The sequence below is a fragment of the Paramormyrops kingsleyae genome, chromosome 6 (genome assembly GCF_048594095.1).
Source record: "Paramormyrops kingsleyae isolate MSU_618 chromosome 6, PKINGS_0.4, whole genome shotgun sequence".
Taxonomy (NCBI): Eukaryota; Metazoa; Chordata; class Actinopteri; order Osteoglossiformes; family Mormyridae; genus Paramormyrops; species Paramormyrops kingsleyae.
In genome coordinates this window covers 32,367,891-32,572,408 of record NC_132802.1, presented here as the reverse complement: position 1 = coordinate 32,572,408, position 204,518 = coordinate 32,367,891, and the positions used below count along the sequence as shown (strand labels likewise).

Below are 204,518 nucleotides of genomic sequence, written 5' to 3'. Positions count from 1 at the left end.
AAATGTTATTGCTCGCCAGCTCCCTATAAGAGTCAACAAAACCCTGACATTGACAGCAGCATTAAGCGCAAATATACACGATCCTGGCTAAAGTGTCTCGGGGATAGTTAGCCGCACCTTAAGAATGTCAGAGCCCCACTGTTCGCAGCGTTACATCAGCTAGCAGCTCGTGCGCCTCACCGCAGACTCCCTCGTGCTCAGAGCCATTGTGTCCGACATATTATATGAATGAATGGGTGCCTTTTTATTGTCACTATACACATGTACAATGAGAATAAAAGCAGATCTTCCAGTGAAAACATGTATGTAGAACACACAACAAACAATAAACAAATAGTGCAAAAAACTCAGTCACTACTGTTAACTTAACATCCCGGATGTCTTAAGTATAGGCCACGGGATCACCTTGTAGGAAAACCGTTTACTAGAAAGCCGTCTTTATTAAAAATAACTAAGGCTTTATTCTTTAAAGTTTTTAATGTGTTTTAATGCGGCCGCTAAATGCAGTTTACAAGCTCCTACTGTTATAAATAAAATGCTATTAAACCAGGTGCACTCGAAGTTACAGCTTTTTATGCTTCAGCTAAAAAACAATTTTGGAAAACTCAGCATATAATGAATGGAAAGAATGGTTACAGATTCGTTGATACACAAAATGCTGGTGGATCGTTCTCTCACGGCGGAGACATTCTCTTGCGATGGACCTGACCCTATACACTGGGTACATGGGAACCATTGCTGAACTAAGGATCTAATGTGTAGGTGTCGAGTCTCACGGTTAAAAGCCCCAGTCCCCGTGTGGCTCAGGGTTCAAAAGCTGCTAAAGATTGATAGATTCCACGAGAGGTGCCCACCACCCCGCAAAAATTAGTACATTTTAAAAACATGACCGTGCTGCATACATATAACAAAATGTATGTACAACTTTTATTTTGAATAATAAAATACCTGTACATGTTACATTTTAAAACTCATTTGATAAATGTACACACACATTTTTGTACAAGTTTGAAAAATAAAACACACGTGTACTTAAAACCCTTGTGCAACTTTGAAAATAAATTAAAAAAACTTGTTTAACTGTTATATTAACAAAATCTGCTTTGATAAAGAGCCTACAAATTTTTTGCAACTTTGTTTTTGTAAAATAAAAGCCACGTTCATATTAGATTTCAAAACTGATTCGCAAAATGAATGCATAAAACTTTGTACAAACATGCTTGCGCTGCGTACACATAACAAAACGTTTTTGTACAACGCGTCTAGAAAATAAAACATCCGAACATTTTTAAAGCATCTGTACATCTTACTTTGAAAAACTTTCATGTTACATTTTTTAAAACATCTGTACATCTTACTTTGAAAAACTTTCATATTACATTTTAAAACATCTGTACATCTTTGAAAAACTTTCATGTTACACTAACAAATTCATTCGATGAAATATTTTTAAAGACTTACAACACCCTTTTTGCGATGCTGCTAGTTTTTACAGTTCGGTATCCAAAAGGCAGTTTCCGCACTAGTCAACAATCTGCGTTTGTCGTAGACGTCCCTGACATTTTTATTGAGGTCTATTAAACATTTTCACGTCGCGTTTGAATTTGTTATAGTGCGGCATTATGGGGAATTATCCCGCTGCCTTTCATTTAACACGCTTAACCTTCGGCCTATGTTAGCTTTCTGTTCCTGTCTCTTATGTTAGACGGGTCGGTGTCAAGCAGCACGTGTCTTACATCAGCCATAAGATACCCTCAAAACAATTATTTATCATCCAATTTGTTTCTTACTTCTTGGTTACCTTGTTAGGCTTCCTTATCCATGAAAAGATTTAATATTAATATTATATTAAATCTTTTAAATCTAAATTATTATTAATATTAAAGTTTTAATATTTTTGGTGTGGCTTTGTGGACCTTTCTTTTGACAGCATTCCTCTCGTTTTCAATAAAAAATAATGATAAAATAAACCTCTATAGAATTATATAAATAAACTGAACTGGTCTTATCTTACCTTACATGTGTGGGGATGCCTTACCTTGATTTTGTTTTAATTTATTTAGTTTAAATAGAGATTCCTGACAAAGTCAAAAAGCTTTGATGCAGTATATATTTCGAAAAAAAAGGTTCTTGGGTGTGCTATATAGAACTATAGGGGTTCTAACCAGAGGAAATATACCCATTGCCTTCAAAAAGGTGCCATTTCTTTTAATTGAGAATGTCCAAGGAGTGTCATATATGTACCAATCTAAAAGGTTCAATATGGAGCCTTTCGTTTTAAGAGTATGCACAAATATATGTGGTGCTTTTATGCATGTTAAACTTAAAAATGGGTCGGTGCCGACCCTAACAGCACAGGAAGGTTATTAATAATGTCTCTAAGGATGGTAGCAAACAGGGCTCTTGGGCCGTCGCTTCACCAGACGCTGCGGGTGGCGAGTCGTGTTGAGCAAAGTAAACCGCATCATTTTCATCATTATTAGCGTTGTTGATGTTGTCTATTTCATTTAATAGCGCTTCGGGTAGAGGAGGGGGTGTTGCTCCGTCCATACCCTGCTGATTCAGGTCTTGCGTAGATTTTCTCTTGACCGGTCCGCCCCGTCTCTCTCGTACATAGAAAAAACAGAGAATACCTATTATTAGAATAAGTTATTTTTAATGAATAGCGTTTTTATCATACGTATAAAAGAAATAATATACTCACTATATGGAGTTTTCTATCCGCAGCGTCTCCCGTAGAGAAAAAAAAAACAAACCCAAAATAGCTGAATCTCTAAAAATAAAATAATTATTTTAAGTTATTTTATTGTATGGTGTTTATCATAAAACACGCGTAAAAGAAATAATATACTTACTCTATGCAGGTCCCGTGTAGTTTTCTCTTTCCAGTAGGGCAAGGCCTTGATGATACTGGGTGGGGGTACTTGTGTCTACCAAAGGAGGGAAACCCTGCTCGGCATACTGGGGTAATACCAATGTATACTTAGGTAATAAAAATATCTGCGGTTGGTTACTTCTTAGGATTCTTTAAGGAGAAATATACGTCCTGTCAAGTTTTATCTGATGTCTATTTCGATGTACGTTTTAACTGCACAGACGGTATGGGGGGAGTCGGGGGAAAAGACAAAATTTACTGAAATACAAAATGTCCAACTTGATGTGTGACCCAAATTACAGTTTGACCGGGATTTGACCTATCGGGATGTACATAGGTTGCATGAGGAAAAACACAAGTTTGAAAAAAACTACCACACAAGGCCAAACTGCTACTGCTGCAGGGGGGTGTCGGCTTTCACGCACACACACACACAGACGGTCAAACTACTGCTAAGCGTTTTTTACTGGATGTCAGACCCAGCTCCTCCTCTCATTCTTAGCTCCAACTTGTTCATTCTCACAGGGTTTCTTTCAGTCTCGCGCAGCAGCACAACTCTCAGCTCTCCGGCATCGCTCTCTCCGAGTCCTTTGCGGATTATCCAAAGCCACGGGACCTTACCACGGTACCGCACCAGACACAGCATCGCTCTCTCCGAGCCCTTTTCTACGGATTCTCCAAAGCCCGGGACCTTACCATGGTACAGCGTACGCTCACACTCCATCAGGTAACCCACCCCACTCAGACCCAGTGTTTGGGACCTTAACGCACCAAGCCCCTGCTCAGTCCCCTGCTCGGCACCCGGTGGATGCAGACAAAACACCACACTCATAAGCACTCTCCTCAATATAAAATAATAATAATAATTAAATTATAATAAATAATTAAATTATAATAAATAATTACATTATAATAATTATAATAAATAAACTATATACAAATAAACCCCTATCCCAACGCTCAACTGGCTCACAACCAAAAAAAAATAGCCACCTCGCACTATCTCATGACGTCACCTGGCTTGCAGCCCGGACCTGTCACTTTTTGATTTATTTGACCTTTGTGACCTTTGACCCAACCTGTCATTTTGACATAAGCGGCATTCTCCATCTCTCTCATGTTGTTTGATTTGGCATGTCATACTGAATTGGTCTGGTAATAAATGTCAACTGTAGGCTTGACAGTTCTGGAGAAATAGGCAGAAACGCAAAAGTTGTCACTGTAGCGCCCCCATCTGGCAGACTAGGGTGCACTTACTAGGGTGAGGTCAGGTTCTGTAGACAAATGGATCATCCAGATTTGGTTGAGATTGGTGATTGCTAGGCCTGTCAAATGCACGCTTGATTTTCATTGGCTAATTATGGCCACCATTGTATGATTTATGACTGTCATATTATGGGTCTGACCTCAAGCTTGGCTATAGTAGACATGTGCCAAATTTCACTCAGATAGGACAAGCAGTTCAGGAGATATTGAAATTAGGTATTTGTAGTGCCCCCTATTGACTAAATGTGGGCCGCTTTGTATGGTGTCCCCAGAAAGGAGCTGGGAGGTAGTATTGTAAGTTTGGTTAAGGTAGGCTAAGGTAGGGAGAAGTTATAGCAATCAGACTGAAACAGGACAAATTTGGGTTGAGTTTGGCTGTGGCTAGTGGCCGTACAATAGAAAAATGTCAGACTTTCTTAAATATCTATTGATCAGCTCAGAGGACTGGTCGGTTTGACACCTCAATTGTCTGATTTGGTCAGACAGGGTAGGACTTTAAGGCAGAAGTAAGATTTTTTGCATAATTTGCAAAACAAAGTAGGCGGAGCTTACTTAGATTTTATGCTAATATAACACCCATATTCAAAAAAGGGGATAGAAGTAATCCAGCAAACTATAGGCCAATCAGTTTAACTAGCATTACTGGAAAAATAATGGAAGCTATAATCCAAGTGGTAGATTGGTAATGGTAAATGGTAAAATGGTAGATTACCTGGATGCAAATAACATTCTGAGGGATAGCCAACATGGATTTAGGAGAGGTAGATCCTGTTTAATGAATCTACTTGAGTTCTTTGAGGAAGCTACAAATGAAATTGATCACAAAATGTGATCTACTTAGATTTCCAGGTCTTTGATGTCCCCCACAAATGGCTCTCGCTAAAGCTCAAAGCTGCAGGGATTTTAGGAACTGTGGCAGCTTGGATCGAAAACTGGTTAACTGACAGGAAGCACTGAGTAGTTATTAGAGGCACAATGTCACAGTGGGCCTGCATTCATAGTGGGGTACCGCAGGGTTCAATTTTAGGACCACTATTGTTCCTAATTTACATTAATGATATTGACACCAATACATACAGTAAACTGGTTAAATTTGCAGATACCTACCCAGTCAGCACAAGTACGTCGGCGCTACGTCGCTGATACGTTTTTTTAAGGTCGGTATTTAGTAGCTTTTCAGTCGTTTGCACATTGGCACTATGTAGCGCCTCCGTAAAAGCTCCGTCGAGGCGATGTAATCGCGACGTTTTCCGTCTCAACAGCGATGAAAACACGACGTCTAGGCGAAACTCCACGATGATTCCTATTACTATTCTACGCGACCATTTCCCGACCTAATTACGGATATACGCGATAATTTCCCTACCCTTTTTTTTTTTATCCGTAGGCGATCATTCCCCGACCCCTTTTGTAATCCTACGCGATCATTTCCCGACAATCTTATTGTACAATTACCAATAATTATTTACGTCTTCTTTAGTGTCGAACACGTATGGATACTAATATTTTATTCATAATATAAAGAAAACAAAAGGTGTTCGTTCAAAGAGTTTTTATTTTAAAAAAATATTAAATGCACAAAATATATACAAGATACACACTAAAAAGAAAAAAAAAAAAACAATAAATCGAGAGCTATCTGACACGCCGGCTCAGCCTGTCACGAGACAGTCTGAGCCACTCCTTGATGGTTTTCTCGATTTCAGCCTCATTCGGACTAGAAACCAATGGGTTCCGTAATGCAGACTCTAAAAAACAGAACGGACACAACGGTCACTTACATTGACATTAACCATTTAATAAGGTCTAATCATAAACATGTTATTCCTTTAGAATTTGATGGTTCACTTTTTACCTGCAGTCTGAAAGAAAAGCAACTTTGGGCATTAAAATCAATGAAAACCTTGGGAAATAACTATGTAACGTGCATGGGGAGGTTAAATCCATATTGTGTTCAAACAATAAGGATAAAAATCCCAAAAGGTCAATTTGTAACTTTGGTTAAACATTGGTTTTACTTACGAATAATCACATTGACGATTTTTGTATTTTTCATTGGTGTTTTACCCCGTCTGCCACACCAGTTAAGATGCACAGCCAACTGGGGATCAAACACCTTCCCACAGATCCTCCAGACTGTTTTCTTCAGTGTTTGTCCCCCAGCCAGTGACAGTTTGGATACCTGGAGGTGACAACAGATGTTTGGTCATACAAAACTTCACATACTTTTGGGTAGTGTATGTATGTGTATGTATATATTATATATTAGTATCCATGTATTATCTATGTACAAGGCAGTTTTCTTAAACCATAATCACACCAGTTTGTTCTTAAATTCAACATTTTCCAACTGCATTTCAACATTGTTCAGGTCCTCAGTATCTTGCAGTGGAAATCTCCCATCCTCTGCACACTAAAAAAAATAATAGATTCTTATAGAAAGACCTGGGTAACAGTGTGCACAAAGATCAGTAAATCTAGTAAGCTACATCGCAAAGTATTTAAAAAATCTCTGTAATTGAGTTAATAGTAATTCACTCAAATGTTATCGATATGAAATATAAACTTAAACACCTTGAAACTATTATTTATACTAGGAAAAAAAATAAACATTTTCAAAATCAATCTCAAATAATTTGATTAAAATAGATCATAAAGCAATTTTGTACAGTGCACTTGCCGTTGTTAATGGTGCATTTCCAGGATTGTTACCCAACAACGTAGGTATCTGGGTGACAATTTCAGTCATGTGTTGGACCTGGCTCTGCAACTCCCCCAACATCTGCAGGAGGATCCTCTCGGTCGCTGTAAGGACAATAGAGAATACAGCATTAAATATTTAGACATACATCGAGATAGATGTGGATGTAGATCTGTCTACAACTTACGTGTGCATTGACTCGGTACAAGCTGCCCCAACTGACAGTCCTCAAACCCCTCAGCTGGTGTGTCTGTTTGAGAGTCCCAACAATCCAATCCTTGTGTGTGTACTGATTGTAGCTTTTCATCAACCAAAGCTTTAGCCTTTCTTTTTAATGTCCAGTAAGAGGGTGACGTGAAAGCCATGCTACTGAGAACAAACAGCAAACACAAAAGCTCAGTGTTACTGTAGTGTATAAAATGGAAAACTATACAGTGCAGTAAGTATAAATTAACCAGTAATCTTTTGATATGGGAATATGAATTATAGATTAATTTGTAGAGGGTCTTACACTTACTGTACTTAAAGATTGCGATCCAACGAAGAACTATAGCAACAAGAAACATGTTGATATGAAATGACATTTTAATTACTAGATTGTTTGAAGCAGAAATATGAGCTATGGCTTTTCTTAAGTACTATTCTTGAGTTAAACTAGGTAAGGTAACTTTATTCATACCCATAGGTAAGGTAAATTTGCTTTACAGAAAAATTGTAGCATTTTTTACTTTTTTCCTTTACATTTAAAGTATCAGAACACAAAACAATGGTCCTCGCGTGTCGTTCTTCTTGAAAAATTTCGGTTACTTTTAGTCTGTAGTGATGCATAATTTACAGAACCCAAATGGTAATTGCTTGTGCTCGTTCATCAATGTAAAACTCAAACATTACTTTTCCGGAACAAGCACATTGAGGTACAAAACAACGTAAAAACTGATACCCTTTTTAACCTAACACCCACCCATTCATCAAATATAGACTCTCAAATTCGCATGGGAACTACAACGGCAACTGTGCATGCCTCACAAAACATAAGCACACAGCCAATTCGAATGAACGAGAGAAATTTTAATAAAGGAAAGATTTAAAAACACACTGCTAAATTGAATTTTCAGTATGCACATGTATTTTGAGAGTGATCTCACGCCATAGTAATACAACTCAAATTAATAGTAACATACCAGGGGAGATGCCATTCTTGATCTTGTTTTGTCTAATAACCAGGACAGGATTGGTAAATTAGATGTTTTAGAACCACTTGACAGTAGCGATCATAACATGGTTAAATTTGAGGTTAAGTTTAGTGCCCGAAGAGCAAAGTCCAAATCAAAAATATATAATGTTAGGAAGGCTAACTTCAATTGTATGAGATTAAAACTAGAAACCGTGAACTGGATGGAGTTAAATAACAAAACTGTTGAAGAGGCATGGGAATTTTTTAAAAGCACATTATTGCAAGTACAAGAGGACTTCATACCTGTTTCTAGCAAGAATAAATCTAGGAAATTGCAACCTAGGTGGTTTAATAGGGACATAAAGTATAAAGTAAGGAGGAAAAGGGCTTTGTTCCAGAGATGGAAAATAACTGATGATGACATAATAAAGCAAGAGTATCTAAATCTACAGGCTGAATTAAAAAATGACATTAGACGAGCTAAAAGGAATGTCGAAAGGAAGATCGCATTGGAGGCTAAGGATGACGTTAAAAGTTTCTTCCAGTATTTTAACTCTAAAAGAGCTCTAAAAGCTGAAATTACTAATCTGCAGGATAGTAAGGGTCTTATAATTGAAAACGACATTGACATAGTAAATGAGTTCAATGATAGTTTTGCACGGGTATTCACTGTCGAGGACACTAGTAACTTACCAGTTCTTATTACTAATTCAACATCGTCTATAACTAATATATATATAACTGAAGCTGATGTTTTGCAAAGCCTAGCTAAGCTCAAAATAAATAAATCACAGGGCCCTGATGGCATCTTACCTATAGTGTTAAAAGAGATGAGGGATATTATTTGCCGACCCTTAACATTACTGTTTCAAAAATCCTTATCTGAAGGTGTGGTACCTTCTGATTGGAAGCATGCCAACATAACGCCCATTTTCAAAAAAGGGGATAGAAGTAATTTGTCAAACTATAGGCCAATCAGTCTAACTTGTATAACTGGTAAAGTTATGGAGGCTATAATCAAAGAGAAAATGGTAGATTACCTGGACTCAAATAACATTTTGAGGGATAGCCAGCATGGATTTAGGAGAGGTAGATCCTGTTTAACAAATCTGTTGGAGTTTTTTGAGGAAGCTACTCAGGAAGTTGATGATAAGAAGGCCTATGATGTCATCTATTTAGATTTCCAAAAGGCTTTTGATGTTGTTCCCCACAAGAGGCTCTCACTTAAACTCAAAGCGACAGGTATTTTAGGAACTGTAGCGACTTGGATTGATAACTGGTTAACGGATAGGAAGCAGCGAGTAGTTATAAGAGGCTCGATGTCACAGTGGGCCTGCGTTCATAGTGGGGTACCGCAGGGTTCAATTTTAGGACCACTTTTGTTCCTAATTTACATAAATGATATAGACACCAATATATACAGTAAACTGGTGAAATTTGCAGATGACACCAAGGTGGGTGGTGTAGCAGATACTGAACTAGCGGCTCAGCAGCTACAGCGGGATCTTAATTTAATTAGTGACTGGGCTGACACCTGGCAGATGAAATTTAACATAGACAAATGTAAGGTACTCCATGTAGGGAGCAGAAATATAAAGTACAGGTATTTTATGGGACCTACTGAAATAAAGGTAGCTGATTATGAGAAAGACCTTGGTGTGTATGTTGATGCTTCCATGTCTCATTCTCGCCAGTGTGGTGAAGCAATAAAAAAGGCCAATAGGATGTTGGGGTACATCTCCAGGTGTGTGGAGTTTAAGTCAAGGGAGGTAATGCTAAGATTATACAATTCCTTGGTGAGACCTCACCTAGAATATTGTGTACAGGTTTGGTCACCATATCTTAAAAAGGACATAGCGGCCTTAGAAAAGGTGCAGCGTAGGGCCACAAGAATGATTCCTGGTCTTAGAGGAATGTCATACGAGGAAAGGTTATTTGAGCTAAATCTGTTCAGCCTCAAGCAAAGGAGACTGAGGGGGGACATGATCCAGGTCTATAAGATTCTAACAGGTTTGGATGCTGTTCAACCGAATAGTTACTTCAGCATTAGTTCAAATACAAGAACTCGTGGCCATAGGTGGAAATTAGCGGGAGAACATTTCAAACTGGATTTAAGGAAGCACTTCTTTACACAGCGTGTAGTCAGAGTATGGAATAGTCTTCCTGATAACGTAGTGCAAGCTGAATCCTTGGGTTCCTTTAAATCAGAGCTAGATAAGATTTTAACAACTCTGAGCTATTAGTTAAGTTCTCCCCAAGCGAGCTCGATGGGCCGAAGGGCCTCCTCTCGTTTGTATAGTTCTTATGTTCTTATGTTCTTATACAAACGCATCAAACAAAAGGTCGAGCATGGTAACCTTAGCATAGCCATAGATATTAAAATGGTTAAAGTGCGATAAAAAGTTTGTAACAATAAATAATCAAAACACGATTGTTAAGGGGTCCGTGTACGTGAGTATAATTCGTTTTTCAACTTTAGACGGAAAAAACAAAAACGAAAAAACGGGCCGTTTTCTCCATTTCGACTAGACCAATCCCAAAGGGAAAGTTGGAAAACGGCTTATTTCGCGTTTATTAGTTGTCTGTCTTAACAGATCAGAAAATGCCTCGTATTCCGTTTGCCTGGAGGTAGGCGGGGTTATTGGTGTCCCTTCTGTCATTGGCCAGGTACATCGCGAAGACCACGCCCCCCCACAAGATCGTTACAGAATATGAGTTTCGGGTCTCCCCTGACTGCCGGGGTATCTGAGAGTCTCTTAATGCTGTCATTGAGGAATTCCTAGCTCGCCTGTGAATTAAAGCAGTCTTTAAAACAAAGACGAAGTTTCAATCATGCTTCAATCACACGGGGTCTGTGGAGCCCACAAAGTCCCGAAAAATGGTATACGTTTATCTTGTGCGCACAAAAAATTTTGCAAAACTTTAAAGCTATGGCCACCAACTCTGCTTCTGAAGATGTATGTTTATTATTTCAATTGAGCAATAAACAACCTCTAAATGTTGTGCACTGTCCCATAATGAACTGTTTAAAACACAATATACTTGTTTTAGTCTGAATTAAAGACAACGTTTTAGCCAAACTTTGCCTTGGCCCTGACCATAAAACATGCATTTAATTAGAGTTATATTTCTCATATAGCCTGTGACATAATCTCATTCGTTGTATGACGCATTCATTTTCATTCATCCATTTGCTTACATTCATTCATTCTTGTCCTTGTTGTAAAGCGACCTTGAGTATGACAAAGGCATCATAATTAATTAACAGTTAATATAACTTTGTATTGCATGAAATCTATTCACTCCATTGTTACTATGGCACACCAAAGACAAAAGTTGTCAATTTGCAGGTAAAATTTAAATAAATTCAGCTGAATGTACGGTGTTGTTCTGCCTTGGCCCATTTTACCTGAACATTATGTCAAAGTTCAAGAGGGAACCTGCTGATACTGTAACGGTCATAATTCAGAATTTATGCCTCTGCTGCCTGCAAGACAACTACCTCCACCTCCGGCAACTACCCTCCAACCTGCCTGCCCTTGGCTCAACACGATGCCTCGCCATCCATCCTGCGGCTGTGTCTCTATTAATCCTGCCATCGTGCATCAAGCACCCCGTGCCTGCACCGGTCGGCCGCTGCATTGAGACATATATTTCAACCCCTGTATTAGCTTAGTCATTTCATCTTGTCTGTATTAGCTTAGTCATTTCATCTTGTTTGTTTGACTCATCTGCCGCCCCCTGGAGGATGGGCTCCCCCTTTGGGTCTGGTTCCTCCCAAGGTTTCTTCCTCTTAGGGAGTTTTTCCTTGCCACCGTTGCCTTTGGCTTACTCAATGGGGGGTCCTTACGAGGCAGAAATGTAAAGCGCATTGAGACAATGTAATGTTGTGATAATGCGCTATATAAATAAAATTGAATTGAATTGAAAAAAATTCCATCAAATATATTCCAATAAATATATCATCAGATCTCATGCATAACTCATTTAAGATAGTGATTGGAATATGCTCAGAATGTATGGACTGTTTGCTAATAAATAAATGGGATTATATAACACATCACTACATATTATTTAGAAAATAATCAGCCATTCACAAAATAATTTTCATAACACTCATTATACATTCTAGTTTTCCACTTTTTAATACATTTGAAAGTAATGAAGTAGAGAGACAGCACATAGTTTGACTTTGCTTGCCGTAGCATGGCACATTTTATTTTTTTATATCAATGCACTGGGGGGACGACAACAACAACATTTTGAGCATATAAAATAAAGACTTCTGACTCATCACTGCTTTTTTATTTTCAACAGAATTATGATAGTCGTAACAGTTTGGATGAATATTCATGGGGATTAAAATATTAAAACAAGGTTATTAACTGACCTGGGTTAAGTTTCTCAAATTAACATTTATTTTAGTGGCGAGACAAATGTATCAGATGCAGAATAGCATCTTGAAAAGGTCTGGGATTGTGGTTGACCACATTTTCATACAGAACATTCATATCAGGATATAGTTGTGCAAATTGTCCTTCTGCATGGGCTTGGTCTTCTTCACTGGAGAATGGACTTTTGCCAAATGATGAACATCTAGTCAGTGAAGAACCAGTCTCTGATTCATAGAGATCAGCCGCTTCAGAAGCATGGGGTAGAAGATCCACTGTGATCTTCTTTACACAACCACTTTGTGCCAAAGTGTTTGGAACTCCTTTGCCTGTAATAGCAAATTCCTAATTAATGACCCTGCGTGGTGAGTTCATTGCAGCGATTCATAATGGTGCATAAGGGTAGAGTCACTGCATATGTAACAGTAAACAAGTTTCCTCTTTTAATTTAAAAAAGGGGAGCAAGATACCTGGAATTCTATGAGCATTCCATGCCTCCACTACTCTGCTGATGCCAAGGCTGGAAATCTGACATGTTAGATTAGATACACAGAAACGCACTGTGTCATCCTCCATGTTGATTTCCTCTTGATCCATAAGATTTACCAATGCAGCTTTTATGGGATAATTAACCCTGTTGTTGATTTCTGGCCAAATCCTTTCAATTCTGTGATTCTAGACATAAGAAATATAATCAAACCATATATATATAGAGCCAAAGACACAAGTCAATCAATAAAAACTTTAAAGAGAATAAAGGAGTTTTGATAGCTGAAGACATCTGTTGGGACTTAATATAAAACATGAATGACTGACACGGTTTAGGGGTACTAAGCACTTTTGAGATGATTTGATTCATTATATTTCATTCAGATATGCAAACTACAATATTCCAAACCAGGATTTGGATTATACTAAATCAGTCTCTTTTTAAATGTGAATTTATTGTATTTATGTGCATAAGGATTCAATAATATTTCCCCAAAGTTAAAATAAAGAACAACAAAACCGTACTCTTGTCGAATTTGTTTGAACGTAGGATAGTCTGTCAGTGTTATTCCTGAAAGCTGAGATTTGTTGCTGCATGAAAAGAGTCAAGAGGAACTCTTTGCCATGGTCCACCCTCACTTGATCCCATATACTAAAGCTTATGACAGCTGGTCTGCAAAGCAAGTACAAACATGAAGTAGTGCCAGTGAAGTGCTGATACATGCATGCGAAACATCAATGTATGGGTTTAGTTACCTAAATACATTTTCATAAATGAGAATATTATTCTTAATAGGCATGGTTGAATGGCTAACAATCTTGGAGGTGAAGCCATCTATTGCTAGAACATGGGTGGTCCCAAACATGACCAACTTTTCATTTTGATCCAAATGAATTTTGTGACCCATGTACTCGGCATTATAAGGAACTGGGTTGAGATTTCTTGCTCCCTGGAAAAGAAATAAACAAATTAGAAAAGCATACCTATCAAAAACACCAACACTATCACAACAGCCAAACTGATGCATTCCAGTAGCACTGTTTTAATTTCATGAAACTATTCTTCACACATGCCTACTTCATGGACTTTGATGTGGGGAGAGTACTGAAATTGGTCTTAGCTCTTGGAATATTTATTTATCCAAATGAACTTGTGCTTGGAAAATCTATAAACCACTTTTCATGGTAATCATCAAAGTTGCTCACCATTTGATAATCCAGTTTTTAGTATGATAATGACTAGTCTTTTATTTTTTGTATAAGCTGCTTATGGTGTTCACCTTATTTTTCTTTTATCATTTGCTCATTAGTTTACATGAAAAACCACCCATCAGATGATTTGTTGATTGAGGTGTGTTGAAAGCAGGGAAGCATCAACATATTCAAAGCAGCATGGCTCCATGAGGAAGACTGAAAAATATAATCCTATGTGCATACACTGTAAAAAAATCAAACTTGCAATTGCTGAGCTTACAGTCATTTCTTTCACAATTCAACAATAAAAGTTGAGTTGCCCTATAAACTCAAATACATTAAGGGTTTCAACTAATCTTTTAACGTTTTGGAGCAAAAGTTGGTCTCAGATGAAATTTATAGCTGGCAAAATGAACGAATTCAAGTTTTACATGAGTTGAAGCGGTTGGCGCCTTTCGGTGCCTGAGCACGCATGCGCATCTCATATTTTTGGATACTACGGGTCTAGTTTGCACTTTTGCAAGGACTGAAAGCCACCTGGCCGTCTGCCTTAATGCGAACGTGAGGCTTTTTATACCAGGAGGTGGATCGATCGTTCATCTCAACTTTCTAAAGGCAAGTAATGTTTCTTTTATTATATCAGACAATATATGTTTGAACAGTGTCAATTTGTCTTTTAGAAATATCACAACTGAAGTTCTTCGTATTTTTCCGAAACTTAGCATAGCATTACTTTCTAGGCTAAGAAGCCTTGTGGCTTATTGGTATGTGTTTACTATATCATTTAAGATTCCATGTCACAAACTATGTGCCATGTCACAAAACAATGAAAATCCGACAAACATCGCTACTAAAGAGGCTCGCTCATATCTGACAAGCCTCCGCGACACTCCCTATGTGTATTTCATGAAGTGCAGTCTGTGGCCGCCATACCACCGAACGAAACAAAATAGGCTGGCTCGCTCATGACCAATGGCAGCAACCGCCAATTTATAACCGCCAATTTATAATGGCGGTAATTTGAAATTAACTCAGGTTTCTTTTGAATTGTTGACACTGTCCTCTCCTCTCTTCTCATTATAGTTTTTGTATGCAGTGCCAGTTCTGCTGTTTTGTCTGTTCAAGCCAAGAAGTACTCTTAAGGCATCACCAGCTACGACATAGCAGAGGATTTCATTTGCCCTGTGTTTACAGTGACTGCGTCTGTTCGTTTAGGACACGAGGGACATTGAAGTCTCACCTCAGCAGATCACACAACAGGGCTAAGAAAAGGCAGGAGATCTCAACATTTTTTTGTGATTTTTGTGAATTTAAGGAAAACTGCTCACAGCATACATTTATTTCACATATTTTAAGGCACTTAAAAAAACCATCAGACTGTATCCTGTCCTTTCCAAAAATGTGACTATGCTACCAACAATGTATAAACCTTTACGTCACACACAAGCAGAAAGCACAAAAACTCAAAAGATATAAAAAACTGTATTAGACTGATTTCTCATGCAAATGCATGTCCTAGTGAAAGTAGCTCCCCTGATAAATCCTTAAATACCTCTCAGGAGCCAGAGACATTACCAAGTGGTTCAGGTGTAGCATCAAGTGATAAAGAGGACAATGAGTTTGTAGATTACCAATGTCTTGAACATAAAATAGCTAGACTTTTTCTATGCATGCAAACATTGTTACATGTTTCTAAAAGTGCTTTGCAGAGAATTATTGAGGAAATTAGTGACATTTTAAAATTTTCTCAGGTTCATTCATTTCAAAGAATCAAAGAGGTGCTTGCTGAACAGAACATTGAGGCAGATGATGATGTAATTAAAAATATAAATGATGCACTTTTCAAAACCAACCCATTAATTATCTCAACAGAACCAAAAGGTGCATTATCTACTGATTACAAGAGAAATATTTATTTCAAGAATAATTTTCATGTAATTGAGCCTACAGAGTACACCTACAAAGCCAGAACTAGAAATAAATTTGTTTATGTCTCAGTAAACCAGGTCTTGGAGAACTTATTGAAAGAGAAAAGTTTCTTTGAAAAGTTAGCATTTGATAAAGAAATTAGTGAAGGTTACAGATCATTTAGAGATGGGCAGTATTTCAAAAACAACAAGCTTTTAGGATTGCAAGATACTTGCATTAGTTTAGCTTTGTATATTGACGACTTTGAAATATGCAACCCTTTAGGAACATCTCGAAAAATTCACAAAATAACTGCCGTCTATTGGGTTGTACTCAACTTATCTGCAAGGTTTCGTTCTACATTGCCCTCAATACAGCTTGCTCTTCTTGGTAAAAGTGTAGACGTTAAACAGTTTGGGTATGATGCTTTTCTTTATCCACTCATTGAGGATTTAAAATGTCTTGAAAGCACAGGGGTGTATGTTGAATCTTTAAATAGTTTTTTAAAGGGAACTGTATTTTGTGTCTGTGCAGATAATCTTGGGGCTCACAGCCTTGCAGGCTTTTTGGAGTCATTTAATGTCGACAAGTTTTGTCGATTTTGTAGTATTGATAAACATCAGATTGCAGCTCTTGATCCTACAGAATTTCCATTAAGAACGGTGGAACAGCATAACATTTTTCTAGAAGATCTTCAGGATGGTCAAAGACAAAGTGTGTGTGGTGTCAAAGGTTCCTGTGCCTTAAGTGCGTTGTCCTATTTTCATCCAGTCACTGGATTTCCTCCAGATATATTACACGATTTCTTTGAAGGTGTTGTCCCTGTGGAATTGTGTTTGTGTCTTCAAGATTTAATCAGAAAGGGTTTTATTACATTTGAAGGACTAAACAAACGTATAAAATCATTTCCATATAAATTCTCTGATAAGCTCAACAAGCCACAACAAATTACAAAAGCCAGTTTTGGAACAGGAAGAGTGAGTGGCAATGGACATGAAAACTGGACACTTTTGCGTTTGCTGCCTTTTATCATTGGGACCCGTATACCAGAACATGAGCCATCATGGGAAATATTGATGGACCTTAAGGAGCTTGTTGAGATTGTTGTCTCGACAACTCTATCAGAAGAAATATTGTCATACTTGGACACCAAAATATTGGATCATCGACGACTACTGATAGAGACTTTTCCTGATTTTAATTTGAAGCCAAAACACCACTATATTGAACATTATAGTCATCTTGTGCGTTGTTTTGGTCCCTTAGTTGATTTGTGGACTATTCGATTTGAATCTAAGCACAACTTTTTCAAGAAAACTGTGCATGATGTCCAATGCTTTAAGAATATACTACTAACACTTTTTTCAAAGCATCAACAAATGATGGCATACTTCTTAGATGGTCATAGTCTTTTTAAACCAAGTCTGCATGTTGATAATATTGACACAGTTGACATCTGTTTCTTGAATGAAAATCTTCAGAAGTGCTTGAAACTGAAATATCCACAGGTAAAAGCTGTGTCATTTGCTAAATGTGTTTATCTGTATGGGACCCAGTATGTTAAAGGCATGATCATTTCATCAGGACAACTGAGTGGACTGCCTGAATTCTACAAGATACTGAACATTTTGGTAGACTCTGGGAAAGTGTCATTTGTTGCTACAAAGCTCTCCTCTTGGTTTATAGAACATTACAGATCATATCGGCTTGACAGCAGCTACAAAGATCTGGAAATACTTGACCCAGAAGATTTGAATGATTACCACCCTTTAGCTGAATACTGCGTAGCTGGACAACTGATGGTGACACCTGTTACATGCCTCCTGCATTGAAAGTGATGGTATGTATTATTCTTAAATAGTTTTCAGTTGATTACTTTGAATTTGTCAATTATTTAGAATTGCGCCCTTTTTTGGTTTGTCTTCACAGGCCCTGTTACTGCGAGTCCACGTCAGTCCAAAACTTATCAGAAAAATCCAACTGTCCACTGTTCCAGAATCTGTGAAGCAGCTTCAAGATGAACTACAAGCAAAGCTTGGACTTGAAGGTGACTTTGCAATACAATATGAAGACCCAGATTTTGGGAACGCACTTTGCAACCTGATGGATATTAATGAGCTACCTGCTGGACGGGCAGTGTTGCACCTCATTTGGGAGGAAAATGCATCAGCCTCGCCACCACAGACTCCATCTGATCATAGCGCCATCTCATCTATTGATACAGCCAGTGTGAGTTCAGCATCTTCTTTCAGCCCATCCTCATCCACCCAGACCTACATGCGTAGCACTTCACAGTGGCCAAATCCATTTCCTATCCCAACCTTTTCCTGTGATGTAGAGTTAAAACTTCGCAAGGGCAATGAGGTATATGAGAAAGCAGGGGCAAATTTAAGTGTAACAAGAGACATCAAGATGGAAATTCTAGATAAGCTGGCACAAGAAATGTTTGCAATCAAAGCCTACCCTGACAAGAATGAAATAACATCTGTTGCCCAGGAGCTAGTTTCCAAACATCCCTGCCTCAAAGAGCCCGGCAATGGCACAGGATATGATGGTTGGGCAACAAGCATTAAGTTCAAGCTTGGCAACTACCGTTCCAAGCTAAGTCAAGCTGGATGTAGTGAAGTTGCAGTCAATCGAAAAAGAAGAGGGGAAGAAGATGACGGTGGTTCAAATAGATTTTCCTTAAAGAAACCAAAGCGAGGTGAAGTCAACTTTATCCCTGATGCCCCAGAAAACTACAATGATGAGTCTCTTGAAAATGAAAGATGCATTTTGGAAGATGAAATGAAGAAGAGGGATAAGAACATGGCACTCATCACCCAAAAGATGGACATCACATTCTCTCTCAGGAGGAAAGAAGTTGTGGAGATGCAGCCCTTGGTCAAGGAAATGCAGCTCAGATGGCCAGCTCTCTTCTTGAAAGAACAGGTAAGATAATCTCTTAAATTTATAAAGGAAAACTTCCGTTTTTTATTTTTTTTTCAGTGTGGTCTTATTTCTAGAATGGAAAACGTTCATTTACTCAACCAGACAAATTTCAAGGCATTTGGAGTTGTTAGAAAGAAATTTTAATCCCAATGTTACGAGTCAGTCGTTTTGCAGGAGAGAGCTGAGCCACGGTTATGGGGAAAGGATTCACTGAGACAACTAAGAAATGCCTGAATTAAGCCAAAAACCACTCTGGAGGGTTTTTAACATAAGGAAATAATATTAAAATGTGTTTAAAAGCTCCAAAAAGTTGATTTTACATGATATAGGACCTATCTTCTGAACAACTCCAAATGCCTCGAAACCTGTCTGGGTGAGTAAATGAACGTGAGATCCATTTCTTGTGCCCTTCATAAGCATCTGTTTGTAGCACGCCAATATCTTGTAGAAAAGGTTGAAGGCTACCGTTGAGCTAACAATGCTAATGGTAAAATATAAAAAAGTAGTTGGCTCTAAAAAATATGAAGCTAATTTTGGTATTACCAACAACTCTATTGAAGTGAAATCTATTTACTTGTCAACTTACTGTGTATAATAATGGATTGCATTTATTTTGCTCTTTTCTGGGCACCCAAAGCGCTTTACAATTCCACTACTCATTCGCTCTCACATTCACACATCGGTGCAGGGAAACTACAGTTGTAGCCACAGCTGCCCTGGGGTAGACTGACAGAAGCGACGCTGCCATATTGCGCCATTGGCCCCTCTGGCCAACACCAGTAGGCGGTACGGTAAAGGGTCTTGCCCAAGGACACAACGACCAGGACAGAGAGAGCCGGGGGATAGAACCAGCATCCTTCCGGTTACAGATGAGCTTCCCAACCCCCTGAACCACGGTCGCCGCAATGACTTGTCTTCACTGGGCATCTAGAATCTTTTGGTGCTGACCCTTAGCAGGCAACAGCCATGAAACTCACAGAACAGGATTGAGAAAGTCACTTGCGTGTTATGAAAGTATCCAAATTTGACTACAGGATGTTATTCTTACTTCATTCTTACATAACTATAAAATTAATGACATTTTTGCAATGAATTTAAAATACAATTTATTGATTTATTTCTTTTCTGCAATGCATCCTGTAACAATTGTAACCATTCTTTTGTCTTATCAACATTTGATTTGGTATTCTATAGACTTACTGTAAAATCTGCCGATCAGATTTTTCTTGTTTTTTTTTTTTTTTTAAATGCATCAGTTAGAATTTGTACCACCACTACCACTAAAAGAAAAAAAAATCCAATCAAGACCTGACCAATAGATCAACCGAGACTAACTAAATGTTTTGAAATTAAGCTGTTTTAACCAAATTTGAAAACAATGTCATTTTTATATAATGTACCTTTAAAAGTTTTCTTCTATATTTTTTTGTTGCTTTGTAGATTTGTGCGGAATTCTCACGCATTACCACCAAAGATCTCATGGGGACCTTCATGACTGCCCTCGACACTTACTCACTTCGGCTGATTAAGCTGTATCGAGTTAGAAAAGCTGCTTTCCGTAATAACATGGATTCCCTGTTGCAGAAGTTTGATGAACAGGTAATATATAAAAATGTATTTGTGTCTGGTTTATGAGGAACCTGAAGTTCCCACTGTAACGAAAGATACTTTATTAAATATTTACTAAATTGATGTAAAAATTGTTAGTTTTCAAAAAGTGTGTCCTGAATGGGATTATAAGCTAACAAGCAGCGCTGTGTGTTTGGCAGATGGCAGGTCATGACAGACAGTTCAACTCTCATCCCATTCATGGCACTTTTTGTTATAAATGTTGTAATAAGTGTGCTACATTTGTTGCACATCAAAATTACTTAAAAAAAAAAAAAAAACAAAAACTGACAAAACCATGAGCAATTATCTGGAATAACTAATTTCAACATCTTATTTCTTAAGTCTGTATTTTTAGCAACAACACTTAATGTGTTTTTAAAAACAAAATGGTAGGTTTATAAATGAGGCTGAGTCTTATTTGATTTCCTTGTTTTAGGTCTCAAACATAGTCCAGCATCGACGAACCATCAGTTTGGAAGGGTTACCGATATTAGTTCGCGACGATGAGACCAAACTCTTCCTAACATGTCTGGTGAGCATGCAAATCTACTCAATCTTCAGTTTTGGTTTTCAGAGACTTATATGTACTGTTGTTTTTTATTTGCATAGGATACAGATCCAGTTGAGAGGGCAACCCGAGGTGTTACGGTGGGAATCCTCACTGTTCTGGAGGACTACGTGGGACCCAACTCGCAGTCCACAGTGGTCAACACTGCCATTGTTTTGGAAGAGGACATTATTCTTGATGACCTGCCAGACCTTCCCACTGCCTTTGCCTACCTGTTTGGCCTACTTTATGGGCTCAACATGGAGTTTCCCAAAGAACTCAAGTACACATTTGAAGCTGTGCAACACATTTTTATGGAGTTGACATCTACCTGTTCCCAGAGGGTAAGAAGCTTCAAAACCAAGCTCTTAACCAAAGTCTAACCTATTTGACAACATGTTCAACTCAAATGCAACTTGTGTGAAACAGAATGCAGCAATTTGTTTTGATTTACAGTTTTTGGGTTTCGTGGTAAGTTGCTCTGAAAAAAGTTAATTTCTGGCTTTAAGAAAACGGTAAGGTGCAGAAAGTTCTGAATCAATCTCTTCTGTTCTAACTTTACTTAATGTAGCTTGCATGGCTGATTGCAGATTTCATGTATAACAAGTTTTTATAAAATGTTGAAAGGGTTTATTCTAACTTGAACTGTTTTAAACAATTTTTATAATCTGGTTTTAGGTACATTTGTACTAGTTTTATAACAAATGTGGCGCGATACTGAACTTCAGAGGAAATTAGTGTTGATACTATTACTATTAAAAGACAAGTGGTGGAAAAATTTGTTTGAAAGTTGTTTGCTGTATGGAAACCAGATAGAAGTTGTTCACATCCTGCCATCTGATGTTTTGAATCTGTTTGTTAGTGACTATCTATCAAGATAGGTTTGATATTCTGTCTGACAATACCACACCTTTAAAATTGGATGAGTAACATTTGTTACAAAAATTTGACTTTTTTGTGTTTTTGGAAGGACTTTATTTGTGGCTGAATGTTGTCAGTATGTTTAAAATGGCTGATCTCAAAAGTCAACATTGTCAGTGGTGCAGTTGTGTTTGAACACAATAAAGTTATTTGAAAATCAACTGTGTAAACATTCATTGGTACAACAGGGAGCACCTCATGAAAACTATAAAAGATACTTTTTCTAAACTTTAGGAAATTGATTGTTAAAAAAAAATATGTTGTGTAAACTTTAGGAAATACGTTGCCAAAACTAAAACGAATACCTTGTGTAAACTTTAGGAAATACGTTGCCAAAACTAAAACGAATACCTTGTGTAAACTTTAGGAAATACATTGCAAAAACAATAAAATATGAGTTAAGAAAAAGCACAATTATTAATTTTGTAAACACAAAAACATCAGCTGAAACAACTTTTCTCCTAAACTTGAAATTATAAGTTATCCATCAGAACCTAAAAACATAAATGCAGTGGGTTGCCTTGAGTTTTTAAGTTTTCGCAATGTTTTTTTTTTTTTCAGTGTACTTGTTCAGTTAGGGTCAGTGGCTGAGCTAGCCTGCATAGCTGAGTAGCCCATGGTTACACAACACCCCATTTCCAGTAACACATTATGCAACATTGTACTTCCACACTCTCGTTAAATACAAATGCGGCAAATCACTAGTGTCACATGGTCACCTGACTTCGTGCTGCGTGGCTCTGTGGCTGGACAGATCTTAGAACTTGTCCTACACGCCCCTCTGATGCGTGTATTCCTTTACTACTTAGATATCCAGTCATCATTTTTCGCCCGAAAGAATCACCTGTCTAATGAAGTGAAAAACAGTTATTTAGAACAAATGTACTTTGCATGCAAAACAACAGATGTCACAGCTCTTTTATGTCATTAGATCCAGAAAAGTACTAACCACTAGCGATGGGAGCAGGAAAAGTGAAAGACACCACGTCCACATTATTAATCTTGGAAATGAAGGTTTTTAAAGGTTTTTTGTGTATGTTAATAGCCTGTGATTTTCCAGTACAGTGGTAAATAATATAAATGAACATGAATAGAATAGATTACAATAAACGAAATACTTTGAGCTGCGTTAAAATAAAGTAGCCTATATGAGTATTAGGTACAGAGTAGGAGAAAAGCGATCACAATGCGGTAACTGGTGACACTTGAGTGAACGTATACGCTACGTGATGACGCCATCGATATGCAAATTAGCGAGTGATGTCATCTGGCGACTTTCTGGGTACAGTTCAGCGACTTCTTCTAAGAAACAATTGGCAACACTGGGTGACTGTTAAGAAAGGGATAAGGGTGGTTCTCTGCAAGTGACTGTTCACAACGTAATCGGTCTCCTCAGATTATCTGGAGATAGCCAGGAGTTCCACGATATACTGTGTGTGTGTGTGTGTGTATATTATATATATATATATAATATATACACTCACCTAAAGGATTATTAGGAACACCATACTAATACGGTGTTTGACCCCCTTTCGCCTTCAGAACTGCCTTAATTCTACATGGCATTGATTCAACAAGGTGCTGAACGCATTCTTTAGAAATGTTGGCCCATATTAATAGGATAGCATCTTGCAGTTGATGGAGATTTCTGGGATGCACATCCAGGCCACGAAGCTCCCGTTCCACCACATCCCAAAGATGCTCTATTGGGTTGAGATCTGGTGACTGTGGGGGCCATTGTAGTACAGTGAACTCATTGTCATGTTCAAGAAACCAATTTGAAATGATTCGAGCTTTGTGACATGGTGCATTATCCTGCTGGAAGTAGCCATCAGAGGATGGGTACATTGTGGTCATAAAGGGATGGACATGGTCAGAAACAATGCTCAGGTAGGCCGTGGCATTTAAACGATGCCCAATTGGCACTAAGGGGCCTAAAGTGTGCCAAGAAAACATCCCCCACACCATTACACCACCACCACCAGCCTGCACAGTGGTAACAAGGCATGATGGATCCATGTTCTCATTCTGTTTACGCCAAATTCTGACTCTACCATTTGAATGTCTCAACAGAAATCGAGACTCATCAGACCAGGCAACATTTTTCCAGTCTTCAACTGTCCAATTTTGGTGAGCTCGTGCAAATTGTAGCCTCTTTTTCCTATTTGTAGTGGAGATGAGTGGTACCCGGTGGGGTCTTCTGCTGTTATAGCCCATCCGCCTCAAGGTTGTGCGTGTTGTGGCTTCACAAATGCTTTGCTGCATACCTCGGTTGTACCGAGTGGTTATTTCAGTCAAAGTTGCTCTTCTATCAGCTTGAATCAGTCGGCCCATTCTCCTCTGACCTCTAGCATCAACAAGGCATTTTCGCCCACAGGACTGCCGCATACTGGATGTTTTTCCCTTTGCACACCATTCTTTGTAAACCCTAGAAATGGTTGTGCGTGAAAATCCCAGTAACTGAGCAGATTGTGAAATACTCAGACCGGCCGGTCTGGCACCAACAACCATGCCACGCTCAAAATTGCTTAAATCACCTTTCTTTCCCATTTTGACATTCAGTTTGGAGTTCAGGAGATTGTCTTGACCAGGACCACACCCCTAAATGCATTGAAGCAACTGCCATGTGATTGGTTGATTAGATAATTGCATTAATGAGAAATTGAACAGGTGTTCCTAATAATCCTTTAGGTGAGTGTATATCTCGAGGCTCCGTTATATGGAAAGAAATGGGTGAGATTAAAAACGGCATTATTTAGTTTAACTTGTACCCAATTAAGTTGGCAGCGCGCACGGTTGAGGCGGCTCCTTGTTCTCCTGAAAAATTCATTGCAATCTTTACAACAACAGTAAAGGCCTTATATTCTATTCTAAACACATTTCAAAGATTAACAGTTTTCACCCGCCTCAAGGCGGGTGATTCAAATTCTGGATGTCATTCGCTAGTGAAAATCTATACAAGTACACAAATCCATAATTTCAATTATGATTAGACCAATTTACGATCCACTAATTTTCACACTGACCTCTTGAATACCTTTGGCTACTGCCAGTTCTAGATGAGTCTGGGAGACAGTTGCCCTGGTCAGCTTCCTATCAGCACAAAACCTTTTGATATTAGCTACTGAGCTTCCTTTGTGTACGCCATTAGATCGCACAAATACAGAAATATATTGGTAACTCTTTCCTTGTTTTTTCATCTCCATAATAATGTCAAAAAATGGATCCAGAGTTGAGAAACTCATACTGACCTCCCTGTTAAATATGCCTAATTTACTATACCCAATTAAGAACTGGACATCTCCTTCCTCTTCGTTTGCCGGCGGTTGTCATCCAACTTAAAGAAGCATTAACGCCACCTTCTGTTCCGGAGTGTAGTTAGAACAGTAGAACTACTGTCCATTTCAATGCATAACCTACAGCGCCCTCCACAATTATTGGCACCCCTGGTAAAGATGTGTAAAATGCCTTAAAATAAATTAATGTTGTATTGCAGTAGCATAGTCTCACGCTAAAAAAAATTGAAAAAGCTAACCTATTTGAGTACATTTATTCACTGGAAAATAAATCCCACATTAAGAAATAATTGTTTATAACAAAATCAACAGTGCCACAATTATTGGCACCTCTAAGAAGTCCATTCATTTTATGAAAACGTTTATCCTTCTGGGTCGTGGGGGGTCCGGAGCCTATCCTGGCAGCTACGGGCACGAGGCAGGGAACAACCCAGGACAGGGGGCCAACCCATCGCAGAGCACACTCACACACCATTCACTCACACATGCACACCTATGAGCAATTTAGGAACTCCAATCAGCTTCAGCATGTCTTTGGACTGTGGGGGGAAACCAGAGTACCTGGAGGAAACCCCACGACAACATGGGGAGAACATGCAAACTCCACACACATGGTCCCAGAGGTGTGAGGCAACAGTGCTAAACACTGCCCCACCACACAGCCCCCTAAGTCCTATGAAATTAATGCAACTGAAGCATTTTTGTCATTTATTCCTTACTTTCTTGTTAATCAGAATGTTTAGCAACTTTTTAGTAATCCATGATTTCCTGTTTCTCAGGGGTGTAAATACGTCATGGCCCATTTGTCTTACTCACCTCTCAAAATGGGAATGGCAAGAGAACATGCCCTTCAAGTAAGGCAGAGGTGTGTTGCTCTTCATAAGTCAGGAAATGGCTACAGGAAAATAGCTACTCGCCTAAACTTAGCCATATCTACAGTCAGAGCAATAATTAAAAAGTTTAAAACAACTGGTTGTTGGGGAGGCATGCCAGGAAATAGCCTTTACTGTCCTACAGTTACAGATATAAATGTGTGGAGTTTGCTAAACGCTACTGGAACTTAAACTGGAACAATGTGCTTTGGTCAGATGAGACTAAGATTGAGTTTTTTGGCAACAAACACTCCTGATGGGTCTGGCGTAAAACAAAGGACGAATATGCGGGAAAGCACCTCATGCCCACTGTTAAATGTGGTGGAGGACCTGTGATGCTGTGGGCCTGTTTCTCTTCCAATAGCCCTGGGAACCTTGGTAGAGTGCATGGCATCATAAACACATTGAAATACCAGGACATTTTAAATAAAAATCTGATGGCCTCTGCCAGAAAACTGAAAATAGGTTGTCACTGGGTGTTTCAGCAGGATAATGATCCAAAACATATGACCAAATCAACACAGAAATGGTTCACCAGACACAAAATCAACCTTCTTCCATGGCCATCTCAGTCCCCAGACCAAAATCCCATAGAAAACCTGTGGGGTGAGCTGAAGAGGAGAGTATATAAGAGAGGACCCAGGACCCTGGACAATCTAGAGAGACTTTGCAAAGACTAATGGACAAAGATCCCTCTCTCTGTATTCTCCAACCTTGTGAAATGTTATAGGAGACGTGCTGTCCTATAGGCAAAAGGGGGTTGTACAATGTATTAACAACAGGGGTGCCAGTAATTGATATAAACAATTATTTCTTAATGTGGGATTTTTTTCCCCAGTGAATAAATTTACTCAAATAAGTGGTTAGATTCTTCAAAAGGTTAGACTCTTTCAGTGTGACATTGTGCTACTACAATACAAAATGAATTTATTTTAAGGCTTTTTACACATCTTTACCAGGGGCGCCAATAATTGTGGAGGGCGCAGTACATACAACCCCTCTCAACTACATTTATAACACTTCCCTCCTGGTGAGATCATTGAACATAATTATGATCATTATGGGACTTTTTAGTCATTTAACCCGACTAAATGTTCCAAACAATGACAGCAAAAAGATGTCCAAAACAGACCGTTGAAACATGAAGGTAGGGTGTCAGATCTATTTAAAGATCATTTTCCCACTGCACTGATGTGGGGATGGATCGGAATACCCCTCAACAGGCATGAAATTTGCAGTGCATGTAACAAGGCTACCACCCACTGAGCAAAGAATGAATACAACCTGAAGGAGTTAATCTTAAACCCACCACTTGATTGTTTATGATTTCCCATCTGTCAAAATGTGATATCAGCAAAGGAATGCAAATAGTAGAAAAATTATACTAAGCTACATTTATTGACCAATGATTTACATGTAACAGGTTTGATTTATTTTTAAGTTTCAACACTGTGCAACTCTCAAAGGACTTGCATACTGACAGTAGCAAGGAACAAATCATGTACTTTTTACGTAGTTTTTTCTAGGTATATCAATTATTGACTAATGTATATTAAGAATTATTTTACTTTTTGGTTTTAACATTGTGCTATTCAAAACATACTAGCACCATATCTAACATAATGAGGCTTACTGGACACTGCTGTGCTGAACCAAAAATAAACACGTACTAATAGCCTCCCAACATTTGTAGAGCTGGTTGGGTGGATTAAACAAAATATAAACTTAATGAACATTCTTTGAACATGCAAAATGTATAGAAATATTGCATTTTAAATTTTTTCATTCTTGCTGACAAATATCCTTCATGATTACAAGTGCCTCCCCAAGTCCACTAATTCTGGTAAGAGACTGTCTTGGGCTATCTCCCCTGCATTTCACACACTGACTGGAGGATTCCAGCCACTGCTCAACACAGAGTCGGCATCCTATCAGACTTCTGCAACAGCTTGATGCCATTGGGTCCTCCATTATGTCTGTCATAATTAAAATAACATTATGAATGTAGCGTTGGCCAGATTGACCAATTTCTGTTTGCAACAGTAGAGTAGAAATACCTTTCACAGTCAAAAAAACACTTTTTTTGTGATTGCAGAATATTTAAAAACCTGTTGGTGAACCTAGATATGACATGGCAAAATAGTCTTGCATTATTCTGACCAAAATAAACATCTGAAGCATCCGAAATAAGCACAAAAGGCTTTTTGGCTATATCTGTAATTTGTAAATTGCAGTATATATTCTGTGATTTCAATACTATGAAGGATACAATTAAAATGAAATACTGTGTGAGAATATTACCTTTGCAAATAGCACAAGAAAAGGCATCCTTCATGGCTAATATCTGCTGCCTGGTTAAAGCACTCTTCAGCCCTGCCAGCTCCTTCAGGCCGGCCACCACCAATGGAAGGCCCTCAGCTGCTAGTACTACCTCTTCTATTTTTTCATGAACCTCAGTCAGTTCATCCTTTTCCTGTTGGCTATACAGATCATACAATAAACATTATACAAATTACATATTGCACAAATTATTACAAACTTGATACTTAGCTAAATAAGATTGTCACAATAATAGTGTAACTCTAATAATCAGGTCAGGTCAGATTGGGGAACATGTGCATTGCTGCGCCCACCACACAATGAAACTTCAGAATCCTGACTGGCGACCAGCCCCAGGCCAACACGTGGTCCAGGCCCACCCTCCAGAAATGCCCATCTATTTGCCGCAGTGTTACTTGAATGTCCCCTCGGCCTTGCCCAACTGCTCAGGTCCTCAGCAATGAGGATCCTGTGGGCTGGATCACCCTCAGGGAATCACGCCACATGGCCATAGTGCTGCCATATCTGATGCTCCTTCACAATGTAGGTAATATGCCTCATTTGGGACTCCCTGAGCAACTGCTCATTTGACACAAAATCAAAGCAGCGGTACCCAAGGATTCTCTGAAGACACACAGTACCAAAAGGAGTCCAGTCTTCGTCTCATGTCACTGGATAGCTTCCATGTTTTGCAGCCATATAGCAAAACAAGGAGCACCAGGACTCTAAAGACTTGGATGCTTGTCCTCTTGCAAAGATACTGGGAGCACCACACACCCCTTTCTAGTGACCTCATGACCATCCATGCTCTCCCAATCCATCTACGGACTTCACCAGAGACAGAAATGTTGCTGCCGAGGCAAGTGAACCTCTTGACGCCATTGACATTCTCTCTGCAGACAGACACACTGCTGACAGATCAAGGTCATTAAAGACCTAGATCTTAGTTTTGATCGACACTTGCAATCTCAGACTCCACATTCAGTCTCTCAAAGCCCAGACCAGAACCTCTATTGACTCTGTGAAGGTCACAGAATCCTCTCCATAGCCAAGATTAGTAAATGTTTCCTCACAAACATGCCCCAGAGCAGCTGGTCCCCACAACCCTGCCCAACACCCAGTCCATGCAAGGAGTGACATCGGACACCATCGGGCAAAGCCAATCTGCCACAGTTATTCCCTGAGTATGGCAGCCATCAGAGTGACCAGGCTAACAACAGGTGTACCCACCTACAGAGATCTGGTCACTCTCCGGTCTGCACACCTCAGGGAGTGCTGCCCCCTGATATGCGGAGTTTACAAAACCCCTCCAACAGCAGAGGAATATAGTCATCATGTTGGAGAGACAAGTCATTCCACATGCCTACCCGGATGGGCCACCCCAAATTAGGCCCCGAGTGCAGTGCTCTGCAGCGGGTGATGCTTTGGCACCACACCAGCTCCAATCCCCAACAGACCTGACCCTGTTGGCTTTCTGGCCGTTTTGACTAATCTGGGGATGAGGCTCCCAAAGACTTCCCCCCCATCAACTTTACGATGTGTGCAGCCTTCCTGTGGGTGGCTGTAGCAGAATTACTCCCATGGAGAACAGAAAGGAGTGGTCTGCTTTCTCAGAGCTGTGAAAAAGTCTTTACGGTGGTTGGAGGGCTGATCCTGCCTCCAACCCCCAAATTTTTCCCTAGTTGGAGGGCTGCTTCCAGGGCTGGATGCAGTTTAATATTATACCCAATCATAATAATAATCATCATAATAATAATACATACATGCATACATTAATACCTTGTTCTTCTTCGCTTGTTTTTACTAATAAATCCATTGAAATTGTCCTCCTCCATGGCATATATTTTACGGGAGTTCTGTCTCCAGAAAAGTGAACCTACAGAGTAAAGAAGCTAGTTAATTATTATAAGTTTTACAAAGATATTACTGGTTTCAGTATTCATGACATATATATAATCAGAATAATCACCTTTTGTTCCGTCTGAGTCGTGAATTGGGTTGCCTATGGCATCCATCAGCACAATAGCCGCCTGGGTCCTGAGGGCTTCCTGGACTTTGGCTACCATTCCTGGAACACAGGCGTCAACCTCCCTGAAGTGAATCACAATTGAGGTGGTTGGATGCAGCTTTCCTTGGTTAGCTTCAGCCAAAAACACAGTCCTGTGAATTTAAAAAGAATAATCAGCATATTTAATATTCATTTAAATATGCAAATTAAGGAATATACTTTCCTTTACATCGTGCATGGAAATTGAAATTAGGTCAAGCCTTTACTACTTCTAGGTAAGACTAATGTTCATATATGACTGCCCTCACAAGCATCTAAACACGTATCCGTTGGTTTAAAGTGCACCAGATCATAGTCCCTACTAGATCCACAAAATGACATCTCATTAATCATAATTTACTATTTATTTACTACCCCTCGCTTTTATAGCATATCCGATATATTTTTTATTATTTTATATTTCTCAGCAACTGGGTGCATAGGCATTTACTGGAGTGTGTGGACTTCAAAGGTCAAATGATGTAGTACAGTAACAAGCTCTTCTAACAATCTATGCAATATTACACAAGACACTAATTAGACACAGTCTTCAGTCTTCTGGAACTGTGTTCTGGACAGCTGAGTAAAATATTTTGTTTTGGTACGGACTATTTTGCTGCCTTAAGGCCTGGCCAACTTACCAACATATTGTGTACAAAGAATATATCACACAAGGCAGGGTTTGAGGAAAACATGAATGCAAGTTGGATGCGAGTTGGATTTGCTCACCTTTGAACGTCTTCATTGCTGGGTTAGGAGCAGATGGTCTTTGTGAATCATGATTTTGGGTGTATGTAAACCTAACTGGATCTGACGGCACTTGCAGGCTAAAATTAGGGTTCGCTGTAACATTACGGCCAGAGGATGTTAATGGATCCACAGGGTCACCGTGAACATGGTACCTCCCCCCGTGTCGAAGATCAATGTTACTGAAACGGTCTCCTTGAAATGCAAAGATGGCCATATTTTCTTCACTCGTTAAATAAACTGTGTCCGACTTAATCTGGGGAAAAACATAAAATTAATTGCAATAATTGCCAGCTAATGAACAAGTATCGTGGCTGAGTACGAATTAGAGAAATTAAAATCTGTTAGCCCCAAATCTCCCACTAAAACACAGTAAAAAAAGCTAGCTAATAATACTTCTAGAAAACATACTCAGCACACATACCTGAAATATTCTTCCAATTTTTGCAACAGTCATGTCTTCCTCTTTTAACATAACAGTTCTGCTCCCTCTTATAAGACTGTAACTGTCCATGATGAAATCAAGTTTTAAAGACAATAGTTTTTGCGCGCGAAGACAGACGATCACTCCGTGTTGCCTTTTTGATGGAAAGGCGGTCAAGCGCATGTTCAAATGTCGCCAATAGCTTTGTGTTGTAATTTGCATATCTACATTTGCATATCTACATAGTCATATATAATACGGTCTAAAAGGGACATTATCTGGAAAGCATCTAGAATAAAAGCAAGGTTGTATTTTGACCATGAATTGTCTCCCATTATTTTGCATACCGTTTCACCCAAATATAAGATGACCTCAAATACTACATGCACGTACTTTGTTTCAGCAACTATTGTCGGAAAAAACTTTTAAAAATACCAAATCGTATCCATATACATAAATATGATTTTATTTTTATTTGACATGAACATATAATAAGCTAACCACGCAGTAAGTAAATGTATTAAACAAGAAACATTCCAATAAACAAATAAATTATTTAGGAGGGGAAAGAGTAGATAATATAAACTGCACAACCTTGATGCCACAAAATGTTTTTGATGTAGCAGACCCATACAGAGGGAAAAAAACGTACAGCGGCGAGGGGTCGAATCATTTTAATAAAGGGGGTTTACAGGACACGGGCTACAGAGTAATATTACACACGCATTACAGAGCTACGATATTTACAATTAACATAAACACAGGAATACACATATTAATTTACAATATTTAAAGGTAGGCTACGCACAGTGCTGACCAACCCAGTGGCGTCATATCAGCCAGTCATGGACAGCAGGTGTGCCTTAATTGTGTATAATGACATTTAAGTTCTAGTCCTCGAATATGACTTCTTCGGAGCTCGTGAAGTCCCAAAAATGGTACTTTTGGTCTTAGCGCACAATATAATATTTTCTGGAACTTCTCGGGCTCCGTAATGAAGTCGTCTGCCTGCTCATTTAAAACCTCCATTGAATAAGTGTTTCAGAAAAAGTTTTACGGAACGGCGAACACAGTTCATAAAAATCTACTTAATTCCTAGAATGTCTTACAAAGACTTTCTTGTTACACCGCGAAGTAAGCCTCATTCCATATTCAGTTTTCCGGCTGTAATATGTTCTAATGTCGCACGTGGTTTTTCCTTCCCCGCCAAATCAAAAGTCAGAAGCCGCTGGTATAGATCCAAATTAAGTCTTTACTGCAACAATGAAGTTACAATCAAGGCCGAACACAAAGTGTAACCAATACTGTTTTACACCAATTTTTATACATTTTCTTATTGAGTAACAATATCTCACCACTTAAGCATCATCATTCCCTCAACCATGATTCACCTTCGTTGTTTTCTCCCTTAATCCACACCCCTATATGATAAGTTTGTCAATCATCTCTTTTACTGTACTTATCTTTTAGCCTTCCAGAAGGACAACTACGAGCCGGCTAACAAGGGCAAGTGTCAAACATGTGGTTGTCACGTAGACAGAAAGTACCGAGAAAGGGGGGGGGGAGATGCCCAAAGGGTTTTAAAAGGGATACAGCTGATACATATGGCAGAGCCTCCTCCTGTACATGCTGAATGTATGTCAGACGGCCGCTCCCTGATTATAATCAGTCAAGAGAATAAACCGGTGATTTGCAACTTCTCCCCGTGTCAGCTGTGAATCTCTTCTCATCCACGGACCCGGTGGAGACGGCGTGCTCCAACAATATTCGACCCAATACCATGCTTGCTCCATTCAATGTTCTCCGAAGAAAAATTCAAATGCAAATCTTTTTGCAGCTATAGTGAAACCGTGCACGTGGGTATGGATTGCAGATCCGTGGCTACCCATTAGGAATCGGAGAGCACCGGTTAATGCATTACTTGGGGCTCCCTATAAGGTTTTTTTGAAGCATGATTGAAACGTCGTCTTTGTTTTAAAGACTGCTTTAATTCACAGGCGAGCTAGGAATTCCTCAATGACAGCATTAAGAGACTCTCAGATACCCCTGCAGTCAGGGGAGACCCGAAACTCATATTCTGTAACGATCTTGTGGGGGGGGCGTGGTCTTCGCGATGTACCTGGCCAATGACAGAAGGGACACCAATAACCCCGCCTACCTCCAGGCAAACGGAATACGAGGCATTTTCTGATCTGTTAAGACAGACAACTAATAAACGCGAAATAAGCCGTTTTCCAACTTTCCCTTTGGGATTGGTCTAGTCGAAATGGAGAAAACGGCCCGTTTTTTCGTTTTTGTTTTTTCCGTCTAAAGTTGAATTATACTCACGTACACGGACCTTAAGGCCACTTAAAATTAATAAAATTGTTTTACATGGCCGCCCGCCTCAATTTTTTGGTGCCGCTTTTATTTTTTATATTTTTCAAAAAATCCGTTTTTCACCTCAAAAACTGTGGGTGAAAAATCTTGAATGTCAGCCTCGGATTTTTCAATTTGACGCTTCTCGGACAATGGTTTTTATCGTTTGTCAGATTGTGTGGGGTGAGGGTAAAATGCGAATTCCGCCGGATTCCGCCGAACGTAAACAAAAGGAGGAGCTCAGCATTGCGGTGCAACTGCGCAGCCAGTACAATACGGATGTCCGAAATCGTATTGTTCTTAATGTTAACATTAATTTCATTGTTAATTTGTTAAACATGTGAAAATGTTCTATATGTTATCTGTTGAGCGTTCTCTGGTCGAGGATAATCTGCATTTTTTCCTTCTCTTTTCCCGTCAGATAGATATGTGGATGTCCATGGCTACCAACGTCACTGTTCATGGATGCCTGTTCCTGACGAATAAAATAAATCATAATAAATCAATAAATAAATATGTCTTTCACCAAACATGTCATTATTTTATTGTAATTCTGTATTTCTGTAGATCTCACATCCAAGCACTATTGAACTGTTTTGGTGTTATCTGATTAAATTTTCGCATATAAGTACAGCTATACTGTACAGCTTGAAAGCACTCCTGTGAAATATCTACCTAGAAACGTGGTTGCCACTCTACAAGCCATTTTATGAGAATTAATACACGAAATAAATAAAAGAAAAGGGATATTGCAAATCATCTCTTATATTGAAACATGGAAGTGGCACATAGAAATCCTGCGCTGGGACATGTGATATATTGCCGGAAAGCTCGCAATGTGTACTATACGGAAATGCATGAAAGTTCCCAGCGCAGGATTTCTAAATGTGCATTTCGCCCTGTACACTGTAACCATGTAGACACCGCCATCCATAATCTTAAACTAAAAGTCCACGGAAGTGGAACATAGAAATCCTGCGCTGGGACATGTGATATATTGCGGGAAAGCTCGCAATTTGTACTATACGAAAGTGAATGGAAGTTCCCAGCGCAGGATTTCTAAATGTGCATTTCGCCCTGTACACTGTAACCATGTGGAAGCTGCTATCTATAATCTTAAACTAAAAGTCCACGGAAGTGGCACGTAGAAATCCTGCCCTGGGACATGTGATATACTGCCAGGAAGGTCGGAATTTGTACTTTACGAAAATTCAAGATTGAAGATTCAAGATTCAAAAGGTTTATTCGTCACGTACACAGTTGTACACATACAACATGTAGTGGAATGTAACCCTGGTCACTCTGAGCAGCTGTGCATGATAAGAGAGTAACAAAATATAGAAAAAATAAGAAAAATAATAAAATAAAAAATATATGAAATGTTCAGCTGTACATAATCTATAAGTGATAGGTAAGAGGTATATAAGTGCAATGTGGAAGAGGCCTGAGGTATGTGCCAATGATTTGGACAGGGTGAAGCAGTAGCCTACCTAGAGGAATTGAGTATTGTCCTGATTTAGGAGCATTATGACCTGGGGGAAAAAGCTCTTCCTTAACCTTTCCGTTCTGTGGTGCGTTTCCCAAAACCATAGTTCGAAGGAACGTTCGCAAACACTGTCCTTAAGTTGCGTATTTCAAACAACTCACGAGCTGTAGTTAGAAGCTTAGTCCCGGGTAAATACGTCAGCGATAGTGGAAAATGCATTCTAAGAAGGGTATACAGTCACCGTGTAAGTAAAAAATTGTATAATCTTTCATAACTAATAGGGAATAATTTAGCTCTACGATCACATATAATGTGAAGTTGTCTGAAAATGTTTGAAACGTAATTGTTGTGTGGGTCTCTGGTCATAAGTACGGTAACTGTCGATAGTGAGCAATAGGGACACCTTGCTGGGTGATGCGGGAAGAATCCTCTGTGTGACCCATCTGTACGTTGACGTCAAACTTCAACTCACCAGTGGCACTTGCACTCTCATCTAGCACATATTGTATGTTCTAGTCACTCTTTGGCTTCTTCTCATGTTTAGAAACATGTGTGAACAGTTTTGAGTCATTGTGTTTAAATGATGACTACTGTGTGGTGGCTGTGCTGAACTTCTGCAGCCTGTGTTTTCTATTTTGCATCAAAGTTCACCACAGTGCAAAATGTGTTTTGATGAATGGGAATGTGTTTAGAGTTTTGCTCAAATCTGCAAATTGTGTTTAAAGTTTCACCAAAAGAGTGATTGATTCAATAAATGAGTTTTGGCAATTGGAAGTTTTGTTCCAAGAATCAGGTTTAGTCTTTTAGCAATTCAGAAAAACTGTAACAGAAACATAAGGCAAGGTAAACTTTAACTTACCAAAGCTCTTTGGGGCAGTCAAACCAGATGTGTCCAGTTTATACAGATACTGCACAGTTAGGGGAAAAAAGGCTGTTATGGGCAGGGTTAATCAATTGTACAGTTGTGCTTAAAATGGGGTATAAAATCCTTCAAATACTACAAAAGTTATGCAAGACAACTTTTGTTTTTGTCTTGTAAACAAGTACACCTACTCTTACAGTTTTAGACTTAACAGGTGTTAAAGAATTTTGTATTATATTATATTATATTATATTATATTACATTAACATGACTATAGCGAATGTCTGTCAGCCCCTTTTGACAGAAGGGCCTTTTAGCTATGTTTTCACAGACTCTGAGCCTGAAAAATCAGGGGTAGAACTAATTTGAGATAATGCAAAAAACAATGTGAGAGGAATGGATGTGTGGTTGCAATGACAGATAACATCACACGGTATGTGTAAAAGTCATTTGAAGACTGAATTGTGTTACAGTGAAAAAAACCCACAACAGCACAATAAAGGGCAAGTGACTCAGGCAAAGTCAGTCAGAAGGGTGTGTGAACATGCTTGGCAAACTGGATGATAAGTATAATGATGAATGCCTGCTCACCAGTAAGTTCATGCTTATTTCCTTACAGTATCTCTTGAGGAGGCCTGCCAATGGTGTGGACAGTTTCAAAATAAAGATGGTGACTGGGTGAGGAAATTAATGTAGTCATTTGATAGATGGGAAAATATGGCTACTTGTCCTATACTGTATGTTGTTAATCCCACTGTAGATACTCTGTGATGGATGCCAGAGGTGGCAACACCGTGTCTGTACTGGCATGACCAAGAGCCAATTCAAACACATAACAAATGTTAAATGGTATTGCACAGCTTGTGAAGAGAAGTGTTCGCTATATAACGCAGCCACACTACAGTGGTATGCAAAAGTCTGCAACCGCTTGTTAATTTAGCATTTTTTTTTTGACCTTTTATTTTTAACCCCTTCGTTGAGCCAATGCATTTATTTGAAAACAGTGTTACAGGGGACACAGTTGGCTATTAAAATCAAGTTTTTATTCTAGCTTGGCTTTACTTTTCTGAGTTTGTTAAAGTTCCCATGTCAATCGCCTTTTTGAGTAATTTGCGTAATGTACTTCTCTCGCCAAAGGTGCAAAATAAATGAGTAATACTATATAGTAGAACAGACATGCGTCAAGTTTTCTTCATGTTCCTGTAGGTGGCCTTGAAAAAGGACATTTTGTGTCTCAGTGATGGCTCAGTATCTGGTGGGTCACACTTTGTTCTCCATCACCTGCCTGCACCATGTTGGCTTTGAGTGAACCAGTTTGATGAGGTGATCATGGCTGATAACATGGTTCCAGGCTGCAATGAGTGACTCAATCAACTCATGTTTTGATTTTGGATGTCTCTTGGATATCTCCAAAGCCACCTTGTGCCACAAGTTTTCAATGAGATTCAGATCGGGGGATTTGGCAAGCCACTCAATTGATCGATGTTGTTCTGACGCTTCCAGTTGATCACCTGTTTGGAGCAATGGCACGGTGCATTGTCATCTTGGAACAGGAACCAGCTTGTAAACAGCTTCTGCACTGACGGCACCATACACTTTTGCAGTACTGTGATGTACTTGGTCCCACTAACCATGCCGTCAACGATGTGCAGACGTCCAACGCCACTGGTAGCCATGCAGCCCCAGACCATGACCTTCAAAGGATGCTTCACAGTGAGGTTGAGGCACTCAGGCTTGAACTCCTCTCCAGGAACCCTCCTCACATAGGTGTCTGCCTGGCTACCAAACAGGCAGAAAGTGCTTTCATTGCCGAAAAGCACCTTTTCCCACGTTTCACATGTCCAGCGTGACTTCTTCCGTGTCCAGTCAATCCGGTTGCACCTTTGGACATCAGTCATCAGTGGCTTGTTGCGTGCCTTGCAACCCCGCAGACAAAACTGTTGATGAGGTGACACTGACATGGCAGCTGTCTGACCACTCACGCAGTAGCTGAGGTGAGGTCAACTTGCGATTGCTCAATGGAATGCGTCAAAGTGCATGATCCTAGCATGATTTTGATGCATGTGGATGACCAGACCGAGGCGTGTCTGCCACCAAACTCACTTTCTTCTTTTGTAGAATCTTTACAACTGCTCTGTGACTGCAGCCGACTTTGTTAGTAATCTGGCAGCATGAAAATCCATGAAAATTTGTTGTTCCAAGGAATATTTCTTAAATAATAGTTTATTTTCATTTGTAATTCTTCATTCTACCAATGCATATTTATTTGTTTAATAAATGGTGTTGTTCACAAAACTACAAAAAGTAATGTGAGAACATAGTAATTCACTACATTCACTACTGTTCATGGCTTAAGGGCCATTTGTTAGACTGCACAACACAATTGTGAAAGAAGGTGAGAGCTCCCCTAGTGGCTATGGGAGTGTATTTCCATAGAGCTGATATTTTTTTTATTTTTTTATTTTTTATTTTTTTATTTGTACAAACCATTATAAACAACATTATACAACCAATTACATAACATATGCCAGAAAAATAATTTCTTCTTAATCAAAAAATTGTGAATTTCTGAAAAAGTCCATAGGTCTTTATTGCTTTCTTGTCCATAGAGCTGATATTATGTGTGGCAACCTCATTGCTTTTTAGATCACAAGGTGGGATAGAAGGACAAATCAAATCAATTTGCTCATTTAATATTTAAATTTTTTTATTAGGCTTGATTTTTGGAAGCCCAAATTTAGAAACCCACCGCAACTGAAAATGGAATGCCACAGATATACAGTAAGTCTCTTCCATGTAGTAGTACCTATTTGTTGGCCCAGAGTGATAGCTTTTTGGTCAGGGATCTGTGTCAGCAATTGGAGTTATTGCTGGTTTAAATTATGTGAATGCCATGACAAGTCCTACTCTATTAGGTACTTAAGCAGATGCTCTATTTTGGGTGTGATGTTAATTTTCATCTAGCCTGGTAAGGAGGTTTAATGTACAGGGAAATTGGGTGGTTAGTGGCTAAATTATCACTCCAGCTGCTAGAAATAAACTGTGCATAGTTATTGTGCCTGAGATGGCTTGTTATGAGACTGCAGTAGGAAAACAAGCATTGAGAAAACACTTTTTTTTTTTCATTATTTCATGGACATACATCTTTCAAGATACCACCCAAGTACCCCCATTGGAACATAAACTAATAGATCCTACTAGGATCCATTGTTTGAAATGCAGTCACTACTTAAAGTCTCTGGGGTATTTATACTGTTGCCCTATTCAACACCATCATGGTGAAAGGTTAAAACAAAGGCAGTACCCTGTCATTCTATGCAAATATACATCAGAGCTATTGGTCTTCAGGAGAGTGGGCAGGTCCAGGAGCTGCAGAGTGAAACAAACTTTATAATCTGTGTCAATGAGCACTGCCTTGCCTGAAATGCTTACCTGGAAATTAACTTAAACGTGTATTACATATTATAGGAGAAATACTTAAAAATTAATTAGATTGGCTGGCTGGCTCTTGAAAGTAGGAACTGTAAATAAACTGACCTTAATGAGTATTATAGTCAGGTACATTGCAATTCATTCCACTTGAAAAGTTACAACTTAAGCTAGTTCAGTGTAAGTGTATAGCTCAGTAGTCTAAGTATGTGGGCTTGTAATCCAGAGGTTGCTGGTTCAAATCCAGCTTCAACTAGATAAGTGCATGTTTATGGGCCCTTGAACCATGAAGAGTAGTGAATTGCCATGTTCTCAAATTACTTTTTGTAGATTTCTGAACAACACCATTTATTAAACAAACAAATCCGCATTTGCAGAATGAAGAATTAAAAATGAAAATAAACTATTATTTAAGAAATATTCCTTGGAACAACAAATTTTCATGGATTTTCATGCTGTCAGATTACTAACAAAGTCGGCTGCAGTCACAGAGCACTTGTAAAGATTGTACATGAGAAGAAAGCGAGTTTGTTGGCAGAGACACCTCAGTCTGGTCATCCACATGCATCAAAATCATGCTAGGATCATGTACTTTGACGCATTCCATTGAGAAGTCACAAGTTAACCTCACCGTGTTATGTCAGTGTCACCTCATCAACAGTTTGTTGCCGGTTCCCGCAGTTTGGTCTGCAGGGTTGCAAGGCACGCAACAAGCCACTGATGACTGATGTCCAAAGGTGCAACCGGGTTGACTGGACACGGAAGAACTCACGCTGGACATGTGAAAGGTCCATGTGAAAAGGTGCTTTCCGGCAATGAAAGCACTTTCTGCCTGTTTGGTAGCCAGGCCGACACCTATGTGAGGAGGTTTCCTGGAGAGGAGTTCAAGCCTGAGTGCCTCAACCTCACTGTGAAGCATCCTTTGAAGGTCATGGTCTGGGGCTGCATAGCTGCCAGTGGTGTCGGACATCTGCACATCTTTGATGGAATGGTAAGTGGGACCAAGTACATCACAGTACTGCAAAAGTGTATGGTGCCGTCAGTGCAGAAACTGTTTAAAGGCCGGTTCCTGTTCCAAGATGACAATGCACCGTGCCATTGCTCCAAACAGGTAATCAACTGGAAGCGTCAGAACAACATCGATCAATTGAGTGGCTTGCCCAATCTCCCGATCTGAATCCGATTGAGAACTTGTGGCACAAGGTGGCTTTGGAGATATCCAAGAGACATCCAAAATCAAAACATGAGTTGATTGAGTCACTCATTGCAGCCTGGAATCATGTTATCAGCCATGATCACCTCATCAAACTGGTTCACTCAATGCCAACACGGTGCAGGCAGGTGATGAAGAACAAAGTGTGGCCCACCAGATACTGAGCCATCACTGAGACGCAAAAAGTCCTTTTTCAAGGCCACCTACACGAACATGAAGAAAGCTTGACACATGTCTGTTCTACTATATATGAAGTATACTCATTTATTTTGCACCTTTGGCCAGAGAAGTACATTACGCATATTACTCAATAAGACAGTTGACATGGGAGCTTTAACAAACAAACTCAGAAAAGTAAATCCAAGCTAGAATAAAAACTTGATTTTCATTACTGTGTCCCCTGTAACACTGTTTTCAAATAAATATATTGGCTCAACGAAGGAGTCAAAAGTAAAAGGTCAAAAGTTGGAAAAAATTCTAAATTAACAAGCGGTTGCAGACTTTTGCGTACTACTGTAGTGTGGCTGCATTTTTATAAAGAAGACTCCTCTTCACAAACTGTGCAATACCATTTAACATTTGTTATGTGTTTGAATTGGCTCTTGGTCATGCCAGTACAGACACGGTGTTGCCACCTCTGGCATCCATCACAGAGTATCTACAGTGGGATTAAAAACATACAGTATAGGACAAGTAGCCATATTTTCACATCTATCAAATGACTACAGTAATTTTCCTCACCCAGTCACCATCTTTATTTTGAAACTGTCCACACCATTGGCAGGCCTCCTCAAGAGATACTGTAAGGAAATAAGCATAAACTTACTGGTGAGCAGGCATTCATCATTATACTTATCACCCAGTTTGCCAATCATGTTCACACACCCTTCTGACTGACTTTGCCTGAGTCACTTGCCCTTTATTGTGCTGTTGTGTTTTTTTTCCACTGTAACACAATTCAGTCTTCAAATGACTTCACAAACACTGTTTTTTGCATTATCTGAAATTAGTTGTACTCTTGGCATAGCAATCTGACTTTTCCGGCTCAGATTCTATGAAAACATAGCTATAAGGCCATTCTGTCAAAAGGGGCTGACAGACATTCGCTATAGTCATGTTAATGTAATATAATATAATATAATATAATACAAAATTCTTTAAAACCTGTTAAGTCTAAAACTGTAAGAGTAGGTGTACTTGTTTACAAAACAAAAAACAAAAGTTCTCTTACATAACTTTTGTAGTATTTGAAGGATTTTATACTCCCATTTTAAGCACAACTGTACAATTGATTAACCCTGCCCATAACAGCATTTTACCCCTAACTGTGCAGTATCTGTACAAACTGGACACATCTGGTTTGACCGCCCCAAAGAGCTTTTGTAAGTTAAAGTTTACCTTGCCTTATGTTTCTGTTACAGTTTTTCTGAATTGCTAAAAGACTAAACCTGATTCTTGGAACAAAACTTCCAATTGCCAAAACTCATTTATTGAATCAATCACTCTTTTGGTGAAACTTTAAACACAATTTGCAGATTTGAGCAAAACTCTAAACACATTCCCATTAATCAAAACACATTTTGCACTGTGGTGAACTTTGATGCAAAATTGAAAACACAGGCTGCAGAAGTTCAGCACAGCCACCATACAGTAGTCATCATTTAAACACAATGACTCAAAACTGTTCAGACATGTTTCTAAACATGAGAAGAAGTCAAAGAGTGACTAGAACATACAATATGTGCTAGATGAGAGTGCAAGTGCCACTGGTGAGTTGAAGTTTGATGTCAACGTACAGATGGGTCACACAGAGGACTCTTCCCGCATCACCCAGCAAGGTGTCCCTATTGCTCACTACCGACAGTTACCGTACTTATGACCAGAGACCCACACAACAATTACGTTTCAAACTAATTTTTCAGACAACTTCACATTATATGTGATCGTAGAGCTAAATTATTCCCTATTAGTTATGAAAGATTATTAAATGTCTTACTTACACGGTGACTATACCCTTATTAGACTGCATTTTCCACCATCGCTGATGTATTTACCCGGGACTAAGCTTCTAACTACAGCTCAAGAACTGTAGTTCGAACTACGCAACGTTACAACAGTGTTGCTCCACTATGGTCTTGGGAAATGCATCCCAGAATGGAAAGGTTAAAGAGGAGCTTTTTCCCCCAGGTCATAATGCTCCTAAATCAGGACAATACTCAATGCCTCTAAGTACTGCTTCACACTGTCCAAATCATTGGCACATACCTCAGGCCTCTTGCACATTGCACAGCAAAATACCTCTTACCTATCACTTATGTATAGATTATGTACAGCTGAACATTTCATATATTTTTTATCATATTATTTTTTTCTATATTTTGTTACTCTCTTATCATGCACAGCTGCTCAGAGTGACCAGGGTTACATTCCACTACATGTTGTGTGTGTACAACTGTGTACATGACGAATAAACCTTTTGAATCTTCAATCTTAAATTTTTGTAAAGTACAAATTCTGACCTTCCTGGCAATATATCACATGTTCTGGGGCCTCATTTCTACATGCCACTTCTGTGGACTTATAGATTATGCAGGGCAGCTTCCCTATTGTTACAGTGTATAGGACAAAATGGATAATTACAAATGCTGCCCTAAACTCTTTTAAATGTTTTCGTAAAATACAAATTTAGCCTTTTCCACTACTATATGCCAAGCCTGGGGGACTGATTTCTACATGCTACTTCCATGTTTAAATGTAACAGATCTGCTTTGCAATTTTCTTTTTCTTTCTTGCATTAATTCTGATACAATGACTTGTACAGTGCCAACCAATGTGACGTTTCTATAATTGTGTAGATATTTCACATGAGTGTTTGCAAGGTGTACAGTAGCCTTACTTATATGAGAAAATGAAACCAGACAACACGAAGATATAGTTCGATAGTGTTTCGATATGAGATCTACAAAAATACTTCAGAATACACTTTATTGGTGAAAGAAACATTTTTATTTATTGATTTATTACGATTTATTTTACTCATCCAGAACAGGCACCCACAAACTGTGACGTTCATGGTAGCTGGACGTCCAAATGCAAATTATACACGACTAGAGAACGCTCAACAAATTATATATTTTCAATTTTTTTTTTTTTCAAAAAAACCAACAATGAAATAGTTGTTAAACATTAACAACAATAAGGATTTCGGACAATCGTATTGTACTCTGTAATATGGATGACAAAATTGCACTGGCTGAACGCGCAGCTGCTGCGCCTTCCTGAGCTCCTCGAATACCCCAGTGTTTACATCCAGCGTATACTCCACCCCTGCCGCCGACGGCAGATCACGCTCCACGTAACGTCAGCTGCAGACACACCTCGAACGCACCCCGTGATTAGATAACGTCCTATGGGTTTCTTTCTATGCCACGTGATCTGTCTACGCGGCGTGCGTCTTTTGCGACACGTCTGTTTATAAACACTTTTTTTTTTTTTAGTTTTTTTTTTTTTTTTTTTTTTATTAAGTCTTTGCACACATTTACAAACTCTCATCAGGAGTTAACATTAGTGCAACAACATCATGAGAAAAAAATTTGGAAGAATAGGGAAAAAGGAAAAATAAATACATAAATAAATAAAAATAAAACAATATAGAAATGTGAAGGCCATTCTTTGACATCTAACCTTTCCCTTTCTGACAACACGTTAATATACATGCGGCTTACTTGGTACACCAAATGAAACACAATCATTTAAGGGATAGAAACTGGGTTACATTCTCACATATCAATACTGCAGCATTACATGACTCCTTCAGTAATTCTAGGGATGAAAGAAAAGACTTCAGTTCAATCTTCAACCCACTTAGGGAAGGTCTTTTGTTTTGCCATTTACACTTATGGATGTGGTATTTGCCCATAATTATTACCACATTGTAAAGCATGGCAAGCTCCTTAGACAGAATATCAGTATTGTATAAAACCTGTGTTATGGTCAGTGGGGTCATCCCATCTATTCCTACACTCATCCAGTTTACCAGATCCTGCCAGAATTTAGTTGTTACTGAACAGGAAAAAAACAAATGCTCAATACTTTCTTCCTCACGTAAACAAAATCCACATGGCTCCACCTCAAAACCAAATCTTTTTTTAAGCATTTCTGCTGCTGGGTAATAACCATTGATTATTTTAAATTGCATTTCTTTAACCTTGGGGGGGATAGGCCATTTCAAAAAATGTGTATATTCGTTCGTTATTTTAACATTTCTCCCTTTTAATTTTGTGTTACTATTAACATCGTGAAATAGTTTATTTTTAAACATTACTTTTATGATTTTATTATTACACTTTTTATTAGTTAAAGGAATCTGATTTAGCTGTAAAGAAGGTAAACTTATTTGTCCCTTAGAGTAATATAAATAACCCTGTATCAAACTCAACAGAGGTAAAGGTATCACATTACAAACTTTGTTATATTCTCTAAGGGAACACTGAATGTTAAATTTGGCATTGAAAACACCTATTCTGAGAAACTGCCCCTTCTCATCAAGTAAATCTGTTATGAAGATAATGTTTTTTTCATACCACTCTTTAATGAATAATGATTTCCTATTAATTGTAATGGTCCTGTTATTCCACAAGGTGGAGCCATGAGGCGTGAAGTTATGGGCAAAAATCATCTTCCAATAATATAAGGCTTGCTTATGATATTCTGACAGTTTGACAGGCAACTTCAATACATCAAAATCACATTTCAGGAGAAAATCCAACCCTCCCACCCTTTTGAAGATATTTTTAGGGATATGGAACCATATGGAGTCGGGTTTTAAGAGGAAAGCTTTTATCCAGTTTATTTTAAATGCTCCAACCATCGATTGAAAATCAATTGTCCTTATACCTCCTTTGGAGTAATCTTTGATGAGTTGTGATTTTCTAATGTAATGTGTTTTATTGCGCCAAATGAACTGATAGATTATGGAGTTAATCTTTTTAATACTTTTCGGGGTAATGTATAATGAATAGGCTGGGTAGACCATCTTAGAGACACCCTCTGATTTGGATAATAAATTGCGTCCAAAAATTGTGATATCTCTCATCAACCAATGATTTAATGTTTTGGACATACCTTCAATTTTGTCTTTTAGGTTTTTTGACTCTCTAGTTTTGATATCTTTGTTTAAATAAATGCCCAAATATTTTACTTCATTTTTCACTGGAATCGTCCTTATGCTATTTTCCAAACAATCATAAAGTGGTAGAAGTTCACATTTCTTTAGATTCAGATACAGGCCTGAAGCTTTAGAAAAAACTGAAATTACCATCAATGCTTTCTCAAGTATTAATTTATCCTTCAAAAATATTACTGTGTCATCCGCGAGTGTTTATAAACACGGAATCCGCTGTTTGTAAACAGTCCGCATTTTACCCTCACCCGATTGTGTGTGGGCCCACGGTATTAAAATCTTGGCAGGGCATCAATATACCGAGTAATATTACCCTTCGCGAGCTGTTTGAGAACTTTTCTAGTTTTAGTATATCTCTGTTGCCGTTCGTCTTTTCGCTAAAAATATAAAATATAAAATCCCCTACTCACCAATATTTTAGAAGTTTGAGTCATGTAAAACAATTTATTAATTTCAAGTGGCCTAACATTAATTTGTATCATCAAAAACAAAAAGAAAAAAGATAATTCTGAAACTATTTATTTAAGAAAGAAATGATTTTCAGCCTACCTTTCCAACTAATCGTACGCGACGAAATAGACTTTTCTTTTTTCTGTTTCTCTGTTTTTCTGTTTCTCTTATAAAGCTGGTTTAACAGGGAACAAAATATGTTTCAAAACACGATCCGTTTTCTTCCCCACACACACACACAAAATTAAGAACAATAATATGGTAAAAACTTACCTCACTTATCGGCGACTGGGACAAAGGAAGACTCCGAGCGGGAAAAAACAAAGTCTGGCTACAAACATCCATTGAGAGTTTATAGCCCATAGATATATATATAGAATGACTAGATGTATTATGACGAGGTCTAGAGCGTCCGCACAGGTCGGCCATCTTACCACAGGCTGGCTTTCTGGCGGGATCATTCGAACGTCAGGTAAACAGAGGTAAGGTAAGTGACCTGCACAAACGTTAATACTCTTATCTCGCTGAAATCTTGATGGATTTACAAACTGTGTGTTTTCTTACAAACATTATTAACGTGGTTATAGTTCTGGATGCTTGAACATGTTGAAATCGCAGCTTTTCTCCTCGAAAAAAAAACTGACTTAATCGTGCAGTTTAGTTGTGTATCACGCCTAGCTAGGCTACTAGCGATCCAGTAATTTGGGGCGAGGCAGAATTACGCTTTCTTTTCAATATAATACACACATTATAAACATGATTTAACTGAATTTACACATGATTTACTGTCTGGTTGGTTTGTTAAAACGTCTTGCATTATGATTTCTACAGGAAATTGCTGACAAGATGCCAGACTTTTGTGCCGCCTATGTCTGCTGTAACCGCCGTTGTCTCGAAACGAGAACCCGAGGGATCACCTTTCACCTGTAGGATGTTACAATATTATGAATTATTTTTAGGATAATCGTTAGCTACTTAGTGGAAGTATGTACATATTACATAATAGTATTGCTAGATTGTTGTTGACACAAGGTTTAGAATATTTTGTTTAACGTACACCCATTTTAAAATCACATTCCCTCTCTCTGTCTCTCTCTCTCTCACTTTCTCACAAACACACATACAGACACAGGGAGAGAATGTTAACTTTTATCTATTATTTTGTCCGAATGCACCAGAATGCTCCGTTTGTATGTGAAAATGACACATTCACCAGCCGCCACTGATCATGAGTTATAGTAATGCTAACCTACTCTTATCAGGCCCAGCTGGATGAGGACCAGAACCAGCACCACTGGGACACCTTTGTTACTTCGCTAAATTTTTAATGAAAATGTAAAAAAAAAAAAAAAAAATCCATCAAATGTCTCTAACACCACTGTCTAAACATTGATTTTAATAAATCTTCAAAAATCTTTGAAAAGTGCCTTTATAATGTCTAAACAAACTGTTTACTACCATTTTATGTGTAAAAATATTTTTATTAACAATTTGGAAATATGGACTTTAGTTCTTTGTGCTGTGTTATAGTCATCACTGTACAGGGTGGGGATTTTAACATGCAGCGTTTCTTGATGTATATTTGTTAAGGGAAATCTTGTAGGCTTAGTCTACCTATTCTAGAACATTATTCTATTTTTTTAGAACATAAGATAATTATTCAAAAGTATTCAGTGTCATAACTACATATTTGACGTTTATAAAATCAAACCGTTTGAAAATCGGTTAAAAATTTAGCACGTTATGGCTATTTAAAAATTACATGTTTTACTATCAACACCATATTTTGGGTGAGCGAGCAGCCTGTGGTAAGATGGCCGCCATATGCGGACGTTCGACTCCGTTGGCCAGCAACGCAGACGAGACATCTAGTCATTCTATAGATATCTATGTTATAGCCACTTACAAGCAGGAAGTCTACTGTGGGCCCGGAAATGACGCTCTCGGAACTCGGACATTCGGATTTGGTGATAATTAAGGACACACATCAGATATCAGAGACACAGCAGCACATTGCGAAGTCTTCACTCACAGTGGGACATCTCTCAATAGATCCTCATGCACACAAGCAAGTGCGCACTCTTATTTAAAATACAGTCATATAAACAGGATATCTTTAAACATAATTATCGATAAGAAACATTTAATGTCCAGTATATAAAATAGCTATGTAAATCATACCATGCCCTATATGACAAGTAATATTACTACATTAAATATTATTACAGTAATATTACTACTTCCAGAGTCAAACAAACCCTTTTCTAAAAAAGATCCGACGTGATGCGTAGTTTTCCCTACCAAAAAGCGACCTTCGACTTAAAAGCGACAATCCGACATTTAAGCGAGCAACGCTTTTCAACACCGCGACGATCCGACGTTTTCGCGAATAAAACGCGATGCTTCGTAATGGAACGCGATCTAATTGCAACCATCCGCCGTTTATGCGACGTATTGCCGACGTTCTTGTGCTGACAGGTTACTTGTCTAGGCTGATTCATACTTCTCCGTACGCGTACTAGCGGACATGTTCGCTCGAACGTTTATGACACGTTTGACGTCATTGTGCGCTTCCGCGGACGAATGCCTGCTGCACTGGCGCAGCGATGTACGCATAACTCTGTACGCATTGTACGTGATTGATTCTCTAGCGTCTACTTTAAATACCTACATGGAAGATTTTAACAAGCGTTAGGGTAGTTTGCAAACCCTACAGACTATTTACAAGGTAATAAAACTGTTACATACATGTAAATGCGTGTGCACGTGTGTGCAGACTTGTCTGGAATTGAACATCTCACGCCAGCCAGCTGACCAAAGTTGGTAACCCTGTGAGCTTTCATCTTATATATGTATGCGTAATCAATACATTTAAGGAGATGATTGGCATTCATAATTACTACTGTATGTTATAAGCATATTGTTGTACGGAGCCCGGATAGCTCAGTCGGTAGAGCATCAGACTTTTAATCTGAGGGTCCAGGGTTCAAGTCCCTGTTCGGGCGAACGATATTTTTTTACCCTGCTCTCGGGGTTCTTCAAGAATCGGGGGTTAGGGTATTTTCATTTAATTTTGACGCAGAAGTATTTGGGGGTGGCTATGGAAAAACGAGGAAACGAGTTCGGTACGGAAAAATTGCTGTAGGCTGTTCCTGATGAGATTTAGCCTGTAATGAGCTTCCTGTCTACTGCGGTGTAGAGTGATTTTGTCTTTAATCCACAGTAAAAAAATATGTTTGACTCTTTTTTGTCGTCTCCCCGTGGTGTTTGATGCTTTATTTAGGAAACGATGTAACGATATAAAGAAAATGTAAAAAAGTAAAAATCGGCGAAAGGCTCCGATGAGCACTAATAAAACCTCGAGACTGTAAAGGCTTTTAGGTGATATACATCCCTGGATCAAGTCACGCGCCTGTGAGCTGCTGTGACACAAGTACCATGGTACAGAACTTACGGCTTTAAATGGCTCGACTGCGTTCACAAAATCTTTTTTTTTAAAGGTTGACGTGATTGGATGCCTGAATAGCGCAGAGCGCATTAAGCTGCGGTTTACAGAACGTTACAGTTAAAAATTAAACATCTGCCGTATGTAGATAAAATAAGCCGTTAAAGGTTTTAATGTAAGCAACGACCCTTTTTTTCAAACAAATTAGATAACATGTGTGTGCTGTCTGCGTTGATTTCATGCCTTGCTTAAGAAGCGTTATGCGTTGTTTTTATTTATATATATATTTTGTATTATTCTTATATTTTTATCGTTTTGAAAATGTGTCATATTACTACTTCCTGAAAATAATTTGTGTGTTTCAGTCTACATTACAGGCACTTACTGTACGAAGCTTAATTCAATTTATCTGTAGCTACATTTTTCCTGTTTTCTTTGATCCATGACGTGATCTTAATGGTCCTTGCCTTTCTCACTGTTTTCTGGTCTCATCTACCGAGCCCAAGCCCCCCACACACACACAGACGCACGCACGCACACACAACACACTCTGTCCTCAGACCACACCCCCTCCTCCTGCCTGTATCTCTGCCCGTCTCCATCTGCCTTGCTAACACTTCTCTCTCTGTCTGAACTGGGGCAGCCTCATTCTCTCCTCCAGGATGTCGGGCCCTCTGACCAGCGCAGCTTTCCTCCTGCTCCAGCTTGTCCTCCTGCTCGCCCCAGCGCAACGCCTGGAAGCCAAGGTAAGGAGGGACTGCGCTGGGATCCATGCACGCCGACACGCTCTGCTTACCCAGATGTCTCCGTCATAAGGGCACAGAGGTGGCGTGACAACAATGCGCAGCTGATGGGGAGAGATCCAGCCCTTTTTGCTGTCGGTGAAAATACTTCCCTGGTGTTACGTGGGATGAGAATGGTGTGAGAGGAAGCAGAACTGTATTTCTGCAGTAGATGAAAACTGGCATAAGCATTTAATGGACAGTTTAGTCATGCTGTCTGTTCCTGTCTGTTTGCGCAGCTACTGTAGACCAGGGCTGAAAAAAAGAGATTGGTAGCATAATTGGGATAGTTGGTTTGTTTTGTTGTCAGGTAAATACAGGCACATAAAATGAGCATATGTTGAAAAACAGGACTTACTTCACTTACTGTCATTCAATTGCATGAAAGGGGTGCAGTATATATAAAAATGGGGAACATGTACCATTTTGTGTTCATGTTATGGGTCTGTCTGGTACAGAGCGGTGGGGAGACACAGAGGTGGATGCACCCATTGCTATTGCCAGGCAACAACAGATTTGACAGATGACAAGAGTGGGATGGACTTTGATCAGAATCTTAGTGTTATGAGAGTCAGCACTGATTAAACAGAGGAAGCAGCACAGATGATTATGCATGTGTGTGTGTGCATATCTAGGTTGGAGTAGGGATGTAACTATACTGGGGAAAGGTGAGATGCAGAAGTAGTGCCTAAATAAAGCTTATGTATTGATACATTCATTACATAGAGAGATTAAGGACCATCTGGTAAATATACGTACTCAACTTGAGCAGTGGGTCATACTTAAAAAGGGCAGAGCCAAGCTGTGTGCCTCAGCCATATAAACACTCTCATGCACATAATGGCCACTAGGGACAGTGCCGTGTTTGTTCTTTTCCAGAGCCCCCTTGGCAGCCTTGTATTGTGCCTAAAGAGAAAGGTTTCACTTGAGTAGCTGTTCCCACCACATGAAATCCATGCCAATGCGACATTCATGTGTGTGTGTCATGTAATACACTGTTCTGATTAAATTATCGTCTTATAGGTCTTTCAATCAATGACATCACATGAGCGGAGAGAATGTTTTTTAGAGGCCTGGCTGCAGATTACGGCTCATGGTGTTGAGATTATTTAATATTAATCATATAATAATCATTGTTGCATCTCTCTGTTTGCAAGCATATTTTGTTTTCACAGCTGCCAAATATCTGCTCCTGGAGTAAGATTTATTCGCTGTGCAACATGTGCTACAAAAAAAAAAAAACAAGGGAGGGACAGAGAGGCAGATGTGTGTTTCTTTCACAAGGGGGGGTGGGGGTGGAGAGGAAGTCATGGCGGGCGTCTGACTTTGCAGTCAGCTCACGCCCAGCTCTTCTCTCTCTGTGACTCTGTGTCCCCTGCATCTTGTCATGGCTTATGGTCTTTATCCCATTATGGCTTCTGACTCTGGCAGGTTCCCAAAGAACAAAAAAGGTTAACCTCCTTCATCTTCTGTGCATCTCTATGTTATACTATTTTCTCCAGTAATTATAGTACGTTTAGTATCTTTCAATTCTGAGACAGTCATTTTCAATTTAGAATCAACAATATACTTCATGGGGCTCGTTATACATCAGTATGGTGCAGCAATGTATAGTCCCTATGAGACTCATAACTAATATGGCCATAAATAGGAGATATTTTATTTGTTTTCAGTGAATAGCAGGACTAATGGTCACATAATTCAAGTTGTCTTTTTCAGCACCATGGACAGTTACTTACATGCCTACACAGCAACAAACGCATAGCAGATACATAGCAGTCCATTGCATGTCATGCTGTATTCTGTATTCACATTACCAATTTGTGCTGTTGTTGCAGATTTAAGACTGTCAGAGCATGTGCTGTGGGGCAATAATGCTCAGCCAGCTGCCAGCGTTTTCCAAATGTAGCATAAAGCTTGGTCTTTGGAACTCAAGGTTCTGTGAAATCAATACCTGAGGCAGCACTATTCAATTAGCGAGGGACACACTGCTGGGAACTGGAGAGGAACGCTGCCATGGCAACCTGCTTCTGAGGCCGACCATCGCCATCAGCATCGGCACACCTTCTGCTCTCATAGGTCCCACTCCAGCAGCATCCAGACCTGAGCTGTGCAAAGGCAGGACGTTATACATGGCTCTGCATCCACTGGGGGAAATCTTATCTCCGTCAGTCTACATATTTATGATCACATTATGTCGTCTTTACAGTGCTGCTGGATCCTCTTGAACTCGCTTTCAGAAACCTTTGACAGTGCAGCAAGTAGACTCTGCATAGTAATACAGCTGACATTAGAAACAGTTTTTCATTCGGAGTTGCTTGTGAGTTTAATATGAATGCTTCCCTACTCCTTCTGACAATGAGCAACTAATTAGCCTGTAGGAAATCATGCTGCTACTCAAGGGAAAGTATATATACTCCACAGTAGTATTTAGGCTGCTATTCTGAGGCAGGTGCTGCCTTATACAGCGTATTAAGGAAGCTACCTCCAGCCATTGTGCGTCAATATGAAGTGTTTAAAATGCTGAATTGCAGGAGGGTGGATTGTTATTAGACAGCTATTTTTAACTCTTGACTGATGGGAGAGTAGGCTATAATCAGCAAGCCAGAGTTTCTGACCCGTGCTGGGTAGGCGGGAATGGATGCACCAATAAAGACATTAATAAACGTCGACTAATAAAGAACGAGGCACATTTCAGCCACACAAAGCAATGTCATTGGAAAAATTAGCACACGCAATATTAATAGATGCTAGAGGAGAATGAGGTCTAATGGATAAAATACATATAGAATAATGTGTCCCTTAGGAACAGCAATTACAAATGAATTTAATTAGTCTAAGTAATTCAAAAGTCAAAAATCAGTAACTGCATGGGCAGCTTGATTGTTGTGTCTCAAGATCATTAGAAAACTCCATCTTTCAGGAAATGTTTACCTATTTGTACAACTTCCATAATCAGTCTGCATTAATTCAATGTTCCCTTACTGTGTTCCGCCGTCACAAAATGTCCCTTAAAGTGGGAGGAACATTAGTAGCCCATAATGAAGTCCAATACGAATGAGCTGCACAGAACCCTAGGGGAGCAAACTGCCTAATGGAAAAGGTGGCATATCTTAGTGTTTGGGCGCATGTGGCCACTCCCCCGTATCACCTCAGCGGGGGTGTGAGTGGGGGTGGCGGGGGGCGGCGGCAGAGGGCCGAGGCTGCTGCCTGACTCAGGTGGACAGTCCACACGCACGACGACCACATGCTAGGATGCGCTGGGGCTTCCACGTCATAATGCGCCACGATGACTCAGCGGCTCGCTGACTCACATGCACGCATACACACACACAGACACACACACATGCAGCAGCACACGCCATTCCTGCACTCGCACATGTCAGCCATTGTTAAGCACCTACAACAGGATCCCCCTTAACTACCCGCGGGCAAAACTCCACCCAATGATTGCAATAGGCTTATTGTGGGCCAGACTGGGGGATGTCAGTTACTCCCAGTGCAGAGAGTTGGCAGAAAGAAAGATAGAGGACAGACAGAAGTTTCACAGCTGTATAATAACCTCACACACCCGAGCCGGAAAAGTCTGAAAGACAAAGGATGACATGCAGCGTAAAGCTGGCCGCAGCTGCACATGTGGACTGGAGGCACGGAGATACTAGTGAATGTGAAACCCAAGTCTGATCAATGTCACCACACCGCCAGTCACCCGCCCTCCTTTGTACATTTGCCAATTAGTCTTGGCTTTTTATGGTCTTCTTTTGTTGAAAAAGACCTTTCCCTGTGAGGGACTGGTGTGCCTGCTCATTAAACGTAACAGGGGGCTTGTTGGAGTTGTGCTCCTCGCCCCCCTTAATTAATCTGAAAAGGTCACTTGGGGATTAGTAGAGAGGAGGGCCACTTGGTATCTGCTACCTGTCCTGTGCTTTGGAGTTTCAGCCTTTGGCCTTCAGATCATTACTCCTCATTGGCCATTTTCCCAGAGCTCTGGTTCCAGGTGCTCCTCAGCTTTGCTGCTCCCATCCTGTACCACCAGCTTCAGCCAATTGCTTGCCTGTGTCACAATCGCCTGTTCACTCCATTTTTTTTTCTCTGCACCCTCGCAGTCAGCGTCTGCACTCCGCCGCTCATCTCTTCTCTGCGTCTCCTTCAGACGTTCACCTCAGCCTCACGGCTGAAGACAGCCAGCTTGTGTTAATTCACAAATGCCAGCAAGTGACAGTATGAGTCACCATTAGGGGTCCTGTTACACAAATACTGGCAGAGATCCCCCGTGTCTGCAGTCATGTGAATGATTAGGCATCTTCTGACTCACTCTGCGGTGAAGTGGATATATTCCTTATTGTGTATATGTACGTGTAAGAAAACGCACACCAGTTTTTATACTTTTTTGTAACTTGATTTGTTGATGAAGATCGTCCCAGTGATAGTGATGACAGTGACAGTAGGGGCTGTCTAGATCTGTAAATCTGTCTAATGAATCTCCCACCTCTGAGTCATCCAAAGTTGAGAACCCCCTTCTCCATTATTCATGTGGTTTTTAATTAAACTGACTGAGCTGCCCAGGAAAGTCAACGGTGTTGAATGTAGGCCAGTCACGCAGAGGGCCAGGTTTGCCCTGAGTGCCTCCACTCATCGATCTGCACAGAGCCATGGCCACAGGCTGTAACCACACCGCCTTGATCCCTTCCTCCTTGTGTAGAAAAGCAGCCCAGATAGACTTACGAAACTTCCTCCTGGAGTTGAGAAGTGGATTGAGACCGAAGGACGTTATTAGTGCTGTGAAGAGAGACTTTGAGGAGTCAGCTCGCTGCAGCAGTAGGAGGTCTGAGATGGACCTGGAGGTGGTTAGATGGCAGAAGGCTTCACTCATTGTTCACAAAACTGTTTATAAGCAGAGCCATTGACAGACGGGCTGGAGCGCACACGCACAAAGGCGGTCGCCAAACAAGGACCCTGCATTATTAACACAAGGCTAAAAAATATCCCCCTTATCTGTGTGTTCAGCTAATAGTATAGAGCAATGTCACACTTCTTCAGCTGTGAACCATGTTATTAGTGGAATGGAAAGGTAGCCCGTTACAGGGGTGTTTGTCCGGAAGAGCTGCACCACAAGTCCAAATAACAAGACTGATAAGCACTGATGCTCATGACCCACACAGATCCAGGAGAGCATCATTCATTGCCAGCCAAGGTACTGAGCATCTCAAGGTGCACTCAGCATAGCATATATGTGTTGTGTGTGCGTGTGTGTGTGCCTGTGTTTGCGTGCACGTGGGGCCTTTGTAAGTGACTTGTTTACAAACACGCGGGGGTAGTGTTACTGCCAGACTTCACACTGGGACACATTTAAAGAGGTCAGTGCTGAGTGACATCCGCAGTTTGTGGGCCAGACAGTGACACCAGCTATTCAGGACACTGCACTCACTGACTTAATGAAGCCATAAGGCAGGTGAGCCTTTGAGTGCAGTGCTGCAGTTTACTTCAGTTTGGGCAGTAGGCTGCAGCACAGTCTGTCTTCAACCTTAACCGCAGGGATTCATTGTGATTAAGGGCTCAGTTGATTTATATGGGTGATGCATGTGTGTTGAGGTCACACTGAATGTTCCATGCATATAAGCCAGAGTGACATACAAGCCACATTGTACTTACAATATTCTACCATCCAAGCAGAAACCTTCTGATTTCCTAATCCTAAAATGAACTTTCCGGTAATGAAAATATAGATGTTCATTGTTGATGATCATTATTTTCCATTTGGGTTGTGGATATTTGGACCAACAGTGCTGTCAGTAAAAAACCAGCCGGTTTCTTAAGGCATTTTGTTAATCCCGTTTTAAAGGGAGCTATTTGCTTTGTATCAAGCCTGGTCTTCTGCACTTCTTGTGACGCTAATGCACAAGTCTCACTCTTTGTCTTAGCCACTCTCTAGCACACATGGGGGGCGAAATCTGGATGGTTCAGCTGGGGTCCTGCGCCTCCGTCGTGAGCTTCGTGATTCTCTGCCTTACGAAGCCCAGATGATGTCATATCCACCGGGGGCTGGTATGGAGGGCCAAGGCAACGAGCTCCTCTACCAGCCAGATGGCTGGCGAGGGCAAAGCTTAGGGCAGGCCCTGCAGCGATTGGTAGAGGATGACCGAAGGCGGGACCAGGAGGCGGCGTATCTGGCTGGCTTGCTCCGCCTCCTCAGTGAAGGTGAAGGTAATGCCCAGAGAGCTGGAAAAGGGGGAGAGGAAGAGGACGAAGAAGGCGGGGATCTCCAGGGACCCTACCCACCTGATTATGATGAGACAGAGCCGAGCATGAGCATGACTAAGCCCCAAGCCTCTTGGCAAGGCCTCCTGGACCCTCAGCTGACTCAAGCTCTACTAAACCGCTACCGGCAGGAGAGGCTGCTGCAGGCTGGGCTCACTTCCAGCGGGAACAAGCTGCAGGAGAGCCGCGGAGAGGCAGGAACGGAGGAGAGAGAGGAAGAGGCCCTCAGGTACGGAGACACATTCCTCTGAGGCCCTTTGTACATTAATACATCGACTGTAAGAACAACACGCAGTGCTTTTTGATTATTGAATCAGGAAGTGTCTCTATATCAAATAGTCTAATCCCTCTCAGTTGTTAAACCATTAAGTGAGTATACTTGTAACTATTCCTATAGCTCCACTGAAGCCTAAATTATATCCTGACCTGAGGATTGGCCAGATTACAAATACCGTGTAATTACCTTCTTAAAGTCTTTTTAAATTTGAAATCTAATAAGAGAATGAGGAACCAAGCGGATTTGATACTTGGTTTCTTTGTCATGATGTCATGACACCTGACAATGGCAGAAGCCTCAGTGCTCTTTACCAGCTTGTAGTCTGGTAAAAAAAAGAAAAGGCAACGGGGCAGTTTGTGGGTGACAGTGAATCATTACTTGTCGCAAGACAGTCAGCGGTGAATTTTTAATTTTAAAAAAAAAAGTGAAATTAAAGGGGATCCCTGAACTGCATATAATTTTCCCGCATCCACAACCATGTCTGGAAGGCATGTTTCTTTATAGTGTTGGATGCTGGGAAATTTGGTAATACTTTTTGTGTTGTTCGATATCAATGCAAATTCTGCCCATTTTGCTTTTCATTTTTTATCCAGATATCTCGTTGGAAGAGTACTGTCCACTCTTGCGTCCGAAGCCCCACAGGGCGGCCCTGCCCGCCTCGCCAAGCGGGACCTGGCTGCTGTGAGTGGGGGGGGCCCTGGGGGTGTGGCCCCAAAACGATCCCGCCGCTCGGTCGATTCTGTGCCACTGCAGCCCCCCAACTCAGAACCATCGCTGCTCCGAGTGAAGAGGCTGGAGGACCAGGAGAACAAGATGGCGTCAGCCGTGGCCGGCGGGGTGTCACGGGGCCTGCAAAGAATGAAGCGAATCGACGGCGACCTGCCGCAGGTGAAACACAGCCGCAAGAGGCGAGCCCTGACCTATGACCCAAACGTGCTGGCCCAGCGCATCCTACAGTACCTGCCAGAGTAAAGCAGATGTGGGAGACGCGGGAGAAATGGGAGACGCGGGCGCGTGCGGCTAATGTAACACCACACACACATACACAGTACACCGACATCCGCACACAAAGTATCAGCTTACAAGGAGATAGTCAAAGCTGTCTGCTCCAGGATAAGTTAGCCTCTGCATTTGTTGTGTGTTCTTCTTTTTATTTATCTGAGAATAAATTCACCTGACAATATCCATTGCAGTCTAAAATCAGTAAGCAGCTCAGAAGGAAATGAACTGTCTGACTTTTAAGGGAAAACTGTCCGGTGGTATCGAGAGGTCCTTGAGTGATCCGTGGAAATAATCAAGCTTTTATTATCATTACATTAAATGTGTGAAATTCAGTTGTGTAAAGTGCTGCAGGTCCCTTGTTAGATTTATCCATATGATGCATCAAGCTGTGCCCTAAGCGGGTATGATATGATGTTGAAGGGCAGTTTCGTCCAAAACTAAAATTCCATCCAAAATGCCCATTTAATGATGTCCTTCCCCATTGATCACCTTGAGAAAAAAAAAAGTGAAACTATCTGACAATCCTGGCACCTGTTCCACTAGAAGATCTCTCAGCAGCAAGTGAGGTGAGTGTCACATTTGTCTCTCCCTGCGCTAAACACACTCTGCAGGTCCATCTAAGTGGCACCACCATGGGAGAATGGGATTTTGGGATGCAATGTCCTCTGCGGGCTCTCCACCATGACTCAGTTTAGTCTGGACATTGTGCTTGCCCTTAAATAAACCATCTTCTCCCCTGTTCTTACCTGGTCTTCACTGTGCAGCGGTGCGATTCCATGTCAAATTCAACTTCTCAATTTTCACACTCTAGCCAGGAAACAGTAATGACATACAGATATGAAATGGTCCAGTCAAGAAAAACACACCAAACCCATTACGGTCAACACACAGCATCCAATATACTGTCAGACAGCAGAATAATCTCAAGCATTAGCAGATGACAACATGGGAGCCATTTAACACGTGCTTCTTTTGCTGATCGCTTAATGGTTTCTGGAAAGTTCTCAGCGAGATAGGTAATGAAAAACCTTGTAAGGTGGCATTAACATGATGAAGGTTTCCTCCAGTTACATTGCAGGCCCAAGAATTTATTGGATAATAAAAAAAATATATATTAAAAAAAAATAATAAAAATTTTGTGGGTAAATGTATTCGGGAGTCTATCCTGGCCTGCGCTGTTCTCCCGAAATGCCGAACTGCTTTCTCGCACAGTTACCAATGCTACATCCATATTGCATCTTTAATTCGGAGAGCTGTCCGTGTCCATCCTACACAGATCCCCTTCTCCTCATTCTGTTGTAGTAGTTTTGTGGACAGAAAGTCAATGGTTCCAGTTATTGTGGCTGTTTAAAATAATTGTGCATTCTGAAGTTTTGGAGGAAAAAAGATATTTCATAAACTCTCCACAGACTGAATCACAGTATATTGTGATGACGTGCTATTTATGACTTTCTGTTTGCTGTTCTTGGTCCAATTTGCTTTTAACTGACACTGCTGTTTTCTGTTAAATGTGAGGTAAATAAATGGCCTTTAATTGCAAGCATGCTGATTCTGCGGAGTGATGATGTTATTGCACTAAAACAAGGAAAATAAATGCCGGACAAATTATGTGTTTTCACCTGTTTTAATGGCAACATGGCCGATATTTACAGAATCATTCTTACAACACGGTCCCTTCAAAATTTTACAAGGTGCCAGAAATCAGAAAAATAATGAATATTTACATATTGAAATGTCTGCATATAAACATGACACATATGGTAAAATGCATACAAACATGGCAAGAACAGTATAAGCAGATGTCTAAAGACCTTACAACCAATAACTCAATAATAATGAGAATGATCCATGATCACTGTCCATTCTTCACTGGTGCTGTACACCCATCACTGAAAAGGCCATGACAACACATACGACTGTACTATAATTCTATAATGACATCGAAATTGGGTTGAATAGTTTGGATAGCAAACATAAGCACAATATCAAACAAAATGACTGCCAAGAGCAACAGAATCTATGTCTCTTTCCATCAGACAGGGAGTAATTGGACTATGATTACAGTCTATGGTATCTTTTTGTTTATATCCCTATAATTAGTGAGCTGAGTTTAACCTGTTAAAATCCATCCAGTAATTAAACATCAATTGTGTAGACTAATTACATACTCTATTATTCTTGTCATATTAAACAATGACAAGGATTGAGTTCTGACATACAAAGTACAACAGCAATCATCTTCTAATTTCAAGCCAGTTACATATCAGAAGACATGAAATAATGAAAATCACAACAGCTGCACAAAAAATGCAGGACCCTTCATACAAAAACAACTTAAGCTAAATAGACAAGACACTTTGTATGAAAATATATATCCATGACTTAGACCAAAGAATGTGTGTCTGCTGTTTTGGCTGATTTGTTGTGCACATTCTAAAAAAAGATTAACATTGAAAGGAACAAAACAACAATCAATTTACTCTAGGTAAACAGGAGGGTTGTTGATAATGTTCTACCCTGCAGGGTGGAAACAAAGCACAGCAGGCCATAAAACTCAAGAACTATGCCTGTCTCTCAGCCCGAGAAAAAAATAGAGATGCTGTTGCCAAGCAACAGTATCCATTCTGAGAGATTATATAACTAGATAATACAGATGATGTCATGCTTCGGGGGATGAGGTTATAGGACTATTTCTCCTCCTGTTTCTCCAAGTAAAGAATTGAGTGACGTCAACGGTGAGCCTCCATCTGAAAAACTCAAGAGGAAAATGGTGACACTCAGGGGGAAATAAGAGGCAGCAGAGGTGCAGAGGAGTGTGATGGAGACAGACAGCAGGGACAGCAGTATGTCATAGAAATGACACTGACCCACAGTTATGTAATAAGCAACCTAATAACACCCTGTGCAAGCATCAGACCATGAAATTCTAGCCGTAAATCGACCAAGAAACAGCTGCTTATTTTACAAATTTAATTGCTTTCATGAATAAAAAATTAAAAGTGCATAGAGACCTCATTCTGGGCAATAAATATTTTACTAGCTAAATATTCAAAATTATAAAATAACATTCCCCAGTCCGATAAACTCCAAACACTCAATTCTAATAAATGGCAATGCTTTACATTAACTGCACCTTAATAATGCATTCATTATGCATTCATAGAACATTCAGTGCACCTTCATAATACATTCATAGCATATTCATAAGCAGCATGTAAGTATACCTTTACATCCTAACATATCTTAAGAGCTTTAATTTATATTAATAATAAACATTTATAATATTATATGAATTATAGTGTGTGTTCATAATGTACATTAAATATTCTCCAAATACATTATAAAGGCATTATGGATGTACGGTTAATGTAAAGCTTTACCTAATATTTCATACTTATTTTGAAAGGTATAGATCTGATAAATCAGTATTGATCAATACCACTTAACTTCTGAGTAAAAAGGATAATCCACTGTTGAAAATTTGATGGCTCTCTTAAAGAATGCACTGGAAATAAATATCCTTGCCATTTTTTGTGAGACACTACATTTCAGAATCCAGTCATATTATGAAACTTCACGGAAGTACAATGTAAATCTTGAGCATCTGAGCATTAGCTTTATGTGAATTTATTTGGCTTCGGCCTTGACAGTGGAACATACCAATGAACCCTTGATCAGTCCCAGTACTGACACCAGATTGGTCGCTGTTCTGTCCCGCTGTTTGTTTCCAGTGTACTATTGCTTTCCCTTCCAGACAAGGATCTAAGATGAATTTTACCAGCAAGAATATTTTTTATGAATAAAACGTAACCTGTGGTTTCTGTAAGAGAGCCGACATACTAAGTTGCAGTCTTACCTGAGCTCTGCAAGGGCCCTCAGCTCTTACCGTGGCAACAGCAGCCCTGTCACTAGAGAAACAAAGAGAACAAGTGTTACAGACTTGCTCACACTCAGAAGTCAATAGGAGGTCGGCAGAATGCACCAAATTCCATCCACGAGTCCATCTCCCAACTGGCTGGCTGTTTACACTCAGAGCTCTCGTCTGGGGCCCGAGCAGAGCCCCGTCCCTTGGCATGTGGACCCCGAAGCTGAGGCCCTCACCATCCTTGCCGTACTGGGGCAGCAGGGCGTCCTGGCGATTTCCGAGCACGAAGGCCAGGGTGGCCAGTATGGCGGCGTCCAACACTCCCAGCATGGCCAGCACGAAGGCCCAGTGCACAGTACAGTTCCCAGGTGAGAAGCTGGCCACCCCCTCCCCGCACAAGCCTCGCATCTCTGAACAGTCCCAGGAGTCGGGGAAGAGCACACAAGCCAGAGCGAGGCAGAAACCTGCAGGAGAGAGAGGAAGGAGGGCATTATTCACCAAAAAAGGAAAAATTACAGATTTAGTGCTGAAATCAGAATATGGCAGTTTACTATATCTATGGCAAATTGTTATACTGCCCAGTAAATCGCACAAATGATAACATTTTATTAATTCACAAACCATATTTTGTACCCTGTGATCCCTGGGATAGACTCAGCATAACCCTGGATAAGCAGTAAGAGATCAGCAGTGATGGCAGATGGATGGACAATGGATGGGTGGGAGGAGTACTACACATTTACCATTACACACTGGTAACCACCCCCCTCCCCAGCCAAAGTGATCCTAGACCTACAAATGAGTGATCGTCATAGCGACTCCCAAAGCGACCCCCAGTGCGATCCCCATAGTGACTCCCAAAACGACCCCTAGTGCGATCCCCATAGTGACTCCCAAAACGACCCCTAGTGCGATCCCCATAGTGACTCCCAAAGTGACTCCCAGTGCGATCTCCATAGTGACTACCAAAGTGACCCCCAGAGTGATCCTCAGAACGATCCTCAGCCCCAGAGTGACTCCCAGAGCGACCCCCAGAGTGATCGCCATAGCGACTCCCAAAGCGACCCCCAGTGCGATCCCCATAGCGACTCCCAAAGCGACCCCCAGTGCGACCCCCAGTGCGATCCCCATAGCGACTCCCAAAGCGACCCCCAGAGTGATCCTCAGAACGATCCCGAAACTGATTCCCAGACTGATCTCCAGAGCGACTCTCAGAATGACTCCCAGTGTGATCGCAGAGCAACCCCCAGAGTGACCCCTAGTCTTCTCACCAGCTGTGAGCTGCAGCCATGCGCAGATCTTGTACACGGTGGCTGCATTGCAGAAGCGGAAGAGCACGAGGCAGCCGACACTGACCCACACCATGGTCAGCGAGATGCAGACCAGCACAGCCGGCGACTGGAAGGCAGGCAGCGGCGTCAGCGTGGCCAGGGAGCCCCGGCACTCGGGCACCGGCCAGTCCGACTCCAGGCACACCTCGAACAGGCCCAGAGTGCCAGCTGGGGGGGGTGACGCCCCACCTTCATAGTGGAGCTCGCGGGTGCCCACCCAGGAGGGCTGTACCAGAATGACCACCTCAATGATGGCGAAGCAGAGGGTGCAGACGGCCCAGAGCGCGCCCACGGCCCGCGCGCTGCGGATGAACTCCGTCTGGTAGAGGCGGGCCACCTCCACCATCTGGGGCTGCATGATGGTGCCTGTGGGATGGCAGTCAACACACAAGGTCACTCTGTGAGACAACGAGAGCTGCATCCATCCATCCATCCATCCGAAATTGGATAATTGCAACAATGCAGGGCCTCAATTGTTTAGAGTAAAACATTAGATATAATGCAAAATGCCTCTAATAAAACGATTCAAAAATAGACAAGCAGTCGACCCAATGGTGAATCACCCCACCAGTACCTCTGGCTGTACCTCTGTGTTCCTGCTGGAAGGAGCAGGACCTCAAGTCAGAAAAGGAGAAGGAAAAACAGCTGGAGATGGGAGGCACCAAAAAGTAAAAGGCGCAAGAAGTCGGAATTCCGCCAGCTGGATTCAGTGATACGGCGGCAGGCCGCGAGCAGCAGCGCGGCGGGAGAGAGGGATCGTAGGCACATGTGAAAACGGTGAGAGGGGAGGGAAGAGGGGGGAGGCAGAGGGAGAGGGGGGAGAGAGAGGGAGGGCCGCTCGGCCCCTCAGCGGCGGAGGGCTCTCATCACATCATTTCAGTGCTGTGCAGTGATGTGCAGTGATGTGGATTGAAAACAAAACTGGCCACGGGGAGAGAACGAGGATCCATAGCCAGCGCTGCAGTGTCTCACCTCACACGCAGGACAGATCAGGGGGAGGAGGGCGCTACGGAAACAGAGATGATGCTGCATCCACACAGCTGCCGGGCGGGGAGGGGCGGACTGAGGAGATGGAGGGGGAACAGACAGATGCCGCAGGAATAAATCAAGGTTGAGTCACATCCTCTCGCCTGCAATAACACCGCAGCCGCTGCATCCCCCAGCTGAGCAGACATTAATTTCCTCCATTAAATCCTACAGTTTGCGCTTTTTATTCATCAGTAATCTGATACTGAATACAGCAAGCACAAACATTATTAAAAGCACTTTGGCGGAATGGTCAGGGTAAAGAAAAGCATTTATGGAAGTAAAACATAGTCCAGGTATGGGGGGTGAACCAGACATTCTCAGCACTAGGGAGACCCAGCATTTCCTAGGTAAGAAGGATGCCAGACCTGAGGCAAATGCCTGGAAATGAATTTTCACACCACACAGGAATCAGTTGCGGGTAACGCGGGAAGCTGGAAGTACCAAGCAATACTACACAGACATGTACTCCCAGGGATAATGATATTAGTCATCATTTTTAAACTTATTTCTTGTAAGGTCTGCAATTAATTGTTTTTCTACATACACTATTTTAAGATGTCTGTGATGTGCATGTAAAAAAATCAAATTCACTATAAATGTATAGCATATTTTATAAATATTTTATAAAGTAATTGTCAAAATTTGTCTTAAGTGGTTTAATTGAAGAGTGATGTTACAATTGAAAAACGTGCCAGAATCATACCTTTCAATGCCCCCCTGAATTCTCGCTGACTGAGAGAACTGTTCCAGATATCAGATGTGTCTTGCACCAAGATTCCCATGCTCTTTTAGGGCATCTGATCTACAGCAGCTCAGTGGCCACACACTCGCAGGGCTGGCAACTTGAAGCTGACCTCCCACTCAGTGTGGGCCACCTTTGCATGTCTGTGTGAAATACACAGGGTTCCTCCAGGTTCTCCAGCTTGTATAAGCATCTCCACACACACCACGACATGTGGGTGCCTCAGGATGGATGGCCGCCACATCCATCGTGTCCCCCGCTCTGTACATCCTGGGATGCACTCATTCCTCCCCACAAGCCTGCACTGGGTAAGTACTGATCCCAGAGGATCTCCCATGACAATGATTCTGAGTCCGTATGCTAGACACTATATGTTTATGCATCTGTCCTTTACAGGGTATAGTCTTTATTACCAGGCCGTAAATCCCTTCGATTCAATACATGTTTTTTTCCCATTGATAAAGTTAACGCTGAAGCTACTCCATGCTCTGCCTGTTTCTGCAGCATTGCGAGATTCAGAATAAGCTATCAAACTCTGTTGAGGCTTCACAACTACATACTGGATTATTCTTCACAAAATTCAATTAAGAGGCATGATTAATGTCTAAAATGATAATGTGAAATCTGTTCTGCCAACTTAAGACCATGTCGAACAGCAGATCTGTGCGAAGGAAACTCAAATTAAACTTAACTGGGTAATGTCCTCCTAAGGAAAACCCCCTGGAATGAGCTAGAAAAGACCTTTTGGCCTGTGAAGGAAATACCCACTAAATTGTACAATACAGCTAAGGAAAGCACACAGACATCAGGGAGAAGCCTGTACTGGATAGCAAAACAGGAGATGTGACCAGCTGTATTTGTGCAATAAAAACCAAACCGAGATTGAAAATCATGAAAACGCATGAATGGCAGATAAAAACATTACAAACATTACATTTCAAAATACAGGGTAGTAATGAATGATACAACACAGGACAGTACTTAATACAACAGTGTGCATCAGAAATACTGAAAGGTGATATTAAAGAAACGGTTATAAATTGCCTTTAGAAAACATGTAGAAAAGGTATTATTGCACCATATTGCCGTGATTTTTGCATCGAGATGCCACACGCTCTCCTCAGAAATGAAATATATGCACAAAATAGGATAAGCTTGTAAGAGGGAACATAAATACATTTAAGAAGATTCAACCGAGCTCTGCAAAACATGTTAGAAAAAGGTTTCCAGCTATCGGTGTGTGTCAAGGTGACATGAGTAAAAGTTATGAGATTATAAGAAATGATTTTCTGCTGCTGGTTTGGGCCCCAAGGCCAGATCATTCACTAGTTTACTCTACAGACTAAAGAATGGACAGAATTCAACTGCAGTTCAAGCAATAACTGGATGTGAGCAATTACAGTCATTGTGCCTTTGTGCTACAGTGACTTCACAGCTGAGGCTGTTGATAGTGCTCCTCAACTTTGGCAGCAAACTTCAGGTTTTAGCACCGAAACTGATCGGTATGCACTGACAAAAAGGATGATGACGGAATTAGTCAGCAGAACATGATGGCAGAAACCCCATGATGATATGGTGGGTAGGTGTGTGTGTGTGTGTGTGTTTGTGTTTGTGTTTGTGTGTGTTTGTGCCTGTGGAGAGGTAGCCCAAGCGAGATCCGAAAATGGCAGATGTGACTCTTTGCTGGAAGCAGCACAGCGACGCCATCACAGGTAAGAGGTCGAGTTTCCTTTACCCCTTTCTCCATGCCAAACCAGGCTGCCCCTCTCTGAGCACTTCCAATCACCCCCCTGCCCCCCCACTGTCCACCTCTCCACAAGGTCTTCTCTGTAATCTCAGTGACTCTCTCCCGTATAAGGAATGTTCTCTCCGAACTTGACCTGATGGGCGGCGTTTTTTGCCTCGTATAGCACCTGCAGATCGCCGTGGAGAGCAGAAGGAGAGAACACCAAATTAAGGGGAGAACAGATAAGAAAAGATAAAATGAAGGCCTCGGACACCATTTAGCGACAAACTTCAGCTGGGCAATATGAATACACCTCTCATCTCTCATCACCTTGTTGTGAACATAAGCCTCGCAGCTGTAGCACCATACAGACAGGTCTGCGAAGCTGAGGACCACAGGGTGTTCTGAAACCAGGCCGTGGGTCACCATATGCTGATTGATATACCGGCCGCAGAGCACCTGCCACAAACAAACAGAAGAAAACGGAACAGGCCGGGATCAAACAAGTGGGCCACTACTGACACCATAAAGGCAGTCACATTGTGCACTGCAGCGCGGACCGGAGCAGTGCACCCGAACGCAACAAGCACTGCAGTGCAGACCAGAGCAGTGCACCCGAACGCAACAAGCACTGCAGTGCAGACCGGAGCAGTGTATCCGAATGCAACAAGCACTGCAGTCGTGACAGGGCCCACGGATCACGTACCTTGTAGCAGCTGAGGCAGACCCAGTTCTCTGCATCCGAACCACAGTCTTCACAAGGCAGAAACACATCTATCCCCCCGCTGGGCACCGGCCTGACCGTCTCTAGGTGAGGGCACCATGGCAAGGGGTCCACCACATACATCGTACCCTGGAAAGGGATGGAAACATACCAGCTCAGACACTGTGCTGTAGGGGAGCCTCAACAGGCTGCAAAAAGGCAGGCAACAAGTTTGAGGAAATCAGCTGAGGTTCAGAATAACATTATTTTCCCTTGTTGGCTTTTAAAGAAGCAGAAAATGGCTCGAATGTGTCTAGTTTGTCATATAAAGGACGTAAATAACCCCACACCTCATCTGTCTCCAGGCCTCCAGTAAAGAGCTCAAAGACTGCCCCATCCTTCGGCAACTTTGACCAACCAGACGCCTCGTCCGATTCACCAGGCTCTGGGTTTCCCTTGGCAACAGTAACCATGGCTGGTTCATCGACCAGCTGAGCCCAACAGAAATGCAAAGAACAATGTTTTCAAGACATCATTCACAAAACTTGTGCCATGGACAGAATGCACACTTTCTAAGGACTGAATTACTCACAGGCATAATCATCTTGTCCTGCGGAGGGGTGGAATTGACGGTTTCCATGACCTCTTTCTTTCCTGGTGTCACCTGGGCAGATGGTGGCCCTTTAGCTGGGTTTTCCTGGGAACCAGGCCTCACCTTTCGCCTGGCTCCCCCTACAGGCACAGAGGCTGGGCTGGAGGAACTGTTGTCTAAGTTCAAAGACACAAGGCCCGCCGTGATGTCCTGGAGACCTTCCTCCTGATGGGCAGTCCTGGGCTGCCCTGGTTCCATTGCTTCAGCTGCTGCCGGACTCACAGGAGGAGCACCCTGTTCAGAACCTTTGGCTGGGGTCTCCTGTCTCGGAGACCTCTTGTCTCTGCCACCTGAGACTCGTTTACCCTTTGCTTTGGGCGAAGGCAGAGACAAGCGCAGAGACTCTGGAACTACAAACAGAAGTGGGAAAAAAAAAATCATGCTCAAAATATTTTCCCAGATTATCGACTAAATCTCTGACGTACCATCCAGACATTTTCATGGTTGGGGAGGGGCCGGGGCTAATTCCAACTGACTGAATGCCAGTTGAATGAACTACCCCTTGCTGCAAAATTCCCACTCACTTTGTATTCTCAAAGAACTCCAGTAGAGGGCGTGAGAGCGCAGAACACGGTTGATTGTGACGGAGGCATTGGGATGCGGGGGTGGCAGCGGAGGCAGCAGGGGGAGGCTGTCTCCCAGCAGCGTGCTGGTGCACATTGACATAGACTCGGAAATGGAAGTCAGGTTGTAGCCCCCCTGTGGCAGACAGACATAGAGACACAAGAGAAAGGCGAGTATGAAATTTAGCTCTAATGCTAATCTGCTCCCCAAAATATTTACAATTATTGTGTACATGATAAGGCCAATGAGGGTGTTACACAGTGTCTGTGCACAGCCATGTGAGCAAAGAACACCTTACCTCTAGTATGAGTATGATTCTACCAGCAGCCAGACTCATGAGCAGGTGCGTCAGGTGGGCGTATCCCTCTGGAGTCACATGGTATCCCCCCAGGGGGTCACCACGGGCCGCATCAAAACCCGCAGACAACAGCACCAGTTCTGGGTCAAACTGGCGGGGGTACAGTGAGGAGCTATGTCACGTGCTAACAGACGCAAAAAAGGGCACAAACAGCAGCAATGACAGTAACCAGGCACGTCCCGTGTACTGGCACTTATGAGTGTCCGCTTAACGAGTCTGCCCACGTACTTCTCTGGCAATGGGCATCACCACCGCGTGGAAGGCCGCCAGGTACTCCGAGTCGCCCATCTTCCCGCCACTCCAGGGAATGTTGACGTTGAAGCCGCGGCCCTTTCCCCTGCCGACCTTGTCGAAGTCGGCATCATCAGAGGAGGGGAAGAACAGGCCATTGTCATAGCGGTGCAGCGAGATGTACAGCACACTGTGCGGCAGAGAGAACAGGGAGGGAAACACCCCCTTTATGTCGGCAATGCGAAGAATGAAAGACAACCAAAGAAGCTCGTTTTAGACTGAATCGCGACTTACCACTAACGCAGGAGTCACCTACATGACCATGTACACAGATCAATAATTAAAAAAGGAGCAGATTTACGTAACCTCAGTGTTGCTTGGCACCTGACTGTACTGGTAATGGTATGGTGATCACTAATGATGACCAAGTTATGCTTTTGTTAACTCTGTTTCAAATTAATGAGTTCCATAATATTTTGGTTTAACTGACATTTACTTAATATTGCATGCATCCAATCAGAGTAAAGCATTACTCAGTGTAGGACTCCAATAATTCACATACTCTCCGTGCTCTCTAAATCAACCAGGATCATTCCAAGCCATTGCACTGACTGGCAGCTGAACCTCAGACTCATATCTGCTAATCACTGCAAAGATTCAGTGCAGCCTGAACTACAGCATGACATGCATAAATTTACACTGTAATGTTTTTTATGTAAAGCAGCTGACTACTTATTATCTGTCTACCCAGATGGATACTCTGCTGGAGCAGTTCAGCTTCAGATCTGTCGCCACAGCTAGGGGGTCTACGGCAAACCCGCGACCTCGGCGGTCCGCAGCACTAAACGCCACGCCCCCGGCCGCCTGGACGTCGGCTGAGCCGCTGTCATAAGAACATAAGACATTTACAAACGAGAGGGGGCCATTCGGCTCATCAAGCTCGTTTGGGGAGAACTTAACTAATAGTTCAGGATTGTTAAAATCTTATCTAGCTCTGATTTAAAGGAACCCAGGGTTTTAGCTTCCGCTACACTAGCAGGAAGACTATTCCATACTCTAACTACACAAAAGTTTTTTCTCAAATCCAGTTCCACCTATGGCCACGAGTTCTAGTATTTAAACTAATATTAAAGTAGCCATTTGGCTGAACAGCATCCAGAATCTTATATACCTGGATCATGTCCCTGCCTTAATCTCCTTTGCTCAAGGCTGAACAGATTCAGCTCAGCTAACCTCTCCTCATATGACATTCCTCTAAGACCAGGAATTATTCCTGTAGCCCTATGTTGAACCCTTTCTAAGGCAGCAATATCCTTTTTAAGGTATGGTGACCAAACCTGTACACAGTATTCTAGGTGGGGTCTTACCAAGGAATTGTATAAACTTAGCATCACCTCCCTTGACTTAAACTCCACACACCTAGAGATATAACCCAACATCCTATTGACCTTTTTTATTGCTTCCCCACACTGGCGAGAATGGGACATGGAAGCATCAACATACACACCGAGGTCTTACTCATAATCAGCTACCTTTATTTTATTGGAACAAATAAAATATCTGTACTTTATATTTCTGCTCCCTGCATGGATTACCTTACATTTATCCACGTTAAATTTCATCTGTCCTACCTATCGTCATCCTCAAAGATGTGCTGGGTGCCGTTGCCATGGTGCACGTCCCAGTCCAGGATGAGGACCCTGAGGGGCTTCTTAGCAAAGGTCTGGGCGTAGCGCGCGGTCAGAGCCGCCGTGTTGAAGAAGCAGAAGCCACAGGCCACATCTCTCTCGGCGTGGTGGCCGGGGGGGCGCACGATGGCCACCGCGTTCCTCACCTGGACACAAACAGGAACAGCACACCACAGGCATTCGCTGCCTAGGGGAACGCGGGCCTACATGACAGATATGGATTAATGCAAGATTAAGGACCTGTCCAGTGAGCACAGCCTCAGCCGAGTTGAAACAAGTGCCAGCTGCCAGCAGGGCACATCTGTAGCTCTCACTGCTGATGTAGATTGAGTTGTACTCATCTCCCAGCCTATGCAAATCCCTGGGCTTCATCCCCTCTGTTGACTTGATCTTAGCTATATGCTCCAAGCTGGGAAAAAAAGGGGTGATGTGATCAGAATTAGAGACGAAGCAGTTTAAAAATTTAATATCACGATTAAAGTGACTAGACATATCACAGTGATCAGTATTATCTCAGTATTGTTAAACTGTTTTGAAAAAGCACCGATGCACAAACTGAAATAATTTCACGAAGTCTCATATCAAAAATGAGAAATAAAATTAGTAGAATTATGCAATTTTTGTTTGCGTGAACATTAAAATAATAATACCTTATGAAAACACATGAAAACATTAACATTAAAAAGCTCTGCAGTGCTGTCACTGCCTTCTGCAGTGCTGTCACTGCCTTCTGCCATGTTTAACTGACACAAATCAAACCCATGTTGCATGTTGCACCTGCTTACCTGTGTCTAGGAGACTGTTACTAACTTTCTTTGATGCTGGACAGTATTTACCTTTAATTTTTCAAAGCACGGTAATCAGGCACAGTTTTCAAGATAACTAAAATTCTAATCGGTAATACTAAGTGTCTAGAATTTTACCATGAAACTGGAAATCATTTCATCCATAATCAGAATAATGAGCTAAACAGAAAAGTAAACTGGGAAACTGGGAGCACAAAAATCCACCAAAGAGGATGGCTCTGATCCAATATCACCAAAATAGGCTCAGAAATGTGGACATGTGCTGGCTGAATCAGCACAACAGGAGAAATGCATCAACACACAGTTTCCATGACTACCGATCACTGGATCCCACTCTACCTGTGACACGTGGCCAGCTCCTCCTCCGTGGCAAGGCGTGCCGGTATCCGTAGGCAACGGGAGACAAGGCCCAGTTCCTTGTGACGGGAGAATATGCGGGAGATCCTCTGCGGTTGCTCAGGGTGATGGCTGCATGGGTGCAGAGGTTTAAAAGCTCAGGTTTAAAACACCTGGTGTCGCCACGATGGCCAGCCAGATGACATGTGACCCAGGGGAATCCATTAGCTGTTTATTTTTTAGCAACAGTGTCCTGCACGTTCAATTCAACAAACTGTTCGTATTAGTACCAATAATATTAAGGAATGAATCCACATAAACAAAAGTAACCGACATACTGGATCTTGCTTTGATCCCATATAGAGGTATCTCCTACACTGTGCCTGAATAATGACTGCCCTGGGGATGACCCTCCTCGGTTCACCTGTCCCACATGTTGTGGTGCTCCATCATCCTCTGATCATACGCCAGCCCTGTGATCTGTGCAGGCATCTCCCCTAGGCCCTCACCAGAGGGCTCCACTGAGGCCGGGTGAACGGGGCTCGTCTCCTTGCACATCGGGCCGCCTTCTGTGGACGGACACAGGTGACCCAGACGATCAGGGAGCTGAATGGAAAATGTCACTGCGGTGGGTAGAAGCTTAACCCCAAGCGGCACTGAACGCATACCTAGTATCTGCAGGCTGGTCCAGAAGGGATAAAGTGAAGAGATGGTCTGCGAGATGGACTTCAGGGCACTGGGAGAGTCACAGACACAGGCGCAGGGGAGCAGAGAGCACATGCAGCTCATGAACAGCAGTTATGGGAAGCAGGCGCCTTACATACGATACATCAGTCAGTAGGCAAACAGGACGCTAGAACCGAATCTTCTGTAAAACGCAGTAACAGTAGTGGCAGTTAGTGTCCAGCTGTTCTATGAATGCTCACCTGTCGCTGGGGGCTCTCTGTGGCACCAGGCGGGGGCAGGACTCTCCGAGCAGCAACCTGACGCAGGCGCACACCCCATCTGCGGTAGCCTGAGGGTTATACCCTCCCTGAACAAAAAGGGCATCAGTCAGAGACCAGCATGCACAGCCCTTTATAACAGTTGTTCTCAACCTTTTTGCACCACGACCCAAACGTTTACCATGCTCTATATCAAGTATAGGTCTAAATTAACGCTATGATCAAACATGCAGTAAACTCTGTAATTAACGCTAATCAATGCCTATTGCACAAATCTGATTGGATGTGCCAGTGAATTTTAAATTAAGGATCTGTGGTTTGGCTTCTTGGATTGGTTGAGTGTTCACTAGTTTTGCACCAAGCGTTTGCAGACATGGGTTGAAAATTCTGCTTTATAGCACTTCCTGTGAACCTCTAGTACCTCCAGTGCCAGGATGAGTCTGCCCTGGGCAAGACCCTGCAACAGGTGTGTTAATACAGCAAAGCATTGTGGGCTAGCAGACATCTCTCCCTGGGGAAACACACAGAGAAGACACACACCCAGCAGTAAAGCAGGCAGAGTTACAGCAACATCAATTTCCTATTTCTAAACACTGCCACAAAAAGTACAGTGCTATATATTAATTTATTCTTTTGCTAAGCAGAAGGATGTGTTTTACTACCATATCGATGGCATCTACGCTGCAGATCGGACCATCCTCTCCTAAAAGTGGTGTCAATGTTGCGCACAAATAAAAGTCAGAACTTGCCTTAGGATCCCCTGCCAAACAGTCAAAGCCAGCCGCCACGAGGACCAGCTGAGGCCGAAACTACATAGACAACAAGCCTGTTAGGGACCGTCTACAAACAGCTTGCAAGTTTTTAAGTACATCAACGTACAAAAACGTCTAGTCTGCAGTGATACAATACCTCATACGCCACGGGCAGGAGCAGTTGCTGGAAGGCGGCGATATAGTCTGCATCCTTTACACCGGTCTACAGGGTAAAAAGGGAGCCATGAATGAGCACAGCGCCATCTACAGGTACAGCAGGAAACAGGTGAACTTGTAGCATGTTTTATACAGCACTAATTGATTTAGAACTATGAACACCGACATAAAAGGAAGAGCAGGGGATAAAAAGAGCAGGCAGGAGTGCAGAGTGCACCTTGTTCCATGGTAGGTTGATGTTATAGCCCTCACCGACCCCAGAGCCCAGCGCCCCACTGTCAGATTCGGGAAGGTGGGGCCAGAAGGCACCTCCCTCATATCTGTGCACTGAGAAGTACAGCACACTGTGGAGAGAAAGCAGACACTATCACACACGCAGCCCACGCTTCACCTTGTTCTTGTGTACTGCTGTCTTACAAATTTTGAACCTGGTCAGGTTGAGTGGGTAAAAACAGGCGCGGGCCCTTGAGTCCGTACCTGGGGTCCTCCTGGAAGCTGTACTGGATTCCCTGGCCGTGGTGCACATCCCAGTCCACAATCAGGACCCTGGGCAAAAAAATACACAGCTGAGCTCGGCGCACACTGTCATGGGCTCTAAGAACTGGATCATTACCTTCTCATGATGAAGATCAGAGGAGAAACAAACAGCAGGGAGGTGAGGGAGAGACCGCGAGGCGGATGCGTCCTTCACGCTCACCGCTCCAGGCCGTGCTGAGTCTGTGCGTATCGAGCCGCAATGGCCAGGCTGTTGAACATGCAGTAACCGTTCATCTTGTCTGCCTGTGCATGGTGACTAGGGGGTCTGGGGGGGGGAGCGGCCACAGCCGGCATTTATTAAAGTGAACAGCTTCAGAACAGCATCAGGATCTAATGTTTTTAAAAGGATAACAGAGCATCAAATATCATCTATAAAAACCTAATTCAGCATTGTATTCAGCACCACGTAACACTTAGCGTGCGCCTTCTGAAAGTAAATATTCATAATTTCTATTGAACAACACTAACATTTAAACACATGCGAACTAGGGCTGTAACAGCACACGTACTCATCATGTGCCATTCAGATACATCATTTTCAGTTCAGCATGCACTGCGAGACAAGTTAATACATTTCTTGAACTTAATTCACAAACAGATTGTCAACACGGAAAAAATTATGGTAATTTTAGCTGAGAGTTGGTTACGGCTAATGCTGGTTACAGTCAGTCATAGTGGGCAATTTAGGAACAGTATGGTCTATATTTCTGCTCCCTGCATGGAACTTAAATCTCCCTGAAATTCAAATTCAACTCCAATTCTGTTCCCCGTAGTTTTTTTTCCAATCCCAGCTCCAGTTCCATTTCCTGATTTGGACTGGAATTGGTCAATGCATTCCGAAATGGCCCCAACCCTGATATATAGGGCCCATATATATATATATGTATATGTGTGTGTGTGTGTGTGTGTGTGTTTGAGAGAGAGAGACTAACGGCTCTGCTATACCAAACTTGGATATGTTGCTGGAAACACAAATGCTAACTCACTTGAGACGACATCATCCGAGTGACATCATCCGAGTGTGTGCACGACTGGAAGGCAGAACAGCCCCTACATCAGGGGTCTCCAACTCCGGTCCTGGAGAGCTACTATCCAGCAGGTTTTCTATCCTATCTGGCTTCTGATGAGCCGCACCTGTTCTCAGGTAAATACCAGGCCAGGTGTGGCTCATTAGAAGCCAAGTGGAACAGAAAACCTACTGGATAGTAGCTCTCCAGGACCGGAGTTGGAGACCCCTGCCCTACATGATTGTCTGTCTGTGCTGTTTAAGGCGCTTTTGTCAGTAAATTCAGACTGTGATAAAAACAGTAATGGCAGCTGTAGGGGTGTTTATTGCTACAGATATGTGACCGTTCTCATCAGCAGAGAACACAGGATTTAGATGGGATTCAGTTCATTATGATTGTTATCATGTTATACTTTTGATTTTTGAATGTTTTTTACATATTTACTTTTATAATGTGCAAAGAGATTTGTCTCTTAGGTTTTGTTATTCAGACTTGTTGACAGGCACACTGCCTTTGGCTTACAATTGTTCCTGATTGTGCTTGTGTTTGCAGTTTTAATAATAAATAATTTCAAATTACATTTTCCCTGCTGTACCAAAACTGCACCAAAAAGGGCTTTCAAAACCAAGGTTTGTGCTGAACCATGAATGTTGTGTAAAGTTACATTCCTAACGCAAACTGATTTTCCTGAATCAATACGATCGATAACATTTGAATTGTCATTTAAAATAAACACACAGTCTGCTCCATCCTACCTGGTGACAGCAAAGCCGTTTCTCAGTTCCGATTTCAGCACTTTGTCAATGAGCTGCAGGACAGCACCCACTGCCACTGTGGCAGAGTGGAAGGATTCCTACAAGCGGGAGCACGGAACATCACATGTCACGGACAGACCGCCAGTGCATGAGAGTCACCCAACAAGCAGAACAGCCAGTCGGGGGGGGGGGGCAAAGACTCACAGGATGCAGGTAGATAGAGTCGTAGGTTTTGGAGAGAGACATGAGCTCGCTCTCAGACATCTTCTGGGTGGATTTCATCAGCTCGACATACTGCTTTCTACTCAGGGCAGAGATTAGCACACGGTTAACAAGCCGTGAAAGATGCTGAGGCGAACAGCATTTTGCCACTCTAGACAGCTGTTTCCAGAGTAACACGCAGAGCTTGCTGCGTGTTTCTGAAAAGATGGACCAGCAGCAATGGTCAGGCTCTGGTGGCTTATGATTATTTTAAGTTAAATGGCAAAAGGTCAGCCGCACCCTGTCCTCCAACCCCCGGTCCCATTTTCCACACAGATCGCCCTACGAAAGAGGCATCAGATACCTGCTTATGAATGGACTTACGTGTGGACAAGCAGAAGGTCCTGGTCTGTCGCAGGCCTCGCCTGAAAGACAGCAAACAAGCAGGAAAACTCGGCTGATCAGAGGGCTGTAAAGGTGCCGCCGGCCCCCCGTCATGGACGTACCTCCACTTGGACACAGCGAGACAGCAGCCTCTGGCTCTCCAACTTCTCCATTACAGCCGTCACTCTCTCAGGACACTCAGGGTGGCCGCTGAGGAACACGCACCATAAGGCCAGGTTAACAAGGGCAGCACCATCGCTGCTATTTCACAAGCCTCGCTGTTTCTGAGATGCTCTGACCCAGTCGTCTGGCCGCAACGATTTGGCCCTCGTCAGAGTCACTCCGATCTCTACCCTCTCCATTTCTTCTACATTCAACACATCGACTGCGAGTACTGAATGTCAGCTTAGAGCCTAATACATCCCAGACCCGTTTTTACAAGATAGACGTTATTCGTATATCCTCCTGAGACCCAAGGAATAAAGTGTCCTTCAATTTTAGGTTATTTGTCTTTGGAGGAAATAAGACATCTTACAATTTAGATTTTTTCAAATTTATTTTTATTTCTAATTTCACAGCATGTTCTCTTTAGTGTACAACAGGAATAAATATGTTTCCTTACATCAGTGAAAAGACGGATGCAAAAACAAAATGTCCACTACAATGGACATAAATGAATGGGTGGGGTCTCAGGAGGATATCACAGATCAGTGACAGAGTTTTGTTGCAATGAATACAATTTTTTATTACCATCATATTTGTGGATGGTTGATAAGTGAGGTATATAAGTGATCATAAATAGTGCTTAATAGCTCATGTTCAGTAGAAATAAATAATATTTTGCTTTACTAATGTCCTAGATGGTAGAACTTGGACTGTTGTGAACCTGTTGTGAAAGCAGTACCTGTCCCAGAGGCAGCAGGGGCGGGCAAAGACGTCGCTGTAAACGAGGCCAGTGCCTGTGGCTTTCAGCTTGCTGTTCAGGTCCTGAGAAGCAAGAAACCAGGATCTCACATTCATCAGCTTCAGTTCAGGCAGTGAAACAACTCACACCGTACTACAGCCAATCACTCATTAAATTTCATCCGTGGAAATCAGTCATATCTTCTAGAAATGGAAGCGCTGAATAGAGAGCAGCTTCTTACTGTTCATGCAACACCGTACAGGTGTGTAGTAGTTCCCCTGCTGGATTTGCAAGACCTTGATATGATCAGGAATTTGTGTGTATTTAATGGGCAATTTTCCCACAAAGGGGGTGAAACAACCTGACGCTCAGAACTAACCTCTTAGCGCTATTACCACACAAGATTTGAACCCTCAACTTTGGAGATATGGGCGTAGATCCCAAAATCACTGAGCAGTGCACCACCCCAATCCTCCAACTGGTTTCATTACATGTTTTTATACTGGAAAGGATTCAGTAATGGCGTCAAACCTGCTGCCAATCCCCAGGCTAAAGGATGCCTCAGTCACATCTCCCTATCATAAAGAAATACTGCACAGATACCAGGTTCTTGAGCTGCTTAGCCATCTCCTCTTCTCCTCTGCTCTGCTCCATCCTTCCTTTCTTCTTGGCCTCCTGGAGGCTGGTCTTCTTGCTGCAGGGTTTGCTGTTCTTCTTCTAAGGAGACAAGTTTCACACGTATGAGTTGAGCAAGGAGCACACAGATGCTGCCGGTCGGCAAAAGTGTTACGATAACTTAAAAAGCATGTTAACAACACAGGAAAAGCCACGTTTTCTGAACAGGACCTCTGCACTTCTGTGCCCTACGAACAGGAATCTGTTAACAAGTGTCAGACCATTCGGAGCAAAGTCTACAGGAGCATAAAACAACACTGAAGGGCTCATAGCTTACAGTTTTCCTTTTTTTATCTGGCATATTATTCCACTGCAGAGAGATCCTATCCAATAGTATTAAGTGTTTGTTCCATTTAATAAATGTTCATTATTGCTGCAGATGAAACACACTAAGAAAATGGTTAATCAACTGCTTCCAAACGGACAGTTCCAGGCAAAAATGTATTTCTATAATGCAGTTTGGTTAAAAGGGAAGACATAGCTTAAACAATTTTAACCATATAGTTATTTTTATTCATTGACCTATTTAGCTCCAAAAAGAAGTTTGAAATCTATTTGCTTACACAGGGCTGAACTGGCATTAAAAATCAGCCCAAGACTTTGATGTCCCCTATGGTAAATTTTGCTTACTGGTTTAGTGGGTCCCCACAACACATTTTGCCCCCAGTATGCTAGATTGCCAGCCGAACCCTGGGTTTACAATTTCTTTTTACATTGCTTCAAAACACCCGAAATATTCAAGCAGCACTTTAAGGTCACTGCTATCACTGCACTTAGTGCGGAAGAAAATACATCATTTAACTTCACTGCTATAACTGGATTTAAAAGAAAAATAATTTCTTGAAGACGGCATTGTGATTGTAGAGCTGCAAGAATAAAATGCATCAGACACGCAGCAATTTGGCCGGAGAGACAACTTACTTTGGACTTGGAGTCCGGTGATTTAGGGGAACAGGACGACCCTCTAAGGGATCTTGATTCTGGGGGGTTAGGGGGAGAATCCATGCTAGAGCTAACTTCCAAATGTTGCAAAAATCTCTGCAATGAAAAAGTTTTTATATTATTATTATTATTATTATTGTGTCACTAGGGCAGGAGTGGCCATCCTGACCCTCAAAAGCCAGAGTCTTGCAGATTTCAATGCATTTTCATTAGTATTCAAGTAAAACGCCTGACAGATGGGGTAAATTTCATTACCAAATTAAAAATCTGAAGACTACCGATTAAGAGAACATATTAACCTATATATACCTAAAAATACCTCCATTATTTCGATTTATTATTATTTATTAATCAGGGAGTACCTATACACGAAAGAAAATCAGTATTTTTACAGCGACTCAAAGCATTAAGTGACAAGGCTCGAAGGATGATTGTACTGTATATAAAATGGACATTTGTTCGTAGGCCCTATAAGTCGACTGGCACCAAGGCTGATATTTTACCTAAACAAACAATATACACATCTAAAAAGAAGCTGAATTATGACATGAGCAATCGTATTGTTTTAATGGCAGATAAAAACAACTCTCCCAATGGAAAAAACCGCTACGGTAGGTGTGGATTACATAGCATTTTTCAACAACTGCAATAACACTTAGTTTTACTATACATTGACAAATAGCTAATAAGTCTTACTGTAAAATCGGTAAAATTTTGATTATTTAATCCGCTGATAAACCGCTGTCAACTGACTATATTACAAAAGACAGCAAGACAAAGGGCACTACATCAGATGAATATAGCCTGTATAACTGCAATATAGTTTTTAAATATGTACATACTACTTATAAGATCAGACAACCGCGTATATTAATGTTTAGTAATAACTATATGTCTAGTCATTTTGCACATGACACTTTACTTGCAGATTTCCGAGATAATTGTCAGAGAATGACCAGATTAAATACACATTGTGCCGATTTTAAATAAGTTACACCTTCTACCATAAAGAGGCCCCCGAACCTCTAAACAACCTGGTAAATAATATATTACTGTAATAATATTCCAGAAGAAGCAGTGTGTATATTTCATATAGCCGAAGCTGTAACTATTACTTACTTCAATATATTACAGCGCTGCCCGAGCGCTCAAATTGAAAATAGGTCGCAGTAGGCACGCCCCTTTGCTCAGAGGCGCTTCTCGATGACGACAACGAAACGTGACGTGAAAAGACGGAGCGCCGTTATGAACATGCACAGTTCAACAACATTTGGTGAATGTGTTGGTATGTTGCAAGCAATGTGTACTCTTATATTACGTATAGTTAGTTTCTAGAGGCCACTCTATTATTAGCTTGCGCTAATTTTGTTGACTGTGGTAATTAAAAAAATTGTACAACGGAATGGCACGGATGTAAGAAAGACTTAAAACATAAAAAGAAAAATTCATTATGAGAAGAGTAAACTTTGCTAAAGGTTCACACCAATAGTGAGTTTACAGGAAAACATCTGAGACTTAACTAACACTAAGAACCTGCAGATGTTTTAGTTCAGATGTCAAACCACATTTCCATGGGTATGTTTAGTGTCCCTGGTTGGCATAACTTATTCATGTATTGGAATAATTCAGCTTCAGCTATCTGAGGTCAACAAAATTAATGGAATTTAGCACTGAAACCAGTTAATAGTCCAACAGCTAATGCAGTAAACTTAAGTTCCTCAGGTGCCTTTGCAGTTTTAGTAATGTAATATAACATTAATTATTAGTTTCCAGTTTCAGTTCCTTTTCTCCATCTCTTATGCCCCCCACTTTTATTAGAATATATGCTATTTTGTTGATGTTATATGATGTAAATAAATGTTTTCCTATCTGTTTCATTTGAGTCAGTTTGTCTGTGTTTCCATGCCTGTTTATTCATACGTCTTATCTGCACTGATTGTATTTACAAGCCTACTATACTTTCTGTATCAAACAGTGTGTTGGACGTTGTGTCCTTTAAACTTTTCATTTTGTCTTTTTTCTGTATTTTGTGTTCTTATTTCTGTCAGATTGAAAATGTATCTATTTCAGGAGTACTGCTTTACTCTTCATTTCTCCTCAAAATGTCACATTGCCCACCACTCAGTATGTTGTAGTGATGCTGATGAAATAAAAAATTTTTTTTTTTAAAGCTGTCAACAAAATAGCATATAATAGCTGTCAACAAAATAGCATATAAGCACTATTGTATTCAAATTCATACATTCTTAATTTGTAAATCACAGCAAATAAGAATTATGGCAGTGGTGAATACTCTGATTTAATAGATGTCTTGCTGATAACTTCTTATACCACTAACAAAAATTTTGAAATATTCAGGTAAAATCTTACAGATCATTCCAGGAGTTTTTTTCTAAACTTGAATGGCTGCTTAATAATCCTCAACCCCTTGAAAATGTTGACCATAATACCTGTCTGTTATATAAGATACCACTTGATTTGATTCCAAAGACCTGTGTAGATTTAAATAAATCCTCAGGGTTCAAAAATCAAAGCAATATTGTTAAGCATTAGACACCTTGCGTGGTCAAACATCAACAAAAGCTACACTGATTATGTGAATTTATTATAAAGAGCATGACTTGATACACAGGCTTTAACTAAGCTACCAGCCCCAGAGGTCTTGTAGTAACTGGGTTATTGTACTCAAGGTAAAAGATGAATGACAGGCAGATTTTAACTGCACAGGATACAGTCAGTATATGTGCAGAGTTGGACATAGATATACTGTATATGAGGAAGGGTACAGGAAAAGAGGGTTTGGAGGCACAGGGTGACAAATAACAGTCCACCACCAACAGCTCAAATGAGAAGAGAGGGAGTGCAACTGGGTAAGAGCCAGTGAAGGAAGAGTGTGAGTGAGGGAGCATGGGCACCAACGGATGGGCCTGTGAGTTGGCTGGACCTGTCCTGTGGTTGCTAATCTCTCCCTGTCATTCATGGCCATTTCCCCACTTTGGGGCTGCCCACCCTACCAGAAAGAAAAAAAAGAGAAACACAACCCGCCTGCCACTCAGATAAACGAATAAACAGACCCATGCCATCACCACCAACCTCCTTCTGTATGCCTTTCCTTTCCTTTTGCATTCTTTTTTTTTAAGTCCGGAAAACCATAAGCCTCCTGCGTTGCACAATGAGGCTCCAACCAAGGCGTGAACAGGACGACTATGTGGTCAACCCTGAAAGTGAGAGAGAATGAAGAGGGAGGAGTTGTAGATGGGAGAGAAAAAGTTGTTCTTCACTTGAACCCTTGTCCTATTCACATTACATTGGGTATCTTTTGGGCTCCCAGAACTGAAATACTCCTCCATTTGTTCCAAGTTACTTCTAATTTGGAGAACATCAAAATGTTGCTCTTGGTGCACATTTGTTGTCTACACAACATTATAAAAATGGATACAGTGAAGGGACTTACTTGGAGAACACTAATTGAAACATCTGTTTTCATGGTACACTTGGGTATCTTCATCTGTAGCATGTCCTTTCATGGATACTTTCAGAAAACTTTGAATTTACCAGTTACTAATGATGAATGGAAATGCAAGGCATGTTAAGTCTGAATTTGAGTTGGTTGACCATTAACAGCTCTTGGTGGGTCAGTACCTCCATGTGAGAACCACTCCAGAAGACATTGTCTGTTCACTTTGACTATTGAGTTCTGTTGGCTCTATAGTGCGAAAGAATTATACTAGAATATAAGCTGGGTAACATGCATGGTGGAGGCCTGAGGAAAGTTTGGAAGAGCAGAGAAGAAGTTGGCAATAGCGATAGCTGCTGGAATGATGGAGCTAGTATGATCTTGTAAATTATATGAAACTATGCAACAGCTGGTTGGAGAGCTTAAGCAATTAAGTCACAGAATTCCATTGCTTGATGGTATTGGAGCATAGATGCCTTATCTGTTATAGATGTGTAAAATCTATACATTTATTCATGTATGTCTTCCCCAAACTACATGGTATTTGAGTACCAATCTGAAATGCCACCATACATTCCCTGAAAGTCTAGATACCTCATGCTGTGATTTCTGTGATCAAATGAACATTTATTATGAATACTGTTAGCACAAATAATGACAATGACATTCTGTCATTATGGTAAGTGTGCTTATTCTAAATTAGCTTTGCTTGATATCTTTGAAGATGCCACACAAAACCATATAAAATGAATCTAGTGTCTTGCCAACAGGAATTTTGCCAAAAGATATTGTTGGCCCATTGACTACTTTTAAATATCTGAGGAGTTCAATGGCTGATATCAGGGAAAATGCACATCAAACAGCAAAATTGTGTTGCAACCTATACACTGGCCTGGAAAAAATATGATTTGTGCTAAAAGTCTTATCCCAAAGGCTAAATAAAGTTTAGAAGAATGCTTGGAATTACTTTGTAAAAATAAACAATTTGTTTTTCAAAGAAAGATACAATTATTTGGTTTACAATTACATTTCAGCAGATCCAACACAGTACTCCACGAAGTCAGTACAGTTACAGATCATGATGACATACTGTGGTGGGGATGCTTTATCTTCAAACAGAGATCAATAGCTTTGAGGGAATTTGAGAGAAAGCCAATTTCATACAGGCAAAAATATAATATGCCTTTCTGTGAGAATGTGATTGGAAAAACAAGACCAAAGTTGCACTAGAATGGATTAGAAGTAAGAAAAGTGAAAATCCCTGAGGAGACCAAGCAAAGTTCTGACTCTATTCCTATTAAAAGCTTGAAAATTGCTATACATAAGCAACATGAGAGCGCTTGAGCAGATCTGCCAAGATTAGGGAACAAAAATCACAGCATAGCACTGGGCAGAGTCGGCGTATTACAGGATGGTTCTGGAAATTTGCTAGGCATTGTATAGAACCGGGGTGGCCAGTCTTATCCACAAATAGCCAGTGTGTATGCAAGCTTTTGGTATAACCTTTAGGTCAGCTGTGAGGACTCTTCAGCCAATCAGTCCTTTAATTGCTAATTTAATTAAGGAGTTGCAGCAAAAACCCGTGTACCCATTTCTGGGTAAGATTGTCCATCCCTGGTATAGAACTGGCTGCTATTTCATTGCAATGCAATAAATAACTGCTAAATATTGAACATGTCGTGCACTGGCATCCCAGATTGAGTTGAGATGCAAGGAAGAGTTTTATCAAGTAATTATTAGAGGTCATATATACACTATATTGCAAAAAATATTGGGACACCCCTCCAAATCATTGAATTTAGGTGTTCCAATCACTTCCATAGCCACAGGTGTATAAAATCAAGCACCTAGGCATGCAGACTGCTTCTACAAATATCTGCGAAAGAATCAATAGCTACAGACCTCCAAACTTCGTGTGGCCTTCAGATTAGCTCAATAACCATGTGTAGAGAACTTCATGGAATGAGTTTCCATGGCTGAGCAGCTGCATTGAAACCTTACATCCCCAAGTGCAATGCAAAGCGTTGGATGCAGTGGTGTAAAGTACACTGCCACTGGACTCTAGAGCAGTGGGGACGTGTTCTCTGGAGTACTGAATCATGCTTCGCTATCTGGCAATCCGATGGATGGGTCTGGGTTTGGCAGTTGCCAGGAGAATGGTACTTGTCTGACTGCATTGTGTCAAGTGTAAAGTTTGGTGGAGGGGGGATTACGGTGTGGGGTTGTTTTCAGGGGTTGGGCTTGGCCCCTTAGTTCCAGTGAAAGGAACTCTTAATGCTGCAGCATTCGAAGCCATTTTGGACAATTTCATGCTCCCAACTTGGTGGGAACAGTTAGGGGATGGACCCTTCCTGTTCCAACATTACTGCGCACCAGTGTGCAAAGCAAGGTCCATAAGGATATGGATGAGCGAGTCTGGTATGGAGGAACTTGACAGGCCTGCACAGAGCCATGACCTCAACCCGATAGAACACCTTTGGGATAAATTCGAGTGGAGACTACGAGCCAGGCCTTCTCGTCCAACATCAGTGCCTGACCTCACAAATGCTCTCCTAGAACAATGATCAAAAATTCCCATAAACTGACTCCTAAACCTTGTGAACAGCCTTCCCAGAAGAGTTGAAGCTGTTATAGCTGCAAAGGGTGGGCCAACTCCATATTAAAGCCTATGTATTAAGAATGGGATGTCATTAAAGTTCATTCCCAATAGTCCCAATACTTTTGGCAATACAGACGCTCCTCTACTCTACTCCTCTACTCTGAATGCGATACGTTCCGAATGGCCGTTCGTAACTTGAAATGTTCGCAAGTCATTATTCAACATCATTTTAAGGGTATACACAAGTACAAAGAACTAGGATGCTGGGAGTTTGCACGCTTCACTGCTGCGCGGCGGGAATAGCGGGCAGAAGTCTTACTAGGCGGCACTGGCGCGCAGAAAAAAAAATTGATGTTGTGGACAGGAAACAAGAGCCCAATGAACACAATTTGGACTTAGTCCTCTTCATATGTCTGAAAGTTCCTAAGTAGAGAAGTGTCTGTATAGTGTATGTATATATAGTAAGTATTCATGTAATGCATGCCGTTATCAGCACTGTCTTTGGAAGTGGCGTGATCCCTAATGAAATACCTGGCTTCTTCATTTTGCTTAGAAAAGTGCTCTCTCCCACGAGGAAGATTCAGGAGGAACACCCAGACAGAAATCACGTGAAATGACCCCTGGGATCAGAGATCACACGTGTAATACTGAATTTTCAAATTCCACATCTCAAAGAAAACTCCCAAGTTTTTGGTCCATCTGATTGCTTTAAAAAGCAGTACCATATCAAAACAGTATTTCATATTTTCTTGCATTTTTGCAGTGAATAATTAGCGATGCATCCCCCAGCTGCTTATCCAGTGCAGTCTTTCCAGTGCAGGGCTGGAGTCTATCCCAGGTAGTGCTGGGTGTGAGGCAGGGAAAACCATGGATAGGATGTCATCCAACTTCAGGGAAGTACAGCACCATGCAAAAGTCTTGGGCAGTCAAAGAAAATGATGCTTAAATGGTCTTTATGTTGGTGTAGAATTATGCTGTTATGTCTGTCAAAAGGTGTCAGCCATTTCAAAACTTTCTAAAGTGACCCCAGTATTTATAGCGACCATCCAGTACACCCATGTATTTTTGAAACAGACCTTGTGTGTGACCTACCTTAGTTTACAAATACTTTATAATCTCCCAAAAAGTTAAGATTAGTAGGCCTGTTTTCATCACCATCAAATATCAAAATAAAAAAACAAACAAACCTGCATACGATATGTGTGTACAAACTGAATCGACCGTGGACATTAACTGTCATAGGTAATATATTTTTGTCCAAAGTAACTATGACAAAACTATGGAAAACTTACATTGAAATTTATTGTTACCCAAGAGTCAAAATATTTAGGATACATTATTCAAATCAAATTTCCAGCACAGGATTTTCAGGGACCCTGAATAGGATAAATGGTTACAGAGAATGGATGGATGGATGGATGGATGGATAGATAGATGGATGGATTTGCAGGGAGGATGGAGTCTTAAAGTAAATTTTTTTTGGTGAAATATTACCAAAAATATTTTATTTCTTTGTAGCTGAAATTTAAAAAAAAGAATATTGAGTTAAAGGCAGTGTTTTAAGTTTTAGTAGAAATACCTGCAAATCAGTGAGATGGCTGTATAAATAATTTAAATGATCTTAAGCAGAAGTTTAGATTATGGTTAAATCCTACCATAATTAATGTCACTGATATATGCTCAAAATATAAGGTAGCATCTATTTTAATAATTTTAAAAAGTTTGGCAGTTTGTGAGTTATCAGGTGTCTATAAACTGAGGAAAACATTCCTCAACTTTAAACAGGCAAATGAGAACTTACACAAATCCTAATATGAAAAAGTCAACTAATTTATTTCCTTTCCATCAAACACTTTCTCAACCACAACCTTTTGGAGAGCTCCCAGTGCAAATGCCAGGCTAAACAAGTGCACTTTTAGTGATATTTAAATACAAAATCTTAAAGAGCACGGACAATACAGGGTTTCGTTCCATGCGTTTTATGGAAACTTCTGTATTTGCATAACCAATAATCCAGAAACACTTTTGCTGCAAATGACTGTACTGTGGCATAAGACAAAGACATGCTTATGTTCAAGTGACACGAGTGACAATAGGACTATAGTGAAGCCCAACCGCAATGGCAAAAGTAGCCCCATCTATTTAAATGCCATTTACACATAGATTAAGTTATTTGTATAAAAATGAGCAGCAATCATCATGTGATGTTTGACTTTGCCCACGTCTCGTTCTTCCGGTTTTAAGATGTGCATGTAGCTGCTGGTGAAGTCTTGCCAATTGTAGGAAGTGAGGCTGGGTTTCTCAAACAAATGTGCGACTGGACAACGATTGCTTAAGGGAACTTAATCCAATCATCGGAGGTTTTTTTCTCCTGACAATGGGACACACAGCCCAGTGATTGACGCTGCTAGTGACCTGCCTGGAGCCCATAAACTTACTGGCCTGAAGAAGTTTTAATCACATATCTATACAATTGACATTCACAAATATATTTATTAGCATTCTTTTTTGCATGATTTCAATTTCTTGAACAAGAACTTGTGGCCATAGGTGGAAATTGGTGGGAGAACATTTTAAACTGGATTTGAGAAAGAACTTCTTTACACAGCATGTAGTAACAGTGTGGAATAGTCTTCCTGTCAGTGCAGTGCAAGCTAAAACCTTGGGTTCCATTACATCAGAGCTAGATAAGATTTTGACTCGAGCTATTAGTTGAGTTCTCCCTAAACGAGCTTGTTGGGCCAAATGGCCTCCTCTCATTTGTAAATTTATTATGTTCTATGTTCTTCATTGTTTTGAGTGAAATCTGAACAGAATAAAAAAACACAAAAGCATGTTTATAATATTATCTACAATGCTCACCTCTACACAAAATACAAACCATAGAAAAAGTTTTCACCATTTTTAAAAATAGTACTCATATATATTTATATTTATATTTATATTTATATTTATATTTATATATTGTATAGTGTCCAGAATAATTCATTTGGTAGATATTAATTTGTGCATCCATACCCCGTAATTACAGCAAAGCATATCAGTCCATCTGTAAGTAACTGAACATGCATCTGGGCATGCCTTCAGTGTGTGTGTGTGTGAGTGTGAGTGTGTGTGTGTCTGTGTCTGTGTGCGTGCGTGCGTGCGTTTGTGCGTGCGTGTGTGTGTGTGTGTGTGTTGAATTGCCTTATTCCATGGCACTGCAGCTCACACCAGTGTCGGCACCATTCCTGATGCTGGGTGGTAAGAGTAGGCCCCTGTGGCAGAGGGGTGCAGGGAGGATGGTGGAGGCATCAGGTGGGAGGGGTGGCTGTAGGAGAGCAGGGACCCAGAAGCCAGAGAGTATGAGCCCATGTGTGGCTCTGATGGGGGCCCCCGGGCCACGTCACAGTAAAGCTCCACCCCTCCGCTCTTCTTGCCCTTTTTGTTCCGATTGGACACCTTGCGGTTCCGTGTCTGGATGCCGTCTTTCTTCATGGTGAGGGGTCTGTTCACCTGAAGGGCAGCAGACAAAGGGATTCAGGCCGCTGTTAGTGGGGATTCAGCTGAAGACACTTGCACTTTCAGTGTTTGAGATGGCAGCTAGATGGCAGCTCAGGTCATGCAGATTCCACCAGCTCCAAAACACTGACCCCAGCTACCATTTACCAGCCTGTTCGCTGAAATGGACGTGGTCAGCCTGGAACTCACGTTGTGCAGCTTGAAATAAAGGCCGCAGGCGTTGCACACAGGCTCCCCGCTGCTGTTACGCCTCCACAGTGTGGTGGTGCTGGTGTGGCAGTTGGCACACTGCGTTCCGGCCCGCTTGCTGACGATCTGACGCGTGGGGAGGCACTAGTGAGGTCACCGCATCATCATCAACAAAACCCCCAATAGCTCAAGACGTTTCTTATAACCTCTTACATCCAAGATGTCATATTTAATAAGTATCAGAGCAGAGTAAAACCCCAAAGAAGAGTATAGTGTACCAGTCTCTTCTTGGGCCGGATCAGAGGTCGGTTCTGGCCATTCATCTTGTGATAGAGCCCACAGGCATTGCAAAGGTAATGGCCCGTTCCATCCCGGCGCCACAGAGGGGTGGTGGTAGCTCCGCAGTTGACGCATTCCCTGGCCTCTGTCATCAGACACATGGGGGTGACGGGGTCAGTCACATGCCACTCCGCTGGGCACATCTCTGCCGCAAAAGACAGTCATTCACACAACTCCGTGTTGGTAAACTGCAGATTAACGTAATAGTATTTACCTACGTACACGTGCTTAACCCCTAAGGTGAGTTGATTAGTGGTTAAATAATGACACTATGCAACCATCTACATCCCCTAATAATGTCATTGTCCATTCCATATATTTCACTGCTCTTTCTATAAGGCTGCAGTAAGGTGCTGCATAAGATGCCGGAAGAGGCACAGTTGGTGAGGCTTTGAGCCACAGCTGTGTGCAACTGCATGTGTGACCGAGAGGGTGGTGACTGAAGGTGCAGTGACAGTTCCTCACCAGGTGGCGACAGCCTCATCTTGTTCCGCAGTTTGGGGGAGTAAGGAGAGGCCAACAGCCCCCCCGTGGAGGGAAAGAGCCCAGCTGTACTGAAGTCCTGTGGTGTCGCCGTGTACGTGCTGTAGTGCCCCAGCACGTGGGAATTGGAGTGGGGAGAGTGACTATACATGCCCCCCCCCGCTGAGCCCAGCGTCAGAAAGCTGCTGGCTGCTCCCTCCAGGGGACTCGACCGCTCACCCTTCAGAGCCTCCTGCAGGTTCTCCTTGCTATCATGCCCTGGAGAGGGAATCCCATCCCTGGGGGAGGTGAATGAGGAGCTGGGGGTGAGTGGGTACAATGAGGAGGCGTGGGGGTGCAGAGTCTTGCCGTAGGGACTGCTGGGCCAGGATGAAGACGCAGGGGTGTAGGGGGAGCTGAGAGTGTGGGGGGCGGAGCCGTCCAGCCATTGCATGTTGTTCAGGAGGGATGAGGAGTACACCTGGCGGACTGAGAGCAAAGGTGCAACATTCAACTCACATGGGTTTTATGGGTGAACGACCTGAAATGTTGATGCTGTTACACAGTTCTCAGATTATCTGTACATGTGTGATCAAAAGATGTAACTGAGATCTATGGAAAAACTCAGGTAAGTGTACTGGGGGTGTGAGGTGCCCGGGAAGCTGACCGGGGCTGTGCCTGTAGGTGGGGACAGCGCGACTTTGCCCAGGGCTGGAGAAGTAGGACGGCATCCCCATGAAGTCCACCTCAGTGCTGGAGTACAGGGACTCGCCCTCCTCTCCTTGAGGTAGCAAGCCTGACTCGGAGGAGAAGCTGGCCATGGCCTCGGAGCTGATCAGGCCTGGGGACACCCAGCGGGACTGCTCTGTGGATTCATCCATCATGGCGGAGGAGTTACTTGGTTTGGACTGAGTAGGAAGAGTTTGAGCTGGAGCTGGATGATCTGTCCCTACAAGTACAGTAATGCAAGAATGGGACTGACAACACAATATACAACAGACCCATCAGTCCTACAGCCTAACACCTGTGAAGCCAAGAAGGGATCAATGTGTTACAGTACTGATTTGCTCTCATGAAAGTGACTTATTTCAGTATAATTATTCAAAAATGTTATTCTATTCAAATGATCCAAAGTTCAATGTACCTGAAAAGGTCCAAAGTTCAGTTCCTAAACTAAAACAGTTCACACAAGTAAAACCATCATTGGCATCATTTCTCTTGATAAATAAGCACAGCCTTTGACATGCTGATCATGGAAGTAAACCCACTGATTTTGACTGAGATAATCAAGCCCTTCAGTAGAATCTCAGTATTAGAGTCAGCATAGCTTCAACATAGCTGGCTCCAGTACTGAGATTCTACTGAAGGGCCTGATTTTCTGTATCAGCTGTAGGCTGCACCTCAGCATCCAGGAGCGAGATTGGGCAGCCCTGGTCAGTATAAATTGTGCTTTCATAGTATAAATTTGTTCAAACTAGACATAATGTGTTCAGCTACACTTGACACTATTCCAATGCTAAGCTGAGATATGTCTGCACATTCAACACTGAGCCATAACAAATAGTTTGATTTCTTTCAGGCTTCTTGTGAACTGGTAATGAAGCACTGCTGAGGACCTAAATATGTATCTGTTAAGAGATGGGAAATTACTCACAAGTGAAATGTGCCTTCACAGCAAACCGGATCCCAGTTTCTGTACTGAGGACACTGTCCCCTTGCCCAGATCCATGGCTCATTGTGCCAGGCTATGACGGGCTTGTAGAATTCCCTCTTATCCGGTGCTTTAGTTTCGCTCTAGTATAGTCCCTCGTTGAAGTGTAACAAAATGCTGCAGCCCTTCAGAATCTTTGAAAATGTTTAAGTTCTGGAGTTTCCTTATTTTAAATGGACATAAGGAGTAAATGATGTATGTCCCTAACGATTGGCGCAGTATGGTGTCTCCATTGGAAACGGTGTTGCCTCATGCTGCCAAAGTTGCATATGTGGAGATTATGGGTTCCTGCTGGGGCTCTTCTTTCCTCTTGAAGACTGGCTAACTGGTATCTCTGAAATTGCTTGATTAAAGGTGTGTATGTGCTTTGTGGTGGCCTGGCATCCCAGCAAGCCTGAAGCCATGTCTCGTACCCAGTTCTGCATAGGACTGGTTCCTCCGGGACCCTATGCTTAATAAATACTTAGCAGATAGATTCATGTGAAGTCTCAGTAGGCTAACTATGTGACGATTACCTACATGTGTGCGTCGGTAATAATATTGTGTCCCATTTGGTGATTGGTCTTGTCAAGTTATCGTTGAAATGCAGTTGGCCAAGACAACATTTTAACTTCACCTTATTTCTGATTAATCTTATCTGGGCTATATTTCTCATGATCTCCACTGCTTTCTTGGGGTAAGCATGTAAATGGCCTTTTCCACAAATGAGGAAGTAGACACCCCCAACTTAACATCCTGTCTGCTATATAAAAGAGGAACATGCAAAAGACCCAGACAATTCATCTTAATCATGCTATACTTCACTGCTACCTGATTTGTATCCAGATTGGCGCTCAAACAAAAATCTTGTGGTGTTCTGGTGCCTGTAATGACATCTTGGCTTATTTACTTGAAATGCATGAAATCTTGATTCTCTTTTTATGATGATGGCGAAATTTCTTTAACAAAAGTTACAATGGCCTTAACATTTGCTCACATAGTACTTAAAAATTTTGTATTTATCAAGTTTATGACTTGATAAATTTAAATGCTTTTGGCCATCTTGGACACTGGTTAGTACAAAAAATTCTACTAAACTGCTGCTAAATCTATATATTTCTAATTTGAAATTTTAGGTTACATAAAAATATGCCCTACTATAACCCACTTATTAACAATACATTTTATATATTTTTCGCTTGTGACTCTTTACTCTTATTGTTCATTGCTTTACCTGAGATTCTGAGTTTTGAAGTCAGCCCAGCTAACAAAACGCGCCTGTTGTTTTACATCTTTGTATAATTTCATGCTGTGGGGGGGGGATCATTTTTCCTTGAAACAAGGGTGATATTAATCTCCTCTGAATTGTTACTGCCTGAAGTACAATGCCCTAACGTGTATGTAGCCCACATGGCAGAAATGGCACAACTTATAGGCTGTTTGTTCGAGTCCCAGGAGGAAATCTTCCATTTATTAATCAGCCTTATTGAGCATTTCCAGCTGCTTGGATAACTTAATCACCTTCGAGAGTACTGTGAGGTCATCAAAGGATAACAACAACAATAATTTATCATAATAATAGTTATTTCTAAAATGTTCTCAGGCATCTTGCTGGTAGTAAACAGTGAAGGATATCCACACACACATCCGTATCTGATATGCAAAATGACGCAGCTCTTTGCGCGGTTTCTGCAGCTCCTGATATCTGAGGCCAGTCACAGCCAGGGGTGGAGCAGCAGGAGTGTTGGGTGCAGGTGATGTCATGTGACGCCTCAGTGTGAGCACAGAATGAATGGGACTCTGCCCTGCCAGTTACACGGAGCAGCGGAATATCCACAGGCTTGTGGGTGAGGAGGCAGGACAGTGGACCTCAAGAAGCCTCATCACCTGACTCAGTTTTAATGTTCAATAGGCATTAAATTCCACTGTCACAACCACAGCTTCACAAATACTCTCCAGGATTCTTGGAATCCGAATAATATGGTAAAAGGTAGAAACAGCAGTGCTACTGTAAGCCCTCATTCCTATGAATGTGAGGATATGTCGACTGCATGATGCCGCAGAAACAGGCAGTCTGGGTGGGAGTTGCAAACTCAATACTCCCCTCAAACGTAGAAAGCAAACTGCACTGGAGCTCACGAGGATGACAGGCCACAGGAGCCTGTGTCACAAACACTTCAGCTCACCATCACGTCCTATTTGTTTCTGAATGATGGTCTGGGTCCAAACCATATCCGAATGAAGCAAAACGCAAATTGTTTGGCAGCCAAAAGTACACAAATAATTTACTAATAATTATTTTTTCTTATATTTTAATAATAAATATTACCATTTATTGTTCATGTAAACTAGTATGTCTAGCAAACTGAAACACAGCAGCATTTTGAACTCATTACAATAACCCTTTTCCCGCAATTTCAAGGCTCTTGTGATTCCAATAGTATGGCCAATGCTTCTGACAGCAGCCAAAACTGTGCACTCAGAAGTTCTGTCACATTAAATTAAATGTTTTATGGCTTTTGTCGAAATGATACTAAAACTGCACATAGAAATGTTAAATAGTAAGTAAACAAGAAAGCAATTGTTTTAAGTGTAGCATTTAAGGTTCACATCATTGTGGTGATATTTGGCCATATCTATCTCAAATTCAATCAAAATATTATGCAATACAGGAGGCATTATTAATTGATGCTTACCAGCCTGGTGTGCACTGTGAACTTGTGGATCGTCTCTCGTGACCCTGTGGCAGCAGTGTGGTGCCCCAAGTCATGCAGGGATGAGGCTGCAGACCGTGTGGAACAGGGGAAGCATGTAGGGCACTCTCCAGAAGAGTGATTAAACTCTAGGGCAGTAGGTTATACCGACAGAAGAACACTAGAGGACACACCCTCTGACACTCCTCTGCTGCTGCACAGAAGTCAGCGCGTGTGTCTGTGTGTGTGGCAGCATCAACATTTAGGAACTCAAACTGCAAATGTAAAATATAAACTGAATATAATAGGACTTCTATAGAGCCTCACTATTTTTCATGTATAACATTTTTAGGATTTTCTTCACATATTGAAAACAACACATGAATAACTTACCGGAAAACTTTCATATTGTATTTTAATTGTGTCATATTCACCATTGGAACAATTGACATTTGCTCATGGTTTCTCACTGAGCTGGTGGTCAAACAAAAAAAGTGTGTTTTTCATTTGAAGTGTGGTTTAAAGCTGGGTTTCATTCATACACTAAGTCCACACATGCCAGGCTGTTCTAGGTACTGCGTATCATTAGCTAAATAAGAAAATTATTTAAAGAAATTCTGTAATTTACAATTATTTGCAATCAGTGAAAAACTAGATACTCAGCAGGCTGATAGCGCTCCTACTGACAGCGGGGGCTCTGCTCCCCCCAGGGCCTAGAGACAGGAAGCACTTTTGTCTTTTACTTTGGAAATTATGAAAGGGGAAACATAATTCCATAACAAAAATTATTTTAATTTCAGTTTTTCGGACAAACCACCTTTATTATTGCAGAACAGTTAAATAAGAGTAACATATTTTTTAATGTACTTTGATCACAATGCAACACAACAAGCCTGAGTGTGTTCATTTTACCGTTACGGTCAAATATCTTTATTCTAAAACTCACATGAAATGTGTGTTCCTTATCCTTGGTGGCTAAATCATATAAATAACCGAAAAATGATTAAAAAGGCTTAGGATTTTGGCATTGTTACAAACAGATTTATGTATAAGATACACATACAAATACACACAAATCCCCTGGCCTACACAAGCTCACCCACTCATCCAGGTAAAGCAAGAGGTGGGGTGACTGAACAAAGCCAGTGAAAATGCAAAGATGCAGCACCATTCAGCAGTTGAGCTCGGAACAGTAATGCAAATCGGAACAAATGCAGCAATCAAGAAAGATACGGACGTACTGACTCAGCTAGCGGAGAGAAGGGGGCAAATTTGTTAGGCAAAGCACTCCCCCCACATACCTCCCCATCCCCTTTGTTCATTTTCAGCTTTGGAGGAAAGTAAGAACAGTGGTTGGATTTAAAAACTGAAATGCCAGCAGCTGCGGTTGCACTGACATCCAAATTACTTCACTGCATGCTATATAACCAGTGATACTTACATTTTACCATTTTTCTGAATAATTATGACAGTTCAGAACTGTCAATAGAAATGAGCTCTATCTCTGCCCCCGTTCATTATGCTTAGTATGAAGCTGATGTCAGTTACCTTTGTGAAATGGATTATAAACTATTGATTTTACTCGCTCTCATTCAAACACATTTGGCATTATCATTCCATTTACATTCAGCACTTACTCAACTATGAAATTGAAACTAACCTGTTATGCCTTGTAATATCTCATTATATATTTAATTATAAAGAACATTCATCAAACTTATTTTTATTGAAGAGTGACCATAAATTTCAAAGTAACAAACCTCTGACACGGTTTTCAAATGACATGTTGGTTTTATTAAAAAAAAAAAGCTCTAAATCAGTGCCACACAAGACAAAGTGTTGCAAAACGATCATAACAATGATACCAACAATAATGCCTTTATTAATAGTAACTGGAGCAACCAAATCTATCAGCTTTTGCATGTGTGAAGATAGCTTTTAAAGGACTTCCTGGTCAGCTTTTCAACAATGCAAGGCTACTGGAGGACTGCATTAGAACGTGTAATGGGGGAAAAGTGGATGACTAAAGGATTAAGGATGTCGCATGAGACCCTCAGGGGGTTCCGTGGGGGGGTACAGGGGCGGGACAGGCCAATGTACAGTTGGGCCTGAGAGAAGGGTGCTCTAGCTGGGCATGAGGCTGCAATGCTCTGATAAGAGGTTATCAGAATTAAGGGAGCGGGCCAGCTGCTGCTGTCACTGGGTGTACTCACATTAACAGAGCCCTGCCAGCAACATGCACAAAGGAACTCTGGGTAAAGCATGTGCTCAGACACCAAGAGGTGCACACCAAAAGGGGAAAGCAGACATGCACAGGCTACACAGGAGATTCCATGTGGGAACACAGATACAGACGTGTAAGACCTAGGGTGATGCACAACAATGTACGAGAAGACAGAGGAAGCTCACCACTGGGCAGAAAGCTGGGTCAGTCAAGCCAAAGCATCTCCTGAAAAATGGGAGGTGCTGCTCGACAGATTAAGTCATAAAAAGTCTCCAAAACTTTGGAGATACTACATGTGTTTTTTCCCAGACAGTGTAGGAGAGGACAGAGTCTTGAGTCAAAACACAGATAGACATGTCTGATAACCATTAACCACAAGAGCCAGTGTATAGCGACCACTGTTGGTGTGGAAATCCTGCATGTGAATAATTATAAACACAGACAAAATGCATCCTCTACTTCGTGTCATTCTGCATAAGGCCTGTGATTGGAATAGCTCCCTACCGGAAGCTGGCAGGGAGCAAAAACGTGGACTGTTTGTGGGTCCCTGAGGACTGGAATGGGAAACACTGGCCTAGATGGATGGGGTTTCTCTCAGAGCCCATTTCTGTGTGGCAGGAAGTCCTTGTGCGTCAGAATTAAGCTCCACTATATACTTTCTTTGCCAAAATTCCCAAAATGATTATAGTCTATAATGGTGTTATCCCAGAGTAACCAAAGCAATTCCACAGAATAATCACTCCCCATTGTGCTGGTGCACTGGTAAATGGCCATAGTTCAGCTACCCTAAGAAATTCATTTGAATTTTATGATTTGAATCATTGACAGTTTTATTGCTGTTGGAATGGTGGGGACACGGCAGGAAAGACACACAGGCCTTAGAAAATGTATGAAAGTGCTTGCAGCAGACTGGTACAATGCAGAATATGATGCCAGCAGAGTGTCTTGGCTTCAAGTTCCCCAGAACGAGGCTTCTGTGAATGTGTCTTATCTCTGTTGCGCACAACCTGCTAAGCCTTTTGACATGACTGAACACACCCGGGTGCAAAACCAAAAAAAGCCACACACAAGAAAAAAATGCAATAGACACACACCAACTTAGAACCTAAAGTTTTAATACTGTGTCATAATGGATATTTTGGCATACATTCCAACACTTATCTTTTTGGATATGCATACAAAATTTATGAAAAATTTCACAACATTAATCTGTCGCCATGAACTCCAGATCCTGATATGTTGATTTGGACCCTAACAGCCAGGTTCCAAATCCCAGCTCTTGTAAGAGTGTTACCTCTGTGCTCCCTGGAGTCATCGCCAGTTTTATCTCTATGCAAGTTCAAAATTAAGGATCTATGATGGACCTCAAAACTGTAACCCCCCCCCCCCCCAACAGTTAAGTGCTGCAAAGAAAAACCCTTTGAACTTCAGTAAACATTCATTAGCAATAACAGGACAGAGTGTGTGGGGGGGGAATTCTGTTGTAACGGTCTTTGCTTCCACACCCTTAACAGCCACACACAGACAGACGCAGCCCTAAGTCATCCCACTGACCAAAAAAAGGAAAATGGTTTAGTCTCTCAGGTCTGAAAACATCACGACACACTCAAACCTCCCCTAGCATTGAGCCATGCTCACAGGCTAGACTGCTATCTCTATGTGTGGTAATACTGTGAAGACAAGAAACTGCCCTTTCATCAAGGTAGAAAAGGTCCCAGAAAGCTCTGGGTTTATGGGGATGGAAAATAATGCCCCTCTGAATCAACAATCCTCTGACACCCATGGTAGAGCAGTCAGATATTGCTCTAGCCAGATATCAATGGAACCTTTTCCTGGACATCCCCATTCCTGAATGCTCCACCAGTCTTTTCAGTGGATGATTCATAGACAGCCTTGACATAGTTAGAGTAATTACAGTGGAGTGATCACTAAGCCATTTAAGAGTAAAGAAAAAAAAAAAAAAGTGACCACTGTCACTGATCCACTGTAGTGTGGAGAGTGCCAGCACATTCAAAACAAGAGACAGTGCCAAGCTTCTACAGTCGTGTCTGTGGGGAACCTGAAATAAGAATGTTCCGAAAGAGTCTCTGAAACACCACGCTCAAACTTCTCTGGTGATTACAGCCATCGTTCTGTCAAATATGCAATAAGATCACATACATATTAATCGCCATCTGAACTTGAATGGTTCTTTTTTATTAGTGATTTTACTGGTGACACACTGATGACGGTCGGACATTCTACAACCGAGGTGGATCACTGATAAATAAGAACATAAGTCACCCGAGTTTGAAACATGAAAAAATAAGCATACATCCAATAAATATCTTGTTTGAAATAAAATTGCTGTCAGTAAAATGTGAAGGGAAATCTTAGTAGGCAATCACTTCTATCTACAGTATATATTAAAATGTAAATAACAACAACAATAATAATAATAAATTTAGAAATAAATACTGGTGGGTGGGAGGGGTCAGAAATACCCCCATGCATGACCTTGGAGGAGTCCAGGATCTATCAAACTCTCATGAAGAGGCCGGTCCACAGAAAACTCATGGGGGGGCTGCAGGCGCTGGCGACAGCGATTCCCCCCATGCTGAGGAATAGGAAGCTCAGAGTGGTGGGCAGGCAATGGATCTGTGAAGAAGTAAGGGTGGAGGAGAGCCTGGAAAATGACAAGAAAACAGGGCTGTTTTGGTCAGTTTCAGGAACTTACATTAATAAGTTACTAATCGCAACTGGATAAGCCTATCCTGGAAGTTATGGGTGCAAGGCAGGGAATAATCCAGAATGGGGTGCCAACCCATCGCAGGGCACACTCACACCTCTAACTCCAATTCACCTCCAATTCAGCATGTATTTGGACTGTTGGGAGAACTCTGAGAACCTGGAGGAAATCCCATGACAACACGGGGAGAACGTGTGACCTCCACATACGTAGAGGGGGGCGACGGTGCAAGGCTAATCACCGAGTGATCGCGCTGGCCCAGAACACACGATGACAATAAATCATTCCGACATCATCAACCAGACAACACCCTGTTCTCCACACAGCTCTCCAAATATACCCTTTAGAACCCAAGCTGATGGCTGACCTGGCTCGCTCTGATGCGCTGTTTGGAGGGATAGACCAAAAACTTCTTAAGCAGGTCCACAGCCTGAGCCGAAGTGTCAGGCACAATCTCCTCCAGTGGAATGGGAGGGTTTTCTTTGAAGGTGATCTTGTTGTAATCTGGCAGCTCTGTAATCTCCTGCGCCAGGAAAGCAAGAACCTTACTTAGATTTAGAATATTTCTAGGCTCTATAACTCCACAATGAACTGGGGCAGATCTAGCCAGAGCAGGCTCCCCTCCCCGTTCTCTCCAATGCTGCAGCAGACAATGGTGTGGTGCATCGCGGCAACTGAAGCTCACCGGCCAGACATGTTGGTTGGGCGTTCCAAGAACCCTCAGTACACAACAGAGCTGCTCGATGTCATTCTCACCAGGGAACAAAGGGGAGTTATTCAGCAGCTCGCCAAAAATGCAGCCCACTGCCCTGGTGTACACAATACAGGACTGGGATTAGTAATGAAATGCACATATAGATGTAAGCAAAAATATGACTGTAACTGGTCAAACTATACATTTCTTTTAATGTCAAAGAAAGAGGAACTTAATATAAGTTCTGCACCATCCAAGCTGAAGCGCGACTTACATCTGCAGCTTTTAATGCACAGCTGCTATTTCCACCCAACAATGTTCTAACCCCTTATCCTGGTCAGGGTTGTGGGGGCCTGGAGCCAATCCCAGGCAGCCAGGACACAAGGCTGGGGTGCAGCCTGGAGGGGACCCCAGGCCATCACAGACCACACATACGCACACAATCATTCACTAGGGGCAACCTTGATGTGTCAGTTAGACTAACTGCATGCCTCGGGACTGCGGGAGGAAACAGAAAATACCAGGTGTAATCCAACATGGCACCAGCAGAACATGCAAACTCTCAATCCCACAGCCAGGGAGGTGAGATGACAGTGTTACCCAATGTGCCACTGAATTTAAAGATTGAAAAAGAAATAAAATGATAGATATGTAACATGTACAATATTGTAGACACCCCATTAATCAGTATTAATCACTTTGTATCACTGCCTTAGGCAGATATTACAGCTTCAAAATCGTTCTAGTATCCAAGAAAAGTCTTTATTTTTACCTTAAGATTTTTTTTTGCACTCTTCCTTGAATAACTTTTCTAGCCAAGAAAGATTCTTGGATCATCCTGTATGTGCTGCAGATTTACTTCATTGACGCTCTTGATGGGTTTCAGATAATCTTTCTACTTAAATTTTTTCAGTGACTTTGGGACATTGTTTTTGAAGACTTCTGGGTATTAAATTGAATCCATTCTTCCTTCCATTCACACCATACTATATGCTATACAATGGTTATGCATAACATGCTATGCGATGGTTATGATGAACAAGTAAAATTTTTCCTTAGTTAGTACTTTGTTTTAAAAGGTTCCAGTGTTTTGTCCACTTAAAACAGACTTTAAGGAATACCTGTTTCATGCACATATGTTTTCAGTAGGCAACACTAAGACCTGTTAGCTAGAGTCACGTTACGCAAGTATTTTGCATATTTAATACTTAAATTATATGTCTGACCAATTTATGTGAATTTCTGTGAAATGTTTTAGGTGTTTCAGATTCAGCTTTAATTTCAACAGTTCCCCTTAAATTCCATTTTTAACGATGTTTCTAACAATGCATATTCCATGCTGGAAGCAATTAAATCTTTTTAACTTCCCCTGTTTTGCAACAGTCAGTTATCTTTATTTTCAAGGCTTCAGCCAGCTGCTTGTTGGGGCCGATGGTCGCTGAGAGAAGGTGCAACATCCTAAGAGGTTAGAGGGGTCAGAGTATTTATTCAACCAAGGAAGTGTGAATCAGCAGGACGGGTGGCCAAACTTTTCCACATGTTCTATCTACTATCCCCCCCCAATCGCTTAAAGTCAGCAAATTAAAATAGCAAAAGTACTTTGAATTTTGGACCCTGCAGAGGTTACATTAACTTCTTCTCACTAAGGAACTGGCTGAATCAAGTCAAACTTTTACATACACCTGTAGACACATAGTTGGGGTTTTGAATATATGCTTCGTTCAAATAAATTCAAATTTGTGATTCTCGCAGGTATTTGCCAGTGACTCACAGGGTCAGGGTAAGTGCACTGTCACCCCCTGCTGCAGCATAGAGAGCAAATAATGCTCCTACTTTCACTTACAAGTCATGAGGCCATTCTTATGAAATTATCTGACCTAAAAAATAAAAGTACAGTATATAAAGTCCATAAAACTAAGTGAAAGAACAAGCGGATCATCCCCTAACATTTGTTTACCACATAGTACCTAATATCAACAGATACGGCTCCATCTCATACAGTCTCCTTTCATTCCGTGTCAATTCTGCTCTCTGCTCCTCATCTTATTGCTAACTAGAGGTCAAGAAACATCACAATAGACTCCAAGGCTTATTTTATAGGCAGGACTGCAGGAACATACCAGAGATCCACACCCTCATCGTACTTCCGGGCACCGTAGAGGAGCTCCGGTGCTCGGTACCATCTGAGGAACAGGGGAAGGATGGGAATCAGCTCTGTTTCTTTAATAGGGGTATTTATATGCGACCGTAAAAAATACACATACACTTCCAGACAATTGACAAGTTTTGTCATATATTTTGCATATCCTGTTGTTTGGCAGGATCATACAAATAATGTTGTTTTTAAAGAGATTGTAACTCATTATCCATTAAAAATATAGCATCGCGCATGAAGACAAAATATCAACTAGCAGGCAAAGCTCCCCTAACCCATGGTGCTTGTGTACCTGGTGGCCACCTGGTGACTGTAGAGCCGCTCGCTGTCATTGGAGAAGAGTCTGGCTAGGCCAAAGTCTGCAATCTTGAGGTGGCCAGTGGAACTGATGAGAAGGTTAGCTGGTTTCAGATCCTGCAAGGAGAAGGCCTCTTAGGCTGTACTTATACTAGGTGACGTGTACCATGCTTGAGCACGTTTGACCCCTCAAGTTCAGCTTATTTGACTAGTGTGATCGGTCTGTACTGTACCATGGCACAAAAGGCTTACTTCACAACCCAAAAGACCTATGAGTCCTATTAAGGCACTCAAATTTTGTTTATGTACCCGAATTCCATCCATCCATTTCTGAAAGCACTTGTCCTACTCAGGGTTGTGGGTGGTCTGAAGCCTATCACAGAAGTTATGGGCGTAAGGGAGGGAACAACTCAGGATGGGGCACCAACCAATTGCAGGGCACACACACAGGCAATTTGGTAACTCCGATTAGCCTCACCATGTTTTTGGACTGTGGGGGAAACCAGAGTACCTTGAGGAAACCCCACTATACCATGGGGAGAACATGCAAACTCCGTACACATGTAGCGATGGCAAAGGCTGGAACCTTGGTCCTAGAGGTGTGAGGCAACAGTGCTAACCACTGCACCACCATGCCACCCAGTGCCTGACTTAATATTGTTAAATAAACAAATAAAACACAGGCATAATTAATGCATTAGGTAAATAAATTTAAAACATGTATAAAAATAACATTTCAGAGTTAGTCTCACCCGGTGCATGATAGAATTTTCATGGCAAAAAGCCACCCCCTTCAGAAGCATCAGCATATAACCTTTGACCTGGGACTCAGTGAGGGGTTGCTGGGAGTTACGTATGACCTCAGAAAGGTCTGACAGCATGTACTCAAATACTAAGACAAAGCCTGTGCCGTGAGGGAACACATTTTTCAGCTTGACCACCTGAGAGGGAAGAAGGAAAACCAGGTTGACCAAAACTACCCTTTACATGAAATAACTTGCTTTACGTAATAAATATTTCTTCGAATTGGAATAAAGATTCACATATTGGTTGTCTTCAATTTCTTGCAAAGCCTTGATCTCACGGAGAGCCTGGTTAGGGATTCCATCTTCAAGCTTTCGAAGGGCCACTTTCTTCAGGGCTACAGTCTCTCCTGTCTACAGAAAAACTTAAAAAGTTATCTTTTTCCTTGAGTCTACTTTGCCTCAAGATAGGAGAAACATATTTAACTCTCTGTGAAATGCAGCCATTTTAAAATATTTTTTTCATTTAATTCACTAGGAACCTTAATTTATTTTTCTTATGATGAATATGCGAACCATATGAATGGTACGTTTGATTTAGTACTGTATTGGATTAGCCATTATAATGGTCTTAGCTAGGCAAATTATTCAAGGGTTTAAAAACATGACGCCTTGATTATTACGTTTTGAAAGCATACAGTTAAATCCAAAACATTTTAGCAATACGGCAATTTAATTGTACTCAGTACTTGTTCCAGTACAAATCACAATAAGCATTTTGAATCCTTTCTATACTGCCAGCCAACTTTTGCTTCATTACGCTAACGTTTCGGGAAGATGTAACACGGCGTTACTTCACAACTGCTATGAGACGGAAAACATCTCCCTGCTTTTTTGAGTCCTCATTTTAGCGCTCTAAAGCAACAGGATCGCAGCAAAAGCAGCGCTAGTACGGTTACATTAGCTAAGAGACAGGGGATTTAAGGAGGATCGCTCAAGCGCCGTGTTGCTGGTGACCTTAACTTTCGCAGGTAATTTGTCAATGTATAATTGTATTCGTTACCTCGATGTGCTTCGCTTTAAAAACAATTCCATGGGCTCCTTCTCCAATCCTCCCCAAAATACTGTACTGGTCCATCATTAAATAGATAGCTAAGCGGCTAATATCCACCTTCAAATCTTAAGCATAATTACTAAATGAGCTACGCCAAGCAAAGCTTTGCTATTCGTAATGTTAGCGTTTGTTACCTACAGATGCCTAGATGCCGTTTCCATAGTTACAGCTACTTACAAACAAACCCTTCCTATACTTCCTAACCTTTCGGCTTGGATTCTTCCTCTACGCTTATCGGTTACAAGCGCTTACATCTATTTGCTCAGTGCTACCACCTACCGTGCAATTATAGCTAACTGGATACTCTAATAGTTATCAGGTTTAAACAAACTCAGCATTCTCCATAAATCAAACCCGCATTGTTCGGTTAAGTACTGTGCACCTATCATATGAATAATCAATAAAAATTAAATATTAAGGTTGTATAGGAGCTGCGATTCTTTATGAAACCAGGCTCAGTAGCAAATCTGGCTACTCAGACCCCACACCTAATTTAGATCTAGCGTTTTTAAATAATACATAAACGTATCTCTTTGAGCAACTGGGTGCTAACATCTTTATCTGTTCATATACAATACACGTAAATCTGTATTTTAAAATAATCAAACCAAGATATTGAGATGCAGGAGGGGGGAGTGCTATCAAACTGTATTAAGAGTTTAGCTTCCATTTGAAGGATTTTTATGAAATTCCTTGTCAGTTTTAACTGGATCACAACTTTTGCCTACCTATGTAGCAGTACTGGACAGGTGTTGTATGCTCTTTCCTAACTATTCAATGTGGCGCAATAATTTTTTAACAAGCAAAGATGCGATTTTCCCTGTTATTCAGAAGTCACTTCTTCCATCTATCCTTGGCCACACCCCTCAGGATTTCACTTGGCAGCTGCCAGTGAGTACTCACTGCATGGTCATCGGTTGTTGCTCCAATTAGGGAGTATCACTTCATCACAGCAGTGACAGAATGAAGATGCTCCATCAGCTGGAGTCTGTCTTCAGATCCTCTGTGAGAACTGCCCCAGATCCATAATCCATACCTCTTACAAGCTATTCATATAAAAATGTTTTAACAAATTTCTGCACCACGTCTTACAACACAGGGTTAACGGACACGTCAGTGTGTGATACGGAATACATCTATCAAGCTAATGCGATGATACCGGAGGCTGCAGGAACATAAATTAGGAAGAACACTTATACAAGAACACTTGAGTAATATTGCTTGAAATACACTATAAACCAAAAACATAGTTCCCAAACCAAAGGCCAAGAAAGAACAGTTTACAAGGGGCACCCAATGACCCCAACACTCCTCCATACTTGTTTTAAGTTAAGTTGGCAGTGACATTTCGCTTCCTAGCTATTCTACCACATATGCAGTAGCACACCACTAGCAGCAGGAGTGGAAAGAAAGCACAGGAAACACATTCAGTGTTGGCTGTTTTTATTAATCCATTGTATTTATACAAATTCCGTATACCAGACACATTTTAAACAAACTACCTTCACACGAGAACCAAACTTTTTCTGACATTTGATAACATCTCTGCCAACTTAACTTATGTACACTACAGGGCAGGGATTACATAGCTGACGACTGACAAGCTGCAAAAACACTGACCATTCAAAGTCGGGGAAAAAGGACACTTCTGTAGCACAGCACAGGAACAAAATGGGCCTATGTTTATGGTTTTATTCATCCTTCAGTTAAATCAGAAATGTTCAGGTGTCAGTACCATAACTTTATGCTTGAATCCAAGTCCCTACTTTCAGTTGGAATGACACAAAAAAAACGAGATGAGAGACAAGGGCACAAACACGTAGATTCTAACTGTGGAATTAACTTTCATTGGCCAATGGTGAGAGGTTCTAAAGATGAAGATAAATTACTGTCAACAAGCATTAACAGATAACACCTTTCCTCTGCTCCTGGATTTGAAAACTGCAAATTAGCCATAAAGAAATTATATATATTAATGACTTTAGCAGAAATTCATAAATCAGTGAAAGCAAATACTGATATTTTATAAAGTTAATTCATGACAAAACTGCCCTCTCAACACATTGACCTACACTGGAAACGAAATTCAGAAATGATAGGCGTAACTGAGAGAGAATACATTTCTGCGTTTTATGTCGACAAAAGCGATCGAGATGACCAACATGTAAAAACGTCTTACAGATAACTGTATATAAAAGAGCCAAAATGTTCTTGCTATATGAAGCAACTAATTTACAAGCGAGTCCAGAGTCTGGCCAAGTCAAACATCTTCTTTTAATCCCCCTTTCATACTGCCAAAAATCTTTCTGGTAACATTTTGATAAACTTTATCCCTTCTAATTACCTGTAAGAGAAACTCCTACATGCATTCTGCATTTCCAGAGGTCATTGTTTTAATGAATTTTGGGAAGAGACAAAAAATGTAAGAAAATTTTAAAGATCCAAAAAAAAAAAAAATCCTCTACTGAAGCCATTATCAAGTGGGAAACTGCATGAAAGGAAGAGAGAATGTGTATGATTTTTCCTGCGAGAGTCCTTTCATATCATTTGTTTACACACAAATAGGATACTTTTGCAATGTTCTGAAAGTAAACAAGAACTCTCATCTCGCCCTCTGGGTTTTCAGATCCGTGTCTTTTGCCCTCTTTGAAATGAATTAAACATATGCCCCATTACATTGTATACAACAAGACTAACAATGGATCAAACCAGGATTTTAAAAAAAGTATATTATATATATATATAATTTTGTGACTCCTTCAGTTCAGCCTTGTCAGCTCCTACACACACATGGAGTATATAGACCATTGGGGAACAAAACAGTAAAAGAAAGAATGGGATTTAAAACTGCTCTCTGAAACACACAGAAAAAGTACTTAAAAAAAATACAAAAATAAACACGCAGAACATCTGCATCACTGCTTGCTAATTTAGATTTTTTTCCACTCTTTTTCTTTTTAATTTTTTTTTTTTTTTTTTTTTTTTACAAGATTTGCTTCACACTGTAGGTCTAAGCATAGACCAAGTCCATCTCCTCAAAAGCACCACAGTTCATTTCTCTTCCATGTCTTAAGATCAACCCCCAGTCTGCACTTTGCATTCTGTAAGGTACAAGCACACAGTGATGCAAAAGAACGATTGGATGTGAGTCCGGGTTCACGTCAATCCGCATCTCCTTTCAAGATGAAGCTTTTATCCCCTTTGAGAGCAAGTGCCGTCTGTTTTCTGGTTTATCTATATACCACTTGAAGATTACGTCCCACACATCCTCCTTAAATCTTTAGTCACAATCTCCCAGTTAAAATTGGCTTTTTGAAAAAGGCTAACGGACTACAGAGAGTTGTTAGTTTCTATTCATTGTTCTTTAAAACAAAGATGCGGGAAGGAGAGGCAACAAAATGGGTAAAAAGCAACTAAATACCTGCCTGAATGTTGCATTTTCGGTTTAGCAGGATGCCAGAGGAAAAAAAAGCAGAAAAGTAAATGTGCTTTTCTTTTGTTTCACTGAAGTAGGATCATCAATAATGGAATAAAAAATATATACACAGATTGAGATAAGGCGTTCATGGCACCACCGAGCTGTGACTGGGTCGTTTTTTTCCAAAGATTTTATTGTGTTTTTTTTCCCCGCTGTAGTCTGACCCCAGTGATGTGGTCCTGTCTCATTTCAGTAAAGGGTGTGGTGCAGGGGGCCTGGTGGAGGATGATCAAAAGGTGACTTCAATCTTATTACTGGTCAGGAAGAAGAGGACGGGGATACGAGCTCACTGGTCAGACCTGGCCTTCTTTGGACCAGCACCTTTCCTGTGGTGAAAGATGGAATCACATGAGTGAGAGGTAAAGCCAGCAAGCTGCTGAGCTCTACTTAGCTGAATCTGTAATTAATCACTGTAGGAGCAGCCAAAGGGGGTGCACATGCTTACTTCCCAAATTATATTTCTAAAAGATGAGCGATTCCAAGGGACTCACATGTCAGATGAGACCGGCCTTTTCGTGGCAGGTTTAGCAGAAGCGGCATCTTTACTGGACTCTGAAGAAATGAGAGCAATTAGAGAAATTGGGATATTTGTAGGGTGACCAGATAATCCATGACAGGGCGGATACTGAGCTAGGACAAGAACTGTGAACTACCATTTCAATTAAGACGACCTGGATTTCACTTAAACCCAGTTCTTTCTGTGTGATGATTGGTCAGTTTCCTATAACCATGCAAGTGTCACTAATGTTAATGTGAAACACCTGGATGAGCCTCTGAATCAAGGAAACTGCAGTTCATGTGCTTTGACTGGTTTATTTAGCCAAGCACCGGAGCCTCAGTTTTAAAAGTAGTTTGTAAAGTTGACATGGCTTATCTTGTCACCCTAGATATATGTACAGTGAAAGGTCCACATTCTAATACGCATCATTCCCAAAAGTCCAAGAGATTAAGGCAATAAGACTCTTTCAAAGGGCCCTCCTGCAAAAGACTGCCAGCTTCTCTCAGTAATCAACTGAGCAGCTTTAGGGGCTCTGCCTACCTTGCAGCCACCGGACCTGCGTGGCTGGGCCGTAGCCCTTCTCGTTGCGTGCAGCGATGCGGAAGATGATTGCTGGCTTGGTGGTGTAGTCGATGTGGGCGTTGGAGAGGCTGGACGTCTGTACGAGACACGCGGGGCTGGGGCCGCAGTAAACGCGCATGAACGCCAGCTGTGCTGGGGCCGAGGCCTTGGGCTCTCCCGCCTGCGTGCTCTGGATGGCCAAGTACACCGAGTACTCAATGATCTTTCCTGACGTCACCGAGGGGGGCTCCCAGGTCAGGTGAGCACCATCTGGGCTCTGGGTGATGGGACAGATGGTGTTTGGTTAAGCCTGATGGCCCATCGGGGGATACAGCAGAACACGTCTGCGTGCTCCTCGGCCTTACCTTGCTTATCTTGATGGCACAGGGTGCTCCTGGGAAGCCTGGCAGGCAGGTCTTAAAGGCGGAAATCTCAGAAAAGGCCCCGCGGCCACAGGCGTTGATGCCCGAGACGCGGAACTTGTATGCGGTGCCGGGCTGAAGGTCCATCTTCTTCATTTGGCTGTAATCCGGGACAGCTCCCGAATCATCCTGACACACACAAGCCTGCATGTGAGCACCACCACACTGAGCATCCATCGTCCCCTTTCCACACCACCATTACAACTGACTTACATCGGTAGCAGGTGCATCATCTGCTGGCACAAAGTAGTGGGTGACCAACATGTTTGTGACCTTGACAATCCCAACATCAAACCACTGGTTCTCCTTCTTCACTGGGGCCTTCACAACGGCAGGTGAGGGACTCTGCTTCTAAAAGGTGTCGAAACACAATGTCCAGTTAGCCACATGTGCTAAACTGCTATGATGCTGGCTGGAAAATGGCAGAGGGGGCATTTCGAAGTTTGTAGTAGAGCATATGCAGGTACAAGGGCTGTTCCCCACACTGACCCCTGCTGCAGACTCGATGCCATTGGCCACCTCAGCCAGTGCAGTCGCTGCCTGGATCTTAGCTGGACTGGCCGCAACCAGGGGTTGTGAAGGTGCAAAGGTGCTTGAGGGGGCCAGACCTGCAGGGGCGATTACTTATCAGCACCCGACACAAAACGTGGATGTTTTTCTAAACACTGGCCACCACACCGAACTCGCATGGACACTCACTCTCAGCTGGAGTGCAGGGCAGCAGCCGGGCCACTGCACTGGAGACTGCAGCTGCCATGTCGCTGTGCCCGTTGCTCTCAGACGCCGGGTCGTTGAGGCTGTCCGCGGGGGCCAGACCCTCCGTGGGCAGAGCAGCAGCCTGGGCACTTAGCTGCTGCTGCTGCTGAGCGCTCACTGCGATGACCTGGACCTGGGCCTGGGCCTGTGCTTGAGCCTGAGCATGAGCTTGAGCCTGTGCTTGAGCCTGAGCCTGTGCTTGAGCCTGAGCCTGTGCTTGAGCCTGAGCCTGTGCTTGAGCCTGAGCCTGTGCTTGAGCCTGAGCTTGAGCCTGGGCCTGTGCCTCCTGTAGCTGCTGCTGCTGCTGGACCAGGGCAGCCAGCTCCTGCTGCGTCAGCACAATGGGGATGGTGGTGGTCTGCTGGCCATCATGGCTGGAGTCCCCTTCACCTGGCAGTGTGAGAGAATCCAAATGAATGGCTCCCACAATTCAGCACAGACGCAGCGCAGCAGTTGCCCGGTGCCCTGTACTCACTCATGACTGCCTGCTGCGCGGCCTGCAGAACGGCCTGAATGGCCAGCGCCTGGGCCTCCTCGGTGGCTGCGGCCTGGGCAGCGGCTTCAGCGGCCGCGGTCACCGCTAGCTCCTCGGGGGTGAGGCCCGTCACCATTAGCGTGGTGGGCTGCCCTTCGGACATCAGCTCCTGGGGCAGGGTCAGGGTCTGCGCATCCGCCGAGGCTCCCGCCTCCTCCGCCGCTGGCTCCAGCTGCTTCCCGGCAGAGCGAGGGACAGATTGAGAGACGAACAGAGGAGGCCATTTTCTGCAGCTACATTTCAGTTCAGCAGGGTCTGTATGAATTAATTACCGCTCTACTTCATTACTACGGGGATGGCTGTCTCGTTAAGAGCACTAGCTGCTTGGCGATAAAGCGGCAGTACCTCTGCCTGCTCCTCCTGGCCCTGCTGAGTCTCCATGGCCATTGGCAGCTGGTCCACTTCAGCCTGCAGCACGGCGGCTGCCTCCGCCTCGGCCACGCCTACTGACTCATCTTCCATGGATATCACCCCGACAACGGCGTCCTCGCCCAGCCCGGCCTGACACTCAGTCTGCATCGGCTCCCCTTCCTCCTCCGGGACGGCAGCGGCGGCCTCTAAGGACCCCTCCTGGGCCTGCTCGGCCATCAGGGCTTCCTCCTCTGGCTGTGGCTGCTCTGGGGCGGGCTCGCCCGAGGCCTCTTCACAGGGAATGCCGGATGCCTCAGTGATGGAGGCGATGGTCTGGAGGGATGGACCAAAGTGAGTAAATAACACTTAATTTTTAAGTGGACAAAATGTCTGCTATGCCTCAATTTAGGGGTTAATCCTGGGCAATTGAGACCCAAAAGGCTGTGTGTTCAGAGGGCCCAGCCTGACCACAAGGGGGCAGCAATTTCCTATTTTTAAAAAGCTGACCACCTTGTGTTTTTTTCCCCCCCCCACATAACACTGGCTGAAGTGGAAGCGAGACAGTTACAGTGCATCTCACAGTACTTAAATGTGGTGCAGCTTCAGGTCTTACAGGTACTGAAGGTCCGGGTACAGGAGTGGCGTGAGTCACAGTTGTGATGGCCCGGCTCTGAGATACCGTAGCACTGGCTGCTTCAGAGAGCAGTGCAGGAGAGGAAGATGACTCAGGATTGGAGCCATCATCTCCTTCTGCTGTCCCACTACTCTGCTGAGCTAGAAGACCATACAAGTGCAGAGAAAGCATGTTAGATATCAATGTTCTAATATGAAACACACGTACTTACGAGGTCCATGTTCAGTTCCACATCCAGCATACCAGCTATTCCAGCACAACTTAAATATTAGTTAGATCCCAAACACTGAGGTACTACAGAAGCTTGACTTGGGGGGGGTCAGTTTCAAATTTTATGTCACCTAGGTCAGCCAGCTGGACCACAGCTTGAGCATGAGTGCTGTGGGGTGCCAGTAGACCCATTTACAGTCAAACTTTCTGCTAGAGGGTAATGTTTTAATGTCCTCATTCATGATTTCAGAAATGCGGTACTTATTGACCTAATTAAAGTAGAAAGCAGCACATATCATTGACATTGTGGATTTAATCTGAATTGTTCACATTTCATCGGGAGGATTAATAGACACACCAATGGTTTTAGAGATGGGAGGTCAGAGCCTCGTAACCAAAGGCGAACACCCCGACTTTTTTTTTTTTTTTTTTGCTAAATTACCTGTGCTTTCTCCAGTGTCCATGCTGGATGTGGCCGTTGTGGCCGTGTTGGTGGTGCCTGTCTCGTGGGTCTCACAGGGGGGGTTGGAGCACACCCTCTGCACCGTGCCAGTCTGGTTGGCACCCATGCTGGCAGAAGCAGTGGTGGCCGTGCTGGTGGTGCCCGTCTCGTGGGTCTCACAGGGGGGGTTGGAGCACACCCTCTGCACCGTGCCAGTCTGGTTGGCACCCATGCTGGCAGAAGCAGTGGTGGCCGTGTTGGTGGTGCCCGTCTCGTGGGTTTCACAGGGGGGGTTGGAGCACACCCTCTGCACCGTTCCATTCTGGTTGGCACCCATGCTGGCAGAAGCAGTGGTGGCCGTGTTGGTGGTGCCCGTCTCGTGGGTTTCACAGGGGGGGTTGGAGCACACCCTCTGCACCATGCCATTCTGGTTGGCACCCATGCTGGCAGAAGCAGCGGTGGCCGTGTTGGTGGTGCCCGTCTCGTGGGTTTCACAGGGGGGGTTGGAGCACACCCTCTGCACCGTGCCATTCTGGTTGGCACCCATGCTGGCAGAAGCAGTGGTGGCCGTGTTGGTGGTGCCCGTCTCGTGGGTTTCACAGGGGGGGTTGGAGCACACCCTCTGCACCGTGCCAGTCTGATTGGCACCCATGCTGGCAGAAGCAGTGGTGGCCGTGCTGGTGGTGCCAGTCTCATGGGTCTCACAGGGGGGGTTGGAGCACACCCTCTGCACCGTGCCAGTCTGATTGGCACCCATGCTGGCAGAAGCAGTGGTGGCCGTGCTGGTGGTGCCAGTCTCATGGGTCTCACAGGGGGGGTTGGAGCACACCCTCTGCACTGTCTGACCACTACCCATGCTAGAGTCCTCCTGGGTGGTAGTGTTGGTGGTGTCCGGTTCATGCGTCTCACAAAGGGGATTGGAGCAAACTTCTTGCTCATTCTCAGAGGGCGTCTGTGAGATGGGACATGAGGCACTGCTGATGGACCTGCGGTTCTCCAGTGAAGACTGAGAGCTCTGCACGGTGCCTGTCTGGTCAGAGCCCATGTTGGCATGCGCCGTGGTGGAAGTGTTTGTGGTGCCAGTACGCAGATTCTCTGGGTGCAAAACACCAGCGCCAGTGCCAGCTTCAGAAGAGGTGGAGGTCTGAGAAGACGCTGCATTGGCAGGGGGACACTGGGACCCCGACTGACTCTGCACAGTACCCATCTTGTCAGAGCCCATGTTGGAACTGGCTGTGGTAGCCGTGTTGGTGGTTCCTGTTTCATGGGTCTCTGAAGGGGGGTTGGAGCACACCTGCTGGACCCCACCCATGCTGGCAGAAGCAGTGGTAGACGTGTTGGTGGTGCCAGTCTCATGGGTCTCACAGGGGGGGTTGGAGCACACCCTCTGCACCGTGCCAGTCTGGTTGGCACCCATGCTGGCAGAAGCAGTGGTGGCCGTGTTGGTGGTGCCCGTCTCGTGGGTCTCACAGGGGGGGTTGGAGCACACCCTCTGCACCGTGCCAGTCTGGTTGGCACCCATGCTGGCAGAAGCAGTGGTGGCCGTGTTGGTGGTGCCCGTCTCGTGGGTCTCACAGGGGGGGTTGGAGCACACCTGCTGGACCCCACCCATGCTGGCAGAAGCAGTGGTGGCCGTGTTGGTGGTGCCAGTCTCATGTGTCTCACAGGGGGGGTTGGAACAGACCAGGGTAACGGTACCGGGCATATCCCCCCCAGCCTCAGCAGCACTGGGCTGCTCAGAGGTGGGGGACGCCAGGATGGAGACAGGCAGCTCCTGCACTGGCTGAGCCTCCACCCCACTAGGTGTAGTTATCAAGGTTACCTGGGTCGGCTGATTCACTGACTGCAAGGAAAACAGGACCAAAAACAGGCTGCAGTTCTATAGATTTCACCACCTTAGACATTTAGTGTAGGGAGAACGCAGGGCTAGTGTTTTATAGCCGACTCATACCAACTCATACCAGAGAACACAAATACAGTAACATCCAATAACATATGCTGTTAAAGGCAAGAAAATGACAGAAACAATGTCAAATTTAACAGTCTATAAAGATAACTATGTTAGAATCCTTAACTGAAAAACCTTAGGAATTACTCAAGAACTTATGTGACCAGTTCAGGATATTATGAAGCCATTCAACCAACTGAGCACATCAAATTAAGTAGCAAAGTACCAGCTAACACAAATGGAAGCTACCATCAGTTTGGGTTTAACAAGGGATGCGAGTCAACTACATATTGAACCACCATTATATAATGCATCGCTTAAAATTATAATCTCAGATTGCATCTCCGACATTTTCAAAAGAGAATGAAAATAAGCAACCATAAGGAGTCGTACCTGCATGGTGATGGTCGGGGTGGGCAGTGGGGTCGCTGAGGTCAAGCTGGTCTGGGCGGCGGACACAGTGATGGCAGCCGGATTAATGACCTGGCTGGACAGCGTGGCAATAGTGCCTAGGGTGGTGATGGGCGTGGCAAGGGATGAATTGGCACTAGCGACACTGCCGCCTGCTAGGGAAGTGGAAACCGTGCCTGTCACTGTCCCGAGAGTTGTCACACCTGAAAGGCCAAGGGGGAAGAACCACATTTATACCTAAACTCCCCGACTCCTCTAACAAACATAAAAACAAGCTTCAGAGCAGCAAAAGCTCTCCACAGACATAGCATATCGAAATCACTTTAAAAGTATTTTTATCCCCATTGTGATGCGATTTATTTGGTTGAATAAAAACAGAATCTTTACCAGTCGTTCCCTTGACGACAAGTGTGGTTACGGTTGGCTTGACAGCAGATACAGTTACCGGGGTTACAAGACGGACCCCACCCATCGGCACAGTTCGAAGAATAGTGCCTGGCTGCCCTGGAGGACCCTTCAAAACCACCTGAAAGTAGAAGGGGACACATTAAAAGTCAAACTAGGGACGTTTACAAAGGCTGATCATGAATCACTCCAATGTACAAGTTAAGCAGCATATGGGAAGATAATGAGATACATCTGCTAGATAAGAGACTGAAGTGTCAATGGAGAAAGTACAACATTTGTTCCAGCCAGCAGGAAATTACGCATGTTCACCGAGGCACGGAGATACGATTACGTTTCGGTGATGCCGTTTTTGAAGGGAGCTTTGGTGAAACCCAGAAAGCAGTCAGGACACCCAAGCATGAAGACACGCAGGAGACTTTGCTTTTTGTAAAAACAGATCATATAAATGAGCTTAAAACACGCCTTTATCAATTACATCAAATGCCAAAGTACACTGGATTGATATTTCAATACCACAAACTAGGGATGCACGATATCGGTCACCGATAATTATCGGCCGATAATGGCAATTATGACGTCACACCGATAATTTTGATAATGAAACATTCAACCGATAATGAAATCCGATAATTATGAACTTAATTTAGCCTCCAAAAATGGCTTACTTTTAAGAGCCTTGTTGTGCAATGAAGTATTAAATTTTTTTCTTTTCCTAAAAGCTTACCATTACACATTGACAATTTGTTGTAGGTTGGATGTTGGATTTGATGCCTGTCCACATTAATGTGAAAAAGTAGAAATAAATTCTGCTTTTGTAAAGTTACATTTGTTCTTGTTTTTCTGTACTCTTTTTATTAGGTCTTTTAATACAAATATCGGTTTGACATTATCGGCTATCGGCTGTAAGGAGGAGCAAATTATCGATTATCGGTATTGGTTGAAAAATGCATTATCGTGCATCACTACCACAACCCTCCAGAACTCCTTTTGTGGCATAGCATGGTATGCCAACTTGTGCAATTTAGCCTATTTATTTTCCAAAGAGAAGATGCCAAATTTGGGTACAAATGTAATGTGAAATTTTAAATTATTATTAAAAGAGAGGTAGCTCAGGGGGAAGAACCATTGTTTCACATCTCCAGGATGGGAAGGTAAAACCCCACCTCATTGGTTTGTCCAAAGGCACGAGTGACTGGCTAACTGGGGTCTCTAACACTGCAGAATGTATGTGCCCTGTGATAAACTGGCATCCCATCCAGGGTCAAAGACTGCCTGAGATAGGCTCCGGGGCCCACATGACCCCATACTGGAAGTTGGAATATGGATGTACTTTAAGTACCTGCGTCACCCCCTGCTGGCCAGGCCCAGTTCCCAGCTTCGGCATGGCAGTGATGATCTTTCCAGGAGTCCCAGTGCCAGCAGTCATCATCTTGGTGGTGATAATCGTGATGGGTGACTTGATCCCAGTGCTGCTAGTTACTCCTGCTGAAAGAGAGAAGCAGCTTTTAGCTTTAAGCCAGAAACCCCTGTAAATATGCACTAAGGAAACAGCGAGTCGTCAAGCAGCAGCGCTCACCTGTCGCGCCTGGTTGGGTCATGATGGCCGACATAGGAATGGTCTTAATGATGGTGGTGGTGCCTGGCTTGGTGGTGGTAGTGGGGGAGACGCTGCTGATCCCCAGAATGGTGGGCTTGCTCCCAGTACCACCGGCCTGCGTGGTGGTGATGATGGTAGTGGGCTTGCCGTCTGCTGAGGTCACCAGCTTGAGGATGGTCCCGGCTGGCAGAGGGCCCTTCGTCTGAACGGAGGGAAGAACAGGGTCAGAGTTCAAGGACGAGGTCAAGATGTAGTGCTTCACCCAGGCTGACTAGCCCCAATGACAGGAACATAAACAGCAATGTGTGAAGTCCCTGTAATGAATGGGGGAGGTGCCAAAAGGGAGACTGGCAGTCTGACAGCTACATTAATGTTCCTGGATCACTTTGTGTTAAAACTCTCTCCATTTGTCAGCGAGCTTTGTAAACAATTTTACTTTTAACAGCAGGTTAATCAGATATATGCTCACCTGTATGATCTGGGTCACAGGGCTGGTAGAAGCCTGACCAGTCACAGCCGAGGTCGGCACTGGCTTTGCCTGCACCATGGACATCACTTTTCCAATGTTAGAGATCTGAACAAAGAGAACAAGGCAGGAGGAGTCATTAGCAGCAACATCCAACCCAACACTACGTCAATTTCCAGTCCCACGCTCTACGTACCAGAGTCCCACCTCCTCCCATGGTGAGAGGGCTCTTCACCAGAGTGATGGTCTTGGTGACGCCACCCACCACAGTGGTGACGACCTGGGCTTGCTGGGCGACGGTGACAGTTCCAGACTTGTGAACGGTGATTATTGGGCGCGTGGGTGTGTTGGGCGTGGAGACGGCAGAGGTGCCAACCTGAGCTGCGGCGGTCTTCAGCATCCGGGTGGCGGGGTTGCTCACCTGGGGGCATGCATCGCATACATAGGCCTGATCACAGCCATTTATACACTGGGGGAAAAAAATCCAGCTGCTATTTTTAAAACCAAAACATGTGTTCGGCAAATATGGAGAACTATTTGCTGGGGTTTATTTAAGACACTTGTAATCTGCTCGGCAATATTTTCAGCTCAATACATCTATTTCTGATATTCTGCCGTTACTTGACACCACAGCCAGAGATACTTGAGCCAGTTTAGTGGCACATGCAACGGAAAGCCAGACTCCGCCCCTCACTCTGCCTTAACATTCAGTCATCTTACAAAATTGCTCTGCTCTATGTGTCTCTGTGCATTACACAGCAGACCGTCACACACAGAAGGAAAAAAAAAAAAACATAATATGCAGTAATCTGCTCAAGTCAGCAGGAAGCACCGCTTTCACATTGTGATGGTGATTTTTTTTTGCTGACATCAACTGTCCAGCACAGCCTCCGTAGTTTCTGGTACCAAGTAATAAGGCCAGTAGTCCCAGAGCAGACCAAAACACGCGTGTAGGTAACACAGGACTAACACGCTTACCATGACAGGTGAGGCCACTTTGACCGTGGCTGGCAGTGTGGTAGATCCCGGGGTCACCGCCACCGTTTTGACAATGGTGGTGCCGGCTGGCACATTAAGCACGGTGGGTGCTGAGGAGGGCGGGATCTTCTGGGTGGCTGCCGCCGCTGCGGCGAGGGCGGCCATGCCACTCATCTGGGGACTGCTCCCAATTGGCTGGAAAAAAGGGCGACACACCAACAGACCGAATCACATACTTAGGACTTAGACTGCCGATCGTGATATGTAGCAGCGGTTCAAAGACATCGTCTAAGCAAGAGAAAATACTGAGCTGCAATCCCGTCCTCTTTCAATACCAAAATCAGAAATACAAGGAGGTAGTGCTGGGCGGTATACTGGTTCATAACGAAAACCGTTTTTTATTATTGTTATGAAATTAATTTTTCTAATACCCCAACACCGGTTTAAATAGGCTACACAACAACCGGAAAGTGTCGCAGCTGGAAACTGTTTAAGGGGGACCCTTTTCACTGCTGCACTGCTAAAAATGTACTGCAAAAGATCAGAAACGGAAGATATAGCTGACGCTGGAGTTGAGGATAATGGGACACTGGGGTTGTCAAAAAAAATCGATTCTCAGATACTAATCGATATAAAAAATTAGTATCTGATTAGAAACTCATTTTCACCATTATTAATACCAAAAGTACGGTTTTTCGCCTCATTCGCCACACTTCACACAGCACCACTACAGTGCAGGCACACGTGCATGCACACACACGCACACACTCGCACGGCCCCTCCCCTCCTCTGATCGCATTTGCGCTGGTTAACACAAACACACCGAGCTGGCCGAACATGGCATATGCTGCAGTTGAAGGCACTGAGCAAGCTGCTTTAGTAAAGGGAAAAAAAAAAAAACGCAAAAGTGTCGTTTGGAATTATTTTGCAGACGAGTATGGAAAGGCTAAGGATGTGGATAAGCCTGTATGCAAACAGTGCTGCAAAGTTGTGGGGACAAAGTCAAGTAGCACGTCAAACCTGGCGAAGCATCTTAAAGACCAACATCCTGGTCATTATGAGAAATTTCGCAAGGTCAGTAAAGCTCACGTTCCAGCAACACTGAACTATTACACACTTATCAAAAATGTTAACATGGCCTGCGCACACCTTAACATTAGCCGTTTATAAGCAGTTAGCCAACAAACACGTTAGTCGTATGTTATTAAGGTGGCGGATAGGTGCAATGGCTACTAATAAAATATAGTTAATGTGGGAACAATGCAAAAACGTAAAAGAAAAATGTGTCCTGTAAAATGTGGTAAACACCCAGTCACACTAAAAATAAATAAATAAATATCATCATACACCGTGAAACCGATATGAAAAAATACCATGGTATCAATTTTTGGTCATACCGGCCAGCTCTACAAGGAGGACACTGGCCGTCGCCACAGAAAGTTGAAACAGGAAAAAGTGCATTTCCAAAAATGCAAGTACTGCATACCGTTCCTTGAGTGCTCTGTGCAGGGACAACCATGCGGACACCAGCGGGGAGCGATGTCACAGTGACAGGAGATTTACCAGCCTGACTGGCAGGTCGCACAGTGACAATAGAAGTTCCGGCACTGGAATGGGGTGCCGCAACCTTCAGGATGGCTGAGGAGCACAAGACAGACCATCAGTAGCAAAGGGGGGGAAGGTTTTATCAGGTCAAGCAAGCCCAAAACCATCTCATGAGGAGCTGGAAGAGAAGGGGGCACATACCAGGGCCACGGGCCGTGGAGGCGGCCAGGGGGCTGCCCGGCATGGAGCTCGTGGGCGAAGCCACCTGAGGCACGAGCGTGATGCCAGTGAGCGGGAGGTTCTGTGAGGAGGGAGCGGCGGCGGCCGGTGCTGGACTCTTGGGGGAGTTACTGGGCAGAGACGGCGTGGGGTTGAGGGTCGGCGACGTGGCAGCCACGGCAGCTGGGATGTCGTACTTCTGCAGCTGCAGCAGGTAGGTGTCGGCCGTGGACACGGGACCCCAGCTCACCTCCAGGGAGTTGGTGTTAGCGCGGACAAGCTGCACACGCGATGGCGCCGGGGGCTTCTCTGTGACCGACACGAGCACAGCCCTTGTTGGTGCCTTACGAACGGACCCAGCCAGGTTTCACTCTTCCGCTAGTGCAACTGTAAAACTCACCAGTTTCCAAGTACCAGAGGTCTTTGCAGCAGACCTGGTTGTTCCAGGCCTTGCGGTAGCCATCGCGGCCACTCCAGACATACAGCCGGGAGTTGATAGCGACAGAACAGTGTCCTGCGCGGGCCCTTGGAATGTTGTCCTCAAGAGTGTCCATCAAAACAGTCTCCCAGCACATAGAGTCTGGAAATCCAGAGCATATAAATCATCATCATGTGATATATAACACATCCCGTGAAATTTGTTGAGCATACAGTGTTATCTACAGCAATCCAAAGGCTAGTCTCCAGTCTCTAAAGTGCGTTTGTACTAAATATTTTTTAAATTAGGCAAACAAACATTTCAGCTGGAAATACAACTAAGAAAACCAAAACTGTGCCAAAACTGATAAGCATTTCCAGTGATTTGTGATCCATCACATTAACTCCTAGACTAACATCTATGATTTTAAACGGAAAGAGAGGAGTGCACAGCGAGAGTGTGAGAGCGTAAAAGGAGAGAGAGAGGAGAGTACACAGCGAGAGAGAGAGAGAGCGCAAAAGGAGAGTGAGAGGAGAGTACACAGCGAGAGAGAGAGAGAGAGAGAGAGAGAGAGAGAGAGCGCACAGCGGGAGACAGAGAGAGAGAGAGAGAGAGACTTACCCAGATTCAGGCAGGCCAGTGTGTTAGTGCACTTCCATTCCTTTTCATGTGTGGCCACCTTTACGTCGTCCATGACCAGGGGCACCCAGCCCCCAAACACATACATTCTGCAGGGACAGAAGGAATAGCTGAAATCCTTCCATGAGGCCGCCCTTCCAGGAGAACCCCAGCTGGGAGAAAACACTCACTTGTTGGTGATGGTGGTGGCAGAGTGCAAGCTGCGGGGCAGGGGGGCTGTACCATTCACTGAGGGCTTGTTCCAGGTGAGTGTGTCTGAAATAAATGCAAGACATGAGTAAACAGTAGCTAAACAGCAGAGGGTGTATGATGAAGGCATCTAAACTGTTTATTTCCTGATATAAACCATTTCTAAAGGTCACATGGAAAGATTTTGCAAATTTCCATAAGAACCATTTTGCAGATTTGCTGCATAAACTTCCTCTGACAGCCACTTGACTTGGAATGTAACAAAAAAATCCAGAGAAAGTATCTTATATACCTATATAGGGCACATCACACTTTAGTCAGTCATGTTTTGAGCTTGTCCTAATTTCCACTTTCCAAAAAATCCTCCAAGATTCATATTTCTTCCCCTCAGTCTAACATTACATAAGAATACGACCAATTGCTGTAGATTCCACTGGGAGGGCTTAGCAAATAGCAGAACATAAAAAAAAATCTGAGAAAGGGTGTACTTTTAAAATAATTGTTTACCTGTCATTAGGCTTCATGACTCAACCTCTAAGATACATGCTGCTGTACCTGGCAACTTGTATAATCAAATAACAATGACTCCATATGCAGCAGGTTCCAGAATTGTCCATTGTAGGGATGGCGGGGGTCTCGTTAAGTTGATAAGCTTCCAGTGTTGACTATCAAGATGGCTGGAAAACCTGAAGTTCCCTTTCATGCTGCCCTAGCCTCCTACACCTATCCAGAGTTAAAATGCCAACCCACTGCCTTTATCAGTCCCCTCACCTATGTCAAGGGTCCAAAGATCCCCCAGGCGGCAGCCGCTCATGCCGCCATAGATGACCAATCGGGACTTCTTGTTGCTTCTGTCTGTGTAGACCACAGCAGTGTGGCTCTCGCGTGGAGGCGGTAACACGCCATAGGTGATGGGAATGTCCCAACCGGCCACATTAGAGCCTGGCCGCAGCTCCAGAATATACAGGTCATTCAGATACCTGGGTATACGAGAAGGTCAGTGACTCTGCCATTTTAATACTAAGAGGAAGTCGCAACAGTCAAGAATATGACTCTCTTTGCTATACCCCCCAACCCCCACCCCTTGTCCTACATCACCTGGGAATGTTGTTTTTGGGATCCTCACTGTCATTGGCCAGCCCACCAAAAAGGTAGCACTTGTTTCCCACCAGTGAGAAGCTGTGTCCAAGACGGGGGCATGGAGGGGGGCCATTTTTGGGAGCTTTAGGCTTCAGTTTTTTCCACTCCCAACGACTGGCCTAGTCATGGGTAGAGTAGGAACAGACATATTTTCAAAACCAACCATCCAATAGCCAAATTTATACATGCAAACACATTTTCTTACCATTAAAAAATCATTGTGAATGACATTAATAAAAAGAGCTAATATGAATTCTTATCTGTAACATATGAAGCAATGTTACCAATGACTTCTGAGTCATGGCAATTATCCTTTCAGTATGACTTTGGATCCCACTAGTCTGACTACAAATGCTCAGTGTTGGGGGTTTAAAAAATAATTAAATACTACATTAGATCTCGTCTCTACCACTGTTCCTAAAGCACACAGGAGACAAATGTTGTGGCATAGCTGTAATATACAGTGTTATCCCAGATCACTATAGTCTGGCATTTACCTGCATCAATTATAAAAAATAAATCACAAAGGAGCTGTAAACTCTTACCTGTAGCTCATAGAGATCGTTGCTGTACTTGCCATATTCCACCATTCCTCCAAACACCAGCAGCCGTGTTCCATCGCACACAAATCCATAAGCAGCGCAGCCTGGTGGGATGTCACCACGCACTGCTGGTATGAACCACTGGTTTGTGGCTGCAGAGGACAGAGAAAGTGATTTTAGGACATCGGTATACACACTTCACAACACTAGAGAAAATAAGAGATGCACATAACCAAATTGATCCTGGGTAATTTGATTGGGGCTTAATGCTAGTTGTACAGTCAATTTTAAGTTCAAGACTTCAAATTAACAAAAAGTGTACCCATAATATACAGCTGTGTTAACACTGGGGCCAAAACAGGAAACAAGGCTTAAATACATTTTTGTGATCATTTCAGCAGCAGCAAATGCAAGGACCGAGCCAAGTAGTAACATACCAAGCTAAGAATAATTCCTCTTATAACAGTGCTCCTGTTAAAACAACAAAGTTAATATACTGCAGTGGAGCAGTAGAATGTACATTAGTGATTTCATTACTAGTTCAGAAATGTTTCTTCTTTCCTCAAAGGACTCTGATGAGGAAAAAAAATGGACAGCAGTCTATTGAGCTGTGAGATGATTAAAGAAAATTAAAGGCAAAGACAGTATTGTAAATGAATGTTAATGTAAACTCACAATGCCCCTTACCATTTTCTTAGCATCAGCAATTTAATCGTAGAAGAAAGCAGCCTTTAAATGTCACCAACTAGACGGTTTGGCGTGCACAACTACTTTCAGACTCAGACAGAATTATAATTTGAAGTAGTCCGTAACACGGAGGTGACTATTCTCCATGCCAGGAGAGTCACGCCTGACTATCATTTTCAGGTTTCGCGCCCACCACCTTCACATGGTATTAGTAAACAAACCGCTTGCGTCGCGCGCGCACATTAACCCTGAACGCCTTCGTAAAAAGCTCACGGCGGCGTCTCTATCTTCCTACGTAACAACGACGTCAAAGTTCAATTCGAATTGCACTAGTCTCCTCCACGAGAAAAGTGTGTATTCGTCATAAACCTTTCTAAAACGATTAAACATCCGAATGCAGAAATATTCAAGACTCCGCTCGTCTTATCAGTTACATATTGCGATCCGGTTATTAAACATCATAAATAAATACTGTACTGAAAAAGATGACCTGTGATATTTAGTTGAACGCGGTGCTATAGAATTTAGCTTTGAAATGAGATGGCCTTCATGACCGACCCTATACTTTAAACTACTGCTGTATTTTAACATTTCAATACAGGCATCTATCTGGTCGTTCTGTAATATCATGGTTGCTCGTACATAAGTTTTTATCACCTTGTAAATTGTCTATACGGTTTGCAAACTACCCCCAACGCGTTTGATGCAGCTAATTCTTGGTTTATAATGGAATAATGTACATTTGCCATAAGATTTCTTGCGTGAGCGCGAGTCTGGCAGCGTAACACGCCAAATATGTGTTGGCAACCTTGGTAGTATGTTAGAATATCTTTAGGTAATGTCTGAAAATAATTATTGTTTTATGCGTCATATCCACTTGACCGCTATTATAATGTTTAAAGATTTAGGGAATTTGAATATGCTATAACTGATATTTTAAAGCTGTCAAATGACGTCTACGATTAATAAAGAAATGTATGAACTTTCATTCATCAATTCACAGCCATATTCAACTTGGCTAAACCATAAACTACAGACGAGGCATGACTAATCCTAATTAGAATTACTCATCTATAATCAATAATTAGTTGTTATAGTTTATTAGGTTACTGGAAATTGTAATAATAAATAAACTGCTTTGTACGGGGCAAAGCAGTCAACGCCGAAGTCGCCCATTTTATTTTAACCCGCCATTTTTCTTTGTATTTCCCCCCACTTTCGAGCAGCCCCGGGGTCCCTCGTGTTACGGGTAAACACAGTTTAACAAATTCAATACTTCTAACAGTGGGTACAGAACATGCAGAGACAGCATATCATCTGGAATGACGGACTGAGCCGCCGGCGGAACTCGGCGGTCCACGCGCCGCGGGTCCGAATAGCGCCGAACCGTCAGCCAATAGCGGCCTCGGCTTTGTTTTGAGGCATAGCCAGCTGATACCGCTGCGCGCACTCGGAGTCGACCGATCGGGAGCGCCGGGCTGGCGCAACGCGTGCCCAGTCCGCCGGAGCGCACGGGCTACACCACAAGGCGGCTCGGTTTGTGCGTGCCTGGTGACAGCATTAAGTAAAAGGCTCGCAGAAGCATAGGCTTCATATACACGGCACAGCTGATGAACACATATAGCTGATGGTATACCAAGTGCCCGCACTCGCTAGCTAACTCGTTTAAAGCTGAAATGTTAATCGCCATTAACAAAAAACCCAGTCTTACCTGTGTTATAGACGTGCAGCTCGTCCACGATCCCTTCATTGCCTCCCCCGAAAACAACCATCAGTTCCTTAATAGCGACAGCTCTGTGGCCGTGTCGGGGTCGAGGGACGGGGCCAGACCAGCCCAACACCCGCTTCCACCGTGGCTGCAGAACCGAGCCAGTGGTCCCAGACACCGTGGAACCAGGTGAAGACATTTCGGCTTAAAAAAAGAAAAAAAAACTCCGGTGCTAAAAGGTTTCAAATAGACGTTTAGAAGAATGATACCGTTAGCTAGTTTAGCAATCTAGCCTGAGGAGCAAATTTCACTGTAGCGAACCAACAAAACCAGAGAAAATAAGATCAAATTCAGCTGTCGCTTTTACTCCATGCAAAAACAAAACGCAGATACTAGGTAGCTAAAAGTGTTTTTGTGCATAATAGTGCAGCGTACTATCTTGATGTGGTAAATATCAATACGTCCAATCCCATTCAGGAATATGTAAAATCCATGGAAGCCGCCATTTTATTCAGCAGTAGACGCTTTGCAAGAGAGAGAAAAAGCCGGCTAGTGAAGAAGTAGGATCCAGGCTCATTGGTAGATAGAATCATAAACATCTAGTGCCACTGTCTGTCAGCCAAGTCTATGTTTTTTCTTGTCTTCAAAAAAGCCGCCTGATCATTTTATCATTCAGTTAGAGCCCACCAGAAGCAAAGCAGTGCCACTCCATGGGAGCCGCCATCTTGTAACAACCAAACAAACCTGCGCCAGGCTAAAAAATGGCGGAGCTAAATGATGTAAAAAAATTCAAAACCTTTCGTGGCTTCATTTGTACGCTGATGTTTAAAAATCGTAGCGGCCACGTACTGAAATTGCAAATAAGATTGACGATTGGCGGTTATGTTATGTGAAGGGTTTACAGCGCACTCAACAGCTCCAAAAACAACCCACTCAATTTTACTAGGTGCCTAGCCTAGCTAGCTGCCGCAGAAGGCGATTTTCATGCCTGTCTGGGAGTCGCCATATTGCCAAACAATCCACAACACACAATCCCCTCCTCTCAGAGCAAGAGGGCTTAGCTAACAGTGGGCGGTCTCCCTGTTGTTCAAAGATACTTAGCTAGCATACATTTTCCCAATGCAAAGTGCCGTCATATACTATCAAGCAATATCATGAATTTATGGTCGTTCCTGCTACGCTCGTTACTAACCACCTAACAGTCTTTGAAAAATGGTGAAAACCAACAATTCAAGCTAACTAAGCTGTTACAAAGTGCTACTCGCTAGCATCATGCAGCCAGTTAACAGTATAAGGGTTCAGTGATACATATACGCATCGTGCAAAAGAGCAGTTTTATATTTGTGTGATATGGTCAGCGATTTAATGACATCGACACATTAGTAAGCACTGACTGCATGCCGGAATGAAGCCAAGGCTTAAAATATGTTCTATTCATGCTCTTTCGATGGAAGCAGCCATCTTGCTGACTACTTCTCCCTCAAAAAAAATGGCGGACGTAACGTTTTCCGTAACAAAAAGGCGTAAAATGACAAAACGTGTAGTTGCCACAGCGCAAGATACTTACTCTTTTGCCTTGTATTTTAGCAAAATATCTCGAGGGTTGGACCTTGTGAAATTAACCCCAGTGATTTTGGTTAGGTTGGGAGAAGCTAAGCCCTCTCATGCCTTCCAGGAAGCCACCATCTTCTTGAAACAAAAAATGGCTGGTTAGCTACATTAGCTTAGCACCCACTGTCGCCGCAGCCCTCAACGCAAATGGTGGACAAATAGTGCCGCCGTATAGCTTACGTTAACTTCAATAGTTACGACAACTTTGGTCGCTCTGTTGCAAACGTATTACTTGCATCCAGATAATATTTCTGCCAAATTCTGTGGAAGATTTTATCTTGTAAAATGTGCTATAGTTACTTTAAATAAATACAAAAGGTTTCCAAATAAAAATGACAAAAGCCCCGTTCTCTACTTATGTTTTCATTGCGACTGTTTTTGTTTCTAGTCGGTAGTCTGTTTTTTCTTTCAAAAATGTTTTTTTTAATTGTAAATGTAAATTTATTGCAACATGGTATTTTATATTAATATTCCGACATAAACAGATTTTTTTGGGGTTAACGACTGGTCAGTAACCCTCATAATATTATAAATTGCTGAACACTATCAGCATTTTAAAACCGCGTTTAATTAATCGCATTCAGACCTTAACATCCCGTGATGTTGACGTAGTTAATTTTCGCAAAACGTTTTTATAACAATTTGATATACGTTTTATTAGAGATAATTTCTCTTATTCGCACTTGGAAAATTAAGCTGTAACAGGTGCTACGAGGAATTTGAAACCAGGGAATTTAACCAATTAACTTATGTTTCAACGAAGATTGAACATATACTATAGGGGAAACCATATATTTTCCTAAAACAATTTTATTGGGGTGTGATTGTTACATAATGTAGTTATTTTACATATTAAAAATGAATTATGTTTATTTAGTGGTGGATTCGTGGTTAGCGCTGTGACCTCATACTTCCAGGGACTGAAATCTCATCTCTGCTCAGTATGCAGCTTTTGCATGTTCTTCCTTTATTTCCAGTTTCCCCCTGAAGTCGTGTAGTTACGCTAATTAGTGTCTCTAAATTCTCCCTAGCGTGTGCATCGTGCATCTAAATACCACTACTCTGGAGCTGCATACTATTCACCCTGTGCTGCCTGGGATGATCTCCTGGCACCCTTTCCAGAATTAACAGTCAGAAGATGGATGTTTATTGCCAGTGTATTTAAGTCTGACATTATCTTTTTTTTAAGTTTTATTAACACAAACACCTCGAAAAACAAAAATCTCCAGTACCTGCAATATATAAAATTCAGACAAGAAATATGATCAATCACTCAAGAAACAAGGCGTAACCTAGCTGATTTTAAAAATGAATTAGTTTCACAGAAACAGGCTTGGCATATTGAATACATTCTATATATGACAGAAACTGACAATTCTAAGAAATATATGAGTAACATGACTTATCTAACCTTATTTAAAATACATTTTTAAAAATGGTCATTGTGCTATTTCTACATTAGAGATACAGTATATGAAAGCTCCTTCAGTACACTTTAACATTTGACATGACCCAAAAAGTTGCACTGATCTTGCATACATCCATAGCTCTGCCACCTTACATAGCAAATCATTTCCTTGTTTACTACTTTTGCTTTGAGAAATTAATGATTTATGTGGGTATACTGTCAAAACCAGTATCATGCTTTTGAGAAATATACTGATAGAGTAAAGATTTAAAAAGAAAGTTCAAGACAATGGTATGGAATTTAAAAGCTATTTTAATATATCTGCTTTGTATTGCTGATATCAAGTGGAATGCTAACACTAAGGGAATTTAAAACAATCTTGTTTTAACAGCTTCTACTATGATCATTAAGAATGTTTAATCAAGTGTGACTGTTACACAAATAAAAAGATTCCATATAAAGTATCCCTCGTACAGCACTGTAATTTTTGGTCAACTGGAGGAAACATGTTCTGGTTCAGTAGCAACAATACACACCATTCCAGATATCAAAAGTTTTCTGCAGCCCTTCATGAACCACTGCTTCTAACACCTGACATGTATTACAGATTTAAATAACAACAATCCAACGTATTACATTGATTACTAAATACAGTGCATTCATATGCAAAATACTACCAACTTAGTGCCATATAGAAACATGGCTCATACAATATAACATCCTGTAAACAATTCTGGTAATGAGAACTTCATCTGAAGAGAGATCTTCAATCATACATATACAGATTTATCATTGAACTTACAAATATGTAAATAAAAACTGGTAGCAAAGGTACTGCAGTTTCTGATAAGTGGAACAAATAAGTGGAAAAGATTTGTTTAAAAAATAAAAAATAAATAAAAAGTCACTTGTAGTTTCAAAAATGCATTTTCAAAATGTTATAATGAAATACATTTTACATAAAGAAAATCAACCTCAATCAAAAAGATCTAAATCGGGAGACAGAATCTATGCTTACTACTTACCTATCACAGTAACATGTAACTGTCGGGACATATTTAGAAGTAGCCCCACTGTTCAATTTAGAAATGCAAATCTGAAAGAGCACTTTCATGTATGGTAATTGTCCACGTTTAAAAAGGCCTGTTTTCAGGTGGTCGACCGGCCTCCGCATACGAACTTTCAAACTCATCACTCTCCTCTGGTCCTCGGCTCTGCCCGCACGTGCCATCTGTGAAGAGGACAGGAATGTGATTAACAGAATACCAAATACGGTGACCATCAGCTAAGGACAGGCCAAAAGGTATGTAAAATATTCCTGTGCCTTTAGAATCATTGAAAGAATGGATATGTCACATGAAATATCCAAAGTTAGGTTAAATGTTTATCTTTTTTTTACGTCAAAAACAAGAGCGCAGATTTTTCTTTGGGAGAGACAAAACTTCATGATACCTCAGAATGCTGTAATGTTTTGAAAAAATGTAGCATGCACATCTTTACAGCAGTGGTTCAACCCAGGCTACAGGCCTGCTGCCAAACCACATTTTTAATCTGTTCCACCATCTGTGCATCCAACTGCACTAGTTTACTACTCATCAAGCACCAGGCTACGTAGGCCACCATCCATTTATAGCACTTCAGTGTTAGAGGGAATATAATTGCAAATGCCTAGGAAACAAGCAAATTATGAAAGCCATATTTTGGAAGGAATAGTTCAGATTTGATTTACTGGCATGACAGCTACTTCCTTTCACGCATTCATCTATACATGTACAGCATATCTTTGCAATACGATTTATTTGAAGTATCCCTATCAGGTCTGAATGTGCCCAACAGCCAGAGGTAGAAAAGTATCAACTTGGCCAATTTTCTTTTGTTATTTTGTTAGTAGTAATATCCATGGCATTTGGTAAATCAGTGTCTTAGCTTCTATAGTCCAAACAAAATGAGCATTAAATGGTCACTGGTAGGACATACACAAGTTTACAGATTTTGTTCCATTTGCAATTTTGATCTGTTAATGACACAATTCAGATTTTTAACATACATCTTAGCTATGGACCATTGTATGAATTTTACTTACATTGTATGAATTTTCCTGAATTCAAGCAGTCTCCAAAATAAAATTATCAGAACTGTTAGTGTGCCTTGCATCTGTTCTGATTTAAACACAGTATATTTATGCAGAAAACAGAAGTCTTACCATCAGACGAAAGGAGGTCAGACATTGGAATCTTTCCCTCCTCATAGAGTGCCATCTTCTGGACAAAACGTTGTTTGACAGAATTTACAACAATCCTTTTACTGTCATTGCCTGGAGAAGGGGGGGTGGGTGGGGGTCGTGGGGGTGGACACTTATCAAAAGGTTGCCAACCAGTAATTTATATATTATAAGATATACAGACATGCTTCTCTTTTACCTGTCAGAGATCTTGCTTGTGCAGCACTAGCCTGCGTGGACCTCAATAAGCTCCCAGCTTCCAGCTGACAGTCCTGGCAAAGAGAAGGAGACTGGACAGCTCTACTCTGACAAAATGATGCCTGAGCAGAGGCACTGTACTGGGAGTAGCCTTGACTCTCATCAGACTCACAAGGGACCTGGAAGGAGGGTGGCCGAGGTCCCCAACTTTCACTGGTCGTCCCTGATGTTTGTCCCTGTGAGCAAAGTGTTTTAGGCTGAGGCAGGCCGGAGTGTTGATTTGGGAGGCAGTGATAAGTGTCCTCTTGGGGTTCCAACTTCAGTTCTTGTTCAGTGAGGGATGCCAGGGATTGGTCAACAGAAGCAGAGGGAGGGGCAGTAGGAGGAGAGTGATGTCTGGGGACTGAGTGGATGCAAGGTTTGGGAGACCTCTGCGTGGCCACCTCTTGTACTGTACTAATTTCTTGAATCCTTTCAAATACCTGAAGAACAAAACAAGCAATGCAGAAATAATTACAAGAAGGAAAGACAAAGAATAGCAATAATATAAGACGCTGATATATTTACACCAACAAAGGTAAACGTCAGACTTCGTCATGCTTCTTTTCCAGATCTTCCCCATATAAAAATTGAACTTGAGTGATTTATGAAATAGTGTTCAGTAGCTGCTCATATCCATCATATTTCAGTAAACAGTATAAGGCTTCTGCTCAAGATGCAGGAGCTCATCTAATCGTTTATCTGGCCTGACAGTTCACTACTCACTTCGGCCATCGGGGGGCGCTTCTTTTTCCTACGGTCCAGACAGCGGCATGCCAACGACGAGATGTCCAAAGCCTCCAAAGGGCCTGGCTTATCCGCAGGTGCAATTTGGGGATCCAAGTGTTTCTTCCAGATGTGTGTTGCAGCTTCTCCCTCTTCCTCACACTCCATAACCAAATCTCTCTATTGAGGAAAACGAACAATGTGCTGCATGAAACCATAATATACCTCACTGCTTCACTCTTCATAAAGTGCAAATTTTACACCAGCAGCTTTAAAAACAAACATGTAGAGGACAAACAAGCTTGTTATCATCTGAAATAGCCAGGGGCGCTGTAATGCACGGCTTTCCTGAGCTGAGGCCTACTAGCCACTGCTAAAAAGCCCCCTTTTTCATCACTCCTCACCTCACCTACACCCCCCCCCCACCCCGCCCCACCACACACACACACACACACACAGATCTGTACTCCTATCTTTGTGGGGAGTGTCCCCCACATAACCCGAATCCCAACAATGACAACCTATAACCTATACTCAATCCTACCCTTAACCATAAGTAACCCAACAAAGACTTCTGGCATTTTTAGTTTTTTGATTGCAGTCACAGATTTTTAGATAATTGAACGTTCGCTCCCCACAATGTAATGTATACATGGATCACACATACACACACACCCACTATAATAGAAAATAGTGGGGGGGTGGGGCTTCTGACAACTCAAATAGCTCAGGGGCTTCTGGAAATAGCAGTCACATAGTGAAGCTAATTTTCTCATTACCAGATACAAGGTTCGAGACTGGCTGTCTACTTCCATTGCCCTGCGACCAGTCAGTACTTCCAGTAAAACCTGAGGAATAGAAGAAGCAGAATATATATGCAGGCCTCCAGTTTAACATTCTCCAGAGACTGACTGCTTTCACTGAAATTTGCACTTTCGCTCTCACCACGCCAAAGCTGTAGGTGTCGATCCACAGTCCCAGCTCGCCCCCTTTGACGTACTCATCCGGCAGGTAAGCCAGTGTCCCGCGCACTGTTTTGGTTTGAGCCACAGTGGTGGTTCTGATGGATTTCCCATGCGGACTATGGCAGAACCGAGCCAATCCAAAGTCCCCCAGCTTTGCCTCCATATGCTCCCCTAAGAGGATATTTGAGCTGCGAAGAGGAAACCAGGAGATAAAATGCTCTGCATGAGAAGACAGAAGTCACTCAACTGTAGCACTACTCGTGTTGTGTACCTGTGACAGAAGCGACTTAAGGTGAAATTTAAACCTCACAATAAATAAAGTCACCTGTAAAGAACTGTGAGAAATCAGTAACAAGCAAGATATATGCCAGCATATTGTTTCCAAGGCTTTTATTAGTTGTTTAGACAGAAATTTGAGAATGCTGAGTGATCACCAATCTGCACATTATAAGGACAAAGAACATCCGTCTTTCCCCTCTGGGGGGCAGGTATTCCAATGTTAAGATCATTCCTCTTATCCTAAGCCCTGGGATATTACTCAACAGCTAGCTGTCCAAAGAATGAGTCACCTCTTAATATCTCCATGAATGAGCTGTGGGTTGCTGTTGTGTAAGAACTGGATGGCTTTAGCTGACCCAAGCAACACATTGACACGCTGTGGCCAGGAGAGGGCAGCATTATTCTGAAAAAAATATATATATACACATCTGCATTCAATAAACAATTGAACACAAAATAAAAAAATATATTCTATAAAAAAATATTAAAAGACAGCAATGGTGAATTAATTCAGATGGCACTGAACACAAGCAATATGTAAATCAGTCTGAGGGAATTACATCGGCTGGTATAATCCCTGTAATCTACTGCCCGTTTTGCTCATTAATGACAGTGAGAACGAGGCGTTTACCTTCCTGTGAAGCCAGTCTTCCAGAGAGCCATTGGGCATGAAAACATAGAGTAAACAGTGTGTCCCTCCTCCCACACAATATCCCGCAAAATCCACAATGTTAGGATGCCGGTATCTGTAGGCAGAAATGCATAAACGAATAAAACAACACTCGACCTACAGCACAGGGCTTGGAGCACAAGGACATTTTTCATTTACCTCATAAATAAATGGACTCAATCAACCAATTAGTAAATAATGTACACTGCACCACACAAAAGCAAATCACTGTGGTCTTTAACACTACAAATACAGGTCAACTGGTACCAGAAAACATTTTTTGCTCAATAAATGGTACAGTATTTGTAACACTACATATGTACTTGAGTATAAAAAATCTAAATGTTAATGGTTTTGTCTGTTGTATGCATGTGGGGGGGGGGCTCTGCTGAGTCAATGCATAATTCAAGTAAATTTGACATTGTTAAATAAGTAAAAATTCATGCAATATGAACATCCACTGGACACTTCTGGTCCAACATAAAGATTTAACACAGCTGTAGGATACATATCGCCAGCCTTGTATTTAGCTCTAAAACATAGACTGTTTAAAGGCCAGGGTCCATCTACCCATCCTTCAGTTGTCCTGGACAGGATCAGAGGGGCCCAAAGCCTCTCGCAGGCAGGGATTAATTACACAACTTCTCATTTTATTAATGACTAAAGTTCCTACTGGATTCCTGTGTTTAGCTTTCTGATGTTAGGTTCTGACTGTGTTTGAACATAAGAACAACATAAATTTACAAACGAGAGGAGGCCATTCGGCCCATCAAGCTCGTTTGGGGAGAACTTAACCAATAGCTCAGAGTTGTTCTAATCTTATCTAGCTCTGATTTAAAGGAACCCAGGGTTTTAGCTTGTACTACATTAATAGGAAGACGATTCCATACTCTAACTACACGCTGTGTAAAGAAGTGTTTTCTCAAATCCATTTAAAAATGTTCTACTGCTAATTTCCACCTATGGCCACGAGTTCTAGTATTTAAACTAAATACTGAAGTAGCCATTAACAGTCAGACCTGTTAAAATCTTATATACTTGGATCATGTCCCCCCCCTTAGTCTTCTTTGCTTAGATCTCGTTCCCATAACTATGTTACACGTTTGTCTAGTCACTCATTGGAAGCTCAGCATAGTACCACTTGCGTCAGATGTGGCTCCTTCCCAGCTGTGTCCTTGTGATGCATTATCTGCCTCACTGGTATGTAGCTTTGGACAAAGGCATCTGATAAATAAATTAATGTAAATTAATTTGTTTTTTTTTTAAAGAGTACTACTTCGTTAAGTTCCACAGTTCCATTGTGGCACAGATTATGATGTTAAATGGAAAGAGGCATTTTCAACGAGCATCATTCCAGCCGCTCGACATTACAAATATATTATTGTTGTTGCTGCTGCTAAAAAATACCATCAGCTACAAAGTAAGGTATCGTTTTGAAACAGTTTGTTTTCAGCAGCAGATTTAGTGATATTTAAACTTGCATCACACCCATGGTGTTCGTATCTGTGCCCTTTGCTTCTTAAGATAGCCTCCATGCTCAGCGGATGGATGAACAGATGAATGGTTCATGAAATTAGCAAAGTTAGGTATTATTGTTATGGACGATGACATGAATATTGGTTACATTTTAATTGATGCATTTAACTACATTGCCAATAGCAGAGTAAAGAATCAAAATACTGAAACTAACCACTACAGACTTTTTGATATGGTGATGTACACCATATCACATCTAAAGAACGTATAAAAATTAAACTGAAAAAAGCACTAAATATAGCAACAACCAAGAACAACTAATGCGCAAAACACGATACACTCCACTGATCCAAAGTTACGGAGAATATGAGGACAGACAATAGCTATAATATTTGAATGGTGGGCATTCTCATATATTTTACCTATTAAATGGTACTGAAAGATATCCTTGAATATGACTTATCACAGAATGTGTCTTTTAATAATAATACTGCGTGTAAGAAACAGATACTTAATATATTTCTGGCAGCTAGCCACAAGATCAATTACCCATTGGTGGTATCAACAAGATTTTTTAGAGAAACCACAGCAGGAATTTACACAGTGGAGAAACTGACATACAGTACTGTGCAAAAGTCTTAGGAAGTCAAAGACAATGATGTTTAAATGATTGTGTAAAACTATATGTCTGTGAATCACCGCAACATTTTTAGCAACCATCCAATACACTAATGTATTTTTCGACTCAGTAACTAGCAGACTTTGACCAATCAATACCTTATTCAGTCATTTAATTCCATCCCATCATTCCATCCAATCAAATCAATGAATCACTCAATCAACCAACCAACCAATATCTGGAGTGTTCAACAACAATCAACAATAATAAATAAATAAATAACTATAAAAAATAAACAATAATAATAAAAATGATAATATTATCATTATTATTACAAAAGTTATCACCAATTTAGCTAAAATATTCTTATGTTTTAAATAGTGCTGGGCAACGATTAAAATCTTTAATCGTGATTAATCGCATGATTTGTCTGATTAATCGTGATTAATCGCAATGTTATGCGCAAAATTTAATAATGAATTCAAAAGTAGTGTTTTGTGCACTTTATTTTAACCCTCTGGGGTCAGCGGTCCCGCCTGACAGAAATTTCGCCAAATCATTTAAATAACACTGCGAGTTTTTGTCATATACACATTTAAAAAACACCCTCAGAAACCTTGGACGGTCTACTTTTCAAATATATATAGGTAGAAATTGTTGCCATTTTCAGCAGTGATTCTTGTACCTGTGTCCATGGCTCAGTGTGCTAAGCCTGTCTGCCTGTAATCACAAGATCGCCAGTTCAAACCCATCCTATTTAGAACGTGAATAGTGATCTTCAGCTGAGAGCAGTCCTATACACTCCTGATGCAAGTAAGACAAAGAAAGGTGGTACAGTTTGCTTTTTTGCCTATTTAACCTATTTTAAAGAACTTTAATACTTCCAACAATGGAAGTTTTGAAAAGAAGACCGATTACAGATTTAGTCAGTGTTTTTTTCATGATTCTACATAATGATTTCAGCGAGATATAAACTGAAATACACAAGAAAGATACGCGGTTGACGATGCCCTCGTCCCGAGTGTTAATAATAGTCACTGCATCATATTTATCGCTTTCTATTTTTATATGGTCACAGTTTCATTTTTCATTCCATCTACCAATAAACTGTGAAAGGGATTTTATTGTTGCTACTTTCTTGCGTTTCAATCAATATTCATTGTGAAAGCCACTGACTTTGAGGAAAAAGAGTGTCACTCCAAAATTCTAACACTTTAGTAACCAAACCACATAAAATTTCAGAATGTCTCTTTCACCTATGTGTAGCCAACCCCTGTGTCTAAGCTTCAGAGCTCAAAAGTCTTACCTAGAAATGTCTATAATGTGATTTTTTACAATTTCTCAGCATGTCTGAAAATAGGTTTTTGAAAAGTATATGTTTAAAGATTTTAACAAAAAATAGAATAATAACATTTTAAGTGGTCTCACATTATTGGTGCTGAGTTTGTGCTGAATAAAAGCACATGTAACAATGCAGCAGTCTTAGCCCCACCCCAAATGCTCTCATTGATTGAAACGCGTGATGAAGCCCATTCCAAGCCAGTACTGATCAACATCCCTCCCCTCCTGTGACCCATGGTTTGTAGGTGTATTCAGAGCAGAGCATGTGAGCGGAGTGGAGCGGTGAGAATTTCCGCTCCTCGCTCACGAGGCTGTTGGCTCCGCCCGCTCCTCCGCTCTAATTCGCACTAAGCCGCTCCGCTCAACACTGCTCCTCGCTCCACTAAAATTTCCTCCCGCTCCAGTCAAATCGCTCCACGCTTGCTCCAATTTAAAAGAGGGACAAATAATCTGCATGCCTTACAAAAGTCACCTTAAACCGAAGCCTTATGTCATAAAGAAATATGAGCAACGGCAACATTGCCAGTCAGAACAGAAAATATTTATTTTTAAGCAACATATAGACAACAACAGACAGGTTTGGCAATGGAATTCCACGCAAAAATAGGCTTAAAAATAAAGGAATCAGTGGGCTTAATAGCCTAAATATACATGCACGTTTTAAATTTCTCAATTTTTTTCTGTTGATGCTGCTGCTGCGTCTCTCTATAAAATAAAATTTCACTGACAGCGTTACGTTTAATAAAAAAAATCCTATTAGACCTACTTTGAATGTGTTACGTGCCGCAAGTTTGGGTTACGTGCCGTAAGGGATATGTGCCGTAAGTTTCGGGTACGTGCCGTAAGTGTTACGTGCTGTAAGTTTAGGAGGATGCCTGCAGGTCCTTCGGACGTCCTGCCCACTCGCCGATTGGTCACCCGCCCCCTCGACTCCGCCCTCAGGACCTGACCCCGCCTCCCTTGCCCTCGGAGCCGTTTCCGGTTCACCGGCTGAAGAGTTCGCCGCTTCGTCCCTTCGTGGCCCGCTACTTGCTTCTCGCCTGCTAGCTCGCTCTTTGTTCGTTTTTGCTTTATTGATTGATTGATTGTGTATGACTGTTTTGCCCTTGACTTTCGATTCTCGCCTCGCCCTTATCTGTACTTTCGCCTTGGTTTCTGATTGCTTGATTGGTTTTGGACTTTCGCCTGTGTTTCGACTTCGCCTCTCGGTTTTCCCTTTTGATACCTTTGCCTCGGCTTGGTGTTTCGTGTTTCACTAGGTGTGTAGGGAGTGTCTGCCTTTCTGGTTTATTCGTTAACGTGGGGATTATTGTTTGTTTGGTCAGGGAGATAGATTTAGGCATTGTTGTTTCGTTTCACCATTTTCTTTGTGTTCACTTAGGTAGCTCAGCTTGGGTTACTCGGTAGATGTGCTTTTGTTTGTTTCTTTGGCCTTTGTCACTCCTGACGTTCGTTACACCTAGTGTTTGTACTGTGTTTGTGAAAAACTATAAAAAAAACTATAAAAAAAGACTCCCTCTGTGTCCCGTGTTCCCTTCTCCTAGCCCTAGTTGTCCTGTCCTCCCCAATCCCTCCTTCCCTTTCACTTTGTTGCAGTCCAACCCTAGACTGGATCGTAACAAATGACAAAATGAATTTATTTGATTACCGATCTTTACTTTATAGGCTTTTATACTTTAATTTACTATACACTTGATATGCTACAACCATATAAAACTTGCTCGCGTTTTGCTTTGGCTTCCGCCTGTTCGTGTAGCACCCTCTCATGTTTCTGAGAAAAGTGATTCCAAAGTGAATCTTTACTCACTGAAACAGTTTCACCACATTATTGTTCTTGCTCTACATTATTGTCATCTATACGTTTGATAAGAATAGTACACTTGTATGATTTATCAGTTTCCTTTGTGAAATACTTTGCGAATTCCATCTCGTTCCAATCTGTGTAACAGTCTTGATAATTGTACAGATGAATTCTGGGTAGATTTGGGCGCGCCTCAGAATCGTAGTGTGAGCGGTATCGGAGCGAAATTGGAGAGACAGAGCGACCGCTCCAGCCTTAATTAAAAAACCGCTTCGCGCTCTGACCAAATTCAGCCAGCTCCGCTCCTTGCTCACGCTCCGCTCCACTCCGCTCACATGCTCTGATTCAGAGCCAGCGAGCAACAGACTTTCAAAATAATACTACTACTAATATAATAAACTGCGTTAATTCGCGATAAAATAATTGTCGGCGTTAATAAAGTACTGTGTTAACGCGATAATAACGCGTTAACTTGCCCAGCACTAGTTTTAAAGTAGCCTGTCTACACAATAAAGGTAATGTTACATAATCACCTCATACTCAATGGGACACTGTATCAATGTAAATTTACTGTTAGTAATCCCAACAAACCACCTGCAAAACATAACCTGCAATTCTAATATTCAATAAAGTGGGAGAAATTAAAGAACAAGAAGTCAAAATAAAGAACGAAGGCATGAAAATCCACTGCAAATTGCTAGAGCAGGAGACATGGCCATGTTTAAAAGCTAGAGATCGGTGCCTTACTGTGACAGTTTCTCCACCTCAGTCTTGAAACTTTCCTTCACAAACGTCCAGTTTAGTCGAGAGTCCTGCTGAGAAGACCACCACCATGGATTACTCCTCTACACCCAGCAAACACCCTCATTCAGAGAGTCACTGCTTTTAGTAATGTACACAGCCTTACAACTATTTCTTGAAAAAGCCAAAAAAATATTTTCAGATACGTATGTTAGGCATTCAGTAAAATTTAGCTTTTACAAGACACTTAACGATCCCAAAAAGAACCATATAAAATAAACAATGGCCTCACCTCTTTTAGCCTCTTAACAGCATACTCCGTGTTCTTCATATTCGCCCGATACACGTGTCCAAACCCTCCTTCTCCGACCTGCCTTGCAGCTGAGAAATTATTTGTGCCTTGCTGCACCTCCTCAAACGACCAGCACATGGCATTGGAAGGTGGCACAGGGGGCACCACTGACTGTAAAGAAAAGCAGAAGAGAGCATTGAAAATGAAGTATTGCTATGGGAACCATACCAATGAAAATACTATTAGTACTGCTCTTTATGGCCGCAGCTATCAACAGCAAAGAGAAGCGTCCTCTCTAATTTTATGTTAGCATTCAGCATTGCTCCACTAGCAGCACAAGCATTGCTATTTGTGCTGAAATTTCACAGGCACCTACAGATGACAGAAAACCAAATATTTATACCTGCTTCTGTTTTACTGTTCTTTGTTCTCACATTGTGAGGATCCATATCTAAATCGTGAAACTTTCACTTTTTTTTTTCCAAAGATGGAATTCTTTTTGGTTGATTTTGTAAATAAAATAGCTCATTTTGTGGTGGAAGAGAGAATAAAAACACCTTTAAATTTTAATGGAATGTCAGATCTGCACATATAAACTGGATTCAAGGTCAGATTTGTATTTGGGGATTTTTCAAATGGTAGAATAGTACAGTCCAGCAAATGGCAACACACAGACATGTAAGTAAAAGAATGTTTGGTGGATCTTAAAGGGACCAAAAATCATTCTTCTGAGAAGCGCAGTGTGTGGTTTTTGATATATAAAATGCCTGGCTATGCATCCTTTGCTTGTTGCTACCATCTTGAAAACATGAGGAACCCCTGCTTCTCTCAGTGAGCTGTCGTCCTCTTTGCCACAGCACACATCTCTACTGCTGGGATGATTACATTCTTCTCAGAAAAATAATAGATTGGCGCCAGATTCCACATCGTTTCTAATAATGCAGACAGTGAAGAGGAAGAGTGGAGAACACCCAAGTTAACTCACGGCCTGTTTAATTCAGCCAGCGCTTTCAGACATTTTTCAAGCAGATGGTTACCTGTGGAACCGTGAGTACTTCTTTTTCTTGATCCGAGTCCAAATCTGAAGGTGGAGGGCCAGGATTGGGAAGAGGGTTCACCACTGGTAGCGGACTGAAGTCTGTTTTCAAATGCATGCGGTTAATTTTAAATTATAGGTTGTCATTGCTATTAATGCTGTTACAATGCTTGGTTACCCTGAGTGGGTGTTGAGTCAGAGGTGGACAGTTCAGGTCCAGAAACTAAAAGTCCAGACTAAGATACTGTTTCCACTGACCAGTTGAGTTTGGACTGTTACTCTCTAGACCTGAACTACCCACCTGTGTTCAGTTAACAACTACAGTGCATCTTTAATCAGATGGACTACACACAAGAGTCTGCTGCTACTACTACTACTACTACTACTACTACTACTACTACTACTACTACTACTACTACTATTATTATTATTATTATTATTATTATTATTGTCAGAGACTATGCCATTCATTCATAAATAACTAAACTTGTCTTCTGAGGTAGCTCACTATATTTCATAGGATCATCCTTATCTATAACCAGCTATAATCATTCAAAAAGACTCTCAAAGTTTTCATTAATGCTGAGCATATCTCAAACCAAGAGGCTGGCAGCAAAATGAAAGCCTGAAGCCTGAGAGCGTCACCTGGGTCAAGGGGGCAGTGTGGGAGCGGGGGCTTTGGAGGACTGCAGTCCATGGGCCGGGGACATTTTGGCAGCTGACCTACGGATGTATAAATATATAAACTGACACATAAAGTGAAGAATAACACAATGTCAAAGGCAGGGAACACGAGCAGGCAGCACAAGGCTCAGTTCCTACAGAACTAGATGGCTGGTGGCTCGGGATGCTGGAATTACGCCCCCGGTCCAGAGAGCGCGGGCGGGCGGGTGCAGCTCGTACTCAGAATGATGTCCCGGGCCCGGTGCAGCTTCAGCTCCTCAAGCACAGACAGCAGGTCCCCGACAGTGCCATTGCGATTGCCCCACGTGCTCATCACGCCGTCTGTCCGCCTCTCTCTCTTCAGAGCCAGCCGGACCTCAGTCTGGTCACTCAGCACGTGGGATGCTGGGTCACAGAAAGATCAGTTGCGGTCAGGGCTTTCCCTCCATACTCTACCATTCCGGCACAAAGGGACGGTGTAATCTAAGGACCCTCCAAGGACGGCATAATCTGAGGACCCCCCAAGGACGGCATAATCTGAGGACCCCTTATTAAAAACATTTGTTTTTTACCTTACCTATGGTGGGATGCTAGTTTCTATTTTACCGGATCATAGTCCCTCAAAAGATTATTTTCTAAAATGAGTTTACGCCACCCATATGGCCTCTATTAGCGCTGCGATTTACTGATGAGCTGGCCAGACTGGAATGCTGGAAACAACAGACTCGTGTGTGAGTTGGCTGCAAAAGTACAACAATATCAGTGGACAAATAAGAAGAAAAAAAAATCATGACAACATACATCCCATCCGTCTTCTGTACCCACTTGTCCCATTCAAGGTTGCAGGGGTCCAGAGCCTGTCCCGGAAGCTAAGGGTGCAAGGCAAGGTACAACCCAGGATGGGGTACCAACCCATCCCAGGGCACATTGAAACACCAGTCACTCACACATGCACACCTATGGGCAATTTGGCACCTCCAAATCACCTTACCATGCTTTTGGACTGTGGTGGGAAAACAGAGAACCTGGAGAAAACCCCAGAATGACACGTGGAGAAGCAGCAAGCTCCATACACATGGAGAGAGCAGAAAAGTGCGAGGCAAACTGTACTAACCAATGCGCCACCACACCATGATATTATTAAATATAGTATTCCAATTTAAACTTGAACATTTGCTTAAGTATGGTAATAACTATTTAGACTAGATGTCTCAAACATTTATGAAGCATGACAGACTACATTAAGCCAGACTTTAGTTATAGCTTATTTAAATTTTTCTCTCCTTCTCATTTTAATCCATTAATTTAGAAGCATTAAATTGGTTATGTTCTACATTTAAATTTATGTCGTGGTGTTATTATTTTACCTGAAAAGTACTCACTGCTATGGCTTTTAAATAAAAATGCTATATTTTTGACATAAACAACACACATATTGTGCCTTCTAAAGCAATCTTCATAAAACATCCCCCTTTTTATTTAGACGCTATAGTGAAAGGCAGGATGTGGCTATGGAATGACTTATTGGAATCCAAAGTATTACAAAAGGAAAGACATTAACTTCCTATGAGTAGATGTCTGTGTCATAAACCCACGGGAAAATTCAAAGAGAAAAACAGCCAACTGTATTTTCCCACCATGACAGTACTGAGAGATATCCAGTCCTCCAGTTGACATATGGGTCTCTCACACAACATCTCAAAATACTGATTTTTGTCTCTGTTTACTTTCATCCACTTAAACAACGTAATCTGAGCATAATCTGTACAATTGTTTTTTTTTTTTTTTTAAATGGCTTCTGGAGAAAGTTAGACCAGGCCTTACATACTTACTGGAAGCATAGAGTATGGTGAGTACTGGAGGGTCTATTTGGCTGCTGGATGAGGGACACTGGTTAAATATGAACTATTATAAGGACTGAGGACTATCACATCACCGTGTCATTATAGGGGTAATTCCACACTAAATGGGGAAATGGATTGATTTTTCATTTACTGCACTGGTGTGAAATATTTGGGTTTAATTGCAGGGGACACCACTAAGGGCCTAAACAAATGGTTACTCTTGCACTGACAAGCCTATTCATTAGAAAATTCTTCCTCAGAAGTTAGCATTGGGATAAAATAAATTTTTTCCTATTTTTACATGAATTTTATGATATACATTGTAAGATCAATTTCTTGTTAGATTTTGATTCTGTATTTGGTAATTATATCCCTTGTCCATGCACAAACAATAATGACATTGAAAATTTGCCAGTTTTGGGGCTATCCACCAGGTAGTTGTGTTAAAAGTGGAATGTGCCAGCAGTGTAACGTGAGTCACGCCAACATACTGAAGTTAGTGTTATTAACAGCTCCTAGTGAGAACTGAACTGTCATCTATAAATCTCCTCCTTTAAGGTATAAAGAACATAAACAAGGGGGCATAAGACCCATGTCTCCTTATTTCCTTTAGAAATTTAGCTCAGAAAAATGTAACGCGAGTCACTTGTAACGTGAGTCACAATATCTTGGGTACTGTAACACGAGTCACAAAATAAAACATCTTGTCTGTTACATCTGAGTGTTATCTTTTATAATTATTTCTTTGAGACAAAAGGATAATCAGTTTCTAAGGATCCCAACAGAGGTCACTCTTGCCTAATTACCCAGAATCCTGCTGACTTCCTTTTGTTTTGAAGCCTGACCATTGTGATGGAGAAAAAAATAGTTTTCAAATCCAGTCTCATCCATCATGGAAAAAGGTAAGTAGAATGGAAGTTTTTGAACAAAGTAGTTCTAATAAGAATAAGGAACGTATAGAGCAAGTTAATTATGTCAACTAATGTAAGTAAAACTTAAAGAGACCGAAATGTAAACACAACAAACATGGTAAAACAATGCATGATATGTGCAGTAGGCCTTATCACATTGAGTGTCATAATTACAGTCTTGCTAGTCCACTAACAGCAGCAGAAAGACAGAGAAAAAGACGTGAGAAATTACGTACTTCTGGAAAATACGAAGAACACAGAAAACTTCTAAATGAATGGAGCAGAAAAAGCCGTAGTACGAAGAAAGCAAAGGAACTGAAGTTACCCAATTCAGTGCAAAAGAGATTAGCTGCTGAAAACTGTGAAAAAGTACGCCAGAGGGTGGCCAGGCATCGAGCTTTAAAACAAGCCAGGAACAACATTGGTCCAGAATCGCCTGCATTCAAGAGTGCTAGTGCCCTTGGTAAGACAACGATGAAGGCAAAACGAGCACTTCAGCGGTCTCTTCCTGGGACGACTTTATGACTATGTACATGGTGAAGTGCCGGAGAAAGAAACTCTGCCTAAAAGAGATGGGCCAACTTCCCTACCAGCTGAGACAATTGAAAAAGTTAAATCATTCTACTGTAGAGATGATATAAGCCGCCAAGCACCTGGTCGAAAAGATTTCATCTCTGTGGCAGATGAAAGTGGACATAAGACTGAGTAACAAGTTAGACATTTAACTTAATCTGTGAATGAGGTATTTTCTTTGTTTGTTGACGAGTTTCCCGATTTAAAAATTGGGAAGAGTAAGTTTGCTTACCTTCGGCCACCTCATGTGCTGCTTAGTTATAGTAGCAAGCTTCCACATAATGTCTGCCTGTGCAGATACCATGAGAATTTCATTCAAGCAATTGCAGCACTTCATAAGGTTCAGCCATCTGTTCCCCTCTATACATCTGACCTGCCTGAGAAATTTCTTTGTTCACCAGCTCGCCGAGAATGCTGGTTGAATAAATGCCAAATTTGTTGTAATGGACAGGGCTTCAAAAACCTTGTCGATGCTGAAGAAATCCAGAGCAATGTGTCTTGGATTGTTTGGAAAAATGCAGAAAATGGGAGGCTGGATAAGGTAGTGGAAGATGGAAACACTGGTGATCTAATCGCACATTTCATTGGCATGATACCAAAGTTTATGGAGCATTGCTTCATAAAGAGGCAACAAGCCAATGCCTACAAAGAGGAAAGGTCTGATGCCACTGATGAGTTTGAAAGTACAAAGGCCCTCCTGCAGGTTGATTTCGCTGAAAATTTCACCTGCTGGTGGCAAGATGAAATTCAGACTGGTCATTGGCATCATGGACAAGTTAGCATGTTTACTGTTGCACTTTGGTATGATGGTAGTTTGCATCCTTTTGTTCTAGCCTCTGACAATTTAACTCACTCCAAGGACACAATTGTGGCTTATATGGATTGTATCCTTTCACAACTTCCTGATCATGTTCAGAAACTGTCCGTGTGGTCAGATGGTCCTGCTTTACAGTTTAAAAATCGATTCATTGCTGCTGTCTTAGAACCACTGCAGGCAAAACACCATGTTGAAATCACCTGGATTTTTTTTGCCACCTGCCATGGCAAAGGCCCAGTTGATGGTATTGGTGGCGGTGTAAAAAGATTGGTTTGGAATGGGATTAGGTGCAGAAAATACTAGAGATGCACCGATACCGATATTCGGATCGGTATCGGCGCCGATCCAGAACTATTTGACGGATCGGGAATCGGCCATGCGTGACCGATCCACGTCCTATACTTACTTATTTAGTTTTTGGCAATCAATCGCACGACAGCTCTTTCCCATTTTACATGTGTGTTTTTGCGGAATTCAAATCGAACGCTATCACTGCCCCTAAGTCTTTTTTGCTACTCAGTGGGTGTGAGTACAGTGACTTCCGCCTGCTGTGAGGTCATGCGCATACCCTTCGCAGTACGAGGAGCGTAAGATAAGACGTGACGATCTGGGAGTATTTTAGGCTTTTAACAGAAACCGGAAGCACAGCGTTTTGCAATCTATGTAAAATAAGGTTTTGAGGTGGGAATAGCGTTTAATGGAAAATCCCAACTGCGAGACAAAACAAAGCAAAGGATGATTTGGGAGTCGCTAACTTAATTGGACTGTTTTGCGAACTCGTTGCTTGAGATACAAGAGGGGCTGCCATCGCAACAAAAGTGTAACTGCGCTGATGCCAATGGGAGAAAAACTGTTAAAATTTTAAGCATTCGCCACTTGTGTATATTTGCTTTGAAGATATTCATATTGAACTGCAAATGCCTCAAAAACGCTTAAAACAAATGAGGTGGAACAGTACGTTATGTATGTTTGTAGTAGCCTAATTAAATATTTTTTGTCATACATTTTTTTTAACAAAGTAAAAGGAGCTCTTGTATCGGAATCTGTATCGGTATCGGCAGTTGTGTATCGAAATCGGATCGGAACTGAAAAAACGTGGATCGCCCATCTCTAGAAAATACATAGTAAATAATGCATCAACATTTACAGAAGCAGCAGCATCTAGCAATGTTAGGGTTCTAGAAATCAAACCATCTGAGATAGAAGCCATCAATGAATCATTGTGCCTAGAACAAGTCTTCAAAAATGCCCCAGCAATTGCAGGCATTAGTGACATCCATTGCATGAAAATGGTTGATGGCAACATTGCCACTTTCCTCTTGACCTCTGACATGTCTGATCAGAATAATGAGATGCAAGAGCCTGGAGCCTCCCAAGTTCCAGTTGTTGGTGAATGGTGGGCTGTGAGTTATGAAGGGGAGATATTCCCTGTTAAAGTCCAGAAAATAGAAAAAGGTGAATACCAGGTGAAGGTCATGGTGGCCGCTGGGAAAAATTGGAAGTGGCCAAATACCCCAGATTAGATTTTCTACACACTTGATAAAATGGTGCGAAAATTACTGCCACCCATCCTTGTGAATTCACGTGAGCATTACAGCTTTGCCAGTCTTTAAATAAAAAGGCTTACTTAAGATGTTTATGAAAGAAGAGAACTTTACTGCTAAAATTCTATATTTGGTTAATCAAATGCAATTATTGAAATTCACCTCTTTCCATGATGGGGTTAATCACTTAATCAATGTAATCAAATATGTACATGTAGGCTAGATTTTTTTTTTATCATCAGGTGTTCACCATACCAACTACCAAAATCAGGAAGAAAATCCTGTCCATGTTTTAATTCTGTAAGTGTGAGCATTATGTAGTTAGTGCTGCTTTTGAGGTAACGCGAGTCACGGTAACGCGAGTCACGCATATTATGTAACATTTTCTCTGTAACAATCAAAAAGTTAAAATTCCATTCTAGCCTATTCAGAACTATGCAATGTAGAGAGCATCTTTATGGTATTCAATGGAGTCCAATGTCTTTAGTTTGAGGAGAAACCATGCTATTATCATTTGAACTTAAAAGGTTTTCCTTTTTTTGTAACGCGAGTCACGCTGTAATCAATTTGTAATTAAAATTTCAATTAAAATTCTTTAAAAAATAATTTTTATAATTTTGTTATTTATGCTATAATAATCACATGTGCAGTAGATAAAAGTTTCTTGGACCACTGCTGTGGCTATGACAGCAGCTGCAAGTTAGAAAAGTGGACTAAAATGTAACGCGAGTCACAGTGGAATTACCCATAGATTCTTCCGCAGAGTTGATGACCTACACTGTATCCACTTCAAACAGAACCATAGTAGCATGCATTAACTAATGCTGACAGGCCCAAAGTGAGAGGTTTAAACCTACCCCCAGGTCACCGTGTGATCTCCATATGTGAGTATACTTATTCAGGAGATCACAGTGATCCCAGTTTCCCAATGACATGCTGTTCAGTTGAAAATCTGTAGATTAAATCACCACCTCTTGTTCCTGAGTGTCTGTGTGTGTGCCCAACAATGCACTGTCATAACTAAGAAGCACTAAGCCTTGCGTCCTGTTCTTCCGGGGATCGATTATTGAAAGCAGATGAGGAAAGGAAAATGATGTTCAGGGATGAAAAGCCAATATGACTTTAATGTCCTTCTTAGTTTAACATGCACTAGAAACCATCTGGTCAGGCTTTACACATCGTCTTTTCCCTGAAAAATCCTGTATCCTACAAACATAACTATCCTCCCATCCATCAAACCACTTATCCTGGTCGTGGTCACCAAGGGGTCTATACCAGGACGCATGGGATGCCGGTCCATCGCAGGGCACACAGGTAAGCACACACACTCCTCTCAGGTAAAGGGCCTCGGTGTCACTCTCTTTCGAATCTCACATTAAAACCTTTCTCAGATTTCCTTTAAGCACCTTTGCCATACTGCTTGTCTTCGGCCGGAACTCACACAGCGAGACATAGAAATTACTGTTCACCATTGTTACCTCCCGCATTGATTACTGCAATGCCATTCATGCAGTCATTCTTAATAGATTACTTCATAGGCTCCAAACATGCACTATCCCTAGTGATCATATCACCCTGACATTCATTCAGCTTCACTGGCTTCCTGCCTAGTACAGGACTGGCCATAAGATACTTCTGCTTACTTTTAAAGCCCTGCACAGCCTTGCTCGTAGTTACCTGGCTGAGGTTTTACATTCTCATACTCTGTCCTGCTCTCTATGTTCTTCCTCAGCTGACTTGCTCACTATTCCTGCTGTCAGACTCATACCACGGCTGACCGGATCTTCAGCCACTCAGCACCCAGACTTTGGGACTCTCTCCCCTTGAGTATCCAGCTATTGGATTCAATCACTCTATTTAAAGTACACTTTACAACTCATCTACAGTATCTTTCTCTGTCAAGAATTATTTTATTATTACTCTTGTATAATTTGTGTATGGAGTTTCTTATTAATTGTTGCTTTAAGACGTTAATAAACTGTTTATTTCAAGTAAGGTGACCTGAAAGTGTCCTGAAAGGCACCCATAAATAAAGTGTATTATTATTATTATTATTATTATTATTATTATTATTATTATATAGTTATTAGTAATATAAATTAATAACCATACTGTATTATTCTATTATGTTATTAATAATAGAAATTACTATAATTAATATAAATAATTTTACTATTAATGATAATACATGCATACATACACACATTACTGTCAACATAAAGACATTAATTCACCTAATAAGATGACTTTGAAGAGAACCCCTAGAACCCGAGGAGAACATGGCAACTCCACATACAGACAGGACAGGTGAATGTGATTTAGCTTTATGCCCTGCACTGTAAAAAAAATCCCGTAGTTTTTACGGAAAAAAACTGGCAGCTGGGGTTACCAGAATAATTCCGTAAAATATACAACAAAACAGTAATTGCTTTTACCGAATAACATGTAAATTTTACAGTATAAACCAGTAAATATAACAGAAGTCCAGTGTGTTATATGCTGGTTTAAACTGTAAAATGTACATGTTATTCAGTAAAAGCAATTACTGTTTTGTTGTATATTTTACGGAATTATTCTGGTAACCACAGCTGCCAGTTTTTTTCCGTAGAAAATACATGTTATTCAGTAAAAGCAATTACTGTTTTGTTGTATATTTTACGGAATTATTCTGGTAACCACAGCTGCCAGTTTTTTTCCGTAGAAAATACATGTTATTCGGTAAAAGCAATTATTGTTTTGCTGTATATTTTACAGAATTGTTCTGGTAACCCCAGCTGCCAACAGTATCTTGCCGAGGTAACACGCTCTTTATTAGTAGTCCAGAAAAGAACTACACCAGGCACCCAAAGAGCACCGAAACACTTACATACAAGAAACACGAGGTTGTCAGACGCTCAACTGTAAGACGCATACACGGTGGGAGATTTACGGACGCTAATTACACACGGGGATCGGACAGGGTACACATAAGACACAGGTAAACACACGCGACAATAAGGAAATATAACCATTAGCAATAACAACAACAATACAAGGGCTATTTACAAATACGCGCGGGGCATGCTGGGACATGAGCCCCGCCGGTGCTGCAGTATTTTTTATCACCTCAGTGGAAAAATACATTCTTATCAACGGACCAGAGGTGTTGCCATGAGGCGAAGTTCTGACGGTAGCCCCAAATGTACCGTCAAAAGCTGTCTGACAAACCAGAAATCCTGAGTTGTGTGGACTATTTCTTGTTGGTTCGTAACGCACGTAGCAAAAAGCAAGTGTTGATATATCATTTAAAGTTTTACTGTTTCTCATCTGTAAAGCACAGAATATTAATTTGTAAAATGTAACACGGTTTCTTTCAGTATAAACCTGAAAAAATTGACCTGATTAAAAAAAATATTATTTTCACACCGTTATGGTGTAATTTTAACTGTATTGTACTGGTTTTTATATTACAGTTTGTTTGCGTTTAAACTACAGTAATTTGTTAACTCTACCAAAAATTTTTCTTTAAAGAACATATTTTTACTGTAAAATTAACAGTTGTTTTTTGTTAAGTATTTTACAAAATCTTAATGTCAAATATACGCTGCTCTATTGTTTTTCCTTTTACAGTTTTTTTTATGTCGCTATTTTACAGAATTTCTCAGTTAATTTCACGGACATTTTTTACAGTGTGGAGCTATAAAGCAACAATGCTAACCACGGACCACTGCTGTCACCCCAAAAAAGAGCTGACAGTTTAGAAGCCTGAAACCCAAGTTACAGAAAAGCACACAAACTGATGCAAGCACATATTCCTAAGCAAGATTTATCTTATCAAATATTTTGGCACTAGGAGTTTTGTGAACCCACAGTAAAATCTGGTGTACATGCAAACAGTATACAATATAAAGACAATATAAATGTCGTTGGCCCAGTATAAGTATATATACACAGTACAGTATAAAACTGTATAAAGATATGTTGAATGACATCTGATATGGTATGAAATGGTATCAAAACACCACACTACGGAGACTAAAACCTTAAAAGGTGAAAAAAACACAAGCCACTGGATCAGACCAAGACTAATTTAGATTCTTAACCACTTATGAAAGGCTTTCAATGGAATGAACATAGCAGATTTTATTGCAATATTTCTAACAAACCTTTATATCTTTCCCTGTAAGTCCTTTCATTGCAATATGATGCTGATAATCCAAACAAATAGAAACACTACAACAATCAATAAGGATCCTTTAATCACAAAGTGGGTCACTTTATCGCTCCTTATGCTTAGCCACCTTAATCCCATTGTAAAGAATTTGTAAGTGAACACGGACTAATGACAATAACATTATTTTTCACCGTCTTCCAATGTACTGTGTTAGCTACAGAGGGCCATCAAAACCTAACCACTTAATCTAGCTGGTCTCGTTACCATCCATCGTATCGACTTTTAACCACACGATAAAGATGACATAAGACCAAGCACAAAAATGATCCACAGCCCAGTTGTCAAGTCTCTAATGACGACTTAAAAAATCTTTCATTGCTTTTAACGATGGTGATTAATCACACGGCGCGCCAGCCACGGTCAGCATTCCGCCTTATATAGGCAGACTACCCAGCTGCCGACACCGAGTATTTTAAATCAAACATTAATTAAACGTTTCATGCTGGGTAAACTGGTAACAGGCTGATTCTGAGCACTTCCGAGCTGGGTACTTACCGAACCTCGCCCAGTCCGAATCAGACAGGCTATCCATGACCGCGCCGAAGTCGCACATGATCTTAGCAGGTACAAGGTACAGGTACTGCGCTCGGAAATCCCACTCCGACATGTTCGGCTGAACCTCCCGGGTCTCTTTGGATTCACTCTCTGGCGGAAAGGTCCGAGTTACGGAATGCGTGTGTAGCACCATTGCCTTAAAGTTTCCACCTCCATCTGTAAAGAGAAAGCGAGCTGGCGTAGAGCAGCAGCGGCCGCGACTACACACTCGGCGGCTTCACTTCCCGTTTTGCGATCACAGGAACTTTCTGCGAGGTCCGTACGGCCGTGACGCAGTTCGCTGCGCGGCCCGCAGGCAGCCCAAAGCCCGCCTGCGTCAGTCTCGGTCGAGCGTCTGCACCCAGCGGGGGGAGATGAGCCGCGACTCACCGGGCTGGTAACGGCCAGAGTCTAAGAGCAGATGGGTGACGAATGGGTGTCAGGGCAGGGTTAGGGAGGCTCAGCTGAGGTACTGAGAAACTGCCACTAGCTACGCACGAAGTGGAAACTGATGTGACTTAAAAAGAGAGATGAAAACTTAAAGAGAATGTGCAATGTAGTGTGGAATGTCTTCTTGAGACATACACACATTATTACTATTTTGTAAAATGTGAATGAAATAACCCACTGTTTTTTTGACTGAGTGATGCATTTTCGTACCTTGTTTTGAGCTGATTTTTTAATTTTGAGTTATTAGCTGATCTTACGGACCACAGAACGCTTGTGGACGAAGGGGGGGGGGGGTATGTCCACTTGACTTGGCTACAACTTATTCTTAAAAGAAAAACACGGATATAGTTCAGGCTTTCATTAATAATGTTGTATTAGTTTGTATTAAGTTATTTGTAGGGTGTGTAGGTCAATTTTCGTGATTTATCACTCCATTATACCGCCCCACTACCCTTTGGGTGTGTATGGAAGCAGTAAGACACACTCTGTGATTTCATTTATTTCAGATATATTTAAAATCAGCTGTTAGAATCCGTAAAATTGCGCAACCCAGCAATATTGTAGTACCAAATCTCAGATTTGAGTCAGAATCAAGTCACAATTTCTGTGATACAGACTCTGATTTAACATACCTGTCCCTCAGACTTGGGTTTGGACTCAGTCATTTAAGATGAATAGCACACTGAATAATACACTGTGTGTCTATTAATGGTATTGTACCAAAGAAATTTCAGCATTCATCTGTCAGGTCATCGAGCCTGTTGTTCCTATGACCTATATGAGCCATATGTGGTCTTTTTTCTATTTGACACATCCTGCTCCATTTACATTGCCTAAGGTTTGTTGTAAGAGTCAATTAAAGGTTACCCAGTTCACCCAAGAGTATTTCTTCGGATATAAAGAGTCCCCAACTCTAGGAATGTATGCACAGGCAAGTGAACAGGATCCTCACCACATTTTTGAGCAGCATATGACCATAAACATCTACGGCAAGTAAAAAAATTTAAATTGTTCACAAGATGCAGAATTATTCATATATATATTTTTTTACTTAAAAAAACTACTTGCATGAGCAATGGAAAAAAGTGGTGAGTAGATTGTTTTTTGAAATTACCTATTAGTATAATTGTTAACCTCTACCATATTTGGATTGTAAAACAGTCCTTTTCTGAAAATCAATGGACTTCTGTGAGTTTTATACTTAATGACTTGGACTCAGTCAATGATTTGCTCACGGAGCCTCAGATATAGACTTGGTCTCAGTCACTGGTGACGTCATACTAGACTCAAACTCAAGATTAGGTTACTTGACTACAACCAAGAAGAAAAAGTGTAAGTCAGGCTTCTCCAATCATACTCATTCAATTTCCAGACGAGCATAGCAACTGAGTCATGCATCAGACATATTCCATGAGCTTTCGCTGTCATCAGAGGTGATTTTCACGTCTCTTCTAAAGAAAAGCATGTATCCTATATTAGGTATTTGAGTTCAATCCCTCTTATACCTGACAATGGCAAGGAGGCTCTACAGAAATGTGTTCTGTGCAATGGGCTCCTACAGAGAGGATAATGTCCTCCAAATTATTTTAATACAAAATGCTTTACAATTAAGAAATATAACTGTACATATACAGCACATAATTTTCAGTTTGCCAAATATTTTTACTCAAAAGTGGCCAAAATTCAGGACAAATGGCTTAAAACCTCTCGCACACGCCTTACTGTTATTACCCAACCACCTGAGCTCCTTCCTCTCACAATGTGACTTTAGTATTTTCAGCTGTTTATTTTATTGAAATATAGCTACTACATGCAGTGATTTGTCATTTCTTTTTGAAAAAATGATCAAGATCACAATCAGTAACACACTAACATGTGTAGGTATCTATAAATACACAGAACAATGTGACACGTTCTTCTCAACAGACCAAAGTGTTTTTTTTATTTTAGAAGTTCCTTTTTGTGGGAAGGGGACAACATAACATTGCCAGGGTAAACTAACGTAATGTCATTTTGGCAGGGAACAGAAAAAGACACTATTCAGGTTTTCAAATTTACTAACAGGACACATACACTCACCTAAAGGATTATTAGGAACACCTGTTCAATTTCTCATTAATGCAATTATCTACGGTAATCAACCAATCACATGGCAGTTGCTTCAATGCATTTAGGGGTGTGGTCCTGGTCAAGACAATCTCCTGAACTCCAAACTGAATGTCAGAATGGGAAAGAAAGGTGATTTAAGCAATTTTGAGCGTGGCATGGTTGTTGGTGCCAGACGGGCCACTCTGAGTATTTCACAATCTGCTCAATTACTGGGATTTTCACGCATAACCATTTCTAGGGTTTACAAAGAATGGTGTGCAAAGGGAAAAACATCCAGTATGCAGCAGTCCTGTGAGCGAAAATGCCTTGTTGATGCTAGAGGTCAGAGGAGAATGGGCCGACTGATTCAAGCTGATAGAAGAGCAACTTTGACTGAAATAACCACTCGTTACAACCGAGGTATGCAGCAAAGCATTTGTGAAGCCACAACACACACAACCTTGAGGCGGATGGGCTACAACAGCAGAAGACCCCACCTGGTACCACTCATCTCCACTACAAATAGGAAAAAGAGGCTACAATTTGTACGAGCTCACCAAAATTGGACGGTTGAAGACTGGAAAAATGTTGCCTGGTCTGATGAGTCTCGATTTCTGTTGAGACATTCAAATGGTAGAGTCAGAATTTGGCGTAAACAGAATGAGAACATGGATCCATCATGCCTTGTTACCACTGTGCAGGCTGGTGGTGGTGGTGTAATGGTGTGGGGGATGTTTTCTAGGCACACTTTAGGCCCCTTAGTGCCAATTGGGCATTGTTTAAATGCCACGGCCTACCTGAGCATTGTTTCTGACCATGTCCATCCCTTTATGACCACCATGTACCCATCCTCTGATGGCTACTTCCAGCAGGATAATGCACCATGTCACAAAGCTCGAATCATTTCAAATTGGTTTCTTGAACATGACAATGAGTTCACTGTACTACAATGCCCCCCACAGTCACCAGATATCAACCCAATAGAGCATTTTTGGGATGTGGTGGAACGGGAGCTTCGTGCCCTGGATGTGCATCCCACAAATCTCCATCAACTGCAAGATGCTGTCCTATCAATATGGGCCAACATTTCTAAAGAATGCTTTCAGCACCTTGTTGAATCAATGCCACATAGAATTAAGGCAGTTCTGAAGGCGAAAGGGGGTCAAACACCGTATTAGTATGGTGTTCCTAATAATCCTTTAGGTGAGTGTAAATGATGTACACAAACACCAGAGCATGAGTAGGATGAAACAAAGGAATATAGTCAGCTGATGTATGGTTGTTGGCCCTTATACACTCACACACACACACCCACATACACACATATTTAAACATATATTATTGTGTGTGTGGATTAGGTTTATATTACAGTGTAGGCACCAAATGTCCCCCACAATGTGATAAAAACCTGTTATTTTGACGTTGTGGGAACCATTTTTTAGGTCCCCACAAAGATCTGTGAATGCAAACAAAAAACTAAAAATGCCAAAAGTCTCATATTTAGTTTGGCTACTTATGGTTAAGGTTAGGTAGGGGTTAAGGTCATCATGTTGGGATTAGAGTTTTCCCCATAGAAATGAATGAAGAGTCCCCACAAAGATATAATTACAAACCTGTGTGTGTGCATATACACATCGAATAATATTTAATTTCATACCTTTCTATTCTCCTTGGAATAACAGAAATACAACCATTGCGCCATCAATACATATAACATAAGTGGCAATAAGTAGTATTTTTGTGACAAAATACCTCACAACAGGTAATAAAGAAAACATGGAAAGTGGAATTGAGAAGGGTTTTCTTTTACTGAGGGAGTAATGCTGTCAAAATGAATTACTACAAAGCTCACCATTAAATGGAGCCAGGTAATTATAAGCAGTCATTTATCTATGCCATCAAACTACTGTCTATCTTTGTTGTTTTCTGTATTATATTTTCTTTTTCAGAAATAGAAGCTACAGTTCACCTGGAGGCAAGTCGATAATCAGTTTTGATCCTTTTCAAGAAGCAGATATAAGCATTAAAGAACATTAACTCCCTTAAGTTAAATGTAAAAATGAAATTAAATCTAATATAAACTGAATTAATTTAAGTTCACCAAACTGCATATATCTGCCCATTCAGCCACTGCACTGTGCTGTTAATGAAGAATAGTGAATAATTGTTCATTATTTGTAAATACAGTAAAACCGGTCTAAGTCGACACTCGCGGGACCAGCTTAAAAGTGACGACTTAGAGAATTGACGACACTTTGGCGACTTATGTCTATCTCGCCGTTTTGCCGATTAGTAAATATAACACCATACCTCTACTACACCGCACTATACACGCGAGACTTAAGACCAGGGAGCGACTAGTGCGATTCCCCGTTTCTACATTGCCGTGGTGACAAGCAGGCGGCGTGAAGCAGGCGGCGGGAATGCAGCGATTGGGGTGTCGAGTGTCGACTTACAGGTAGGAAAATCCATTCATTTGTGTTCTTCGGGACCGGGATTTAGGTGACGACTAAGGGAATTTGACGACTTACAAGCGGCGAGTTACACAAGGATTTTTAAAGGAAACATCATTAGGAAAAATCGGGACTTTTGCTTGAGCGTCGACTTAGACACATTGACGAGTTACAAGACGGCGACTTAGAAAAGTTTTACTGTACTTGTGCTTTTAAAATATTTGTCAATAATAGAAGGACCTTCATTAGAATCACTAGCTAGCAATGTGTCGCCATCATTTACCCAATATGATCATCATATCTTTGACGGAGGCTTTGAGCTAGTTAACAGGAAATGTCTCATGGGACGTGTTCCCCTCTTCATGCATCCTGAAAAGGTAATGAAGCACTAGATGATACACTGACCCAGTTTATCCTGAAAACTGTGACATACCGGTTACTTTTCATTTTACACCAAGCTAGTATTATTGGTGCATTCTACATGCAGAATTAACAATCAAACCAATTTCATCATAGTAGTTTATTTATTTAAAGGACCAGCATTAGGTGCCAGTAAGAATCAATTTGTAAGTGTGATTGATCAAAGTCCTATCATATAAATTAGAAATGAACCCATCATATCCTATTAAAAAATGGCAAAACAACTGGAATTTGATATGTATGAATGACCTCAAATAACTCACACAGGATCTCTAAAAAGGTGTCACTGGTGGTTGGTGGTTTGCTTAGACAGTGACCCTTAGAAGGTATTGTCCCAAGCGGCCTCACATATCTCCTAATGGGTTGACTGGGACAGAGAGCATGTCACAGTCTGGTCAAGACTCCACGTTACCAAGTAAGTCATCTAAATAAAAGGGCATATTGTTTTCTCTCTAGCTTTTAAAATCAGAACATCGATCCAACAGACTTTTAAAACCACAATCATCGATCTGCCAACCAGTTATGGTGAGGGTCAAAGGGGAATCACAGCTCTTAATTAATTTTTATGCCATACCAAAAACCGCCTAACTGCAGGGCTGGGGTATGAATGTGAAAACAAAATAAAAAACAATAAGGATCCAGCAGCTTCGCTGCTTTGACCCTTAAATAGAACAACTATACTAAAAAGATTTGGTGTTTTAAACTATGTGAATACTTGAGCTTTACGCGTAAACTATGTGATTACTTGAGCTTTACGCTGAAGTATACGTTAAAACAATTGAATCGAGACAAGAGTCAAATAAAGTATATGAATGAGTTATACGTTTAGTAAGGAAAAACCCGATTCATTGTCAAACACATACGAGAAAACAGGTTCTTCGCTAGGAGCCCTTATAAAATGACAGCAGTGTTTTTGTTTTTTTTTAACACCAAACGTGCAGTGCAAGCTGACGCTAACGAAATGTCATCCGAGTTTAATGATTCTCCTTCCAAGTTTAGATGTAGCTTACAGAGATAAGATGTGCGATTGTGCAGTTAGCCAAGCAAATGGGGCTGCACTGGGAAAGCCAGTCTGGTTTTCTGACGTTTGCCGAAATGCGGAGTACGATGGTACGTCGGCCACCCGGCGCGTTGCTGAACATCGCTTCACATGATATGTGGGCTCCCGACCGCTTCTCCAGTTATTTACTGTAGGCTACAGAAATAGAAACCAGTTATTTTATGTGGTTAGAGGTGATCAGAGCATACAGTAGCTGTTAACTGAGAAGCTAATACTCTAGCTAATACTCTCCGGTCGTTGGGCCAGGGGTGTCACAATTACCGGTAGGTCGCGGAGTATGCTAGTTTTTCATGCCAGATTAGCTCTTTATCTGTTTTAAAGTAATCGAAAAATGCAAATCAATAAAGATCTCCGTTTATCCATTATTCTACAGCAATATGGTAGTTTGTTTAAAATATTAGATATATTGTACAAGTGCAGCTGTCATACAAAAATACGTCCGATTAACACGGCTATGACTTTAGTATTATTCTATACGAAAACTACAAGGTATTATGTACTGCCTTTTTTCCGCAGCTTATTTAAATGCCTGAATACCACTTGATACTTGTCTCAAATTTAAACAAGTGTAACTTAAATTTATCATTATTTTATCCTTTAGATTATGTTACCAATTGCGGTTTTAATCAGAAAATATATATTTTGAGTATCTATGTCCAGCCCTGTCAAAGTGCTAATTAAGTCATCAACTTTTATTAAAAAAAGATTCCGAAAACACTAAACAAAAATCCAAAATTAGGATACATTTTCTAAACTCATACATGCATCAAAAATCATAAACCAGTTATCTTATTGCACGTTTTAAATTATTACAGTTGACTGTATAACATGATGTATATTATGAAATGTCGTACAAATATTACAAATGTATACATTAATGGCACTTAAATTTAATGCTCAAAATAAACGATTTCCTGTCGTCTACTGTCCAAATCGATATTCCTACTATTTTCATAGGTGTCTGCAAGTCAGCTTCGTGATGCAGGAGTTATTTTTTACTCTGTCCAGTTATCCCTAGGCTCTTATGTCATTTTCTTTTGGTTCGATCTACTAATCGGTTGTCCCAACATTAGCGGGAAACGGGAGTCCTGAGATTACCGAAGCAAATAAAAAAAATATCCGCAAGGGGATTAAAACGTTATTTTTCCCTCTATATATAGGGAATTACCCTACACGCTCTATTTCCTTTTCCACAGTGATTTCTTTTAGAATTAGAAATTAGTAACATTCACGTCAGTTTCATTTGCCTCCTGGGGCATCTGCATCACTCGCAATATTATAACCACTACTAACAAGTATTATAAAATGGGAATCTTCCTGGCATGTTCACCATTCTAAGGCTTCAAGCCCAATCTAACAGTCAAGGCCTTCAAACAGTAACAGCAACGCAAGATACCATTGCTCTAATTAGTATTGTAAATTGAGACCTGATTGTAAGTTCTGTAATGACTACTCCAAAAAGTCCCACTGCTTTGTGACTACATTTTACTTAAAGACGTGACAGGAAATGAGCCTACAGATTCGTTTCTTTTCCAGCTTTTTAATGTACAAGAAATTTGTCTATACCCATGATGTTTTTTTTCTTAATTTTTCCCCAACTAAGTTCAAATGGCAGTCACAACTTTTTCATTTTGGAGGTCATGAAATAGTCTGATGCATTCTCATCACCAGTCACCATACTTCCTTTTTACCCATGTACAGTTTAAAGAGATGTATAAGCACAGGTGTACGTGTGTATGTCAAACACAATGCACAATAGTAATGTGGATTTAGCAGTATTGTGTTCATGTAAAATTCTTAAATATTACATCTTACGGTAGAAAGCAGTTTGTGTTTTTTTTGTTTGTTAGTTTTTGTGTAAAAAATAAGCATTATCAATAGTTATGGGAACAGCAAAATACATTCCATGGCTTTCCTCTTTGACTTTGACTCCTTATTAATGTAATTTGTAACTTTTAGCTATTTGTTTTCAGCTTATATTTGTGAATTAAGTTAATTGAAATAAAAGCATTTAAATGGCACTTCACCAAATTCCAGGAATATTGGCCTTTGAATGGATCATACAGTGCAAATAAAAGAATACATGGAAAGCGGGATTGAGAGGGGTTTACTTTTACTGAGGGAGATAAGACAAAGGAGGACACAGTCTCAGATTCATCATATATTTTAGCAATACACTATTCAATAATAATTACAATTACAATTTAAGCTATTGTTTAGTTTCAGCTTTTAATATCAGAACAATTATTTTACAAAAATAAACATATGACCTCATAAAAACTTTTCAAGGTATGCAAATATTCTTTGAATCACCATTTACCACTTTAGAGACACCATTTACAGGTATCGTTTATGAGAAAAATAATTGATACTTTATTAATCTGAAAATTTTAAGAAGCAACCTGTTTTTATTTGATTTCACTATCTAGGGACCCACAAACATTTTATTCATCCATTAAAGAACTTGACTGCTTGTGATTGAAAAAGTCCTGTGATTCACCCAGTGATTTTAGAGCAGTTTTTTGAGCTCTTTGGGTCACTGACATAATCTTCTTACTTCTGGGGCTTTGTGTATGTGCGATAGCAAGAAACAGTGAGAGTGAGGGACTCTGTCTACTAAAGCAACACAGTGAACAGGAGTAGGTCCCCTGAACTTCTTCATAAAGGTCACTGGATCAAATTCAACTATGCTGCACAGGAGAAGCATTACACAATGCAGTGATAACATTCAGTCACATACAGCTGTTCTCCTTGGTGTAAGCATGTATCCAATAAGAGTGAATAGCAGTGTGGTGTGGGTGCAAAATAGTTCAACAACTAAAAAGGAAGTAATACAGTTCTGAAAACAGCCAATTTGAGAAGATATTCACAGAGCAACCAATGGATTTCACAGATATTCATTAATTGATGTGTTAACATTAGGTGAGTCCCATTGGAAATGTTATTTATCTGAAATCCTGCCAATAGTATCCTTGGAAAAACTGCAAAAAGTTCATGAGAAACCAGTTAGAGAAGTCCATTACACATTTGGAAGTTGGGTATATTCTGTGTAACATTTTTCAGAAGCTCACAGTGGTAAAAATAACAGAGTAAAGAACAGTATGGATGTAACGCTAGAAATGTTCAGATTTCAAATTATTATTGGTTTGCAACTATACAAAAATATGAATTTGCATGCTTTTACTGAGCCTTTGCACATATTTAGCAGCATGTCTGAATAAATACTAAATAAATATGAAATGCAAACATACCAATTTACAGATCCCTAAAAAGCAGGAAAAAATGTATAATTACCACATTGCACTGGAAGTTTTTGGTATAAATTTCTTTCAAAGATCGAGGATATAACATAGTGGTGATAAGATATGGCAAACATATATGTAATTTAATGAAAAGTTCAAAGTAGGAAGGATGGTTTTTAACAAATATATAAATAAATGGGAGTGTTGCGTATCCACTGGATGGTTCCGACTTGCCCACTCACCAGACATTAGTGCCTTGTTTACCAATTTACATTCTTTTAGAATATGGATCAGTTTTACAGATTTTAGGATAATTTGCAGCATTCAAGAGAAACCTAGTGTAATTTGTTGTTTCAATAGAGGCAGCAGATTTTTAGATGTGCGTTTTATATACTAAAGGCTAAAGCCTGGGGTGATTTCTTTGCTTGCTTTGTACTGTGCAGTAAAAGCATTTTACAGAATGTCGTAATTCATAGCAATTTTTAAAAACTTTTTGAACGTTTGCATTGTTAACCCAAAACGTAACTGTGTAAATGGGTCCCTTTTAAGCTTGAAAACAAAACACATAGATTATCAAACCTTCGAGAGGCAAACAAGCCCTTGGAAATAAAACCCTAACCATGAAAACATGAAAACGCACAACAAACCTAACTAGAGGTATCGGGAACATTCATCCCCAGGATGATGTAAATGGTGGTATGATGCACAACTGCATGTCCAAAGCAATATTTGTAGTTCATATTCAGCTTGGCAGCCAAAGGCAGCAAAATCAAAATCCCAAGGAAAAACCTAAAATCTTACAGGGGATTTCACAGCACAATATTTAAAAATATAGACCCCAGTAAGTCAGCCTTCAGTAAGATAACATTAATACAGTATATACCTATGTATATATTGTATAATTAAATATTCAATCAGGTTAGCCACACTAAACTCTCTCTCTATATATATATATATATATATATATATACTGCATGAAGAAATTAAAATATTTAAAAAGCTGAAAGAACAACGAATACGTTAATACACAATTTTCATCTATAAAAGTGCAAATATTCTACTGAACAGCAAGACAAAAAAAGTTAACAAAAGACAAAACTTGTTTGACTAAAACAACATAATGAATGTCTGAAAGACATCGGTATGCATGTACATTATGTATATACAACCAGTGGATGTCGCTTCTGTTTCTGCTGCACTTTAAGTGGCTGAGAGAATCATGCTTCTCTGTATGAGTTTCCTGCCAGGCAGTACATGCCAGGTTACAGCGTCTGCTGCCAGTCTGAATCTCTCTTAGCCCGACAGCCAATCAACCTCCTTTACTTCAGTAGAAAAACATCAGAGAGCCAGGCAGGGTTCTGCAGCCCTGCCCTGCAGATGCATTAAAATATGTCTGCAGTAATATGCGCCCAGGGCACAGCATGAATGTGTTGAACTGGACAGGTGTCCAAAGCCAGACAGAGGCCTGGAACCAGAAACACTGCATTCTGCAAGACCATTCAACCTGAACATCAGGATCTTTTTAAGACATACGTTAGAGAGGTTAACACCCAGAAATGCTAAAGAAATAATTACAAAAAATAATTTTTAAATTCATTTTTCCTTAGCTGACATATTAAAGGATCTATAATGATTACTCAAATAAACATCTTTCACTTTTAATTCTGAAAATGTTGTAGAAATTAATATGGTTTATTATTGTTATAAATAGACTTTTTCCCATACAAGTTAAGCATCTGTGCCCCATCATTTGATACACTTTATACAATCAATCATTTTAAAAATGTACATCATACTCACAGTTCCTATATTCACAAATGGGTGAAATGTCTTTATATCATCCATATTAATTTGCTCATAGTGGGCTTCTTCCCATCGCTACTCACAGATCTAGTTGTGTTTTGGTATCAAAAATACAAATTGAATTATCACCTGGGCTTTCGAGTTGTAAACTGACTGTATATTTTGTGAAATCTTGGTCTTTATTATTTGGAACCAAAGTGGCATAAAAAGTAGGATAGGTGGTGGTAATTTTCTGCTGGCAAAGGAGTACCATTGTAATATCATGATGTAAAGACAAATTACACCACAGCAAATTTCAAATGAAAGTTACAAAGAGGAAAATGTTTCTTGATCAGGATCATTTATGGACCTCATTCCAAACTTAACCAAACTCTGGTTGTGTTAAACTTCAGCAAAGACTTATTCACTTATTTCAGAATATACAACTTTTCAAATGAATGGAGGGATAGTAACAGTGATCACAATTGTTACAGCCATCGTTTCAAGCTCCCCAATGTGTATGGCACAGATGCAAAGCGTCTGCTGAAATACTACTTTTGAGTAATGACACCTTCTGCTGAGGTCACTCTGGGTGTCAAAGGGAAGTTCTGTGGAGCTTTAAGACGCTGGAACAAAGATGTTGAACAAGGACATACAATGGGATGCAGAAACATTTCATTGAAAGAACTAGATACCGGAAACTGACAGTTTACTGCTAGGTGTTATGGGCAAATAAAAAAAAAAAGAGCCGAGATGGGAATATTGAAACACAACAGAGCATAATGTGTTGCAGCCGGGTCTTGAAAGTGCAAGCTATAAGCCAGCTCCTCTGCTTTCCATACTCACGCTGGCCACGCTGCCCACTCAGGATGTAGACATCCACTTCAGCTTTTGGGAGGAAAACTAATCTTTTCATTTTCAGCTAACGACGCTCCAAAGGTCACTCAGTCACCACTGCCGCCGCGTGCGTGCGTCCTCTCACTGCAGACATCGCCGAAGCGGAGAGGGGGCTCTCCAGCACACTGCCGTACAGTCCCACAGTCTTGTGTGCCCGCGACACTGGAGATGCTACTGAAAGTGATGTCCGACCAGAAGGGGACGGGGAGATCCCCCCTCTGCCCCTTCCAGCAGTTCACAAAGCACACAGGTATACTGGAACTGGAAGCACAGGGACATCTTTTCTTCTTCCCTTGCACTAATCTAGAACATTCTGTGCCCAAGCAGTCTTTATTTATCCCCAGACCTGCCATCGCAACACACTGTCCAGCAGGGTCTGCATCCTGGCTGTCGAATAACGTTAGTCTTGTTAATCTCTCTGGTACTTAGGCCTACCCCACCCCAAAATCCCCTCTTTCCTTAATTCCGATGCAGAGGTCAAAAAACAGGTAAGGCCAGGTGACAGAGGAGCTACATCATGTCAACATCGTTATGTTTGTGCATCTTTTACTCCTGCTGGATGACAGCTACATGTAACCCCCTACTTTCATATGCACCGGGTGTCATCATTCCCTAAACCAAAAAGGATACAAAAGATTAGTCTTCCTTGCTACAAAAAATATATATGGCATGAGTGGCACATTTGTTTTTTCTTCTTATTTAAAAAATTTGTAGCTATGTATAGTGAAACAATTCACTTTTTGTAATATAGGGAAAACACAACGAACAACACAGCAAATCGATATAAAAGAAGACAAACTATGGATTTCAGTTTCAGGAAGGCAAGGGCTTGGCTGGGCAAATGACAAGTGACCTTTGACATCCAAATTTAATAATTGTTTTAATAATTGTTAAAATGGTTTTTGCAGATACACAGACTTCCCCCATCCCTTTTGTTGTTAACTTATAATAAAATTAATACAAAAAATAAAAAAAAAACCTACTTTGGAAGATAAAAACACATGCTGTACAAAAGGTGGGTGTCTTGCCAGGCAACATGTTATAAAGTGCAAATTTACCTTTATTTTTTTCCCTTCTGGATGAACTGGCCACAGTCAAGACATTCAGTATTTCATAGTATGTAAAGTTATGGTAAGAAAGAATAAAGCAGACTAATAACCAGGAATCGGTGGTGTTTGAAAACTACAATGAAGAACAATTCTCTTGCTAACAAATTCCTCCAAATTCATACAAGCATCTGGTAAACCAGGGGCACTTTAAGGAGAATCAGTAATCAACATGAGACCTTGGTCTTGACATATTCATTATTGCCATTTAGAAGCTTTTCAAACAGATGTTTCCCCAATGCACTTGCCTGTCTGACTGCAGGCAATGTTCAAGCTCCACCAACTTGTTATATATTCAATTCCCCCAGAAACACTCAAAGTTAAAATGCCCAAAGGAAAAGCTTGGAAAAAGCTTCAAAGTATTATCATAGTAACTTCAAGGCACAATACTATTCTATAAAGACATAACAGACCTAAATTTCAAACGAAATGGATTTAACAGTCATCATACTATGACAATGTCGTTAATGACTGGGAAATATTTCATTGGGACTTGTTAAGCCTAAATTTGTATCTAGTAAATCATTTAAAATTATTTGTAGCTGTAAATTTTTATTTACATTTTTTTTTAATGCTTCAAATAAGCGTAACAAATGAATACGACTGTAGCAGCAGAGCTCATGCTAAAAGCAGCATTAGCGCCGAGCTGCCGGGGCTCAGCCAGGAGACACACCGAGAGCAGGAGCGAGCAGCTGCTTTCCTGGCTGCAGCAGGCTGAGCGACTCGCCCCGACCGCGGCCTGGGCTGAATGCTCGCCATCTGCCTGCCAGGGGCAAACGACGAGAGTCAGACGGCGTCTGAGGAGATGACAGCCAGAGTACTTTCAGCGCAAGCCGCATTCAGCCTGCTTGAGGGAAAGAGGCGCAGTGTTTGCCTGCTGTAAATACAAACAAGCCTGGCATTCTCTCTGGCAGCATTCTTTTTAGCTGCTGTAAACTCATCGCAACTTGACACGGAAAGATCGTTTTTTAGCAGTTGGAACAAAATACTTGAGCAAATATATGTCCTGGACAATTTCCTCCAGCTGTATCACAGCAATTTAAATTTACCAAATTACTCATAGGAAATAATATTTGGCAATCAACTGCTCTGAATTAAAACACGATACTTGATGTGGTGAGACGTATATTTTTGTTAGGTTGCAAGTTATCATGTATATGCAAAACATGTTTCAAAATAATAATAAATAAATAAGAAGAATAATACAAGCAACACCATTAGAACCTAATAGGGAAAATATTTAATCAGCCCACCTTAGACTTTTCGTTTACTTTATTTGGAAAGAGATTATAGCTTTAATCAAAGGCCACTTCTATCACCCAAGTCAATCTCCAAAGCAAGGCACTATCCCTTCTGTTGCAGCCAGGCTGTTTGCACTTTTCGTAGAGATTACTTCTTGTAATCGAAGCCACATGGCATCAACATTCATGCCTGGAGGTTTCAGTTTGTTTGTTTAACTCATTAATTTGTTAATATTGGTTCCACCTTCTGTGTAGCATTGTCCACTACAGGCCATGGTTGCCCTACTTGGATGGGTTAGTTTTGCCCTTGTATCGCTCCAGCTCGTCGTGTCAGCGTCCTTCCCAGCTTCTCCTCCTCAGGCCCCCACTTCACAAAGTCCAGATCAGGGGCGCAGTCCCCTGGGGAGTGCGCCCCCGGGTAACCGAGTGCTCGAAATGATGCTCTGCAAAATGGTACGTTTGGAGTCACCGGGGAAACCAGTGAGAGACGCAGACAGCACATGCTCAGTGAGCCACACGCAGGAGGGGGACACAGTGTGGCAGTGCCACGCTCACAGACACTGGCGCCTCGCTTTTCCAGGTGCTGCTTTTTTTTTTTTTTTTTTTCCCCTTCAGATTTGAAAATGTTACGTAGCCCTTTTCGAGCAAGATTGCTCTTTTCCTATGAGCCCCGACCTGAGACTGCCACGGTCGGGGGAGAAGGGAGGCGAGGGGAGGAGAGCAGGACACGCTCACACTGCTCAGTTCAGCTCTCTGCTTTGTCCCGTTACGTTAAGGGATCTGTGTCGTTGCTGTGAGGATACGTTAATGAGGAGTTCAAATAAGTTCTGGATTACACTGAAAGATCTCAACTACTTACTTGTTTGATTGTCAGTGTTATGTCCTTTCTTAAACTAAGACAGATACCAGAACAAGAAAATAGGATGAAAAGAGGATGCCACTAGATAACTAGTCTAAGATACTGGTCTGTGACAGTGATAAACATTGCTGAAATTAAGCCTTCAAAACTTTCCTAATAAATAGAGCTGTGTACAGTCGCCATGCAAGTGTGAATCTCTACTTTTTTTTTATAAAAAAAAAGGTGTGTAGAGCCTTAAAACACAGTATTTCTCTATTTCTAGTGTATACAAGCTGTCTAATAGCAGCTTTAATCTTTTAATCAATGTCTTCCATTGTGATTGTGGTGGATTTACCCTATATCTCAGGTGATGCATCTGCGTATTAACATATCTGAGCCTGTTATTTTCTTACGCAGATTGTGGAGTCTTCAGAGCACACTGGACTTACTTCCTCTGATAAGATACTGCAATGTATAGTCTGTCCTGTCTTTGTGTGATATCCAGCACGTTGTCTTTTTGTTTTTCTTTTACGTCTACCAAAAACAGACGGGGGCATTTAAAACAGCAGCACTCTCTGACATGCTATATCTGGCATCACCTCGCTGTCTCTCTGGAGGTTTGGTCACATTGTGGCTGACTTAGTCCTCCGAGTGTGTGTACAGGCCTTTCACCTCACAGGACTCTACATCATGCACCAATGTGTGGGTCCGCGCTCGTGTCCTAACTCTCCTGCCATTTTTAGCCCACAGAGACAGGCATAAGGCACAATGAATTTTGGGGAAAAATGTTTATGTTACACCAGCATTAGTGGATTATAATACAGAAAGCGGTTGTGGTATTGTTTGCCTCATCACCCGGCACGAGATCCAGCATGCAGTTATTTAGACGACAGTTCATGCTCATTGGAAGCTGATTGTAAGCGTGGGAGGACTGCCACAGCACAATTACGACGCAGCTTTCCAGGTGCTATGGAATCTTCCATTATAAAGGGGGCATTATCTGATTAATTTCTTATGAAGACTTGGATATGAATAAACATCAGTGAAGAATGGACGACTGTGGATCTGACGCTGACTATCCTTTCTTCTCTCAGCCTACTTCTTCCTACCGGTCCACAACACAAATGTCTTTTTACTGTAATTCATCAATACAGAATTAGCATTATACAACCAATTATGTCAAGCAACTAAATGCACTTAGAAGTCTATATTAAAAATGTGGCAGACATCAATATCTCACACTTTAATATCCCACAGTAATAAAATATCATTTGATATTCTGTAGTCACTTTAGAAATAGCCTGGGAAACTTGCTGCCTGGATTGTATTGTCATGGAACAGCCTGAGACTAGTCTAAACCAAAATGTAACCTATTGTTATCTACGTCCCAAAACAGAACAGGCCAAATGAAGGCAAGGTGAAGCAACTAGGCAGGTTCTCCATTGAATGCATATTGATTTTTCTAAACAACAGATTGATTGATAAATCCACAAATAGTTCTTCAGCACTTTTCATCTATTTTAAAACCAGACTTGCTTTATAACTGCTCTACTATTTTTTTTGGTTATTTTTTACTGGATCTACTGAAATAATCCATAAACTCCATAATCCCAAACCCAAGGTTTCAGTTGTGGGCCCCCAGGACAATATTAGTATCAGACATTGATCTGAAACAGTTGTGCTTGCAATATGACCCTACAATTATTAAATTCAATTAGATATTTGTTCAACCAAAGAATTGAGACAAGGCAATAAATCCTGCCATTTCTAAATCTGGAGACAAGCTGTTTAAATCGGTTTAATAACCATGACACAGGATGCCTTTATCTTAGCTCTAAGTAGCTTACCTGTCTTTTCCTGTTACTCCGTCCCTTCTTCTGATTTATATAAGTATTTACACATTGCTGTTTTTTTATATAAAAACCATCAAGACAAAATATATAACTCCCAGGAAGTCACTGTTCCACAGCTACACAAAAATACATGTACAATCTTCTAGAGTGCAATCATAAGAAGAGAATGATGAACACTCCAATGAACCAGAAGTCCTGCCCCTTGCTGTTCACTGACTCTCCAAAATGAGCCCTCGCACTTTAAGCTGCAGCCAGAGAAAGGGTAGGTTTTCAGATCAAGACAGACCAAGACAGAAGGTAGACAGAGAACAATGAGAAGGCCAAATCCGTACTTTCATTACATGCCTTGCACGACTTGGAAGTTTAGTGTCTGCTGAACTCTCTTTTCATTTTTAGGTCTCTTCCAGATCTTTGGGAGTGTAAATGGGCCTGAAGCTCAATCTGACCATCTGTCTCACATGTGCACACACACATACACACACTAGGTTAGTGTCTTGCAGATGGAAGTCACTGTACAGTCGTCTGTGCATGTACATGTGCATGTAAACCTAAACTATGCTCCGAAACCTACCACTTGAATATGTATTGTCCTATCTGAATGCATATGGGATGCAGGACACATCACGGCTGTGAAACCAAAAGCTGCTTTTGGTTTATAATATGTCAACTGCACAATGCTGCACAATGATCCCTATTCCGGTAAGGAATTACATATACTCATTGTCTCGGAATGGACTGTGGCATCAACAAAGCAATTCCAAAATTGTAGCATGCATAACCATTTTGTGCTACATATTTTGCTTTTAAACCCACAGTTTGGGATTACTACTCAAAACTAAACCTATTTATTTCCTAATAGCCAACTTCACAATGAAACGGAGAAATAATCAGAATGCGAGAGCATGCAAACAGAGAGTACTGAAATATTGTACAGGTCTCAACCTCCGGACATGAAACATAAATCATTGCGTTTGGTGAATCAACAGCTTGTCTGCTGAAAACAGGAAAGGGCCTAAAAGATTTCAGGTACTATCATTCTTCCTTGTCATATTTTGTATGATAACGCGATTCATTTAACAAAAGGTGCTTCACCACTTACAACGAAGGTAACAGTTTTTTTTTTTTTTTTTTTTAAAACATTTTGTAAATCATTTCATAAATACATATGACACACAAGAACTTCCTCGAGTGGATTCAGGTACTTAAAATGATGTCTTTGGAATAATGCAGAATTTAAATATCCCAGCTGTTCATTATTACAGACGTATGTAATTATGGTACATATACCAATTACAATTGATTTTTACGTTAAGTACATTGCCAGCAACCTTAAAACAACAAGATGACACTTATTATGGGCATTTAAAACATATTACTATTAAATAATTTTATTTGAATAATCACACTTATCCAAATAATTTCCTTATTCAAACATGAAGGGCACTGATAGTATGGGCAAAAAACATAAAACAAGAGATTAAAAAAAAAAAAAAAAAAAAAAAAAAAAAGATTCTTTGGTAGCCTTTAGTTTGACGCAAACATGATTTTTTTCTAACATAATTCTGTTGCAAAAAAAAAAAGTATTGGATGGAGTAATATTGGCAAACAAGGGCACTGAGGACCGAGTCGGAGGTGATGCCGCATCCTGCACACTAAGTACATGGAACGGCTGAGCCTAGGCACCAGGGTAGCTGGAGTAGCGGCTCTGAGTTAATGTTGTGCTTGTGACGTCTCCTCTGCCCCCTGCGTGTCTCAGTGCAAACTGCCCTTCATGTATCAACTAGTGACAGAGAGAAACCGTCAGGGGGCACATAATGTTGGAGGTGACAACACACTGAAGTTTTATTTATACACGTAGAAAAGAATGTCAGCCTATTAAATATTTGAAATACTACGATACAATGCTAACTTCACTCACTTTCATTTTTAAACAGGAGATTCATACATTGGTTTTCAATATATGCTTCCCTAAATAAGGACTGAGATTACCTGGAGCTCATCCCAAAAAATGCAGAGGTACAACCTGCATGGGCTTCCACTATAACAGTCATACCTTATCAAACGGAGAGCTGATCAGCAGCCCCATGACGGCTTCAGTAAAGGTATCTTGATTAAGTGTGTGCGGTAATTGTACAGTTAGCACTGGAGCAAGAATTTAAAAGCCCAAAACGGAAGCTCCTTAAAAGACTTTTAGTCTGAAAGGGTACAGACATCATTCCCCTTCACCAGCTGACAGGAAGTTCTTATTGGACTGTGGCAAAAAAAAACAAAACAATAATAATAAGAAAATGAAATCTCTATTCAAAGCTTCAGTGGAGATGGAACATCACAAGGCACGTCACATCACGCAGACTGTGGGACCCAAATCAAGCTGAAAAACTTCATACTACTGCTCTAGCGAGAACATCATAACAAGCCACAGTCCTCGTGCTATGGCGTATAAAATTACAATGTAAGGGAGAGGGAGACCTAAAACGGAAAAAATATTCCGGAGGTTAACTTGGGGGAAATTAAACAGGGTCATTTCTAATGCAGTTCAAACACTGGGTTGTAAAGTTTGGTAACCAGGCAAGTTTGTAATTTGCTTCTAGCAGAAAGCCAAGGTTTTCTGTGCATGTCGCCTCTCTCTCCCCCAGTAGCATACTGTAGAACAGTGCTTTCCAACCCAGTCTTTCGAGAGCCCCTAAGAAAGTCCATGCTTTTGCTCACAGTGAGCTGGGATGGGGGTCCATTAGGGCCGGGTTGGGAAACACTGCTATAGAATAGCATAGGAGAGTGACAGCATTTACTGAAGATGTTGCTAAGGTTTTCATAAGATTGATGCAGCACATAATAGACTTCCCTTATTTATGCTAGTTATATGAAATGTGTATAAAACATTGTGAAAATAATTTGTACTCTGAAGTGAGGGAAAAAAAACACTTTACATTTTGTTATGTGCTGAAATGACAAAGACTTTGAGTGGCATTTCATCATCCGGGGGGGGGGGTTGGGGGTCCAAAGAAGCATATAGCCTCACAGATCCTCCACATCCCTGAAGCTTTGAAGGAGTAACAATAAGAAGGGTTGTCTGATGGGATAAAAAAAAAAAAACCTATGGTATATAAAATAATAATAATAATAATAATAATAATAATAATACTAAAGCTGAAAATAGACTTGCAAATTTATCCGGAAGCAATCTGTTTTTTCTTTTGTCGTTATCATTGTTGGTTAAACAGCCCAACCCACAGAAAGAACAAGACAACAGCTGCCTTTGTTTTATCATATATATACATGTATATGTATGTATATACATATATATATACATAAATATACACATATACATATGTTTATACATATATATATATATATACACACACGCACACACACTTTTTTCCTTTTTTTTTTCTTTTTTTTCCTCTTTTTTCAAAAAATTGCTGCTCTCACTGCCAACACCTCCCACCCTTCGCATGTTTCTGCCCTCTTGGTTAAGTCAGTCAGCTCACTCTCTCGCTGACTGGCGTCCTGGACTCTACCGTCTCCTCCCGGCTGGGCCTGGGCACAGCTGATGTGGGCACGATGTCCTTCATTTCCCTTCCCTCCACCCCCTCGCCCACCCGGTGCTTGCCTTTCAGGTCGCTGGCCACTGCTGCTGCCGCTTGAGTCTTGGTCACTGTATCCCTGCTGGGACAGCTGTCGGCTCTGGCAACCTCCTTGTGGGCCAGGAGCTGCTGCTTGTCTTCGTGGCAGGACCTCGGGGTGCTCAAGTCCTGGGGCTCGTTGTCTTGGAAAGCCGGAGCCCCCCCCTGTGTGGCTCGGCCGTGGGAGTGTTGGTGTGCGTGCGCTGGGTATGGGGCCGGCTGTGAGGGCGGCAGAGGCGGAGGCGGGGGCGAGTGCGGATGGTGGTGATGGTGGTGGTGATGGTGTTTGTGCTGCTGTGCTCGCTCCTTCTTCTGGGTCTTGGAGGGGCTGCTGCTGCCACTGCTGCCCCCGCTTCCCGGGGACGCCGGCGCCTCCTTGTGCTTCCTTCCCGGGCTTTTTGGCAACTTCGGTCCCTTTTCCAGCACGTCCACCCCGGCCATGGCACCTGTCCCCGCCCCCTGCCCCAGCCCTTGCCCCGCCCCCGGCTCCACCCTAGTCTCTGTGGCAGCAGCGACCGGTGTCGCTGTGACGGGCGCCTCCAACTCCTCCACAGTCTCTCGCGTCTTGCGCTTCTTGATGGGAAGTGCCGTTTCCTGCACCGGCTTTGCGGAAGACTCCTTAGGGGCCTTCTTCTTGGCCTCGGTGGCCAGCGTGATGGAAGTCGTGTAGGGAGTGCTGGAGACCATCCCGCCGGCGACAGGGGTCATGGCTGGCTTGCGGCCCCTCTTTTTCGGAGCAGTTTGCGGTTCCTGCTCCATCTTTCTTTTGCGGCCAGGCCGCGTTTTGGTGCCTGTAGCCTGTCCCGAGGGCCCACCCACCTCTGTCTTCGACGAGACGAATGGCATCTTGACCAGCAGTTTGCCAGGGCTTTTCTCCACCACTCGCTTCATGGCCACACCCTCTGTAGCCTGCCGCACCTTGCCGCTGCCTTTCGGGCGCCCTCTCCCCCGTCCAGAAGCTTTCACGACCTTGGGCTTCTTCGGGGGCTTCTTCTCACGCCGCGAAGGACTCCCACGGCCCGTAACCGTGAAGTCAAAGTCATTGGGGTCGGTGGTGGTATCTCCTACCTTTTGGAAGTACGCTATCAGCTCCACTTTGGAACGGAAGGCTTTCCCATCTGGGCTGAAAAATAAATTTGATTTTTATTATTATTCATAAAAACAACATTGTTAATCTTTCAATCTGCCTGTTAATCATACACCTTGTTTAAAATTTGCTCTAAAATAAAAAAGAGACCTCTTCTCATTTATTAATACATATCCTAGTAACATGTAGCAGTGAGGGTAAGTGCTCTGGGGTGAGTTTCCCGAAGCCATCTTAACAGTATGTCATTCGTAAGTTCTATGTAAAAAGATAGGACTTACGAACAACATAGCGTTAAGGAGGCTTCCGGAAACTCACCCCCGAGTAATTCTGACAGGTGTTGTGCACCAGCAAGTCAGTTTCTGTGGCCCTTCGCCACCAGTCACTGATTCTTTTCCTAGGGGGTGGGCCTTCAGAGGGAGGCCTGCAGAGAAGCACCCTGTAACCCAAGAATAGCCTGCGATATGGGGCACACGGCTGTGGGTGTCACACTGCCCCATATTGTCCTGCCTGCATCAATCAGTTGGCCCAATTAACCCACTGGGAATGCTCCACCACGCACGTCACAATGTCAGATTATACAGGATCAAAGCGCATCTTAGAAAATCAATCCCTCCCCTAGCCCCCCTTTCCAATGCTTCCCACCACATATGCCGCTAGGCATGAAATCATTAATAGTGCAAGAGACTGTTAATAAAAGTGATGTAGGGTCCATGAGGGCAAGGCACGCAGATGTTTCTCTGGACCTTGACAGTTTGATCGTTTGTCAGCATGTTGCAGACTGGGGTGGACTTGACCCCAGGAGAGCTCTGGCCACATAAGAGCTTCCCCGGTATAAGACACTGCAATGCTCCGCAGTTCCTGACTCTTACTATCCTCTCTATGTTGCCACTGGGGCACATTCAGCTTTAAAAAAAGACAGTTTGCTAATGAGCTTCATGCATGTTCAGATTGTGAGGTGTGCGACTTGCTTTCAATCAAATCCATGTTTAAAATGAAACGCAAACCATTACTATACACAAACCAGTGATATGCTGTTATGCAAGGTCTATTAATACAAAGCTTGGGTTGACCGTGATGACAAAAATTTTATGCGAATTATGTCCCAAGATTTCTGAATTATTTAAACACATAAAGCTATTAGAGTGTGCAACAGATGCTGAGACTCTGGCAGATCGTGGATAAGAAGATTACATCAATTTTGGTTTTTACATGAACGTGAAATCAGTTAACTGATACTCATCAGTAAGCAGCCTTATATTTAGGCTATTCATTAAGATAAAGAGACATGAATCTCATTAGATAATCACATGATATAGCCATCTTCATGTCAAAAGGTGTCAGTATTCCACAGTGGTGATGGTCTCATTTATATGCATATAATTTATATGCATATAGTGTGTGCCATATCATAATAAAAAGGAATTAATCAGCTGTGTGGAATCTCTTCCAAACTGAAATAATTCACAAAACAGCCAAACCTTTGCATGCCGTAGAACTCCTACTGATTTAATGTGGCTGCCTTTGAATCGCTGTGTTAGGATATCTTTTAGATATTGCATTGTAAACATGGCATGGTCCACCTGCCCTGCTCACTGAGGATCCCATCCCTGTCAGCATGGAGCCGTCAGGGCTGCATGGCTGACCGGCGCGTGACTTCATCCTAAGCGCTAGTGTGGATCACACTTGGCAAAGCCTACAAGAAAAGCTAAGCTGTGATAAAGACACTGGTCCCCCAGTGGTACTGCATGCCGGCGCATCCCAGAAAAGCGACAGACAGCAGCTCTTCAGCTGAATGTATATCCACTCCCACAGACAAGCTCCACACATCCTCCATGAAACTCAGAGCAAGCTGAATTAGAAATTATTACCTTTTTAACAGTGCAGCATAAATTTCCTCCAAATATTAAATGGGTCCTTTCTTGGTCTCTGACTGATGATTTGTACGCTGCCGTTTGTATGCTCAGCTGAAGGCAGGGGCCCGAAATGTGCCAGAACCTTGTCAATCTGCTACACAGGTCCGGTGTATTTTGCTGTTCTACCAGTATTTTCACTGCTGTGTCTTTGAAATGTTTTCAGTATGGAAACGAAATGCTGGCAGTGAGCTAAATAAATGGCTGATGAGAATACACCTCCTATAAACGTATGCATCAGTCACACCTTCACAGTGCTTTAAGTAATTAATTCCAATCCAGCTGGATGAGCACCAGAATCATCCTGTGAATTTACACGTTTGTGACAGATGTTCAGTGATTTTATGCATATTGCAGTGTATTTCTCCAATACTCACAGGCCATCTTTCTCAGGTCTGGTGTCAAGCTTTAAATATAAACAAAAAAAAAGAGAGATCTCTTTTATTATTTAATATATGAAATACGTCCACAGATGCTAATTTGGATTATAACCTTTCCACTTCTACCCATCAATTTTATGTTGATCTTTTTGTAGTTACAATGCATAATTTTAATCTGGAAGTGTGACCACCGAGATCAAAGGTTTTAGATGAACATCTCCTCAAAGTGAGCAAACCACCTAAAAAGTCCTCCTATCTAAACAGTTTTCCCCCATATACACCTAGCTACAGCAATTTTCCATTGAATCATATCAAACTATCAAGCAAAACCAAAATGACACTGATAACATTTGCTTAAAATTCTGCAGTGCAACCCAGATAAAGTTGCTCAGGCAACTTATTGCACTACTGTTTGTCCTGTATTGCACTGGTTTTTTTGTCCTGTGCACAAGAATTTCACTGTGTTTCTTGGAACACGTGACAATAAAAACTTTAAATCCACGCCAAACCCACTGCAATAACATGTGCCCATGTTTTCAGCTGATAACACAGTCATGAGCAACATGACTTAACTTGCACTGGAAGCCCTCTAAAATGAAATGCAGGCAGCTGGTGGGCCCCGGCAGTGAGCGCCTCACATGCTTTTAAGGCTGAGTCAGCCGGCAGATGCCCCATGCCGGGCTTGGGCTGCGCGGTCTCCAGGGGGCACCTGCTCGGAGTGAAACCCTGCGGGTGAAGCAGGCACCACGAGGTGGGCGGCGCTGTCATCTTTGACGCTTGGAGCCCACTGAAAGGGGCTGTTGGGGTTTCAGATCCTTATTCAAGCACACGCTGCTTTGACCGGCGGCTGTTTCCTCAGCGGCCAAGATTCCGCCTCCGTAACAACCATTTTATTTACACAAATAATTTGATATATCACTTCAGTCGATTATTTATCCACATTCCTTTGTTTGTTTTTTGTTAGTCTTTGCTAGAGATTCGTGTGTTTGAAGTACCTCATAATGTTAAATGATTGTTAGATGACCAGAAAATACCAAAACAGCACTTCTCTGTTTTACTCTGATCAGTTACATGCTCACACTGTGATTAAACAGCCATGCTTTCTGTAGTAAGAAGCCTAGTGAGACTCAGTTTTCTAAAAGAGGGCTGAACGTTGACAAAAGGGTAACCCACAGGCTATGCTAGTTTACTCATGGTCTTACCCTCAGCTTAGCTCTGCCAGCAGTGCCTTTGTGCGAGACAGCCTGAATAAACAGGCAGCTTTATTAAAGCCTTAAAGTCATGCTGCTTAATCGCTGTCTTTTGTGCAAAGTGGCATGTCACTCTGCCATGGCCCTTTCGGCTTGCATGAAGGCACTTCTTGGAAATGCTGAGTACAGTGAGTATGCAGGCAACTGAGTATGCAGAGTGAGTCACCAGACTGATGTAGACATGGGGAAAATGAGAACGGACTATATAGCCCAATTTAAGTTGCACATAGTACAAATTTCATAGTATTGCAATTAAAATGCAAATAAAAAGATCACTAACTATTAGGGCTGCACGATATTACATTGAGATTATATGGATTATGCATTAATCACTATTGGTGGGTTTCCTGAAACCTTATTAGCGATACGTTGTTTGTAAGTTCTATGTTAAAAGATAAAACTTACGAACGATGTAGCGCTAAGCAGGCTTCGGGAAACTCACCCAGGGCTCAAAATGACGGGCGTAAACATTTTTCCAGATGCCAGTTTTTCGAAACTATATGGACGTTTGTTTACTTAATTTGGTAATCAGATTAGTAGTATGCTCCACTAACCAAATTTAAAAAACATAGGAATGCACAAAATTTATACAGATTACCAACTTCTGGGTGCCACAAAACGCCAGTCATCTAAAGCCGTGGTGATTATTGCACATGTGCTATGTGTATAATTACAACTATATAGCGATGTGATACCATACAGCTCTACTTCCAATTTACTCTTAAGGGGTGATAAAAGGTCCTGGGATAATTTGTATACCAAACTTTACAACCTTGATTCCAAGAGCAATCAGGTAGCCAAAAATCAGCAAAACTCCATGTTGATATTGTGGATTAATATTTTTGCACATCACATCAGAAGCACTGCCATGTAATCCTCGCTGCGTGATGCACTTAATTTTGGAGCTTCTGCTGAATAAAACTGTAAATGCATTTGTTCCTTTAGAAAGAGTGTAAACAGACCAAACAGTGCTGGCACCATATTTGAAACATTCTGATTTTTCTGTTCTTTTTTTTCTCACTCCAAGGAGCTAAATCTGCCTAAAAGGCTCCAGCAGAACAACAGAGCATGTGTTGTCTGTGCAAAAACCGTAATCAAGAAGCCAAAGTATGATCACTCAGATCACAACGGGTCACAGATAAGCCCTGTGAAAAGAGGCCGGCTCACACTGAGCTGGAGTCAGCCCTCACTTGAGAGCTAAAGCAATTGTGTGCAGGCGGCAGGGCCTGCTAAGAGCAGCGGCTTCGCGCCAGTAGCTGCGCTGGCCCTTATTTGTACAATGTGAGCGCATAGCAGTCAGGGGGGCAGAGGAGGTGCCTAACACAGACGTTCTGTGGATGAGCCACGGCGGGATGTGTCTGACAGGGAAGCTGTCAGGCCTGCGCGGCTCGCCGATGACAGAACACATGGCTCTGACACGGCACTTCCCGGAATCACACTCCTGCTTTCGCCAGCGCACCTCCGCCGCCGGGTGCTTCGCCACCCAAGCCTGAGTCATAAAGGAGCAGGAGAGCTGCTGGCCAGCCAAGGTTCACCACGGAAATGCTCGATCGACGGCCGATAGGTAGTGGACCAGCGATGGCGGCTGCCTGAAACAGCCTGCACACGTTTCAGACGGCTGACCTCAGGCAGGGAGCAGCTCCTGCCAATAAGCTGAAGCTTCTTAGGCTGCATTATACAAAACTCTGCATTGAAATTCTACAGATGAGACGGCCCTGAGAGTAGCGCCTGAAAGGATCTCGTAGTGGCTTACGGTCCTGCTGGTACTCGTCAGCCTAAACCTCCACTAAAGAGGATGAGAAAGAACTGCGTCTCATTCTGCCATTAGGTGGGCTTTCGCATGAATAAACTCGACACGTGCAGACACGAAGATCTCACACAGCAGTCCTGACTCACAAAGCCAGACAAATCCCCCACTTACTAAGGGTCTCGGAAAAGGACGGACACACCGGGAACGCAGATAAGGAGACAGCTCCAGGATTAAAGCACAAACCAAAAATGCACCAATACCACACGATACACTTCAATGTCAGACCCAACATCATTCTGTAATTACACCTTCGCGTGTGCCCTCAGGGGAGAGCTTGGCTGATGCATACGTCACAGTATGAGCCAGACTACCATAGTGCAGCAAACCCCCTGTCCCCTTCTATGGATTCTCAGGTCCCATCTGCTCCTAGACTAACTTCAGAAACTTCTGTTTGGGACAGGGACAGCTCATAAGAAACACACTGCATTTCAGCACACCTCTGCTAGCATCTGGAGAGCCCTGTGTTTTCTCATACACCTCTCCAACTTCCTACAGATTTTGAAAGGAAAGAATGTCAATGGAAACCATTCATCAAAAACTCCCTCTTCAGTTAATTAAATGGTGCAGCTGAACGAAGGGCTGGAAATTCCAAGAATGTGTCTGAAGTATGTGAAGTTGCACCACTTGGGGGAAAAAACATTTACGTTCACTACATTTATCTTACCCGCTAGGGGGAGAATTAGTTCTGAGATGAGTGACAGAATCACTGGAAAATATGACACACAGCAACTTATGATTCTCACTTTAAAACTAAATTCGCTTTACTCATTTAGAACTTTGTCTGTCTCACAGCCTGAAGTCAAAATGTAATACTTTTTGCAAACACGCTTCACAATTTTGTGTAAAAGGGCCAATGCTTTAAAAAATTTTCATAATGACAAATTTGCATAGTTATGGTATAAAAGTTGGGAGCTAACCAACAAGTTTTACCCAAACTTCTCTAAAATGCAACAGCTCAGCAAGTTGTCGTGACTAGATAGGAAGAAAAGCAGGATAAAGCAAGATCACCTTCTATAAAGCAAAAGGCTGTGGGCAAGGAAGCCCACCTAAGAGGCGTGCTGGGCTTCATGTAGCTGGGTGCCACTTACTTTATCAGGTAGACGTCGTACTTCCCAGCCGAGCGACCGGATTTTCTCTGCTTCAGCCTCCGTGTCCAGCCCAGCGGCAGCGAGGGGTCATCGTACAGCGGCCCACGGTCACGGATTATCGAACGCCGTTGCTTAGGAGAGCCTGAGGCTTCGGGGTTGGCCTCCTCGGCATGGGGAGATGCCGCCTTCCCGGACTCCGCTGCCGGCTTCTGGTCCTGTTGCTGCTCCCCTGGTGCAGGAGGCTGGCTGGACACTGTGGGCTCCTCCTGCTCTTCATCCCGCCGATCCCGCTTCACCTTCTTCAACTTGAATGTCTTGTCCTTTGAGGCCTGCTGGTCGTGCTCCTCACTCTTCTCCTCACTGCAGGGGGTAAATCAGGGATCAGTGTTACAACACGCATAAACAATAGACAGCTGAAATATTACTGACTAGCTTTCACCTAGCATGCATGCAAACACTTCCGGTGATAAATCAGATGAGGCAAAGAAACTATTGTGCAGATGCAGATTTACCTTTCCATGCACATTTTTTTAAAGCCTGTCTCCCAAATATCATTAAATTGCTACGATTTTTAATGAACACATTTGTCCTCAGTGCTGGCCAGTTCTACACAGGCACAATGAAAGGCGCATTTCGCTCATTCAACAGATGCTCATCTGACTCAGCTGAAAGAAACTCAACATCTGTCTGACTAGTAGTTCTGAAAGCACGGTTATGCTGAGAAGGGACATCTGTGGGTGACCAAAGATATTCTGTCTCAAAAATTATTGGTCCACATACACTGTGTGAGAAATATCACTCAGATCTTTCTTTAGCTGCACCATATTTGTTCCTGATCTAATCAAGCAGACACTAGCATGACTAACCTATATCTAGAAAACAAAATTCTTCAGGGGTTTGCAGGTTTGTTAGGCCTGCATAACGTGTGATGTTAATGTTATGTACATGCAACCGTCAACATTACAATAACAGTGATACTCAGCTTGGTTGAGTTCAAGTTTCACTAAATCATTTTTACTCTGTCAAACGAAATAAAACTTAGCAAGCATTGCAATTGTAATGATGTTCCTTTTCAAGACCATCTAGTGTATGTTTTCCATGAACTCTGCGTGTGCTCTCTGAGCCAATCACAATCATTCTCGTCCTTGCTGTTGAACTCACTCTTGGACAGTGTGCCGCATTTGTGAGAAATTTTACAAAAAATGAGCCAGGAGGAGAAAAGCGAACAACTGGTCACTGAAAGACATTAGTCCTCAGCTGTACAAAAATATTTTGGATTCCACAGAGATGATATTGAGCAAACTGCATTGTGTCTGTTGGCACAAGCCGCAGCACCACCAACTAATTTTCAGCATTTTTTTTTTGTTGTTTTAGAAATATGACAATATTTATTGCAAAAATTTCACATATCACAATGTGTATTCTGTCCAATATTGTGCAGCCCTAGTTTCATTTGAGGGGTAAGACAGTGAGGACACTGTCCTTCCCATCTACACCATTTCATGCCATCATTTAGGTACACCCACATAATCTAAATATGCACAAGCCATCAATCTGCAATGTAGTTTATCAGGCAGCCTTCAACAAAATACAGATTTTTTTTCCAACAAATATAAAACTGGATAATGCTTAAACGTAAAATATTACATGGAAGCACTGCAAGGTGCAAAGCGATAGCAGTGCATCCCCCCAGTGACTAATGTCCAACACGACCCTCTCTGCAGTTAAAAACTCACATTCCTTAAATAACTAATAAAATAAGGCAACTTCTGAGCAGTGTCAGCTTTCGTTTAACAAAATTTTTTTTTTTTTACAGAGAATTGTGCATTTTTCCATGTTGATGTGTCCCCAAATGAGCATAATAAATTAAGCCAATTAACAACTGAAAGCCAGCCACCGAAACAAAACTGCAAATCTGCATCATTAATGCAGGACCACAGGCTTGTTTCATCAGCAGTAATGATGTAGAACTCAAGGAAGCTTATATCAGTGTTTTAATAAAAAAAAAAAAAGTTGTTTGACCACTGAAAAGAGTAACAGTGGCCTGCAGCAGTGCTTTTGGCTTCTAAAAAAGGGTCTTAGCAAAACAACAACTTACAAATCCTGTGTAAAATTACAACTTTCCTGGCTGTTAAAATAAGTGTAGGCGCTGCCTTGGCTTTGGCTGCCCCATCAAGCACCCCATAAAAAGACCTCTTCAGCAAAAGAAAAAAAGAAGTCTGCTTTTAAAAACAAAAGCACTATGGTATGCTTCTGTGAAACACATATGATATTGTATCTGTCCTTAAAAAAGAAGGCCTCTGTTCTAATATACAGAAGGAATATAACTTAAGGAAACCAAAGCTCATTCGGCACAATGGACACCTATGTAACAGCTTTGGCTTTCAAAACTGGGCCATAAAAATCCCTTGGTACACTGTTGGATTCTTTTATAAATAACTAAATAGCAAAGGTCAAGTAAGACCGTATTTTTCCTTTTACTAGCCTACAATCTTAGGTTTTAACATCGATGATTTATTTTTAGTGATTAAATCATTCCAAGCCACCTTATCCTTTCAATCATCATGTAATATTGACTGATATAAATTATTGCAGCCCAATCAATTTAACATATTGTTAAAATTTTGTTCTTCAGGATGCATCAATGCTATTTACAATGAACTGTTAAACTGACACGCTCATAACCATGGATACTAATACTGCTTCAAATACATTACAACCTGTGAAAGTTTGGTACCAGAATGATTTACATCTCAATTTTTCCAGTAAAAATCATTCCCACAAAATTGTTTCAACTATAAACCTTGGATCACAAAAAAACATGAAATGATTCCTATTCAGATAGTCAAGAAAAGGCGATGGCGGGCTGTAATATCAATAACATATTAATTTATTTTTCAGTTAGCAATACATTTACCGCGTGACCTGTCTTAGCTATTCAGCCAAGGTTTGTGCATTTATGGTGTATATTTTAGACAGTCTTGCAAGTTGGATAAAATAGACTAGCTAAGGAAGAATAACGTTTTTGTCATTTAATACGTATACGAACATAAGTTCAGGTGTCTCTAATGAACTTGTTATAATACTGTTTTCACAAAATCATTTTTGAGCCGTCTCGTGTAATACACAGAAATCTCAGGATTTGACCACAACAGCAGTTGTGCTGTTGTCGAACATGAAACGTTAAAAACACTTTCCCGAAGAGCATGAAATATATCCATCATAGAGGCTAGGCCAATTTGTCACTGCAGATTTAATAATAATAAAAAAAAAGAGAGTTGTTTTTACTCATTATCTATGTATCCACTTTCAGTAAAATGTCAAGAGTCTACCGCAGGAAGCACAGGCCACAAGCCAGCAAAAGCCCTTTCAGACATGGACTGCCACCCTAGATTATCCAGAGGGGCAGTATGTGTGAATGCAAAGGCCTGAATTAGTCGTACCGGACATTAAAAGGACTTTGCCCTGCTTGCTAGTCCAGGTAATTTCTGATTGATGTGTGAATGGCGCAGGAAAATGTCTGGAGAATTCACTTTGAGCAAGTGGCATGTTGATGATGCTTATAATATGCAACTGGTGCGAAAATGGAATACTACAAACCACAGAGGGGGGATAGTGAAGAAGGGTCATTTAGACAAACACCCCAATGGACATGGCTAACTGGAGAAATGACGAGAGTCAGGAACATCTGTCAGTAAGGGCCAAAGTGCTGTAAACAAAACACTTTGTACTTTTTAGGTCTTGTCCTGCCTCCTGCATGCTCTACCGAAGCACCACACCTCATCTAAACCAACCAGAGTATCTCTAGTAGGGTGTGAACACGTCTGACATGGACAATCTCCAGTTGTGTGCTACATATGAAAGGGCAACTCCAGAAAATATTTGGACCTGATTTTTTGGATGCTCTCGACCCAAAAGACTAAACATGACCCAATCAGTACTGTAAAATAAAAACTGTACCAACTTTTAAAAATAACTGTAAAATAAAAAATATATACCTACTTTTGGCCCACCCTGTACATAAAATAATTTTAACAGCAACCCTAGGAAGTTAAGGATTTTTCCTTTTATTTTAAACTTTTTTAATGAAGTTCAATGAATGAGTACCAGCTGAGGAATTTGGTTGCCATTTTCTAGTTTGTCATTCTTAACTCATGCTGAACATTAATATACTGAAACAGTGTTGTTTTACAGATCCAAAAATCCATATGAACTTTGCATATGAATACAACATTGCCTTCTCACAGCAGTCTTGCCACTGGAGTTTCTGCTCATTGTCAGAAAGCCTAATAGTGCTGAATAGGATGACTTATACGGTGCTAATATTAGACCAGAAGTGGCTGTTAAAAAAGACAGCAACTTCCATTTTAAAAGAACTGTCAACCCCTTTATTAAAATAACTCACACAGTCATTACTACAGGTTTATTTGCACTCTGTATGTGGGTCTGCTGACTTGAAAATATTCCACGCTGTAGTGTTGTGGCATGATATAAAAAGACACCACACCTTGTTCATTCTAAGTATGCAACAGATTGTTCTGACAAATGTGTTCAATTTCATTCTATATGGATATCATTTGAAGTATATGCCACCTTTATACTATGCCACCAAAAAAGTCTGAAAGATGCCTACACCTTGACTTTTTCTCATCCCATCTCAACTATATAAACTCATCTGTCATTAATGGGGTATGGGAAGCCATCGCATAATCATGGGGGGAGGGTGAAAGCTGCATCTTTTTACGCTCAATAGCTCAAATCATGCTGTTGTCAAAAGTTACATTAGTCTCGAAAAATACAATTCACTGAAAGTAGGCCAAACTTTCAAATATGTTTCTTGGTTTGTGATTTTTTTTCTCCCATAACAACTCTTGACAAAGCCCTGACCCAGTAACCTAGAGACGTTTGGAGACCTTCTCGTGTTAGAATAATTAAACAATTTGTGTAAGCAAGTACTTTAACATCCATAAAGACAGATTCTTATCTTATTCACATCATACCTTCTCTTACTCTCGTTGTGCAAATATAGTTGCAAATTGTATGATCTGATGAATTTGTGGGAAGTTTGCAGTACAATCATAGGTGGCATTGAGATACAGTTATTACTCTGCCTTGCCTCAGTTGCCTGAACTCTCCTCTCTGCCCTGCACTCACTGATAGCTAATATGCCTGCTGTTCAGACTCCAGAAGCCAGTCTGCTCACTTTCGCGACAGCTAAACACAATACGGCACACTATAAATACCACTGATCTGCTGCTGCACAAAACAGGGTGCAGCACAGCAGTATGAAAGCAGGTGAGTCACAGCAGAGGAGCCCCATAACAGGAACCAGCTCTCGCTGTAGCCCAGCTGGTCATATGATCAGGCAAGCGAGGCCAGCTACATATTCTGACACTGAGCAGCTGATTAAGAACCCTCAGAGCAAGAACGCAGCCCTGCCACTTTCCACAAGAACGAAAACAGACTTTGCTAATCAAAGCAGAATACCACATGGCTTGCAAGAAAATCAGAAAGTAATATGCTATACTGTTTAAAAGCAAGCTTCTCACATAAAGACACATAAATATGGACCCATGCACAGGGTTAAATACTGTGCTCAGACTAGAACTATAAATTATATTAAAATATTCTGAAAGAGTAGATCAAAGGGCACCCTTCTTATACCGAAACAAAAACTGAGCTCAGGAAAAGCATTAAACTTGCCTACAACGTTTTTCCGACCAGCCTTCGTAGATGCACGTCACAGTGACACAGAGCAGGGCATTCAGGACTCCTAACTACTTTGAGTTCATGGCCAGCAGTTCAAAAAATTAATCAAATTAACTGGCTGACTGGAACATTAAAAGAAAGGTGAGCATTATATTCTAGGGACGCAAGTCTGAATGCCCTCCCTAAAAGGTCAGAATTACATTTAAGACCAAAATAAATGTTTCCTTAAAACACAAAACAGACTGTAATCAAAGCAATAAACAAAAGCACTCTATACTAAAATATCTTTACACTGTTTAGCAAACCTTAATGGTGGTTCACGTTATTTTGATAATTACAATTGGTAACTCCTTTTTTATGAGAACACAAATTCATTTTTCACACTAAAGCCTAAACTTCCAACTGAAATCATGTTCCGAAAAAAAATTGTTACAGCAAAGCTTTAAAAGTCTCTGCTGCCTTTTTTAAAAATGTTCTTTAAACCGACTTTACACATATTGTATTTTCCATTTAAAAAAATATTAACTCCATGTGAACCCAAAATTAAACACTGTTGCAGTGCTACAAGGTAAGCTAGTTATCAGCCTTATGGACAGTAATTAGGAATTATTCAAGGAACAGGGTATTTTTTTCCATGCAAATGTGGTTTTATAACATTAATGGACTGGATTCAGCAAATGAATATATGCAATTAAATTCCTTATAAATTTGCAGGCACATTTTGATTTAAGGATTAACTGACAGTGGTAGTGTAACTTTTTATGGATTGTCCATAAATTAGCACGACTGACAGCTCAGCCTGATTAATCCAATATAAACATGCGCTGCACACACTACCATTTGTCTCACTGCAAAGTGCATAACCGATTCTCGCACATCCTCTAATGCAGGAAGACAGCAGTTTTCTTGTGGGGTGGTGGGGGGGAGAGAGAGAGAAGGGAAGTCAACGGCCAATATAGGACACGCTGGCATGCAGACATTAATACCAGTTATTTGAAGCCACTTCACTCATTTTAAGTCAAGCCTATAATGACATGCTAGCAAATGGAACAAGATCTGAGTATCTGTTACACAAAAAAGAAACACCACACTGGCAATTCATATCTAAAAACTATTTTGTGCTGTAATACCACACAAGGCTTGTTACATACATATTGTACAATTTATATCCATGTTTACCAAAAAATGTCATGCTTATTCCAAATTTGACTAGTTAAAAATCCATGCAAGTGGAAATAACCACCAAATTTAAATTCATGGATAAACAAATATTAAAAGCTAAAATGATACTAAAATACAATTACATGACAACCATAAGATATCTGCAGTGAATGTTTTAATGCATGGGTTAGCCTGTTACTGCTGTGGACCGAAGGCATAATCAGTTATGGCTGCTTATGTCACTTCCTTCCGTCTTTTTCAGACACCATACATTTAGATGCACTGCCGTCTTCGTCGCAGCAAATCTCAAAATGAGCACACAGGACTAAAAACATGGCGCCAAGACCAAGCAGGCATATTTGCTTTCTCTGTATTTGCATGGTTTCCGCAGACGTGCCATTCAGATGAAGAGGTGACTAACCCGCCTGTGTCACACTGGTGTGTGCTGGGACTGTCTCCAGTCGCTAACTGGACAAGCAGTTATGAATAATGGGCTAAAGGCTGAAAAGTTCTGGTAGATATGGAGAAATAAAATTGATTTTTGCTGTTAATTGCAGGACTGTCTGCTTGGATTTACACTAACAGTGCTCACTCATATTAACGTACAAAAACATTTGTCAAAAAAGTTTAATTAAATGTGAAATTAAATTCATTAATAACTAAGATATTACATTCACCATTTATATGATAAACCATAAAATTATGTTTCTTCTAATACCTTCAAGACAAACTTACCTGCCATGATTTATGGTAAAAGAACTGTAGGACTGGAAAACAAAATAAAATCAATTAGTCTGATCAAAGACTGGATGCTCATAGTTGTGATTCCTGAATAAAGGAGAAAATTAAAAGAGAAAGAAAAAAAAACAACAACATGGTCCAACGTTTAAGCACTTTAAGCAACCCAAGAAGGGGGGGGGAGGGGTTTGGAGCACAGTCATACACTATGGGCAATTTAATAGACACCAATCAACCTAACCAATTAGCCATCATGCTGCCCAAAGGGGACAAAATGCTAGAGATAACAGTCACTAATAATTATTGCTCCAATGTACATAAATGCTGGAAGGCTGTGATAAAAAAAAAAATCCCCATTAAAATTATTCTTCACATGTGGACAATGAGGACCACAACAGACCTGCAGTTATACTGACTGACCTTGCAGTTAGGCTGCAACAGAACAGAACACACAGATTGGAGACAATGTAACTACAACATGTCACACTGACAAGGTTGACAAAACACATTTCCAGTTTGTGGATTCAATGGTGAGCAGGGGAAAAGGAATGTGTTTCTACCTTTGTCTGATAAACACCGGACGTAGCTGTCCCCCAGTTCACATGCTGCATGTACTCCTTGTACATATGCATACACACAGGACATTGACAGAAAGGCCACTTAAAGTTTACTACAAATTAAATAGCCTCAATGTAAAATTCAACCTGCAGTGGATACATCACCAGTACTCCCCAATCTCAAATAAACAAACAGTTCAGCAATAATATATAAGGAATTACAGTGATTGCGGATTTCATATTGTTTTAGGACTGGGTTAGAAGTTATGTTGACTTTTAATGTCATACCTGCAACTAGGGCCATATTTATGGCTAGAGTATATAAATCGTAAAACAGAGAGAACAATAAAAGTGGTAAAAATGCATTTTGCAGTTATTTATGAATGTATCTAAATGTGATGCTTAAGATTAGTTTTCAGTTAGAAAATTTCTAAAAAGCCTCTGGCTTGACTTTACCAAAAACCTCTGTTACAGAGTCCATAAAATGGTAAATGCACCAAAGAGATTTGAAAGAAGGACAATACAATAAAATGTGCTTAACAGTTAAAGAAACTTTTCATGCAGGACATACAGGTGGATCTTCAAGTTAAGTAAAACATGCCAGTTAGCCCAGTGATGCCCTATACGACACCTTGATGACCTGATCCTATTGGTTTATAAAACTGACTGTTGCACCAATTGTAATAACAGGGGAAAATTCAGAGAGTTTATTAATTATGCTAATGTCCCATTCACTTTTATTTTTAGGGTTAAGTAAGTAAACCACACTGTTCTCCTGTTACATAAGAAAATTTACTGTGATCAAGTTAATTCAATAAACACACATGCAACCTGGAGTAGAAAACTTGAAATGGTACCACTATGCAACTCAAGCAGCTAATGTAGTTCATGGCTTTTTGTTGGTTAATTTGCAACGTTCCAGTCTTATTATATATGGCTTTTTCCAAGTCTGTGACTGCAGTTCATCTTATCAAGGTTTAAGACAGGAGGTGAGTGAGTGCTGAGAGAAGGTCAGTGCTTAATATATTCAGGTCTCACTTGTGAGCCCCTTTGTACATACTGCTAGCACCTAAGGATCTTGTAGTATACCTGGATCACGTAGATCACACTGCAGGACAAAGTTTCTAGCACATCACTAAAATCTGGTTCATTAAAAGCCTCTAAAAAGGCTCCCCATTACCATAACATTATTCACAGAACATACATACACTGTATTTGTTGGACTGATTCATAAGTAATTTGCAACCAGGGTAAATACTTCTTACTAATTTTAACACTATCAATATCAATAAAATCAGAAAACATTTTTATATTCTGCTCTCCCTTCAAGCCTGAAAGTGACATCCTTATTATATTAAAATCTTGTGCATTTGTTCTAGAAACAAATAAAAAAAAATGTATCTGAAAAGCAACACTTCATCTGCCATTAAAGGGTCTTTAAAATAATCATTCAGAATGAAAGATCAATGAGAAATGGATTGTTTTGCAAAGAACCTGTAATTTACCCTTACATGGATAATTAATCAAGAACCTTCAATGGTAACTATTATTTAAATAACATTAGGCCTGCCGACAAACCCTAAAGATGCAGCTCAACGACTTGTTATACAATCAGATACAAATGCATGCCATATTATTATAAGCCTACAGTTGCATACATGGTAATGGTAAATCTAGAATAAATATACACGGCCTTGAACGAGCAGCACTGTACATGAATTAGATCTCTGGAGACCACTCTGAATTTATCTGCATAACTGAGACAGCATATTTCTCTGCTACAGTAAAATCCTGTTATAACGGACTTCAAGGGACCTGGCAAAACAGTCCGTTATATCCAGAGTTGCTATATGCCCAGAACACAACTACAGGACACCATTTACTCATGCCACACCTCAGCAGACACACTTGTGGTACAGATTATTATATTGTACATGTAGTAATCCAACTTTACCTGAGCAGATGCGTGACTATTAATAATCCCGACTAAGTATCTGCGCTGGATATCACCGTCACGCCACATGCCTTGTAGGCGGAGCCTGCATGTCCGTTATAGCCGAACAAAACTACAGCTAATAGTGGCCCCGGGGACCAAATTGTTTGTCTGTTATAAGCAAAATTCTGGTATATGCGAGTCCGTTATATCCAATGCTTTTTCTGCATGTTCTTAAAGGCGCAGAGCCGGGACCAGCGGACCTCGTCCATTATAGACGATATTCCGTTATAAGAAAGTCCACTATAATGGGATTTTACTGTTTACATCAAAATATGAGATTGTGTGTGTGAGACAGACACACACACACACACACACACTAATGAATAACTGGAAAATAAAAGTAATAAATAAAAAAAACTAGAAGAGCCTTAAAGAGTATGGAGAAATGGTTTCAAATGTGCAAATATTTATGGTGGACAAACACTGCTGCTTTTGGTTTTGCTCTAGTAAAGGTTTAATTTGAATCAATGAAAAATATTTGTTCAAAAGTTCAAGATGGCGAGGGAATAAATACTGCCCACAGTATCAGCAACTTCTCTGAATTGTTTGCAAAGCTGCCAGTAAAATGCCATTTTCCTGCCATTTCATTTTTAATATATTTAGCACATTACTGGATACTTATTTGGCGATAGCAGAATTTTGAATGACAGCTGGAAAACTGAATTGTGAATGTTATTATAAGTTAATATATCATTACCTTATTTAAGAATTAAGTAACATTTTGACTTTATCCATGCATCCTTAATCATATCATTTCCTTTTTTCCAAAACACAAGCTGAATTTAAAGGCAATTCAAAGTAATTAATGGCACCTAAGACAACAGGGGTGGTGTCCACACCCACACTAGTTACACTGCCAAACCAAGCCAAAAAGCTACTGTTCATTCAACAAACTTTAACTGACAGATAAACAATGAAATAAATTTTATTATCGCCACCTGCCTTTACAACCATCCATTAAAATGTCTATTTTAAGTTTTCACAAAAGGACAAGTGGACGTTTTAAAAAAATTAAAAAAAAGGAGGAGTATGCAGGGAATCATTTTTCGTAATGATATCCATATTAGTTATGCAACAGTTCCTATGAGGCCTTGAATCCTTTGAAAGACATCCTACGTGTGCAAGTTCAATTGATCTTATATGATAAGATCAATTGATATCTACATTTCATGATATCTACATTTCATGGTTTTATCAGACATTCACTAACCATTAGACAGGCAGCAGAACATCGCAGATGATTTTCTCTTGTAACCAGTAAGGTTTAAAAAAATGTATAAATGCTTAAAAAAACCTAAGTGTAAAAAAGGCTAAAACAAATAAAACTGCTTGCACAAACCCACACCCATCAGAAAGTGAAGGCCTAACACCAGTGGTCACAACTGGCTTAACATCATACTCTTAATAATTACTGTAATCAGTTTAAGTTCATTTTCCCCCCAAATACATCCATCAATAAATCTTTATCCTGAATTTATACAATTAGTTTTGGAAAAGGCACAGGTATAATAGAACAGGTAATGATACGTGTAACTGTACCAGTACAGGGATATGGGCTTTAGACCCCTCTTTTATATTTAATGGTTGCAATTTTTCCCCATGGTTTGAAGATACTGTGATTCAGCATAGCACAACTATTGATGATAACATGGTTGCCTTCATAGGAGCTGTAGGGGTAACGTGAGATTAATAAAATATATAATGGTTTACTGGGTAATGATTCAACTGTCGTAAACCTCACCAAAAGATAGTTACACAAACACACATACACACAGGAGTACATGGATGCCTAATAACAACAAAGCACTAAATTTCCATGGAAGTTAATGGAAGCAATATTTACAACCACAAATGGTATTGTTTTCTCATGATCAATTAGAATTTCTTTAAAACAAAAAAAATGCAATGAGTATCTAAAGCAAATCAATACTTATTATGCATATAACAAAACTATAAAGGATTCTGCAGAAGAATCAATGAGGAACATAAACATCTATTTAAAAAAATTCAAGTCAGCTCTCATAAACATTGCTTTTAATTCATTCCTTTGTATCTGTAATATGCCATTGCTAATGGCAAAATTAACTGAACATTTAAATTCAGTTTCTGTAAGGCAACTGCCAGAGGTCTGTAATGACATCCTTAAAAAGACTTGTCAGTCATTCATAGAAAATTAGTGGCAAATGCTCACTTTTCACCAGAATTAACAAAACACAATAAAAGAAAAAGGAAATCATAAAAATGCATGAAACAGCAATATAATTTTATAGCGAATTATAAAATTAATTTATAACAATCGTCTTCAAGTGAGCAAGTATGAACTAATGTAACAAATCAAATTCTAATTTATATTTTAAAATAATGTCAATGGAGAAACGTTCATGAATAATGACATAATATCAATATCACCAGGAAACCAACCTAGTGATAAGTAACTAATAACATTTGAAATATTTCAAAAAACATACTTTGCAAATTAAATTAAAAGCCATCTTTATTACATACACAAAATCACAAGTGTTCACCATAGCTTAATAAAATGTTGAAACTTGCTTTATTCCTTATGTTTAATCATAGCCTGTTTGCTTAGAGTCCATTGTTATCCACTGCATGTTACACTGCCCATAATCACATGGAACAGAGAACTGACCTTTGTTGTACAAAAACAAATTGATCTGGTTGCATATTCAAGAGAGATTTCGCTTGTGATTATACCAGAATCTGCTAAATGCCAACATATTTCTGGTTTCAAATCTTCATCCATCACATTTTCCAAATTGTCATTTAAATTAATATGGTCAACTGTTCAACCTCATTTTGTGACATTTGCACTAGGTGAACAGATCCCTTTGTACCCCTCCATAATAGCATATATTGTCCTAATTCTCTTAAAATTTTTGGAAAAGAGTGCAGATTATGGCAAAAAACTCAGCAGTAGCAACAGAAGGAAAAGATTTTGTTTTTCACAAAGAAATTGTGACCACTGTTGTCAAACCTTTACTGAAAAACAACTAACAGACAACCAATGCAGGAAAGTTCTCATGTCATTAATGTAATGTAATTAATGAATTTGGATTCAATTAATTACATTCCCTTGAGTTACAGAAATAAGAACACAAAACAAGTTAACAAAACTTTATTCAGTGGTCTTGTATGCCCATCTACACAAAGCACTAAGCACATACAAACCTAAATGTGGTTACGAAACACCATATACCGCTATACAGGCATGCACAAAAAGAACATCAAAAAAGAAAACTGAAAACCCTTTACGCAGCAGAAAGCTTTACAACCCGGATTATTTCGTGGAAAGGATGTGGCTTAATTCATAGGCACTATTCTCCCATGCGTCACTGCATGTATGGTAAATTTATCATTTACCTTTAAAGGCCTAAACATGTAATGAAAGTATCGGCTTATAAAGAGCGGCTTTCACAGTACACACCAAAATGAGTGCCAAGTGTCAGCCTCAATAAATAGTGACTTCTACAGGCCACACATCTTGCTTGTGCTCCGTTAGCCAGAAGTTTTCATGTGTCATCATTACACATGGGACGGTTAGTTCACCCTTCCAGTATCTCTCAGCTGGTCACTGCACAAGTGCTTTCTACAGACTCATAAGGCACCTGCTGGTTGGCAGTAGTCAACTATGCTGCTCCACTGGGCATCAGCAACTTCTGCCCTGCATGACATAACCTGTAGAGTGTGAAGTACACTGCCATATCTGCCTGGTGAGTATCTTCATAATAAGAATGTTATGCCGGCAATATGGTGATAAAAAAGGAATAAATATCAGGTAGAGAAGGTATAAGGCCACATAGCTTTAAAATGTTTGGTGTGTCACCTGAAATGCAAAATTAAAAATTAAACACAGAATATTAATAAATCAACATACAAAATAATTCATACAAGTCATAATTTGGCATGTGTGTGAAAGCTTGAGATAATTGCCATAAATAATACAATTTATTGATCTTACAATCCTTGTACCTTTAAAGTATCTTGGAATGGTGTGTGAGTGTGCCCTGTGATGGGTTGGCGCCCCATCCTGGGTTGTTCCCTGCCTTGTGCCCGTAGCCTCTGCAACCCCGAATAGGACAAGCCGTTTCAGAAACTGAATGGATGGATGGATGGGAGTGCATCTTGATAGAATAATTCCATATTCCCATATTTCTAGCTACAGGACTGATAATGAAGACATTTTGGATGTTTGAACTTAATATATTGTGACCAATCAGTGCCTGAGAAAATATAACTGACAAATGAAAACAGATTTTACATGCAGTGATACCCATTTAATCCTCACTGACGACATATTGGCAGAGTACATAAGAATGAAGGGCAAAGCAGGATTACTCTTATTACTCCTACAGACTGTCCCTAACTCACAACCTATGCGACTTACAATGATACACACGTACAGGTTTTTAAATTAATTAATAAGCCATCAAGCAACCAACCAACCAAATAAATAAAGTTGAACAAATTTATGCAAAAAAGTTGGAGGTTGTACAACTAGCAATACTACTCTACCTACTGCATGCTGCGTGCCATATGATAGGTGCCGCAGAAAAGTACTGTACGGCAATGAGATCATCCCCACCTCACGCACATCTCTGTTTAATGCTCAAAAGTCAGTGCGATTGCCCTATTGCAACATACGTCAATTTCGACATAAAATCAGAACAGAACCGAGTCGTAATTCAGTACAGTCTGTATCTATGCATAAAAAAGTAGGAATTATGCATAAGCAATGCACTGATGTGAAGGTCCTCAACATTAAAAATCACTAGGAATAAATATTTTTAGCATAGTAGTGTAAGTTCTGTAAAAGCTTAGCCATATAATTGACATTTAAAATACAATAATACAAGCATCGGGACTCAACTAGATCTAATTGTGTTACTCTGGAAATAAGACTTTTACGGAAATCCTTAAAAAGAGTGTACAACACTGATTATCAACCCAGTCTGTGGGGGCCTCCAGCAGCCTACATTTTTGCACCCTCCAAGCACACCTGAACCAAACAATCAAACAAGTAGGAACACCAAGTACCTGGTGGAGGTGTGTTAGGTGCATAGATTTCATAGTCCAGAAAAAAAAATACATGCATTAATAACAGCATTTTAACAGTGATTTGCTGGTAATGTGTATTCATGGTCAGAAAAACCATGCACAACATTATATAGCAACCTCAATATTTTTAAACAGTTTGGATGTACAAAATGTGTGTAGTAACTTGCACATCACTTTGAACAAAAAACTACTACTAAATAAATTAATGTGCTGCAATCTACCATCAGGTTAAAATTTTTATGAAACAGATGGGAAATCACTACAATTAATTTTTAAAAATGCATGTCAGACCTGATTGTTTATTAAATGAACACTGGTACTATGAAAATAAACCTGCAATAAACCTGATGGTTTGAGACAGGTCAAGTCAGGTCAGTTTGAGAGCAAAAATGAAGTTTTATTTAGGTATTATACAGGCCCAACTATGACAATTGCCACAAAAGCATTCAATCAGAACAGTAATAAAAAAAGGAAGTTAACATTACAAGTAAAAATCAGAGAGAGCTTCTCAAAAGCATCACATAAGTAAACTACTATATGAAGCTACTCCAACATTGTCAACAGCCATTCATGACTACTGTGAATATTTAAAGAAAACTCTTTAAAACCCAGCAACAGGTCTTTGAAATATATTGACTGTTGCTTCTTAAAATCATTACCCAGTCCCAGCACAAAAACAAGCCAAATTAATTAGTTTTGTTATTATGCCAAGGTGGGATAAAGCACTGACGTGTAGCTATTATCTAGATAAGCATTTTAAACATTTAAAGATTTTTTAATAATAAAAAAATCTTTCATTGTCAGACCAAAGGTTCCAGAATTCAAAATATTTTGCTGATTTAAAATAATTTTTTTCCTCACTTCAACAAGCACCAACAATTCCATCACAAAATAATTACCATAAACTACACCACTTATTGTAGACTTCTTTGGATCAAACTAAATGTTTTAAAAATATAGAATTTAAAAACACTAAACCACTCAGGTAAAATGTCTGTATAACGATCATTATAAAACAAAGTTAATAGCTTTGCTTTATTTATTTTGCACAATGATACTTCATAGTGGGGTATCCTTCATCATATTCCACCTCTAGTAAAGCTACTGTAATTCAGTATTTTATGACAAATACTCAAGGAGAAGTCTGAAATAGACAGATCTTAAAATAAGGTTTAGGTGTAGAGCTGTCATTATCAAATTTATCAATAACTGAGTAAGCTACAGATTAATCTGAGGATTCATCAAGTAGTTGTTTATATATCATAATATACTATAACTAAATTATAATATAATTAGGCTAGCACAAGGCAGGGACAAATCATCCATTGCACAGTGCACACTCAGTCATACATACCAGCAGTTTAGGCACTCCAAATCATTTTAGCTGCATGTTTTTGGACAGTGGAGGAAAACCAGAGGATCCACTGAAAAGTCACGCATACAGAGTGAACATACAAACTCCACACACACACACACAACATGGCGGTGTGTGGCGACAGTGCTACCCACTGCGCCACTATACTGTCCTCATTTTATAGACATGCACATGGTGCAATGTTAATATCGACATGGCATTCCATGCACATGCAACTGTCACATGGCAAGGACCACAAGAGTCTGCTGGGTTCACATCATCAATAAAATGTGCTGAAATATTTTTACTCAGTCTGATGAAACATAACTTAGCAAGCTTTGCAATTTTAATGATGGTTCCTTTTCAACATTATCCAGGGTATGCTTTAAAAATTAATAAATAAAGAAGTTTACCACCACTGCTTTTGAATGAACTCTGCATGAGCTCCCCAAGACAATCATTATCATTCCCATTCTTGCTGTTGAACTTACTCATAGATCTTGTGGCACATTTGAGAAATTAAACAAGTCAAAAGGCGAAAACGAACTGGTCATAAAAAAAGTCTTTCCACTATATGGAAATATTTTGTATTCCATACAAACAATATTGAGCAGAAGTAAGTTTTGTCAGCACTGCTTTATATCTGCTAGCACAAAGCACGGCACCACCAACTTATGACAGACTTTTCAAATTTTCAACTGCTAAATATCGCAAACACTAGAAATATAGCAATGTGAACTTTTTCCAGTTTTGTTCAGCCCTAACACACAATGTGTTCACAAAAAATAATTCTAATTGGTTATATGTACCATACTATGTAAAATGATGCAGCTAGAAGGGTCTAACCTTTGTTTAAGCAGCGACTATTTTGACATACGGGATTTGTAAAAAGTAAATTAAACAAAATAATTTCAGTCGAAGTGGTGATAAAGGCATGCTAGGCTACTCTGAGAGGCGAAATGTAAGATATCTCATATCTAACCTTGCATTATTGAATGTCCCTCAAACATTTAGGTCTTCTTTTACTGTGTATTTGCATCGCAGTCATGCTGTGGTGATATTTAAGTTCTGCTTTGAAATACTGACAGATGACTGCATTTTCATTCACTTTTAATGTAAAATGCTTCTACATAAATGATGCTTTCGGTCATTATTTGGATCCTCATCTCTATGCATCATCTTCCTTCCACCATATTGCAGAGTAATCGAGAAGGAAAATTTTAATCAAGGCTTTTTAATAATCACGTAATCGAGTTAAATCGAGTAATCACGAAAGCTCTAGTTAGGATACAGTGGTGATATTTGAATCAGAAATTTGCTCCACTTTATTCACTTTTTCTGAATTTTTGTTCCACTTCTGTTTGTCCCACAGAAATTTGAAACTTCAACACAGAGAAAGCTCAAAAAAAATAATACTGCTTACAAAACATGGCCTTTAGTTAATTGTGTATATATTTAACAAATTAAAGGCCAATCATGACAACCACGCAATACATTTCAGAGAAGGTGTGTCACACACAAAAAAGGAAATAATAATAAAAAAAAAATTTTAAAAAGCAGCAGCAAAATATTTAGTAACCACAGCTCATTATTCGGGAGTATTTGGAGGAGAAAAAAAAGATTTTCATCCAAAGGTGAGCTCACAGGGTCAGCCTTCACAACTGTCATAGGTTAAAACAAGTCACCGACTGTATCAAACATCCAGGGCCCAAAGGCAGAGTTCAAGTTAAAATGGTCCTGAGTGGTAACACCACAATAAGGATTATGCACCAATTTAAACACCAAAAAATACATTTTCCTTACAATTAATTATGCAGACATTTAAAAACACTGGTGGATTAATGACCCTCTTTTGCAGAATTTTATTAAGTACAGGCCTATATTTAGGCCTAACATGTGACATAAGTCAAGAAAGTTCCTTCATAGTTTGACTATGAAATGTCAAATTTGCCATTGGCCATTTTTTAATCAATAGACAAGACAGTTTGGGAGAGGAATGATCAGTATGCAGCAAAAAAATGGTTATCAAAGGTTGATAAAGGGAAATGGTAGATAAATCATTTTAAGATCAGTCAGCAGTTGTGAGAAACCACTCAAGTAGGCAAGCAAGCAAGATTCACCGTATGACACATTTTGAGATGCAGTGTAAAGTGTTCTGCTCGAGCAGCCACACGTTATGTTGCCTCGACATCTATTCCTCTATTTTTGTGATCAAGGCAAGGATGCTATAGAGGGAGAGCTACTCAACCCCACTCCCTTTAACTGATAACATTTCAAGGTCCTGGGGGAGGTTAAGTTTCCAAATTTCAACCAACTGATATGTAAATCACTGAATGTTTGGATTTCATCGGATGTGATTATTTCCATTTAACTCCATAACAAAATGTATGCTAATAATGATCATTTTTGTGTCTAGCTTTACTTTTCCTATGTTAAACATTGGCCTTTATTATGATATAAATATATGACAGGATTCATCCCTGGTCAAATCCAACCAGCAGAGGACCTCTGTATATACCCTGTACCAGAAATCTATTGTAATGTAATGCCTTTTTCTTCCAAAAATTGCAAAAACTAAGCATAGTGCCTTAGTTCAGACGTAGGTTGGTGTGTTACTTCTGAACAGTTCGGGGTGAATTATGTCATAGTCACCATTTCCTGTGTTTCAAATCAACTTCAGATATTAATTTACACAGGTTCTACGAAAAAGGTAAGTAGTGCAGCCCACCTCACAACATTGTAGCTAAAAGGTGTACATTCCAGGAATGTATGGTAGGGGAGGAAACTGTGTTATATTCTTAAAATGTAAGAAATCAGCAGGAGAGCACATATCACACTTACAGCAGCATGGCATTTGTTCCATGTTACTTTGAAGCAAGATATTTCTTTTGAAGCCAGACAAATCTCATACAAACTCAAACTTAGTTCCTCCAGTATAAAAGACTGAAAACTTTTTAAAAATTAAACAATACTTAATAAACTAATATCCATCAAATACAGCAGACAAATCCTTCATTCTCATCAATAGCTTTTAAATTTGGATAACTAAACAACCAAAGCTTTCTTTTCATAAAGATTTTTATGCATATATTTCAACTCACCGTATTAAGTCCCAATTATACAGCTCAACTAGATCCCAAGCGAAGACACGCAATTCCCAAAAACACTCTCCCCCCCACATACCCCCCCCCCCACACCAACAGTGACGCACTTATAGACAGCAATGCGAGTGCGGTGCCTGTCACGCTAAAACGTTCAGGGCTAACTCACATTAATGTATTCGTCTGCATCCCGATTACAGACCATTTCTTTAGGGAAATCTTGCTTTTGATCACTGCGAATAACCGTATACGTAGCGTTTAAAAAATCGCGTCAGTATAAATTGTCATTTAATTTTTTTTTCCAATTTGGTAATGTAAATCACACGGTGTACCTAGAAGACACTGATCATTTTCATACGCCAAATAGCTAGCGGAGACCACGTCCAAGGGCAGAAAATTGGTCATTTTTTTATCAAAGAATTAATAAACACACCTAAGCATGCACATACATTAGCAAGTCCATGATGTTAAAACAATTTTATATGCATAAAGATGTCAACCTCCAGTCTTTCCCCAAGCACAACAAATGACGCAACAAGCCTATCCGTGTATCCGCGAGGGATGCGAGGTGTCTTTAACATATTATTGCGAACTCCAGAAACAGAAATATACATATCCTGAGCTATAACTCGTAGATTTGATAAAATAACGTTACGGAGTTTTCCAGATTAACCTTTTTAAGGAAACACATGAGTGTAACTTAGCGCTAGCTTAGATACCTCATACGCACCTCATACAAAGTCGCACGTTAGATTTAAATACACTTATACGTTTCTTCATAGCAAAACACATAAAAACTACGCAACAAAGACAAAAATTTAATTTAAAAAATATCCAATCTGACACCTATTTTCCTTAAATAATAAAAATACAGTCATTACGCAATGTATGAGGCTGCCAAATTATACAGCAAGCTAGCTCGCTACATCCCGAATTAGAAAAAAAAGACGAGACATCAAATCCTGCACAGGTCTCCCGAAATGTCAGAAAAAGATGATATTCAGGGAAAATGAAGACGAACTGGTTTCTTTCACTGCGTTACTTTAAGAACGAAATAACTATCTAGTCAGCAGGCTACAAGTTAGCTGCCTAGCCAGGCAGCTCGCGAAGCTGAATTTAAAATCTGCTTACAAAGGGGTGTGGAAGCAGCCTAGGAAAGAAAGCATGAAGTATAAAAACTAGAAAAGGAAACAAATCATTCACTAATAATGTACTAATTACTGCAACTTTAGCTGGCTACAAAGCAAAGGAGTTTTCAGAAACGTCAGAAAATGACACAGACAAACACACCTCCTCCCACCAAACGCGCAAATTAATTTTCTTCTCATCCCACTGAAATGTTAAAGCGGGAGAAAATACTCTGACGTATTCTCCCCGCCTCTCTACACCGGCTAACAATAAATGTACAATAATTTAAAAGACAAGATTAAACACTCGCGTGTGTACAGCGAGCACCTCGAATCAGCGCAGACACTCAAATGAGACCTTATGTAGCTAATTCACACTTACAGTCTCTCCTCTCCGCTCTCTGCGGCGGCCATTTTTTTTATTTAAATAAATAAATAATTTCACTACACATCTTTTGCGGGCACCCCCCTCCCTTCGCCGCCCTCCTAACACACGCCGTCTCCGCTCGGAAGCAGTCGCGCGAGAGCTCCTCTTCAAGCAAGCGCGCTGAAACCCCGCGAGAACAAGAAAGCAACTGCGAAATCGTTTTCATCCGAAAAGGATCCCCGGCATTCTCCGCCTACAAAGAGTAAATTGATACATGTCGATTGGCTTTACGGAACGTCGTTGATGCTTTGTGTAACTGTCATTGGCCGCAAAATATAAATTGTACGTCAATCTTGCGCCGGAGTTGGTAGGCTGTAGAAAATCCCACTGGTAGAAATTATTTTTTATCACCAAATTAGGAGGCAATATTTTTCGAAAACAACGCACTAGAATCTCATAGGCTTACACAGGTCACATTGATTCTCTGGACCAATCGAGACAATCCCGTTGGATCTTCTCAGACATCGATATGATATAATGATAAATGGTTTTAATGATTGTGTACGTTTGTGCTACTTTTAAGTACAATTACTTTACCGACCATATGAAGATGATTTCCTTCTACTGTAGCAATACTTAAAAAGATGCATAAAGGTTACAGTATGCCATAAAGCAGCCAGTTCCCACTTCTGAACTTTACTTGTGAAAATGTCCTATTTTCTGCAAGTGTAATTGCAATTTAGTCATACAGAAATTGTGTATAGAACTTTTACTAATTAAATGCAAGTAAGGCTTTTTCACTTCCACCCATTTACCCAATAGAGGGTCACAGAAATTGCCTAGAGCCTATCCCAGGCCATACAGGGCACAAGGCTGGGGATAGAATGATCACAAACCACACACATGCATTCACTAGGTCACCAAACTACATGTCTTTGGCAGGAAACCTGCATGACATGGGGAACAAACTCACATACCCAGGATTCAAACCCACAACACTGAAAAATAACGCAGTAGTACCATCCACACTCTATTTACTTCCTTTCCTTCAATGTTATCTTTAATATGAATACATTATTCAATAGTCTGACTTGATTCTATGACTTTATAACCTACAGCAGATTCTTTTCTGTTTAACAAGCTCTCATAACCAGTTGCCCCATCAGATGAGCGACAGTGTATTGTTTTGTGTACAATTACTTAATTACTGACCATTCGAAGAAGTTCTCCTTCCTTTAGAATTTTTATTCATTTTCATTGAGAGAGCATATTGTAATTTCAACAACCATACCATACAAAGATTTGTCTATCACTACTTCAAGTAGCCAACCTCTGTATTGAACTTAGAGATGGTTCTAGGAATTTTTAACTGGGGTAACCCAAGTGTGACATAGGTATATCTAGAGGTGTCCACAATGTGTGTGGAATTTTTATATGCATTAATATTCTACTAATAACAGGCTAAAATGTGAATTAATAGGCTAAATGCACACATAATTGTTGATGTTCAGTCTCCTATTTGGCATAACCTTTAAGGTAGTAGGCTAGCATTAACCATGACAAATAAACAGAACATCTTCTTGAGTTCATTTACAAAATTTAAGGCTACATAGTCAACTGCTCTAAGCAAACCACCAAACTATTATACCTGAATTTATAGGAAACAAAATTATGCAGGAATGCATCACAACCTACCCATGTAAGGTGCCTTGGGGTGACTGTTGTGAAAGGTTGATAAATTGAATTGAAAAACTGCATTGGATAAACCCTGGATTCTATATTCCTCTAAATGAACAAAAATGACTAATCTGAATGACATAATATATATCATACATTGCAACATACCGCATACCGGTATAATAAGACAATTAGCCAAGATGTTTTGGATAATGAATAAAAAAGATTCTTTAGATATTTAAGGTGGTTAAAGTTATGGACTTAGTTCTGCAGAACAAATTCCAAGGTGTTAGCAAACCCTGCCACGGGACACCAACATAACCAATTTATGGTTTTAATCAGCCCTGGCGCCAGAACGGGCTATGCGTCTTGCGTGGGCGGGGGGGGGGTGTACAGTTTAACTCATCGAGAGTAATACTGGTAACACTGCTATGACAAACCTGCTATGTAAAACAGCAACTAACAGACACTCACTGACAAAGTAAACGACAAACTGAATGTCAGCGCATGCGACTATCACTATGCAAAGATACCAAATGTGACTGACCGGTCAGAAGAGCTTCAGTCTGCGCCGGTAACTTAAGTTAAATATGTGTATCCTGTGTAAAATATTTTCGGTAACACTTTGACAGGGCACAAATAATATAGTATTATACTATTACTTATGCATTAATTAACCACAAACTAAGTCTTAGTTACATACTGATCTTATGTTAATTCATCATTAATGAACCGTGACGCATGTTTTATCAAGCAGTTACTATATTTCTAGGGTTGTCGCGGCTGACTCAGACTCACATAAGAAATCTAACGGCAAGTCTGCATTATTATATTATAGAAACAACAATTTGCTGCATCAAAAGCGTTGATCTCCTGTTTGTTCATCATTTATGAATTGTGACGCATGTTTTATCTCAAGTAGCGACTACATTTGTTAATGATTTGCTGATAATTTGTACTCAAGTAGCAACTGAGTTATTACTATTATTAGGAATTTGTGCCCCGTCAAATGAAGTGTTACCATATTTTCTAATGTACATTTTACCATATTTATCTAGATTCGCTCAATATAGCTTATGCTAGTCGGTCAGAAAAAATGAGCCTCCGCCCACCTCCAAATT

The 204,518-nt window shown here is 41.2% G+C and overlaps 10 protein-coding genes, 2 long non-coding RNA genes and 1 other non-coding gene across 49 annotated transcripts; 4 read left to right on the top strand and 9 right to left on the bottom strand.

The window, feature by feature from the left end:
• Positions 1-3,802: 3,802 nt before the first annotated feature.
• On the bottom strand, positions 3,803-10,281 carry LOC140591695 (uncharacterized). Of its 2 annotated transcripts, XR_011991981.1 has the most exons (6): positions 7,360-10,281; positions 7,030-7,211; positions 6,822-6,946; positions 6,462-6,554; positions 6,164-6,323; positions 3,803-5,889 (listed from the first exon to the last, which is right to left on the bottom strand). It is a non-coding gene; the product is annotated as an uncharacterized lncRNA (long non-coding RNA). The 2 variants fall into 2 exon arrangements; XR_011991980.1 differs by having other exon boundaries at positions 7,030-10,281.
• A 1,917-nt stretch (positions 10,282-12,198) lies between these two features.
• LOC140591693 (uncharacterized) lies at positions 12,199-47,105 on the bottom strand. Of its 8 annotated transcripts, XR_011991973.1 has the most exons (9): positions 46,967-47,105; positions 46,793-46,868; positions 31,714-33,832; positions 31,272-31,545; positions 30,465-30,655; positions 30,275-30,371; positions 28,478-28,656; positions 13,653-13,846; positions 12,956-13,082 (listed from the first exon to the last, which is right to left on the bottom strand). XR_011991973.1 is itself a non-coding variant. In XM_072713072.1 (6 exons), the coding sequence occupies exons 1-6, from the start codon at positions 25,251-25,253 to the stop codon at positions 12,438-12,440; spliced, it is 1,194 nt and encodes a 397-aa protein (XP_072569173.1). In that variant the 5' UTR covers positions 25,254-26,320; the 3' UTR covers positions 12,199-12,437. The 8 variants fall into 8 exon arrangements, 1 of the variants encoding a protein (XP_072569173.1); XR_011991975.1 differs by having other exon boundaries at positions 30,259-30,371; positions 31,272-33,832; XR_011991970.1 differs by having other exon boundaries at positions 31,272-33,832.
• LOC140591694 (uncharacterized) lies at positions 18,344-22,038 on the top strand. Of its 3 annotated transcripts, none has more exons than XM_072713078.1 (3): positions 18,344-18,929; positions 20,977-21,072; positions 21,150-22,038. In XM_072713078.1, exons 1-3 carry the CDS (start codon positions 18,411-18,413, stop codon positions 21,468-21,470), a joined length of 936 nt encoding a protein of 311 aa, XP_072569179.1. In that variant the 5' UTR covers positions 18,344-18,410; the 3' UTR covers positions 21,471-22,038. The 3 variants fall into 3 exon arrangements, 2 of the variants coding, with proteins under 2 accessions (XP_072569179.1, XP_072569180.1); XM_072713079.1 differs by lacking the exon at positions 18,344-18,929 and adding an exon at positions 20,484-20,528; XR_011991977.1 differs by lacking the exons at positions 20,977-21,072; positions 21,150-22,038 and adding an exon at positions 20,370-20,435.
• On the top strand, positions 47,072-60,065 carry pcsk1nl (proprotein convertase subtilisin/kexin type 1 inhibitor, like). Of its 6 annotated transcripts, none has more exons than XM_072713073.1 (4): positions 47,072-47,175; positions 50,782-50,884; positions 56,842-57,407; positions 58,049-60,065. In XM_072713073.1, the coding sequence occupies exons 1-4, from the start codon at positions 47,072-47,074 to the stop codon at positions 58,425-58,427; spliced, it is 1,152 nt and encodes a 383-aa protein (XP_072569174.1). In that variant the 3' UTR covers positions 58,428-60,065. The 6 variants fall into 6 exon arrangements, with proteins under 6 accessions (XP_072569174.1, XP_072569178.1, XP_072569175.1 ...); XM_072713077.1 differs by lacking the exon at positions 47,072-47,175 and adding an exon at positions 48,477-48,501; XM_072713074.1 differs by lacking the exon at positions 47,072-47,175 and adding an exon at positions 48,737-48,765.
• On the top strand, positions 47,523-48,108 carry LOC140591696 (uncharacterized). Its single transcript, XR_011991982.1, has 2 exons — positions 47,523-47,619; positions 47,956-48,108. It is a non-coding gene; the product is annotated as an uncharacterized lncRNA (long non-coding RNA).
• On the top strand, positions 49,626-49,698 carry trnak-uuu (transfer RNA lysine (anticodon UUU)). Its single transcript has one exon. It is a non-coding gene; the product is annotated as a tRNA-Lys (tRNA).
• lhfpl4b (LHFPL tetraspan subfamily member 4b) lies at positions 60,063-66,081 on the bottom strand. Of its 7 annotated transcripts, XM_072713084.1 has the most exons (6): positions 64,626-66,081; positions 64,228-64,241; positions 63,594-64,019; positions 62,559-62,786; positions 62,314-62,365; positions 60,063-61,212 (listed from the first exon to the last, which is right to left on the bottom strand). In XM_072713084.1, the coding sequence occupies exons 3-5, from the start codon at positions 64,009-64,011 to the stop codon at positions 62,340-62,342; spliced, it is 672 nt and encodes a 223-aa protein (XP_072569185.1). In that variant the 5' UTR covers positions 64,012-64,019; positions 64,228-64,241; positions 64,626-66,081; the 3' UTR covers positions 60,063-61,212; positions 62,314-62,339. The 7 variants fall into 7 exon arrangements, 5 of the variants coding, with proteins under 5 accessions (XP_072569185.1, XP_072569184.1, XP_072569182.1 ...); XR_011991978.1 differs by lacking the exons at positions 64,228-64,241; positions 64,626-66,081 and adding an exon at positions 62,118-62,219 and having other exon boundaries at positions 63,594-64,206; XR_011991979.1 differs by lacking the exons at positions 64,228-64,241; positions 64,626-66,081 and adding an exon at positions 62,118-62,219 and having other exon boundaries at positions 60,063-61,204; positions 63,594-64,206.
• Positions 66,082-66,306: 225 nt separating this feature from the next.
• Positions 66,307-86,457, bottom strand: hdac6 (histone deacetylase 6). Of its 5 annotated transcripts, XM_023835837.2 has the most exons (29): positions 83,221-86,457; positions 82,860-82,984; positions 79,746-79,862; positions 78,753-78,866; positions 78,150-78,232; positions 77,368-77,455; positions 77,246-77,286; positions 76,865-76,961; positions 76,661-76,758; positions 75,059-75,163; positions 74,839-74,907; positions 74,579-74,705; positions 74,342-74,407; positions 74,182-74,241; positions 73,854-73,943; positions 73,415-73,521; positions 73,157-73,224; positions 72,913-73,057; positions 72,492-72,620; positions 71,587-71,755; positions 71,290-71,492; positions 69,656-69,848; positions 69,368-69,517; positions 69,030-69,204; positions 68,446-68,855; positions 68,204-68,344; positions 67,857-68,003; positions 67,481-67,609; positions 66,307-67,337 (listed from the first exon to the last, which is right to left on the bottom strand). In XM_023835837.2, the coding sequence occupies exons 2-29, from the start codon at positions 82,890-82,892 to the stop codon at positions 67,260-67,262; spliced, it is 3,432 nt and encodes a 1,143-aa protein (XP_023691605.1). In that variant the 5' UTR covers positions 82,893-82,984; positions 83,221-86,457; the 3' UTR covers positions 66,307-67,259. The 5 variants fall into 5 exon arrangements, with proteins under 5 accessions (XP_023691605.1, XP_072569171.1, XP_072569169.1 ...); XM_072713070.1 differs by lacking the exons at positions 73,854-73,943; positions 74,182-74,241 and having other exon boundaries at positions 75,059-75,106; positions 83,221-86,455; XM_072713068.1 differs by lacking the exons at positions 73,854-73,943; positions 74,182-74,241 and having other exon boundaries at positions 83,221-86,454.
• Positions 86,458-88,256: 1,799 nt separating this feature from the next.
• Positions 88,257-94,857, bottom strand: gata1b (GATA binding protein 1b). 3 transcript variants are annotated; one of them, XM_023835827.2, is made up of 6 exons: positions 94,700-94,857; positions 90,981-91,290; positions 90,317-90,802; positions 89,791-89,996; positions 89,513-89,638; positions 88,257-89,317 (listed from the first exon to the last, which is right to left on the bottom strand). In XM_023835827.2, exons 2-6 carry the CDS (start codon positions 91,195-91,197, stop codon positions 89,030-89,032), a joined length of 1,323 nt encoding a protein of 440 aa, XP_023691595.1. In that variant the 5' UTR covers positions 91,198-91,290; positions 94,700-94,857; the 3' UTR covers positions 88,257-89,029. The 3 variants fall into 3 exon arrangements, with proteins under 3 accessions (XP_023691595.1, XP_023691594.1, XP_023691596.1); XM_023835826.2 differs by having other exon boundaries at positions 90,981-91,262; positions 94,700-94,856; XM_023835828.2 differs by having other exon boundaries at positions 89,791-89,936; positions 90,981-91,262; positions 94,700-94,856.
• Positions 94,858-98,018: 3,161 nt separating this feature from the next.
• On the bottom strand, positions 98,019-104,908 carry cdk20 (cyclin dependent kinase 20). The gene is made up of 8 exons (XM_023835911.2): positions 104,601-104,908; positions 103,838-103,951; positions 103,547-103,735; positions 102,790-102,911; positions 102,463-102,525; positions 100,334-100,457; positions 100,016-100,171; positions 98,019-99,585 (listed from the first exon to the last, which is right to left on the bottom strand). Exons 1-8 carry the CDS (start codon positions 104,676-104,678, stop codon positions 99,394-99,396), a joined length of 1,038 nt encoding a protein of 345 aa, XP_023691679.1. The 5' UTR covers positions 104,679-104,908; the 3' UTR covers positions 98,019-99,393.
• Positions 104,909-106,077: 1,169 nt separating this feature from the next.
• On the bottom strand, positions 106,078-127,180 carry hcfc1b (host cell factor C1b). Of its 5 annotated transcripts, none has more exons than XM_072713064.1 (28): positions 127,002-127,180; positions 125,438-125,638; positions 123,043-123,191; positions 122,456-122,616; positions 122,129-122,337; positions 121,339-121,423; positions 121,151-121,257; positions 120,512-120,691; positions 120,094-120,420; positions 119,834-119,985; positions 118,348-118,542; positions 117,566-117,790; positions 117,373-117,477; positions 116,883-117,105; positions 116,646-116,788; positions 115,286-115,424; positions 114,881-115,101; positions 112,540-114,382; positions 111,867-112,027; positions 111,248-111,586; positions 110,843-111,077; positions 110,311-110,757; positions 110,101-110,219; positions 109,825-109,962; positions 109,555-109,740; positions 109,169-109,466; positions 108,621-108,681; positions 106,078-108,455 (listed from the first exon to the last, which is right to left on the bottom strand). In XM_072713064.1, exons 2-28 carry the CDS (start codon positions 125,631-125,633, stop codon positions 108,416-108,418), a joined length of 6,684 nt encoding a protein of 2,227 aa, XP_072569165.1. In that variant the 5' UTR covers positions 125,634-125,638; positions 127,002-127,180; the 3' UTR covers positions 106,078-108,415. The 5 variants fall into 5 exon arrangements, with proteins under 5 accessions (XP_072569165.1, XP_072569162.1, XP_072569166.1 ...); XM_072713061.1 differs by having other exon boundaries at positions 116,646-116,791; positions 127,002-127,179; XM_072713065.1 differs by having other exon boundaries at positions 110,843-111,074; positions 127,002-127,179.
• Positions 127,181-128,747: 1,567 nt separating this feature from the next.
• Positions 128,748-152,120, bottom strand: irak1 (interleukin-1 receptor-associated kinase 1). Of its 2 annotated transcripts, none has more exons than XM_023835873.2 (14): positions 151,918-152,120; positions 141,761-141,925; positions 141,503-141,580; positions 140,859-140,959; positions 139,822-139,992; positions 139,536-139,603; positions 133,513-133,627; positions 133,172-133,284; positions 132,583-132,790; positions 132,417-132,485; positions 131,638-131,817; positions 130,874-131,354; positions 130,657-130,767; positions 128,748-129,684 (listed from the first exon to the last, which is right to left on the bottom strand). In XM_023835873.2, exons 1-14 carry the CDS (start codon positions 152,108-152,110, stop codon positions 129,587-129,589), a joined length of 2,151 nt encoding a protein of 716 aa, XP_023691641.1. In that variant the 5' UTR covers positions 152,111-152,120; the 3' UTR covers positions 128,748-129,586. The 2 variants fall into 2 exon arrangements, with proteins under 2 accessions (XP_023691641.1, XP_023691642.1); XM_023835874.2 differs by having other exon boundaries at positions 139,536-139,600.
• An 8,403-nt stretch (positions 152,121-160,523) lies between these two features.
• mecp2 (methyl CpG binding protein 2) lies at positions 160,524-201,870 on the bottom strand. 5 transcript variants are annotated; one of them, XM_072713066.1, is made up of 5 exons: positions 197,126-200,196; positions 194,686-194,775; positions 188,140-188,171; positions 180,535-180,894; positions 160,524-174,132 (listed from the first exon to the last, which is right to left on the bottom strand). In XM_072713066.1, the coding sequence occupies exons 2-5, from the start codon at positions 194,740-194,742 to the stop codon at positions 172,866-172,868; spliced, it is 1,716 nt and encodes a 571-aa protein (XP_072569167.1). In that variant the 5' UTR covers positions 194,743-194,775; positions 197,126-200,196; the 3' UTR covers positions 160,524-172,865. The 5 variants fall into 5 exon arrangements, with proteins under 5 accessions (XP_072569167.1, XP_023691655.1, XP_023691653.1 ...); XM_023835887.2 differs by lacking the exons at positions 188,140-188,171; positions 194,686-194,775; positions 197,126-200,196 and adding an exon at positions 201,736-201,870; XM_023835885.2 differs by lacking the exons at positions 188,140-188,171; positions 194,686-194,775; positions 197,126-200,196 and adding an exon at positions 201,517-201,709.
• Between the last annotated feature and the right edge of the window lie 2,648 nt (positions 201,871-204,518).

Coding starts and splice junctions, on each gene's coding strand:
- lhfpl4b (XM_072713081.1), bottom strand. CDS start 64,086: ATGGATGGATGGATGCAGCTCTCGTTGTCTCACAGAGTGACCTTGTGT. Junction 62,787..63,593: donor ATGGCTGCAGCTCACAGCTG/GTGAGAAGACTA, acceptor TCTCTCCTGCAG/GTTTCTGCCTCGCTCTGGCT. Junction 62,366..62,558: donor GCCCCAGTACGGCAAGGATG/GTGAGGGCCTCA, acceptor TTGTTTCTCTAG/TGACAGGGCTGCTGTTGCCA.
- mecp2 (XM_072713066.1), bottom strand. CDS start 194,742: ATGGGGCGCCAACCCATCACAGGGCACACTCACACACCATTCCAAGAT. Junction 180,895..188,139: donor TTTACCATAAATCATGGCAG/GTAAGTTTGTCT, acceptor TACCCCCTGCAG/TGAGGAGAAGAGTGAGGAGC. Junction 174,133..180,534: donor TACGACGTCTACCTGATAAA/GTAAGTGGCACC, acceptor TTTATTTTTCAG/CCCAGATGGGAAAGCCTTCC.
- hcfc1b (XM_072713061.1), bottom strand. CDS start 125,633: ATGTCTTCACCTGGTTCCACGGTGTCTGGGACCACTGGCTCGGTTCTG. Junction 120,421..120,511: donor CCTCTGGTACTTGGAAACTG/GTGAGTTTTACA, acceptor TGTCGGTCACAG/AGAAGCCCCCGGCGCCATCG. Junction 117,106..117,372: donor CTGTGACCCAGATCATACAG/GTGAGCATATAT, acceptor CCCTCCGTTCAG/ACGAAGGGCCCTCTGCCAGC.
- LOC140591693 (XM_072713072.1), bottom strand. CDS start 25,253: ATGAGTTTCTCAACTCTGGATCCATTTTTTGACATTATTATGGAGATG. Junction 22,857..25,034: donor TAGCCAAAGGTATTCAAGAG/GTCAGTGTGAAA, acceptor TCACTTCATTAG/ACAGGTGATTCTTTCGGGCG. Junction 13,570..13,652: donor ATTTATGAAAATGTATTTAG/GTAACTAAACCC, acceptor CTTGCTTTGCAG/ACCAGCTGTCATAAGCTTTA.
- pcsk1nl (XM_072713073.1), top strand. CDS start 47,072: ATGACTAGATGTATTATGACGAGGTCTAGAGCGTCCGCACAGGTCGGC. Junction 47,176..50,781: donor CGAACGTCAGGTAAACAGAG/GTAAGGTAAGTG, acceptor GAACTGGGGCAG/CCTCATTCTCTCCTCCAGGA. Junction 57,408..58,048: donor AGAGAGGAAGAGGCCCTCAG/GTACGGAGACAC, acceptor TTTTTTATCCAG/ATATCTCGTTGGAAGAGTAC.
- hdac6 (XM_023835837.2), bottom strand. CDS start 82,892: ATGCAAAAGGAAAGGAAAGGCATACAGAAGGAG. Junction 78,867..79,745: donor CACCGGACTCCAAGTCCAAA/GTAAGTTGTCTC, acceptor TTGTCTCCTTAG/AAGAAGAACAGCAAACCCTG. Junction 67,338..67,480: donor AGGCTTATGTTCACAACAAG/GTGATGAGAGAT, acceptor GGCGATCTGCAG/GTGCTATACGAGGCAAAAAA.
- cdk20 (XM_023835911.2), bottom strand. CDS start 104,678: ATGATGGACCAGTACAGTATTTTGGGGAGGATTGGAGAAGGAGCCCAT. Junction 103,736..103,837: donor AAATTGAAGACAACCAATAT/GTGAATCTTTAT, acceptor CTTCCCTCTCAG/GTGGTCAAGCTGAAAAATGT. Junction 102,912..103,546: donor AAAATTCTATCATGCACCGG/GTGAGACTAACT, acceptor TTCTCCTTGCAG/GATCTGAAACCAGCTAACCT.
- gata1b (XM_023835827.2), bottom strand. CDS start 91,197: ATGATGGATGAATCCACAGAGCAGTCCCGCTGGGTGTCCCCAGGCCTG. Junction 89,997..90,316: donor GATGAGGCTGTCGCCACCTG/GTGAGGAACTGT, acceptor CTTTTGCGGCAG/AGATGTGCCCAGCGGAGTGG. Junction 89,318..89,512: donor TTTATTTCAAGCTGCACAAC/GTGAGTTCCAGG, acceptor GCTGCCCTTCAG/GTGAACAGACCCCTCACCAT.
- LOC140591694 (XM_072713078.1), top strand. CDS start 18,411: ATGGAAATTCTAGATAAGCTGGCACAAGAAATGTTTGCAATCAAAGCC. Junction 18,930..20,976: donor CTCTCTTCTTGAAAGAACAG/GTAAGATAATCT, acceptor TCCTTGTTTTAG/GTCTCAAACATAGTCCAGCA. Junction 21,073..21,149: donor AACTCTTCCTAACATGTCTG/GTGAGCATGCAA, acceptor TTATTTGCATAG/GATACAGATCCAGTTGAGAG.
- irak1 (XM_023835873.2), bottom strand. CDS start 152,110: ATGGTGCTACACACGCATTCCGTAACTCGGACCTTTCCGCCAGAGAGT. Junction 131,355..131,637: donor AGCGCCCCCCGATGGCCGAA/GTGAGTAGTGAA, acceptor TTTGTTCTTCAG/GTATTTGAAAGGATTCAAGA. Junction 130,768..130,873: donor ACAAGCAAGATCTCTGACAG/GTAAAAGAGAAG, acceptor CCCCTTCTCCAG/GCAATGACAGTAAAAGGATT.